Source organism: Cupressus sempervirens, chromosome 5, assembly GCF_028749045.1.
Source record: "Cupressus sempervirens isolate cs-2001-9-10 chromosome 5, ASM2874904v1, whole genome shotgun sequence".
Taxonomy (NCBI): Eukaryota; Viridiplantae; Streptophyta; class Pinopsida; order Cupressales; family Cupressaceae; genus Cupressus; species Cupressus sempervirens.
The window spans coordinates 196070746-196359103 of NC_143122.1; positions in this window are offsets into that span (position 1 = coordinate 196070746).

Consider the following 288358-nt stretch of genomic DNA (forward strand, 5'->3'; position numbering starts at 1 on the left):
GAAGTAGCTTCAAAGACTTATTTGGCCTTTTTAGCCTTCAAAACACAAAATTTCCCTATTTGACTTGATGATGCAAGTAGAAGCAACTAGGGCCTCATTAGGCTTTCTAACCTTAACTTGCCTCAACCTATGACTAAGTTAGCCCTAGTATTCACCTAGTGGTGTGGCTAGCACCACTACAATACCAAATAACATAGGATCCCTAGGTTTTCCATGAGCCTACCTAGGTGTCCCTGCACCATATCCAAAAGATTATTTACTAATATACACTTTTTGAACTCTCTAGAAGCTTGACTAAAAATTCTTATTCCTCCAAACTTTTCCTTTGAGAATGTGATAGCATTGAAGTCACCACCTAGGATAGTGTTTCAATTAGGATGAGAGGTTAGGTATTCTAATAGTTCTTCCCAAAGAGAAATTTTACCTAGAGTGGATGTGGGCCCATACACATTGATTAAGCTACATTTTAGGCTTGAGTTGATGCACTTAACATGTCCATTGATCCATTGAGGTCAGATAAGATTAGGAAAAAATTGAATGCTTTTGTGATTCCATATGAAAGCTAGGCCCCTAACGCTAATGTCATAGGAAGCCCTAAGATATTCCAAATACATAACTTCCTATCTAGTTGTTGAAGCTCTTCTTGATCTAATTTGGTTTCCTAAATAAGAAAAATTTTAGAATCAAATATCTTTAGGTAGGATTTTAGAAGATGCTACTTGATAGGGGAATTGCATCGCCTAATGCTCTAGGAGATAACTTTCTTGAGATTGTGAAAGGATTTTCCCACTCCCATTGTTGAAGATGGAAGTGAGATTTTCTTGATTATCTACCTCACCATCTTGTTTCCTCAAGTAATATCTTTACTTTATTCCCCCTTTTTTGTGGGTTTTACTATAATTAGGAGACTTATTGCCTTGTGTGTTAGTTGAAATCTCATGTGAACCATGTGAGGTTGAGCTTCTATAGGAGAGTTTGATAAAGAGATAGATTCCAAGAAGTGATTGAAGTCTTGTTTGTTGTTCTCCAAATATGGATTAGCCAAGAGATTAAATGGTATGTCTCCTTCCAAATTTGAATGTTGATTGATGTCCATCAAATCATAATTTGAGGATAATTCCAATGTAATTTTTATTATCAAAATCTTTCACATCCCTTTAGATTCATTTAGAGGGTTGGGTTGAGTATAGAGTCTTTATTCAAATTCTTTCCATCTCAAAAGTTATTTTTGAACTTCACCATGAGTGAAAGAAAACTCTCCCATCAAATCATTGAGTTGAAAATTTTTTGTTAAAAGGGAATCTATGATGCTAGTGTTGGAATTTACAAGTGGGAAGGTTTACTTCTGTAGGGGGGGAGGGGAATCAGAAGTAACTAACTTTAACCTTTTAAATTTTTTATTTGAAATTATTCACATGCATCTAATTCATCTAATAAACATGAAAGTAAAGACATGCATGGAAATAGATAACACAAGATTTTGGTAACCCACAAACCCTCCAAAAATGAGAAGGTAAAACTGGGGTGGGGATGACACCCACAAAGTATCACTGCAAAAATATGTAACTATTTAAGGGTACAAAGTTTAACCACTTCCAATGGTCTGCCCTATGAGAGGCCTATCTTGTTAAAGACTTTACACTCTATTAAAGGAGACCTAGTTAAAGGATTTACAAACTCTCACTTTGAATGTTACCTTGTTAAAGGATTTAGTACCTTGTTGAAAGGCTTACAACATGGCTATTAAACCAACCTATCATCATAAGATTTTCATTCCTAATACAATGGCTAGAGAGTATTAGAAAGTCTTAACTTGATGACTTACAATCTTCAATTGTTTATTCTAGATCCTCATTCTACTCTATCTATTCTAATCCTTCCTTGATCTGATATGTCTTTCCTTAAAATTTTGATACTCTATTCTGATCAACTAAATTCTACAATTTTGTTCTTCCTTTTCTAAGTCTTTACACCCCACTACACTTCACTAGCATTATCCCATAATCTCTTACTCATATATGACTAATGGGGTTTCATCCTCCTTTTAAAGGTTTCAAAAACTTAGGGTTAGGTATGAATCTATGATTAGTATTCATTCTTCTTTTTCTACTCAATTCTTTCACTTTTCCTATTGGCTACATGCTTTCTCCATTTTTCTTATTGGCTACATTCTGATTACATAGGGAATGTAAAAGATTCAATCTTATCTTCAAGATCCTTCAAGATTCATCTGGAGTCAGCTCAAAAATGGTTTACATCTAAGATGGTGAAGGCACAAAATCATATGTTCATTTTGTGTTACTCGATGCTTACTAATTGTTTATGCTTGGCACATATAGGAATTTTTCCTCACTTGGATCCTATAGTAATTTTTTTTAGCTTAGCATCTATACTTTTCTTGACATCTATAGTGACTCGACATCACTTATCACTCGACACTTGATACTTTCTTGACACCTAAAGTTTACTCAGCACCTATTGAATTTCTAACTCGACATTTGTATTATAATCAACATCATCTTGTGAATTGGTTAAGTGTGTTGAAACTCAATTGTCAAAGCCAATTTGAGACAAAAAATCTCTCCCTTTGACATGAGTGGAAAAAATACTTAACTGAGCACTATGAATCTAGTCTCTATGAGTATACTACACATTCTATTTGGCATATGTAAAAAACTTCAAAACTTGTTCAAAATTTTGTATACCTCAAAAACTTGTATCTCCCCCTGAGCTAATGTGCCATTTCTATAACCAAAATTACCTTAAGATTATTTTGTCTCATGCTGATGTGTCTAATACTCTTTTTCTTATATACTCTATGTCTGGTCTATATCTACTCTGTTTGTACTTCCCCTTTGTTTTTGCTCCATGCTTCACATATCTCCTTGCAATTTTTGTCATCTTTTTGGCTTTGTCCTTTGAATATCTAATACCTCCCCCTTTGGATATTCTTTATTATCTCCATCAAAAATGTATTATCTCCCCCATTCTTATTAACTCTTTCTATCTTTATGATATCTCCCTTTTTTTGACACTTATGTCAAAGGGTCCTAAGCATGAATAGAATATTTAGCCAAAAATGTTTTATTTATCTCCATTATCATCTTTAGAGAAGCATTCCAATTGTCTAATGCTATTTCCAATCCTTTGAGCTAGATAGTTGTCTCTGCTACAAGATGTACTAGGCCCTCTAGTGTAGAAAGATTTGGATCTTTCTTCAAAACATTTTTTGCATAGACCATCTCTTTATGCAATACTTCTAGGTAAGGGGTTATTGTAGACTGTAACTATATCAATTTGGCCTTAGCATTATCCTCTTCTATTTTTAATATAGCTAACTCCTTATGAGTGTGAAGTGTTGTGACAAAATGCTTCTCACTTTGAGCTAGATCCTTAGGTAGCTATGTGCTTGATATCTTAAGGTTACTCTCCACATTATTCTCTGGTTAGTCTCTTGTGTGAAAATTGAGGTATCACATAGTTTTTAGTACAATGAGAATATGTTCTCAAGTACTGTTTTAACCTTCTTAGCCTTCTTAGCCAGTTCAACTTGTGATAGTGCTATCTCACTAGATATCTTCTCATTAACTTTCATTTAAAATTTTTTTTTAGACCATTCTAGTAATTTAACATTAGTATCAAGGTCTTTATTTTGTACTTGGTCCACTATGTTGGAAAATTTCTCCATGATAGGCTTTGTTTCATTAGGTACTTGCAAGCTAAATGCATCAAGGGATATGTCATTGATTTCTACTAATGTTTTCTTTTGTCTATACTCATTTTTGAGTATCTCCTACTTCTTTCTCTCTAGTGCCTCTTGCACTTCATTTATCTATGCTAGGTTCATTGTCTTATAGTCATAACTTGGTATGACTATTTCCTCATCAACTGTAGGGTCTCCATAGTGAAGTACCCTTTCTACCTTGGTGGATCTCAAACCTGGTGCTAAAAGTTGCTGGGGTACTACATCAATGCTTGGCTACCTGGAATGAGTCCCTGTAGTAGGTAGATTGACACATGTCTATATTGCCTCTTTCTATCTTTCCTTGGGGGTTTTCTCCTCTTCCTTATCTTCTTCTCTTCTACCTTGATCAATTACAATGATTTGAGGTGCACCTTGGCTTTGTGCTATAGGATCCTTTTGTCCTATCTACTCCTTTGCTAACTCCTCGGTAGTTGAAGTTATTTTCATTGTGGAATGAACCTTAGTAGTTGTGTCTTCTGTTGTTTTACCTTTGGATTGATCACTTGTATCTATAGGAGGTTTTGAAGGTGGTTCTCATGTTTTCACCTTCTCCTTAGTAATTTTAGCTACAACTTTTTGTAACTCTTCTACACTCACCAAAATAGGATTTGTGCACAATTGAGATTGTAATGTTGTTTGGTGAAGGATCTTTCTAAGATCCTCTATAGTTAATGGATTGGTGTTTTGACTTGAGGTGTCAAGAACATCTTTTATAGTTACAATTTCTATAGATGTAGGTGGAGCATGTGGAGGACTGGGTGGTGGAAATTGGGTGTCTTGTACACTCTATTTCTATAGTTTCTCTTCAGCTATTGCCTCATCACTTTTATGTGTCTTCTCCTCCACATTTACTTCTTCCTTCTCTTTCTCTCCTTATTCATCCTTTTCATTCTCCTCTTCTTCCTCATCATTTCTTCCCTCAAAGGGATTTTTTTTCCTTCTTTGACTATTTGGAGTCCACATATAACTTTCCACATAAGAGTGGATTTATACACAACATCCTCATTCTGATTTTGTAGAATGTTGAAGGCTCTATATTTGGGTGAAATTTTTTCCCCATGTTTCTTGTTATCCTTGATTATTTGACCTTTTCTAAGGTCTGGCATTACATGAGCCAATGTTGACTCTCTTATTTCCTTCTCCATTTTTAGGCAATAATGCCATTTATTTTCAACTATTGAGCTTAGCTCCTTAGGCATTGAATTATCTAGTTCAAGTGGAGTAGTCTTGAACTTGGCCATGATAGTGTAGATGGACTCTTCCACTATATTTTTCTCTTCTCTACTCAGCTTATTAAAGTCAATGGTCTTTAAACTAGTTAAATCTACATTATCTCTTATGTTATCATAGATATTTTCAAGATCAAATTTGGTGGTGTGATTTACCACTCTAAATTGCTCATTGCCAAATTTTGTCCTTTCTTCATTTGACTCTAGGGGTGCAATATACTTTCTTCTCTTCTTCTCTACATCCCATCCTTGCTCTATGGATTTTTTCTTTGCTTGTTCCTTAGCCACTTTTGTTGTTGTCCTGGTGTCTACCCTTGTAGTAGGCTTGGTTGGGCTTGACTTAGCTTCTTTCTTTTTCCTTTTGGGTTGTGTAACAGGTTGTTTCTGTGCCTTTCTCTTCTTAGGCTCTAGCTTTGGTGCTTCTTGATTAGCACCTTCCTCTTATTCTATGTCCTTACACATGCCTTGGGTTAATGCAAGTGGCCCTTGTTCTTTTTCATCTTCATCTTCTTCTACTTCTTCACCTTCTTCTTCTTCAGCAACACCCTCACCAAATTTGGCCTTTAACTTCTTTACCAATTTCTCCTTTTCTTTAATGTGGAGGTAGTCTTTAACTCCATATCCACCTTTGACCTTACCACATCATAAGTACCAAAATGTGGTGCACTCTTGTCCACTTCTACTAATAGTGTTGTTATGGCTATAGATGCCTTGTCTATGTTAATTTCATAGCCAAGAGGTCTTAGCCATCTAACTCTTGGTGTAGCTACTTGAATATAAGTATAATCAATATCTACAAGAAAACATACATCATTTACATGTTGCTCAACCAATGAATCTGGTATCCTTAGCCTTTGTTTCATGGTCTTCTTGAAATCTTCAAAATAGCTAGTCATTAGTATCTCAAAATTAGCTCCCATTTGTTCAATGTATTCATTTACTTGAGCTACTATAGACCTATTTTCTTTCTAGAAAACTTTACCAAAAGATGGAAATTCATTATATACATAGAAGAATATGCAAATCAAAATTGCACCAAATTTGCATTGTGCTCCCTTGGTTCTCCTTATTGCTTCCAAGTTTTCATTGATTTTTTGTAATTGCAATTCTACAAGATCATAAGTATGATCCTTTTTCACTAGTTTGTAACCAACATCCACTACAATACATGGCACACTATTAAGTCTATTGGATTGATATATTTTGTGAGAAACAACCCTAGCAATAGAGTCAACAAGAGGGTCTTGGATAGTATCTATTGTCATTCCTCTCTTGTTCCATTTGGCACCTGTGTTCTTTTATATTGCTTCCTTAGAATCAATTCTAAGGGTCTTTTGCCAATCTAGGGTTGGATACCCTGTTACTCTATGTACAATATTTTTTGTTAATTTCACTGGACCATCCTCCAACCATAAACTTCCATCATGAATTATATTAAGTACAATTCTAATCCATTCTATTTTGAATATAGTGGGGAATTCTAGGGTATGCATCAAACCCTTCTTCTCAATGATTTGGTATTCCTCTTTTAAAACTCCATTTTCACACAACTTTTCATAGGCTTCCCTCATCTCCATATCTCCTATGGCTCCAATTTTGTAGTTGTAACATCTTCTAACATCTTGGACCATAACTACCTTAGGAGGTATAATAGATAGGGCTCTAGCTGTTGGAATTATGATATATTTGTCATTAGTGCAAACACTTATTCAATTTTGAATGCTTATCTAGCTCATAACTTAGTCTATAGTGTATACCAAGCATTTAGTGGTTACCTTGTAAGTTCAGCAAGTAAACAGTTCTCACCGAGCATTCCAGAGGATACCAAGTGAATGATAAGTTCAGCAATGTTTACCGAATGAAAAAGGTAAACAAAGGACTCAGTGTTTATCGAGTGAAAAAGGTAAATGAAGGACTCAATGTTTATCAAGTGAAGAAGGTAAATAAAGGACTCAGTGTTTACCGAGTAAAGCAAGGTAAACAAAGAAGTTAGTTTCTACCGAGTGACACTATATCTACCGAGTCACCAATGGTTACTGAGTTCCAAGCAATGTTGTGTGGCTAGTATGAACTAAGCCTCTACTCCTATCGAGTGCATGATGATGCTAAGTAACATAATGGATGCCATGTATCAGAAGGTCACCAGGTTAGCTTGAGGAACTTGAGTTTTCTACTATCTAGCCTGACTCTATAATATTTTGTTACTTAGTTTTGGTCAACCTTGCAATTATAAATATTGGAATGGTATATATTTAATGTATGATATCATTTTCATTAGGATGGATATGAAAATATAAAGAGAGTGATGTTCTCATGTGAAGAAGGTATTGCTATATTTTGAGAATAGTGAAAGCAAATCAGCAACAGAGTAAAAGGAATACAGCAAGGTCAACATAGGAGCAAAAAAGTTATATCTATCACATCAGATGATCAGTGCAAAAAGGGATCTTATTAGAAAATAGTTATAAGAAGATCCACTACTTCATCCTAACAAGTGAATTAGTTTATAAATCCTTTAACATGGTAGACTTAACAGTCTTTTTGTAAATCTCCTAACAGAGTGCATACTTTACTGTATATTTGTAAATCCTCTAACAAGGTGGATCTAGTAGTCCTAATTGCTCCTAATAGGGAAAATCACCAGAAGTGATCATTTTAAGCCTTAATAGGAAAACTTTATGCTATAGTATTGAAGTTTTGTGGGCATCATCCCCACCCCAATTTTACTTTCTAATTGGAAGGTTTCTAGGTCACCAAATCATTGTGTTCATGTGTTTTGAATGTTTATCTTTCCATGCATATAGTAAATTAAATAAATAAATGGTTAATGCTTTCAGTTCTAAATTGATTTAAAGTTTTTAAAGTTACTGATTCATCCCTCCCCTCTTAGTAACTTAGCTAGTCTTGATTATTTCTAACAATTGGTATCAGAGCATTTTGGTTCTCAAGACAAAGCTTGATAGCTTGAACAAAGATCAAGGACAATGGAGATATTCAGACTTGACAAATCTATTGAAAATGAAAAGCTAGATCTGGAAATGGCCATGTCTCAACTCAAAGAAGAAAAGGAGCATCTTTCTCAATCTCTAAAGAGAAGGAAGGAAATTGCAAGACAAATGAATGATCATCAGTATGTTGAAGAAAAGATTGAAGACCTTTTACCATCAAGCAGTTCAAATGAAGCTAATGAAGCAATCAAGGAACTCCTAGCAAAGAATGGTTCTCTTCAAGAAGAAGTAAGAAAGCTTAAAAGAGAACAAAAAATCTAATCAATTAGGCTATGTGAAGTTTTGGAATAGAGAAACAAGGAAAATGAAGACTTAGAGGTAAGAAATAATCAATCCCTTTAGCATGAAGATCTTGTAGGTCAACTATCTAATGCAAATGAAGAAATTATGAATCTAAGATCTGAGAATGAAAGTTTGAAAAATGATTTAATCACTGAAAGATAAATCAATGCAAGCTTACAAAGTAATCTGAGATCTGAAAGACAAATCAATGAAAGTTTAGAAAATGACTTGATCATTGAAAGGAAAATCAAGGAAAGAATGATGAAATCTCAAACAAACATGACTCAATTAAATCAACTAAGTGAGCAAAATCTTCATAGACAAAAAGCTAAATCTAGACTTGGTTATAAGGAAGAAGGTGAAACCTCCAAACAAGGTGCCCAAAGGAATTAAAGACCCACTTGCAATCACTGTGGCAAGATAGGTCATACATCAAACAAATGTTAGAGTAATGGAAAGGAAAAATTCAATGGTAAATGCTTCAACTACAATCAGCATGGTCACAAAGCTAATGAAAGCAAAGAAAAACCAAAATTTGAAGGAAAATGTGACAAATGCAAGAAACAAGGTCACAAGGCATCTGAATGCAAATAAAAAACATTCAATCCAGTAGAAAAAATTGTCAAAGCAATATTTGGTTGGGACTACAATACTTGGTGCAAGTGTCACTATTGTGGAGAATATGGACACATTGGGATAAACTGTGCAAGACATCACCTAAGGAAGAAGGATACAACCATAAGATGTTACACATGTACTGAACTTGGTCATATAACCAAGAATTGCATGAATATTGGAAGAATTGAAGATGAAAAGAAAGCTAAAGCTGATAACATTCAGAAGCAGATGAGACAACAGTGGATTCCTAAATCTACTGAGCAAGACAGTTCAAATGATGGTCATGTCACTCAAGAAGTGTGTGACTCCACCATTTCCAATTAGATTTAAGAAGAATCAAGAACTGCATCTTCTAGCCATATCTTAAGTAGTTCTAGAGTGAAAGAGTGCAAATGATCAAATCAGTATTTCAAATACAAGGATCAAAGAAAAGTTATCATTCACCGTGTTGCATCTACCAAGAAAGGTTGGTTGAAGATCTTATCAAGCTAGGTCAGGAGTATCACAGATTTTGTTTGACCACCAAGTTGCAAGGTTTTGTTGAGTAAATCAATGATAGATTGGAAAACACTATGTCATCTTAGCCACCTTTGTACCGAGCATTAATGACAGTATTTCCATCAAAAGGGCATAATTCAATTTCATTTTTCACCACGACTTTAGAATACTTAGAGCTAAGAGATTTCTAGTTGCACACCAGTGATTCCAAGCGATTTGAAAAGAATTTCTTGCGAAGAATTTGTTTGAAGAATTTATCATCCACTGAGTAGCAATGGCATTTGCAAAAACTAGTAGTAGCAAGGCGAAGAGGGTTCTGAAATGCTCATGAAAGGAGTCGAATGGAAAGCCCCAAAATTCAACCTAGTGCCTGCAATTGCTAAATCACTTGACCCACAGGAAGCTCAATCACAAATTCCACCTAAGGTACTTCTTATTAATGATATTTGTGCTCATTTCAAATGCACTATTCAAGAAATTGGTACATTAGATATGGACAATGCCCTAGGAAAATTATGTGTTGATGGAGCCCTAAAACCTGAGCATAAGCACTTAGAAGAAAAAGGCTTGACCCATATTCCACACCTACCAAGGAATTTACAAATTAAATGGGTGAGATATGTTTTGAGTTGTGTACACAATGGTCAATTGTGGTTGGAGCAACCTGTATTAATAACCAAGAAGATGATTCATAACATCATGGGTTTGCCTATGCTCAACAAAGCCAAAACCACTAAAACCCTAGGTCAGGATGAGTTGCAGAAGAAAACCCTAGTAGAATGGGATGGAAGAGGACTAAAGCTTAACAATGTATTTGACATGGAACTCAGGTTTGGCATTCATGTAATTGAATATAAACTATACAGTTCCAACAGATTGAATAGTGTAACGTGTGAGGCTATGGATTTAGCATTTAAGGTAGTAAAGAAAAATCTGGAATATGACTTGGCAGACTTACTATTGAAATAGTTAAAGAAGAATATGAAAAGTATTAGGACTTCAAAGAATAACCCTTGTAAATTTGGCTCATTGTTAATTTTCTTGATCTTTTATGTAGAAAAGTTTTTCCCATCCAAATGATCTATAGTGTGGAGAAAAGATGTTCCAATTCTATATCAGATTAATGAGTTTATAGCATAAATGGGTGAAAATTTTGACAAAGTCATGGATAATTATTTTGAAGACTTTGAGGAAAGGATGAATAACAGGTTCAGAAGTCCTCCTAAGCTTGTTGAGGATTATAAATATGATATATGTTTCATGGTTGACTATGATAAAGTGTAGATACAGGCAGTCATACCCTGAGTGGCATGGGTAAAACCATTGCCTTATGAATTAAATATTGATGAAGCAAGAGACATCATTGAGGTACTGGTGAATGAACCAGCTATTCCTAACATCCCTACCTTTGGAACTTATGATGAACCAAAGGCTAGAATTGAACTTGAGATCAAGCTTCCTCAAGCTATCACCAAGGGCAAGAGGAAGATAGAAAAATTGAAAATTGCATCTAGCCCTCTAATGATAATTGAGGGAAAACGTGAGGATGAAGAAGAGAATGAACCAGATGATAAGGAAGAAGAGGAATCTGAGAAAGAGGCAGAGTCTGTGAAGAAGAAAGGCAAGGTAATTATCACCAAATCTCAGGTGGTCTTCATAAGAAGAACCAAGACAGGAAAGAAGGAAGTTGTATTCAGAAAACCTCCTCTCACATTTGAAGAGAGATTAAAGCAATTGGATGCAGGTTCAAGCTTATCAAATTTCAAAGCATTGAAATATGAAACCAGAACTGATGCTAAGAAAATGCAGGTTGAGGAGCTAGTACTCTCCAAGATGGGTAAATGGAAATATTCCCCTGACCAAATTGCCCCTTAGATTTCCACTGAACTACTAGCAAGGATTCAACCAAGGTGGGAAGTAGCTATGAAAATAGTAAAGGATATATATGAGCAATCCTTGAGATACTTGCTATCAAGTCTCACTGATGCAGAGGTGAAAGAGGCATTGAAGAAAAATGAAGATAAGATGAAAATCAGATTTCACACTTGCTTGATTTTAATAAAAGACATTACACAAATAGTCAAGGATGCTACAGAAGTGTGGAAAGGCATCTATCATCTACATAAGCCATCTGATCATCTAGTTGAAATCAAAGATGATGATGAAGATTATAATGATGATGAAGAGGTTGAGGAAGGTAATGATTCTATAACTATGGATGTAACTAATGAAGACTTAGAAGAATTGATGAAGGAAAAGGAAGAAGAAATGGAGGAAGAAGTTAAAGAGGAAGATAAGGAGGAAGATGATCCAGTGAAAATTGCAGCAGCAATTATTGCATCCCTTCCTCACTCTCCACCTAAAACTGTCACATCATCAAGGTTGGAGTTAGCTTCAGCAAGTTTGATAGCATCTACATCAAATTTATCATCTGCACCTACCACATCACAGCTCTAGGTATCATCAATGGAAGTATCTACCACTTCATCTACTGAGCTATAGCCTTCATCATCAGCTACCGAGTCATCCTCCTCAGCAATCTCTATAGTAGTAAGTACATCAAGTGTATCAACCTCTACTACAGTATGTATAGTAAGTGTACCCATTTGTACTACAATTTTGTCAGCTACATTAGCACCAATTTTTGCACTAGTTAGTCCTCCCATTATAAATATTCTAGCATGTACATCAATTTTGGGAGGAACATCAATTTTTGATACAGTTAGCACTTCTCTCAACCTTCCTTTAGTTGGTCCTATTCCAATTTTGTCATCCGGTCCAACCTCATCAACCATTGTTTCTGTTTCTAAAGGCAAAGATGTAAGCACTGCAAAAAAATCAAAGAAATTCATGCTTACTAGTAAGGCAATGGATGAGGACATAGATTTGGATAAGGACATTATCATTCCAAAGATAGATCTGGATACTACATCAGTTGATGAAATGAGACTGGTCAGTCAGTTATTAGAGCAGAAGGCAAGGCAGAAGCAACTGAGGAATGAGAGAGATAACGAGTATAACATAATTGAAAGTGCTAAGAATATTATTATAGAGGCTATAGGTGTTGATATTGATTCATCTCAACACATTTTGTTACAATTGGAAGAGGTTGTAAATAAATTCAATGAGGACACCTCTAGTCAAGAAAAATTGATTGAAAAGGCTGAAAGGAAATTTGATAATAAGGTGCTTGAGCACATTGCTCAACATATTGCAATAAAATAGGTAGAATTGTCCACAATTTTGGCCAATCTTGAAAATTCTTTTAATAATGTAACTTCACTTTTTTCCAAACTTTGTGATGTTACCGAGTACACCAAGGAGATCAAAGAAAAATTGAATAAAATTGATGAGAATATGAAGGTCAGTGCCCAAATGCTGCAACTTGACCCCAATTCTAGTTCATCCCATCATCATAGAATCAGATTTTTGTCAAAAAAGCAGACAGAATTGTTGAGAGAGAAAGCAAGGATCAGGTCTACCTTGATTGATATTCAAAATATGATCCTCCCTATCATGGACACAATGCAGAAACATATTGTCTACTCCAAAGCATTGATCCATGACAACAATTTCTCAGTTGCAGATCATATGATTGAATTTTTAGCTGAAGTTCAAATAGCACTCTCCACTTGCAAAATTCTGTGAGAGAGTTGGGATAAGAGTTTGGCTCTTATTCTCAAGGTATACTTTGATTTTATCTCCCATTTTGGTGTCTTTGTGTAAATATATATTAATTTGTCATTATCGTCAAAAAGGGGGAGATAGAGTACCAAACAAGAGATAGAGATATTTGTAAATACTCTATGTATATTGTATGGGGGAGATATATGTAAATAAGGAAGCTATGTGTAATAGATTTACAAAGATCAATTTTGAAAAATCAAAATCAGTATGTCAAATTTTGCACATGAGTTTTGGCTCATAAGTGTTTTTGTCACTAATGCCAAAGGGGGAGGTTGTCGGAATTATGATATATTTGTCATTAGTGCAAACACTTATTCAATTCTAAATGCTTATCTAGCTTATCACTTAGTCTACAGTGTATACTAAGTATTTAGTGGTTACCTTGTAAGTTCAGAAGGTAAACAGTTCTCACCGAGCATTCCAGAGGATACCAAGTGAATGAGAAGTTCAACGGTGTTTATCGAGAGAAAAAGGTAAATGAAGGACTCAATTTTTACTGAGTGATAAAGGTAAATGAAGGACTTAGTGTTTACCAAGTGAAGAAGGTAAATGAAGGACTCAGTATTTATTGAGTAAAGCAAGGTAAATGAAGAAGTTAGTTTCTACTCAGTGACACTATATCTACCAAGTCACCAATGGTTACCGAGTTCCAAGCAATGTTGTGTGGCTAGTATGAACCGAGCCTCTACTTCTATCGAGTGCATGACAATTTTGAGTAATGTAGTGGACGTCATGTATCAGAAGGTCACCAAGTTAGCTTGAGGAACCCGATTTTTCTACTATTTGGCTAACTCTATAATATTTTGTTCACTTAGTTTTGGCCGACCTTGCAATTGTAAATATTGGAATGGTATATATGTAATGTATGATATCATTTGCAGTAGTATGGATATGAAAATATAAAGAGAGTGATGTTCGCATGTGAAGAAGGTATTGCTATACTTTGAGAATAGTGAAAGCGAATCAACAGTAGAGTAAAAGGAATATAGCAAGGTCAACATAGGAGCAAAAAAGTTATATCTATCACATCAGGTGATCAATGCAAAAAGGGATCTTATCAAAAAATAGTTGTAAGAAGATCCATAGCTTCATCCTAATAGGTGAATCAGTTTATAAATCCTTTAACAGGGTAGACTTAACAGTCTTTTTGTAAATCTCCTAATAGAGTGCATACTTTATTGTATGTTTGTAAATCCTCTAACAAGGTGGATCGAGCAGTCCTGATTGCTCCTAATAGGGAAAATCACTAGAAGTGATCATTGTAAGCCTTAACAGGAAAACTTTATGTTGCAGTATTGAAGTTTTGTGGGCATCATCCCCACCCCAATTTTACTTTCTAATTGGAAGGTTTCTAGGTCACCAAATCATTGTGTTCATGTGTTATGAATGTTTATCTTTCCATGCATACAGTAAATTAAATAAATAAATGGATTATGCTTTTAGTGCTGAATTGATTTAAAGTTTTTAAAGTTATCGATTCACCCCTCCCCTCTCAGTAACATAGCTAGTCTTGATTATTTCCAACACTAGCTAGATTGTTTTTGTATGCTACTTCTAGGATTGGCCAAAAATTTGGTTGTTTAACTTCATTTGAAACTAGTTGGACCTCAAATGGCTCTTTCTCCTATGGTTTCCTAGAGCTAGAGACCATTTTTGCTAGCTATGGTTTTAAACACAATGAAATTTAAAACTTTGTAGCTCAACACTATTGTAAATACCTTGCAATTGATGAAACTAAGGTAAATCACTATTGAAATCTTGCTCAAATGTTGGATTCTCTACTTTAAAGTCATTCTGCACTCTTCCTCATCTTGGCTCTTTATGTTTGTGATGAAGAAAAATGGTTCAAAATGTGATCATACACGCTATTTTCATAGCATTTAATGCTTAGTGCTTTTACAGCTATCCACTCGGCTTCTTAAGCATTTTATGCATTACTCGACTTCCATTGTCTTTCCACCACTCAACATCCACTAAAGTATCCTTCACTCAGCTTGAACTAAAATTTTCCTTCACTTGACTTCTACTACCACTTAGCTACAACTAATCATTTGGCTTCTACTAACTTTGATAATCAACTCAACCTCTATTGGGATTCCACTCGGTATCTGAAGGTAGTTTTCCTTAGTTGGCACTACTGGTGAAAACTTGAAGTTTTAGCTTTGCATCTCTATCGATGCTGATCTATCCTTTTTTAGTACTTGCTTGCTTAGGAACTAATGTATGATAAAGCTTTGTATATTAGTTCCATATGTCTTCTTTTACTTAGTTGGATGAAGTGTGACCACTCGACCTTTTAGGTGAAGTGATCCCTTCTTTTGATAAGATGCTTCCATCTTTCTTCTTCCATGTCTTGTTCATTTCTCCATTGATGTGTTCAATATCTACCTTCTCTTTTATTTTGTTGAACTCTGAGTTAGGTGCCTTTGATCTTGTTGGAAAATTTTTGCTAATGTGACCAGTTTTCAAACAACTAAAACATGTGGTTTGACTTAACCATCTATTGTAGTTTCCACTGAAATGCGTTCTTATGCAATGTTTAGGGATGTGTCCATATTCCTCATAGTAATGAAAACTATACTTGGTGTTGTAGTTCCAATTTTAATGATTTCCATGATTATTTCCCTTTGTTTTTTGATTAGGTGTCCACAAAGGCTTTGGTCTACACTCAAAATCTCTATGACCATACTTCTTGCAATTGTAGCAGTGACCTTCAAATCTTGGTGTTCTAATAGTCCTAGTCCTACAGTCATGTGCTTAATGTCCTTGCTTGTTGCACTTGTGATAGTGACCCATACTCTTAGGTTTCTCATGATGATGGGCATTTTTGCTCCTGCACACATTAGAGGTATGTCCCTTTTTTCCACAAAAATGACAAGTAGGTTTAGTTTTTTTACCTATGTTACTTCTTTCTTCTATATTCTTAGATGACTCTCTTTTTTAGTGCTAGTGTAACCTAGTCCTAAAGTATCATTGCTAGCTCTTGGTGATTTCAATAACTATTCAAAGTATTCGATGACCTCATTAGGTTTTTTGAAGCTCTTTACAATCTCCATCTCTCTTTTCAGGTCATTTTGCAATTGTTCATTTTGCATCTTTAGTGTGGAGATCTTAATATCCTTGATATTAAGTTCATGATGTGCATTCATCATCTGACTTAGGGTGTCTAGCTACATATTTGAAATTATTGCAAGCTCAATTGAATTTTCTTCTAGTCTACTGGCAAAATTTCTCTTGTTATCCTCTACCATAATATTATCTTCAATGGCTCTTTTCTTCTGTTTAGTCACTTCACAAAGCATCATGGCTTGTGATTCTTGTTTAAGCTTGAGTGTTATGATGTTTTCTACTTGGGCTCTATTCTTCTCCATTAGATTTTCTATTGCTGCATCAAACTCTTTGGAATCTCCATTTGCAAACAATTTTGAGGTGTCAATCTCCTTCTATTGTGTATCATTCTCAGCTATGGCAATTTCTCTTCTTCTCTTTAAGGATTTTCTCAGTTCTTCTCTAGATTCTTCCAAAGTGCATAGAGCAAGTTGTACATCATTTTCCTGATTCACTATGATCTTCCCAATTTTGTAGACTTCCATTTTCAGATCTTTACTCCAAGTTGTAAGGCTTCTCCTTGTGAGAATTCAGCTCTAATGCCAATTGTTGGAATTTACAAGTAGGAAGGTTTACTTTTGAGAGGGGGGGTGAATTAGAAGTAACTAACTTTAACCTTTTAAAACTTTTAGTTGAAATCATTCACATGTATATAATTCATCTAATAAACATGAAAGTAAATACATGCATGAAAATAGATAACACAAGATTTTGGTAACCCAAAAACCCTCCAAAAATGAGAAGGTAAAATTAGGGTGGTGATGACACCCATAAAGTATCACTGCAGCAATATGTAACTGTTTAAGGTTACAAAGTTTGACCACTTCGAATGGTTTGCCCTATGAAAGACATGTCCTATTAAAGACTTTACACTCTATTAAAAGTGACCTAGTTAAAGCATTTACAAACACTCACTTGGGATGTTACCCTATTAAAGGATTTAATACCTTGTTAAAAGGCTTACAACATGGCTATTAAACCAACCTATCATCATAGGATTTTCATTCCTAATATAATGGCTAGAGAGTATTAAAAATTCTTGACCTGATGACTTGCAATCTTCAATTTTTGTTTCTAGATCCTTGTTCTACTTTTTTTGTTCTGATCCTCCCTTGATTTGATATGTCTTTCCTCAAAATTTTGACACTCGATTCTGATCAACTAAATTCTACAATGTTGTTCTTCCTTTTTTAAGTCTTTACACCCCTCTACACTTTGCTAGAATTCTCCCATAATCTCTTACTCATATATGAATAATGGGGTTTCATCCCCTTTTAAAGGTTTCAAAGACTTAGGGTTAAGTATGAATCTACGATCAATATTCATTCTTCTTTTCCTACTTAATTCTTTCACTTTTCTTTTTGGTTGCATGCTTTCTCCATTTTTCTTATTGGTTGCATGTTGATTACATAGGTAATGTAAAAGATTTGATCTTATCTTCAAGATCCTTCGAGATTCATCCTAAGTCAACTAAAAAGTGGTTTACATTTGTGTTTGTGAAGGCACAAACTCGTATGTTTATTCTATGTTACTTGGTACATACCAGTTGTTGATGCTTGACACATATAGGAATTCTATCTCACACGACTCCTATAGTAATTTTGTTTATCTCGACATCTATAGTGACTCGGCATCACTTATCACTCGACACTTGATACTTGCTTAGTACTTGAAGTTTACTCGGCACCTATTGAATTTCTAGCTTAGCACACACTGTAGCTCAACATCTGTATTATACTCAGCATCATCTTGAGAATTGGTTAAGTGTGTTGACACTCAATTGTCAAAACCAATTTGATATCAACAACTAGTTTCCTCTTCTTTAATGGTAGTTAGTAAATTTTGAATGGGTTTGGTAGTAATAGAGATGTGTGCTTCAATATAGCAGTGGGGGGGGAGGTGGAGGGCTATTTTTTTTGGCTAATTCCATAGGTGATAGACCTTGGGGTGAGATTCATGGGAGGGTTTTAGTATAGCTTTTTGTAATGATGTTATCAAAATCAATAAGGGTAGGGGGAGAAGAGGTAGACCTCTCTAGGGTAGGGTTTGCAATAGTAAAAATTCTCACTACAGGGGGTTTCTAATAGGGGAGGGAGAGGGGGAATAGGAGAGTCAATAGGAGTCATAGTGTTCAATATCATATTTTTGTTGAGAACAAACTTGCCTATTTGTAAACATTTGACTGCAAAGGCTAATGTGGAGGAACCCACTTTGCTTGGAGCCAAATCTAGGTAGCTTAAAATCTTTTGGGGGAAGGAGAATTCTTCCAAAAAAAAATCCTTGTTATCATTAATAATCCCATTAAATAATTGTGGGAAAATGCAAAGATCTTCATTGTCATTGGATATAGTTATTCTTAAGGGTTTAACTATTGGGTTAATATGAAGAATAATTTTTCAATCTCTTTTATTGACTGAGGGTCTATTTCAAACCCAAGGTAAGTGCCCATAAAATTTCCAATACTCATCATAACATCCTTATTTGTAAAGAATGAAGGAATATGACCTAGACTAGACCAAAGAGCCACCTTTGAACAGTACAACATTGGGGATTAAAAATTTTAGGCACTTCCATAAGCAAAAATGGGGATCAATTGTAGAAAATTTTCTCTTCTTCAATTAATAAAAATTTAAGTGGTTATGAATTATAATATAAAGAATTAAACTCATAGTTAAAAAATGAGATACTTATCTAAATCAAGAAAGTTGTAGAAAACCAATCTAATGTCATTCCTTGATATTTTATGCTAGGAATTTGTAGAAGCATGAGGATGCCTCCTAAGTCATAGAATTCACCATACCTACTTTAATAGGTTCTTGAAATAGGGGTTTAGGGTTAAGGTCACATAAAGGGTTTCTACTTTCTTCTAGGTCACATTTCTCCTTTGGTGGTTTACCAAGGAGGATGGTATTAGAACTAGTTGCAAATGAGGATGCCAAAGAAGATAGGGGGATTTCTCATATACCTGCTTCTCTACAAGAAACATTTTGATTAAGTGGGGTGGGGAGGGCAAGGGGATTTCATCTTTCTTCTAGAATCCACTCTTCTATCCCTTCTATTTATGATCATTGGAGTACATTCTTTGTGTAGATGAGAAGATCTAAGGTAAATACTTCTAGTGTTCTTTAAGATTTTCCTATTTATTTTGCTGATAAATTGAAAGAAAAGCTTGTCTAAGAAAGGTGAATTACAATAAGGGGATTATGTTTTGATTATCATTTTCTATATATGGATGGAGATAGAGGGGATCTAAAAGGGAAGATATCTATTCAAAAGAGGAAAAAAACATAAAAACTAGTCACATGAAGTAGAAGAAATTTTTCTTGCTCCTCAAAATATTTGTCAATTTTATTACTATATTAATTTTTATCATTGGATGTTAGATGAAATTTGTGGTTCAAGTTTATGTTTATAGTATGATGCTTAATTTTTGAACTATCTATGATACTTATGTTTTGAGATATGGGAGTGGCTTGTAATAGGGGTCTAGAACCTAAAGTAGTCAGTACCAAGGTAACCTATTTTACTTGTTGTTTAACAATTCATAACATAGTAAGTGAAATATCTTTCCTATCACTTTCCTTGATAGACATTAAAAAGATAAAGATATTATCTCATACATGCAATGAGTGATTATACAGGGTAAGGATGAGAATGAGATAATACACAATGAGAGGTATGAGTGGTTTTCCTCTTCCTCATGAGAGAGTATTCTAATTCTGCATGTGTCATGTTGAGGGACTAATGGTCAAAGTGACCAATCTAGGTTAACTCAATAATTGAGGGTCTAGGGTCTAGTGAGAGACTCGTGCAAGGTAACTCAAGTATTCTAACCATGTGATGATACTCCCTAGTATGTAGACTAAGTCTCCTCTATATATTTTTTGGTATTTTCTCCTAGTGTTTTATTTATTATTAGTGTGTTTATTATTGATTATTTAATTTCATTGTTGATAATTATTATCTAGTGGGTATTTTTCTTCTGACATTTGGCACTTGGCTTGAAGATAAATTATCTTTCAATATTTTACCTCTTTGGTTTGGTACAAGTGGTTTGTATTAGGTACTTGTATGTTGATTTTTTTTTGTGGTATTTGTTTGGTAGGTTATCTTTTGACTTTAATTATCTTTCTTTATAAGTAGTTATTGTACACTTGACATAGTGTTGGCTTTAAGAATTCCTTTCTTAGGATTGTTTTATGGTCTATATATCTATATGTGGATAGTTAATTATCATTATCTTCCTTGCGTGATGGGAGTGAGATCCTAATTAGGTGACCACATGATACTTCTTACTATTTGGGTCCCCCTCATATCGAAAAATGTTTGATGTTTGTTGATGTAGTTGTACCATTATCATTCTTATTCTTATCTTGGAGACTTCTATCTAGTTGATGTATATATATGTTATCATGTATCTTGTTTTTTGATGTACTTATATCTATTGTAGCATACATTGAAACATGTACAGTGGATGTTATTCATTAGATACATTTAATTGTATCAGTTGTATTTATACATTTTCTTATGAGATGATGTATATGTTATTTGTTAATGAACATGAACATGGTACTTAAGATTTAAAATAATTAAATAAACTCCTTAAACATTAATCTACGTGAAGGAAGCCTTGTGGAATGAAATTTGTATTGTATTTATAAATGTGTACTTGATGTGTATGTGTATAGTACATCCACATTGTTAATTTGATATTGTTTGAACTAAAAAAAAAAATTCTAGTAAACATTGTAAAATGATAGGTTTATTTCTCTTGGATTCCCAAGTGGAGCATTGCATGAAGAATTTGATGATAGAGGTTATTTGGTTGTTACTTTGTTACTTCATGGTACTTGTCAAGGTTCAAAAATCATCTCCTATTCATGTTTCTGGTTTAAATTCATTGATACAATTAGATTGGATGATTTTATTTTGATGTGTTGGATTTTATTATTGTTTTTGTCATACTTTTTGGTGTAATATGTTACAAACTTAAAAGAGAGATTAGTGGAGGTAGAGTGCACTTTAGGATGTTCATTTTGATCTTTACTATGTATTAGTTAAGATTCTATGGGTCAATTTGGTTGCTATGCTATATTTCATTAAAAAAATTGTAATGAGGCGTTGAGAAAAAATTGTATAAATAAGGTTGTTGAAATTGTTCAAATGTAATGATGTAAAATCATTTTTTATGAATGGATGAATAGTTGGATGCATGTGCGTGAGATATGCGCAAATAGGTGTTAGTGTAATATGAAAAAAGGAAGATATTTGAGTGGAATCTCTCCACCTAAGAGATATAACTCCCCCTTAAATATATATTCATTAAATATTCCTTTCTCAATCAGATAGTTATCCCACACCAAGATACATATACTATTTTTCTAATGGCTTCTCTTTCCCTTTGACATTAATGAAGAAAAAAAATATTTTCAAAACTAAAAACCATAAAATCCATAAGACTAGCTACACCCCCCACCCCTCAAGTAGTAGCCACTAAAAACATCAATCTAGATAAATAATAATCTCTTTAGTGTCACTGGAATGATGCATCTCTAGCTATAGTTAGGAGGAGAAATCACTCCAAGCTTACCTTGGACATAATAAAATGTATCCTTAGGAAATGGATTTATGCATATATTTGTTATTTTTTCTTTAGTATATAAATATTTTATCTTGATTTATTTTTCACTAAGTTCATCCTTCAAGAAATGATATTTTATGGATATATGCTTTATCTATGAATGTAACATATGATTCTTTGAAATATTGATTGCACTTGAGTTATGACAATAAATAGAAATATGTTGCTTATTTTCATGTGTTTTGTATTTTCTTCATCCATACCATTTTTCTATATTTAATAGCAGTACAAACACGTTCAAATTTTGTAGCAACTTGATAAAAATAAGTTTTATTTTTGCTTGACCATGCAAAGAATCCCTTTCCTAATGAAAATGCACCATCTCTTGTATACTTTCTATCATCCACATTACCATACCATCAACATTGGTAAAATTTTCCAATTTAAAATCATCATCTCCAAGATAGCATAGACCATAGGAAATTGTCCCTTTCAAATATGTAAATATTCCTTCAACTACAACAATATGAGATTCCTTTGGATTTGACTTAAATCTAGCATCAATGAAAATTGTATTCATATTATTAGGTCTATTTTATGTTAATTATAACAATCCATTGGTCATTGATCTATATATTATTTGATTTTCATTTGATGAATCGTCATCCTTAATTAGTTTTCCACCAATCACCATAGGAGTACCAAGTAGTTTGGATTCCTCCATTTCAAAAAAAAATTAACAACTCTTTTACATACTTGAGAGAATTGGATATAAACTTGATGTGTATTTTTTTTATAGTATTAAACTAGTAACAATTCCTTAAATAGGGAATACAATATATTTTACAAAGGAAAAATGTGTTAACTATTATTTTCAATTTCATAAATGATGCTCTTATTAAGGAATACCTAAAATTTAATGTAAAAATTCTAACACCCTCCCTCCCCTCTTTTATTAAATTAATTCAAATAAGAGTGGAAGTTGACCCAACCCTCTAAGACTTTGATGAAATTCCATCATCAATCCTCCTTGCTTACTCAATAAACATTGAATTAATTGGATCAATGGATCCCCTGATCTCAAAACCTTAAGTTCTTTTCATGAGTGTTACCACTTTCCTTGCATAATAAGACACATTTCCTCTAAAATTCCACATCATCTCCAAGTGTTTCTAATTCCTCCTATAATGCTACAAAGGAGATGCATTTCCTCTAAAATTCCACATCACTTCCAAGTGTGTCTAACACCTTTTCAATTGTTGTAGGAACAACTTTCACCAATATTCCTACACATGAGGAATCTTTCCTCTAAAAATATGTACATCTCCTCTAAGTGTTTCTAAAACCTCCTCAAGTACTCAAAAAATCATATGGATAAATCCCCCTACTCCTTGGAAGGAAAATCATGCCACCAAGACCCCTCTTCTCTTTAGGGACACAATTATGTCAAATGCCCTCTTCTCTTTTGGGAAGAATACAAAAATCCCTTAATTTATAATGACAAAGGTAGTTGGTTCTCATGCAAGAATTAATTTTGAGAAAAAAGATAGTTCAAGATGATGATAATTGTTCTACCCTCATTTCCTCTAGCTTCCTTACACATCTTCTATTCTATAAAGTACAAATATTGAATCAACTCTAGGTCTATGAGATAGATTTTCACCATCAAATAAGTCATTTTTAAGTGGACTACAAGCCCACAATGGTGTTTCTCACTTTCAATGGATAGAACAACTGTATTTTTCTTCAACTTTCCATCAATGAGGTCTTTAGCATGTTGAATACAATTCGTCTATACATGTCCATTTTGGTGATAATAAAAACATTTAAATTCCCTTTTAATAGAATTGTTGGACTTCTTTCTAGAAACTAAAGAAAATTCCTTAAAAATATGATGAACCTTATTAGTTCTAATTATTTCTTCATCAATTAGAGAGGAATCAAACTTTCTAAGCTAGGATTCATTTTGTTGAAAGTAAAAATGCACGTTGTTAAGTAGGATTTCTTTAATATCATCATTATCAGTTTTAGAACTCAAACATGCATTTTTCTTGAGAAATGAATTTATTTTTGATATGACAAGTTCAATATTATCATCTTGATTCATGTTTATCTCTAATAAATTTTTATTTATGGACATTTTTCACTTGAAGCCTATCAACCAAACAACATATTTGACCCATATTTCTTTAAATGTCTTGGATAAATCAATGCGATGCAAACATGTATTTGATAAACTAAGACTAGTCAGTATTGTTTCCTTATGATCTTTAGCTATCCACTTTGTTACATCATTTGCATCTATAGGTTTCATTAAAATTCCACTCACATATTCCAGAGAACATTTTTAATAAAAAGAATTTTATTTTAATTTTCCATGTATGAAATTCACCCCCTTCAAATATTGTAATAGTAGTCATTTTATCCACTTTTATTTCCTTATTACTCCAAAATTATTATAACTCTCAACAAAACATCTCTAACACAAAATCATAACATAAACATACATGAATTCTACATTTTTTCTTAACGTCTTAGTTAGATGTAATCAAGAGGGTCTAAAAACTATAAACAATCTTTAACAATTACAAATCAATAATTTTGAAGATTCCATATTACTCTTTCCAACAAGTTTTAGATTGAATGTTATTAATTCCACCCTCCAACAAATGCTTTATCAAAATGAATTTATTATCCCTCTATGATATTACAATATTGGATTGAGCACTTCACCCCTTGATAGTTAATGGGAATGAGACGTATGGTTACTTTGTAGTGAAAACAATAGAGCGAGTGGATGAAGCTAATGGAATCAAACTTCTAGGCCAATCTTCTTTTCCTATGCTTCACAAGAACTTATCTTTGGAATTGTTTCTCCAACATCATTCCCAATTGGGATATTCAAGGATAATATAACATCATAAATTTCCTTCACATACATTAGAAAGAAAGTGAGAGGTTGTGGCTTAACATGCAGGGGTGCACAAATAGCCCATTAAATGTGATTTGAAAGCCTTTGCTAATTTTATTTCTAGTTCATCCCTCTTTCCCCAACCTATGATGTCTCAAACACTTACCTCACAAATGATATTTTGGAGACTCTACATGATCTACTTTTTCTTTGCACAATCATTCGATTGTAGCTTTCCAATAACTTGGAGATAGATTTTCAACCATTCAATAGAGAATGATTTATGAATCCCTTGACATACTCAAAAGCTCCTATTTTTCTCTAATCAACCCATAGGCATGGAAATAATTTGAAGTTGTGATACCATTATGAGAGTGTTGAATAAAAACTTGATGTTTGCTTCAATGATATTATTAAAGAAACAACGATGTCTTAAATAGATAATGCAAAATTGTTTACAAAGGAAAACTATAATAACTATTTTAGGCAATTTTATAAATGATACTTGTATTAAGGCATACCTTAAATTTTTTGTAATAATGCCAACAATACTTAGACTAGGACATGATTTTTTAATTTTTAGTTGATTAATTCATAAACCAATAAATAATTTCATCCCATTGATCATAGACATCTCAAATTCACTTTTTTTTATTAGGAAAATTCATATTCAACTTGTCATTACCACCATCTATTTATGGGGAAAAGGGAGACACTTTAATAGGATGTAGATCTCCACTTTTTAAATTTGCTAAGACATTTAGAAAGAAAGGAGGTGAAAAAGGGAAAGAGGTAATCCCCAAATATGATTCCTCTCTATAACTCAAACTAGATTAGCTAGGACCCAAAAGAGAAGTTATTCCAATTCCAAATTTGAATTATAAAAGAGAATACAATATAAGGAAATAAACTCTTTGGCCCTTGTAGGAATTATATGCAAAATTAAACCAATTACTGAAATATAGTAAATATAGATGCTAAGTGTATTGCAATCAATCCAATTAAGATATATATATATATATATATATATATATATATATATATATATATATATATATATATATATATATATAGAGAGAGAGAGAGAGAGAGAGAGAGAGAGAGAGAGAGAGAGAGAGAGAGAGAGAGAGAGAGAGAGAGAGAGAGAGAGAGAGAGAGAGAGAGAGAGAGAGAGTAAAGATATGAAAGGAAATAAAATATAAAAGTATTACCTTGATATATATAGTAGAAGATGTATTTAGCTCCAAAAATTATAGATCTGAGACTTTTTTTGAATATCTAACTTTAGATTCATGAGTGAAATGATAAAAAAAACTTAAAAAAACTAAGAATTAATTTTTCTTGAAAATAAATAGGGTCTAGGTCAACCTAGAGGGTTAGATTACCATGAGGTTAGCACGTACCAAAGGAACTATAAAAAAGTAAAACCAACTTCTCTAAAAAGCTCTTAGGAAGTGATTTTCAAATTTGTGTGTGAAACCCTACTATTCCACTCCTACACATAGAATATGAAGGGTTTTTTTTGGTTTTTGGGTGGGGGCTTACCTTGGTCAAGCCCTTGATTGAGGAATCAACCTTGTAAATGATATTTATATAAATTTAAATTGTTTAAATAAGATAAATGTTAGGATTTACCTTTTTTCAAATCCTTGCCAATAAGGATTTTATTTTGTAGTGTATTATAGATCTTGAATTTTGTATAGGAATGTAGGGCATCTCTACAATTTGCAATTGATATACCATAATCTTATCATGGTTCCATTAATATAATTTCACATCAATGTAGAAGATACTGAGTAATTCAATGTAGATCTCCTCCCTTGATGGCTAACAATGTGCTAGATCATGAAGATGAAATGCTCATAAAGGATCCTTCAATGTTTGATAGAAATATCCCTTGCTTGAATACTTGAGCTCCTTGAATGAAAACATATATATTATTTCTCTTAAAAATGTATGATTTCATGATGTGTGTGAACTTGAGAGATGTGAACTATGAAAATGAATCCTCCATGCCTCCTTATATATGCTTTTTTTAGCAAGAAAATAATACAAGATGTTTTGAGGGTGGGATTAAATTAAATAGATCCTTGAGGCTTTTTAGGATTTAGGTCATGCAAACCCTAGGTCAAGGTAAATTTGGTCAACCTTGACCTAATCAAGGTCAACTTTGGTTGACCCTAACCATCCTAGGTCCACTTATGTAAACCTAGTCCTAGAGGGGATTACAAGAGAACCACATAAAACTAAGGTAGATGCTAGAAGGAATAAAGAAGAAAGTGAAGGAAATAATGAAAAAGGGAGCACAAAGGATAGGTCCATCCATGATCTAGGAAGGCATTATGGAAAGGGTGCAAAAAGGTTTTATAAGGAAAGTGTGTGAATTTTAAGATGATACATTTATCCCCCACTTTAGCAAAAGTATGAGTTTCCTCAAACTCATAGTAAAGTAGATCAATAGAAAAGAATTGATTTTCATGATCTAGGAGATAAAAAAATCTTCAAGCCCCCAAGAGACTTGAAATTTTATTGCACCCAAAATTAGAATAAGAGAGATAACCACTACTAAGGGATACAATTACTCACTCAATAATGTTTGTGTGCCTTATTATAAACTAGACAAGAAAGGGGAAAGAATGGAAAGGAGAAAGGTCTCTATAAAATGAAATAACATTGAATGGTCCAAAAAGTATGTGTGGCATGCTAGTCAACCCATCAAAGATTAATTGAATAGTGTCAAAAGTGCGTGTAGCATGCTAGTCATTCCATCAAGGGTCCAACTTCAAGTGAACTCCATGTCCCAAAAAGAAGAATGAAATTTGAGTGATCCAAGCATAAGGAAGTGTATATCCTTATGGGATCAAAGTAAGATTAGGCTTCTCTAACTATAAATAGTCAAAAGAAATGTTAAATACAAGGATCGAGCCTTCCAAACTATCAATAGTTTAGAGAGAGATCCAAAGAAACCAAGTGGCCAAGAAATGTCAATATTTATATGAAACTAATAATTCATGGGAAGCAAGAGAAAGAGAAACCAAAAAAAAACATGAAATTTTTGGAATTCTTTAGAATAACTAAGAGGGGGGTGAATCAGTTATCCAAGGTCTAGATTTACAAATAAAAATTTTCAATTCTTAGTAGACCCATATCCATACAACCTTATTATGCATGCATCCATTAGATTGTATAATACTTAAAATTTGTAGGTTACTCTCCTAGGTCAAAACAACTTTGCAAAAATGTAAACATGAAACATAATAGATTCAACAACACATTTGACACAAGGATTTTACATGGAAACCTAATTTGGAAAAAAACCACTAGTAACATCATACTAATTCTCACTCTTCTAAATGACACCCCATGTGACGCCAACCATGTTAAAGGTTACAATACACATTGCTAAATGTGACTTGGTTAAATGATTTCAATCACCTAGTTAGGAGTGAACCCTTTTAGAGGACTTTATACCATTCAATTAGAATGCCACCCAGTTAAATGATTTACAAATGACTATTAGGTTAGCCTTAACCAAAAGGATTTAACCTAGATTGGTAAAATGATTAGAAAGTAATAGTAACGCTTGATCTGATAAAAAATTAGAACTCACTTGCAGATTAAATATCTTTGTTTTAGTCCTCTATTCTATTTGGCTTTCACACACATCAGCACTGATAGCTTGTTCACCCTTCAATAATTCATACTCTTAAGCCTTCTTTCTTTGCATGACAACTGTAGTCTCTTCTCTTCGACCAATGAATGAAGCAATACCCTAGACTCCTTGTCTTCTTTAGGTTATCACACATGAAAACCTTTTCTTTTGACCAAATCTCTCTATAAATAAAGAATTAATATCTTTTTCTACTTAACTGCAATCATTCATTTTATGGTTAGGTAGGATTAGGTAGGATACAATGAACCTACCAACTTTTCTATTTAGTTTCTCAAGAAAATTCTTCTACAATCTTCATTGAATTCACCTCAAAAAGGTTTACCTTGATTTCTGTGCCACCAGCTCATCATAGTTATCTTCCACATGCTCCACACAATTCAAGAAAATAAAATAGTCATCTTAGATTTGTCAAATCTTTTATTTAACATAAATACTAGTACTTAGCATCAATATATTGTCACTTAGCTTCTATACTATTCTTTCACTTGGCCAAGACTAGTTCACTTGACAAACACTAAAGTTTACTGATGCTCGACATCAACTAAACTTTACTTGGCATTTACTAAAAATCACTCAACTTGAACTTATTTTCATCTTTTCTCGGCACCTCTTATTTTTCACTTGGCTTCCACTAATTTCTTCTTGGCTTGCACTAATTACTTAACAAAGCTTGGTAGACACTTTTTATACTTGATCTTTTTCTAGTCTTAACTTGAGTAATCTTCGATTTCAGACTTTAAGTAGATAAACAATACATTATAGTATCAATAAATTACTTTTCTTAGTGCTTCTTTTTCATACCAAAGAACTTAACCTTTCTCTAGGTGCTATTGTTATCTCCTCTTTTCAAAATTTTCTTCATCAATCAACTAAATGATAGCTTTCAGATCAAAAAGAAATTGTCTCACCAGTAGGTAGTAGGTTTGACATCATTGAAAAAATAATGATTTCTCCATTAAAAGTTCTTCACTTCAAAAAAATCTCAAATCAACGATCTCCATCTTTGACATTGATGTAAAATAAATACCAAAAATAATACCAAAAAAAAAAAAAAAATCTTTGAAATTTCTCCCTCTATTAGTGTAGTATATGTCCTTCCTCTGTATAAGGTAATGTGAGCTTTGTCAATTTTCTTTATTGCATCTTTTCCCTCTAACTTATATATCCCTCTATACTTTCTTCCTCTTACTAGGCAGATGTATATTGCTTTTCCTTTATTCTTATTTCTCCCTCTTTGACAATAATTTGAAAGCCTTGTCATCTCTATATGTAGATAAAATCAATTCCAATTTCTCCCTCTATCACCTTACTATTAAAAAGTATAGTCCACCAATATAACTGAGAGGAAGGGTGGGGTGAATAATTTATCCAATAATTATCAACCTTAAATAATCATAACCATTCAATCAAAGTAAACAAGCATACAAAGATGCACATACCCAATTACACCAAATATGTTAACTAGGAAAACCCTTGATCAAAGGGAAAACCTCAGTGGGAATGATGCCCATAAGATGATGTACTAATATAAATATTCCTTGTTAGAGGATGGACCCTGTTAGGAGTCTATTGCAACATTTAGTACATATGAGTCCCTATTAGGAGACTTTGAATCCCTATTAGGAGATCCCAATCCTGTTAGGAGTTGTGCCAACCCTGTTAGGAGTTGTGGAAGATAGAAGGACCTACTGTCCAAATAGCTTGTAGGGAAAGACCATTGAACTCACTATCTAACTAATCTTTCAACTATTCCTTTCAGAATAATTGTCTATACTATACTTTAACTTCTTTCCTCTATCCTGTCAACTAGACCAATCAATGCTAAACCTTGTAGGCTAGGTCATGAACCTTAGATCCAAACATCAAACTTTGGACCTCATAATAAGACCTTGGTAATGAATTTTTCTTCATCTTCACTCTACTCTTCTTATCTTTGCATGCCACTCTTTTTTCTTCTTGCAATCACTTGTACATTCCATACATGATAAAGAAAAATGTCCTTCCTTTATACTGAATCAATAAAACAATTCCCTGAGTTAGACATTACAATTTCTCAATTAATTATTATAGGACCTCATTAAGAACATGGTATATTTAGTGATAACATTAATTTTTCATCATATAACTTGAATAAATTTCCATATATGTAAAATCATGATGAGAAATCTTAGCTACATCCATCTCCAAAGTGTGTTCTTCACATCTTTAACTTTGGCTTCTTAGAGTAACGAATCTTCTAAGAGATATAACAAGTTTACTAGAACATGACTCTGCAAACTATATCACAAAATAATCTTCATCAAAACTTGCATAACTTCTTCCAAAATTAATGTCTTATGCTTTCAAGGTTAGCTACATATACTAGACACTTAGTATTATCTCTCTTTAGCATTTCTTAGTGAAAGAGCTCAACTAGTTTTCCATACCAACTTGATCTTTACCATTGTTCTATTGTCAAATAGCAAAGAAAACTACTAGTTGACATCAATAAAAAACACAATCATGAATGTAACATATCATCAAGAGAATTATCTAATCATGTTTCTACAATACCCCCCATAGAAGTATCATCAACATTCATGCTTCCAAAAATCTCCTACTTTGACATTGATGATAACATAGATGAAAAACATCTAGTTCCAAAAATACCAACTATAAAAGACTGTTAACCTTTCTTTTCAAATACTCTTCATTAGTAATTCTCCCCCATTGATATACCTCAATGTGCTCTATATTAAACTATTTTTTCCATGCTCAAACTATTTTTCATGTTGTAATTTCTCCCCCATTGACATCAATGTCAAAGGTTTTAGCAACCATCAATCTCCACAACAATTATCTCTGACTTGCTCAAGTGTCCAAAGACACTATTCAAAATAACATCCAACAAGAGTCCTAGATGACTCTGTCCATTATAGATACTCCCCCGTACAGGAAGCATCAAAATTTAGTCTAGACAAACAATAGTGATCAATTACACTAGACTGAGGCACTCTTACATTATCTACTATGATGTAGGAAGGGGCATAACCCCTAATATACCTCACAAATACTCAAAAGTCTCTTTGGGAAGAGGCTTGATGAAAATATTTTCAATCCTCTCTTTTGTACTTACATACTCCAATCTAATTTCCTTTTTTGCAACTTTCTCTCTCAACATGTATAATTTGATAGAAATGTGCTTAGTCTTAGAATGCAACACTGGATTCTTAGACATATTCACTATGCATGTATTATCACAATGTATGACAATATGTTCATTGAATTCTATCCTTATATTCTTTAGCATTTGCTTCATCCAAACAACTTGATTATAATTGTTTACTGCTACAACATATTCTACTTTTTTTGTACTCTGTGAGATATAGTCCTACTTCTTGCTTAACCAAGAAACCAATCTTCCTCCAAGAAAGAAGGCTCCACCACTAGTGCTCTTTCTATCATTCATACTACCTACCTAATCAAAATTAGTATAAGCAAATAAAGTAAAATCATTAGATCGATCATACCAAAATCAAAATTTTGGTGTTCCTTTAAGGTATCTAAATGTCCTTTTGTCTATTGCATAATGTGCTCCTTTGGGATCAACTTGCAATTTTACAATAATTACAACTACATTTTCTATATCCAACCTTGTGTGAGTCAAATATTTCAACCCTTAGATCATAGATCTGTACTTCTTCTACTCAACAATAGGTGTCTCATCCTTTGTAGATAACTTGTGTCTAGTTACCATAGGTGTTCTATCTAGTTTACATGTTTCCTATCCAAACCTTTCTAGTAGATCTTTCAAATACTTAGTCTGACAAATAAAGATTCCTTCTTTTTCCTGCACAATCTATAATCTTAGGAAATATTTCACTTCTCCTATCATGCTCATTTCAAATTCCTTCTTCATTTCTGCTGCAAACTTGTTTCTTTCATCATCATTTTCTCAAAATATGATATCATCAACAAATATTACCAAAATCATCAATCCATCATCTATTTCTTTCTAGTATAGATTATTGTTTGCCATACCTTTGCTAAATCCAATCTTTGTTAAATACTTGTCTAACCTTGCATAATAGTTTCTAGGTGCTTCCTTCAAGTCATATATAATGCTTTCTTCAATATACATACTATGGCATTGTCATATGTTAAAGGAAAACCTTTAGTTTGTTCTATGTATACCTCTTCTTCAAGTTATCCATTCATAAATGTTGACTTAACATCCATTTGATACACTTTGAATTTTTTATGTGTTGCATAGGCCAAGAATAAACTTACTATTTTTATTCTTTCCAAAGGAGCATAGGTTTCATCATAGTCTAATCCGAAGGATATTTTAATCAAAAATTAAAGTATCTCCCAATCACCCATAATTATCACCATGTCAAAGTTCTCAACATTCTCAATCTATCACAACTTGATTGGGAAAAAAAGGAGTCCATATGCTCAAGTTATGGAGAGGCCATAAAAAAGGTAAAATTTGAAACTCTCCAAAACTGGTTGAGGTTGACATCCATCTAAAGGTCTCGTCAAGAGGTTTCTAGAAATGTTCGTTTCATCAAAAACAAAGCTTACATGCAAAATTTATGCCTAGTCAAAGTTGTAGTCAAATAGGCATATTAGGGACTAACCAAAAATGGGTGTAAAATTTTGACCATCTCCAAATTGTTTCAAAATGGCGCCAAGTTGAAGGTCTCATTGCCATGATTCTAACACTATTTGTTTCATCAAAAATAGAGTTTGTACGTAGGAGTTATGGATGGTCAAAGATGCCTAGGAAAAGGGTTGACCAATGACTAGCATGTCTCTATGATGATGTTAGCATAGTGATGTGGCAACTTAAAGCAATGACATGTGTCACAGTGATGTAGTGGTAGTGATGTGGCATTTGATATGGTAATGTGGCATCTGACATGATAGCAGGAAAAAAATTTGTTTGGGATGCCACGTGGCACATCAGGATGCTGCTACATGGCACCTACATGGAAAAAGGAGGAGCAAGTAATTCAACACAAATACAATATCATTTTAAAAAAAAATTGGAGGCCAGGAGGGTCAAATCCCTGACCTCCAGCTCTGAAAACCTAGCCAGTGCCCGTTAGGCTACCAGTCACTTTTAAAAGCATTATGATGCATATTGTATTTAAGCTTTGCCCACTAAAAATTGGCCTTTGAAAGGCTGCTGGTGGGGTTTGAACTCCCAACCAACAGCCTATTCAAAATTAGGTAGGCCATTGCACTATTGTAGTGCTTTCGTATATATTGGGCTCAAATGTTATTTAAGGTTTAAACCACCACTAAAACCTTATTAAAATAAGGTTTTTATTGTTATTTGGTTAAGATTCTTTTACCCCCATTTTTGTATAAGCCAAATATTTGAAAGAGTAAGGGGGGTTCAACGAAATATATTGTATAAAAAAGGCCTATTTTTACAAAATATGGTTATGGTCTATTTTAGGAAAATTTTTATGTATAAAAGAGAGGGGGATTTTTTATTAGAGGTCATTTCAGACAATCCAGAGAGGATTCCAAAGCATTCTGGAGAAGCCATTCCAGAGGAGAGAATTTTGGACATGCTAGAGAGCATTCTAGAGGAGACTTTTCTAAAAGCCATTCCATGATGTTGATTTGCTGCATCTGTAGTCGAACCTTTTTAAGCAAAGTCTTTCCAGCTCTTTAGTAACGAGTCTTGTGCCTTGCGAGCTTTCATACAAGATAGTTTGATTCGGGATATGTGTAATGACTTTGAGTTAGCATATATGTAATGACTTTGTGGATGGACTGTAGCATGTTGTAAATCAACTTTTAGAGCATTAATTATACATCAGTCACTCAGTTGAGCTAGACCCGGAGACATAGTCTATTCAATTGGATGAACTCTGAAATCAAATTGGTTCTCTCTCTCTCTTGTCATCTGTTTATTGTGCTTATATGTGCTATTAGTTTCACTTAACTATCATTTAAGTTCTTTATTTTGTATTGAACTAAATTGAAGTGGTTAACAAAATTGGCATAGAGTTTAGTGTTTTAACGCATTGCACTAGCACATTGAGGATTTTAGAACACTTAGTTTCTTTGTATTTACCTCTCATCTAGTTCATGTCATTCTTAATGTTTAATGTATTTTTTAATTAAATATTAAACATTAAGTATTTGTATACTTTGATACAATTTTCACTAGTATATAATTGCCTAGATCCTAAAATCAGATCATAGTCTATTGCTTCTTGTTGTGAGTAACCTTTACATACCAATCTTGCTTTATTCCTTACAACTTCACCTTGTTCATTCATCTTATTCCTAGATACCCATTTTATTCCCATGTCTCATTCTTCACTATCTGATCCAATTTCTCTTTCATATCTTGCTTCTATTAGTCATATTTACATGCTTCATCTACATTATTTGGTTCAACTTGAGATATAAAACATAGTTCTTCATTGATTCTAGCTCTTTTCATCACACATTTATCTCTGCTTTGAATGATCTATCTAGTGGATGATTCTTTGTCATATTCTTACCAAAAGTAGAAGTTGTTATCTCAATTATTAGCTCTATTGAATATTCCAAATTTTGTTCATGCCTTTTCACTCCTTCATTCTATAAATCATTGTTAGTCTCAAACAATACTTCATCATTCCTTGGTTTAGTAACAACATTCTCATCATCATAATTCTAATCAACTACTCTTTCTTATATCCTGAATTTTTCATTAACTCTTACATTTTTACTTTCCACAATAGTCTCCAAAGCTGTATCTTCTACTAATTCCTCTTCATTAACCAATATAGGCTCATTATCATAGTCATTCAATAAATTTTCCATACTTGCTTTAAATTCTTCAACTTTATCAAAAATTTAACTCTTTCTAGTTTTTCTTATTCTCTTAGGACATCTAGTTGAGAAAATGACCAAATTTTTTACATGTCCAACAAACAAAAATTTCCATATCTTCTGGCCCTCTTCTCATAAGTAGATCAATACCTTCCTTTATCTTTATGTCTTCTTTAGATCTGGATCTATCTTTTCTTGTGATTCTATTCCCTTGTATATAATAGAAGGATTCTAGATCTAGAAACTCAATGCTTTTTTCTTTACATGAATCTAATAACTCACCAAGAATTTCCATCATTCGAGTGTAAAAATTTCTGCTATCAAACTTAGGACTATCCTTTTTGAATATTTTTTCCATGGATCTCCCAAAGTTGTTAAACTTTATCCTCAAGAACCTAAAGCTCTGATACTAATTGTTAGAAACAATAGTCCACCAATATAACTAATGGGGTGAGAGGGAGGGTGGAGGGGGTAGCAAGTTGGTGGGGTCAATTAGTTATCCAATAATTACCAACCTTAAATAATCTTAACCATTCAATCAAAGTAATCAACAACTATACAAAGATGCACATACCCAATTACACTAGATATGTTAACTAGGGAAACCCTTGATTAGAAGGAAAACCCTAGTGGGAATGATGCCCACAAGATGATGTACTAGTATAAATATTCTTTGTTAGAGGATGGACCCTATTAGGAGTCTATTAAAACATTTAGTACATATGATTCCTTGTTAGGAGAATTTGAATCACTGTTAGGAGATTCCAACCCTCTTAGGAGTTGTAGAAGACAAAAAGACCCACTGTCCAAATAACTTCTGCGACAAGGCCACTGAACTCACTCTCTAAGTTATCTTTCAACTATTTCTTGTATAATAATTGTTTGTACTATAATTTAACTTCTTTCATCTATCCTATCAACTAGACCAATCAATTTCAGACCTTGTAGACCAAGTCATGAACCTTGGATCAAAATATCAAACTTAGATCTCATAATAAAACCTCGACAATGAAGTTTTCTTCACCTTCCCTCTTCTTTGCTTATCTTTTCATTCTACTCTTTGTACTTCTTGAAATAATTTGTACCTCCCATACATGATAAAGGAAAATTTCCTTACTTTATACCAAATCCATAAAACAATTCCCTGAGTTGGCTATTACACCTTCTCAATTAATTATTATAGGAACTCATTAAGAACATGTTACACTTTGTGATAACATTAATCTTTCACCTTGTAACTTGAATAACTTTCTATACATGTAAAATCATGATGAGAGAGCTTAGTGACATCATCTTCAAAATATCTTCTTTACATCTTTAGCTTTGGCTTCTTAGAATAGCAAATCTACTAACATATATAACAAGTTTACTAGAACATGCCTTAATAAACTCTATGTTAGAATAGTCTTCACCAATACTTGCATAACTTTTTCCAAACTTAATATCTTATGCTTCTAAGTTTATATGCTAGACACTTAGTATTATCTCTCTTTAACCTCACTTATTGAAAAAGCTCAACTAGATGTCTGTACCAACTTGATCTTTACCATTGTTCTTCTATCAAATACCACAAAAAATTTCTATGTTGACATCAATGACAAACATAGTCATGAATGTAATATTTCATCATCATAATGATCTAATCATTTTTCTAGAATACTCCCCCATATAATTATCATCAACATTCATGATTCTAACACTTACATGTGACTATAAATCTTCTAATTTAGCTCCTTCATTACCTAAGGTAGCTCCTAAAGTATTATCCACTACATCAAGTTATAAGATACAATATTCAACTCAGTTGATCCAAGGCACCACTCATGTTTCTTAAGTAGCTTTGGATAGGGGTATCACCCCTAGATTACCTCTTAGATACTTATAAAAATCCTTAGGTAAATATTGTGAGGTCTCACCCCAACCTATCATAGCATAGATATTCTTACTTGCATTTTGATATTCAGGACATCAATTTTTTGACTTTTATTCGAGACTTAGACGGATAGTGGCTTGTTTTATCTATTGATTTTGACATCATAACTTAGCATTTTACATCTATGATATGTACTAAGAACCTAATATTGTGAATGGAATAATCAAACACATATGAACACAACTTTATGACAGGATAAAAATTAGATTATGATGTGGTACAAAACATTAATTTGATTATGATGATTTATGATTTAATGTGATATGTAGAGAAATGTTAATTTGATATGTAGATTTTGATAGTATAACATTTTGAATGATTTATTTCAAATGATTAAGAAAAGAAATTTAGTTGAATTGTGTTAATATGGTTTATGTAACATTTGAAATTATATGCATTTATTGTATATATTATGACCTACTTGGGCTAATGATGCTCGAGTTTAATGTGTAGGAAGTGGAACCATGGAAATTTTGGGGGAAACAAGATCCAAACCCATGTGAACATAGTTTAATCAACGCAAATCTTTGGAAGATTCAAAAGCCTTGTTGTGATATATTTTATTTCATAAATGTAAGCTTTCTTATGTGTGAAATTGTTAATCTCAAACATGCATTAGGGACATGTCATGATGATGTGAAATGTGTTTTTATGTGTCACTTGACACTTGTGGATTTTGTGTGCAATGGCATGTCATCTAGGGTTTTGGTCATGGTGCATATTACCCTAAAACTAATTACCTTGGTAATGATTAAGTAAACCCACTTGACAAGGGATAGGATGGGTCACAATCAAAGGAAATTCAAAATTTTACTTGGCTAGGGTTTTGAAGGGTCATTAGGTGGTCCCAAAGTGTCTTTTATGTGAAAATGAGCTACCCATATGATAGTATAACATGTTAGGGACCTAATTTTGACCATGTTAAGGCCTAGGTAGCCTAGGGGGCCCTTTACCATTGCCTTCTTCCATCAATTTGAAAATGGAGTTATCACATAAGTTCTTCCCATGTTTCCACTTAGTCAAAAAATAGAAAACTTAGGGGAGAAGAGTTTGTAAGAGGAAGTGGCTTGGTGTTTTTGCCAAAATAGTTGGTGGGAAATCATATTTAGAGAGTCTTGGACAAAATAGTGGGGTGTTCACCCACTCTCTAAGTTTAGAGACAATTAGGGTTTTGAATAGGGTATAATTTAGTGGCTAATATTCGTAAATTGGCTAATTTTAGAATTTTTTGGCTAGTAATTTGGCTAATAATTTAAGATTTGATACAACCTAAATCGCCATAGTTTTATAAAATTCGGTTATAGAATATTTAAAATCGCTCAATAATTTATTTTATTAAAAAATTTAAACTCAAATATTCGCCACAATATTCATTACATGAATAGATTTGAGTTACCTAAATATAATATATTATTGGAGAAATTAAATTGAACTGACCAATAATTATCATAATTATTAGTTACTTTAGGTATATATCACCAATATTTATTTTTCACTATTGATTTAAAGTATATGTAACAATTCTCATAATATTCCACGAGGTAAAAAAATGTTCAATTTTGATTTGTAATATTACATGGGGATTAATGAACTTCCTATTATTATTGAGATTCATCAATATTTTATACAAAAAAAAATATGATTCAAAAATAATCACCAATATTAATCATATTTAGAATAAAAAATTGAGAGATTCGCCAATAGAAATAATTTTGTTTTTTCAAAATAATGAAAGATTCACCAATATTTTATTTCTTTATTTGGAGGTGGCTTTCTTAAAGTGTACCCTAGTTTTGAAGGAATACTAAGGGAGCTTTACAACAACTATCATTGCCTTTAGCTTGGACCAAGGTTGGTGTTCAAACCATGACCATTTTCTTTCTTTTATCATTGCATAATGAATCTAAAAGTATGGAGTATTTTCTATGGGATCATACATTGTGTTGTGAATCTTTGTATTATAAATTTTGGTATTGTGTTGTGATGGTGTGAAGGTGTATTGTGTTTATGTAACTTTCTTGGCTTTCTTTCTTGATCTTCTTGTTTTTTTTTTTTTTTTTTTCTTTTTTAAATTTTAAATTTGAATGTCAAGTGTTAATGGGTGTGAAGGCTTCACTCACCCTTGGGAGGGAAGAGAAGTCTTGGGTGAAGGCATTAGTTGGGCTCAACAATTTAGGAGAGAGCCTCTTCTCTTGGAGAGAAGGAGATGAAATTTCATGGAGTATAGGATCCATTGACACCATTGTCTTGATTTTATGATTTAGAGGTGATAAATGGAAATATGAATTTGGGGGTGATAAGTGGAAATTGTGAAGAGAAGCATGTATGATATAAGCCTTGCAGAGGCATGGTGAAATTCAATATGTGTGAATTGTATTGACATGGAAAATCTCCTCTTTCAATAGCCCATCTTCACCCGATGTATTTATGATTCCATTGGTGAATCAATGTGCAAGCCATGGAAGGGATTATGTGTGTTGTGTTGTGTGATTTCATGCATTAGCAATGTTGTGTGTGTGTATGTTGATTGGACTTTGTTCCCCCTACTTGGTGGATGGCTTCATAGAAGCCTAGGATGGGAGGTGATCCTCCATGCTTCCAAGTTTTCTGTTGTTATGTAGTTTTTAAGAAAATGGTTCCTATGAAGAGATTAGGATTTCACTCTTGGCAAGGTGAAAATCAAGTGGGTGGAGAGACGAATCTTCCCATTTCATCTCATATTGTGTTGTAATGTTAAGTCTCCATTGTTGTTTCATTGTGATGTAAAAAGGGATCTACTTATTATTGTATATTGTTGAAATTTTGTAAGGAGAAGTTTGAGAAATTATATATAGTTGTCTTTGTAAGGAGATATTCATTGTGAAGAAAGGCATGATAAGTTTAGATGATCAACTTTTCACATATGAAGATTTATAGATTTATTTTAAGATATATTTTGAAAGGTCCTCATATAGGATAATTCTTGTATTAAATATTCAAGGTAGATTGAGTAAAATCATTTTAAGTTTTCACATTATTTTATTTGATGTAATATGGAGAAGTTATGTAGTGAGACCCTTCTTCTTAATTTGATCTATAAATTATTTGGTAGAAATATTTCATAGTTTTTGTGTGGAAGATTTTTATTGATATAGATGATTCAATTCAGAACATAGATGATTGCATTGTAAAATAATATGTTATGCATTTGATACAATGGAAGAAAGTTATTATATTTTGATAGTTCTTTGTATATGCATGAAAATTAGTTCATTTGGATTTCAAGTTCTAATATATCCTTAGATGAGGTAGATGCTATAGTATTATCAACTTGAAAATTAAAAATTAGTAGGGAAGTCAAAAAGAAGAAGAAAACAAATCAAACACAACTTATAAACATGGTCTCCTAAGATGAGAAAGAAGAAAATGTAGTAAACTTAGAGTGACAAAACCACCTATAACTACATTTTTTATCTCTAGAAATTTTATGGGATGGACAATTAAATCCCATCCCAATTACAAACCATTATAATATTCAATAGGAATATGCCTAGAAAATTCATAATGGAGTACTAATAAAATAATCATTCCTATCTAAAAGACAAGGAAACCAACTAATATAAATAACTAACCTAGGGGCAAAAGAATTTCTACTCCCATTAAATAATATAAAATAATAACCCCTTAGAGGAAGGCATGAGTATAAGATGTTCTCCCCATATAACATAGAACAAGACAAAAAAATTTGAAAAAAACATGACTAAACAAACCTTAGTTCCAATGAAAAACAAAAGACAACAAAAGTCCTAGGTGTCTTTAGATAGGGTGAAGGAAAATCAATCATATTAGTGAGGGGGATAGTGGTCCCCACTCTCCTAGGCATATTTTTCCCTTTTTAAATCATTGGGACACTTGGGAGAAGATCTACCACTGACATATGTCAATAGACTTTATTCAATCTGCCTCCTCCCTTGGTAAAAGGGTAAGCCACCATGTTTCTTCTTTAATACTGCCAAATTTTTAAACAAGGCACCTAAGGAGGGTGGTGACATGTGTCACCTTGGAAGAAGGATAAGGTGCCCATCCTTGGGCCTAGCACATGTAATGAGGTTGTCACCTAGGAGTAGGTGCTAGGAAACATAGGTTAGTAGGTGTCTTTTCATATGGGAAGTTGGGCACATAACTTGAGGTTGGGAATGTGATGTTATATAGATACTTAGTATTGTTTAGAGTGGAATTATATATATTCATGTGTTGTAGGGGTGTTAGGGAGTAAGATTAGCTTTGGGGTGTTAGTACATAGGAATAAAGTAGGATTTTGGGATGGGATTGTCATGAAAGTAGGTAGTTAGTAGATTAGGCAAGTTGTTGAGTCATGTTTTAGATAGTGATAAATGGGTAAATTAGCAAGTGCTTAGGTTATAGAGTTAGGGGTAAAGCATGTTTTGTAGTAGTGGTATAGTAGGTATTATAATTTAATTGGAGTATTTTGATTGTTAAGTGTTAAGTTAGGAGTAAGTAGATGTTAGGAAGTACACTTAGAAATAGGTGAATGTTAGTCAAGTAGTAATAAGCTAGTATAATAATAAAATTTTACTTTGAACCTTGTAGAGTAGTAATAATTTATAGATTAGAATAAATAATTAACTTGTAAGTTGGTATGATTACCATGTTAGTAATAGCGAAGGTTAAGGGTTATTAATAATGACCTCTTGTTAGAGATAACTTTTTATGAATAAATTATATGCGTAAGTAGTTGGAAAGATATTAAGATATGATAATAGGTGGGTTTCTTAAAGTGATTAAAAATAAATGGATACAATTGGATAGTTAGGTGAAGTGGCTAGTAAGATATTGATAGTGGGAATGTGCAACGGATCATGATATTAATTTAATGTTCTATTCTATATATATATATATATATAATTTTTAATTTTGTATAATAAGTTTATTGTATAATTTATAGTCATTTTGTTAATATAAGTAAAGCATTTAAAATTAATTCTACATATCTAATAATGAATAGTCATTAGGGGATATATATATATATATATATATATATATATATATATATAATCAAATTGATATGAAAGTTTCGTTAGAGGTTTGTGTAACTTTTAGAATTACCCTGACTAAGATGTTAGTGGATTATAAGATGAATACAAACATGTTATATGGCACCCAACAAGCACAAGTCATAATTATTATCGAGCTTTTATATATTAGGCCTTATGTAGTACAATGTATACTTATATATATATGTACATCTAAGGAAAATATATAAGCACATAAAAAATATTAAAACTATAGGTCCAACTTAAGAATAATCCACACATTTCTGCCTAACCTATGAATTCAATGAACCCCACAAGTGTATGCTTCATAAGATCTCCTTGAGAGTAGGTTCAATTTTAAAATAGGCGAGATAGAGATCGACTGTCGAGCGTATTTTATAACTCCTATTTGAGTAAAAAGAATACCTATGGTTGGTATTAAAAATTTCTTAGGAAAATGTTCAACTAATATGTCAATTTCCTTACCATAGATCATTTTTCCCTATAGATTAAACTTTCATAACTGTGGCATACCCGAAACTTCTAATTAGTGATGATTGAATTAATAATGTATAGTTCTTTATGAGAATTCCTAAGTTATCTTTCAAAAAAAAATTTGTGTTGTGGTCCTAGAAAACACACCCCATTCCTAACTATGAATGGGGAGCCCCTACTTTTTTTGGACTCCTGAACTCATAGTTTGAGATTTGGGAAACGAGTTGGAGTCAAAAAACTAAAAAATTGAAAAAGTCAAAAAATCACAAAATCAAGAATGAATGAAAAGACAAATAATTGAAAAATAAAAAATTCAATAATAATAATAATAATAATAATAATTTTGCATGTGTGTGCCACACACCCACGCAAGGCCACAGGTGGGCAAGGGGTTATAAAACCCCTCACCCCCCTCAACACTTATCATTTTTCATTCTCAACTTTTTGGGGCTTCACCGAGCGCACAATATCAACACTCCACTATGCTCCCTTGCTTTGGCACTGTGCACCTACAGTGCCAACACCAGCACTGCCCATACAGTTTGCACCCATGGCACCAACAATAACTGCCCACACTATTTGTGCTTGTGATGCCAAAACCAATGCTTCCTATGCACTTTGTTCCTACAACTCCAACAACCATTGCTTGCACACTTTGCATCCACAGTGCCAACACTCCACTGCTCGAATGCTTTATTCTCATGATGCCAACACTCCACCATCCATGTTCTTTGCACCAATGGTGCCAATAGTCCACTACTCCACCCTTCACATACTACACAACACCACTTTCCACATGTGCCACACCATGGCCCATCACGTCACCACATGCACACCCACCTTCACTATAGTGCACCATGTAAACCCTAACTACACTTGCACCCACGCGGGCCCAAGTTTTCCTTCCCCATTCATTTTGTATAACCCAAAAAAATATAATAAAATAAAAAATATTTAAAATATTTAAAAAAAATAAAAATAGAGTGAAAAATAAACTTTAAAAAAATAAAAATAAAAAATGCCCAATTTAGACGTTTCATTTTTCTTTATGTTTATTTCTCGTTAAATTTAAAGCTTTTGCATTATATTTTTAAATTTTATTGTTGATCTAATAAATGCTTTTTCCATGTCGTGCAAATAAAAGATTGAAATGGCATCCACATTTGGAATGGCACCTAAACCCATCATTTTCAAATTCCAAAGCCTTCCTTCAAAATTGAGACTTCATGATGACCATAAAAAATTAGGGATATTGATTTAGGGCACATAGATCTAGGAAAATTCCTTAGAATCTATAACAAACCAACTAAGAGATCAACTCTGGTATCTTCATTGATTCCTTCTAGGTTGGTAAACACATCATTACATACCATATCAATACAATAAGTAGAACTAATCATGGCACTAACACAACATTTTGTTTCTGAAGAAAAAGTGGTCAAGAGTGTCACAAGAGAGGTCATGTTGGATCTATGACCCAAAAAAATTGAGAGGGTCTTCCATCTCCCAAGAGTGTACTAGTTTGTTAGACTCTCATATGAAATGGTAGAGAGATGGTACAGGGAGCACCAATAAGAGGCAATAAACATTATACAATCATAATACCTCATTGAGAAGCCTCCTACGAGAAAGATAAATGGAAAAGTGGATATGAACCAAGGATACATCAAGGAGGATATCAATTATTACATCATTCTCTTAAGCAAAGTCATGGGCTTTCCCACAACAAACTGCCTCAACACTTTCATGGTCAACTTCATTGAGACCATTAGAGCAATAAAGATACCATTAGATTGGGCCACCATACTAAGTGAAAACTTGTGTGAGCAGTTGAGGATAGTAAAGGACAAGAAAAATTTTAATATGAATTCTTACATGGTATACCTACTTGTAGCAAGGGTGAAAAACCATCCCAATTTGTACAGAAAAGCTAGTATGCAAGATCTTAATGCCTAGCCATACATAGTCTACCCACAGCTAGTAAAGAAGAAGCTCTTAGCATAGAGTAAGGAGTACAAAATTGTGAATGATGCATTTATTTTTGTGATCATCTAATTCATTGAGGGAGATTATGGGAAGAGGCTATCTGATGAAGCCAAAGCATAGATTATAGTTCTCAGAGCCTAATTTATCTACTTCAAAACATTCACATATCTTTGCGTAGCTAGTGTTTCCATCAATCCTAAGAAGCTCCCAAGGTATCCAAGTGACAAGCTAGTGCTATTAGAGATTTTCCAAAAAAAATAGTTAGCATATGAGAAGATAAAGAGAAAATTAAGACCTTTCTAGGCATGGCCATTGATCATTAGACCATACCAGGTGAAATGGAAATAGGATATTCTATCATTTGAGTGGGAGTGAGTGAATTACTCGCTTGAAGAATACAACTCTCCCCAACACTATTTTGATAATATTGGGAGAGTGAAGAGTCTCACAAGAAAGGAGTTTCACCATGAGGATGTTGTTGAAGATCACTAGATGAATGCCACAAATGAATATGATGTCTGAATAAGGGACAATTGTAGGATGACTTTGTATCTAGCAGAGAAGGTTCTCTAATTGAACATACCAGAGGAGATAAGGCAACAAGATTTGAAGGAGCTACAAGACCCCCTATTCAACTCAAACAAAATAGGAGAAAACCCCATTATGAATGTTGATGTTGATAGGGAGGAGGCCAATGATATTAATCATCGAGTGAGGCATGTCATCAGAATGATGAAGGATTGGATCAAGAAACTTTTTCCACTTGATCCAATACCTAATATAGTGATCTTTCATGCACATACCCACCCAAAAAGAGGTAGAGAGAAGAAAGTAATAATTCTTACCTTTGTGGCCCAATCTCCTATCAAGCTTGAGACGGTATACTAGCTTGATCACCTAGTTGGATAATATCACCCTCCAGAAAGGAAGGGAAAGAACAAAAGAAAGAGGACCTCCCCTTAGAGGATTCAGATAGAACAAGCAACTCCACAATAGCAAGAAGAGAGTGCACAAGGGTCCAAAGATACTAGAGCTACTCAAGTCCAGGATGAACCTCAATTGCCTCCTGTTGTGCCCAGGTAACTAGAAGAGGGAGAGATTCTGCAAGTCTCCATTGCTCTTGTGCAAGATGAGTTAGCTTCTCCTTCTACCTCCAAGAAAAAAAAGAAGAGGATTAAGATTTGGATGAAAAAGAGGAAAAGGATCAATAGAAGATTGGTGTCTTCCCCATATGTTCCTAATAGCATTCCTAAGGGAGATGAAGATGAGGAAGAAGAACAATCAAAAGAGGAAGAGGAAAAAGTGCCCCTAAAAGGAAAAACTCAGCTAGTAAGAGCCACAAAATTATAAAGGAGAAAGAGTGCCATGGGTACCTCATCATCCACCCAAGTAGAACCCTTAGAACTCTATTCCTCAAAATATGAAGTAAAATAGTGAGTGGATTAGCAGAGTGAAGAGGGTGATGATGTTTTTTCAATGTCAAATTTTGATTTTATGCCCATGGATATAGAGTTGATTAGGGATAAGATCAGGGACACTCCTATAGATGAACTTCAATAGGAAGACTAGACACAGATGTTACCAGATACATAGGGTCCTTATCTTACTCTCCCTTCTCCACCACAAATTATGGTGGTAGATAAGGGTTTAGTTACTAATCCACCTCTGAGTTTAGAAGAAGAGTAGGTTCAAAAGGAATAATCATAGGAGGAGGGACTAGAACAAATGGCAAGCAATGAAGTGTCAAAGGAGGTATAAATGGTGCAATATTCTCAACCACCTTTCCAAGACACTAAGGTTCAAGCTATAGGGTCTACTAAGACTGAGGCTACAAAAGAAGAGCCCTCCCAATAGGAGACAACTTTGAGTAGGAGCAACAAAGGGAAGGAAGTTGTAGAACATACCCCTTCATCATCAAGAGCTAGGTCCTTAGCAGGATGCATCCCTAAATGGATCTAGAAGGAAATAATGAGAAGTACTAAGCCTCAATTTTGTGCTTTAGAAGAAGACATTTATGACATTGTAGAGATTTTGAATAAACCTAAGTCTCCATCATACGAGGCAATGCCATCGGCATTTGTCACTAGAATAGGGAGCTAGGAATTGTTTGCACAAGTGTCTATCCCTTTGGATGACACAAATGCAGAAGGCCTTGGTCTTGAGGATTAAAAATTGAAGGACGTTATGTTGGTCAAGATGAGGCTGAACTCCAAACACTTCAAAGGCAAGTTGAGATCCTAAAAGGATATATAGCTGAAGTAGTTAGTCCTCTTGATCCTAAACACCCCAAGTGGACTTTGAATACTATTCTCAGATAAGGAGGAGTGGCGCACATTGATCCATTTTTTGAAAGCCTATCAGTAGTGGTAGGAAAGTTTTGAGGAGAAAGGTATTGTAATCATCAAAGTGAATTTGAAGTTACTGCATGCTATGCAGGAGAATGTGAATAAAATTGTAGCAATTTTGAAGCTTGAAGCAAGACTTTAGTATTATAGATGAAGTATGGGCATGGAGTAAGGATTTACAATCTCTACAAGCCATAAAGGGCCAAAGATACTAGATTTTGATTGATGTATATACCAGAAAAGAATTAGATATGATTGATGGTTGGATAGAAAAGATAGTGAATAGAAATAAAGTAATGGGAACATTACATGAGGAGATTCATAAACTCAAGGACCAAGCCCGAGAGCAAATTTTGGAAGCATAGAGACACTACAGTGATGCATGCTTGGATATTTTTGAAGATGAGGAATGAGAAAAGTTGTTACCTATAGAGAAAGTAGTGGCAAATTTTAAGAATATTTTTGTGGAAGTTGTTGATGATGAGGACATTTGACAAGCCTTTAGGACTGAAGAAGCATTGTTAGAATTGGATACCAAACTCGAGGATATTATTGACACCTAGATTGAGGTAGACAATTATAGAAAAAAGGTTAAGGATAAATATGAGGCTTTAGATTTACTAGATGTGGCCAAAATTACTAAGATGATAGAGAAATTCAAGGGAAAACATCCAAACATAGCTTTGGGATGAAGAAGAACAAAATCCAGATGCCAAAATTTTAATTTTGACACTCAGTAAAATTTTGAGATTTTGACCCTGTCAAGGTTTGTAGGTCCATAGCTCTATAGGTGTGTAGGTACATAGGTTCATAGATTCAAAATTTAGAGGTGTGACAATAGTTAACTATTTGTTCCAAAATAAGTGCTTTCCATGCATCAGAAACACATTCTGACAACAGTTTAACTTTGACACACGCCTAGTGAAGGATCAACTTCTATTTTTGGCACTTCTAGACACTTCCACTTTGACTCAAAGCTTTTTCATGCTTTCTCTCTCATGATTTCTTTTTTAAAAACATATAGAAGGCTCATGCATATAATTAATGAATAAAATATAGATGGATTCCTACTAAGCACCAGTTAGATTGTTAGATTGTATATATTTAGTTTGTTTTATTGTTTAAAAGCATTTTATTGCATGAAAAATATCTCTCACTCTCAACACAAATTAAGGAGATGATTTCTTATAAATATCCCATTGTAATATGTAACAAGCGTTGCCATTATTATGCAATAAATTTTTCTTTTGGTGCTCGCAATTGGAGTGTAGTGATTCTTGCCTAAAGGTGTCATTGTTTTGTGAATTTTGTTCGTGAGATTGTGATTGAACCAAAGGTTTATTGGATTGTTTCTAGTTGTGTGATCTTTTAGTTCTGGCATTTGCTACAGATTTACAAATTCCATTGACATATCAAGTTTGAGAAGAAATCACCAAATTGTGCCTGCATAATTCTTTGTCTCACATGAGCACACTTTCCATGGCCTTGTGATTTGATGAAGAGTGAAACATTATTCAGTTATTAAAATTTCCCATCGACAATTACATTAGTGGAATGTGGGAAGCTCTACTCCTATTTTCATTAGTTACCTATCAATCTCTTCAAAAGCTTAACTCACAGTGTGTTGTTTTCTGTAGCTTATATCCGTTAGGATTTCAATCACACAATTTTCTTTGAATTTCATGTTATATGCTTTGAAGTTCTATTATTTTCTTTGCTAACCCCTTGTTAGAATAAAAACTCATATTAGTTGCAGTGTTAGATTGCATTCATAAAAAAACATAAAATACAAAAATATAGTTTTCTTTTAGTGTTATTTTTGAAACAATGTGCAGATTCTACATTCCATCCAAAATCAAAGTGAACTAGTAAAGGCCTCCTCATGAATATTCACATTTATTTTCAACTAGGTGGGTTCTAGTAGGTCACAAGATCACCCAAAACCTTGGAGTTGATTCACAAGATTATCTTTTCAAGAGAGGATTTCACAAGAATTCTTGTCATTTAGCATCGTGTAAAACAACAACTCAATAGAAGTGGTGCTAGAAGGAGGGCCGCAGAGAAAAGTCAAAAATTTTGCACTTTTTGCAAAATTTGCATTTCACACAAGTTCTAAATTTTTTTTGAGTTTTTGAGAAATTCAGGTCCAAAGCTCCTTAGCTTCATAGGTCCACAGGTCCATAGATCCGCAACTTTGCAGGGGTGCAAAACTCTATGGTGCACAAAATTTAGAGAGGTGAGAAAGTGTAATTCTATAAAGGTGCATTTTTTCCAGAATTGGTGTAAACTAGAGGATATTGATCCAAAATCCCCATTTCAGTGAGCATTAAGGTCTACACCAAGTGCATGCAAGTTTCTCAAGCTTGCTAACTTCTGCAAACCATGTAGTGACAAGGGAATACCCTAAATTCAACCACTTCCATTCAAACTTTAATCATCTTCTTCAACTCCACCTCCACTCCAATCCCCTGGTGGACCACCACATATTCTAATAGCTACTCCTCAACAACCATCGTTAGGTATACCAAACCCTCCAATGGCCTTTTTTGCAAACACCATAGACTCACTAATAAACTTGAGAGGTGCACTCCATAACCTTCTTAAGAATCTTGAGAGTTTTTCCCAAGATTCATCTATGGTGAGACACAAACTACTAAGGATCATGTCAAGGTATTCAAAGAAATTTTCAATCACAAGTAGGTTGCTAATGAGGATGTGGTTCTTGATTTATTCGCCTACTCTTTGGGGGGAATTACCTTCAATTGGTACATTAATTTGTCACCTAGATGCATTGGAGATTGGGACACTTTCAAAAAAAAATTCTTGGAACAATTCAAAACATTCATCAACCCAGCTATAATACAACAACAATTCATATCAATCAAAAGGGACCCAGTTGAGATAGTTTCCCACTTTAGCCATCACTTTCATATGGCATATTGCAAGCTAGAGACACCATACACTATACCAATTGAAACTGCTAGTCAAATTTATCTAAATGCTATGGACCATCTTACTACAATTTTCTTGAGAAGACTTCCTATAGAAAATATTGACACATTGGATAAAGTCTTCACAAATGCAATTACCTTCACTAAGCAAGCCAATCCTAATGGAGGAGGATTAATGCTTTTAGCCATAGCTATCACAACAATGCCAACATACCCTACTGAAGTAGCCACGATGCCTAGTCATTTCATACTTATGAATCAAGTTCCATTACAATAGGCACCCACTCTGTAAAAATTTTCTCTAACGTATCCAGGGTTTGAACCTCTGAAAGCTACCTTATACCCATTGAAGTAGACAATGGTTTTGTTTCTAAATTTGGTCAGATGAAAAAGACTATGTCCTAAATGAATAATGAATTGAATCATCTAAGGTTATCACAAGGACAAAGCAACAACTTTCAAAGGAACAACACTGGTCCTTACAACAACAATTATGGCTAGAATTATAATAAGAACTTTAATGGAAACAACAACAACAATATAGGAAACAATAATGGGGGGAATAACTTTAATTCTCCTAATTGTAATAATGGCTTCCAAAGATAGAACTAACAATGGAACACTCAACCGAATAATGCAAGTATTCCTGCCAACAATAACAATAATAATGTTTAGTAACCAGATATTAATCAGTATGATGATAGTCAGAATGCACCCAACAATGATGGCTTGTATTATAATGGGAATCAAGAGATGACTCAAAACTCTCAAGAGAATGGTAGTGCTTCTCCTATATAATTCAATGCCATTCTAATAGAATCCTATGATTCTATATAGAATGTGTAGGTAGAAAAACCTACCAGTGAGGAGTTCTCTTTTCTATCCAGTCAGGAACCTGATCTTTAGCATGATGAGATATTTTCTTTTTGCAATGACAATTGAAATACGTATAATGTGAGAAATAGAAAGGAACCTCTAACAGATGGGATTCCTCCAGGTTTACAACCAACTCCTCCTAATCCAAGAGTGAGTAATAATCTAGTGCCAATCAGGCCACTAAATGGAGGACAACAAAGTCAGAATCAAGTGAATGTACCAACAATATTGAAAATCCTGCTTGGTCTACTGAAAAGTATAATGTCATTGAAGAATTGAAATGAACCAAATAAAATATGTCGATGTTTGACATGTTTCAAAATGGTCCACAATAGTGAGAAGTGCTCATGAAGACTCTAGATTATATGAAGGTACCCCACAATACGAATACTGTCCCTCAAAAGCTAGTATCTCAAGAAGTCAATGCTGCAAAAGCAATGCCTACTATGTTTAAAGATAAGGTTGAAGTACCCCTATTTTTTCTCAGCATTAGGATAAAATATAAAGAATATCCATAATTTTTTGATTGATTTAGGAGCCTCATCTAATGTCATTCCACCATCAATAGTGTAAAGGTTAGGGGTAAGTCCTCAACCTTCCAATCAGATTATGATACAACTAGACAAAACAAAGGTGAAAGTCATAGGTGTGTTAAAAGACATTCAAATATAGTTGATAGTCAATCCCCAAATTCAAGATGTCATTTATATACATGTAGTGGACATTCTTAAGACATATGGGTTGCTCTTGGGTAGAGAATGGATGAAATGTCTAAGAGGATGGTTTTCTATGGATTTCACTCAGTTATGGTTACCATGGAAAGGATTGAAAAATCAAATCAAGATAGATGTAGAACCCAAATTGAAAATGATGATTATAGATTAAAATGACCTAAATGAGATAGCATTCTTACAATCAAATTTGGGCTCATACAAGGTAATGGCATTCAAAACTATTCTAATCAAAGCATCCCAAGTTCAGGATAAGGAACTCAAGATATTAATCCCAAAGGATGAGATCATGACACAATTCATAGATAATATGGTGACTAATTTACAATTATTGGGAGACAAAGCTTACCCTAGCATTTTACTTCTCCCCAGATTCTATCAATTACACAAAGTTAGTCACTCTGAGTTTGAATGCTCATCATGCCAAGAAGTAGTTGTAAAGGTGTTAACACATATAATGCAAGTCAAGGACAACCACATTCTAGAAAAGATACTAGTGGGAGATCAAGGTGATATAAACTCAATAAAGTCAACAAAGATTGAAGAGGAAATTGAAGATCTAAATTTATCATATAGTGATACCTCTTCTGATGGTGGAGGTTTGTCTTCTCCTCCCCCAGGAATTATCAAGATTTAGAGAAGAAGATGGTATGTGAAAGGCCAAGGGTGGACCTCAATTTTCATTCATCCTAAACCCAAAACAAATGAAATTAAATAATTGATAAAGGAAATTCAAGATTAATAGGAAAAACATAAATTTCCACTATCAACTCGTTACAATGGGGAATCATCAAGTCCACCCCATGAGAAGTTGCAATGGGTTCCCAAGAAACAATATTTCAACTCTCAGGTGAAAGAAAAGTTAAGGATGAAAAAACAAAAGGTTAAAAGGTCCAAGGAAGATCCGATTTGGACACTTTTCTTTAACAATTCTAGATGCAAACTAGGGGTTGGAGAAGATATAGAATTGGTTAATCCAAAAGGTAAGTCTTTTTACGTAGCATACCAATTATAGTTTAGATGTACCAACAATTTTGTTGAATACAAAGCATTGATCCAAGGACTTCCCTTTGCACTCGAGAAAGGAGTCACAACTCTCATAATCAAACGAGATTCTCAGTTGTTTATTTGGCAAGTAAAATCATTATACTCTTGCAATGACAAAAGGTTACTTTCTTATAGGAAGAGAGTATGGGATTTATTGGATGATTTTAAAAGTTTAAACATAAGGTCCATTCCAAGAAGGAAGAACATGGTGGTAGATGCTCTCACTATTTCAACAAATGCATTACAACTAGTTGAAAGAAAAAATTTGAAAATATTTTCAGTAGAGTTGGTTACTGCCCCATTTATTCTTAACAATGTTACAAACTTTCAAGTATTTTGGATGATCAACACAAACTTGAATTTATCATGTGTAATGGTCACTTTAAAGGACAATAAATTGATGACAATCTGGATGACAAGCCTGAGGATGATGAACTTGAAGATGAAAATGGGATCCTAAATTTAAAGACTAACACTATTACCAAGGGGGTAGTTGAGCTAGAATGGATTTTTTATTGTGATGAATCAGTACTTAATAAAAGAATGATCCAAGAAAAGGGTATTGATGAGTGTGATGAATACAGGCTAGGAACTAAAGAAGAGCTGAAGATGGTTCGAATAGGGAAAGCATACAATACACAAGAAAGGGAAGAAATTCTCAAGTTACTTATAGAGTATAAAGATGTCATCACTTGGAGTTATGAAGAATTAAAGACATACGACCCCGAGATTATAACTCATGACATTCTGTTGAAACCATATGCCAAGCCTTTTCAAAAAAGGCAAAGACCTGTCAATCCCATCCTCTAGTGCCTAATAATGAAGGAACTCAAGAAATTGCTAGACACAAAGATCATATTTCCCATTTTCCATTCTACATGGGTAGCTAATTTGGTTCCTATGCGGAAGAAGACTAGATAGATTTGCCTTTGTGTTGATTTTCATAACTTGAACCTAGCATCTCAAAAAGACAATTATCCTCTACCCTCACTTGATGAGGTTCTAAAAATTGTAAGTGGTTAAAAAATGATGTCCTTCCTAGATGGATATTTAGGATATAATCAGGTGATGGTTGAAGAAGAAGATTGACTAAAGAAAACTTTCACAATGAAGTGGAGAACATTTTCCTACAGGAGAATGCCTTTCAATCTAATTAATGTAGGGGCTACATTTTAGCAAGCCATGGATGAATATTTTAAGGGATAGGTAAATAAGTGTATAGTCATCTACATGGATGATCTAACCATCTTTTCAAAAGATCAAAGCACTCACATTGCTGATTTAAGATAGGTATTCAATAGATATCATAGATATGCCATATCCCTCAATCCCAAGAAATGTTCATTCAGGGTCAATAAAGGAAAGATCTTAGGTCATATCATTTTTGAGGTCAGAATTTCCATTGATTTTGATAGGGTCAAAGCTATTTTGAAATTATCACCTCCCCAGTCAGAAGGAATTAAAACTTTTTTTTGGAAAGATAAATTTTGTGTAGAAATTCATAAGTGGATTTGTAGAAATAATTTGTCCCCTTAATGATTTACTCAAAAAGGGGGCTAAGACAGAATGGGTTCCAAAGATAAAGAAATCATTTGAAGATATCAAAGTGGCCATTTCCACAGCCCTAGTCTTGGTGAGTCTTGATTATAAGTTACCTTTTAAGATTTATTCCTTTGCTTCAGAACACTCTTGTGGTAGGATCCTAGCATAGGGGAGTAAGTTTTATGCAATTGTACCTGATCCAGTAGTAAAGACACTTTTGATGTAGAATGAACTTGGTGAAAGGAGAGGTAAATGGATGGCCATACTTCAAGAATTTGATCTCAAAACTTAGCCTTTGAGATTAGTAAGAGGTCAAGGGTTGTCAAGAATGATAGCTGATAACTACGATGGAGAGGAAAAGGAGTTCAAGTTTGATGATAAAACAAGTGAAGATGATCAGGATAAGAGGATTGTATCTCAAGTTGATATTAGCCAAGGTGTGGTGATAGACATTTGGTATCAAGACATTGTTTATTATCTTCTACATGACCAATGCCCTAGTTGGATGAATAGCTCACAATGTAGGGGACTTAAAATGAAGTGTGAATCCTACATGCTATGTGACAACAAGTTGTACAAGAGAAACTATGAAGGGATTTATCTGAAGTGTTTAGGCCATGAGGAAGCAAAGGAAGTCTTAAAACATTTTTATGACAAGTATGGTATAGGACATGGTAGAAGCAATGGTTCACTTGATTCTAAGATCAGGTTATTTTTGGCCCTCAATATTCAAAGACACTTTCAAGCATGTACGCTCTTGCCATATCTGTCAAACCAGTGCCAATAGAGAAAGGAAATTGGTGATGCCCTTACAACCTATGTATGAGATACACCCCTTCACAAAGTGGGGGCTGGATTTTATTGGTCTAGTCAATCCATCATCATCAACTAGACATGCATTTATTCTCATAGCTATAGATCACTGCACACGATGGACGAAAGTAGAAATATTCAAAAATTGCACTACTAAAGTGGTAACTAACTTCTTGGAAGAACACATTGTTACTAGGTTTAGAATGCCATTCACCCTTGTATGTGATAATGGGTCTAATTTTGCATCTACATTCTTGACCCAATGGGCATTGAAAATAAAACCATTATCAAGTTCTCTTTGAATTATTACCCACAAGGAAATGGGGTAGAAAAATCTACAAACAAGAACTTGATCATGGTTATAAGAAGATTGTTGAAGGAGAAACCTGGGGATTGGCATACACAACTCAAATATGCCTTATGGATAGATCAAGTGAGAGTTAAAAATGCTTTCAGGACTTCTCCATATTTGCTTGTATATGAACAACAACCAATGTTCTCACTTAACCTTTGGATTCCTATTTTGAAATTCATGAGTGGGTATGTTGAAGATGCTAACAAAGTGCAAATCAAATTGATGAGTCTTTTAGAAATGGATGAGATATAGATAGCTTCATTGGAGCACATGGCTAAATATCAAACAGTTATGAAAGGATGGTTCAACAAGAGAGCCACGATTAAATCATTTACAATTTTTGATAAACCTTGAGATTTTGAAGAAGATTCAATACATCAGAAAAGTGTTGCTACGGTAGTGGGGTTGTGAGGTGTTTTCCATATCCTTGCTAAAATTCATGCACCCTAGTAAGTTTTATCCCTTTACAGCAGTATGTTGTGAGACTTGGATTTAAAATTATGTTTTATGAATGCCATAAGTTTGTATTCAATCAGTTCGGTGTCTACAAGTGCTGTTATAAAGTTTTAGAGTCAAAGGATTGATCAGTATCTTGTTCTCTTTTCAAAATATTTGAGGATCTGCAAGCTTATCCTATGCTGAAAGTCTGGTTTAGAATTAGATCAGTAGTAATTTGTGTTTCAAAATCTTTTCTCACTAAGTGAGTGGCAACTCTATCTTTGCAACCAATGGCATTTAATTGCTTGTGTATTTTGTTGAGGGCTTTTAGCACATTGTTGGGTAGATCTAAATTTTTTGTTGAAATTCTTGTTTGAAAAGAGAAGTGTAGTCCTGATCTGATGATGTTGAGAGAGTCATGTTTCAACTCTGTATAGAGGTTTCAATTTCAAGATAAATTTGAAGAGGGTTTATTCTACCTATTATTGTTTCAAATTAGTTTTTAGTTCTGTTCAAATCTAATGCAATTCATGTCTCACTTAATGTGAGTGGTGACTCAAAATTAATTTTTGTACCAGTGCAGTTCTATGCATGAATTGTGGTTAGTTGCTGTAGAAGAAGAGAAAATTTGAAAAGGTTGAAATATCTTAAATGGTTGCAAGATTTGTGGTGTGTTGATTCAAAAGGTTTAGTAAGGATTTGATAAAACTTTGGGTCTACTATTGTAAAAGGTGGAAAAAAAAATTTTAGCCATCCGAATCTTGAGGTATTCTTATTTTCATGTATTTTCTTTTCATGAAAATTGGTTGTGAAAAGTGTATTCTCCATCAAGTGAAGTTTCAGCACTAAGAAGAGGAGAATAGTTTTAAGGTTTTATACATTTCACTAGATCAAGTTTCAGTTGGTTGTATTTAAGTTTGTGAAGTGTATTTGAAGAATGTTTATTGGTAGAAGGTTATAGATCTACTATAAATTACAAAAAAAAATTATGGGCGAATGAGTTTCATTTTTTTTTAGGGATGTCAAGATTCATTTCACCCAATATGTAGTTGGTTAATATAATGCCTATATCTGTTTCTACCAAGTGGTATATTCTATTATGTTTTAATGGTATTCATGGTTTCTCGAATGTCATTCCTAATGATGTTAGAAATTTTTTTCCTAAGTTTAATAATGGGAACCATCTTGTTTCAGCCAGTCATCATGTTGAGTCGTTCATTGATTTGATGGGTGATTATGAGATTTCTCATGAGGATGTGCATATGAAGTTATTCTTTTAGACCTTAGAAGGTGATGCTAGAGACTGGTTTTCTTTTTTACCAGCACGATCTATTTCATCATGGGGTAAGTTGCATTCAACCTTCATGGAGCAATTTGGAGACGGGTAAGCATATCTAATTCTTATGATAAGTTCTTGAAGATTCACACTGAGTGTGATGAATTGGTTCCTCAATTTAATATCAAATTTGCAAAGGTTTTGAATGAAATACTTGAGAGTTATAGACTTGATGATCAAATGTGTTTAGTAGTGCATTTTGACGCATTTGACAAGAAAATGAATTATCTACTAAGAGATAAAGAACCACAGACATTATATCAAGCTTTTATGACTGCTTAGGGATATTGAGAATAATATGAAGTATGGATTGATTAGAGGTCATTTTTCTATGAATGATTGCTAGTATAATGGTCATGAGAGAAAATTTGAACATGGTATTGATGCTTCAGTTTCAAATAAGCATATCAATAGCCTTGTTGTAGGTTTTAGTCAAATGGAAAATTCAAATCAGAATATGTATATAAGTAAGGTTAGTTTGGTTACAAATGACGAGACACATGTTCTTGGTGTTATAGCAGTGAATAATTTTTAGACTTTGATAGGGTTCAGCATTGTGGTGATTTTATGAATCAAGGTTTAGTTACAACAGTAAGTTTTTCTCATGATAATTATATGTATGATAATGTAACTAATGCTTCAAATTTTGAGGATGCTGCACCTAAATCTCAGTCTTATGTAAGTGAGAAGGCTGAAAGTTATCTCTTTGATCATGAACTTGATGTGGCTGATCCGACATGCCATGGAGAGATGACACAAGATGAAGAATGTAAATCACATGTATCTCAATCACAGTCAGAAGAACATAGTGCATATGTTTATAACATTTCAGCAATGGATGATAAGATCAATTCAGTTGATCAATCAGATATGCAAGAAATGAATTCTCTTATTGAGAGATTGCATCATGTTGAGAATGTTATTAAATCTAAATTTGAAAGATATGCATCTTAGTATGAGTACAAAGAAGTTGGAAGTGATCTTTCAAGTGATAATGAAGTTGCTAATCCATTGTATTATGAAGAGGCATCATGTGAAGACAATGATGAGACTTGTTACTCAAGTCAAGAAGAGGAAAGTACTAGTACATATTCATCTTCACATGAATCAGATGCAAATTGGGAAGAAGAAAGAAATGGAAAAAGTTATCACTCTTATGCTAGTAGAGGTATGAGTTCTTTTTCAAAATCTAAAATTAATGTTCCATTTCAGTGTTATACAAGTCAGCTAGATGTTGGAAGTTGTGAAGAGTTGTCTACACAATATGAGGATAAATAAATTGTTTATAAGGATGGATTACCTAATTGTGTAGATGAATGTCTTGAGAATGAGTGTAGTGATGATCAGTATATGAGTGATCCTAAGATTGATGTATCAGCACCTATTGGTAAGATAAATGATGATTTTCTTGCAAGACATTTGAATCACCTACATGAAGACAATAAAAGTAACTTTGATTTATATTCTACATGCTTCAATGATGGAGTGGATGTTGAGTCTTCATATGATTCTGATTTTTCTTCACATGCTGAAAGTCTCCATGAAGATGAAATGTGTAATGGTTTTAAAATATACACTAACGCTTTATATGATGAAAATCCTTATGATGATCAGCCCATGTTTTGTCAAGATGTTCAACAAGGATCACTACATAGAATTATTAACCCATTGTTTGAAGAAGACATGGAACTTTCAGATTTGATTGAGGATGGGTTTAATGATGATACCTTGTCTTACTGCTATAAGAGTTCAGACTATTCTTCTTCCAAGGATGACATTGAAAATGATGATTACGTTGCATCTGATTATGATAACAAGGTGTTTGATGAAGATATTATTAAAAATCAGCGTGCACCTTGTAATGTTTTTTATGATGAACTTTTTGATGTGAAGACTAATCTGTTTGTTGATTGTGAAGAACCATTTGAAGATTATGGATTAGTCTCAAACTATGATATTGATGACATGTGTGAGTATAAGTCAGAGTGTTCATATGGGTATCATCCAATTATGCATAAGGATATACAATTTGAATGTATGTGTGATCCTTTTCCCTATGTTGAATATGAAGCCTTCATATTCAAGAATGATAGCATGCATGATTTGTCTAATAAAGAAGAGTTTTAGTTTCAGTATAAATGTTTGAGCATGCTAATTAGTATTTTCATGATGAGCAAACGGTTGAGAATGAAGCAAGTTTTTATATGCATTATGGAAATAAGAATGAAGATTCAGTTTTACTAAGTGTTGAGTTTCAAGATGCTAATTTGATTGGTGAAACTGGTATGAGAAGTGATTTTCGTTTACCTTATGAGAAAAGGAATGAAAATCAGGTATATGATAGAGGTAAAGGTTTTTGTTGAAGTTTGGTGGCCCGACACCATCATTTGTACATAGTAGTGGTAATTTCATGCTTTTAATAAGTTGTTTAAGAGAAGTTTTTATTGTTTCAGGAATGGTATGCTTCTTCCAGAGATCTAAATCCTTGCCATGCCCACAAGGGGCATGCATCCCCAGACAGAGCCACTGTTGGGACTAAAAATTGCCTTCCCAATTTTGAGTACCATTGGGAAAATTGAACCCTATAAACTTTTTTTAATGCCTATGTACTTGGCTGTCCATTTGAGCCCCCTAAGGTGTTTAATGCTTCTAACACCTAAATTTAGTGTGTCTACCTGTTCCATGAAGTTAAATTGTCATCCTGAGTCATTTTGCGAAGTTCTATTTTGAGCAAATGTCAATTCTGCATTTTCACTTTAAGTGTCAAAAAGTGACAGGAGGCTATGTTTGCAATTGAATAACTTGCACCTAGAAATGTTTTAGGACTCACCACTTTGGGAGTGTCTATTATCCATACTTGAGAACCTATGTTTCAGATTTCAAGCCATTTCAAGTTCATTTGACTAGGTTTTGAATCCCTCAAAGTTGGTAGTTTACTGTTTTCACATATTTACAAATTGCAAACAATCTTGGGAGGCCCTATTTGATGAGTCGTAACTTTGACCCAGTTGACCAAAATGAAAAAATTATTTTTGCATTGCATTATAGATGCCAGGGACTTGTTATATTTCAAGTTTCAACTTATGATGAATCGGTTTGACCAGTTTTCAAACGCGATTCCAAACTCAATTTATAAAGTTTTACTAGTGTTAGCATTTGTAGGTTGATTAGTATCCATGTTCATGGTGTTATAACTTGAGATCTGTGGATGGTAAGATTGAATGGATTGTACCAGTGTGTTATACTATAAAAATACTCCAAGTGTGTCAGTTTGTAAGTCATGATGAATCGATATGCACACTTTTCCAGGTCAATTCCATTTACAAAAACTACTTTCTGCCATTGTTTCAATCTGCAAAATCCAAGTAGCCAACTTTAACTGCTCGCCATTTGTGCCGAGTTATTCATCATGAGCCCAAATCACAGATCCATACTCTCCTCATGATAGCGAAACAATGCCCCAATTTTCATTTTCCCAAGTATCCATTTACCCAGTTTTCAAAGCCAAATCCAAACCCATTTTAGTGTTTTCTAACATGTTTTCTTGCAGGAAGTTCTAAAGGGTCAACTTTGACAGTGAATATATTTTGACCCTAAATTCATCATGAGACAAGATTTGATAGGGTGCAAGAGTGTAGAGAAAATAATCATTGTGCCAATTTTCAGAGCCTGATCAGGTGTTTTGGTTAGTTTTTAAGGCTAGTTGAAGGACCTTCTGGTAGTAAAATGATAGTTGGCAATAAAGGGTAAAAATGAGTTTTTAAGAATAATTCAATGCTCAATTTTGATTTTAGTCAATGTGAAGATCTCAGTAGATCAATTTGACAGTTTGCGTGTTTGGAAACAAAATTTTTTTTAGCCGAACCCACATTGGGGCCTGACTAATTCCATCAGGCAAAGTGAGTCAAAGCATGAGATAAGCTGCAGGTCAAAGGCCAAGAGAACTTTGTCAAGGCATGCATCATAATGGAAAATAACACTAGAAATCCTACTACACAAACATCCAATGAAATCCACAAGAAGCACAAAAAAGATGGAGCTAGTTTTAGAAGTAACAGTCCACGTGAGATCAAAGGAGGCTCCATGATGTAAATAACAGAATCCACAACCATAAAAGGTGATCCATGCCAGTCAAAAGAAAATAGACCCACATATTGAAGGCAAGGGAGAAGCTATTGGTTGAAGTGGTATATCAAGGAGTTAATGCTTGTGAGCATGTTTTAAAAGGATCTTGCAAGAATATAAATGTTGAATCCTCCACGAGATCCCACAAAGTAGATTCAGTATAAGAGGAAATAAGGAGAAGAACCTCTAAGTCACGCTGAAGGAAATGTCCACACGCTTCTACCCCTATAAGAAAATAAGTGTTAAGGAACAATGGAGATCAGTAGCGAAGCCAAAGTGGACTCATTTACAAATGGGCCGAATACCCCAGTGGGTAGAGCAATTGTTCTCAGAATTTTATTTTGCAGATCTTTTGGAAAAAATTGCAAAGGGGCTTTGATCCCTGTAGCGTATTATTACCATAAGCTCAAAATTCATGCGAAATGCACTTACTTATGACGAGTGGTCACATGCTACTAAAATGCTAGAGAAAGAGAGCTATAAAAAAAGGGATGCATTCAAGATTTTTAAATTGTGAAAAGGCATTTTCTAATGTTCAAACATTAGAATGTTTTAAATTTTTGAAATTTTAAATTTCAAGTAGTTGCAGACCTAGGCACTTATACCAAGGGGACATTTTTCAAATCAAGATTTTGAAGATTTCTGTTAGTCAAAATATACGCTCCAATATACCATTGAAACTGGAATGAGCTAAATATTTTGAATATGGAATTATTTTTTGTACATAACACCATTGGTTCATGCTACAAGAGGTTTTCTATCAGAGATTGATTTGTGTGTTCTGAGGGGTGTTTTGACTCACCACTTGCAGAATTTAGTATAAAAAAAATCATGAAAGTATTCAGTGACTATTGTATCAGATTATTTTGAGTTTTTGTGATGTTTTTAGCTTCAATTTGGTAAATTTACACATATCTAGGTTTATTAATAGATATTTGTCTTTACTAAGATATTTTGCATTTGGATAGGCAAAATAGAAAAGATATGATTAGTAGTTAGAGAGAGAAGGTAGAGAGAGGCTTTTTCAGCTTCTTGGGAAGGAATTCTAAAGGGACACTTGTCAGTTGCAGATTCAATCCAAGAATTATTTCCTCTATACTTATCTCATTCTCTCTCATTGTAAAGGTTCCAGTTCTTGGAGAAAAGACCACTCACTGCTATGATACCAGGTTTTGGTTCTAGTTTCTGATGTGTTTCCATGACTGTGACACCATATTTTTCAGCATAATTCTCTCATGTGAATAGTAGTAGGAAGGAATATATAGATAGTTTAGATCTGTTAGGTATTTCCATGTTTTCATTTTCATGCATATGACTATAATTTCAAGGAAATAATACAAAGAGCAGAGGAATTTCATTAGTTTCATTCTGATTCTTGTCTCCAGTCTTAGTGAATTTTTAATGTTTTATGATCTTTGAACAAAGAGCTTAGGTCATAGTTGTAGTCCCTTAAGGTTGTATGTTTTTTTATTGTTGCTTATGACTCAAGGAGTTATGTAAATGCTTCAGGGAATCAATAGGGTTGCAAGTTTATTGAGAAGGATATCATGTAAGAATGAGATTCAGATTGAACATGGATCTCTATTTACAAGGTGGATGGATAGATCGTATATCTGAAGATGCATATATGTCTCAGATATCCATATGTGTGTTTTTGATTCATAGATTTGCCCAATGGTTAAGGCATTGATCAGTTTTTAGGATCACTAGGTCTTACTATTGCAAATTTGAGGTTTTGTTGAATTCAACATTATTAATCAAATGTTCTTTCCATTTCATGTTGAAGGACCTAAATTTTTAACCCTCACTCAGCTTATGAGATTCATAGCTTAGCATTTAGCTACTATAGATCTGTGTCATTTCATGAGTCATTAGGAGAAATAAGGGTAAAATCTGCTTAATAGATTCATTGACCCTTAATATATTCATTGATATGTTTTTGTACTGGTATGGTATCATTTGAATCTGAGGTCTACCTACCTAGATTTAGCAAATCTTGAAGTAGAAGAAGGGTCATGCATTATAGTTGGCCCAAGATTGCATTTGAGTGCATCCATCATAGGAAGTTGCTAGCCTTAGATGCATTTGTCTGGTTTCTTGGTCATTTTCAAAACTGTTAAATCAAGAGTGAACAGAAGGATGATCCAAGTTTGAAATGGTTCAAACAAGAGGGGTCTTCTTGAAAGGTTGCTAAGATCATTGTTTGGCATGAGAGTTTCTAAAAGTTTCCAAAAGAGGAATGCAAGGGATTTTCACAAGAGATTGAATCCAAGAAACAACATCGATGTTCTGACTACATAGTCTAAGTGTAGTCAAGATATAGAAGGAGAGAGAGAGAGAGAGAGAGAGAGAGAGAGAGAGAGAGAGAGAGAGAGAGAGAGAAGGAAAATAAAAGAAAAATACAGTGTTAAGACTGAAGGATTGTAAAGATCTGAAATGGCAAATAGATATGTTTTCAAAATCAAAGCATCTCATATCCAAAACATTGCTTCATCAAAACTACATGGAGTGATTATTCAAATTTTCTAGAAATTAAAGAATGTAGCATCCTGCCAAGAGCCCTCAAACTGATTCTCTCATCTAGTCAAGAAAATGATCGATGAATAGCCTTTGTGAAGATTCTAAATGAATGAGCTAGGAGGAGTGGAAGATTGTTTCCGAGTTGTCAGAAAATTTTGATAGACTACATCGTGGGATGTCAAAGTGAATGAATACACAAATCACACATGAGCTTGAAGATTTCAAATTCTAGGATTTTGATTGCAAAGTCATATGAAATACACTTGAGATGTTTAGAGTTCAGTTGGTGTTTAACACACATTGGAAGAATGTTTGCCGATGAAGAAATGCCTTGGTCATTTCTTCCTTTTTTTGGGGCTATTTGTTGTGGTCCCACAACACATGCCCCATTCCTCACTAGGAATGGGGATCCCCTGCTTTTCTTGAACCGTCAAACTCACAGTTTGAGATTTGGGAAAATGTGTTGGAGTCAAAAAACTAAAAAATTGAAAAAATTGAAAAAATTAAAAATTTGAAAAAGTAAAAAAATCAAAAAATAAAATATGAATTGAAAGACAAAAAATTGAAAAAAATTCAAAAAATAAAATAAAATAATAATAATAATAATTTTTGCATGTGTATGCACATGGGAGGGGTGTGTCGTGCACCCACATAGGGTCATGGGTGGGCAAGGCATTATGAAACCCCCCCACCCACCTCAAAACTTACCATTTTTCATTCTCATCTTTTTGGGGCTTCACCGAGTGCACAAAGGTAAGCACAATATAAACACTCCACCGCACTCCCTTCCTTTGGTGTTGTGTGCCCATGGTGCCAACACCATCACTGTGTGCACACTTTTTTCCAGTGGCACCAACACCAACACCAATAACCACTACTTGTGTGCTTTGTACCTATAGTACCAACAGTCCATTGCCCACACACTTTGTACCTGTGGCACCAACACTCCACTACTCCACCCTCCATGCACTGTGTAACACCAGTTTCCACATGCACTATGTCATGGGCCATTATGTCACTGTGTGCAGTGTGCATGCCCTCATGCACCCACCTTGGCTACCATGCACTGTGCAAACCCTAACTGCACTCGCGCTCAGTTGCATTGTGCACCCTTATGGGCCCAACTTCGCCTTCCCCATTCATTTTGTAAAACCCAAGAAAAAATAATAAAAAAATTTTAAAATTTTAAAAATAAAGTAAAAATAGAGTGAAAAATAAAATTTTAAAAAATAATAAATAAAAAATGCCCAATTTGGACATTTTATTTTTCTTTGTTTATTTATCGTTAAATTTAAAGCTTTTGCATTTTATTTCTGAATTTTATTGTTGATCTGATAGACATTTTTTTCTACATTGTACAGATCAAAGATTGAAATGGCATCCACATTTGGAATGGCACCCAAACCTATTGTTTTCAAATTCCAAGGCATTCCTTCAAAATCAAGATTTCATGATGACCATGTAGAAATTAGGGATACTAATTTAGGGCACATAGATCTAGGAGAATTCCTTAGAATCTATAACAAACCAACTCAGAGATTAGCTCTAGTATCTTCACTAATTTGTTTTGGGTTGGTAAACACAACATCACATCCCATATTAGTACAATCAATAGAACTAATCATGGCACTGGCATAGCATTTTGTTTCTAAAGAAAGAGTGGTCAAGAGCATCACAAGAGAGGTCATGCTAGATCTACAACCCGATAACATTGAGAGGGTCTTTAATCTCCTAAGAGTAGACCAGCTTGTTAGACTCTCATATGAAGTGGTAAAGAGATGGTATAGGGAGTACCATCAAGAGGTGATAGACATTATACAATCATCATACCTCATTGAGAAGCCTCCAAGGGGAAAGATAATAGGAAAAGTGGATATGGCCTGAGGATATATGAAGGAGGATATTAGTTATTCCATCATTCTCTTGAGAAGAGTCATGGGCTTACCTACAATAGGCCACCTCAACACTTTTATAGTTAACCTCATTGAGATCATCAGAGCAACAAAGATACCATTAGATTGGGCCACCACACTAAGTAAAAACTTGTGCGAGTAATTGAGGATAGTAAAGAAGAAGAAGAAATTTTATATGACTTCTTACATGGTATACCTATTTGTAGCAAAGGTGACAAGCTATCCCGATTTGTACATGGAAGGTAGTATGCAAGATCTTAATGCCTAGCTATACATAGTCTACCCACAACTAGTAAAGAAGAAGCTCTCAACACAGAGCAAGGAGTATAGAATCATGAATGATGCATTAATTTTTATGATCATCTGATTCATTGAGGTAGATTATGGGAAGAGGCTATCTGATGAAGCCAAAGCACATATTATAGTTCTTAGATCCTACTTTATCCAGTTCAAAATATTGACATATATTCAGGTAGCTGGTGCGTCCATCAATCCTAAGAAGCTCCCAAGGTAACCAATTGACAAACTGGTGCTATTAGAGATTTTCCAACAAGGTGAGTCGGCATATGAGAAGATAAAGAGACAATGAATACCTTGCTAGGCATGGCCCTTGATCATTGGACCATACCAGGTGAAACAAAAATAGGATATTCCATCATTCGAGTGAGAGTGGGAGAATTACCCTCTCAAAGAATACAACTCTCCCTGGCCCTATTTTGATAATATCAGGAGAGTGGAGAGTCTCATAGGAAAGGAGTTTCACCATGAGGATGCTATTAAATATCATTGGATGAATGCCACAAATGAATATGATGTCCACATAAGGGACTATTGTAGGATGAATTTGTATCTAGCAGAGAAGGCTCTCTAATTGAACATCTCGGAGGAGATAAGGGAATAGGATTTGAGGGAGCTACTGGACCCCTTGTTCAACTTAGACATAATAGGAGAAAGGCCCATTATGAATGCTAAGGTTGACAGGGAGAAGGCCAATGATATTAATCATTAGGCAAGGCATGTCATCAAAAGGATGAAGCATTTGATCAAGAAACCCTTTCCATTTGATCCAATACCTGATACAATGATATTTCATGCACATGTTCGCCCAAAAAGAGTTAGAGGGAAGAAAGTAACAATTCCTAGATTTTGGGGCCCAATCTCTTATTAGGATTGAGATAGTATACCAGCTTGATCACCTGATTGGATACTATCACCCTCTAGAAAGGAAGGGAAAGAACAAAAGAAAGAGGCCCTCCCCTTGGAGGATTCAAATAGAATAGGCTGAAGAATAGGTGCCTCCCTAGCAGCAAGAAGAGAGTGCACAAGGGTCTAAGGATATTGGAGCTACTCAAGTCTAGATGAACCTCAATTGCCTCCCATTGTGCTAAGCCAACTAGAAGAGGAAGAGATTCTACAAGTCTCCATTCCTCCAGTGCAAGATGAGCTAGATTCTCCTTCTACCTCCAAGAAACAAAAGAAGAAGATTAAGATCTAGATGAAAAAGAGGGAAAGGATCAATAGAAGATTGGTGCCTTGCCCATCTATTCTTGAAAGCATTATGAAGGGATACAAAGATGAGGAGGAAGAAGAATCAGAAGAGGAAGAGGAACAAGTGCCCCTACAATGAAGAACTCAACTAGCAAGAGCTACAAAATTACAAAGGAGAAAGAGTTCCATGGGAACCTCACCATCTACCCAAGCAAAACCCTTAGAACTTTCTTCCTCAAAAGATGAAGTACAATAGTGGGTGGATGAGTAGAGTGAAGATGACAATGACATTTTTTCAATGTTAAATTTTGATTTTATGTGAGTGGGTACAAAGTTGATCAAGGATAAGATAAGGGACACTCCTACATGTGAACCTCAATAGGGAGACTGGATGCAGATGTCGCCAGATACATAGGGTCCTGATCTTACTCCCCCATCTCCACAATAAATTATGGTGGAAGATAAGGGTTCAATTACTCCTTCACCTCTAATTTTAGAAGAAGAGAAATTTTAGAAGGAACCATCATAGGTGGAGGGACTAAAAAAAATGGTGACTGATGAAGTGTTGAAGGAGGGACAAATGGTGCAATATTCTCAACTACCTTCCCGAGACACTGAGGTTCAAGCTACAAGGTCTACTAAGACTGAGGCTATAGAAGAAGAGCCCTCCCAATAGGAAACAACTCCAAGTAGGAGTGACAAAGGGAAAAAAAATTTAGAACATACCCCTTTGTCATCAAGAGCTAGGCCCTTAGTAGGACGCATCCCTAGATGGGTTTGAAAGGAAATAATGAGGAGTACTATGCCTCAATATTGTGCTTCAAAAGAAGACATTTGTGACATTGTAGAGATTTTGAATAAACTAGAGTCTCAATCACATGAGGCAATGCCATTGGCATTTGTCAATAGTATACTGAGCTAGGAATTATTTGCACAAGTGGATATCCCTCTATAAGACACAGATGTGGAAGAACTTGGTCTTGAGGATTATGAATTGAAGGATGTTATGTTGTTGAGGCCTACACAAGATTCAACCTAATTGATGATGACCATGGGGGTCAAAGAGGTCCTCAAGAACATGGAGCAAGATGAGGTTAAACTCCAAACACTTCGAAGGTAGGTTGAGATCTTAAAAGGATATCTAGCCAAAGTTGTTGGTCCTCTTGATCCTAAGCACCCTAAGCAGACTTTGAATACTATTCTCAAAGAAGGGGGAGTGGTGGACATTGATCTATTTTTGAAAGCCTATTAGTATTGGCAGGAATTTCTTGAGGAGAAAGGTATTTTGATCATCACAGGGAATTTGAAGTTATTGCATGCTACATAGGAGAATATGAATAAAATTGGAGCAATTTTGAAGTAGGACTTCAATATTATGGATGAAGTAAAGGCCTAGAGTAAGGATTTACAAACTTTGCTAGCAATAAAGGGCCCAAGATATCGGGTTTTTATTGATGTATATACTGAAGAAGAATTAGATATGATTGATAACTAGATAGAAAAGATAGAGAATACCAATAAAGTAATGGGAACATTACATGACGAGATTCATCAGCTTAAGGACCAAGCCTGAGAGTGAATTTTTGAATTAGAGAGACACTATAGTGATGCATGCTTGGATATTTTTGAAGATGAGGAATGAGAAAAGTTGTTACCTATAGAGATAGTAGTGGAAAATTTTAGGAAGATTTTTGTGCAGGTTACTGATGATGAGGACATCTGACAAGCCTTCAGGACTAAAGAAGCATTGTTAGATTTTGATACCAAACTTAGGGATTTTGCTAACACCTAGATTGAGGTAGACAATTATAGACAAAATATTAAGGATAAATATGAGGCTTTGGATTTATTAGATGTGGCCAAAATTACTGAGATGATAGAGCAATTCAAGGACAAACATCCAAACATAGCTTTTGGATGAAGAAGAACAAAACATAGATGCCAAAATTTCAATTTTGACACTCAATAATTTTTTTAGATTTAGACCCTATCAAGGTCCATAGCTCTGCAAGTCCATAGCTCTGTAGGTGCATAGGTCTGCAAGTACATAGGTCTGTAGCTTCACAATTTAGAGGGGCACTAACAGTTAACAACTTGTTCCAAAAATATCACTTCCCATGCATTAGAAATGCATTCTAACAGTAGTTTAACTTTGACACACACCTAGTGAAGGATCAATTTCTAATTTTAGCACTTCCAGACACTTCCACTTTGACTCAGAGCTTTCTCATGCTTTCTCTCTCATAATTTATTTTTTTTAAACATGTAGAAGGCCCATGCATCAAATTAATGACCAAAATATGAATGGATTCCTACTAAGCACTAGTTGGATTGCTAGATTGTATATATTTAGTTTTTTTTTAAAGCATTTTATTGCATGAAGAATATCTCTCACTCTCAACACAAATTGAGGAGATGATTTCTTATAAATACCCCATTGTAATATGTAACAAGGGTTACTATTATTATGCAATAAAATTGTGCTTTTGGTGCTCGCATTTGGAGTGTAGAGATTCTTGCCTGAATGTGTCATTGTTTTGTGAATTTTGTTCATGATGTTGTGATTGAGCCAAAGGTTTATTTTGTTGTTTCTGGTTGTGTGATCTTTTAGTTCTGGTCTTTGCTATAGATTTACAAATTTTGCTAATGTATCAAGCTCAAGAAGAAACCATCAAATTGTGCCTACATAATTCTTTGTCTTGCATGAGCACACTTTTCATGGCCTTGCAATTTGATGAAGAGTGAAACATCATTCAGTTATTGAAATTTCCCATCGATGATAACATCAATGGAATCTAGGAACCGCTGCTCCTTTTTCCATTGGAAAGCTTAACTCATAGTGTGTTGTTTTTTTAGCTTATGTCCATTAGGATTTCAATTTCATGTTATTTTTTTTGAATTTCATGTTATTTTCTTTCAAGTTCTATTATTTTCTTTGCTAACCCCTTGTTAGAATAGGAACTCATATTAGTTGCATTATTAGATTGCATTCATAAAAAACATAAAATACAAAAATATAGTTTTCTTTTAGTGTTATTTTTGAAAGAGTGTGTAGATTATACATTCCATCTAAAATCAAAATGAACCAGCAATTGCCTCCTTGTGAATATTCACATTTATCTTTAATTGGGTTGGTTCCAATAGGTCACAAGATCACCTGGAACCTTAGAGTCGATTCACAAGATCATATTTTCAAGAGAGGATTTTGCAAGAATTCCTGCCATTTAGCATCGTGTAAAATGAAAACTCAACAAATTGTAGTTGTGTTTAGTTGTGTTTTTCCCAATAATTTTGGGCATGACAAATATTTTGTGAAGATATAAGCTATCTACTCTATTGTATTCACATAGTCCATCCACACTTCTTTGTCTTTAACTAACTCTCTTAAGTAAAGATACTTGATTGCAATGTTCTTAGTCTTTATGCAGATCATAAGATTCTTTGATATATTCAAAACACTTGTATTATCACAATAAAGTACCATAGGTTTAGTGATTTCCTCCTTCATACCTTTGAGTAGGTGTTTGATTCATACAATGTTTGTACAATTTACTTCAATAGCCACATATTCAACTTTAGCAGTAGATTGAGATATGTAATTTTGTTTCTTTCTATTCCAAGTTACCAACCTCTTTCCTAAGAAAAATGCTCCATTGCTTGTGCTCTTTTTGTCATGAATGTTTGTAGCCCAATCAACATATATGTAGGCTCTCAACTCAAAATTTTCACTTTTCTTGTAGTATAGACCATAATCTTGTATTCCTTTAAGATATCTCATAATTCTCTTAACAACCATCAAATGATTCTCCTTAGGATTAGGAGAGAAATTTGCAAAAATCCCAATAGATAATGCAATGTTAGATCTACTATGCACTACATATTGTAATTTTCTAATCATAGACCTATACAATGTTTAATTCACATCAACTGAATCATTATTATTTGACAACTTGTGTCATGTCACCATAGGTGTGTTAACTAACTTTGAATCTTTCAATCCAAAAGTTTTCAATATTTTCTTCACATTCTTAGACTTAGTGATGTATATACCATATTTCATCTAATATACTTACAAAACAAAAATGAACTTGATCTCTCCAAACATAGACATCTCAAATTCTTTCTTCAGTTCATTTGTAAATGCCTTATATAATCCATCTTGACCTTGAAATATGATAGCATCACAAAAAAATTCAGCTAGTAAAATACCTTTACCTCCTTCTATCTTCAGTTGCAAATTTTTGTTATCATTAGTCTTCTCAAAATGAATCTTTAAAAGATAATTGTGAAGCCTTTCATACCCTACTCTTGGATATTTCTTTAAAATATATAAATCTTTGTGTAGTCTGTATATGAGCAATGTTAGTATGCTAATAAAAACCAAATTTAAATAAAGCTTCTACAAACTAAACAAAATTCATAAACTTTAAGATAGACTAAGATGAACTCTCAATTGAGAATATGAGCCATTAATGGACTCTCTCAATGAGAAGCTCTCTTGTTGAGTAGCTTTGTCTAAATAGATAGGATGTATTCTCAAGCTTATGCTTCAAAAAGGGCTTCAAATGGAGTTGGAATTTGGGTGTGAGTGTATGGTTTTGATGTAAAATGGCTTCTTAAAATGGCATTATGACTTTACTTCATGGATTGTGTTATTTTGCAAAGGGAAAGGATCCAATTTATAGGTAAGAGGCTTGAGGGATTGAGGGCTAAGATGCAAGGATGGGAAAAAGCTCATGGAGTGCTCAGATTGCATGAGAGGAGAGAACATGGATTGTGCTTCCTTATAGCCAATCAGGAAGTGACACATGTCATAGGGTGAGAGGATGGAGGAAAGGGGAAGGATGAGTCAACAAAGGAGGCTCAAGGGATAAAATCTTCATAAAGACCCTCATAATGGCTTGTAAGAGCAATAAAAGGGCTTGGAAGAGTCATTTATGGCCTAGTGGGCTTCATAAAGTTTTATGGTTGGGATATTTTGAAGGAGATGAGAGGAATTTCGACTTGGGCTTGATTAGGAAGGTTTTAAGATTGCTTAGGATTGTGCAAATGATTAGAGGATGGATTAGGATGGTTTAGGATTAGTTTAGGGATAGGCAAGTGGATGGCATTTAATGAGGGTGGGTGAAGGAGGAGATATTTGTTAACTTTGGCTTGGGTTAGTAAGTTTTAACCCATGTTTAGGGAATGTGACAAGGTTAGGAGGGGATTAGGATTAGGTTTAAAGACATCTTCTAGAAGAGTCTAGAATTTGGATGAGGATAAAGACTTTCTAGAATAGTCTAGAATTTCCTAGGATGAGGATTGAAGACTTTCTAGAAGAGTCTAGAACTTCTTAGGATGAGGATAAATTAGATTTTTAGGAAATAAATAAAGTTTTATTTATTTCAAGGGTTTGGGTTGAGGAGATATTTATTAAAACTTTTTTAATAAACATGAGGATTAATATTTAATCTTAATTAAATATTTTGAGTTGGGATTAGGGGTAGGAAATGATGGAATTAGCCTTTGATCAAAATTAAAGAAGGATTAGAAGATTTTGGAAGAGGTTAGTGGTCTTAAGGAAATTGGAGTGGTCTTAAGGAAATTGGCCAAGTTTTGGGCAAAAAATAAAATTTTTATTTATTTTGGGTTTTTTGGTCAATTTATTAATTAAATAATTAATAAATAAGAAAATAATGTTTAAATAAGATTTAAACATTTTTGGGAGGGATTCCTTAATTAAATATTTTTAATTAAGGTAAAGGGATTTAATGGCATAAAAATAAATAAATAAATTAAATAATTAATTAATTAATAAATGATGATGTCATCAAGAATTTTTCAAAAAATAAAAATACTTTATTTTCTAAAGGTTTTTAGGTGTCTACATTTTGCCCCTGTTTGATGTGATGCCGCAAGTGGCATGGCATCAAAGATAAGAAAATAAGATGCCCAAGGCTAGAGCAGAAGAGGAGAGAATGGACTGTGAGATGCCCCCTCAAGAAGGCGGCGGGGAGAGAAAGTGAGGCTCGATGACTTCTTGAAAAGTACAAGAATTTGAGATGAGCAAGAAGACTCAGATTGGCTTAAGAGAAGAGGTTTAGTTAGCTCAAACTCTCACTACGGGAGAATGATAAAGGGAGAATTAGAGACACAAGAGGAAGCAAGCTTAAGATCTTAGGGATTGCAAAGGATGAAGGAGTGAAGCGCTATAAAAGGAATCTAGGATGGGGAGATGGATGAGGGGACTAAAAAGCTGATGCAACAGGATTTCAAAGAGTTAGATTGGTAGAAGATGAGTTTTGGAGGTCCCTAGGACTAGGATTGTGGATCTTGAAAGATGAGGCTTGGTGGATTGATTGGATTGGTGGATCCCTAAGACTAGGATTGTGGATCCCTAAAGCTAAGAGTGATGATTGATTCTGAGAGATACGGTTGCACAAGCTAGGGTAGGAGAGACAGATGTTGGATATGGATGGGGGATAATGGAGATGAAGAGATTCTATTGAAGCTTTTTGAGTAGGGGGATACTTCAAAGAGAAGTACCACCATGTAGTTGAGAACTAGATTTTCTATAGGACTGTTGGTTAATTTCCAAGGATACCAATAACATCAAGGTTGTGTCACCAACCATCCAGAGGATTGATGGACTAACTCAAAACAAACACGCAAGGATTTCCCCAACATCACACATGAATCTCGAAAGAATCAGAGTGGAATCGACACTGGGTAACCCACAAGCAGAAAAGAAAAAAAAAAAAAAAAGACTTGATCAAGACCGTATGCTCAGAGTGCCCCATTCATAGCATACCATGATATGGAAGATCGTGGAAACATTGAGGAGGGAACAAAAAGATTTCTTGGAAAAGATACTTCAAGACCCAAAAGGGAAGATTCCAAATCAAAAGAAAGTGAAAATCCAAAAGAGAATCGTTTGCCAACAAGATGGGTAGGACAAGGTACTAACAGACCAAGATCAGACATGAGGAAAGCTATATCCTACAAGGATCTATCGAAGAGCACCAAATCTGATGGATTTGGGTGAGTGATGCGTCTAGAAAGCTGAACTAAGAAGGATGACACTTTTGTGACAGGAGATCTAGCTAAAGGATGCATTGAAATAGTTAACCAAGATGTGCGATGTGTGCAAGATGCTGATCAAGGAGGAACTAACACAAAAGATGGATAGATACAATGGTACTAAGCTAAAGAGGATGTACAAGTTGATGGACCTAGATATTTACAAGCTAAAGCTGACCAAGATAGTTACAAGCAGGCAAAAGCTCAGGATGATAGGATAGCGGAATGGTTTTATGTTGTGCAAGATGCGAAAGCTAAGGGTGGGGTGATAGAAAAAGACATGGATTTGGCAGGATGCGTCCAATAATGATGAGAGATTTTGTGACCAAGGATAGCTAGAGGAGCAGGATGAGATGGCTAGATAGGATGGTAGATAGCTAGGATTATGATGGATATAAAGAGATGACATTAGGTTTGCATGAGGATAGCCTAGAGCTAGATACCAATGACAAGGGAGGATGGACAAGACAAGATCTCCAAGGAATATAGTGCCCCCAATCAGAAGATAACATGTGAAAGGAGGTCTTATGATGGATGTGATAGGATTGAAGCTAGGATGGAAAAAGCTGAAGGTGCTAGGGAGATGGATGATAACTGGGATGATGGGGTGAGGTTGTAGGAGATCAGTGGATGGTGTGAGATGGAAGATGGAGGATGAAAGATAGGTGGATAAATTGGAAGATGGAGCTAGATGGCGAGATGTGACCAAAAGCATGAGGATGATAGGCTAAGCTAGGGATGGCTGGACTACGCATGATGCTTGTTTTCCAAGTTTTCATCATGGTACTTGTCCAAGGTGCTTGAATTGCCAAGTTTTCACCAGTGGATGCTTTATTTTTCTTTACTTTTTTTTGACTTTTTGACTTTTTGACTTTGGACTTAATTGGAATGATTTTGGCTTTCTTCAGCTATTTTTGGCTCATAGATGTTGGTAGGATGGATGAAAAAGGATTGGATTAAACAAGTGGAATGGTGGGTGGGAGTTTGATAGATAATGGATGCGAAGACATAAGGCTTGTGGGTAAATGGATGAGGAAAATGGAAAGATCATCATTGGCACACACCTTGAGAGGTGATAAAGTAGTGGGAAAGATGGTTTTGAGCGAGGTTGAGGAGAAAATGGAGGAAGAGAAAGATAAGGACTAAAAGTAGAGTTGGAAGATGGAGGATGGGAAATTTAGGATAAGAAGCATATGGACTAAAAGTGGATTGGGGGGATGAAGGATGCTTATATGGGGATTTGGATGAAGGATGGATGGATGAGACTTTTTGAGTAGCATGAATGGATGCCAATTGAGATTTTTCTTTGAGATGCATTTCTTTTATGAGCATCTTGGGTATCCACATGATTTTTGACTTTTTTAGCTTGGGCTTTTATGGCCTCTTGACTTTTTCTTTGATTGGGATTAAATGTTTCTTGTTTTGAACATATATTTTAGAAGGGACATGTTGAGACTTAGATTTTTGTGGATTTTGGATTTATGATTTTGTATTTTGGCATCCAATATGCTTCTATTAGCCATGGGATGAGAACAAGAGCATGGAGGAGATGGAGGGATAATTGATGGAGTGATAGGGTTTAAAGGTTGGAAGGGATTCAAGGGTGAGTGCCTTTGATGATCTAGCTGGTGGATTTGAGGGGATGGAAGGATAGATTGGAACATAGGATATGGATGGATATAATTGCTCAAAATGGATGGAGGGAAGGAAGGATATGGGCCCAAAATGGATGGAAACGGGGAAGGTGTAGGTCCCAAAATAGATGGAGGGGATAAAGGATTCATATTAGGTATGTAAGGACCAAAAATGGATGGAAAGGGTGTGGGATTTAGATAAGGGATATATGGACCCAAAATGGAGGGTTGGAGATAAGGAGTAGGATGAGGGCCCAAAATAGATGTGGAATAAGATGGATGGGAACTTTGGGGTGGAGATGGAAGGACTTGGGCCCATGCAGGAATAGCGGGGATACCAACATCTAGAAATACATTTTCATTTCTTTTTTCAATATGATGTTCATTATTTGGAACACAAGATGTGAGTCCATTACTAGCTGAAGGAGTTGGAGCTTCGGATATGATAATTAGTTATTTTTCAATGGATCTATCATCATGGATTATGGGAGATGTATGATCATGAAGTAGAGGAGATGGGAGGATAGGATCTTGAGTTGGGTGGGCTGAGGGAAAGGGATCTTGAGATGGAGTAAGTAAGATGGTAGGATTTAGATATGGAGGGGATGGTAAAAGTGGATCATGTAGGGGAATAAGTGGGATGGTGAGATCTACTATTCTATCGGAGGATATTTCAACATGCTTTTGGACAAGATCTTGACAGGAATGGATGGGAGTGGATGCATGAGGTTCATTATATGGGATTTGGATAATGCTTGGAGGAGGAGATGTGGATGGGATTTGGAGTGATTCGATGGGTGGTGGGAACTTGATGCTTGCGGGAAGTGGAAGGATTTTAAGCAATTTGATGGATGGTATGGGGATGATAGCTATGGGAGATGAGGATGATATTATAGATGGGGAAGCTTCATCACTGATTACTTCACATGGTTTGATTAGATGACATGGCTTATCAACTGTTGGAGGTGGCTTTTCTTGTATTTCCTCTAGGAGATTCCTTGGAGACTCGTGTGTCGGAGGTGGAGGTGGTGGATTGATAGGAATAGCTGGTGTGATGAGGGGGGAACATTGGAAGCTTGGTTGATTGGGTGATGGAGGAGAAGCTGGGATATCAGATGGCATGACTAGATAGTTTAGAATAACTCTTGGATTTTGCGGGATGCTTGGGGGAATGTTTCTAAGGCTTTCAATATACCCATCATAGTCAACAAGATTTTCATCATCATTGGAATAGGAGGTGGCGGGAGCAAAGACAATACGACTGAACACACCATGATAGGTTTGAGATTTCATGTTTTGATGATGAGTCGGATGGGGATGGGGTCTTGCATATGGATGAACACAAAAGCTCATGGTTGGATTTGGATTAAGCGCAAATTTTGGATTGGCTGATAAAGGATTTCCTAGGGAGAGTCAAAGCTATATGACAGACCTAAGGAGGATTGGCTAGAGATTTTTGGCTTTCCTGTGGATGGAAGACTTCAAGGGCATATTGTCAAAAAGTGAGAGTTTTTCTTTCCTATGTGCTAGATTGGTGGAGATTGTGTCAACTTAAGGATAGACTAATGATCCTATGGGCATGACACGAGATTGACCACTTGTGGATCCCAAACTTTAGCTCAAGGTGATGAGGGATAACAAGTGACAAAGCTAGATTACCCTAGACAAAGCTCTGTCAAAGGGATAACCTTGGTGAGGCTGGTGGATTAGTTGGATTGATTGGATATCAAATTCTAGCAGAATGACAACAACTCTCTAAAGGCTTGGGTGTGATTTTGGATTAGGTTGCTAGCTGGCTAGGGGGGATGATTTGGAGAGACTTTGGATTTGGGATTGTTCTAAAGCAAGGAACTAGATAGATTCAGTTGCAGCGAGGGAGCTTGGATGATTTTCTGATGAGGCAATGACTACGCTAAGTATGCCTTGAGCTGGGAGATTTTTTCTTTTTTGGGATTTTGAAAAGAGTTGGAAAACATTCATTTAAAAGCTATGAACAAACAAGCAGACAAAATTTTGGAGCAAGCACGTCAAACACACCAACATCCTAGGAAGCTTTCTACAAGGATGAAATTTGTTATAGCTAGGGATTCCTCGATATACGCAAGGTATGTGAGGCCCAAATATGTAGATGAAACCAAAAAGATGTCACACAGCTGAGAGGAGTGGTAACCCACTTCTCCTCTTTCACTTCTCAAGGGTATAAAGTTCCTTGAGGCTTAGCCTGAGTGACAAAATATTGATTCCAAGAGAGGTGTCTTTGGATTCAACTCCCAATTTTTATACTCCGCCGGAATGTTGGAGTTGAGGTCATCCCAAGGGGTGATGAAATCCCTAAGTAAGCCTCCTAAAAAGTGTAAAACAAGACCACATACATGATCTTGGGCTTTAAAAGACACGTATTTATTCCCATTGATGATTTAGATTTTGTAAGCTATGATTGAAGACACTTGTGATTATGGCATACAATGTTCATTCCAATTTGACAGCATCATCAGCATAATGAAAGTTGAGAGATCGTCAACATAAGAAATGCGAGCGTCATTGAAAATGCATCCAAATCATGCAATGTTCATTGATTGTTAGGCATTCAAGATTGAGTGTGAGTTTTTTTTAAGCCCAAAACAAAGGTGTGTGAAACTCGATTGCAAAGCGCACACCCGGAGGCCCTCCACATCAAGATTTGTCCAATTTTTATTCCCAAATGAAGTGTGAGTGAGATTAATGCGCATTCAAAGAATTTTCTAACTTACAAAAACCACTAAAGACCCAAGTGAGTGGAGTTTGATCTTTGTGGAGCACTTAACACCCTCTTAGGTAGATCCATCCCCATAGATGGCACTGAGATTGCAACCAATGGTTAAATTGATGGGTGATTAAAGAGGGTGAGTCCAACTACAAACTTACTCAAAGTGTCTTTATTAGTTTTTATAACTTAGGAGATTTCAAAAATGTGGATTCTTTTTATGCCCCAAAAGATGATTATTTGATCTATGGCATTCAAGATTGGATTTTTTGTTTTAATCATGCATTCATAAAAAAAAAAACTTGATTTTAATCCATGGCACTCAAGAGTGATTTTAGCAACATGCATTCAAAGACAAGTGATTAAACATTCAAGTTTTTTCCTTTGAGCATTCAAGATTGAGATTTTGTGTGTTGTTTTAAGAACTTTGAAGTGCTTTGTTTTAACCTTAGATAATTCAAGATTGTGTTGGACTCAAAGGTGAAAATGACTCTTTGGACTTTGGTTTTCATTCAAGATTTTGTGTTCTAGTTTGCATATTTTAAGCCCAAAAATGATATTCATAGATTGTTTTGATGCATGAAAAACCTAAGAAACATTCAAGATTTTGCAACAAGACATTTGTTTGGAACAAATAACAAAGCTTTTAGGACAATTTTTGGCAACCATTTAGGACTCTTAGTTTTCATGAGATTTTTAAAAAAACTTTAAAATATTTGCAAATGAGGTTCATTTTATCCTTGATTGATGCTTTGAGTTTGATTTAGATTTTAGTGTGCACTTAGTGTTGATTTTGAACCTTTTGAAATGGAAACTTGAAGTTCTTTTTAAATTCCCAAAAATGAAGTGTTCCTAACTTTGCATGAATGCATCTAAAACCTTGATGTTGCAAGGATGCAAATGATTGGATTGGTTTAGTTTCACTTGTTAAAAGATTTTTTCTTTTTTGCAAATTTTTAGTTTTTAATGGATTTAAGTATGATTTAGGGGCTCATTTTAAGCACTAAAAAGAAGTGTGTATGATTTTGCTTCCTTCAAAAAAAATGGCCAAGATCTCCCACAAGAAGAAGAAGAAGAAGTAGATGGAATAAGAAGAATATAGACAAGAAGAGGAAGAAGAATTTCAAGTGCTTTGTCCACCTATAAGCTTGAAAAATCTGCAAACACTATGACATAGATTATGAGTTCTTTTGTCTTTTTAATGCTCATGTGGACCTACAAAACCAATTTATACAATCCTACCAATCACAAAAACAAACAAAATTAGACAAAATTAGCAAATGACATACAAAACTTGACTAAAAAAGCTAATGAAGATGACCCATGCGGGGTCCCACCGGGCGTGCCAAAATGTATATGAGCAATGTTAGTATGCTAATAGAAACCAAATTTAATAAAGCTTCTACAAACTAAAAAAAGTTCATAAACTTTAAGATAGACTAAGATGAACTCTCAATTGAGAATATGAGCCATTAATGGACTCTCTCAATGAGAAGCTCTCTTGTTGAGTGGCTTTGTCTAAATAGATAGGATGTATGCTCAAGCTTATCCTTCAAAAAGGGCTTCAAATGGAGTTGGAATTTGGGTGTGAGTGTATGGTTTTGATGTAAAATGGCTTCTTAAAATGGAATTATGACTTTGCTTCATGGATTTTGTTATTTTGCAAAGGGGAAGGATCCAATTTATAGGAAAGAGGCTTGGGGGATTGAGGGCTAAGATGCAAGGATGAGAAAAAGCTCATGGAGGGCTCAGATTGCATGAGAGGAGAGCACATGGATTGTGCTTCCTTATAGACAATCGGGGAGTGACACATGTCACAGGGTGAGAGGATGGAGGAAAGGGGAAGGATGAGTCAACAAAGGAGGCTCAAGGGATAAAATCTTCATAAAGACCCTCATAATGGCTTGTAAGAGCAATAAAAGGGCTTGGAAGAGTCATTTATGGCCTAGTGGGCTTCATAAAGTTTTATGGTTGGGATATTTTGAAGGAGATGAGAGGAATTTTGACTTGGACTTGATTAGGAAGGTTTTAAGCTTGCTTAAGATTGTGAAAATTATTAGAGGATGGATTAGGATGGTTTAGGATTAGTTTAGGGATAGGCAAGTGGATGGCATTTAATGAGGGTGGGTGAAGGAGGAGATATTTGTTAACTTTGGCTTGGGTTAGTAAGTTTTAACCCATGTTTAGGGAATGTGACAAGGTTAGGAGGGGATTAGGATTAGGTTTAAATACATCTTCTAGAAGAGTCTAGACTTTGGATGAGGATAAAGACTTTCTAGAATAGTCTAGAATTTCCTAGGATGAGGATTGAAGACTTTCTAGAAGAGTCTAGAACTTCTTAGGATGAGGATAAATTAGTTTTTTAGGAAATAAATAAAGTTTTATTTATTTCAAGGGTTTGGGTTGAGGAGATATTTATTAAAACTTTTTTAATAAACATGAGGATTAATATTTAATCTTAATTAAATATTTTGAGTTGGGATTAGGGGTAGGAAATGATGGGATTAGCCTTTAATCAAAATTAAAGAAGGATTAGAAGATTTTGGAAGAGGTTAGTGGTCTTAAGGAAATTGGCCAAGTTTTGGGCAAAAAATAAATTTTTTATTTATTTTGGGTGTTTTGGTCAATTTATTAATTAAATAATTAATAAATAAGGAAATAATGTTTAAATAAGATTTAAACATTTTTGGGAGGGATTCCTTAATTAAATATTTTTAATTAAGATAAAGGGATTTAATGGCATAAAAATAAATAAATTAATTAAATAAATAAATAATTAATAAATGATGATGTCATCAGGAATTTTTTAGAAAATAAAAATACTTTATTTTCTAAAGGTTTTTAGGTGTCTACATAGTCTACATACTATGTTCTTGTTGTTGGCATCAATAAATCCTTTTGACTGTTCTATATAAACCTCTTCTTCTAATATGTCATTCAGAAATGGTGACTTCACATCCATTTGATAAACTTTGAAACCTTTGTATGCATATTAATCAAGTAGAGTTCTTACTCCTTCCAATATTGGTTTCTCTATAGTCTATTCCTTCTTCTTGTCCATACCCTTTGCAAAATAATCTTACCTTATTCCTGGTGACTTCACCATTTTCATCTAACTTGTTTCTATACACCCACTCAGTTCCAATCACATTCTCATCCTCTGGTCTAGGAACTAGAGTCTATATTTTTTTGTTCTCAATCTAGTCAATCTCTTCTTTCATGGCTTTACTCTAGTCTTCATTCTCTAAGGTATCTTTCAATATCTTAGGCTCATGTATGCCCAACAAACATGTATCACTTGTCAACTTGTTTCTTGGCATTGGTCTAGCATCTTTATCTCCATTGATTTGTTGATGAAGGTGATGTCTTTTGACATACTTTGATAATCTTGGTTCTTCTCTTCTTTTCTCATTAGTTCTATCAATTTTAGAATCACTATGTACTTCTCCATCAGTTAATTCAACAAGCCTTTTATGTACACTTATCTCAAAATCAAAATGTTACCCAACTTCTGTCTGCAACTTGCTTCCTAGTTGTAACTTAGTTCCTAAATGCAACTCGACATTCATTATATGTGACTTGGTAGTCACTAAAACTTTTTTTTTATTTGCAACTTGGTTTACAACATCTTCATTGCTAGGCATACCTTCATAATAGTATACAAAATATTTTTACTCTTCAAGTTCCTTCATAGTTCAGCTTCATGTACCTCTATATATTCGTCAAACCTCACTTTTTCACTTTCCACAACTTTTTTAGTGTTAGTATACGCTTATAAGCTTTACTTCTTTTGGAATAGCCAAGGAATATACCTTATTCAATTTTAGCATCTAATTTATCATTCCTGAAATCCTTGAGAATGTAGCACTTTCTTCCAAATACCTTAAAATATTTTACATTAGGTGAATATCCATATCGTAATTCAAAAGGTTTTGAATGAGTACCTTTCTTGTCTTGCACATATTTCAAGGTATAGACAATTGTACTTACAACCTCTCTCTAGTATTTCAAAGCAACATTCTTGTCCATCATGACTATCCTAGCATAGTCCATTACAGATCTTTTCCTCCATTCAACAATTCCAATTTGTGGAGGGTTCCTAGGTGCAAATGTCTATATTTTGATTCCTCTATCATTACAAAAAATCTTAAACTCATTTGATGTAAATTCTCTACCTTTGTTAGATCTCAAACATTTCAATATTTTTTCCATCTCCTTTTCAACTCTAGCTAAGTACCACTTAAACATTTGAAAAGCATGAGATTTTTATTTCAAAAACATAACTATCATCATCCTTGCATAATCATCAACAAATAGGATAATGTACTTGTAACCTTTGTAGCTTTTCACATCAACTAGTCCACACAAATCAATATGAAAAATCTCAATAATTTCTTTAGAGGTGTGAGTCTTACTCTTATAACTAGATTTTGTCATTTTTCCTAACTAACATTGTTTGTAAATTATATTCTTTGGTTTCTTTAATTTAGGAAAACCTCAAACTCTTTTCATGTTATTGATATTCACTAAGTTATCAAAGTTAACATAACATAACCTCTTGTTCCATAACCACACATCATAAAATTATACAACAAGACAAGTAGCATCATCCATATCAAGATAAAATATGTTACCTCTAGTCTAATCAACTTTCCCAATTAGTTTCCAATCAGTGTCATAGATCTTTTCTATCTTGTTCTCAAACTCAACTTTGAAACTTGAGCTTTTTAGTTGTGACACATTCAACAAATTATAGTTAATACCTTCTACATAATAAGTATTGTTGCACATAATCATATCTATGAGTTTGATAGATCCTTTACTTTTTATCAAATGGGGTGCATCATTACCAAACCTAATACTATCTCCATCATAATAATTTGGGGTAATGTACTTACTTTTATCTCTGGTCATGTGATGTGAACACCCACTATCAATGATCCATCTATCCCTTTTGTTCACATAAGATTCTAGTAGAGTTGCTTCATGCTCAATTAGAATCATCCTTCACTGCAATATACACCAGTTCATCATCATGGTTGTTAGATCTATCTTTGGTTTCCTCTAGTAGCAGTATGACCAACCTTGTTGCAATTAAAACATATTACCTTCAACATTGGCTTTGCCTCTATGAAATCTCCTTGCTAGTAGCGCTTCAAGATGTTTTACATCCTCCTCATTTGTATCACTATCACTAGAAACATATTAAACCTTTTTCTTCTTCTCTTTAGCTTCCTTTAATGACATTTTAGCTTTGAATGAAGATTCAACATTCTCAAATTTGAAGTTATCAAAATTTGAGAGTTCAAAGGTAGTGATCCTACCTACCAAATCCTCAAGAGTAAGATTAGAACATGGTATACATCTTAATTATTTAATAGAAGAAACTCTAATAGAATAGATGGGAAGCAATGTTCTCAATCCTTTTCTTAAGATAGTCTCATCATCTATCTTGCCATTATCTCCTCTTATAGCATTAAAAACATCTTTTATTATAGAGCAATATTGATCAATGTTCTCACCTTCTTGCATACTCATGTCATCAAACTTACCTCTATGACTTTTAGATTCAGCTCTCAAGAAATTTGTCTCTCCTCCATAAATAATGTGAAGAGCATTCCATATCTTCTTTGTAGTATCACAAACTTTGATGTCATCAAAATCAGAATAACTTAGGGCAGAGGCAATCTCCAACATTGCCTAATTATGTTCTTTCTTCTTCTTTAGATCATCAGTAGTTAGGGCCCCTGAAGGATTAACATGCTTAATGGTGATGGTAGATTGTACATGGTCTCCAAGACCTACTAGGTGTAGCTTCATCAAACTTTTTCATGAAGGGAAGTTCTCCTTTTTAAGCTTGGGTACCTCTCTTTTCTACATCTTGATCTTTTGCTTCTAGTACCCTCAAATTAGTCCTTTTTAGCACTATGGCACTATGATACCAATTGTTGGAATTATTCAAAATAACTAAGTGGGGGTGAATCATTTATCTAAAGTCTAGATGTAAAAATAAAACTTTTCAATTCTTAGTAGACTCATATCAGTAAAACCTTATCATGCATGCATCCATTAGATCATACAATATTTAAACATTATAGGTTATTATCCTAGGTCAAAAAAACATTGCAGAAATGCATACATGAAACATAATAGATTCAATGACATATTTGACACAAGGATTTTACATGGAAACTCAATTTTGTAAAAGCCACCAGTAACATGCTACTAATTCTCACTCTTTTGAAGTGATGCCCTGTGAAAGGCCAACCCTATTAAAGGTTACAATACACACTAGTAAATGTGACTTGGTTAAAGGATTTCAATCACCCTATTAGGAGTGAGCCTTGTTAGAGGACTATAGACCATTCAATTATAATGTCATCTAGTTAAGGGATTTATAAATTACTATTAGGTCAACCTTAATCCAAAGGATTTACCCTAGACTAACACAATTATTAGAAAGTAACAGTAAGGCTTGATCTATATAAAAAAAATACAACTCAATTGTAGATATTAGATATTTGTTTTAGTCCTCCATTCTGCTTGGTTTTCACACACTTCAACTCTGATAGTTTGTTCACCCTTCAAGAATTCATACTCTTGAGCCTTCTTGCTTTGCATGCCAATTGCAGTCTCTTATGTTCAACCACTGAATGAAGAAATACCCTAGATTCCTTTTCTTCCTTAGGTTCTCGCACATGAAAACCTTTATTTCTAACCAACTCTCTCTATAAATAGAGAGTTAATATCTTTTTCCACTTAACCAAAATCATCTATTTCAGGGTTAGGTAGGATTAGGTAGGTTAAAATGAATCTACCCACTTTCCATTTGGTTCCTCTAGAAACTTCTTCTACCATCTTCCTTGAATTTGAATAAAAATGGTTTACCTTGAATTTTGTGCCAGGAGCTCATCATAGTTATCTTCCACATGGTTCACACAATTCAAGAAAACAAAATAGCTAGCTCAGACTTGTCAAATCTTTGATTTAACATAAATACTAGCACTTGGCATCAATATGTTATTGCTCAACTTCTATATTATTCATTCACTTGGCCAACACTACTTCACTTGGTGAACACTAAAGTTTATTGATACTCAACGTCAACTAAACTTTACTCAGCATATGCTAACAATCACTTGGCTTGAATTGATTTTCATTTTTTCTTGGTACCTCTTGTTTTTCACTTAGCTTCCATTAATTTTTCTTGGCTTGCATTGATTACTTGGAAAGGCTTGGTAGACACTTTTCATACTTGATCTTCTTCCAGTCTTAACTTGAGTAATCTTTCATTTAACACTTTAAGTAGATAAATAATACATTATAGTATCAGTGTCTTACTTTGTGTTAGTGCTTCCTTTTCATACCAAATAACTCAACCTTTCTCTAGGTGCTATTTTTATTTCCTCTTTTGAAGTCTTCTTCATCAATACACTAAATGATAGCTTCTAGACCAAAAAGTAATTATCTCACCAGCAGGTAGCAAGTTTGACAGCATTGACAAAATAATGATTGTTCCATTACAGGTTCTTCACTTCAAAACAATCTCATATCAATAGTGAAAATGCATAGATTTCATAATAACTAGGAGATCATACCATTCTCTTAAGGCTAAAGTACTCCAAGCTATACATAGAATCCATATTTGCAACTTCATAGTCAAAGGAATGAGAAAAGTGCATGCTCCCACATTAAAGTGATTGCAAACGGCTTAGTGGGACCAACAACTTTAACAAAATTGTACATGCTTTTACTAAAGATTGTTTATAGTACAAGATTCTCCTATTGAGAGAAATATATCAAGGGAAATGAGGACATGACAAAAAGAGAGAACATGAAGGTATCTACTAACTTTAGGGTCAATATGATAATATGACAATATGTAATATTATATCAAGTATGAAATATCACCATTCCCCAAATGAAGTAGAACTATAGCACAATGGAGGAAAAAGACATGGAAGAATCATGAAGAGAAGTATTTTTTGGCTAATAATATGGAGACAAAAAAGAATCAGAGCTACCATATAATAAGTAACCAAGAACACTATACAAGATCACTAGAAACACAATAATGTAGGTACAACATAACATATAAAAACATAAGTAAGAGAAGAGATACAACATAGAAGAATGTGTGCGACATGTTGATCACTTTATCCTCTTAAGATCAACAAAGAAAATAAGATCATCTAAAGAAATCTAGAAAAAATGTAACAAAAGCACAACATAAGAACACAAATAATACCATGCTAAATGGAATCCAAATCAAGAATTCTATATGGCATTCCTCATATCAGTTATAAATCATAAGGGAAGGATGGTGACTTGTGAGAGGAACAAAAACCAACATAATAGAAATCAAAACCATTTCTAAGAATTGAATTTGATGTGAGTCACTATGCTCATTATTAGAAGTGATTGTAAGCCACTTAGATTAGTATCTTAGGAAAATAATTATCCATATCAATTAATTCCTAATCACTACTATCATGTTCATCATCTAAAGTAATTTTCATATCAAGATTAATAGAATCTAAAATACAAGAAAAGCCATCATATTCATCCATTTACATAAAAGTTACCTTATTTAGCTTCCTTCAAAGAATCACACATGATTTATTCAAAGAAAGGTAAAGGTTGAGGTGAGGATGCAGGTTTAGAAGCAAGAGAATGGGCTTTATCCTTAGCTTTAGATTGATGGTTCTTGTGATGCTGAAGGACATGTTGGTTACAAATGCTTTTATAAGATAAAATAGAAGGATTAGGATCAATTACATAGGTTCCAAAGAAGGAACAAGAGTGTATTTAGGTATAGTAGCTCAAGTAATAGATGTAGAGTGTAAGCCAAGTTTAGAAGTAGAAGGAACAAATGGAGTAGGCAAGAAAGGTGTAGGGGACTAACCCCTAGGAAGACTAAGATTGATGAGATTGGATAGCTTATATTTCTAATAGTTTCTACTATAAAGATTATCAGGATGAGTATGTTGTTTTTCAAGATGAGATGGCCAATAAAAATAAATCTTAGAACAATCTTGAGGATTCAATGACTTATAAAGGGAATGATTAATGGTAAAAATTTCTCTATTACTTGGAAATTAAAGGCACTTATGAAAAGGAGAATCTACAAGTTGCATAGAAGAAAGACATGGTATACTAATATTAACTTGAAATTGATTAGGAGGAATATTAACAATAGTATAAATAATCTTCCCTAGAAAAATAATAGGTAAAAAGTAATAGAACCTTGAGGATGATAAAGAAATCCATGACAAGGTTCATTGCATATAGGAGTTTTATCATAGGTATCTCTATGCATCCCTTTATTAAAAAAAGGTTATCTTCAATGATAAAATTCATAATAGAATAAGGGTCAATGGAAGTAATAAAGGAGGGAATATGAGAAACTCTAGTAGTGATGTAAAGAGGACTATTAGGTACCTTAAAAATATTTGACTAACTAAAGCTAATAGGAGGTGTTTGTTTAGGTTCAAGTCGAGACAAAATTGGAGGTTGAGGTTCTAAGTCAACATGATTAACTACATGATTATCTTCTTCTATCTTATTATCATAATCAATATATTGGTAAGAAGATGAAGATTGATTAATGACATTCATCGAATCTGTAGGTAAAGGATTAGTATAAATATGTTACAAATTCTGATTAGGAGGTGATATATATTTATTTATATTATTAACTTGAGCATCAATAGGTATAGCATTAGAGACAATAGAATCTTGAATAGAATTTTCCAAAGCATAAAATCTTTGATTACCATGACCAAGTTAATGATGATATTGATAGAAAGAATTTGAATCAAAAGACTTACACATTAGTTTGCTTGTATCAATAATATGAATAGGAGAAATTTTAAAAATTCAAGAATCAATCAATTTAGTCATCACCTTTGATAAAGGCTCAAATAATTGAGTGCACTTACTATTATGATGGTATCAAAAGGAAAAATTAGCCATACTATTATATGTAGTAGCCAAATGATCAATAACTATATTTATTGACTTGATTCTGATAAAATTGTTAAGTTTAGAGCACTTATTTAAATTTCTAGCAACATCACTCGTATGACTAGAAATAGGATCCATTAGAGTAGAGCCCTCAAATTGACTGACTTATAGTTGGTAATGGTGAAACACTGCAAAAATATGTGAAAATGAGGATATTCATAAGGGGAATCTTATACCTAATGTATTTCTAGAAATTAGAAATAAAGATGCATTGATTCATTAAATTTGGCTTCTAATATAAGCTTATTACCTATACAAGTGGCCTAAAATATTTGATCTTTAAAATCCTAAAGATTTAACCTTTCTACTAAACTCTAATTAAGGGAAACTAATTTAGGCTACTAACTAAGTCAGTCTCAGGCTAATGGGTTAAATTGACAACCCCTAATTGACATGTCAGTACACATATACATATAATGAGTGTCAGGTGACACCATAAGATTTACTTTTACATAACATTTGACATGTAACAAAATAAGGAATCATACACATACATTTAGATTACAATACAAACTAAACACTTGACAATGAGGTTTGAATCACTTTATTGGGTTCAACCTTGGTCTTACAATTTGCACATAGGGTCGATTGTCGATTCTCTGATTAATTCCATGGCTAATTATTCTGTACACTCAATTTCAATATCAGTAGTTTGATCAAATCACATAGACACACACAAATATATATATATATATATATATATATATATATATATAGAGAGAGAGAGAGAGAGAGAGAGAAAATTTACATTATCAAATTGATCAAAATATTATAACTTTCATTTAAATAAAGTTTTCGCATTTATGCACATATATTAACATCACTAATCTCATAATTGTATCACCATAACATATTCATTAGTTTAAATTAAAACACTGAAATAATCATCATAATGCATACATATACCCAAAAAATCATAAACATCATCAATAAAGCATACCAAACTATCTAAATTCATATATCCTAATCATTAAGGTACCATATTTAACATCATCATCATAAGGTGAAACACCTCATATCATCATTGGTACAAATCAATGCTTAAAAAATCAAACAATATAGTAAGTCTCAAATGACAAGGTATCAAAAATGAGCATATAACCTCTTGTACATGATACCCTAACAACCTTAACACATCATAATATAGTTATAATATTTAAAATCAAGCTAGTTAAGAGAACTTCTAGTGAGTTGATAACAATTGTCTTTGAATTTCTAATGATTGAAAAGAGGGTAAGTATTAAGATGTGTTATTGCAACATTCACCAAATCATTATACATAAGATAGTTAGAATCATCATAATGTCCTCTACATGGTTTCAAGATATAACCATGACAATAACATCACATTTTTGTGCTCATATATCCATTCAAATCTCCTGTAAAGGGTTTAACAATAAACTTGTATTTAAATAAGTGCATACGAGGAGGGGTCTTATAAAGGATGCCTCCTAAGTCATAAAATTTTCCATGCTTACTTTCATACATTCTTGAAATAGGGGTTTATGGTTAAGGTAAGGCAAAAGGTTTTTACTTTCTTCTAGGGCATCTTTATCCTTTAGTAGTTTACCAATGGGGATGCTATTGGCACTAGTTGCAAAGGAAATTTTTGATTAAGGGGGTTGGGGATGATAGGGGGGACTTACTCTATGTTATGTAATTTATTCTTCTATCCCTTCCATTCATGATTGACAAACTATATTTTTTGTGTAGATGAGAAGATCTAAGGTAAATACTCCTAGTATTCTTTAAGATGAGTCTCCTTTTGATTTTGTTGATAACTTGAAACCAAGACTTGTTTGAGAAAGTGAATTGAAATAAGGGGAAAGCATTATGATTTGAATTATCCATATATGGAGGGAGATAGAGGAAATCTAAAAGAGAAGGGGAGGGGAAGTGAGGTGTCTCTTTAGAAGAGGAAAAGAGCATAAAGACTTATCATAAAAAGTAGATGAAATTTCACTTCCTCCTCAAAATATTTGTCAATTTTATATTGAGGTTAATTTTTATCATTGGATATTATTATTGAATTTATGGTTCAAGTTGGTGTTTATGTTACAAATTTTACTTTTTTTACTATTTATGACACTTAGGTTTTGAGAATCAAGAGTAGCTTGGAATAGGGGTCTGAGACCCAAAGTGGTCACTACTAGGCTAACCTATTGTAAGTTGTGCAACAAGTAATAACATAGTAATTAAAATATCTTTCATATCCCTTTCCTTGAGATACATTACAAAGATAAGTTAGAGATATTTCTATTGGTGTAAAAAAGTATTTACTATTTACACTTACTTAAGTTTACTTAGGTCAATGCATTATTTTATTATTTCTTAGGTGATACACTTGTTGGTTTAAAGAATAATTTTGACAGCTGAGTGTCAATACACTTAACCATTTTTCACTATACATGCCGAGTAATATCAAGTGCTAAGTTATTCAAGTGCTGAGTAATATCAAGTGCCGAGTTATTCAAATGTCGAGTGATATCAAGTGTCGATTTATTCAAGTGCCGAGTAATATCAAGTGCCGAGTTATTCAAGTGCTGAGTTATTCAAGTGTCGAGTAACATAAGGTGCCAAGTGATACAATTTTGATTAGATGCTGAGCTATCCAAGAAACGGCATGTGCCAAGCATCAGTAATGCTTTAGGAGTCGAGTAACTCAAGATATCAGCATAAGAGTTTGTAATTGCACAAACTATGATGTAAACCATTTTTGTAGCCAACATAAGTTAAATCTCGAAAGATCTAGAGATAAGAATGAATATTTTACATTTCCTATAGAATCTACATGCAGCCAATTGGAAAATTGGAAAGGCATGCAACCAATCAGCAAAAGGGGAAGTATTGAGCAGGAAATTGAGATTCAATGTGGATCTTAGATCAATATCTAACCCTAAGTCTTCAAATTCTTTTTAAGGAAGACAAAATATTCACTGTAATGATGATGAGAGAAGGAGAATAGTGTTAAGGGAAAAACATAATGGAATTCAGTGAAAGAAGACATAGAGAGTAAGAGTAGCAATTCAATATTCTGTTGATCAAAACAAAGCAAAGGAGACGAACATAAATCAGATCTCCGAGGATCAAAATTAGAGAGAGAGCCAGAAAAAGTGCCTGCATTCAATAATCAAGGATTGAAAACTATCAGGTTTATAATATCTAATACTCTCTTACCATTGTATTAGAAAGGAAATCCTATGTAGATAGGTTGGCTTAACAGCTATTTGTAGATCCTTATCAAAAGGTGATTAAATCCTTTAACAAGGTGACACTTCATATTAAGTGTTTGTAAATCCTCTAACTAGGTCACTATTGACACAGTGTAAAGCTTTTAATAGGGTAGGCCTTTAACAGGGAAGACCATCAGAAGTGGTTAAAAAATATTACTGCAGTGAATTTTTGTGAGTATCATCCCCACCCCAGTTTTACCTTCTTATTTCTGGAGGGTTTTTGGGTTACCAAATTCTAGTGTTATGTGTTGTTGATGCATGTCTTAGTTTCATATTTTCATGATGTATTTACATGCATGCAATTTACTTTCAAATAGAAGTTTTATTGGATAAAATGTAATACTTCTGATTCCCCCCCCCCCCCCCTCTCTCATTAGTATTCTTTCCATATTTGAATATTCCAACAACACTTAGGAGTTTGCATACTCTTATGAGTTGTCATGTTGACCATATTGGAGTAAGAAACTCTAATTCAGCACATGGTGTCTACAACACTAAAGTTTGCATAATTAACTGAGTTGTCATATAGATAACACAATTATTCAAACTCCTAATTTAGCACATGTTCTTTACAACATAATTTTGCATGCTACACTTTTGTAGGCTTATCCTCTCATCATTGCATTTACTCTTGTGCTTAATGGAGGATAACCCACATCAGGTGGACATGTGCCTAGTTGTATGACTTATCATGTTGCTAATTTTTATGCATTCTAGAAGCATTCTAGAGGCCTTTATACATAGGCACTCCTAGTGTAATTTCATATCAATTCATATCAATCCATATTGAATGAATATTATATTGCCATTTTGATCATACTCTCTTTGGTCTATTGTTGTGGTTGTGTTTGGGTTCCTTGGTCATGGGTGAATTTTTTGCTAAGGAAAATTCTTACATGGTATCAGAGCTATATGAAATTCTTACATGGTATTAGAGCTGAGGGAGATTCTCTTCACATAGTTGTTTGAGACTAATCTTGCTTCACCTCTTGGAGGACACCTTTGATCTAAAGATCTAGAGAATCTGTAGAAATCGGGAGTGTCTAGAGCCAAAGCAGACCTCACTACTATGTTTGGTGCATCAATTTGGTGAAAATTGGCTATAAATACACCTATGCTAGGATAAAGTTGATTTTGAGGCAAATTTTTTTTACAAATTGGCACTCGAAGGCCTAATTTATAGAATTGGTATGATCATTTTAGATCTATACATTTAATTTTTAGATCTGCATTTTTTTTTTCAGCTGCATCTCTACAATTTTTTTGGATATGCATTATTTTTCAAGAAAATTTTGGCCATCAAGCTAGTAGGAGAGATTTTTGCAAATGAAGATTGAAGCTTGCTAGTGCAAATCAAATATTTGGATCACATTCAAAAGGTCAAAAAACCCTCAAATCAACTTTTGTTTCACCAAAATTAGACATTTGAGGTGAGATTTAGAGCCATTTCATTTTTGGAGGCATGACAATAGTGATTCAGGAAAAATAATTATAGTGGCAATTTTCAAATAGCGATATCTCCCTCATACGGACTCTTTTTTGTGAGCAATTTTTTTTGTTTTGGGGAAGAATTTTGTGATCTACACATTGGTGCATGTGGTTTGAGATCTCTATTCCTAAATTTTTTTGCAACTCACAAATCTCAATTTTTGCCACTTCAAATACTTAGTACGGGCTCATCTAGACACATAATTAGGTTCTAATTTTTTGAAAAGTTCATAATTTTTTGTCTACTTTCTAGATCTAAAATCAGATTATAGGTTCTATGGATATAAATACTACTTTCAAAAATAGGCCCTAAATTGGCATGTGGCTATCGTACTAAGTGCTAAATCATACATTAGGGGGATTGATTGAAAATTTCTACATTCTGGGGAGTGTTTACATTTATTGATCTCGTGGAGGAGTTTTTTTTTTACATGTCAATTTTGGATTACACCCCCATTGACAAAAAAGAACTATAAAAAATGGAGTGCTTTATTCATTGATCATCTAAGAAGTGAGCATAAGGAAGTATTTCCTTATTTATGTTCCAACAAACTGATCTCTAACACTAAAGAACAACCATATGTTCATAGACTCTAGGATATTATTATACTAAATATGAGTTTTGATACTAAGCATGTCATTAATAAGCTCATTCACCCATATGATATGTGGATGGCTCTTTGGAAAAAAGATGGAGATCCCATAGTTCCTCCTTTTCTAGATGACATTCTATCTTTTGTTGCTTCAGTAATGGATCCTTCATCTCCAGATGAGATCACACCTCTTGATGCTCCTATTGATACTACTGATATAGTTCCAATCGTAGATGCTCCTGATTCAGTGCTACAAGAAACACCATGTCTTCCTACTTCAACTTCATGGATGACTTCCTTCCAAATATTGTAGGTCTATTTGTGGAGTCTCACATTGAAGATGTGGGAGACATCATCGATGATGTTTGTCTTCTCTTTTTTGAGGAGACTACTTCATGCATTGTGGAAATTGATTGTGTCACTAGCAATAGTGCTTCAACAAATTTAGATATGTGGGGTGTTGGGTGATGCGACGCGCTCCCCTGCCCACAGGTGGTTAATTATATGGTGTTCCATGTTCACTAACAGTCATGGCTTTTGGTGCAATGGCAAATGGGCCCTACAAGTGGTATCAGAGCTATAGTTTTATTATTGTAATCCTAGATTGAATCCATGGGAATGCATGAGAGGATAAAAGAAAGGGCAAGATATATGAATGATTTATTGCAGATCTGAGGGTTTTGGGTTTTCTGTTATGATGAGATGTTAAAAGATTTGGGCATGTGAAATTGTTGGACAAAATGATTTTTTTTTTTCAGATGTTTCATTTAAAATGAGGGTTTTGGGGGGTAGCTTGCAGAAATGACCTCTGGGTAAAAACAAACCTGACCATTGGATCCGGGTCGACATTTCCATAAATTTTGATATATAATATGCCCTAGTTTGGCCATGTTCAAAGGAAATGAAAGAGTTTGTTGGTTTCAGCCCATGATGGCCGTCAAATTTAATCCCGTCGGAATTTTTGTCACTGAAAAAATAAAAAATGAAAAATCGTACTGAAAATAGTAAAAAGACTGTCTTAGTAAAACGACCATAACTTTCTCTCAGAATATCAAATTTCAGAGTTCTTATAGGCGTTGGAAAGCTAATTCAGAGCACTAAAAGATGGTGTAGGTTTGGTTCTATGATTTTAAATTTTTTTTAGGTTTTAAGAGCCCCAAAGTCAGATGTTATTTATTTTGAGCATGGATTAGGGCATAACTTGGGCATACGAAGTTGGATTTTGGACTTCGAGTAGTCAACAGAAAGCTCTTGGAGAGCTCTACACATTGGTTTAGATTTGGTGCAAGTTTGGCATGATTTATTTGTTAATATATTGATCTGAATAGTTTATAGGTATATTTTGACTATGGTAACATTGTGAGTTTATGGCATTGGAGATTTAAGTTTTGATGTCATTGTATACTCAGTTCATATTTCAGATTGGTCTCATGATGATATGGTTATCAGTGTTTTTTGTTTGGATATGCATGATGACTTGTTGGGTCTATGTTGTGCAGTGTTGTAAGCGGTCTATACTTACAGGTTGCATTTATAGCTTGGTTATGGGTTGTCTTTGCCCATTGATCTTTCATTATTGATGCATATTCAAATTGGTGGCTTAGATTTGGGTTGTCTATGCCCCAAGTCACATGATTTTATCTTCATGTAGAAGGGATGAGATGTTGTTACCAGGTACAGTCATGGTGGAGGATTGTGGTTGACTATTTTATGCTGACAGGTTGGACATATTGAGAACCAGATGCTCGGTTCATGGATGTGATCATGGTGTCATGAATTTTTTGCATGATATGATTGGCTATATAGGTACATCCTTGATGTTTATTAGCTTGGATTTCTGATTTGGTTATGGTGGTATATCTTCTTGGTTGAGGATCATGGTTATTTGGTTTTCTTTTGAGGAGCTCATGATGTGCACTTTGAGTTCTTTGATGGTTTGATGCCTTGGTTGATTCTCATCATTAGAGGATGGTTATTTTTCATCATGATGTCATGGATAGCTTGGATACATGGTTTAGTGGGAGCTTGTGATAGTGATGGGGTGACAGTGTAGGATTGGTTCCTGGTTTGGTTTGGATCTTCAAGTAGGAGATGGATTTTATGATGCCATAGGTGACTTAGTACCACAGTTGAGTGGGAGTTTTTTGGCATTGATATATTTATTGAGTGTTTGCAGATGTTGGAGGTTTGTCTTAGATCCTGTTGCTGCAGAAGCGTCTTTGACATTTGCATGGTGCACTTGTTATCTTCATGGTGTGAAGATGGTTAGATCTTGAGCACTCATGGAGTTCTTGGTTATCTTCATGGTGTGTGGAGATGGTTCTTCCTGGTATGTGGAGATGGGTTTTTTCATGGTGTGTGGAGATGGTTGCATCTTGAGGACTCATAGGGTTCTTGGCAAAGGTGTGGTTTATGCTTTTATTTGGCATGTTATCCTTTGTATGAGGATGGTTTCATTATTATGTCATGGTATACTCTTGATACGCGTTTAGAGTTGTGACATGTTATAGTGTGTTCATGTGGAGCATGTTATCTCTTTAGTTGAGATGGTAAGATCATGTTGTCATGTTTATGTTCCTGAGGCCATGGTTGGAACTTTGACATTGATCTTGGTTTAGTTTCTTGGTATTGAGTACACTGATCATAAGCTGGATACTTCATGATATTGCTATGTTGCATTTGGAGTTGGCATGGATTGATTGGTTATAGGTGCTCATGGATACTTAGAGATGGTGGTGATGCTGATTTATCTTGGATTAGAGAAGTATTTGTTGGGACAGTTGATGGTTTTAGCAGGAAGTTCGAGGGGCAGTCACCTGATATGGACTTGAGAGGAGATTGTTCTTAGATGAGTCTTGGTTGGAGACTTGGGTATCTTGATGAGCATTCTCATTCCCCACTCTTGGTCTACTCGACGGTTTGCTACTTGAGAGGTATAGCCCATTGTTTCTCTCATTTGTATTATATTTATGCTTGTCTTTCATGGATATGGATCTTGAGCTATGGTACATGAGTTAGTTCTGGAGGGTTCATTTGAGAGATGGTTTAGCATTGGTTATCTCCATTTGCATATGTTGTTATGCTGGTTGAGTTTGGAAGATGGTTTTATATTGGGCATTTTTTTCCTTGGATTAGGAATGGTTATTCTTTGGTTTAGGAATGGTTTTATTGAGTTTGATCTTCTTGTGAGAGGCTTACATCCATGATATGTTATATGGTATAGTTTGGGTATTGTTGAGGCTTCTTGTTGGGGTTCAATGGAAGAGATCATACTTGCACAGTTTACATCTAGAGGTGTGTAGAGAAGGACATGATACAGGTTATGATTTGCATGGTTTCTCTGGTCTTGGTTATCTTCCTAGATGTTCAATTTTTCCTACATTGGATTTGAGATTGGTTGGATATTGTGATCACTGGTTTGTGCTCATGCATGTCATGTGAGAGATGACATGGTTATTCCTTTATCTCTTTCCTCTGTTGGTTGTGATGAACTTGGGAGAGCATTGGAGACTTGTTATGAGAGTTATTCTTGCAGGATATCAGTCTATGTATTGTGGATGTCCTTGATACTACATGGATTCACTTCTTTGAGATGTGTTGAGTGGATTGGCTATAGATTTGACATTATCTTTTGCAGTGGGAGCTTCTTGGTATATATGTGGTAGGTATTGCTCTTGAGGCTTGTGATTGCAGGTTATAGATTGGATATGTCGGTGATATATGATTCACTTGTTATACCTTTGAGGTATGGATAGTTGGATGGGTTTGGTACTTTGTTGTAGGTGCTATTTCAGCTATGGATATTTTGACAACTACGGATACATGTGATTACCTTTGGATCAGGTTTTCTTGTGCTTGGAATTTCAGTTGGTACAGGATTTTATGATCTTCTAATGCGACAGGTTGGGTGGCTTTTTTCTCTTTGGATGGCTTCTATGTATTTCCAGTGGGAGTGGCATAATAGGAGGTAAGATCATTCATGTTCGAGATGCTGGATACTTTGATTTTGTTGCAAGTACCAGGATGGAGCACTTGGTGTATTTTGATCCATGATGGTGGATGTGCTGGGAGGGATTGTTCCCTTGTTCATTTTGTGTGGCTATGGATTGACCCTATGCAATGTATACAACAAGTGGGAGATTGTTGAGATAATGGGTGTTGCACACATTGCATAATATTGTTATTTTATTATTTTATTTGATTATGTAATGTTGTGCCTAGATGGACGTGCAACATGTAAAGATTCCCATGGAATATTCTTGATGAGTTGTATTGTAACATTGTGATAATATTTTATGTAATTATTTAGTATTGGGGAAAAGAATGAAATGCCCAATATTAAATGGGGGGTCAGTGGGTTAGGTAGCACATGGTTTATGTAATACCACTTAGTGGTTTTGTGGGACTTGCTACTATATAAGCAGCCATAAGGGTAGTTGTTGTAGAGAGAGAGAGAGTGACAAGGAGAAGACAAAAGGCAAGAGTTGAGCGGGACAAGGCTTGACAAGTTAGCCAAGGGAGCATTTGTGAAGATTGAAAGCATGGCATGGGATGTGTGGATTCATGCTTGTTCACATAGTTTGCTCGGTTGTGGCTATGGCCATGAAGGCTTTCATGGTTGTATGGCAATGGTATTTTTGCTGAATAATACATGATGATGGATGCTTTTGGAGGCTGGATTTTTTCCCTCAATGAGGGTTTTCCAGGGTATATCTTGTGTCACAATTTTGTGGGTATATTGTCTATTCTCTTACATGTGGATTTTAATTCCGTATTTATTTTAGATCTATTATGGGTTATATGGAAATGGTTATATTCTTTGTTGCCAATTTTCCTTACAATTGGTATCAAAGCCTAGTTTTGGCTTGGTCATGGGTTCAAATCTCCCCAGTGCCATCCTGACCCACGTAAGCACCTGGTATGCTCGTCAAGGGGTTGATTTTTGGGTGATGCGATGTGCTCCCCTACCCACAGGTGGTTAATTATGTGGTGTTCCATGTTCACTAACAGTCATGGCTTTTGGTGCAACGGCAAATGGGCCCTACATGGGTTCTATTGACAGATACAAGGAGAGGTCACAGCATCAAAAAATTCCACATGCACATATTTCCATAGTAATAGGTTCAACACAGTAGGGTACACCTTGTCTTCTAACTCCAACATCAATGGATGATTTCTTGACAAATATTTTAGGTTTGTTTATGGAGTCACACGTAGAAGATTTGGAAGACATCATTAATGATATACATCATCTTTTTTATGACAAAAATCCTTCTTCAGTTGTTGCAAGGGCTCACTCTGACCCTCATGTCTATTTTTTACATGATCGATCTTCACAGGTTGATGTGATTATGGATTCTTATGTATAGCAGTTGCAGGAGGTCTCTTTATCATTTGAGGAGGTAGTTTTTTCTTTGGAATAGGTTCTACATCCATCCTTTCTAGATCTACACTTTTTCTTTTCAATAGTATTGGAAGGAGTGACCATCAGCATTGACACATGGATAGTTGAGCAGGTTTTAGAGACACCTTTCATCTTTGAGATTCTTTCTACACATAAGGGTAGCATCTCACCTGTATCTTTGCCATCATTTCTTCCAAAGGGGAGGAACATTATTCAGTGCTCATGGATTAGCTTCTACATTGGAGCAGCTCTTATTGATTGGCACACTAGATTTGGTGGGGGGAGACTACCTTGTTTCCTTCTTCTTCTCTTTTATGAGGGTGATTTTTTCCTTGAATGGGGTTTTGTCCTTCTCCCATTTCTCTATTTTACATATCTCTCTTTTTGGGGGAGGGTTTTTCTCACATGTGTTTCCCCCTTTCCCCATTTGCAGAGATATTACATTGCATTGTATATTTAGCATTTCATTATGTACATGGGTCCCTAACATGGCCTAGTAGCCAAAACCCATTATGCATTTCATCCTAGCTTTCATAAGCTTATGTGTATTCCCTTAAGTTGCACTTAAGGGGGGTGTTGGTGTAAACAAGTATTTACTATTTACACTTAATTAAGTTTACTTAGTTCAATGCATTATTTTATTATTTCTTAAGTTTTATACTTAAGATTTTGCATACTCTTATGAGTTTTCATGTTGACAACACTGGAGTAAGCAACTCTAATTCAACACATGGTCTCTACAATACTAGAGTTTTCATAATTAACTGAGTTGTCATGTAGACAACACAGCTATTCATACTCCTATTTTAGCACATGGTGTCTACAACATAATTTTGCATGCTACACCTTTGTAGGCTTATCCTCTCATCATCGCAGTTACTCCTATGCTTAATGGAGGATAACCAACATTAGGTGGACATGTGTCTAGTTGTATGACTTATCATGTTGTTGATTCCTATGCATTCTAGAAGCATTGTAGAGGTCTTTATATACAAATATTCCTAGTGTACTTTCATATCAATTTATATCAATCCATATTGAATGAATATTATATTTTCATTCAGATCATACTCTCTTTGGTCTACTATTATACTTTTTTTTGAGTTTCTTGGTCTTGGGTGAATTTTTTCCTAAGCAAAATTCTTACATGGTATTAGAGCTATACCAAATTCTTACAATTTTCTCACCCATGCCTAAGTACTTATATAGGCTAAGGATAGAAATGACATGATACATAATGATAGGTATGAGTAGTTTTCCTCATCTTCATGAAAGGGTATTTTGGTTTTGCATGTACCACATTGAAGGTCTAGGGTCAAGAGTGATCAGTTTAGGGTAACTCAATGCTTGAGGGTTCCAAGGTCTAGTGAGAGGCTAGTGCAATGTAACTAAAGTATTTTGACCATGTGATGACACTCCCTATTTTGTAGCCTAAGTCACCTCCATATATTTTTTATTATTTTCCCCTAGTGGTGCATTTATTGTTGGTGTGTTTATTACTGATGATTTACTTTTATTGATGATAGTTGTTATGTGTTACATATTTTTCTTTTGACATTTGTCACTTGGTTCAAAGATGGACTATCTTTTAGTGTTTTACCTCCTTGGTTTGGTACTTCTTTTGTATTTGGTACTTTTATGTTGACTTTGATTTGTGGTATTTGTTTGTTTGATTATATTTTTACTTTTAATTATCTTTTGTTATTACCAGTTGGTCTACGTTTGACATAGTGTTGGATACTAGCATTCCTTGTCTAGGATTATTTCATGGTTTATTTATTCATATGTGGATCATTCTTTATCTTTCCTATACGGTGGGAGTGAGATCTTGATTAGGTGACTATGTGGTTGTGAGATAGTGACTTCTTACTATTTTGGTCTATTGGAAATAAGATAGGCTAGGTTACTAAGAGGGGAGGGGTGAATCAGGAACAAAGAAAACTTATTCTTAAATGATCAATGAATCCTTCATATGTATTCTAATTTAATTTCATGCATGAAAAAATGAAAGCATTAAAACATTCATAACACTTTGACACCTTCCAAATTGAATGTAAAACCAGGGTGGGGATGATACCCGCAAGCTTTAGTACTATAGTATAAAGTAGGCCAATTAAGGCTTACAATTGATCACTTCTAAATTTTTACACTGTTAGGAGCAATAAGGACTTATAGGTCCACCTTGTGAAAGGACTTACAAAACATACAATGAAGTATGCACTTGGTAAAGAGATTTACAAAAGACTATTAAGTCTACCTTGTGAAAGGATTTAACTATTCCACTTGTTAGGATGAACTAGTGGCTAATTTATGATCTACAACTTGGATTTGTTGGTTGAGATTCTTTTGGATTGTAATAATCACCTTGTTGTGGTAGATAAATCTTTGAACTACTCCTTATGCTACTTGTAGCCTTCTTACTTCACACTTTTTCTCTTACACATAACTTTCCATATTCATATCTTTCTTTTTATTGAATCTGATACAATACATGTTACATATATACCAATCCAAACCATAAGTCATTAAAGTCAGCTACAATACAAATTTCACCAAAATACATAAAGTTAGCCCAACTACTGGTACTTAGGTTTTGAAGAAAAACTCAGTGAGATTATAATAATCAGCAATCATTGTCAACACTCAACATTATCATTCTCTCAATAGATGTAAAAGCTTAGCTCATACTAGTCACTTCCAAGTAGTCTAAACTTGGTCAACATTTGTGACTTAGTGAACACTATGAAACTTGGCATATAAAATGAAAACACTAGATTCACATTACTAATGCTGCAAACTCAGTAAATACTAGAGAACTTAGTTTGCACTATGTAACTTGGTAAACACTATAAAGATCAGTTTACATTGATAATCATCAACTCGATAGATACTACTCTAGGCAAACTGAATACTGCTTCTATAACTCAGTAGCAATTGTAGAACTTGGTAGAACTTGAGTTACTCAGTTAATATAGTAAACTATAAGATAAGCTCGATAGTTTCTAACCATTTGACTAAGTGTGCATCAATAATAAGTAAATTTGACTATAATGTCAACAATCTCCCCCTTCGGCATTAGTGACAGAAGCACATATCAATAAAAAATTGAATTCTCAAAATTTCAAGTTCAAAAAAAATATTTAGTCTACATCTTGTGTGTTCAACTCAGTAATATACTTTGTTTTTGAGATTTTTCAAAAAATAAAATTGTAAGAGATGTTTTCTAATTATCTATACATGTATATGCATAATACTATGACGCTTCCCTATACATATATATAAATTTTACTTACTACATATCTCATGACTTTATATTATATCTTCTCTTCTCATCTTCTCCCCCTTTATTGAATCTTCTCATTTTCTCCCCCATTTTGATATAAGTGCCAAAGGTCTATGCTACATGGTAATGCTAAAATTTGGCAAGAAGTCAAAAAGTACCTTCAAAATCAATGACATTGTCTTGTCAAAATTTTACTATAACACCTTGCTTGCATGTAATGCAATATGTACTTATATTGATAACTCCATCATGTGATCAGCTATGGAGAAGTTATTATCATGGATGAGAGTTAAATTGTCATGTGAAATGTTTTTATACAATGCATCCATGTTTGGAAGAATCATACTTTGAATGTCTACAAATGTGGCCCTAATCCTACCTTCTTCCCTTAATAATTTGACTTGTATATTAGTTATAAATCTGATCTTTGTGTAGTGAGAAGAACTGTAGCTTGGGTCAAGTGATAACTGGTATGCACTTGCCTTCAAGTCTTCATCTATCTTAGATAGTTTATCTTTGATTTCCTAAGTGAAGATAGAGTATCACATAACTTGCTAAATAATTAAGTAACATCATTTATAGAGCTTTCCAATGAGCTGAGAATAGTAGACAAATCAACTTGATATATTGCAATTTTTTGTGTAACTAGCTTGAATACTTTATTCTCAAAGTTCTTCTCTACTCTTTGCAACAATTATTCTTGCCCATTCAAATCTTCATTGAATTCCTAAACAACTTCATCTAACTAAACCAAAATAGGTTGAGTATTATCAACCTTGATTCTAATTGCATCTACAAGTAAGTTCTTTGCATCTTCTAGCACTTGGTTTTCTCTACTTTTCTCTACTCTAAGCCTATATTGCTAACAAGGAATTCATATAAGTTCCATGTAGGGTATCTTGCAATGTAGATTTTTTTTTAAATTGCAATATTTGTTCTATGTTAAGATCACTTATTAGAATAGAAATCATAATGCATGATGCAATATTAAACTATTAACAACTCAAATCTAAAATTATCCTAAAGATTACATGAAAAGGATCTATGCAAATAAGTTAAGTTCAAAAAAAAGAAGACCTGTAGATGCATAAACATTCTCTAGAAAATGTATGGACAATAAAAAAAATTCCTCTTCTAAGATAAAGTTAATTAAATATTAATAACAAAATAGACTGATTCTTTTAATTCCATTATAATAGATATAGGTCACTATCATGAATATGATAGGAAACTTAAGTTAAATAAAAAAATATTAAAGTACCCCTTCCTTAGAAGGTGACCAAGGGAATTTATGTGTTTATAGGTTCATACGTATTAAAAAAAAACACATTAAAATCTAAGGGGATAGGTCACATCCCCACCCACCCCTACCAATTGATTTGTAAAAAGGAGACATGATTTGTTAAAAGTGAAACTTAATTAGTCATTTCCTATGTCCTAAATAGGACTCCTCCTTCTACTAGCCACCTCAAACTAGGGAGGCTTATTAAATAAGGTGGATGGGAGTCTTGTCAAACCACCCTCCCATCTCTCATACCACCATGAGATAATAATTATGTGGGTAGCAAGGAAGGGTAGATGGCCATGTGGGAAGCAAGTGGAAAGTTTTTAAAAAAATCCATGATTGCAATGATATGACCACCTTCCTCCTAGGCACCTATCCATGAGCATGGGAAAAGGTGGTTACCTTGGATCCTCCACCACTAATGCCTAGTAGAGGAAGAAGTGTAAAAGGTTTTTATTTTAAATGCATGTCCTGACAATACCATTTCCCATCCTAGGCACCTAACTGGAGAAACCATACTTTGCAAGACTTTACCCACCCATGCCTAGTTGAGGAGAAGGTACATTTGGGGTAAAGGGGCTGATCTTTTAATAAAAATATAGGTGCATTAATATAATCATTGGGATTACTATGTAATCACTTAGACTAGGATGTATGCATAGGTTAGATTTGACAAAAGGTTTGATTGTAGGTTAGTATTAAGATATTATGGTTAGGATAGTGTAATTTGTTTAATGTTATGTGGATTATGCTTGGATAGAAGGTAAATGTATATTTAGGTTCTAGTTTATTTTGAGTATATTTTAAGTATAGTTTAATAATACTTTTATGGGTAATAGTTATACATTGGTTTGTTTTTAGATGTTATGGATATAGTATATTTTTATTATAGTTTTAAATATTATTTTTAAATAATTGTTAAGAGTTGCATAGGTAGTATAGGAATTGTGTGGAATGTAGGAGTTCTTAGTTATATGAGGGGGGGGGGGGAAGATTAAATATATGATATTAAGTACTAGTTGTTGAGTGGAGTAAAAGTTGAGGGTGTCTTCTTTTTATTTAAAGAAATATAAGCATAATAAAGGAATGGTATATTGGATTTTATTTTATTTGATTAAATTAATTTAAGGGTTGCAAGTTATGGTTATATTGTATTTGATTATAGTTATTAGATAATCTTAAGGATAATGTATATGTATAATATCTAACTACTATAATATTTAGAGAATGATAATAATGATTAAAGGATGTATAATTAGAATAGTGTACATAGTAAAATTAAAACATAATAATAACAAAAAAATTAATAAATAAGTTTAAGTTGAGATGTGTGAGAGCTATCTAGATAGGTATATTATGCGATGAAATTTTAAGTACATGTAAAACAAATTATCAGGGCTTATAATCATACCACCTCATGGGGAAATCAAATTCCAGTTCTGAGTAAACAAACTATGTACCATTAACATTACTCATCACCTCCAAGTTTAATTATTGATTAAGTTCTTCCCTTCAGTTTTCTTCAAAAAAAAATTTAAAAATTAATTATTGTGTTTTTCCATGTAAAATAATGGGCATGACATTCTGCTATCAGAGCTTTTGGTTTGAACACTAGGAGTCTAACCCATTATGTCTAACCTATGAATAATAACTTTGGGTAGGATGCCTGTAGTCACATGCAACATTTTTCGAAGGGATAGGGATCTTAGAGAAAACCTCGCAGGCCAAGAGGGTGTAGGATAGGATGTGAGAAGACCCCCACTGGGGAAACCTCCAAATCTTGATCAGGTTTTGAATGTTATTAATAACTTGATTGGAGTATTATAATAGAGGTTACCATCTATCGTCCCACAACTAGGACAACAAGATGTAGAGGGGCATGGGCCCAATATTAGGGAAAGGAGTAGAATTCCTCCGCCTAGACTTGTAAAAGATCAGGGGGAAGCATCAATTCATTAGGTCAAGCTACCCCCTACATTAGAGCAAGTACCAGTGAGAGCACCCCAAGATATTGGGGATGATATTAGTGACCTAATACAAATCAAGCCACCCCTATTCATTAGTCCCATAGATGGCACACATACAGAGACATGGCTATAGAGTTTGTAGAGTTGCTTTGGATTATGTACCCACAAGAGCAAACTGAAGGCATGATTGACCATACACTGACTATGAGATGATGCCTCCACTAGGTGGCAGTAGGAGGAGACCATAGGGAGAGTTGACATGGAGAGACTCACAAAGGAGTCCTTTGTAGAGTGTTTTAGGGATAGGTATTTGTCAAAACACTTTAGATAGAGGCAAGTTGAGGAGTTCCATGATCTTCAGTAGAGGGGCCTCACAGTGGCCCAGTATGAGAGTAGGTTCTTAGAGCTACTTCCTTATGTGGAGTACATGAGAAATGAGAAGCTACACATCCATTAGTTCTTTAAGGGCCTTAACTTATCTCTCCAAGGATCAGTGTGGTTGGCTTTCCCTACAACTTTCAAAGAGGTAGTTGAGATGGTATTGGTTGCTAAAGACATTCATATTAGATAGGAATCTCAGGATAGGTCCCATAACTAGAACTCCTCCTAGCATCCTGCATAGTAGAAAACCTCTTGGAAGAGTAATCAGAGTCATTCAGTAGGGTCCTCAAAGGGGCCACAGACATAGCAAAGAGGGTCGTAGGACACTAGATAGAGGTCATAATAGGGCTACTAGGGCTCTAAGTCCAAATAGTGGCAGTTACAGGGCCCCAAACATGATTAGAGACCATAGAATTGGTATGCACAGCTAGCCAAGAATCAGTAGTCCTCTAGGGGAGGCTTTAGTAGGTCTAGCAGGACCAAGGGTCAGCAGTAGTCCAGGCCAAAGGGAGTACAAATTTAGACCCATAGGCCATGTTATGCTTGTAGCAATATGGATCATATAGCAAGAGAGTGTCCACAGGGTCCCAAAATAGGTAGTCAGTGAGGGGCCACCTCAGAGCCCATAGTAAGTGATATGGGTATGTCCGACAAGGCATTTGTAGCAGTTGATGACCAGCAGGCTAAGCATCAGGCCATAGTGATTGAGGCTGTAGGTATGATTAGAGGATATGAGGTTACTATAATATTTGACTCTAGAGCTACAAACTCTTTTATATCCCCATTTGCAGTGGAGCATTGTAGGCTAGTGGCAACTAGATAAGATGTTGGCTGGGAGGTTGAGTTAGCTTTAGGGGCTAGGGTGTTAGTTGATTCCTTGATCCATGAGTGTATGATTTAGATTGGAGACATGTTCACCACATTAGACTTATGTATTACTCCATTGGGGTCCTATGATGTAGTCCTTGGCATGGATTGGCTTAGTGCCCACAATGTCAAGGTGGATTGTAGACAAAAGATAATTGAGTATGTAGATGACCATGGTATACCTACAGTGATTTCAGGAGTTCAGAGGCTAGTATCCCTCCATATGATTTCTGCCATGCAACTTAAGTGATGCATGTGGAAGGTGTGTCAATTTTTTGTCATCACCATCAGTGATAGAGAGGAGGATGTAAGGGAGGAACCTTCCTTCAATGACTATCTGATATTATAGGAGTTTGCAGATGTGTTTCCATCAGAGCTTCCTTACATGCCACTGCTAAGGGTAGTTGATTTCCATATTGATCTCGTATGAGGAGCTAAACCTATATCTAGAGCACCCTACAGGATGACCAACCAGGAGCTTAATGAGTTAAGATTCAACTAGAGGAACTTTTGGAGAAGGGTCATATCCGACCTAGTGCATCACCTTTTGGAGCACAGGTGATTTTTGTAAAGAAGGATGGATCACTCAGATTGTGCATTGATTATCGACACTTGAATAAGGTAACCATCAAGAACTGATACCCCCTATTACAGAGGATTGATGACCTATTTGATTAGTTATAGGGTGCTTGAGTATTCTCCAAAATATATTTGAAGTCAGGGTACCATTAGTTGACAATCATGGAAACTGACATCCATAAGACTACATTTCGCATGAGATATGGTTACTACGAGTTCACAATGGTACCTTTTGGTATCAAAAATGCCCCAGTAGTATTTATGAGCCTCATGAATGGGATATTTTGCACCTTCTTAGACAAGTTTTTAGTAGTGTTCCTAGATGATATATTGGTATATTCTCATGATGAGAAGGAACATGAAGAGCACCTTCAGCAGGTATTGCAATAGTTAAGGGAGAATTAGCTTTATGGTAGGTTGTCAAAATGTCCCTTTTTCAAATGGGAAGTGCATTATTTGGGTCATGCGATATAAGGGGATGGGATCTCAGTGGACCCATCCAAGATATGAACCATCATGGATTGGCTAGCACCTACCACTGTCACAAAGGTCAAAAGTTTTATGGGACTAGTAGGATACTATAGGTGGTTTGTGGTAGGTTTATCTAAGCTATCTCACCCTATTACCTCCCTTCAGAGAAAGGGGAAGAAGTTTATGTGGATAGAAAAGTGTGAGGAGGCCTTTCAAAAGCTCAAGAGGGCACTCACTAGTGCACCCATTTTAGCAATACCCAACCCCCTGTTAGACATTTTAGTATGCACAAATGCTTCCTTAGATAGGATTAGAGCTATTCTTATGGTCGAGTCATTACTTATGAGTCTAGGAAACTCAAGGGGCATGATCTCAATTACCCTACTCATGATCTCAAGCTTGCGGTAGTGGTCCATGCTTTGGCACAATGGTGACATTTCCTTCTAGCGCAATGATTTGAACTTCATTCAGATCATCAGAGCTTCCAATATATTTTTGTTCAGCCAAATCTTAATTCTAGGAAAAGGAGATAGATAGAGTTCCTATGCAAGTATACTTTTGATGTACATTACATTAAGAGTAAGGAGAGCATGGTGGCAGATTCCTTGATTAGATGATGTCATGAGCTCACTTCCATGGTTACTGAGATAGATATGAGGGAGTGCATGCTACAACACCTTCCTAAAGATGCAATTTATACAGAAGTTTTTCAGCTAGTCCATTCTCAGAGACCCCTAGAGGGAAGGTTTGGTTTTTTGATTTTTCATTAGGACTAGATGAATTACTATGCCATAAAGGGAACATTTATGTACCATCCTCAGGTGACTTACGAGAGTTCATCATTTTGGAGGCTCACAAAGCACCCTATGTAGCACATCTAGGTGTCAAGAAGTTTCATGCAGATTTGAGGTAGTTATATCATTGGCTAGGAATGAAAATGTAGATTGTTGACATCATTGCAAAATGCCTATAGAGTGTAAGAAAGTTAAGGCAGAACATAGTCATCCAGGTGGATTCTTGTAGCCTCATAAGATACCCAAGTGGAAGTGGAACACTATCTCCATGGATTTAATTGTTGGTCTTCCGATGTCTTCTCGTCATCATGATCCCATCATGGTGATAGTTGACACTTTGACCAAAGTTGCCCAGTTTTCACTAGTTTGTACCACTTTCATAGCTCTCACAATGGCATAGGTATTCTTGTGAGATATTGTTAGACTCCATGGCATTCCTCATAAGATAATATCTAATAGAAACTCCTTATTTATATCATCCTTTTGGAGGGAGTTGCAGACATCACTTGGTACCAAGCTCAACTCTAGTATTGCCTATCATCCTCAAATAGATGGGAAAACAGAGAGAGTTAACAAGATCCTAGAGGATATGTTACAAATGTATCTGATGGACCACCAGTCCAAGTGGGAAGAGTACCTTCATATTGCAAAATTTGCCTACAACAATGGGTATCACACTTCTATAGGCATGTCGCCCTATCAAGCCTTTTATGGTAGGCCTTGTATAACACCCATAAGTTGGGATAGGATTGAAGATAGGATATCTATAGGGCCATAGTTAGTCAAGGACATGGAGCATCAGGTAGTATTGATTAGACAACACCTCAAAGAACTCCAAGATTGATAGAATAAATATGCAGATGTAAAGAGGATGGATAGAGAGTACATGGTTGGAGAGAAAATATTTTTGAGGGTGCGACCACATAAGAGTCCAATCCATTTTGGAAAAGGCTCTAAGTTAGCACCTCACTTTGTAGGTCCCTTTGAGATTTTTGAGTGGATAGGACCAGTTGCTTATTGTTTAGCCCTACCACCTAGCCTATCATGCATTCATGATGTATTGCATGTATCTATATTAAGAAAGTATTTTTATGATGGGTCTCACATCATAGATTGGGATTCTTTGTAGGTGGAGTGAGATGGATAGATAACATTGGAGCTCATTCACATTTTGGCTCGATGGACCCACATACTTTGAGGTAGAGAGTTGGACCAGGCTAGGGTCCACTAGGATTGTTATGACAAGGTCATGGTTTTGTGGGAGGATGTACCTTAGATGAAGGTATAGTACCCACATCATTTTGATGAATTCCAAGAGGAAGTTCATGCCTAGGGGGGAGGATGTGAGGCCTCACCCTGACTTGTCATGGCATGGATATTTTATTTACATTTTGATATTTGAAACCTTGATATTTTGATAGTTATTAAAGACTTAGACAGATAGTGGATTTCTTTATCTATTAATTTTGATACTTCAATAGTGTTTTACATTATTATATGCACTAAGAACTTGTTATTGTGTAAGAAATGTTCGAACATATATGGATGCATCTTTATGACATGATATTATCAAATTTTGATGCAATGCAAAATGTTAATTTGATTCTGATGATTTCTGATTTATAATTTGATTATGATGCTTTATGATATGTAGATGAATGGTTAGGATATGCAGATAGATGTTAATTTGATAATGATAACTTATGACATGCAAATTTTGATATCTTAACATTTTGAATGGAATAATTGAAAAGACTGTTAGATTGTGGTGACTAATCAGGAAAGTACTGTACATACTTCATAAATAGTGGGGTTTAACCCTAAAGTGGTTTAATACTTGTATAAAAAGGGCTTAGGGTTGGGTATTTTTCATAATGTTGTGATACGAAATTGATTCTTGCGGCGGTATTGAGCTGTAAGGGATTACAGTTTGTAATCAAGTTGTAATCACTAGATTGTAATAAGATCAGACTTGTTGTTTGGTGGATGTAGCCCAGGGGTTGGGTGAACCATGTTAAATCTTGGTGCCTTGTGTTCATTTCTATGTGTTCTATTATTTTTTTGTTATTGGTTATATTTGCATGTAGTTTTTATTTCTGTCCATGGTTTATCCTAACAAGTGGTATCAGAGAAAGGTTGTCTTTCAGTTATCCTTTGCAGGAAAGTCTCACGGTTAAGTGGGAGTCTCATAGTTGAGTGGGAGCGATGGAAGATGAGGGTAAGTTGAGGGTTGACAGATTTAATGGGCAAAACTTCCAGTTATGGAAGATGCAAATGGAAGACTATTTATATCAAAAGGATTTATGGAAGCCGTTGGAAGGAAAAGCCAAGAATCAGGGAACTATGTCAGAGGTTGAATGGGATCTTTTGGACAGAAAGGCACTCAAAAGCATTCGGTTATGCTTGGCACCATCGGTGGCATTTAATATTACAAAAGCAAAGACGACAGAAGATTTGATGAAAACCCTAGCAACACTGTATGAAAAGCCCCCCGCTTCAAATAAGGTATTTCTCATGAAGTATTTATTTAATATGAAAATGGCAGAAGGTGGATCTGTTGCAGATCATTTAAATGAGTTTAATACTATTACTAGTCAATTATCTTTTTTGGGTATCAATTTTGATGAAGAAATTAGGGCTCTCTTTATTTTGTGTTCTTTGCTTGAAAGCTAGAATGGCTTGGTAATGGCAGTGAGTAATTATGTTCCTGGATCTAGTACCTTAAAATATGATGATGTAATCAGTGTTATTTTAAGTGAGGAAACTCGTATAAAATCCTTAGGTGGATCTACATCAGGAAGTGCTTTAAATGCACAAAGCAGGGGCAGAATGACTGAAAGAGGAAGTAACTCTGGAAATTGTGGGAAATCAAGAGGAAAGTCAAAGGGGAGGAGGTCTCAATCGAGAGGACCAAATGATTGCTGGTACTGTGGGAAACCAGGGCACAAAAAGAAAGATTGCTGGAATCGAAAGAAAAATGAAGGAGATAAATCAAATGGAGACAAGGAGGCAAATGTGGTAAGTAACAAATCTGAAGAGGATGCTTTGCTTCTGTCTTTAGAGAGTGTTGATGATTCATGGGTTTTAGATTCTGGTGCTTCATTTCATGCTACACCTCATAGAGGTTATTTCATTGATTATGTCCAAGGGGATTTTGGGCTTGTTTATTTGGGGTATAATGAACCTTGTCAAATTGTTGGAAAGGGAAAAATTAAGATTAAGTTGCAGAATGGGAATCATTGGCTACTACATGAGGTAAGACATGTTCCAAAACTAAGTAGAAATTTAATTTCAGCAGGGCAACTCGATGATGAGGGTTGTGTAGTTACTTTTAATGATAAAAATTGGAAGGTTTCAAAAGGTTCCCTTGTAGTAGAAAAAGGTTTGAAAGTAGGCACCTTATATCTTTGTACAAGTCATATTGTTCCTTCTACTTTGATTGTTTCAGAGAAAAATGAATATTTAGGAACAATTACTGCAGTTGAGCAGGGAGAACAAATAGCTGTTGTAGATTCTGATACAGCGCTATGGCACAATAGACTTGGGCACATGAGTGAGAAAAGTATGAAAGTACTTCATTCAAGGAAAGTTTTACCAGGTCTAAAATGTGTGAATATGGATTTCTGTGAAAGTTGTGTGTATGGAAAACAAAAGAGAGTGAGTTTTGTAAAGATAGGGAAGGAAAACAAAAAGGAGAAATTAGAGCTTGTGCATATAGATGTATGGGGACCAGCCCAGGTATCTTCCCTTTGTGGCTCTCATTATTATGTTACATTTATTGATGATGCAACTAGAAAAGTATGGGTTTATTTCCTTAGACAGAAATTTGATATATTTCAAACTTTTAAGAAATGGAAATGCTTGGTTGAAAATGAGACTGGTAAGAAATTAAAATGTCTCAGATCTGATAATGGTGGTGAGTATTGCAGTCATGAATTTGAAGATTATTGCTCCACTAATGGTATTCGTAGACAAAAAACTATTCCAAGGACTCCACAAAAAAATGGAGTGGCTGAACGCATGAACAGGACTATAATGGAGCACGCAAGGAGCATGAGGTTGCATGCTAGGTTGCCCTTACACATGTGGGTGGAGGCTATCAATACTGTAGTATATTTGATTAATAGAGGTCCCTCTACTCCTTTGGGCTGTGGTATTCCAAAAGAAGCATGGACTGGTACGAAGGTGAGTTATTCTTTTCTCAAGACCTTCGGTTGTGAAGTTTTTTCTCATATAGACTCTGAAAATAGAACCAAGCTCGAAGCTAAATCAAAGAAATGTGTCTTTGTTGGATATGGCATTAATGAATTTGGTTATAGGCTTTGAGATTTTGAAAATCATAAAATTATAAGAAGCCGGGATGTCATATTCAATCAAAAAGTGTTGTAGAAAGATCTGTTGCAGCAACATGAGAAGAAAGAAGATGATTATGTAGTGTTGGATGATACTCCAAAAGCTGATGTTCTAGCCATTCCTCATGATGTGCAACAACCGCAACAACAAATACCACACACACCAGTGAATGTTAGACGGTCAACAAGGCAAATTAGACCTCCACAAAGGTTTTCTCCCTCTTTATATTCTATTTTACTTACTGATGCTGGTGAACCTGAAAGTTATGATGAAGCTGTGCAGGTGGATACTAAGATTCAGTGGGAGTCTGCAATGAAATATGAAATGGACTCTTTGATGAAAAATAAGACATAGGATTTGTGCAAGTTGCCTGCAGGTAAAAAAGCTTTACAAAATAAATGGGTTTATAGGTTGAAAGAAGAGGAAGGAGGTAAGAAAAGATTTAAGGCCAGGTTTGTTGTAAAAGGATTTGCATAGAAAAAGGGAATTGATTTTGATGAGATATTTTCTCCTATTGTTAAAATAACTTCTATTCGTACTGTTTTAAGTCTTGTGGCTACTGAAGATTTTCATTTAGAGAAAATGGATGTTAAAATAGCCTTTCTTCATGGTGATTTGGATGAAGAAATATATATGGCTCAGCCATAGGGTTTTGAGGTCAAAGGTAAGGAGAACTTAGTGTGTAAATTGAAAAAAAGTTTATATGGCTTGAAGTAAGCACCTCGGGAATGGTATCTAAAATTTGATAGTTTTATGCATGAGCATGGATATAATAGGTGTCATTCAGATTACTGTATTTATTTTAAGAGGTTGGATGATGATAGCTACATTATTTTATGTTTATATGTTGATGATATGCTTATAGCTGGGTCTAATATGCATCATATTAAGGGGCTAAAATGCCAATTAGCACATGCATTTGCCATGAAGGATTTGGGGGCAGCAAAACAAATCTTTGGTATGAAGATTTGCAGAGATAGGAAGAACAGAACATTGACGCTATCTCAAGCTGATTATGTTGAGAAGGTGTTGCACCATTTCTCTATGGAGAATGCTAAAGCTATCAACATACCTTTACCTGGTCATTTAAAATTGACTAAGGAGATGTGTCCCAAGACACAAGAAGAGGAGGATAAGATGTCCAAGGTACCCTATGCTTCAGCTGTAGGAAGTTTGATGTATGCTATGGTATGCACTAGGCCAGATATTGCACATGCAGTGGGAGTCGTTAGCAGGTATATGAGTCATCCACGATTTGAGCATTGGAATGCTGTCAAGTGGATTCTCAGATATTTGAGAGGAACATCCAATAAGTATTTACACTTTGGGGGCTCTACTACTGATTTACAAGGCTATGTTGACTCAGATTTGGCTGGGGATATTGATACCAAGTGGAGTACTACAGGTTATGTCTTTACTGTTGGTGGGGCAGCAATGAGCTAGGTTTCTAGGTTACAGAAGATTAATGCTTTATCCACTACAGAGGCAGAGTATGTTACTGCTACAGAGGCAACCAAGGAGATGATATGGCTTCAGTTCTTCTTGGAAGAATTGGGACATCCTTAGAAGGATAATTATTTGTTCACAGATAGTTAGAGTGCCATTCATCTTGCTAAGAATTCAGCTCTGCATTCTAAGACCAAACACATACAGTTGCGGTACCATTTCATTCGGTCAGTTTTGGAGGATGGACAGTTAAAGTTGGAGAAGATACATACCAATGACAATCCAACAGATATGTTGACAAAGGTTGTAACAAGAGAGAAGCTGAACTCCTCTTCAGCTTCGGTTGGTCTTTTAGACTGAACATGAATAAAAGAACAGTAGAGTCCTAATAACATAAATATTAAAATAATAATATATATTAATAACATACATATTAATATAATAATATATAATACATATTATATTTAATCAAAATATTACGTTATTATATATATATATATTAATAACATACATATTAATATGTATAACAAGAGTGATTCTCATATGTCCCTAGGGATCTTAGGGACATGTCATCATGTAATAGGTCAAAAGGGGTGATAGGTCAACCTATGACCCCCTTTGACCCATACGAACAATTCTTATATGTCCCTAGGGGTCCTGGGACCCCTAGGGACATATGTCATTATTTAATGGGTCGTGGGGGGTCATACGTCACACTATGACACCCTTTCACCCATATTAACAATTCTAATATGTCTTTAGGGGTCCTATGACCCCTAGAGACATATGACATCATTTAATGGGTCGAAGCCCTTTGACCCATAAGAAGGAAATATGTCCCTAAGGGTCCTAGGACCCTTATGGACATATGTTGTCATGTAATGTGTAGAAGGGGGTCATAGGTTGACCTATGACCCTCTATGACCCATAAGAGCAATTTTCATATGTCCCTAGGACCCTTAAGGACATATGTCATCATGTAATAGGTCAAAGGGGGTGATAGGTCAACCTGTGACCATGTTTGACCCATATGAATAATTCTAATATGTCCCTAAAGGTCATAGGACCCCTAGGGACATATGTCATCATTTAATGGGTCGAAGGAGGTCCTAAGTCAACCTATGACCCCCTTTGACCCATATGAATAATTCTAATATGTACCTAGGGGTCCTAGGACCCCTAGGGACATATGTCATCATTTAATGGATCAAAGGGGGTCATAGGTCACTATGACCCCTTTCAATTAATTTAAGACCCCTAGGGACATATTAGAATTGTTCATATAGGTCAAACGGGATCATAGGTTCACCCTATGACACCTTTTGAGCTATTAAATGATGACATATGTCCCTAAGGGTCCTAGGACCCCTAGGGACATATTAGAATTGTTCATATGGGTCAAAGGGGGTCATAGGTCCCTTTAACCCATTAAATGATAGAATTGTCCCAAGGGATCCTAGGACCCCTAGGGACATATTAGAATGGTTAATATGGGTCAAAGTGAGTCATAGGTCACCCTATGACCCTCTTTGACCCATTAAATGATGACATAGACATATTAAAAATTTTCATATGGGTCAAATGAGGTCATAGGGTGACCTATGACCCCCTTTGACCCATTAAATGACGACATATTAGAATTGTTCATATTGGTCAAAGGGGGTCATAGGTTTTCCCTATGACCCCCTTTGACCCATTAAATGACAACATATATTCCTAGCGGTCCTAAGACCCCTAGGGACATATAAAAATTATTCATCTAGGTCAAAGGGGGCCATAGGGGGACCTATGACCCCCTTTGACCCATTAAATGATGACATATGTCCCTAGGGGTTGTAGGACCCTTAGGGACCTATTAGAATTGTTCATATGGGTCAAAGCAGGTCATAGGTTGACCTATGACCTCTTTTGATCCATCAAATGATGACATATGTCCCTAGGGGTCCTAGGACCCCTAGGGATATATTAAAATTGTTCATATGGGTCAAAAGGTGTCATAGGGTGACCTATGACCTCTTTTGACCCATTAAATGACAACATATGTCCTTAGGGGTCCTAGGACCCTTAGGGACATATTAAAATCATTCATATGGGTCAAAGGGGGTCATAGAGTGACTTATGACCCCCTTTGACCTATTAAATGACGACATATGTCCTTAGGGGTCCAACAACCCCTAAGGACATATTATAATGGTTAATATGGGTCAAAGAGGGTTGTAGGGTGACCTAGGACCCACTTTGATCCATTAAATGATAACATATGTCCCTAGGTGTCTAGGACCCCTAGGGACATATTAGAATTGTTCATATTAGTCAAAGGGGATCATAGGTTCACCCTATGACCTACTTTGACCCATTAAATGAAAACATATGTCCCTAGGGTCCTAGGACCCCTAGCAACATATTAAAATTGTTCATATGGGTTAGACGGGGCCATAGGGTGACCTATCACCCCCTTTGACCCATCAAATGATGACATATGTCCCTAGGGTTTCTAAGACCCCTAGGGACGTATTATAATTGTTCCTATGGATCAAAGGGGGCGATAGGGTGACCTATGACCTCTTTTGACCTATTAAATGATGACATATGTCCTTAGGGGTCCTAGGACCCCTAAGGATGTATTAAAATTATTCATATGGATCAAAGGGGGCCATAGGGTGACGTATGACCCCCTTTGACCCATTAAATGATGACATATATCCTTAGGGGACCCCTAGGGACGTATTAGAATTGTTCATATGGATCAAAGTGGGTCATAGGTGCACTCTATGACCTCTTTTGACTCATTAAATGATAACATATGTCCCTAAGGGTCTTAGGACCCCTAGGGACATATTATAATTGTTCATATAACCCATTAAATGATGACATATGTCCCTAGGGGTCCTAGGACCCCTAAAGACATATTAAAATGGTTAATATGTGTCAGAGGGTGTCATAGGGTGACCTATGACCCTCTATGACCCATTAAATGACAAAATATGTCCCTAGGGGTCCAAGGACCCCTAAGGACATATTAGAATTGTTCATATTGGTCAAAGAGGTTCATAAGGTGACCTATGACCCTTGTTGACTCATTAAATAATGACATATGTCCCTAGGGGTCCTAGGACCCCTAAGGACATATTAGAATGGTTAATATGGGTCAAAGGGGGTCATAGGGTGACCTATGACGTCCTTTGACCCATTAAATGATGACATATGTCCCTAGGCATCCTAAGACCCCTAGGGATGTATTAAAATTGTGAATATGGGTCAAAAGGGGTCATAGGGTGACCTATGACCCCCTTTGACCTATTAAATGACGAAATATGTCCCTAGGAGTCCTTGGACCCCTAGGGACTTATTAGAATTGTTCATATGGGTCAAAGGAGGTCATAAGGTGACCTATGACACCCTTTGACCCATTAAATGATGACATATGTCCTTAGGGGTCCTAGGACTCCTAGGGACATATTAGAATTGTTTATATGGGTCAAAGGGGGTCATAAGATGACCTATGACTTCTTTTGACTTATTAAATAATGACATATGTTCCTAGGAGTCCTAGGACCCCTAGCGACAGATTAGAATTGTTCATAATCGTCAAAGGGAGTCATAGGTTCACCCTATGACCCCTTTTGACCTTTTAAATGATGACATATGTCCCTAGGGGTCCTAGGACCCCTACGGACATATTAGAATTGTTCATATGGGTCAAAGGGGGTCATAGGTCACCCTATGACCCCTTTTGACTCATTAAATGATGACATATGTTCATAGGGGTCCTAGGACCCCTAGCGACATATTAGAATTGTTCATATGGGTCAAAAGGGTTCATAGGTCTGTTAGGATAAACCACAGACAGAAATAAAAAAAACTACATGCAAATATAACCAATAACAGAAAATAATAGAACACACAGAAATGAACACAAAGCACCAAGATTTAACGTGGTTCACCCAATCCCTGGGCTACATCCACCAAACAACAAGTTTGATCTTATTACAATCCAGTGATTACAACCTGATTACAATCTGTAATCCCTTACAGCTCAATACTGCTGCAAGAACCAATTTCGTATCACAACATAATAAAAAATACCCAACCCTAATCCCTTTTATACAAGTATTAAACCGCTTTAGGGTTATAACATATCAGCCATATGTCGGCCATAATATGTTGGCTACCATGTCGGCTACTACCCAAAAAAAAAAAATTCAGGCTGATGCCCCGAACTCCACTATTTATGAAGTATGTATAGTGCTTTCCTAATCAGTCACCACAATCTAACAAGGTCATCCTATGGCCCCCTTTGACCCATTAAATGATTACATATGTCTCTAGGGGTCCTAGGACCCCTACAGATATATTAGAATTGTTCATATGGGTCAAAGGGGGTCATAGGGTGACCTATGACCCCTTTTGACCCATTAAATTTTGACACATGTCCGTACGGGTCCTAGGACCCCTAAAGACATATTAGAATTATTTATATGGGTTAAAGGGAGTCATAGGGTGACCTATGACCCCTTTTGACCCATTAAATGACAACATATGTCCCTAGGGGTCCTAGGACCCCTAGGACATATTAGAATTGTTCATGTGGGTCAAAGGGGGTCATAAGGTGACCTATGACCCCTTTTGACCCATTAAATGATGACATATGTCCCTAGGGGTCCAAGGACCCCTAGGGACATATTAGAATTTTTCATATGGTTCAAAGGGGGTCATAAGGCGAGGTATGACCCCCCTTGGACCCATTAAATGATGACATATTTATATACTATTAATACTATTGTAGCATAATAATAATAATAATATAAATAAACACTAAATATTAATACTATTATATCTATAGTAATAATTATAATACTATTATAGCTGTAATAATTATATATATATATATATATATATATATATATATATATATATATATATATATATATATATATTAATACTATTGTAGCATAATAATAATAATAATAATAATAATAAACACTAAATATTAATACTATTATATCTATAGTAATAATAATAATACTATTATAGTTATAATAATAATATTGATACTATATATGAATACTATAGCTATAATAATAATATATATATTAATACACTTATAGCTCTAATACTATATATTAATACTAATAAACCAGAGTCGGTTTCCCTCCAATAATTATTATAATATTAGTACTATTATAGCAAAGGTTATTTTTCTTTCAAATGTCATTGGAGAAAATTGGATATCCAATTTTTCTTGGCACCAATTTCCAACATATCCTTTTCCCTGCAGACCTGACAATATCACTTTTTCAGTTTTTTTTGCACAGATTTTGCAAAAAAGTGCATTTTGGGGCCAACCAATCGAAAAGAATTTGAAAATATAACCTTAGGTATTTGAATTTGTCATCTAAATGGGGAGCAACAGTTTTCAAAAGGATAAATGCAAAAGGAAGATATCCAATGAAGATATTGCGGGATATAGGGAAGGAGACACAATGGAACACCAAAGAAAAAAATAAGGTATGCTAAATATCGGTCAAGTTGACGATGAATTAGTCGAAGGTGATATCATAGAGTCAGATAATGAATATATACAGTTGGAGAATGAAAATGTACCTATTGAAAATGATAATGCCAAAATTGAAAATTTAGAGAATGAAAATTTTGAAGATGAAAAAATACCAAGTCATAATCCAAATTGCATAATTAACCATGTCAAACATGACAATGCACAAGAACCTAATGCTTACATATATCCTAATTATAATTGACATGAAGGTTCTAAAACACCAAAATAGATAATTGAAATTGATGAAATGATTATTACTAGTTTGGAAGGGAAAAAATTAGAAAGAACCATTCGGTTATGGGCTTCAAGACTATATCAGATATTTTTCGGCAACAAGATAGTGGTAAAGCAATGTCAGCTTTTCATGCACTTATTAAAGATGCAAAATATGAGACCTATGCTTTCTAAATTGAAGATTCATGTCAATAAAAAATTGGAAAAAAATGTCATTATTGTGAAGAATCTTTTCAGTGCTCTCAATAGCATTGGGAAAAATAATAGGGAGAAGGATAATAGAGCTGCTCGAAGGGTTATTACAACCTCTTTGGTAAGTCATCATTTGAGAAAGGGTAGATATATGAGACAAACTTGTATTGATTTGAATCTAAATCGTACTACTTTGAGAAGAGCACTTAGTCGATGAGAGAAAATTGATGATCCTCTTCAAAATGAAACATGGGCATTTGGTGGGAGACTTCCACATTTTGATAAGAAGCTATCCAATGATGTGAAGAAAAAAATTACACAATTTTGGCACTCTAACTCACAAGTATCACCAAATGCTAAAGATGTGTTAAAGTTGAGAATTGGCATTAGAGACCACATGCCACATCCTAAACACTATTTGTAGGTAAATAAAACTATGTTGTTCAAACAATTTAGAGAGAGTCATCCAAGTCTTCATATATCACAAAGGGCTTTTGAATCTTTGAAGCCATTTTATTGTGTGCCACTCAAAATTCAAAATACATGTTGTTGCAAATATCATGTTGAGTTTTCTATGCACTATGAACTATTACGCTCCATCCATTCTACTTTGCATAGTAAAGAAATGTTGAAGGATTGTGGTGTTAGTGAGCTTCCAAAATCATCAAGAGACTTGCTAGATCAATTTTTATGTCATAGATTTGATGGTTGTTTCTTTTATAAAAATGCTTGCTTAATTGAGAAGTGTTTAGAATGTGGTGGCTTATCCAAGTTTGAGACATGTTTCCATGAGGGGTGCGAACAAGATCTTGAAAAGACAATAGTGAAAAAAAAGGTATATGAAACGATGAAATACACATTGAAGAGTGGAGATGAGAGCTCTATATGTGAATTGGTTGGAAAAAATATCAGTGTGGCTAGTTTTATTTTAGATTTCAAGGCAAATATTTTTTACAAGTATGCAAGACATAGCTACAGGTCTCAGTGGTTGGATGAACAATTTAGAATGTGCAAGGAGACTTTTCCCATTGGCACTATTATATCAATTGTTGATTTTTCTGAGAACTACACATTGCAACCTCAAAATGAGACACAATCTCAATATTACAACTCTATTTATATTGCTATTTTTGTTCACATAACATATAGACATGCCCTTGATAGTGCGGAAGATAATCAAAAGATTATTAGAGAGTATTCTTTTTATATGAGTGATGATAGATCTCACTCTCACGAGTTTGTGCAACATTGTTTCGAGAATTATTTTGATTTCTTACATGAGCATTCAATTGCTATGAATAGACATATCATTTGGTCAGATAACTGTACAAGTCAATTCAAGAATACTTGCATGTTTTATTACTTGTGTAGGATGCATGTAGAGAGAGGGGTGCTTCATATTTGGAGTTTTTTTGAGTCTGACCATGGAAAAGGGGAACATTATGGAGTGAGGGCATGTGTGAAGAGAGCTCTACTCAAGAAGCAACTGAAGATTTCAGCAGCAGAGCTTCTTGATGCTCGTAGAATTGTTGATTGGTGTAGATTAGCATTATCACAGGGGGGACTCTTGATTCAGTGGTATGCAGGTTCTTTTGGTTGGTTGAGGAAGAGTCCGTAGCTGATAAATTATATTATGCTACAGTGAGAGACTCATCAAAAATGCATTCATTCCAAAGCTCTGATTCTAGTACATGGACCATTTGGACATGATAGCTAGCTTGCTTTTGTCCTAGTTATTTTCAGTGTGATTAGGATCACTGCGAGTCAAGTGAGTGGGTGGACACATGGGCTCCACATTATCTTACTCCATTGTCTATCATACCCTCTATTAGAAATGATGACATGGAAAGTTCACTTGAGCATAACCATCTATCAGATCTACTTCAGCTAGGACATGTCTTTGCATTGGTTGCACCAGAAGGGGATGATGAGAAATCTGATTATTGGTTAGCACATTGTATAAGAGATAAACAAAAACTTGCACAACCAATCATAGATGATGATGGATTCACATATCCTACTAGTTCAGTGGTTGTCGCTCAAACATGGCTGTAGACATACATGCTTAGAAGGAATATAATTCCTGCATTCGAAGACTATCAGAAGCACAAAATAATTCTCATATATTTGCATCTTATTATAGCAACAAATATAAAGTTGTTCAAGCATCAAAGAAGACCAAAAGTAAAAGAACTTTTTACTATTGCTAATGTTGATCATGAAGCCCTGTTGGAGACCCTAAAATAGAGAGAGGACCTTATTAGAACACTCGACTAGGTATATTTACTTCTTATGTTATTTTCTTCATAATGATTCAATGAACTGATGATTATCTTGTTTAATACAATAAGTTACTAATTTTTTTATGATATTGGAATGTAGGTACATCATGAAGAGTGGGGGGGGGGGGAGGGGGCAGGGGGGAGGGTATTGGGGAGAATTCCTAAGATTTATGATGTATTATGATGTAAAATGTAAACTTTTTTGGTATATGGTTTTTGTAATAATGAAAAAAGACAGGTTAAATTAGTTGCACATTCTAATTTGTATTTTGGTAGGTTCTTTGTAAGGAATTATAAGAGGAAGATATTGAACAAGTTCTTGCAAATCATATTTGCATGTGATACAAGGCTATAAGGACAATTTTAAGAGCATTTATAACTATATGAAAGATAATTGGTTGCAGATATCTTATTACAAATTTGGTTTTTTCCTTATTTGACGTAAAGCTAACATTATGATTAGCAAAACTATTTTTATCAAACTAATCAAATAAGAAAAATCTAGAAAGTGCGGATGAACAATTTGAATACTTGATTTCTTCCATTTCGCAACCAATCATGGCATTTGAAAGCATAAAGCGTAATAATATTGTATAATATTTTGAAAGACTTTCATATTGAAAAGTTGTAAAAGACCATGAGATTTGAATTTTAGTAATGTCTAGGTTTGCATAGGGTAAGTGAGTCATTAGATAGGTCCTAATAAGGTCTCACAATAATCTCAAGTCATTTCATAAGTTGAAACATTCAATAAGTCACTTAAAATTTAGCTTATTGCTTTAGAAAATTCAAATATTGAATGTAATGGCTACATGAGCATTTTGGAAGAAAACTCCATAGTTTAAATTTTATGAAATATAGGAAACACTAGTGAAAAGCACCTAATCATTTTTCTTTCTTGATGTAATAAGGTCTAAGGATAGATCTAATGATCTCCCTGTGACCATCCACATTTGTAATGAACACAAGACCCCATGGTGCAACTATAAGCCTTGGCCATCAATTGGTCCAATAAAGTGGATTTTTGGTAAATTCCATATGTTTTAGGTAAGTCTAGATGTTTAGAACATTATTAGGGTCCCTATGAGTTTGTAGAGTCTATTTGAAATCAAATTTACAATAAAACTTGTCTTAGCGCAAAAATTGCAAAAAGTTATTTAGCAACTTTTGCAATTTTCTTGACAACTTTTCAAAATCTAACTCCTAACGGCTAGAACTATTTGAATCGTTAGTTCCATTATCTTTGGGTGGATGGGTGAACCCTAGTGACACCCTTGTTCTAGCCACAGAGACCCTCTATCACCTGTGGCCACCCCGTACCGAGGAGTCCCCAAGGTTCTCTAAGTGTGTTTTGAGGTTGATCTTCTGAGGGTCATAACTCGGAGCTCGTGAGGGCTATCAATAAACTATCAAATGCTACAAGATGATGATGTTGAGGCCTAAAATAAACTATCTCATTTTTGAGAGATCACATTCTATTTGGATTCGGCACAACGATCTCACTTGATGCCAAAACTTACAGTGTGCCTCAGTTCATAGGTGCACCATAGCATAACTTTGAAACTACTTATCGTAGCATCGAATCGTCAGTGCCATTAGCTCCAGATGGGTGGGTGAACCCTAGTCACATCCTTGTTCTGGCCACAAAGACCATCCTTCATTTGCGGCCACCCCGTACTGAGGAGTCTCCAAGGTGCTCTAAGTGCATTTCAAGGTCGATCTTTCGAGGGTAATAACTCAAAGCTCATGAGGGCTATCAATGAACTGTCAAATGCTATAGGATATTGATACTGAGGCCTAAAATAACCTATCTCATTTTTGAGAGATCACATTCTATTTGGATTCGGCACAATGATCTCGCTCGATGCCAAAACTCGCAATGTGCCTCAGTTCATAGGTGCACCACAACGTAACTTTGAAATTGTTGATCTTGGCATTGAATCATCAGTGCCATTAGCTTTGGATGGGCGGTTGAACCCTAGTCACACCCTTGTTCTAGCCATAGAGACCATCCATCATTTGCGTCCACCCCATACCAAGGAGTCTCCAAGGTGCTCTAAGTGCATTTTGAGGTCGATCTTTCTAGGGTCATAACTCAAAGCTCATGAGGGCTATTGATGAATTGTTAAATGATACAGGATAGTGATACTAAGGCCTAAAATAACATATCTCATTTTCAAGAGATCACATTTCATTTGGATTCGGCATAGTAATCTCACTCGATGCCACAACTCGTAGTGTGCCTCAGTTCATAGGTGCACCATAGCGTAACTTTGAAATCGCTAATCTTGCCATTGAATCATTAGTGCCATTAGCTCTAGATGGGCAGGTAAACCCTAGTCACATCTTTTTTTTTCCCACAGAGACCATCCATCATTTTTGGCCACCCCGTACCGAGGAATCTCTAAGGTGCTCTAAGTGCATTTTGAGGTCAATCTTTCAAGGGTCATAACTCGCTGCTCATGAGGGCTATCGATGAAATGTTAAATGCTACAGGATGATGATGCTGAGGCCTAAAATAACCTATCTTATTTTTGAGAGATCACATTCTGTTTGGATTCGGCGCAACGATCTCACTCAATCCAAAAACTTGCAGTGTGCCTCAGTTCATAGGTCCACCACAGCGTAACTTTGAAACTACTAATCTTGGCATTGAATCATCAGCTCCATTAGCTCCAGATGGGTGGGTCAACCCTAGTCACACCCTTGTTTTGGCCACAGAGACCATCCATCATTTGCAGCCACCCCTTATCGAGGAGTCTCCAAGGTGCTATAAGTGCATTACGAGGTCAATCTTTCGAGGGTCATAACTCGAAGCTCGTGAGGGCTATCGATGAACTATCAAATGCTACAGGATAGTGATACTGAGGCTTAAAATAACCTATCTCATTTTTGAGAGATCACATTCTATTTGGATTTGGCACAGTGATCTCGCTCGATGCTAAAACTTGTAGTGTGCCTCAGTTCATAGGTGCACCACAACGTAACTTTGAAACCACTGATCTTGGCATCAAATTATCAGTGCCATTAGCTTTGGATGGGCAGGTGAACCCTAGTCACACCCTTTTTCTGGCCATAGAGACCATCAATCATTTGCGACCACCCCATACCGAGGAGTCTCCAAGTTGCTCTAAGTGCATTTCAAGGTCGATCTTTCAATGGTCATAACTCGAACCTCGTGAGGGCTATCGATGAACTGTTGAATGCTACAAGATGGTGATTCTGAGACCTAAAATAATCTATCTCATTTTTGAGAGATCACATTCTATTTGAATTCGGCATAGCAATCTTGCTCGATGCCAAAACTTGCAGTGTGCCTCAGTTCATAGGTGCACCACAGCGTAACTTTGAAACTACTGATCTTGGCATCAAATTGTCAGTGCCATTAGCTCTAGGTGGGTGGGTGAACCTTAGTGATACCCTTTTTTTGGCCACAGAGACCATCCATTGTCCGCGGCCAACCCATACCAAGGAGTCTCCAAGGTGCTCTAAGTGCATTTTGAGGTTAATATTTTGAGCATCATAACTCAGAGCTCGTGAGGGCTATCAATGAACCGTTGAATGCTATAGGACAGTGATGTTGAGGCTTAAAATAACTTGGAGCTCATGAGGGCTATCAATGAACTATCTAATCAAGTCTCTTAAGTTGAGATATTTTGAAGTTATGTTGAAATTGAAAAGTTGTAGTATGAGGATAGTAACAAAGTGAAGTGCTAGTTATCAAAGATTATGAATCTATGAATGACTTGGTGGTTGGGGATAGAATCCATGGTTGAGGAGTGGAGTCCTTAATTATGTTGAGACTAGATTTGAAGCCAAGAGTTAGTTTCAAGGTTGAAGGTGGAGTTTAAAATAAGATTTGGGGTTATCTGAACCTTGTGTAGGAGATTAACAAGTGTGTTTATGTCATGATAGCACTTAAAATTATACATTGCATCCAAATTTGATAATAAAGGTTGTTAAAATTTTATTCAAAAATTATTGCATTTGAATTGAATATAACAAACATAATCAAAATTAATGATATTCCATAAACATGAACAATACACATGATCCACGATAAATTGAACAATACTAGATACTAAATTAATATGTATATCATTGTGCACATAAATGACAAAAATATATATCAAAATACATGTATCCATAGAAAAAATTTTACACAAATATATATCAAAGATCATCATCCATAGACAAAGTACTCAAATATATATCAAAATACATAGATCCATATACAAAATGTGGCTGATCATGCCATTAGAATGTGTATAATATCAATGTTTATGTATACAATGTGGCATATGCCATCTCAAAATGTCTCATGATGCATCTTAAGACAACTATACTATCCTAGGGTGCTGGTGGATGATCAAAATGCAGCCTCTTCACTGCACTACGTGGATTAGATGCCTCCTACATAAACAAAAAAGGAAAACCCAAAGTTAGACTACTAAATTTATATGATTCTACGTATCTAACATTTAATTATTCAAATGCATAATGATTTTTTTTATAATGGAGATTAATACTATCAAAATTTCATAATAAATACCTCTCTTATTGACCTCCTATGTTGGTCAGGAGTCCTCTTGTATGCCCTCGACAATGCTGGTACCTCTCTGATTGTGGGTTGTATATGTTCAAATACCTTTGTCAGATGAATCTACAATTTAAACTATAACAATATAATTCATAGCATGCTAAATTTATAACATATTTAATCATGAATTCAAACTACAACTTACTATTGTAGGCTCCTCCTTAGGAGTGAGTGGTCGTGTCATCAAATCTACATAACTCTCCCATCGGACCTCATATGCACTAGGAGTCTCCTATGAGATACAAAATAGTAGTTGTTAATATCAAGGAAATCAGTTTTGAATTTATTTATGAAGATAAGGATAATAAAAAATAAATGATACTTATACATACAATGGGGCTCTTAGTGCAAATGAAAATCCCTAATGATCTACAACGCGAAATCTATAGAGGCTCATCACTAGTAGCGATGCCCTATATACAATAAAGAATGTAATTAAATGGGATTACCACAAAAATTTTACAAGAATGCATCAATATTCAATCAAATAGAAAGCACCTAATTATCTTTCCTTTGTCAATGCGTGTTGGCTCACCCTTCACACTTTGTCCCTCTGGGATAGGTGCTACCTGCAAGATAAAAGAAAGATTAGCAACCATATATGCTACAATATCAAATAGAAAAAAAATGCAAACACAACATAATGTACCGTAGATTTCTCAAGGCCAAATGAAATGGCTGAGAGCGTGGCATCATCAATCTATCTTAGCTCCTCCTCAATCATCAACTAAACATGAATGAAGATCACATACATATAAAAGTCATTATGGTTTAAAAATTAAAATTACTCTATTATAAAAATTAACTTTAAATCACATATGTCATAACAAGAAAATATATACACGTACTGACACCGAAGAAGTCCATGCCTCTGCATTCCCCTCCTCTCTCTCATCAGGGTCTGTAGCCTCTGCATGTGTGTCTGGTGTATCCTCATCTAATACAAAATGATACTCAAGAAGATCACCTATAGGACCTAGGAAAATATTCTTGCAAATAATGCAAGTGTGAGGCACACAAACGTGTGATGAGCTAGCTGATGATGAACTGGCACTAGCATCATCAACACGAGGAGGCAAGATTGACCTAGCCTGAGATATCATTAGGCTACTCAGCCTGTGAATGGCTCTAATAGTCTGAGAGCTAGCCTCTATCATAATATTTGGATGTTACACTTGAGGAGGAGGGGAGATATCAGTGGGGGGGGGACAAAAATGCTAGCTTTCTTCCCCTAGGAAGAGGGTCTATCCTGAGGAGCTCCTAGTCCTAAGCCCATGTTGGGCTTCATGCTCCAATAGTTCACTTTAAGTTTCAACACAAATTCAGCATATAATTTTCTAAGGAAATAAAATGGTATGTCTAAATTTTCATGTCGAGGGATATCAAAGACCATCCACCAAAGATCCAAAAAGTTTGCACGTATGGCATCATTTGTGCACCATTTAATCAATAGTTTGGATTTTTTTGGGTCAACTGGTAAACCTATTTTCAGGTTTGCAAAAAGACTGGCCAAATTATCTTTGCTTATGTTGAGGACCGCAACCTCATCATAATCCAAACCATCATCAAACATCTCGTGCATTTGATCATGCCAATGAAGAGCAACATTTTGTTGGTTTGTAAGGGTTTCAATGTTATCCACTATGGTGTTTAACATGGATAACATAGGAGCCAATGCAGGTACATTATTATGTGTTCTATGAAAACCTCTCAACTCAGTGAGATTTTCATTTATCAAATCCTCGATTCGAGGAGGGTTTTGAGGGGGTAGAGGATCGTTTGATGGATGGTTTTGTGGGGATACTAGATTGTTTGGTGGGGGGTTATCAAGAATATTATTCCCTGCCTTAATGTCATCATTCTGATCAACCATTCCTATTGAATTGCAAAATGTAATATATATTTAAGAAAAACCTTAATTTTAACCTTTTTTTTCAAAAAAACCCTAGATTTAACTAAAACAAACAAAATCATGCTAAAATCTATCGAATTTAGATTAAAAATTAGTTTAAAAAATAAAAAAATAAAACCTTAATATCTGATATCCAATCTTATATTTGATATCTGGTCACGTGCTAATATTGGCCACCAAAATGTGAGAAATAAGGGCCCGTGGGTCTAGTCTTTTTTTTAATATGTAATGTTATAGATATCGAATATTCGATCGCTCGCATATCTTATATTTTATATATAAGATATAACATATAGCTTTGACATATTAATATATATTATATTTTATATATATTATATTATATTAATATATATTATAATATAAAATATTATATTATATTATTATATTATATTACTATAATGTATTATATTATATTAAATTATTATAGTTTATAATACATTATACTTTTTTATTATTATATTATATTATATATATATTATATTACATTACTATATATTATAATATTAAATATTATATTATATTATTACAATGTAATACATTATAATATAATATAATTATTATTATTATAATAATATTAAATAATATATTATACTATTATAATATAATGTTTTCATATTATTATAATATTATAATAATAATGTCATATGATTATCGGATATCCGATAATATTGAATATCCGATAAGGCTCAGCCTTTCCTTCCAGGCTTGGTACCTGGATAGGTGGAAAAAGTCAGAGCAGATTTTGAAGCGCTTTTAGATGTGTTCAAACTCTATTTTTTTCACATCACCACTTTTTGACACACCATGATCCTGCACATACCCATATATTATTTTTATCATGTAAGATTTAATTAATATTAGTAATGTTTAAAGATTGATAACATTAATCTTATTAATATTAATATATAGTGAAATTTAAGATTGATTTGGAAGGATGAGTTAGTTAGTAGGATAGTTAGTGGGGGTGTTATATTGGGGTCTAATATAAATATGAACAAATTTTGAAATTTATTAAGTAAAAAATGTGTAAATATAATGATTTAATCCTACATGTTGGTTATAAATTAAAACAAAGTATTAAGGTATTGTTAAGGAAATCTATATTTTTTTTTCAAACATCTCTATAGTTTAGCTGGTGAAACAAACATATTGAATTATACCAAAACCCTATGTGTCATGCAAGTTGTAGTCAATCAATGTTAACATAGTAGATTTAATTAACTTTAAAGAAAAATTGTGTTTTTGCCTCGTATTTTGGGCATGACATAACAATAGTAGAAATAGAGGGGCTAGAAAAAAAAGTAGATATTGTACTAATAGTAGGAATACCTAGTTGTTGTGTAGCCAAATCTAATGAAGGAGGAAGAACTAGCTACTCGGTAGATGAAGTGTTGATCACTTCACTCAATGTAGTACCTAGTTGAATAGGTGCAAAGATTGGTTGGGTGCTTGGAATTATAGTGGTTTCCACAACTAACTTGATAGAAGCTTTCTCTAAGCTTGATGGCTTTAAATCTTTTCTCAAAGAGTGAGGAAATGAGACCATAACTATTGCTGCAATCTTCTCTTGGTCGGTTTCCTCAATATTATGAATCTTAGGGAGATTCTCCTCAGTAGCTTCTTGTTCTTGCTCCTCATCATCTCGATTAACATCATCTATTTCTATATGTTCCTCATCATTATTGTCCTTTTCATCCTTTCCATCTTCATCAACATCTTTATCATTGACGTGAACAACAAAATCACTCTTTTGATGAAGATTGTAGATATTTTTCCAAGTAGTAGTAGTTATCTTCACCACATGTTCAATTTCATTCACCAATATCATGCAAGTGTAGAATTTTAGACTAAATTTTTCTTCATTTCTCTTCATGGACTCTTTTACTTCTTTATCATTTAGACCTGGCATGATTTTCCTTAGAGTCTATTGAAAATATATCTTTTTTAGTCTTCTTAGCATGTTCCCATCTAGGCTTTATTGTTTCCATAAGTTCATTGGGAATTTTTTGTATAGGTTGATCAAGTGAATATTTCGATTTAGCCAACTTGGACATAATCATGTCTTCAACTTGCTTCTTCTCATCTACATTCTAGTCTCATATCTGAGAGATTTAAAGTTTTCCATGCAAACTCCTATATCAAACTCCTTTAATTTCTTTTGAAATGTAGGTGGAGGTCTTTTGAAAATAATATCCTCTACTTGTTCACCTAATTTCAATTTCTTTCTTGATATGGATGCTCTTCTAGTGAATATTACAGTGGATGATTGGTAGGTATGGTTATGATAACCTTACCTTTCTTCCTAATTAGCTCTTCTTCTTCTAATTTAGTTTCTTCTACCTCATCTTATGCATCATCTTCTTCCACATCATCTCCTTTTCCTTCTATCAATAGGAGAGTAGAACTTGTTTGTCTCATTTTTGCTATCATCTTCTTTCCTTTGTTGACTACTTGAGGAAGCTTAATTTCAAGTTCTATCTCGGCTTCAGCTTCATCATAAGTACCAAAATATGTAGCCTTGGGATCCATAGGTTCATTCCATACTGTCTCAATGATATCCTTGGTGTCATTAATGTTAACCTTATAGTTTAGAGGCTTAACACACACCACTCTAGGTTTAACTACTTGAATATATACCTTATCATAGTCTACCATGAAACAGACATCATCCTTGTAATCTTCTACAAGTTTCTTAGGAATTTTGAATCTCTTATTCATATTTTCCTTGAATGAATCAAAATAATTATCCATGATGCTAACAAAGTTGTCACCCATTTTTGCTATATACTCATTAATCTAATATAGTATTGGTACATCTTTTCTACATATGATTAAACCTTTTAAAGGGAAAAACTTTTGCACAAAGAAGAATAAAAAAGTCAAGAGTGAATCAAACTTACACTAGTTATTCTTCAAAGTCTTGATTCTCTCCATGTTCTTGTAGAATTGATTTAGCATTAGCTCAGTAAGGTCGAAGGACATGTTGTTACTCACCAACTCAAGAACCAAATCAACTACCTCACATGACATGTTGTTGAGATGATTGGAGCTATATCTATTTTATGTGATATTACATGAATTCAAAATTTTAGCTCCATGTCAATCACACTACTAATCTTCATACCTGTTCCATTCCACTCGACCAGAGTTTTTCTTTCTAGTTCTACCCAAATTAGGGTTTTGATAGTCTTTTCCTTTTTCAACATTGGGAGCCTTGTGATTCGATGAATCATTTTCTTCATTATTCTCCAACCATAGCTTCTTTTTTTGTACATGGATAAGGATAAACCTTAACCATTTTATCTAAAAATCTCAAGTTAGATGCAGAATGTGGGTCAAGCTCTTGGTCTTCAAGTGTTGATGCTTGGGTTTCAATGCACCATTCACACATAACTTTTCCAGAGCCTCATCCATCTCTAGGGTTCTAATGTCTTGAATTAAAAAGTGAATATGTGAACAAATATCATTAACAAGTAGTACCTTTGGTGGAATTTTTGAGTGAGCTCTAGATGGATCAAGCCTTTCTGCAATTTCCAGAATCAACTTGAAGTCTAGTGTCTTCCAATCATCTCCTTGAACCAACATCTCAAATCCTTTCTTCCTTTTGTTGTTGGAGGTTGCCATGCTTAGTAGGGTCTATGAAAACATGAAAATTTTTAGCAACAAAACACACATATCACTTGGAAGCACAAAATTTTCTCTCAACAAATAGCTCTTTGAAAATTCACAATGATAAATAAATTTGATTCCATTCCTTTTAACAACTTTCACTTTCTAATCACCATAAATGCTTGGTATGATCACTTGTTTGGTGACAGACTTTCTTCACTTAATTAGATCTTAGTGCTTAGCAAAGTTATTCATGACTTGTTGTCCACATAGTGACTTAGTTACTCCCGACCTTGCTTGGTAGGGTCTTACAACTTGACCTAGCTTGATTAGGTCTAGATTTTCCTTAGAAACTTAGTGATCCCTTTGCATCTTGAATGATGATATGGATCCTTCCTTTTAGCTAACTAAAACTAATATAAGATATCTACTTCAAAGTCTTAGTTCTAGTTATCCATGTGGGAGATCAAGTAGAAATACTTGAGTCACCCAGTTCTTGACTGATATGTAATACATGGCTTGGACTTGCATTCTTAGAAGATTTTGGAATCCATTGCTACCTCATCCACTTTCTGATGTTGCTAACCTTAGCTTTCTTTTCATCTTCAATTCTTCCAATGTTCATACCATTCTTAAAAAGGTGTCCAAGTTCCATGCAAATTAAAAATCTTTTAGTGGTGTCTCTTGTCCTCATGTGATGTTTCACATGGTTTTCTCCAATGTGTCCAAATTCTCCATAATAGTGGCATCTACACCATGTGTTGTAGTCCCAACCAAATATAGCTTTCACAATCCATTCAACTAGGTTCAATATCTTGGTTTTTCATTTAGAAGATTTGTGCCCATGCTTCTTGCATTTGTGACATTTGCCTTCAAATTTAGGTTTCTTTTTGCATTCATTAGCTCTATGACCATACTTATTGCAATTGTAATATTTTCCATTCAATTTAGCTTTACCATTACTCCAACATTTGTTTGATGTATGACCTAACTTAAAATAGTGATTTCAAGTAGACCTTTGATTCTTTTGAGCTTCTTACTTAGATGATTCACCTTCTTCTATGTATCATATTCTTGCTTTACCTTTCTATCTATATTGACTTTTCTTAGTCAACTAATTCATGTCTGCTTAATATTTCATCATTCTCTCATTGGTTTGCATTTTAGTGTTTAGATAATTTTTTAATCTTTCATTCTCTGATCTTAGATTCATGATTTCTTCATTTGCATTAGTAATCTAATTGATGAATTCTACCTATTGAAGGGACAGATATTGAATTTCATTGTTCTTTCCTTCTATTCTTCTTTGGCCTTATCTTTTTCTGCCATTACCTCACACAGTCTTACTGACTGAATTTATTATTCTCTTTTTAGCTTTCTAACTTCATCTTGAAGGTTACAATTATTTTCTAATATTTCTCTAATTTCCTCCTTAGCTTCATTTGAATTTATTTTTGAATAGATATCTTCAATTCTTTCTTTAGTGTAGAGTTTTTCATTCATCTATAGTACAAGATCTTTTCTTCTTTTCAAGGATTGAGAGAGTTACTCCTTTTCTTTCTTAAGTTTCATAATAGCCAATTTTGAATATAGCTTTTCATTGTCAATAGCCTTATCAAGTCTAAATGCCTACATTGCCTCTGATCTTTACTCAAGTTATTAAACTTCTTCTTTGAGAACAACAAAGCTTTGATACCAATTGTTTGAAATATAAGATAGGCTATGTTACTAAGAGGGGAGGGGTGAATCAGGAACCAAGAAAACTTATTCTTAATTGATCAATTAATCCTTCATGTGTATTCTGATTTAGTTGCATGCATGAAAAACTAAAAGCATTAAAACATTCATAACACTTTGACACAAGATATGGTGACCCAAAAAGCTTCCAAATAGAAAGTAAAATTAGGGTGGGGATGATACCCACAAGCTTTAGTACTACAGTATAAAGTTGGCTGATTAAGGCTTACAATTGATCACTTTTGATGATTTTCCTTGTTAGGAGAAATAAGAACTGCTAGATCCACCTTGTGAAAGGATTTACAAAACATATAATGAATTATTCACTTAGTAAAGAGATTTGCAAAAGATAGTTAAGTTTACCTTGTGAAAGAATTTAACTATTCTACCTGTTAGGATGAACCAGTGGCTGATCTTTGATCTGCAACTTTGATTTGCTGGTTGAGATTCTTTTGGAGTGTAATTATCACCTTGCTTTGATAGATAAATCTTTGTTGAAATCCTTATACTACTTGTAGCATTCTTACTTCTCACTTCTACTCTTACACATATCTTTTCATATTCATATCTTTTTTTTTAATGTGATACAATACATTACATATATACCAATCCAAATCATAAGTCATCAAAGATAGCTAGAATATGTAAGTTTCACCAAAATGCAAAGTCAGCCCAACTATTGGTACTTAGGTTTTAAAGACAAACTTGGTGAGGTTCTGATACTTGGCAACATTGCCAACACTCTGCATCATCATGATCTACATAGGCATAGAAGCTTGGTTCATACTAGTCACTTCCAAGTAGTTTGAACTTAGTCAACACTAGTGACTCGATGAACACTATGAAACTTAGCATATAAACTAAATAACTTGGTTGACATATCCTAGCTTAGTCAACACTAGATTCACATCACTGATGCTATGAACTTGGTAAATACTAGAGAATTCAGTTTTCACTATGCAATTAATTTAATACTATGAAGCTCATTTTATACTAATAATCATCAACACAATAGATATTGCTTGATGCAAACTAAATACTATTTTTAGAACTTGGTAGAAACTTTAGAACTTTGTAGAACTTGAGTTACTTGGTTAACATAGTAAACTACAAGATAATCTCAGTATCTACTAACCATTTGATTAAGTGTGTTTTACTAATAAATAAATTTGACTATAACATCAACAGGGTCCTCCTCATATTGATAGATATTGGATGTCTATCGATGTAGTTGTACCATTAGCATTCTTACACTTATATTGGAAACTTTTATCTGGTGTGTGTGTGTGTGTGTGTGTGTGTGTGTGTGTGTGTGTGTGTGTGTGTGAGTGTGTGAGATCGTGTATCTTCTATTTTAAGTGCTTTTATCTATTCTAGCATACACTACAACATGTGCAGTGGATGTTATTGATTAGATTTATTTAATTGTATTAGTTGTATTTATAAATTTTTCTATGAGATGATGTATTTGTTTTTTATTAATGATCATGAACATTGTACATAAGATTTAAAGTAATTGATTAACTCCTTAAACATTACTCTATGTGAACGAACTCTTGAGGAATGAAATCTATATTGTATTTGCATATGTGTAGTTGATGTGTATGTGTATAATACTTCCACATTATTAATTTGATATTTTTTGAACTAAAATAAAATAGTTTAGTAAATATTGTAACATAATAGGTTTATTTCTCTTGGATTCACAAACAGAGTGTTACATGAAAAATTTGATAGTAGAGTTGATTTAGTTGTTGCTTTGGTATTTCATGGTACTTTTTAATGTTTATAAATCATTTCCTATTCATGTTTTTTGATTACATTCATTAGTCTAATTATATTGGATGATTTTATTTTGGTGTGTTGGTGTTTATTATTGTTCTTTTATAACTTGTTGGTGTAATATGTTGCAAACTTCAAAGAGAGATTAGTGGAGCTAGAATGCACCGTTGGAAATATAAGATGAGTAACTAAGATGGGAGGGGTGAATTATTTACCACTAAAATAAATCCTAGATCCCTTAGATGTCAACACAAAACACAAACTTCATTGAAAACACTAATGCTCAGCAAATGCACAAGCACACAATTTACACTAGAAAATGTTGTAACTCGACACATTCTTAACATGAAAATCTTGTGATATTTTTTTTTATTAACCTTGCTTAGATTAGTTGCATACAATAAAAGAAATAACACGAACACAAGTAACACCAAGATTTAATGTGGAAACCCAGTTTGGAAAAAAACCACCAATTATAACTAGTTACTGATTTTCACTCTTTTGAAGTAAGCCTTATTAGGAGCCAACACTATTAAAAGTTATAAAACACACTGTTAGGTGTGACCCTATTAGATAATTTAATCACCCTATTAGGAGTGTCCTTGTTAGAGTTCTTTAGACACTTCAATCTATAAATATTGCCTTGTTAGAGGATTTACAAATAGTTGTTAAGACAACTTTGTTAAGAGATTTAGATCACTACTACAATGCTTAGAGAGTAACAATATGATGACCTAATTTTTGATGCAGCTAAATTTCTAATTATAGATCTCAATTTTTTCTTGTATACTTGATCCTTTCTGATCAAATGTATCTTTGCAACTCTACAAGGATATTTTCCTTATCCTTCTAATTTTCTTCCTCTAAGCATCTCCAAGTCTTCTATTCACTTACACACATTCAATCCTCAACTTTACCTTATATTTATATCATAGATATTGTCAAGTCAGCTTGAATACAACTTAGAATAATTAATACTCCTCTCCTTAGTCATCTAGAACCAACAAACAAATATGCCAAAATAAGAAAATCCTTTATTAGCTGACCCTACTCGATAGACACTAACTCAAAAATGATTTTCCTATGTTAACCAAGTAAACTCAGTTAACATTATATCTTCACAAAGTTCCTTTGGTAACCAAGTGAACTTAGTTAACACTAGTTTCATCCAAATTTTCTTTCATTAACCGAATGAGCTCGATTAACACTCAATCTTCTGTGAACTTCTCTTTTGTCGCCTAAGTGAACTTGGTAGATACTGTCTTCTAAACTTAGCAAACTTTGGAATGCTTGGTAGACATAGGAAACTATCTTAATCACCTGAATGAGCTCAACATACACTGACTAGAAAAGATATGACATTTTGGGTAACATTAAAGACAATACACAATTAATTAATCATTTTCAACAATCTCCCTCTTTGGCATTGATGGCAACACAACATGTCATAATACAATGAAATTTTTAGAGCAAGAATAAAGTAAGGAAAATATCCTTAGTTTCATTCTAATTCTCATCCACTAAAACTCCCTCTATCAGTGTGAACTCCCTCTGCCTTTAGTTTCTTGTTAGAAATAGGGATTACTAAGAGAGGGGGGCTGAATTAGTAATCTACAAACTTTAGTCACCAAATGGATATTATTACTTACTTTAAACCATGCATAACAAATAAATAAAGTAATGTTGAATAATAACAATAATAGTACACAAATATAGCTCATGACACCATATTTTGTTAACTAGGGAAACCCTAGCCAAGGGAAAACCCTGTTGGGGATGGTACAAACTAGATAATATACAAATATATATGTTCCTTGTTAGAGGATGGAAACTATTAGGATTCAATGAGAAAATTTAGTATAACTAGTCCCTGTTAGGAGACTTTGAATCCCCATTAGGAGATTCCAGCCTTGTTAGGAGTTGTAGTATAATGTATGCAAGATAAGCCCATTGCCCAAACATACAATTTCAATCACAAGAAGAGCTCACTACTCAAACAAGTAATTTGTTGTTATTTGCATTTCTTCTCTAATGTCTAATATTTAGCTTGATCTTGAATCACCAAATAAAACTTCACATATATTGCTTTCACAAAAGTTCGCTCACTTCACAATCTTATAAGACAACACTAATACACCAACATTGCATACTTCTTATCACACTAAGTCCTTTGCATAAATACCATGCCTTTACATAAAATACTACTAGGTTGGCTAAGACCACAATTCACTTTTCAAGTTAGAGTAAACATCTAGGATGTTGGCCCTAATTGGACAAGTAATTATTTTGCAATCAAAACAATTATTTCCTTCAAGTTTTCTCTCATACTTCATCAAAACATGATAAATTCTATCCCACACAGTTTGTAAAAACTTTCAAGGTTATACACATCATCACCAACATGTGTACTATCTCCATGTAACTTTTCTTGACATGATATAATGTCTACAATACATTATAAACAAACTACACAATGTTGTAAACCAAATTCTATACTTAGACAATTTTCTAATAGCCAAAAACTAAGTATCATTATTTCTAAGGTTTCTTATCAAGATGTACATCATGTGCTTCCATTAATAACAATAATTACATATCACTATTAGCCAATTTTTATCAATCTCCCCCTTTGGCATTGATGACAACAAAATAGGGAAAATTGGCTAAGTGACAAAAACAAAAGTAAATACCACCTTACATCTAATAGTTAGGTTCTTATATATGCTCCCCCTTACAATATACTTTACACTTTTACAATGTCCACATGTATCTCTCCCATTTGTATCTTTCCCAACAATGAGATATATAAAATTTTAACATAAATTTCTCCCCCTTTGACATCAATGGCAAAGGTCAAAATGTCAAGATTCAGTCCAAAACTATCAAAAACTTATTGAAATTGTTGTCTTCCCTTATGCTGATATTATCTTCATACAATAATCAAAAATAATCTTAAGGATATTCATATATTTGTTCCATGTCTCTTTGGTAGACTCTGCTAATGTGAGAATTGCACATAATGCATATGATGCAATCTCAACTACATTGATATCTGAATATAAAAAGTTTGTATATGTTTCCTTGGCCTTGACACATTCTTCTAGCAGCTTCTCAACAAATGATAACTTCAGAGCAATGGATTCTCTAAAATTAGATGTTCTCCTTGATATTATCTCTATTTGAAGTTTGAGTTTCCTAATATTGTTGTGAACACTAGCAACTTGACTCTCAATATCATCAACTTTGCTAGATGGGTGATGGATTAAGCTAGATAAAGCATCTATCTCATTCATATTTGCCACTATCTAACTATCCAAATCCTTAGTCAATTTGTATGATAAGGTACACTTAACATACAAATTTTTCCCTTCTTATTGACATTTTTGAAGTTCTTGTATGCACATATCAAGATTGATTAAGTCATTTTTGATGTTTTGGTAGATGGTGCTAAACAAGTTAGCATCATGGGAAATTTGAGCCTTCACCTCTACAACATTCAAAAAACTAGTAAACTCTTTATCAAAGTACTTTAGCACTACCTATGCTCTCAATTCAGGATCTGACTTAGTATGATGTACTATCAAAGTACTATGCAATCTATCAATCACTTCCACTAGTGATCTCTACAAACTCTTAACTGTCTTATTCTTCTATAAAATTTTAGATAAGGATGAAATCAAATAAGTTTGATAATCATCATCAGTAGCCAAACTAGAAAGAGAGAGTGCAGTAGATGAGCTAGATGGTTTAGTCTCATCCTCCTACTTCTTTGCTGCTTCCTTACCTTTCCTCTCTTCATCTTCTTTCTTTTCCTTTTCCTCTCTTTCTTTCTTCTTTTCTGATATTTTCTTTCTTCCTCCTCTATTTTCTTTTTTCTTTACTTCTTCTACAATCCATCTCTTAGCTTCATCTTCCTTTCTCTTTCTATCTTCCTCAATAAATTTTTGTTTGGCTTCCTCTATCTATTAGCCTCTTCTCTTCCATAATTTGTTTCAACTTTTCCTCAACATATTTGATGTTTGGTGTATTTGGTTTTGAACCACCAAATGGATTGGTATCATCAATGTTAAGAGTAACATTGGTTTGATCAATCTTCACAGTGTCACCACTGACTAACACCTCTAAGGTTACAGGAGCTGGAGGAGATGTTTTTTGTGACTCTAACAACATCTTGTTGATAGCTTCTATAGTCGCCATTCTTAACTTATCCTTCTCACCAACCATAAATAAGAATGGCCTCAACTTATTCCTTTGGTATGGGGTGAGGTTATTCAGAAATCTCTTAATCTCATCTTCATCATTGGCCTTACAAATTATCCTTAGCATAGACTTCTAAAGTTTAAGGTCTTCTTCTATTGCTGGAGTCTTCTTTTCTATGAGTCTCTCATAGACTTTTTGGTTCACTACTACTTTGATATCCTTCATACTTAGATCACTTGCAATGATATGTCTCACAGTAGATATATCAATTTGATCCTTCTCAAAATTATTGTATAGATCATAAAACTTGTTAATATGAACAAAGTTTCCCTCATTTTCAATTGCTATTTTTTTCTTCTCAATCTTTGGCTTCCTTGGTTGCCAAGATTTTCCTACTGCTTGTTTAGGTGGAGTCACCTTTTTAGCTTGCTTGCTTTCTTGTTCCTCAACCTCTTCATCATCACTAGATTCAATTATCAAGAATGCTTTCTACCTATTGCCAGGTCCTATAGACATCTATTTTACTCTCTTTGTCTTTTTTGACACCACTTTAACAAATCTCTTTGATTTTCTCTTATGTTCGCTAGGTTGAACATTGGATATTGCTGCATAAGGAATGCTCTATCCTAAAGTTGTCTCAGCAACTAAAATTGACAAGGGTTGTATGTTGTTTCATTATCTATCTCATGGCCTCAAATTCACTTTTTGTCATTCTAGCCTCAAATAATGCCTTCTTCATGATTGACTCAACCTTCTTATGAGATTCCTTCTCCAAGGTTGCTTGATGAGCATGTTGTGTAATCTCATCATATGTACCAAATAAATACTCAACTTTATCTTTGTCTAAATGCAACAACAAGTCAATGTAGCTAACTACAACATCATCACTCAACTCATAGCTCAAAGGATCCAAAAATGTTTCTTGAGGTTCTACTACTTGAATGTATGTATAGTTTGTATCAACTAGAATACATATGTTCTCCTTGAACCTATCCACAATTGCAGGTGAGATCCTAAATCTCTACTTCATCTCATTTTGGAATGTCCTTATCATCAAATTAACACTGTCCAATACCTTGTTTGTAAGGTGCCTTCTACATACCTCTATACTCTTTTCCATAGTGCATTTTTTACTACTCATTATATCTATTACTGAAAAATAAGGAAATCTCTTCAGCACACAAAAGAATATGTGATTTATTAGTAATTGGAATCTAAATCCACCATTCTTTGTTCTCTCAATCTTTCCAAGGTTTTCCAAGAGTTGCATCCTTCGTATTTCACTCAAATTAACTTGTTCTTTCTCAACACTATGAACAACTGACATATTCATGATCTTTATCAACAATATCTTTTACTGAACAAATATTGCAAAAAATTTATAAAATACCTCTTTCCAAAAATAAGGTTTGCTACAAAATTTCTTTGACAAGTCACTTCTAGATGCTCTTCACTTTGAAAGTGTTCATAATGAAGTAAAATTCAATTTTGTACTCTATTTATCCATCAATTTGAAAACTGCATTAATTGCATACTTCATAAATATAAAAATGTTGTTATTTGCATTCTATAATAAAATAACTTCTCAAAATTTTCTATCTAATCTTTGAATGTCACCCAAGGTTTACTATAGCCTTCTTCCATTGTGACAAACATCCTTAAAACATTGCATCATAGAATTCTTTGAAAAAATAAAATTTTCATCTTTTGTTATTGAATCAACTTTTACTATAGTATCAGTAACTCCAAATTTCATTATAACTTGTTTAGATGAGCTCCAAATCACAAGCAAGATTAGGTACCATCTAAACACAATTGAATACACCCTTTCCCAACTTTTCTACCACTAATTTGATCTCTGACTCAAGTTCTCAAATTCTAATGCTGTGAAAAAGCTTAATTCAACTTGATTAAATCAAACTCAACAACTAACTTCGATCTTCCTATCTCATCATCTAACTTTTCTTTTGAGATATATATTCCTTTCATGAATACTTCATTAAGCTCTTCCCAAAGTTCACTCACAATCTTTCTTTGTTCTTCACTGTTAGATCCAGAGTTCCTTTCATGGTTTCTTCTATCATTCCTTCTATTTCTAAAGTTTCTACCATTGTTCCTTCTATCTTTGAAGTTTTTGTCCATTATACAGTACTTTGTTGTGTGTCCATAGTTGTTGCATAACTGACATATAGGTGCTCTACTTTTAGGATTCTATTGATCATTAGGTGCATGAAAATTCTGAGCAATGTGTCCTTAGTTGTTACACTTATAACAAATGATTTTTCTTCTATCATCATAATATCTTCTTTCTCTTGATGTCCTTTCATTAGATATTCTTCTATCTATAGAGTTAGTATTTCTAAATATTCTACTATTTCTTCTATCATTATCATACTTAGATTTCCTACAATCAATTGCATTATGACCCATACCATGACAATTATGACAATAAAAGTCCTTAAAATTATTAAATGAAGTATTAGTATAATCTCTTTTCATATGACCTATTTCATTACATAAAAAGCACTTACCTTTAAATTCATACCCAGTTGTCTTCGGAGTCCCCACTTGCTTTGGTTCATCCAAGATTTCAACTTCATTGATTTGCTCAATTTCTTTATGTTTCTCAGAAGATGTATTGGATTCAATATTAACATCAAATTTTTCTTTTTCTTTTAGATCTAATCCACTCTGAGGTTTCTTTACGGACATGTTAATTAGATAACCAAGACTAGTCTTGTCATAAGAAGACCTTTGTATACACATAAAATCATCAAGTTTTTCTCTACTAGACTAAAATTTCTCAACCTGTTGTTTGCACTGTGTCAATTCACCTTTCATAATAGTATTGTAATTATGGAGTTCTCCATGATCTTCTTTCAATGTTTTAAACTCAAATATTTTCCCTGCTAGACTCTCTCTTAGATCTACATTTTTAGTCTTCAAATTAGATTCAACTTTGCTAATATTATTTCTCAAAGTCAACTTCAGATTTGTAATCTTCAATTCATGCTTCAAAATCTTGTACTCCATCTTCAAATTTGAATTGTCATCTTTAGTAGTTTTAGATTTAGTAGATTTAGGCTTTGATTTCAAATGTTCAATTTTTTCTTTCAACTAACCAATGTATGCTTTTGAGTCTTCATATCTATCCTTCAACTTATTTCTTTGTTTAATAAGGAGATCAATTTGTTCGAGAGCTTCTTTGAGGTTCTTCATGAACTATTCCATATCCATAAGGATCTTACTTAATTTTTTAAGCCACTAAAAGTAATTATGCTCTAATACCAATTGTTAGAAATAGGGATTTTTTTTTTTTTTTGGGGGGGGGGGCGTAGGGGGGGTTGAATTAGTAATCTACAAACTTTAGTCACCAACTAGATATTATTGATTACTTTTAACCATGCATAACAAAGAAATAAAGTAATGTTGAATAGAAACAATAAAAATACACAAAGATAACTCAAAAAACAATTTTTTTAAACTAGGGAAACCCTAGCCAAAGGAAAACCCTGGTGGGGATGATACCCACTAGATAATATATAGATATATATGTTTGTTGTTAGAGGATGAACCTTGTTAGGAGTCAATGAGAAAATTTAGCATAACCAGTCCTTGTTAGGAGACTTTGAATCCCTATTAGGAGATTCCAACCCTATTTGGAGTTGTAGTATAATGTATACAAGAAGAGCCCACTACCCAAACATGTAATTTCAACTACAAGAAGAGTTCACTGCTCAAACAAGTAATTTACTATTATTTTACTTCTTTGTTTGATCTTTGAACTTCAACTCAATCTTAGATCACCAAATAAAAATGTGTATATATCACTTTCACAAAAGTCCACTCACTTCACAATCTTATAAGATAGCACTAATACACCAAGCTTGCATACTTCTTATCGCAAGAAGTCCTTTTCATAAATACCATTCCTTTACATAAAATACTACTGGGTTGGCCAAGACCACAATTTAGTTTTCCAAGTTAGAGTAAACATCTAGGATGTTGACCCTAATTAGACAAGTAATTGCTTTGCAATCAAAAAAATTATTTCCTTCAATTCTATTGTCATGCTTCATCAAAATACTATTAACTCTATTCCATACAACTTGTATAAACTTTTGAGATTATACATGTTATCACCAAAATGTATATTATCTCCATGTAACTTTTCTTGAAATAATATGACATAGTATCTTTATTTCCAAGGTTTCTTGTCAACATGTACTTCATGTGTTGCCATTAATGACAACAATTACATATCACTATTAGCCAATTGTCAACATTTCTCCCTCTTTCAACAAAACTCTACCTTTAACATCTTCTTTTGATAGAAAACTCTCCCTCTTTGACATCTCATGCTAGAGATAATATTTAGTGAATATCATTGTACCTCATGCACTAATTCATATGCAATCTTGTCTTTTCAATACTACATCAATTGTCTAATCTTCACCATGCTCTACTTGATGCATCGTTAAACTTCATTTACTAAGCTTCAGATAGAGAAATGACCCCTAACTTACCTCTTAGATAAAAAAAATCATCCTCAAGTAATGGATTAGTGAATATGTTTCCAATTTGTTCTTTATTATTCACACACTCCAATCTTACCTTTTGATCTTGCACCAATTCTCTTAGACAATGATATTTTATAACAATGTGCTTGGTTTTGGTATGCATCATAGGATTCTTTGCTATATTAATTGCACTTGTGTTATCACAGAAGATAACCACTAGATCCTTAATTTCCATCTTCATACCTACCAAGAGTTGCTTGAACCAAACAACACTAGAGAAATTAACTAATGTTGCCACATACTCTATTTCTACTATAGACTGAGAAATATAATTATGCTTCTTACTTGACCAAGACACTAGTCTTTTACCAAGAAAGAACATTGCACCAATGGTGCTTTTCTTGTTAACAATACTTCCTACCCAATTAGCATCTTTGAAGGCTTTCAAATCCAGATTGCCTCCTTTATTGTACCATGATCCATAGTCTTTAGTACCCTTCAGATACCTCATGATTCACTTAATTTTAATCATGTGATTTTCTTTAGAATTTGCTAAGAATCTTGCCACCATAACAACTACTAATGTAAAAGCAGGGTCTTGTGTACACTAAATACTGCAAATTTTTTATCATTGATCTATATGTGGTTTGATCCACCTCTTTGGAATCATCATTCTTGGAAAGCTTATGTCTAGTAGATGTAGGTGTACCAACTAGTCTTGAATCTTCCAATCCAAATTTCTTTATTATCTCCTTGATATATTTGGATTGAGCAATGTAGGTGCCATCTTTCTTCTATTCGATCTGTAATCCAAAAAATAATTTTATCTCTCCAAACATGGACCTCTCAAATTATTTAGTCATTTCTTCTAAAAATGTTTTGCATAATTAATCATTTCCTTTAAATAATGTGTCATCACAATCTTCTTGTCTGGTCCTTCATTGATATATAGGTTTTTGTTATCACTTATTCTTTGAAAACTAATCTTTACCAAGTAGTTATGAAGTCTTTCATACCAAGCTCTGGGAGCTTGCTTGAGTCCATACAATGCCTTGTGTAGTTTACAAACCATATCCTTTTTACTAACATCTACAAAACCTTTTGGTTGTTCTATGCAAAATTCCTCTTCAAGAATTCCATCCAAGAATGCAAATTTCACAACCATTTGATACACTTTAATTCCTTTATGTGCAACATAAGAAAGTAAAGTTCTAACACCTTCTAATCTTGTGACAGGAGCAAAGGTTTCACCATAATCAATACCTTCTTCTTGAGAATAGCCTTTTCATACTAACCATGCTTTGTTTCTTGAGACTTCTCCATCTTCATTCAACTTATTTCTAAAAACCCACTTTGTGCCAATTACATTCTTATTGTTGGGTCTTGGAACAAGAATTTAGGTCTTATTTCTCTCTATCTATTCTATTTTTTCATTCATTGCTTCAATAGTCTTCATTATCCAAAGAATCAATCTAGGTTCAAATTTAGCAAGCAAACATGTAGCTTTCAATTTATTCATTTTCATTATACCATTTGACTTGTCTCCAATGATTTTGATTAGGTGCATCGTGCCTTCTGACATATCTTGCTAACACAAGTACTTTGGATTTAAAATTTGGTCCACTTGCCTCTTCATGATCTTTTACATCATGCTTGGGTCCCACTATCTTTGACTCAGGTCCTTTAGACTCAATTTTTTCTAGCAATAGCTTGGTAGCCTTTGGTGATTTTGGGGACCTAGGAGGTGAGGTTTGCTGACTTCCATTTTGATTTGAGAAAGTATCAAGTTCATTATAGACAAACTTTTTGTAATCCTTAGGTTCTTTGTTTCTTTCTTCTTCTCTCTTTTCTACAAACTCATCAATTCTCACATGTGCACTTTCTATGATCTTATGAGTTGAAAAAATCAAACATTTATATGCTTTACTTTTGTAGGAATATCCTAGGAATATGCCTTCATTACCTTTAACATCAAATTTACCTTTCCTAGATTCATTTAAGATGGAACATTTGCTACCAAATACTTTCAAGTAACTTAGATTAGGTTTGTAGCCATACCATAGTTCATAAGGAGTTCAATTTGAGTCTTTCTTTAGTTGTACTCTATTCAAGGTATGCATTGCTGTACTAATTGCTTCCTTCCATTATTTGATTGCAACATTCTTTTCGATCATCAATGTTCTTGCACAATCCATGATGGATCTGTTACTTCTTTTAGCTATACCGTTTTGTTGTGGTGTACCAAGTGCTAATACTAGTCTTTTAATTCGTCCTTCAAAGTAGAATTCATTGAATTCATTAGAAATGAATTCACCACCTCTATCTAATTTCAAACACTTTAGTTTCATTATAGTTTCTTTCTCTACTCTTGCCAGATACTACTTAAACTTTTGAAATGCTTCAGACTTATCTTTTAGATACATTAAATTCATCATTCTAGAATAATCATCAACAAAAATAATAAAATACTTATCTCTATTGTAATTCTCAATTCCAATAGGTCTACATAAGTCTATATGGACTAGCTCCAAGACTTCTTTAGAATGACAATTTTTTCTTTTGAAACTTGTCTTTCTCATCTTACCAATTTGACAATTTTTGCATAGGCCCATATTAGGTTTCCTCAAATTTGGAATACCTCTCACTCTTTTTTTTTCTTATCTTAATCAGATTATCAAAGTTCACATGACATAACCTTTTAGGCCATAACCAATTTTCTTCTACTTGAGCAATAAAACATAAACTTTCACTGAGATCTTGGTAGAATAAGTTACCTTTTATTTGGTTACCAAACCCAACCATATTTACTTTTCCATCTAGTAGCTTGGCCTTCCCATTCATTAATTCTACCTTGAATCCAATGTTATTCAATTGTGCTACACTCATTATATTATGCTTTAGTCCTTCAACCCAATAAGAATTATCAAATCTAAGTTCATTGGTTAGTGAGATACAAAATTTTCCCTTTATGAAACATGGTTCATTGTTTCCAAATCTCACGCTTCCACCATCATAGTGCTCCATATGTTAACTTTGTTTTGTCACCAGTCATATGATGTGAGCAACCCACTATTTAATCCATGTATCATTTTTTCTAATATGAGAGATAAGTGTCATTTTATCTCCTTCATCATCAGATTCATCTTTTACATCAATATATCCATTTCATCATCTTCACTACTATGTGAATCTTTAGCTATAAAACAAGATTTCTTAGCTTTGTCTTTGTAGTCTTTGAATTTTTTGAAATCCTTCTTGTATTTGTACTTGTCATTCTTCTTTTCATCTTTGTCCTCTCTATTTGGACATCTTGTAGCAACGTGTCCAACTTCTTCACAAGAGAAATAGATCAAATGAATTTTACCTATGTACTTTCCTTTTCCTTTGGGATGCCTTCTTGCTCGCATTGCGCTAATAGTTTCAAGATGACTGTCGGAACTATATGTCTGTTCACTTCTAGATTGTTTGGCTTTTGACATTTTGGCTTTCTTCTTGAGTGATAATTTGGCTTCAAATGTAGAATCAAGATTGCTAGAACTAGGAACATAATTATCATAGTTATCTAGCTCAAATTTTGTCAACCTTCCAACTACTGCATGTAATGATATATCATTCATTGGATTGCATCTCATTTCTTGAATTTTTGATACTCTAATTACATATATAGGAAGAAGTGGTTTGAGAAACTTACTTAACACTATCTCATCTTCAATCTTTCCTCCTAAAGCTTTGATTGAACAAGCATTGACTTTAATTTTTTCATTGTACTTTGCAATATTCTCATATTCTCTCAACTTTATTTGATCAAATTTTCCTCTGAGACTTTCAAATTTATCTTTTCTTACATTATCATCTCCTCCACTGATGGATTTCAACTTGATCCATATTTCATGAGTAGTTCCAAAATCTTTGACTTTATCAAATTCAACATAGTTGAGAGGTGAAGCAATATCAATCATTATAATGTTATGACTCTTCTTTTCTGCGATTTCTTCAATAGTCATAGTTCTAGAGGATGTTGTGTATTTGATGTCTAGATACTTTAGCCTTGAATTTCCAATGGTTACCAAGTGCAACCTCATGAGTTTCTACCATGCCTTGAAGTTGTCTATGTTCATCTTTGGGATCTCCCTTTTGTAAGGCATCCAGATCTTTAGCTCAGGTCCTTGAAACCTTCTCTACAAGAAACAAGAAGCTTTGAGACTAATTGTTGAAAATATAAGAGGAGTAACTGAGATGAGAGGGGTGAATCAGTTATCACTAATACAAACCCTAGATCCCTTAGATGTCAACACATAACACAAACTTCACTAAAACCATTGATGCTCGACAAACACACAAGCATTTGATTTACACTAGGAAATGTTGTAACTTGGCAAATGCTTAACATGAAAATATTATGATATTTTTTTGTGATTAACCTTAACTAACTTAGTTGCATACACATAAAAGAAATAACATGAACACAAGTGACACCAAGATCTAATGTGGAAAAATAATTTGGGAAAAACCACCAATTGCAACTAGTTATTATTTTTCACTCTTCTAAATTGAAATATATTAGAAGGCAACCTTATTAAAGGTTACAAATCACACTGTTAGGTGTGACCTTGTTAGAGGATTTAATCACCCTATTAGGAGTGGCCTTGTTAGAGGTCTTTAGACACTTTAATCTAGAAATGCCACTTTTTTAGAGGATTTACAAATAGTTTTTAAGCCAACTCTATAAAGATATTTAGATCACTAGTACAATGGTTAGACAGTAATAATTAGATGATATAATTTATGATGCAACTGAGTTACTAATTACAGATCTCAATTTTGGCTTTTATACTTCAACCTTTTTGATCAAATGTATCTTTGCAACTCTACAAGGATATTCCTCTTACCCTTCTAGTTTTCTTCCTCTAAGCATCTTTAAATCTTCTATTCACTTGCACACATTGAATCCTAATCTTGACCTCATATTTATATCATAAACATTGTCGATGATTCTTGAATACAAAATAGAATAATTAATATCTATCTCCTTATTCGGCTAGAACCAACAAAAAAAAATGCCAAAACAAGAAAATCCTTTGTTAGCCGACCCTACTCAGTAGATACTAACTCAAAAATTATTTTCCTATGTTAACCAAGTGAACTCAGTTAATGCTACATCTTCAAAATTTTCCTTGGGTAACTAAGTGAACTCAATTAACACTGATTCCATCCAACTTTTCTTTCATTGACCAAGTGAGCTTTGTTAACACTCAATCTTCTATTAACTTCTCTTAGTCACCTGATTGAACTTAGTAGACACTATCTTTTGAAGTTGAAAAACTCTGGAATGCTCAGTAGATACAAAAAACTATCTTCATCACCTGAGTGGTCTTGACATATACTAACTGGAAATGATATGATATTTTATGTAACATCAAAGACAATACATAATTAACAAATTATTTTCAACATGCACTTCAAGATGTTCATTTTGATCCTTATTATTTCTTAGTTAAGATTCTATGGATCAATCTAGTTTTTGTGCTATATTTGATGAAATATTTTGTAATGAGGTGTTGAGAAAACATTGTCTAAATAAGGTTGGTGTAATTATATAGATGTAGTGATGTAATTTTTTTGTGAATGGATGAATAGTTGGATGCATGCTAATGAGATATGTGTAAATAGGTGTGATTTTAATATGCAAAAAAGGTAGATATTTGAGTGGGATATCTCCACCTAAGAGATATAACTCCCCCTTTCATATATATTCATTAAATACTCTTTTCTCCATCAAATAGCTCTCTCACACCATTATATAAATAATATTTTTATCATGACTTATCTTTTCCTTTTTCGTTAATGGAAAATGAACATATTTTAAAAACTTAAAACCAAAAATCCATAAGACTAGCCACCCACCCCTAAATACTAGCCACTAAAAACCTCAATCTAGATAAATAAAATCTCTATAGTATCACTAGAATGATGCATCTCTAGCTAAACATTAAATACAACCAAATCCTACATATTGAAGATAGGAGAGATGCTCAAATTTGATGGCAAATGAATTTTATGGGCATTGGAACCATATATGGCCAAGATTTTGCAAGGTCCTACTATTTTCATTTTGTAGCTTGGTTGGCATATTGTCATGCCCAAAATTTAGGACAAAAACACACCAACAATTTTTTTGTTTAATATTATATATCCACTACATTTAATACATGCCACACTAATTTGGTTATGGAAAGTTGATAAAGGATTAAAGCGAGTGTTGAACACCTAACATAAAGATGTAGAGTCAGTAGTCCAACGTAATGCACAAGTTTGAAACCTTAAGTCCTAGTGTTATAGGAACACTTATCTCAGATTGAATGAGTTGATCAATTAGAATTTAGGTTCAATTTACAAAGGTATGACTTCCAATTCAAATTTTATTTTAGGGTTTCCAAGTTCATAAGTTGACTATGAACCTATCCTTTTTAACACTATACTAGATCAATCCTTAGAAGAATCTAATTATGTATTTAAAGGTTAACCCATCATAACATACTAATATAATTAATCTAGATATTTTCATAACTCATTTAGAGCTAATTAAAATATTAATACATTTATCATTAAACTATTTACAATAACTAACTCATCTTCTATCATAACCTGACTCATCATATTATGTTACCTAGTCAACTTGAGTTATAATATTTCCCTATCCATTAACCACCTTCTTGGTTTAAAAAATTCAAATGCAAAATATCCTGATACTATAATCGTCACATAAATTTAAATCCCAATAAAAGAACTAATAACATAAAATTTCCAACTAATCAATTTTCCATCTTACCCTTCAATTAACTACTAACGATGTTATCTAACAATAAATAACACCATCATAATAACTCTAATGTCTAACAACTTCAAAATCCTACACCATAATAAATACTAATTATTATTTCAAAATAATAATAATTCTTATGTACTAGTTCATTAATATAGTTTATAATCCTAATCTAAAAACATATCTAAACATTTCATATAATTTGAATAAAACAAAGATAACATTATATTTAAAATCATAGGCTTATTAACATTAAATAACATCTATGTACTCTATTAAAAAAAATGATAAACTAAATTTCTTTCTAACTTTAATAATTAATAATAAATTAAAACTTACTAAATCCTAACAACTAACCCCAAACTAACATTATCTCCATTTAATATTTTATTAACTAATTAAAAATATTAACACACAAGAAAATTAAAAAATAAATTAAGAAAAACTAACTAATATAACATTAATACTAAAAAAAAAAGCTAACTACACTAATTTTAATGTCTAACAACAAATTATAACTTTAAAACTTTGAAACATATCCCAACACCTAACCCACTCCAAACTACCTTACCCACCCCCTTACTCCCTTTCTCAAAGCCTTTGGTGGCTTCCTAGGTCTCTCCACGTGATACCAAGGGCAACCTTTGACCCTCAAAAAAGTGGTATAGACCTCCATATTACTTGGCCGCCTCTCCCATGTTGGCTTGGAAAAACGAGGATAAATTCAAACCAACTTTAATGTAAAATTTAGACAAACCAAACTTTATTCCTCCCTTGTCATGTCATGTGGGTTAGTTAAAAAGTACAATTTCTGGAGGGTGAGGGGGTGACATCACCTTCTTCAATGCTTTGACTATGTGTAAAGTTATGGTAGTAATTTTTATTAGGTGGGAGGGGTAAGATTAAGATAGATATATATATAAATATTTACTTTTTAATTGTTATTTCATTTTTAAATTATATAATTTTCTTGTTAAAAAAAAGTATCAAAAATATTATATGAAATCAAAGGGAATATTCTTTATTCAACAAGGGGGATTAAAAATTTTCCCATACAAAGGGCAGAGAGCTTTTTGCTCTAGGATGTTAAATTTCCATCAAGTCCCTTATTTTTTCTAAATGCTAGATTTTTAAATGCAATTATATTTACATGGCAAGGGGGATTGTTTTTTTTTCTTCCTAGTTGGATTAAAACACAGAGTTTATAGTTTATGTCAATACAATAACGTAGGAATATTTTACTTCCTAATATTTACAAAAATACAAAATGAAGTACCAATCATAACATCAAATTTTCTTAACATAGTTTGGTATTGAATTGCATAACTTTATATATATCATCATTTTGTCTAACTAACATTAATCAAATGAATACAAATTTGATCAATAAGAATGGCACAGGAAAGGTAAAATATCATTGCATCCATATTTTGATAAACATATGCATATAAACTAAATTACAAGAAATATAATATGCAAGGATAATACTCAATTTTTTTATCAACATATGTGGACTAGCCACTTCTCATTTATTATATTGAATCACCTAATTAAAAGACTATGGCAAGAAAGAACTAGGGAAGAAAACCTAACATCGTGGCCATTTTGAAAATAAGTTTAACATATAGCATTTTACAACAAGATCACTATCTTGAGGAGAAAAATCCCAACACATTTGAATTGAAACATCAACTATGAATTCCTACTTGGCTCCATAACAAGGTAGCCACTATGAATACTGCAATTTTCATCAAGGTAACCATGGAGAAAAATAAAACTGACTAGGAGACAAATAGATTTAACATGAAGATACATTCAACCCATTTACTTTCATCCCAAGTTTTCACAGTAGGTTCATCATTGAACCAAACTAGGGAGAAAGTGGATTTTTCTAGGTAGAAGAAGTCTGTCACAACACCATAATAGATGCCCTTTTGAGGGTAATATCACAAGAACTTATATTCTTTCACAAATGCTCTTTCGAGGCTAATATCACAAGAACTTCCATTATTTCACTTCTCAATTTTTCAAAACACAAACATGGTTTATACTAATGATCAGGGGCCCATAACACCCTACTCTCTCCCTATCCTTGTCATGAGAAGAGATTCTATACTATCAGAGTCCAACTGAAGCCCTCCTCCTATTCATGGCCACTTTTACCCTATCCAAGGGTGAGTAATTCCAACACAACCCTTATAGTTTCCCTCAAAAATCAAAATGTAAAATGCAAAGGAAAACATTAAAAGAAAACCATTACAATCTCATCCCAAACATGTTCATCAAACACACAAACACACATATGCAAAAACCTACTTAATAAATGAAACATAGTATGAGGACACAAACTTTAAGGATTCATACCTTCACAAATGGTTATGGCAACTAAAATTTGACAATAGCCATCCTTCTTCCTCCTTCAATCTTGACTTTTCTCTCCAAATCTAGAGGTTGGGTAAATAACCTTCCACCCTCAAATTTTCCACTAAATAGGCACCTAACTCAACCACTTACAAAATGAAATAACTCCTAACTTGACCAAGGACTTCTAGAGTTTTCTAACTTAAGCTCATCACTAAAGAAAACTTCATGGTGGAGTGTAACTTGAAAACTCATGGTGAAGTTCCAAGTTTCGCAATAACACAAAAATGGGATATTTGGGTGGTCACCAAAGTCAATGAAAGGGGCTAGAGGGGTGGAAAATGCCCCCAACCCACACATATACCCCCTAGGTACTTAGTTTTCATAACTTTTGGCCTCTAGGACTATTTAATGACTTGTTAAAATGCTTGAAATATTTGGACTTTCTAACAACCCTAAGAATACAAATTTATCACTAAACCCTGATTAGGGTAATTAATCCTAATTACTAATTAGTATTAGGTCATTAACCTAGTCCAACTCAAATTTTTAGGTTACTCAGCTAACCCTAATTATCATGCTAAAATGCATATACGAATCATGAGTGTCAAGCAACACTATAAAATCACTATTACAAAACATTAACACTTAATGATTATCGAATGATACACATTTTCAATTTATGATACAAAAGAAACACAAAAAAATGGGGTTTTCTTCTTTCATTAGATTCAACCCTAGTTTTCACAAACTCTACATAGGGTCAAGTTCTGATTCTCCATTAGATTTCTTAGCCAATAATCATGTACATTTCATTTCATACATTAGTAGCTCGAGAAAAATCACATGCATATATTTAAAACTTATCTGGATAATCACATAAATCAAAACATCAGTCTTTCATAGAAATAATTGTTTATCTCATTTCTACTCAAATTTAATCATCAGTAATTGCATAATCAATATAACATAACTTATTCATTAATTTAGTTTAAAATACTAGAATAACCATCATTAGGCATGCATATACCTAAACATCATAACATCACCAATAAGGAATACTGAAGTATTAGAATGTGCATCACCTAATCATCAAGGTACCATAATCAACATCATCATCATTAGGTGAAACACCTCGTATCATCATTAGTGTAAATTAATGTTTAAACAATCAAGATAATGTGGTGTTTCTCAAATCACGGAGTACTTAAAATATGAACATATTAACTAATCTTAATTTTCATTAGGATGTATAAAACATAAAACATTACTTCATATCTGTTCAAATCTCCTATAATGAATTTAATAGAGAAATTCATATTTAATAAGTGCATACAAGGAATGACCTTACACATACCTCTTTGTAGTTTGGATTTGTTCAAATGCACTGTGACTTTCCTTCTTTCAACCATCTTGGCCTTCAAGTTTTGTGTCTTGTCTTGGATAGTCTTCTTGACCTGCTCTTGGATTTCTTTCATGCTTTGGGAAAAATCTTTAGTATGTCCACTTTTTTACTCCATTCCTCCAAGATCCCTCAACCCACACACACCCCTTGGATGCATTCCATATGCAATTTCAAAGGGAATTTTGCCTCTGGTTCTATTCCTACTATCATTGTAAGCATACTCTGCTTGGGGAATAATGACATCCCATTTTTTCCCATACTCCTTAGTTAGGAACCTCAAGAGATTACCTAGCACCCTTTTGACCACCTTAGTCTAGCCATCAGTTTAAGGATGATTTGTTGAACCAAATGACAAATTTGTACCAAGTCTACTCCACAAAGCCTTCCAAAAGTGACCCATGAATTTTACATCCCTATCAAAAACTATGCTTAATGGAAGTCCATAAATTCTCACAACCTTTTTGAAGAAAAAATGTGCAATATGGCTTCCACCATTGTTAGTCTTACATGGAATGAAATGCCCCATCTTTTTGAATCTATCAACAAATACATAGATGTTATCATAGCCCTATTTTTTCTTGGTCAAACCTATTATGAAGTCCATGCTCACACACTCCCATGGCCTATTTGGGACTAGTAAGGGCTGATAAAGACCAACATTAGTCATTCCTCCTTTGGCATGCATACATACCATGCACTATTCTACATACCTAGTCACGTCTCTAACTAGTTTACGCCAATAATAGAACCTTGGAACCAAGTCTAGGCTTTTTCTCACACTAAAGTGTCCACTTAGGCTCCCATTGTGCTTCTCCTATATTGGGTTCTCCCTTATTGAACCCCTTGATACACATAACTGGTTACCCTCAAATAGAAATCAAAATTTTAAGGTAAATTTAGAGAACTTACTATAGAAATGGTTCTCAAAATTAGAACATACCTTATATGACTCTCCAAAATCTTCATCCTCCTTATATAGACTTTTGAAGCTCTTTATTCCTATACTATGTAACTGAAACTCTTAGATTGTCAACAACTTCCTTCTCAATGCATCTAACACCTTGTTCATCCACCCTTTCTTATGTTTCATTATGAAGGTGAAATCTTGCAAGTACTCCATCGAATTTAAGTGCCTATTACTCAAATTTTCTTGAGTATTGATGAAGCTGAGAGCTTGATTGTCTATAAACACAACAAATTGTTTGGGCAAGAGATAGTGTCTCCACTTTCTAAGAGACTGAACTAGGGCATAGAGCTCTAGATCATAGGATGAATACTTCATTTTATCCTCATTATTTTTTTCACTAAAGAAGGCTACTAGCCTACCTTCTTGACTCAACACTCCTCCTACTGCTAGGCCGCTTGCATCACACTCTATGGCAAAAAGTTTTTCAAAACTAGGTAGTTGCAAAATATGTCGAGTAACTACTTGTTTCTTTAGCATCCCAAATTATTTCTTAGCTTCTAAGGTCCACATAATCCTAGACTTGTCCCCACCCTTTATGGTATCTAGAAAAGGTGCACATATGCCACTAAAATTCCTAATCAATTTCCTATAGAATTAAGCTAGAGCATGAAAAATTATTACCACACTAGATGTAGTAGGTGGTGGCTAGTTGAGGATATCAGTAACCTTCTCTTGATCTATCTTCAAGTATCCCTTAGACACCACAAAGCCCAGGTATACCAGTTCTTTCTTGAAGAAGTCACACTTCTCAAGATTTATAGAAATCTTCTCTTCATGAAGTCTTTGCAATACTACTTCCACGTGCTTGATGTGCTCCTCCCTTTTCTTGCTAAATATTAGTATATCATCTAGATATACCACTACAAACCTTCCAGTGAAGTCTTTCAACACTTCATTCATGAGCATCATGAATGTGCTAGGAGCATTAGTGACAAAGGGCCACACCACCTTTATCAACTCACAACCAAAAACATACCAACATGGAGACAAAGAGATGAAAAAATGCTTCGCAAAGCATACTTTTATTATACGTGAAAATCCTTATAAAATTCTCCAAATGAGAGAACTCCACTCTTACAATATAAGAGAGCTTCCACACTAAGAGCTTCTAACTAGCTTGCACACCAAGAGCTTCTACAAAAAGAGCTTACACTTGAAGAGCTTACACTTGAAGAGCTTATACTTGAAGATCTTACACTTGAAGAGCTTATACTTGAAGAGCTTACACATGAAGAGCTTGATTACAAATGCTCATAAGTCTTTCTTATATAGGCACTTACCACCCAAGATATTACAAACACAACCAGTGTGGGATAAAAGGTAAATACAACTACCTTTAAAAAAAAATTTAATTCCCAACCAAATACAACTAAGCACCACCATGTGGCCAATTAGAATATTAAATTTCCTTTCTGGATCACAACAAATATTAAATGCATGATTTAAGGAAGTTTCCACAAGCTTCTAAGATGCCACCTACACACCTTGATAGATGGAATGAAAACTATTTTTCTTATTTTTCTATTTACGCCACCTATGAACCTTGAAAATAGAAATTCCTCTTTCTATTCTATTTTTCCCTTTTTTATTTTTTTATTATTTTTCCTCTAATTTTCATCACTTTTGTCTCCTCCACAATTTTTTTTTTTAAATTTATAATTTTAAACACACCCCCTTTTTGTGATGCAAGATGCTCCTGCATCAATTAGAGAGACCAAATGGCATCACAAGACATTCATAAAGCCCATGTGTTGTCTTAATACTATTTTCCATTCATCTCCTTCCTTAATCTTGATTTGGTCGTATCCACTATTTAAGTCCAACTTTGTGAAGTACATTGCTCCTCCAAGACAATCTATGAGATCCTCAATCCAAGGTATGAAAAAACTATACCTTATTATGATCCTATTTATGGCCCTTGAGTCTGTACATATCATCCATTTTCCTCCCTTTTTGGATGGTAGTACAACAAGGACTACACATGGGTTTATGCTCTTCTTGATTAGACCTTGGTCCAACAATTCTTATACTTGTCTAGCCATTTCTAAATTTTGGTCTGGAGTGAGCTTATATGTTTCTTTACTTGGTAAGGATGCACTAGGAACAAAGCCTATTTTATGGCTTATGAATCTTCTAGGAATTAGGATAGAAAGAGTGCCATCACTCACAATATCTTTCTATTTTTAAAGTAGTTCTTGCACCTCTACAAGAAAATGGTCCTTAACTATCTTGTCTTCTCCCTTGGACTTCAGCACTATTTCATAGCCTTGGTTCTCTTCATCTTTAAGATCTATAATAAATTCCTTCCCACGACATAACAACACAATAGGTACTTTAGACCGTGGTTCTTTTCCCTCCAATAAATATTGGATTTTAAAGGTTTTGCCTACTTAATTGAATGATATGGAGTTTCCCTTCTATCATACACTACCTCTCTATCATACAACTAGGGCCTACCTCATAGTAGATGGAAAGCATCCATAGACAAGATATCACACAATAACCTATCCTTGTAACCTGCTATGGACAATTCAACCCAAGTATGTTCACTGACTAGTATACTTTGACCCTTGTTGAGCCAAGTTACCTTGTATGGATTCACATGTGGTATTTTAGCTAGCTTATGCTTCTCAACTACCTCCTCTATTATGATGTTATCAATAGAGTCTAAATCCACCACAACATTACAAACTTTTCCAAGGATCTTGCATTTGATCCTAAATAGAGCCCTCCTATGCTTAGGTTCATCAAGGGCAAGTTGTTTGATCAGTATCCTCCGAAAAATAAGGTTCTCACTCTTCTTAGAATTTATTTGATCCACTTCATTCTCCTTGACACTAGAGTTATCTTCTTGTGCATATGCCACTCACTTGTACTAATTTGAAGAATAGAGCCTTTCTAGGCATCTATATGTCGGATGGCCTAGTTGACCATAGTTGTAACACTTCATACTAGTAAAATATGAGTTACTTCTACCTAATCCTTTACCTCTGTGAGAACCTCCTTGGTTACCACTTCCTCTATTGTAACCTCCTCTAGAATTTCTTTTAGTGGCTTTCTCTATTAGCTTGGTTTCTCTTCTTACAACCTCTATCTTGGTAACCTCCTCTTTGTCCTATCTAATTTTTTCTCTTGTCTCTATCTTTGAAATTGGAATCCCCTTTCTTCTTGTTCTTTTCCTTTGCCTTTAGGGCTAGCTTATGGTAACTTTGAACTATAGTAGGTGTCCACAAACTAAACTCCTCTTGGATGTTCCACTTCAAAACACCCAGGTACCTAGCCACGTTTACTATCTATTCCTCTTGATTCTTGGATCTAAGGAATAACCTCTAAAATTCATCTATATAAGAGGCCACATCCAAGTCTCTTTTTTTTAGTCCTTGTCACCTCTTGTGGAGTTAAATCTCATAGTTATTTGGTAGGAGATTATACCTTATTTTGGTCATCATGGCATTCCAATTGGCTATAGGCTTCTTTCCTATCATAACCCTCTCATCTTGAACATATTTCCACCAAGTCAGTGTTGATCCTCTAAGTCTTGACTTGTAAACTTTGATCTTTTGTGCCTCTAAAACCCTTTCACACTCAAAATGGTTCTTCATCCCATCTATTCAATCCATCACTACATCTATATCCATATTTCCATTTAATAGTGGCACACCTTCCAAATCCTTCTCTCCTAGGGCTTTAATGGACTTTAAGAAAGGTTCTTCATTCAAGGTATGGTTTGGTTCAAGGACAAAATCTTCTTGTACTACGTCATTGCCCTTCTCATTGTCTTTTTCTTCCTTCTTTTTAGTTGTATTAGCAACTTAATCCAACTTTATCTTCACCTCTCCTAAGGATAGTTCATGGAGACTATTATTCTCCTTTTTCTCATCAACTTCCTTATCTATATCTTCATTAGTCACCATACTTGACTCACCCACTGACTCTCTAGTAGTTATAGACATACACCTAGTTCCCAAGTCCTTAACTTGCTCTGATACAACTCTGATGTGACACCCTATCTTGCTCCCACCCTAGTTTCCTCTATGAATACCTTAGGTCTTTCTCTTGACCTAATAGGGTTACTAGATACCCTATTCTCCTTAGGATCCTAACAAAGAGATCCTAGGCCTTCCAACTAGTGCACACCAATGTAAGAACAACAACTCTCCAACATTGCAACCAAACCCAAATGCTCATATGACACTGCGAATGGATGGTTGGCCATCTAGGAATGAATTTTGATTTCTTTCAAGGTTCACAACCACAATAAAACTTGAAACCCTAATCAAGTTCCAAAAATCATGCAAGATTACACCAAAATGCTTGAAATAGGGCTACAAGCAATTAGCCATCCTAATGAAGAAAATCCCAAATAACTTGCAAAATCCCTTAACAAGGGGTCAAATAAACCATTGATCAAGACACCCTTTTTAGAGAACTCAAATATTTTTTTGGTCTAGGGTTCTCAACCTATCTATACAATAAAGCCACAAATTATGCCTAAAACCAAGGGTGTTAAGGGTTTAATAGGATATTTGAAAGGAGACATGTTTTTCCCACCATAGATGTACCACCAATACCTTCCATTGAAGTTTGGGCTTCATTACACATCCTCCTAATACTTTCCAAGCCTTTATTGAAGTATCATAAACATTCAACCACTCCAACTCCTCTGCACTTGAATGTGATCACCACAAAATACAAGTAAAAAGCCTAGGGCATCACAACAAAAATGCTTCCTCAACTTTCTAGGAGCCCTCCTTATTTTTACAATATGTACAAGGAGTCATCTCCCAAATCCCAAGAGGTTGTATTGATCCTATAGTGGGAAAGGGAGTTATGACTCCATTTTGTACAACCACTTTGCTTAGAATAGTAAGGCAACATAAACCAAAAAAATTATTCAAGAAATACAAACTCAAAAAAAACACAAACTAGCACTATACAAAAATCCAAATCAAAATCCTCTAACTATTCAAGAAAAAATAGCTCTAAATCTAATCCATTAAAATTCCAATAATCCTCAAAAGCATATAACTGTGATTATAACTTGTTGTTCAGTCTGTACACCCAAAATTTACTCCAACTTCCACCCCTAAAATAAGTGGGTGGTGGCCTTATAAAAAAATATCAACTCTCCCACTAACTATTTTAGATAGTGACAAGGTTCTAACTACAAATTTTCTCAAATGCAACAAAAATTTGTCAATGTCGTCAATGACAACATTGACAATTTTTGAGAAACTCTTACATCTTTTGAAGTTTGACCTTCAAACTTGATTCGATGGCTACTGAACCTTACCAAAAGCCTTAAATGCACTAAATAAAAGTAACAAGGTCCTTTAACCATTATTTTTTCCATCCTACCCTCCACAAAACAAAAATACCCTATATGACCTATCATGCAACTATGAGAACCTATAAGCAATCCTACCCTGGACAACTTCATCTTAGGACTAAGCTAGCCCTATTATTCACCTAGTGGTGTGGCTAACACCACTACAAGAAAAATTACCCTAGCAGCCAAAGGTCTTTCACAAGCCTACAAAAGATCCCCTGCACCTATGAAATGCTCATAAAGGATCCTTCAATGTTTGATAGAAATCTCCCTTACTTGAATTATTGAGCTCCTTGAATGAAAACATATAGCTTACTTGTCTTAAAAATGTATGAATTCTTGATTTATGTGAACTTGAGAGATTTGAATTATGAAAATCAAGCCTCTATGCCTCCTTATATATGATTTTTTGGGCAAGAAAATAATACAAGTTGATTGGAGAGTGGGATTAAGTTAAATAAACCCTTGTGGCTTTTTGGGTGCTAGGTCATACACACACTAGATTAAGGTCAACTTTGTCAAAATTTACCTAATCAAGGTCAACCTAGATTAACCCTAACCAATCTAGGTCAACCTATTCTTAGAGGGGACAACAAGAGAACCACACAAAACTAATGTAGATGCCAAAAAGAATAAAGAAGAAAGTGAAGGAAAATATAAAAAAAGGAGCACATAGAATAGGTTCATCCATGGTCCAAGAAGGCATTATGGAAAGGGTGAAAAAAGATCTTAAAATGAAAGTGTGTCCATTTTAAGATGATACATTTATCCCCCACTTTAGTGGTAGTATGATTTTTCTCAAACTCACAGTAAATTAGATCAAGAGAAAAGAGATTATTATCATGATCAAGGAGAAAAAGAAATCTTCAAGCTCCCAAGAGACTTGAATCTTTGATGCATCCAAAATCAAAATAGAAGAGATAAGCATTAGTAAGGGGTGTAGTTACTCACTTAATAAGGTTTGTATGCTTTATTGGGAAATACACAAGATAGGAGAAATGAAAGAAAGGAGAAAGGTCTCTACAAAAGGGAATGGCATTGAATAGTCTAGCAAGTGTGTATGACATACTAGTCAACCCATCAAAGATGAACTAAATAGTCTAGCAAGTGTGTGTAGCACGCTAGTCATTCCATTGAAGGATCCAACTTCAACTGAACTCCATTTCCCAAAAAGAATAATGGAAAAGTTATCCAAGCATAAGAATGTGTGTATCCTTAAGGGGTCAAAGTAATACTAGGCTTCTCAAACTATAGATAGTAAAAATAAGGGTCAAATACAAGTATTGGGCCTCCCAAACTATCAATAGTGTAGAGAGAGATCCAAAGAGACCAATCACCTAAAAAATTTCAATATTTCTATGAAACTAATAATGCAAAAAAAAAAGAGAGAAAGAAACAAGAAAACAAAGATGAAGTGACAATGCATATATTTCAGAAAAACTTGGAAATCGTACCACACTCTTAAGGTTGTAGTACTCCAAGCTTGCCATACATAACATCCATATTTTCAACTTCATAGTCAAAGGAATGAGAAAAGTTTATGCCCCCACATTAAAGGAATTGCAAACACCTAGTGAGAGAAATAGCTTTAACAAGATTATATCTGAATTTACTAATGAATGTTTACACAATGAGATGCTCCTTTTAAGAGAAATATATCAAGGGAAATGAGCAAATGAAAAAAAGAGAGAACATAAAGGGATCTACTAACTTTAGGGTCAATATGATCATATGATAATATGTAATATTGTATCAAGTGTGAAATATCACCATTCCCCAAATAAAGTAGAAATATAACACAATAGAGGAAAAAGACATGTAAGAGTCATGAAGAGGAGTTTTTTTTGGATAATAATACAGAGACCAAAAATAACCAGAGTTACCATATCATAAGTAACCAAGAATTAAAACTATACAAGATCACTAGTACAAACAATAACATAGCACTAATACATTAGGGGCCAATTTGCAATGCCAATGTGCTTTTTGGCTTTTTTTTTTCAAATATAGCCCGACAATGTCACAATTAAGATGTTAGGAAACTTAGGTGTCACAATTGTGACGACGTCGAGCTCTAATTAAAATATATATGTGTGTGTGTGTGTGTGTGTGTGTGTGTGTGTGTGTGTGTGTGTGTGTGTGTGTGTGTGTGTGTGTGTGTGTGTGTGCGCCATACAATATATGCGTGCATTTCAAACATTTTTGTCGCGTTATCTACGAGCAGCACGCTCTAGTAGTTGAGCATACCTAGCTATCTGTGTTCTAACAAATGGAGGCTCACAAAATTACAAATATTTTCCAAGGAATTTTCTTGAAGCGATTGTACAAGTATGTATCCTAGGTAAGATGTGATTTAAGCCCTAAATCAGACTAGCTAATGACTACCTCAATTTCATTCGTAATCTAAACATCAACTATTGACCATGGCAGGTGGGCTACAAGGAATCATCTCAGAAGTAAAAGGTATTCTTCAAAATCCAACAATAGTTTAAAAAATTAAGGATTCAAATCTTTGCCTGCTCACCTACGGCCAATTAAAGTGCATAAAGCCTCTGTCATGCATCTGAAAATGGTTAGGTTGTTTAATTCTTTTAAAATTTGTGTTGAATTTTGCATATTTTTCACAGGTCAACAGATCAAATGGAGGATCTTGTCACCTTCAATCTCTTGCTTCTCTATATGGTGTGCCCCTATATAGATTAGATATATGAGGGCAAACCCCATAAACTATTTGATTTCTCCCATAAACTATTTGTGTTGCAAACCCCTATTTAGCTTGCCTTTCTACATATACCTCTTTCAGGACATCCTCTATAAAAAGAAAAATCAAATCAAACTACACTTCCAGAAAATACAAGGTATACTGCCCCATTCAATTTTAGTCAAATGAGCCTTGACCTGGGTAAAAAAAAAAATTCCTATCTCAGCTCTCTTATATATCTCTTTCAAGTAATAAAAAGACCCAACTCTAAAAAATAGTGTACAAAGAAATCTAATCAATCTTGACCTAATAAGCCTTCACTACATCAAAAATTGAGCTTTGATCCCCACCATGTCCCCAGACATAGCAAAATAGTGTTCATTTTTTACAAAGTATGTCCTAACCCTAAAATGTTATAAGCTCTCTATTTGATGATAGTGAAAGCTGGATGTTAGGAGGTCACCATTAACACTTGTGCATACAAAGAAATAATATAATAGATTACATTCCAACATATGATCTTTCTTGTGCAACCTTTTAAAATTTAACATTATTCAAAAATTAATTCCATTATGCATGAATACTTAGGTGCCAAATACAGCTTCCATAACAGTTAAATGAACTTTATACAAGAAAAAGAATACATACTTAGCTCCAATAGAATCCATTGTGTAGATAAATGGTTTGTTGTCATCCTCTAATACAACAATCACTGGTTGACAAAAGTATGGACCAAACCTAAGAAAAGCAACCAGAATTAGCTTTCCAAAATGAGTAACTCACTGAAAATATTTTAATTCACTTGCAATACAATCACAACTAATCTGTTATGGGAAAATATAAAGAAGCAATATGGCACCTCATTTAAGACACTTTTTCACATAAGATAGATAGCCCATATTCATAAAATTCCCATAAAATTTTTTGATAACGCTATTAACAACATAAATTTAGCTTTGATATTAAGATCCAGAGTACCAAAACCTATATTTCCATACACACATAATTGTGTGCACAGGCACACAAGTGTACGTAGTAGTTCTCTGTTAGGTGAGAAATGATTGGATGTAACTGCAATATCCTCCCATGCAATATTTAAAAACTATTATGTTAAAAGTGTAACAGTGTCCCCTACTGATTTTTACCCAAAGTAAGAATTTCACAACAAACTTTGTATACAAATTGTTCTCTATAATTAAACATATGATAGCTATTGAAACTTAAAGTAAATAAACAACTAAATTATGAACATTTCATATGTAGACATAATTTATAGTTTTATTTAGAATAGCCAACCATATTAGGGTTTAAATAGGGTGCCCTAGAACATTTTCCACAACTAATCCCAAAGGCAGGATGCAACACCCCTAGGCCCGCAAGTGGCAAGAACACATCCACCCAACATGGTGTGGTCTATTTACAAGGGAACCCATCTCTGCCCTCACTACTCATGTCTCCTTATTAAGCCGTATATGATAAATTTCAACCTTTAGTTCACTTCTACAAGCAACCACTGTAGACATTGGAAAGGAAAGAACAATAGGCTGCTCTAGAACTTTCGCCACAACAAAGCCCAAGGGCATGATACAATGCCCATTGGCTCATGAGTGGCAAGAATACGTACATCCAACATGGGGTGGTCTATTTAAATGGGGAACCTGTATCTGCCCTCCCCCCCTATATTTCTTTGCTAACCTATACATGATTTTTTTGTAGGAGAATATCAAAATTTGATAAACAGATAAAGAATCTAAGTTGTTTAGTATTTCACATCATTAACTATACCAAATTCATAAGATATTATAAGTTAGACTGCATCTTCATCATACATCTCTTAATAATTGCTACAACACATAATGCCTACTATATCTAGTACGGATCTAATCCAATTACTTGATTGTATCATCTAAGCTATTACTGAGTGATGATTTAAGCAATTGTTGATTATATTATTAATGTGTGATGATGTAATAAATTTTGATCTGATACATTTTTTAGTGATGATTGAATGAATGCGGATTTGATAGAGAGATGCTTAATTGCTCAATTATTTGCTTTCGTAGTCCCAAGAAAAAGTTGTGATTGATGTGATTTGATGATTTTTTGCTTGATCTTGCTGATTGATTGATGCTTGATTTCTTGAGGGATTAATGATTAATGGATGAATTAAGGATTTGTTTCAATAGAGCCATGAGTGATGATTGATAAGTCACCCTTCCAAGCTCGGAATGAATTGTCCTTTGTGCTTTATTGGTATAAGGAATAAATGATCACCACCTTTAATTAATTGAGTTATTATGTTTTGATTTTTCCTTTGAGAGTAATATATTATCCCCCAAATTGATCTCCCTTGGGTGTACTCTTCAAATGAAACATTCTCTTGTTTATACCTTGCATGTGAGGAAGAGTCGCACCTCTTCATCAAGTTTTCCTCCTTTCCAATGTGTAATTTCCTTTTCCTAGTTTGCCTTATACTTCGCCCTAAATTCACAAATCCAAATTAGATAATAAAAAAATTATAGTCAAAGATATAAGTCTAACCTAAAAATAAGATGAAATAAGCTTGTCTTGGAACCTGCAAGCAATTAGATAATAATAATATAATCATAATGTATGTAATACACCTGTTGTGAGATTTAAACATCATTGCCACATTGCAAATGGAAACCACCCTCTTTTTTCTTTACCAGTGGAGGTAGTGCTCTTAATTGGTCTTAGATGGTCTTGGTGGCAATTTCCAGGTCTCCAAGTTGAAAAGATGAGTTTAGGCAACTTTGGCCTACTAAGTAGTTGAGTTTGTCCAGGGTGTGAAGGTGTGACCAAGAGTTGGGCTAAACTAATAAAGGATATGGAATTGAAATCAAGGGATTTGTGATGAAATGAGTTAGAACCTTTCGAAAAATACTTGTTCCAATGAGTGATAAGTGTTCCATTTATTCTCATGAGAGATGGATTCATGTTGAATCACTACTCATGAAACATGGGTCAATGAGTTTGACTCCAAATCACATAGTTAAATCCTGATAGCAATATCACATATTTTAGAATGCCAAATACTCTAAACCTTATAGTAGATAAGCTTGATGATGATGGTTTTAAGGTTTAGGCTGAAATTTATTTTAAAGTTCAATTTGGAATATTGTGGTTCTACTTGTCTTAATCTTTATTTTAAGTGTTCAAGTGAAATATAGAATTGGGTTTAGTGTTAGGGTTGAGATTTGATTTGGTGTAAGGCTTATATGGAATAAGGATGTATATTAATTATTGGGAAAATAAATAAATAAAGATGTATATGTAATCATTTGATAAGATAATAATTAATATTGTAAATTATTTAAAATATTATTGATATATAGTTAGTGAAGTTTCAATATAGGATTTATGGTTAAAGTTCATATTGGTTAAGTTGTAAGTGTAGAGTTCAACATGGTTCAGCATTCAAGTAGACTTGGTGGTGATATTAGGGTTCAATCTAGTTTATTGTTTCATTTGGTTTTCAAGTTTAATGTGGTTTAATGTTAGGTCCTTGATTTGGCAGCAAGAGCTACAACACAACTTCAGCTATTTACCATTAAAAAAATTCTTGATTTGGCATGTGATCAAACTTCAAAATGTTTTTTTTTGTTAGGGTTCAATTTTTATTTTATTGGGGTTAGGGTTGAGTTTCTTTCTTTTACACTAGGTTTATCTCAACCTCTTCAGTTATATCTTGTTGCATGGGACTTTCAAAATTTTCAAGTCTTTTTTCACTAGAATCAACCTTAATAGAGTCATTATGGTTATATGAATGGATTCTTTTCCTTAGAACACTAACATCTTCAAAATCCCATATGAAATCTATATGACCATTTCATTTCTTCAATATGCCCTATGGATGTCCCTATCTAATTATATATCTTTTAATTGCATATAATAATTAATTTATGTGCTTTTTCATGACTATGTTTGACTCATATAATTGTGATCTCTCTAGTACTATGATGTTGTTTAATATGTCTTGCCTTGTAGCTTATATATTTTGAAATTGTTGTTAGGCCTTGTAGCTTGTATAATTTGATTGTTGGAGAGCTTCTACAGCAAAGCAAAAAGGTCATTGCACGAGTTACAGCCGCACGCTTAGCTGGTATGAAAATTGTATATATTTTTTATCTAATGTATATTTTAACTAGACTTGTAGCTTATATGTTTTGAAATTGTTGTTAGGCCTTGTAGCTTTTATGGTTTGATTGTTGGAGAGCTTCTACAGCTAAGCAAGAAGGCCATTGTATGAGTTATATAGCCGCGCGCTCGGGTATGAAAATTGCATATTTTTTAATCTAATGTATATTTTAACTAGAATTTTAGCTTATATGTTTTGAAATTTCTGTTAGGCCTTGTAGCTTGTATGATTTGATTGTTAAATAGCTTCTACAACTAACCAAGAAGGTCGTTGCATGAGTTATATAGCCGTACGCTCAGGTATGAAAATTACATATTTTTTAATCTAATGTATATTTTAACTAGACTTTTAGCTTATATGTTTTGAAATTGTTGCTAGGCCTTATAGCTTGTATGATTTGATTACTGGAGAGCTTCTATAACTAAGCAAGAAGGCTATTGCACGAGTTATATAGCAGTGCGCTCGGGTATGAAAATTGTATGTTTTTTAATCTAATATATATTTTAACTAGAATTTTAGCTGATATGTTTTGAAATTTCTTTTAGTGGCTTAATGTTGTAAGGTCTCTTGAAATAAGACCTTCAAGCGGTTGGTCAAAGTTTTACAAATAATCTTATCTAGAAATTTGCCTGGAGAAATTGACTGAATGTTATAAAAGGTGATTGGATTAAATGTCTTAGGAATAAAGTCAAAGAAAGTATTTTTAAAATATTAAAGTATTTAGCTAGGTCTAAGAAGATTTGTGTACTTTTGACAGTTTTGCTTAGTTTGTGAAAGTTGTAGACCAAAGTTTTCATAGCCCGATTTTTGCTTCCTAAAAAGAACGATCATGTCAGATAATATAAGTGAAGAACAAAATAGGGAGACAATCACGAGATTGTGGTCTAACTTGAAAAGAAAAGGTGATGGAAAATGTTATTGTCCTTGCAATATTTGTAAGGGCTTAAACCATAGAAGACTGCTAATCAAAATAGTTAAGAGACATTGTAGAGAGAATGGTCACATTGAAGGGGGGCATGACTATCATCCACTGGTAAGTCATTCATTATATCATTTTAATAATCTATATACATATGAAATCACTTGATGATGAGGTGATGATCATGGTTTATTTATGTTAATCAATTTTATATAGGTTGATCTTCCCAGGGAAGTACATGATATGAACCACACCAATCTGAAGAATATGGTTTTCAAAGTGGAGGAACATGGAGGTACAAATATCAAAGGTGAAGATAATGATCCCATGGAAGATGACGATCATATGCCAGAAAACACAATTGAAGAGGATGGTATAAATACATTGATCAATGACACATTTAGTGCAAGCGTATCTGATCATGATGATGATGATAGCCTCGATGTTCCTCTACTTTAGAAGGCATATGAGCCCCTATACAAAGGCTCCCAACAACTCTTCTCTTTGTTGTATTGTTGTTGTTGAACTTTAAGGTTATGAATGGTTTATCCAACATAACAATGTCACGCATGTTAAGGTATGTCATATATGTCTTTATAGTTAACAAAGGGTGAATAATGTACCACTAATATTGTTTATATTAACAACTTATATTTTTTGTTGTAGATTGATAAGAAAGTTTTCATTACCATCATCAAATATTCTACCTCACTCATATCGAGAATTAACTACTGTTATGAAAGATATTGGAATGGAGTATGAAGCAATACATGCTTGTCCCAATGATCATATTATATATTATAAAGAACATGAATTTGCAACAAAATGCCTTGTATGTCATACGAGTAGATATCGAACAGATCAACTAACAAAAAGGTGCCTCAAAAGGTTCTTCATTACATTCCCATTATTCCACAGATGTGACAATTATTTAGGTGTAGTAGCTTGGCTCAATTTATGGATTATCATGCATGCAATAGAAGTCGAGATGACATTATTCGAATCCCTATGGATGGTTTGACATTTATGCACATAGAGGAAAAGTGGCAACACTTCAAAGAAGAACCTCATAATCTTAGGCTTTCAGTGGAAGCGGATGATGTCAATCCATTTGGAGAGATGAGATCTCGGTGTGGCTTGTTATTGTTATCAACAATAACATTCCTCCATTGATGTCAATATAGAGGGAGCACATTACGTTGGCAATGATTGTTCTAGGTATCTTATCATTTGATAGTTATTAATTTACATGTACTTACAAATCTTGCAATAAAACGGTCACAATAATTATGTAATGTTACTATTCATTCAAGTAGGTAAATATCAAGTTAAAGATATGAATTTATATATTGAGCCTCTTATTGATGAGTTGGTGGAGTTATGGAACAGTGTCACTATGTATGACGTGTCTAAACCAATAGGACAAAGACAATTTCAATTCCATGCAATACTTGCATGGACAATACATGATGCCCTAGGGCTAACACATTTTTGTGGTATGTTATAGTCAATTCAAGTTGCACATGATAATTCTAATTATAAAAATCAACATATTTAATAATCCAATTATATCATTATCTTGTAGGTCTTCAAACAAAGGAAAAATTTGCATGTCCAGTTTGTGGTCCAAAGATGAAATCTCATCATTCAAAAAGTTTAGGAAAGAAGGTGTTTGATGAGTGTAGACACTTCCTCCACAAGAATCATAAGTATTAAAGTAAGGAAAAACATCTTTTCAATGGGAAAGAAGAGACTAAATCAAAGCCACGAAGAATGAAACCTCGCCTATGGAAGTTGGAATATAATAGAATTAATCATCGAGGTAATATCATTCCACCTAATGGTTTATGTTTGTAATTTATATATTTCTATTGTGATTTTTGTTTACTAATTGTGTAATTGATGAACGTCAAGGTTGTCAAACCATTTGTTAGCAGTTCACATGTAAGTAGCCCTTACAATATTATTTTCCAGTGGATCACATTTTTAGTGGAATCTAATAATATAGTTTTTGTAATATCTACTAGTTTTATAATAAATTTTGCACATTTGAATGATATTCTAGTTTCTCTGTCTATTGATCAATCACAGGAGGGAAATTTTAAGTACACTCTTTATGGTGTTCTTGTTCATGATGGCTAGAGCACACATTCTAGTCATTATTTCTACTTTATTCATTCATCCACAGGCATCTGGCATGCTTTAGATGATAATCGGGTATACATTTGCTACAGTTGTGAAGACATGTTTAATTTTGTGGAGCATGCTCATTATAATTTGTGTCTAATAAAATACACAAAAGAACTACAATTTTATGTAGAACCTTTTCTTTATATGGTAACACTAATTATATTGAAGTTGCTTAGACTGATTGAAGTTATTCTTATGACATTTTGTACTCTAGGTCTATTCAATTAGTGAGAAAAGTGTGCTTTCCAAGAAAGCTTACATGCTATTCTATATACAAGATAAGAAAACTAGCATTCAAATACCAGGTGGGTTTGAATTTCAGTATAATGACTCTAAACTAAAGAAGAGAGTGTCATTGAACATTGGACATCCAAAGGAAAACCACTTACAAGATTCATATGCCCCCCAAGTGGTAGAAAACATGCATTCTTTCCAAATGACAACAATCTCTTTTAGTGTTGCAGGTGTAAACAAGATACCCCAACAGGTGGAAAATTTGTCAAATGTCAATTTCATTTTAGAAAGTCTAGAAAAGAACACAAGTTCTAGCCAGTCATGCAGTAAATCTAGATCATCAGCAGATCATGATGCTACATTACAGATGGTGCCTCCAAGAACCAATGGTATTCAAACAAATAATATCTTCTAGTCAAGTCATACCATAAGTAATGGATGCACATCGAATGGGTCTAGTAATAATGTTAAGAAGTAGGAATCTGAAATAAAGGGAACTGATTCTATGGGTAATTTTAATATTATGGTTGTTAGACATTCTCAGAATTGTCATGTGAGCAATGATAATGAGAACTATATTGGTATAAATTTTGAAGCTTATTCAAAAATTAATGGTAACAGATCATGAGAATGTCAAACATTCTACAAATGCTTTGACAGGTATTATTACTTGGCATCATGCTACTAAACTTCCAAAAAATGATTCAAATGGTAAACTTGTTGCTGGTGAGCATCTAGAGAATGGTAGTGTGGTCCACAATTCTATAGATAATGAGAGTGAGGCTACTAAGCTCCTATCCCTGGAAGATGGTTCCTTATTTCAAGTGCTTGTTTTTTGTATTAATGTTGCAATGTATATGTTTGTTTTTGAGAAAATTGCTTTTAGTCCTAATGAATCTTTATATGTTCCTTTTGGCAGGGAGGCAAAAATGGCACTTTGCTCTATAAGGGAAGGGAAATGAATGGGCCATGTGTAAAAGCTATGCATCCACATAGGTTGTAGAAATATAGTCAAGAAACTAAATGTATTTCTAGCCAAAAGTAACACATTGCTAATGTTTGTGGCTGAAGCAGCAGGCTGAATATGCTTGTCGTGGGGTCACTGTAGCGGAGATGGTAGTTGGCATCATCGCCATAGCAGCCCCGTCGCAATTCTTGCCATGCATGTCACAATTGCGACATCCATAGGACCATTGCGACGGCCCTTGCATCCCAACCATAGCCGCGTTGTCGCAATGCTAGCAGTGTATGTCACAATTGCGATGTCCACCCCATGCATTTTGACATGGCCACTATGGTAGCAATGCCAACTAATGTCACCAAATGTCAACCCCCATCGCAATTTCTCGTGAATGTCACAATTGTGAAATTTAGGGCAAGTATTGGGATGGTCACCACCACAGTGACCTAGTCACCAAATGCCATCGCTCCCCCGTCGCAAACCTCGTGGTGGACGTCGCAATTGTGACGTATGCTGCAAGCATTGCGATGAGATTCTTGCCATAGTAAAGTGGTTTCATAGTGATGGATGGGAGTCACAATTGTGATGGTAGAGGATAGACATCATAATTTGTGACTAAAAAACAACAATGTCTATTACTGTTGCAGTGGTGACACATTGCGGTCGTAATTGTGACACTTGGCTGTCGCAAATCGATGCCAAATGTATTAGTGTAGGTACAACATAAAATGTAAAAATATATATAAGAGAAGAGATGCAATTTAATGTCCCTTTTCTAATTTTATATGATATTTCAAACCTCTAATCAGATCTTTAAGATCAAACAACCAATCTTTCAAAGATCCACCAATTTCTCATTAAACCCCAAATCGGGTATGTCGGAAATAGTGCCAAAAACTTCACAGCTTCACATATTATTAGTAAATTTGAAAGTGTAAATTCTTATAAAAATTTCAGCAGCATAACAGCCTACAAAATTACATTTCCAAATCTATATAACATTTACACAACAACTCCCAAATGGAGGATAAAAACAATGCTCATCGGGCTCTCGAAAACAACATAGAATAGCCTAGAAACACCACAAAAACACTAATAATCCATCACAGAAGTATAATAATGTAAAAATAAATATATTCAGCTCTATTTTAACATCTAAAAGTCTGACATATAGCAGAAACCCAAACTGAATGAAATACTCAATTGGAAACACCAAACTCTTACAAAAAACACACCCGAAAACTCACAAATCTGCACTATTCAGCACAAAGACAAACTCTACATGAGCATGCACATGGAATGGCTTCAAAATCCCATCCTTATCCTTCTTGGAAACCTATAAACTCACATTCTTGGGTCTCCTTTTCCACAGGTTTGGCAGCCTTTGAAGAATAACAAAGAAATGAGCAAAAATCAAGTTCTGGAATGAGCCCAAAATGCCTCCAAACCCCTTAAAGGAGGGCATAACCCTAACTCACATCCAAGAGGGGTTAATAAAAAATATTTTAATAATAATTTTCATTTATTATTCCATTAGCTTTCAAATATTATCCCCTTTTTCCCAAACTTCACCTTTTTGGGCCTGCCTGCCTTAGCAAAAATTATTATTTTTAATTATTTGAAAAGGGGACATGACAAGTCCTCCCCTTCCAAATATTGCTTGTCCTCAAGAAATGGCTAAACAATAGACCAATCAATCCACCTGGATCCCAAATGTAGTCATGAACTATACTATTGTCAATTAACACAAGCTCCTGCAATATCCTCTGCAATATAACCAAGAGGAATCCATAGTCAAACTGACAATTACTGCTCAACCAAACTCCAAAGTCACAACTTCCACAGTCAAAAACCCATGAGACACAAACTCTTAGAACATCAAAATTCAAGTAAAGTGGACAAATCAAATTTCCAACATAGTAAATACCATCAACGCATCCCATTGGCCTATACAGAACGTACAATCCAACTCTGCAACAAGGATGAATGCTCCCGAATGAAACTGTACCAAGTATGGAGAATCCACACACTGTACAACTCCTACAGTCAACACAAATCTGCAGATCATCGGTCACTGTCTCATAACCATAACTCCCATGTACCCTTGATGGTGAAAAGCCATCACAAGATAAACAACAAGAAATGGAACCCAAACCAAGTTTGTCTGCCATAAACTCCTCAGCACAAGGATCAAATGCTAACTGATGTACATACCCTGCAATATAATGTTGACAAAAAAAACCAACCTCAGTCAACAACTCACCATGAACAAGTGATACAACCCACCGTGACTGATCACCAGCTAAGTCGGGAGATGTCATAGCCAAAGAAGTAGAATCAATAACAACACTTGTTGAAGCATCACTCCAAAACTCCTGCTCTAAGTCATGTATTATCAAGCTATCAACTGCAAGACCTATCACCATGTCGTGCCCAAGACAACTCTCATCTTGAGGCATCAAACTATCCCATAACTGATGATAAGCACTAGGAACCAAAGTACATCTCTATATCATCATCTCATCAACATGGTCATCAAAGGTGAATTGATGAGCATATCTCACAATGTAATGTTGATAAAATGTGCCAATCTCAGTCAATGGCTCAGACTGCAATCTAGATGTAACTAACTAAAATTGATCACTAACCAAGTTGGAACTAACTACTACCTCTAAAGACATCGCCAAGGGAGTAGTATTACTAGCAGGAACCATGCCAACTGTCGGCTCACCAACATCACACATGGTCTTTGATACATCATTTCTAATCTTCGTGCCATTAGTAATAGAGATCACCACCATGTCAGGCATACCACAACAATCTATTGCAGCACCCAACTCAACTGAACCTAACTCTAGTAGGGACAAACCTGATATGCCAATGTTAGTATCAAGGATGGATGCATCCCCATATCCACTATCTTTGACAATCTCGACCATGGACATCCTCGGATCACCAGACACCATAGCTTGTGACTGTATAGAATTTGGTAAAGACTGTAGTTGCTCTAACTCCATGGTCACCTTAGGCAAATGAAACTATGACTCCTTGAAAGCCAACTGTGTACTCTCAAGAATCTCAGAAGTCACCTCAAGCTACTGAGTAAGCTCACTCACCTCATCTTCCTTGGCCAACAATGTGTCGTATACTATACTGCCCCACTCCATAAGATAATCTCTATCGGCTACCAACTACATATAATCATGTCTCAGAATCTGGATAGCCTCCCATAAAGAGTGGAACTCTATAAAGGAAAGATAACATCCTCCCTTCTCATCACTAGTAGGAGAACCCCATCCATAAACTGCTAACAACTGATGAGAAGCATCAAAATGCTGGCAAGCAATAGCAATGTCTCGCTCACTAACTCTCAATTGATTAGACACATAATGGCACAAGCTAGATTGTCTCCTACAAACCTCCTCTGATGCATTGTCTAAAGGAGTATCCTCAAAGTTACTAGTCTCTAGAGTATTACCATCCATATCCTGTGAATCAACTCCAAAGCTCATATTTACATATGGAGTATCAAAAACTGTAGCACTGATGTCTAACTCCTCTATACTCAAAGAAACTGCCAAGGAAACTAAGTCTTCAAAACTACCCACTACATCCTCCTGGATGTCATCAATGCCAATATGATCCTGGGACTCATCTGTACACACTACCAAATATGAAAGATCATCAACACATTCCAGCAAGTATGGTTGACTGGATATATGAACAAAGACCAACACCAGTGTATAAAAACTAATACCAGTATCAGAAAAGCTGCTAGCACAAGAAAAGAAAACATCATGCAATCTGCTAATCAAATCCATGATAGCACCCAAACAAACACTGCTACCAAAAAGTGTTAAAGATCTCTAGTCAACTGAATCGCAAACGCCAATATAACAATCTTGAGTCCATATCTATAAACTAGAATCAACTGGTAACTCAAGAAAACTCCTCACCTGAGTAATATGACCAATACCAACTAACTCCACATACCTGTCATGATGAGATAATGAAGTCACAATACTATCTTTGTCCACTTTCAACTAGCTGGACAAATCATGTGAAGTACTACTAGCCTCAATCTCATGTGTCAAAGCATCTAACTATGCCTGGTACTCTTTCTCAGCAAAGTCATGAATGCTTTGTTGGTGTTTTAATATGTACTAAGAATACTAAGTGACAAAATGCTTAATACCAGAATTACAGTACATACACAATCTAAAGACTAGCCTATTCTTATTAACAATTGCATATGTTAGGTATTTGGACCCAACTTCAACAAAACCACAAATGGTTTTCTACTCTTTTGGCTCTGCAAAACTAGGGTGGGTGTACCCAGGGATGGTTCAAAACTGGAACAACTGTATGAGGATTATTATTAATTTCATTCTGATTCTCATTTCAAGATCCTCAAACATATACACAATTCTTACTAACTTGGTAAACACATCCCATTAAACAGATATGGCCCAGAATTCTATTTCTTCTAAGTATTATGCTTAGTCTGGTTTTTGGTCCAAATTTTGGAAAGCAAGTTTGTAATGTATTTTTCTATCAATTCTCTAAGAATACATGAATATAGAATGAGATGTGTTTCTTTCTGAAGGCCATTCTGAGTCTATTGTAAAGGATATACCATTTTCAAAGGAAATGAATACAAATTATGAACTGTCCCCATATCAGTTCTTTCTAAATTTTGTCTCCTTTTAAATACTTAGCTACCTTGATGTTGTATGAGTAAAAGCTTGTGCAATTGAATGCAATCTAGTTAGGTTGTATATCCATTTATCATTGCTGTTAATTCAATGGATTAAATAAAGGCTTTCATGAATGTGATGAGATTCCTTAAGTATTGAAAAGGATTTTGAATGATAAATTCTGACAAGAATTGCTGATAGAATTTGTTGTAAAGCAACAAATTAGATCTAAGAATTTTCTATAGACTCTGAATCCCAATGGATTAGGCACTGATCAAGTTATTTCAGCTAAAGGAGAAATATATTATAAATGGTTATTCAAATGCATAATCAAATCAAATTTTACTTTTATTTCCTGTAGATCTTCAAAGTTGGCCAGCACTTGTCTACATGGAATGTTTTAGCTTCAGTTAGCCATTGTCGTTAAAAACATTTGCAGATCTATAGAAGAATTCTAGGCCATATCTGTTTAATGGGATGTGTTTACCAAGTTAGTAAGAATTGTGTATATGTTTGAGGATCTTGAAATGAGAATCAGAATGAAATTAAGAATAATCCTCATATAGTTGTTCCAGTCTTGAACCATCCCTGGGTACACCCACCTTGGTTTTGCAAAGCCAAAAGAGTAGAAAACTATTTGTGGTTTTGTTCAAGTTGGGTCCAAATACCTTACATATGTAATTGTTAATAAGAATAGGCTAGTCTTTAGATTATGTATGTACTGTAATTTTGGTATTAAGAATTTTGTTTCTTAGTAGTTTTAGTACATATTAAAACACCAACATGCTCAATGTCTGCTCATCTCTGCCAGGTATCTCACCATTATGCACAACAACATCCTCATAATTATCATCTGAACCCACTATGCTATAGTCACTACCTGTTGTAACTATACCATCCTAAATACCTGTGACATCACCCTTTGACGACCTATATACAATTGTCTCAATTTGAGTATCAAGTTGCCCATTACTATCAATCTATGTAATATCCTTTCTCACTACCTCCTGTGGCAGAGTAGAATCTGAGACCTCAGCCTGGCTATAAGCTAGTTTCTCAAACTCCTCATGCAAGTTCTTGGTAATTGTGTCATCTGCCCTGTGAGAAAATCTGCCAAATAGAAATCCAGTCAACTTATCCACCTTAGTTGGGTCAGAAAATATGTCATTCATTATACAGTGGTGCTCAACTAACTATTCAGACATGACATGGCTTATTTTCCTAAGTTTATCTCGGATGTCTAAATAACCATCCTTTCTATTGTTCTGACTCTGGATATCAATTATCCAAGATCATATCGTCTGAGACTCTATACTATACCTGTCCATTTTGGATAAAGTAGAGTGTAACCCCAATAGGTTATAACTTCTTCAAACACCAATAACTAACATGCAATTGATTAGAAGTAGCATGCAACCATAGATTTTGACATGCAGCTTATTAGAAGCAACATGCAACTACCAAATTCACTAAGAACTAACATGAAAATGATTAGAAGTAGCATGCAGCCATAGATTTTGACATGCAACTGATTAGAAGCAACATGCAACCACCAAATTCACCAAGAACTAACATGCAAATGATTAGAAGTAGCATGCAACCATAAATTTTGACATGCAAAATTTGGGTAGTTGTCAAAATTAAAATGCAAACTTCTACAAACCCTCAGGCTGGCAAGATTATAGCTCTGATACCACTGTAATGTCCCTTTTCTAATTTTATATGATATTTCAAGCCTCTAATCATATCTTTAAGATCAAACAACCAATCTTTCAAAGATCCACCAATTTCTCAATAAACCCCAAATCGAGTATGCCGAAAATAGTGCCAAAAATTTCACGGCTTCACATATTATTAGTAAATCTGAAAGTGGCCATTCTTATAGAAATTTCAGAAGCATAAAAGCCTACAAAATGAAATTTATAGATCTATATAACATTTACACAACAGCTCCCAAATGGAGGATAAAAACAATGCTCATCAGGCTCTCGAAAACAACATAGAATAGCCTGAAAACACCACAAAAACACTAATAATCTATCACAGAAGTATAATCATGACCAAATAAATATATTCAGCTCTATTTTAACATCTAAAATTCTGACATATATCAGCAACCCCAACTAATATGAAATACTCAATTGGAAACACCAAACTCTTACAAAAAACACACCCGAAAACCCACAAATCTGCACTGTTCAGCACAAAGGAAAACTCTGCATGAGCATGCACATGGAATGTCTTCAAACTCCCATCATTAGCTTTCTTGAAAACCTGAAAACTCCTATTTTTGGGTCTCCTTCTCCATAGGTTTGGCAGCCTCTGAAGAATAAGAAAGAAATGAGCAAAAATCAAGTTCTGGAATGAGCCCAAAATGCCTCCAAACCCCTTAAAGGAGGGCATAACCCTAACTCACGTCCAAGAGGGGTTAATAAAACATATTTTAATAATAATTTTCATTTATTATTCCATTAGTTTCCAAAGATTATCCCCTTTTCCCCAAACTTCACCTTTTTGGGCCTTCCTGCCTCAGCAAAGATTATTATTTTTAATTATTTGAAAAGGGGACATGACATGCAACATAGAAGAATGTGTATGACATGTTGATCACTTTAAGCCTCCTATTCTCAACAACGAAACAAGTATTGTCTAAAGAAATATAATCAAAACATATAAAAGAATACAACATGAGAGAAAGTAAAAAAAACACAAGAACACAAACCAAGCTAAATGAAGTCCACATCAAGAACTTTGCGTGGAAACCCCCATCTTAGTCATAAATGGTAGGGGAAGGATGGTGACTCATGAGAGGAACAATATCCAATACAATAGAAATCACAACTAATTCTAAGAAAGAAATTTGATGTGAGTCACTATGCTCATTACTACAAGTGATTGTAAGTCACATAGATTAGTATCTTAGGAAAATAATTATCCATATCAATTTATTCTTCATCACTACTAATATGGTCATCATCTAAAGTGATATCAAGAATAATATAATCTAAAATACAAAAAATAGTCATCATATTTATCCATTTGCATAATTTTATCTTGTTTAGCTTCCTCCAAAGACTCGTGCATGTTTTGATCAAAGGTAAAGGTTGAGGTAAGGATGTAGGTTTAGAAGCAAGAGAATGAGCTTTAGCTTTATGGTTCTTGTGATGTTGAAGGAAATTTTGGTTACAAATGGTTTTATAAGATAAACTAGAAGGATTAAGATCAACTAAATAGGTTTCAAAGAAGGAACAACAATAGGTTTAGGTATTGTAGCTCAAGGAATAGATGGAGTAGGAAAGATAGGTGTAGGGGACTAACCCTTAGGAAGACTAAGATCGATGATTTTGGCTGCCTTATATTTCTCATAGTTTCTATAAAGATGACTAGGATGAGTAGGTGGTTTTTTAGGATGAGATGGCCAATAAAAATCAATCTTAGTATAATCTTTAGGATACAAAGAATTATAAAGGGAATGATTAATGGTAACAATTTCTCTATTATGAGAAAATTTAAGGTACTTATGAATATGAGAATCTAGAACTTGCATAGAAGAAAGACATGGTTTACTAACCTTAATTTTAAATTGATTAGAAGGAGGAATATTAACAAAGTTAGTATAAATAACCTTCCCTGGAAAAGAAATGGGTGGAGTAATAGAACCTTGATGATGATAAAGATAACCATTACAAGTTTGAATGCATATAGTATTTGTATCATGGGTCTCTCTATGTGATGCAGGAGCATCCTAGGTGTAAGGGAAATCTTGCATCACCTAAAAATAAGGACTAGTAGATAGGGTGGTTACTATTTATAGGAAATTACTATTTTTAGTAAGTTTTTCATACAAAATCAGAATGTTCTCATTTTCTACAAGAAGGTTCATTTTAGAGGTATAAGCCTACCATAAAAATCTCATTGCTCCAGCTTAAGTATCAAAGAAGTTATTGTGGATTTTCAGTGGAAAAATTTGCAGAAATTTTTTTAGTTTCATCGTTGGAGGCATTAGAGTGCTTGGATGAGGTCTAAAAACTCGATGGAAGGGTACTATTATGGTTCCAAGCTTATGGATCAGGAGATGGTGTTTCCAAAAAGTGGTTATAATAGCCAATTAGAGCAACAATTTGTGAGTTATGGCCTTCAGAAGTTGGGATACCAAAATTTCTAAAATAATTTGTCAAAGATGTATTTGGCTGACTCTATGTGTATTTTTAGGGTCTATTGGCCCTAGGTAATAAGTTTGAGCATCTAGAGCCTTCCCAAGAAGCATAAAATTTCCTATTTAAGAAAGGCTCGAATATTATCTAGGACAACTCGAGGGATAGTTCATAGCACTGTCTTGTAGGGTACTGTAATAAAGGTGCCCATTTGCGTTAGCATATTGTAATTCAAAATTCTATAATTCCACATTTGCAGTGATAATAAGAAGTCCATATTTTGTTCTTGCATTTGTTGTTATTTCTTTGTTTTTGTTATGAGTTTATGGTATTAAGGGGAGTCTCCTGCATCAAGTGGTATCAAAGCTAGAGTTCTTGAGTGTGTGGACAAATTGCCAATTGTGAGGTAGTTTGCACTAGGAACATGGTTTGGGCTGAGTGTGTAGATAGATTTTCAATTGTGAGGTAGTTTGCACTAGGGTTTAAGAAGAAGCACAAAATGCCTCCACAAATAGAGTGTGGTGGAAGAGTAGTAGGTGTTACACTTGAGGGTTTTTGATCCCTCCAAAGGAAAATGCAAGTGTTGGAAGAACAAATGCAAAGAGGAATAAATCTTCCTATAAGAGATGAAAGTGAGGATGAGGATGAAGTAGAACAAAATGTCAAAGCAAAGGTAGTTGTAAATCTAGAGGAAGAGAAGCTTTTTAGAGCTTTCTCCAAGATTAGAAAAAGACCTAAGTTTGAGGTTCCCACATTTTTCAAGAAATCTTAACCCAGAAGAGCTAATCAATTAGATCAATGAACTAAAGGAGTACTTTGAGTATGAAGATATTGAGGATCTAGATAGGGTCAAGTTTGTGATGGAAAAACTAAAAGGACATGCAAAGATATAGTGGCAAGAGGTTCAGTTGGAGTGAAATAGAAAGGGAAAGGACAAAATCACCATATTAAATCGGATGATAGCTAAAATGAAGTGACAATTCATTCCTATGGATTATGAGCTTGATCTATTAAAGAAGATGCAAGGAATGGAGCAAGTAGGAAAATTTGGTCAAGAGTATACCGAAGAGTTCTACCAAGTTCTCATTAGAATTGGCCATGTAGAAGCTAATAAGGAGAAAGTCACCCATTATCTTAATGGTTTAAGGCCAAGCATTCAGGATGAGCTAAGTTTGGTTCAAATGAGCAGTATTGAGGAGGCATACCAATTTTCCCTAAGAGTTGAGGAGAAACTAAGCAATAAGTTTGACAATAAGAATAGTGGAAGAGGTCATGGCGGAAGATCTGGCGGATGATCTCATGGAGGCCATAATGATGATCATAAGAACAAGGATGAGGTTGGAAGTAGCAACTAGAACCAAAGGGGAAACAGTTCCAATCATTTCTATGATCAGAACAATAGAGATCAGAGAGGAAGAGGCAGAGGACAAAGATCTGGAAGAGGAGGCTTCCATGGAAAATGTTTTCACTATGGAGAAGAAGGGCATAGAGAATTTAGATGTACCCAGTGCCAAGGAAGGATAGATCAAAGAATAGAAGGTTAGGCAAGAGTTGCACATGCTGATTAAGATGCCAAATCCTCACATTCTAAAGATGCTGAAATAGGAGAAGTCCTAGTTAACAAAAGAGTCATATTGAGTGGTGAGAATGAACTTGATCAAAGGAGTTTGTTTCGAACAAGGTGTAGATGTGAATATAAGTGTAAGTTGCAGATATGTTGGAAGAGTTTTTTGATATTGTATTAGATAATTTACCTAATGGATTGTCCCCAATGAGGAAGATCACTCACCAGATGGATTTGGTTCTAGGAGCCAGTTTTCCAAACAAGGCAGTGCATAGAATGACACCAGTAAAAAGTGAAGAGTTGAATAGGCAAGTTCATGAGTTGCTACAAAAGGGGTTGATTCGAGAGAGTTTGAGTCCATGTGTTGTACCAGCAGTGTTAGCACCAAAGCAAAATGGAGAATGGATGATGTGCATAGATTCTCATGCTATCAACAAGATCACCATCAAGTATAGATTTCCTTTTCCTAGGATGGATGATATTATGGACTATTTGAGTGGAGCTCAGTATTTCATAAAGATAGATCTGAAGAGTGGGTACCATCATATTCATATCAAAGAAGGTGATGAGTGGAAGTCTACTTTCAAGACAAGGAAATGACTATATGAGTGGTTAGTCATGCCTTATGGGCTAACCAATGCCCCGAGCACTTTCATGAGGCTCATGAATGAGGTACTGAAGGAGTTTCTAGGTAAGTTTTTCATTGTTTATCTAGATGATATATTGATCTTTAGTAAGACAATGGGGGAGCATTTGATTCATATTCGAAAGGTGTTTGAAAAGTTGAGGGAAGAAAAGTTGTTAATAAATGTGAAGAAGTGCAATTTTGTAAAGGAGTTGGTGTACTTGAGATTTGTAGTCTTAGGAGAAGGTCTAAAACTGGACCTAGAGAAAGTGAAGGTTATCCTTGAATGGCCCATTCCAAGGAGTGCGATAGAGGTAAGATCTTTTCATGGACTAGATACATTTTATAGAAACTTCATAAGAATTTTTAGCAGTATTTTTGGACCCTTGACTGAAACAATGAGAGGAGATAGAAAAGAGTTTAAGTGGATTGTATGAGTAGATAAGAGTTTCAATCCATTGAAACAAAAGGTTATTGAGCATCCTATTTTAGCACTTCCTAATTTTAACAAGGTATTTCAAGTAGACTATGATGCTAGTGGTACTACAATAGGAGTTGTTTTGAGCCAAGAAGGTAGACCAATTTCTTATTTCAATGAGAAGTTGAATGATGCAAAAAGAAAATATTCTATTTATGTTTAGGAATTTTATGCTATAGTTCAAGCATTGAGGAAGTGGAGAAACTGTCTTCTTCCCAAGGAATTTTTTTTGTATGCTGATCATCAAGCTTTGCAATATTTGAATAGTCAAGGAAAATTGAGCCAAAGGCATTTAAACTGGGTTGAGCTTTTGCATATTTATACAATTTTTTTGAAACACGAAAGTGGGAAGTCTAACAAACTTTTAGATGCTCTTACTAGAAGACAAATTTTGTTGACAGAGATGTAGATAGAGATGGTTGGGTTCAAGGAGCTTAGTACATTTATCCAAATGATCTTGATTTTGGTGAAGTATGGAACACTTTTACAGAACCTATTACACTTGATAGGACAAAGTGGTTGGATTTTATGATCCAAGGTAATATGTTGTTCAAAGAAAGCCAATTGTGCATTCCAAGAAGTTCAATGAGAGAGAACCTCATCAAGGAGAAGCATAGTCATGGATTGGCTAGATGTTTGGGTAGAGATAAAACTATAGCTTTGGTTGCTAAAAATTATTACTAGCCACAATTATAGCAAGATGTGATGATGTTTGTACAAAGTTGTTGAGTATGTCAGATGGTGAAAGGAGTGAAGCAGAATACAGGGTTGTATCAGCCATTACCTATACCAGAGAAGCTATGGGAGGATGTTAGCATGGATTTTGTTCTTGGATTACCAAGGAAAGATCATTGGAATGATTCTTTTTTTGTGGTGGCTGACAAGTTTTCAAAGATGGCACATTTTATTCCTTGCAAGAAGACTAGTGATGATGTTCATGTAGTAGAGTTCTTTTTTAGAGAAGTGGCAAGATTACATGGTCTGCCAAAGAGTATAGTTTCAGATTGAGATACCAAATTTGTTGGGTATTTCAAGCATACATTGTGGAAGAAGTTGAAGACAAATTTGAAGTTCAGTTCATCACATTATCTACAAACTGATGGAGAGATAGAAGCTATCAATTACAGTTTGGGAAACTTGTTGAGATGCTTGGTTGGAGGTAAACCAAAAGGATGGGATATGATTTCACCATAGGTAGAATTTGCATATAATCATTCTATGAATAGGAGTACTGGTAAGTCACCATTTAAAATTATATATGGGAGTAGTCCCAAAAATGTTTATGAATTGAGGATGTTGGATAAGGGAGAGATAAGTAGTGCTGAAGCAAAAGATTTTGCTGAACATTTGAAGAACATCCATGAGGAGGTGAGGAAGCACGTCATAAAGATGAATGCATAGTATAAGGCTAAGGAAAATGTGAAAAGGTGATATAAGGAATTTCAAATTGGAGATGAAATCATCGTTCATTTGAGAAAGGAGCATTTTCCAATAGGTACATATAATAAGCTAAAGATGAAGATGTTTCGATCATGCAAGATAGTAAAGAGGCATGATTCTGGTATGTGTATGAAGAGGATTTTCCTACTGAATTGAATATTTCACCATTATTTAGTATTTTAGATTTGACAAAGTATTAGAAGGAGTGATGGAGATGAAGTTGCAGAAGCATAGTGGAGCATTCTAGCAACTAGTTCGGCTACCAAGAAGATTGAGGAGATACTAGATAGTCATACTGAAAAAAGTACTAGAAATAGAACTTATGAGGAATTTTTGATCAAATGGAAAGGGAGACTAGTTGAGGATTCATCATAGCTAGCAAAGGAGGAGGTCAACCATCTTGGTTTTCCTTTGAACACCCAAGAAGTGATGGGGTTTGAAAACTCGACAGAAGGGCACTAGCACAGTTCCAAGCCTATAGATCAAGAGCTAGCATTTTTGAAAAGTGGTTATAATAGCCAATAAGAGCAATGGTTCGTGAGTTATGGCCTTCAGGAGTTGGGCTACCAAAATTTCTAAAATAATTTGTCAAAGATGTATTTGGATGACTCTATGTGTATTTTTAGGGTATGTTAGCCCTAGGTATTAAGTTTTAGCATCTAGAACCTTCTCGGGTGGCATAAAACTACCTATTTAAGAAAGGCTCAAATATTGTCTAGGACAGCTCTAGGGATTGTTCGCAACACTATCTTGTAGATTACTATAATGAAGGAACCCATTTGGGTTAGCATATTGTAATTGGGAATTTTGTAATTCCTCATTTATAGAGATAATAAGAATTCCATATTTTGATCTTGCATTTGCTATTGTTTCTTTGTTTCTGTTATGAGTTTATGTTATTTAAGGGGAGTCTCATGCATCACTATGCAACCCTTTATTTAAAAAATGGTGCTCTTCAATGATAAAATTCAGAGTAGAAGAAGATCTAATCAAATTACTAAATGAAGGAATATGAGAAACTCTAGTAGTGATGCAAAGAGGATTATTAGGTGTCTTAAAAATTTCTGACTAACTAAAGATGATAGGAAATATTTTTTTAGGCTTAGGTGGAGAAGAAATTGGAGGTTCTGGTTCTAACTCAACATGATAGCCACATGATTATGTCCTTCTATCTTATTATCATAATCCATATGTTGGTTAGAAGAAGAAGATTGATTAATGGAATTCACCCAATCTAAAGGTAAATGATTAGTATAAATCTATAAATTCTAATTAGGGGGTAAAAAATATTTATTTGTATTATTAACTTGGGAATCAATAGGTATAGCATTAAAGTCAATCGGTTCTTGAATAGAATTCTTCAAAGCATAAAACCTTTGATTATCATGACTAGGTTGATGATGGTATTGACAAAAAGTATTTGAGTCAAAACACTTAGACATTAGTTTACTCATATCAATAATATGATTAGGAGAAAGTTTAAGAATTCAATAATCAATCAATGTATCCATCACCTTAGATAAAGGTTTAGATAATTGAGTGTACTTATTATTATGATGATATACAAAGGAAAAATTAGCCATACTATTAGATGTATTAGACACTTGATCAATAATTATATTTTTTGACTTTATTTTGATGAAATTGTTAGGTTTAGAGAACTTGTTTGAATTTCTAGTGGCATCACTCTTATGACTAGAAACAAGAGCCATCAGAGTAGAGCTCTCAAATTGACCCACTTGTAATTGGTAATGTTGAAGAACTAAAAATAATGTAAAAAGGAGTTATACTCATAAGAGGAATCTTATATCTAATGTATTTCTATAAATTAGAAATAAAATGCATTGAATATCATGATCAGGCACATGATAAGATTTATGAACATACATATTTTTAAATCTACCAATAAAATTAGAAACCTTTTCTTTAATAGTTTTCTTACAATGCATTATATCAATTGAAGAAATATTAGGTAGAAATATTTTGAAAGGAATCAATAGAATAAGGAGGTAGAGATAAATACCATTGTAAGGCTCCACCCCTAAAATTACACATAAACAATTTAGCCATAACCCTATAGTCATGAGAAAAATCATAACATTTAGTCTGGAAAGTTTTAACATGAATCACATGATCTCCCTTACCATTATAAGTCTAAGAACAAGGTACCTCAAAATGTTGTGGTATAAAAATATAAGGGATATCTAAGGAAAGGGGATTAGCAACATGACATGTATGAATGTTGTACTTGGATTGAGTAAATAACAAAGCTACTACTAGTAGGATTGGAAGATGCAATAAGAGGCATAGTTATGCTAGATGTATTAGGAAAGTTATAAGAAGTAGAAGGAAGATGTAAGGCTATTGATATAGGATTATAATTAATAGGAAAGGGGTTTGAATAATTAAAACAAATTGGACATTATATGAAGGAAACATAGAAGTTATAGAAGTAGAAGGAACACTTATGGGAAGTCAAAGGATAGGAAGACCAATAATTAATGGAGTCAAAACTTATGTATAAATAGTCATAAGAGGTGGATAATATGTAGGTATTATATAAGGAGTGGTGGAAATTGAAATAGAAGGTGCAATGGTTGTGGAAGGAGGATATCCTAACTCTTGAGAATATTTTGTTAAAGACTTAGCATGAGTAATAATAAGGTGATATATGCCTAATGTAGAGAAACCTCCCTTTTTGGTTTTGTTTTTTTTTAATGTGTTAGTTAAGATTCTTGAGTGAGTCTAATAAGTTCCAATGGTCTTTGGAATTCAAATTGTTCTAGTTTGTTTGTAAAGAGCCAAAATTGTTCACAAGGTCCTAGAATTGTCAAATCTTCTCAAAAGTTGTCAAATGGATAAAAATTTGATAAGGTGGAGCAACTAGGGTATTTTTTCACTTATAAGGACCTATTAATCCTAAATAAGTTCCTATAATAGGCCTAGAGATACCCATTTTCTCAAAACTTCAAAAAGAGAAAAATTGCTCAAAAGTTGCTTGAGCAACTTTTGCAATTTTTCCAAAATAGTTGAAAATGAAATTTTATGCAGTTTTAACCACCCATGATCTGGTATTTGAGCATGGGATGTATATTTTTGAGGGATTTCTAGTTGCATACCACATGTTTGAGAAGACTATATGAGCATTTTCCTAAGTTTTTCATTTTTTTGCAGAGTTTTATGCCCTTGTATGGCTGTGTAGAGATTGAGATGCTTGATTAGACTTCATTAATTTATATTATATTGTCTTCAATTTTTTTAATGCTCAAACTTGATCTCAAGTTTCTAGGTTGAAGAGTTTTTGAACGTTTTCGAGTGACTAGTCTATGATTTCCATTCATGGGGCTACTAACACAAAAATGGCTCTAACTTGATCATCCAAATGGAAATCATATGAAACCTTGTGGAGTGATAGGTTAGACATTGTATGAACTTTTTTTTTTATTTTTAATATTTTTGACTGATCTTATAGGTGTCAAATGAAGCCCTAGGCTGACTGTTGGGAGTATGTGAGCTAGAACAATAGAAAGAAGTGTTTACAAAGCACACCCATGACCTGACATGGTCAATCAAATGGCATGGCTAGAAGTTATAGAGTTTTCCCTTAATGAAACAAGTTTTTTTAGAGTTTTTTGTGAAGTTTTAAGGGTTATAGAGGACTTTTGGTGAAAATTGGTCCAGAGGCCTAAAAGATAGCCTAAAAACTAGGGCTTGAGAGTGAACAAGGTTGTGGGTGATTTGAGACTCTATAATTTGATATTCTAGAAGTGATAGGTGATAGATTTCAGAATTTTATAGCCTTCCATAGGCTTATGTGGAAAAAAATTGAGTAATTTATTAAAATAGTGAGACTAGACCTAATGCAATTAGGCCTAACTAGCCTTAATTGTGAATTGTAACATTTTGGTGACTGTAAATGTGACCAAAGGTGTCAGTTAGGTTAAATAAGGATATGGAGGATATCTAAAACACCAAGAAAGGAATAGGGATGGTGATAGTAAGATCCTAAGCAAGGGTTTAGAATTCTAAGGGAAGGAAGGGCTAGTAGGACTAGTTCCTTAAGAAACCAAGACAAAGTTCTAACATCAATCCAACTATACCTTGGAGGCAAGTTGGGATAGGGGTCTTGGAGGCTAAGATTGGTGGAAAGAACAAGGAAGCAAAGAACCATTGAATGGTTCAAATATTAGAACCATAACTAGAATTTTTTAAGTGTTAGAACCCTAGACCCTCTACATCAATACTACACAAGATAGAAATGTTATTATCATCAATATTAAAAAAATCTTTAAGAGCCTCAATAGAATCAACTCTAACAATATTATAATTTTCTTATTCAAGAAAATTTTCCAATTTATTAAATTCATGAGAAAGGTTATCAACTTGCAAATGAGGAACTCATCAAGATTCATCTTTGTTTTAGGATGAGTTAGAACAATTATTCTCTATTATATGATTAATATCACAAGAAAATATGTTAGTGTCATCATAAGTCCTAGGAAGAAAAGATGAATCATCATCAAATGAGCCCATGAGTCTAAAGTTTTTCCTAATGGGAATGTTATAGGTAAGTCTTTGTGTAATTAAGATTAAAAAATGAAATATCACAAAAGGAAAAGCTAATGAGATCTGACTACACAAATGAAATAAAGAGCATAATAGAGAGATTTAATTGGATGGAAAAGATAGCTAAATTTATCTCTATAATAAAAAGGTTTACTAAAGAGGAGAGAATATAACTCCAAAAATAAAAGAGGGGACAAGTTGTGTTCACCAAAATGGAGACACTTTAATAGTATATAAATCTCCACATTTTTAGTCTACTAAGACATTCAAAAGGAAAGGAGGGGACAAAGGGAAAGATATAATCCCCAAATATGATTCATCTCTATAACTCAAATTATATTAGATAAGACCCAAAAGAGAAAGGGTGTCGATTCCAAATTTGAATTACAAACGAGAATCCAATAATAGGAAATACATGCTTTGGCCCTTATAGGATAAGGTATATGAAAAATTGAACCAATTTTTGAAATAAGGTAAATCTAGATACTAAGTGTATACAATAAATAAAAATTAAGATATAGATCTAGGACAAAGATATGAAAGGAAATAAAATATAAAGGAATCACCTTGAAATATGTATGACAAGATGTATTTTAGCTCCAAAAATTGTGGACTTGAACATGATTCTGAATATCTAACTTTCGATTTCCAAATGAAATAATGAAATGAACAAAACCCCAAAATCAATTTTTTTCTAGAAAAGAAGCAGGATCTAGGTCAACTGGGATAGTCATTTTCCCATGATGTTGACATCTACCAAAGGCACTATAAAAAATTCAAACTGAATTCTCCAAAAATATCTCAGAGAGTGATCTCTAGATCCACATGCAAAACCCTACTATATTTCTTCTACACACATATTTAAATAAAGGGTTTTTTCCATTTGTTGGGTGGGGGCTTTCCTTGGTGAAGCCCTACATTGAAGAATCAATTTTGAAAATGATAAATGTAAATATAAATGACTAAAGAAGGATAAGTGTTAGGATTCACCTTAGTTAAAACCATTGTCAATAAGGATTTTTTTTGTACTGTATTATAGATCTTGAATTTGGTATAGGAATGTAGGGTATCTCCAAAATTTACAATGGATCTTCCATAATCCCATCATGGTTGCAAGGATGTAAATGTGCTTTAAGTAGAAGATAATGATTTCATTAATGTGTATCTCCTCCCTTGATGGCCAAAAATGCACCAAATTTTGAAGAGGAAATTCTCACAAAGGATTCCTCAATGCTTGATAGAAATCTCCCTTGCTTGAATTATTCAACTCCTTAAATACAAAATTTAGCTTGTTTATCTTAAAATAGTATGAATTCTTGATGAATGTGAGCTTGAAAGATGTGAATTATGAAATTTTGTCCCCCTTTCTACTATGTTCAAATTTGGATTCATTACTCTAACTCTCATTGTTTCTATTGCTATATCCCTTTCCAAAACTACATCTTCCCCTACTAGTATTCCTACCTCCTCTACCTCTACTACCACAATCACTTTTCCTTTTGAGATTTTCCTCATCCTTGATGGCTAGATAGAAACATTCATCCATAGTCTTAGGAAGTAACAAACTTATTTCATCCTAGATATTGTATTTTAAACCATTAATACCATACTAGGATACAAATTCTTTTTTGTATTCATTATGCCCTAATGCTCAACCTATGGAACTCCTTAGTGTAAGTGGCAACATCTTGATCCCTCTTCCTATGGTTATGAAACTTCTTGACCTTTTACAGCTTAAAATATGCATGCATAAACTTATCCTTCATCTTGGAAATCAATATATTACATTTAGTAATGACCTTCTTACCATTCCTCTCCCTTTCATTTTGAGTGCAATTCCAAAATATGAGGGAATAATATTTAATTTTTGTTCCTTCATATTTGATCTTATTTTCTTCTTCCACATCATTCAAATCAAAATAAGTGTCCATATATTCTATCTAATTAATTAATTATTCACTGTCCATCTCACCACTAAAAGAAGGCACTTCAACTTTGAAGTTCTCTTTCTTTGAGTCCTTAATATCATCAAGAAAGGCTTGTATAGAAACCTCTTTAGAAGAAACACTTGAATCAACAGTCCCTTGAGCTTACTCTTCTTCATCTACTTCACTATCTAAATTACTATCCTTTTTGGACTTCCTCATGGATAACATCATTTTTCATCTATCTTCCCACTTATCTTCAACTCTCTTATCCATCTCCTGAACCACTTTCCCCAACATCTTAAATTCCTTTGGACAAATATTTTCTTAACAAACTTAGCATAAATTACTTTATATGGCTTTGATACCAGTTTGGTGCACGAAAGGTTGAACTAGGGATTAGGTAAAGTCCAAAATATTCTAGGCAAGCTCCAAGGTAGGATAAATTCCCAATATGAGCCAGACCACAAGGTACTAGGTAGAGAATCATTTCCTCAATTTACCTAAAAAATTCCAAGCCCTTGTTACTATTTTCACATTCGTAACTCACCTAACTCCAATTTCATGTGTCACCTCCTTCAAACTACATAAGCACCTCATAAGATCTTTACAAAACCACTACTTCAAGGAATAAAAGGGAAATAGTAAAGGCATTTAACATATTTTCTAATTAGGCCCCAATTGTTCCTAATGTTACAAAGCAATACTCCAATACCCAAATCAAGATTTTGTGTAGGCCTAAAAAACACCTAGAAGAATTCAGTCTCCAATCTCAATGTCTATCTAATAACTTTAAATTGTTCAAAAATAACATCCAACAAATTAAGGATTTAAATCCCCATTTGGATGAACTACAAGATTACAAGTTTCCAGATTCCCAACTAATTTCTAAGGCACAAATCCCCAAATTGCTAAATAAAAAGGGGTCTCAAGCCTATACAACTAGGGTTTCCAAAATTTCACTAATCCAAGGGCTAACCAATAAAACTAATTTTTCCAAAACTTCATGGAAATCCTAATACTTTTCTTCCAATCTTCAATCACATTTCTTACTCGAATAACTCCCTACAACTACATATTGTTTTGTTCACTTAGATAGTCACATGCATATGCCTAGCCTCAAATTGACTCCATTTTGAAAGGACATAATTAATGTAAAGAATTTAATTATATAATAACATGTACTTAAACATCAATACATTTGCAATAAAAATCATATAAGAAAATTGGGAATTGTAAAGAACTCATCACTTACCGGTTATCACAACCACCAAAATTGACACCCAAAATCTTGTCAATCATCATTTACCTTTGCACTTACACCATCTTAAATTACAATTTAATATTATTTACCAAATTCCCAAGTTCAAAATGCAAACAAAAATCCATTGTGTCTCTTCATATTCTGTAATTTTGCAAAAGTTGTAATTTTATAACTTTGCTACTTTTTTGCAATTCTACACTTTTTATGACAACATGTATGCCAATGAACACAAGATCCTTACAAAAACAACCAATTCCCCTTAAATCATTCCAATAGAGACATTATTAACTCATGTTTCTAAAATAAAACTTAGACTAGATTTTGACTAGTGTTGAATTTAGTAGACTAATGGTCAAATGATGCACAAAAGATGCAAAAACTTGTCAAACAACTAAAACTCATGATAAAATGACCATAAATTAAAAATACAACTCAATGCCATCACCTAGTGACCAAAATGAAAAAATTGACCAAGATCAAACATAATGCACCTACATCAACTAATCACAAGACATTCATTGACAAAGTCATCACCTTTTTCTTCCAATCTCACCTTCTAGACTCTTTTGACAATTAGACCTTTTTCTCGATGGGTCATTCCTTATTGGTGTTGGGGCACTACAAGGCTATGGAACACAATGAGGGTCAAATTACTATTCAAAGGCATTTGAATACCAATGAGGCCTATAAGTTCATTTAAAGATGAAATTGTGGCCATCAGTGTCATTCTTAATGTAGCTTGAATGAAGATATATCTATGTAATCAATGTTTCCAAGGTTAGCAAGTATGGCCTAGAAGGGATAGTATAACAGTTAATGGGTACATAAGGTTTTTGTTTATGTTTTTAGCCTAAAAGGTCTATAAGAGGCCATTAAAATTTAATAAAGTAATAAAAAAATGATAAAGATGTAAAACAGTATGAGTTATTTAGTTGACAACTATGTTGTCAAGTTAACAACATTAAAACATGTAATAGACCAACCAAGGAAAGATATTATAGTCTAATACAAGGTAGTTAAGGTGGTAGCTTATTAGTTTGATAGGTTCATATAGGCTATAAAAGAGATAAAAAAGCCTTATGGAAAGACATAATAGTCAATGTAATAAGTTTTGATATCAATAAGGTAGAGTTCCATATGTATTTTCTCATTTTGTCAGTTCTAATAGATAGTTTTATGATTTAGATTTCATTATTTGATGGAGAAAATTATTGTGTGTGTTTGATTATTAAACACTCTATGTTTTTTATTTTGAGGCATTTTATGTGGTATAGTTTAACCAAAGATATTGGGTTGGATTGAGAACTATCTAAAAGACTATTCATGGAACTCGTGGGTATATACAATGCAATTTCTATTTAGTTTTACACATTTCAAGGCCACATATTTGGAAAGATGATAGAGAAGCATGTGTAAATTATATTACCTTTAAAGTTTCAAGGTTCCATACAAGAGGGATCTCATAGAATGGAGCAAGAAAGGATTGTATGACTATCACTTTAATAGTAAAATAGTAACAAAGTAAGTTTGAGGGACTCTATCCTTACAAGTGCAAATGTAGAATGTTGTGAGGAGTTAAAGAATGGAAGTATAGATTTTAATAGGTATCCAAGAGTTGGTAGAGGCTTGGAGTCTTGAAAGATCAAGCCATTTATTGTTTGTTGCAAAAGATATTAGTGATTGTCCTAAGTATGATAGTGGGTTCTTGGGACTAGAACCCGAATTGGTAGAAACAAGCAGTTCGATTAATATGTGTAGAGGATTATTTGGGAAAAGTCTTAAAGATTAAATTCCAAATTACTATGTGGAAAAAATTCCAATGAGATGGATATTTCATCAAATTAAGGCCTATGTATAGTGGTTAGTGGCATAGGGAAATAATAGTCCAAGTAATGAAAAAGTTACAAATCTCATGATTGAATCCCTCAAGATGAATGGGAAATGGTTGTTAGGATTGGTGGAAGTGAGAATTCCTTGTATGGAATGTGGATGGTAATGGTGAGTAGGATTTTGTAGATGCTCAAAAATGGTTTGCGCTTACTCTTTCATCAATAACCCACCCTAACACTTCCCATTTTCTCATTTCACTTTTGATGTCTCAACCAACTTGATAATCATTATGACTTCTTTCATAACATTTGAAAACCTCTAGCAATATTTTTTTCCATTATTTGTATCCCTTTTGAAGCAAATGAAGATCACTTCCAAATTGATTCAAAACCATTTCAATGTGATTGAAGTTACTTGCAATCAACCCTAAATTAGTCCAAAAAAATCTAAAACAACTTCAATTAGTGTGAAACATGTTGAATCAAACCTTGAACACTTTAAACCAATTATGGGCATTATCGAGTTCCTTAGTACCTACTAAAATCCTAATCATGCCTTGTCAAATCAACCTATTCAATCATCTAAAAATCAACCATTAGGCATTGCCAAGTCCCTCAATTCCTTATCAACATAAGTTTTTAACAATCATCATCAATTCAACCTATCATCATCATCAATCAACCAATGACATTGTTGAGTCCCTCAGAGCCTGGTCAACATAACCCATTGTCAATTGTCATCAACTTGATAGTTTCGAGTCTCTTATAATATATTAGATTGCTCTACTTATATTATCCTTCAATACCTTGTCAACCTAACATATCATAATTTTTCATCAATCCAATCATTGACATTACCAAGTCCCTTAAAATACATTAGACTATTATATTTATAATTTTTTTGAACTATACCCTTTACAACTAACTTATGCAGAGGTAAAACACAACAGAAGAAAACACAATAGCAATAAGGAACTAGCACCAGCAAGAGATAGATTATAAAATTCTTCTATTTAATTTATCAAATGAATAGTACATACATTAGCTCTTCTTGCAGATTTCTTCTCTTCATAACACAGCTTGACTTAAACCTAAACCTAAAACTCTATTTATACTTGCTAAGATGGTCTACAAAAAATTCTAGATTGTTACAAAATAGAAAATTCTAGATCAATATAGGATGGGGAAGAATGACCCCACAATGATCTGTACAAATCCCAAGAAAATTATCTTATCCTAATGAAGAAATCAAGATAAATTTCTCAAGTCGACTCATGCATAAAACTTGACCTAAATACATAAAACTTGACCTAAATACTTTATATAAAACTTTGACCTAAATACTTTATGTTGCTCCTGCACCATACTCCTAGGGACAATAGAATCCAAGTCCCTTGGATTGGTCTTCCTCTTTCATGTCTTCCAATTCTTTGGTATTTTTTGTTTGTACTCTTGACTAGTATCCAAATTAATTGTCATATGTGCATAAAATTTTGCCATATTTAGATGGAACTCATGCAAACCTACAATGAATGGATTAGATGGAACATCATTAAATATGACTTCACCAATTTGGGTTACTGTAGGACCCATTGCATCTTTTGTTGTGATGTCTTTATTCCATCAAGACATCAAGAACCAACACATCCACCTCTTTTCCATCATTATGAACCTTTTCATCACAAGGCTCATCAACACTTACCACTTCAACCTCTTTCCTATCTTCAAGAACCTTTATTATCATCAAGTTCATACACAACTATTTGCTGCAAACTTTTTATATCAGCATCAATTTGTTCATTTTCTCCTTCCAATGGACAAATCTTCTCTTCAATGGCAACCGAGTTCTCTATTCCATCCTCACAAGCTTCTGTAACCTCAAATGATTGTTTCTCCATATCACTATTTTCTTTTTCCATATTTTTCTTCAACTCCTCTTTTAGTCTGGCTAAATTTTCTTCCCCTTTTTAAAGTTCCCTCATTACAAACCTCATTTTCTCTTCTATCTCTTGATTCATTCTAGCTTCCTCTTCTCTTTTATTTTTTTCTCTTCCTCTCTTTTCTTTTTCTGAAAATTACAATATGAAACCCATGCATCTAAAAGTATCTTCTGATCATGAGATAAATCTTCTCTTGTGACCATTGTCTCCTATCTAGGTTCTCTCCACTCAACCTAGTCTTGTGGCCACACTTATAGGTTCTTTCCTCAACTTGTCACAAAATCCAAAAGCTTTCCCCAAGCTTTTCCCAAGCACCTTAGGAGCTTTCTCCAAGCTCTGATACCAAAAATGATGTAGAGATAAATGCAATGGAAGCAAACACAATAGAAATAGGAAACAGCACCAGTAAGAGATACATTATAAAATTCTTCTATTTAATTTATCAAATGAATAGTACATACATTAGCTCTTCCTGTAGATTTCTTCTCTTCGTAACTTAGTATTCAGAAACTTTTCTCTCCAACTTGACCTAAACCTAAACCTAAAACTCTATTTATACTTGCTAAGATAAGCTACAAAACCTTCTAGATTATTACAAAATAGGAAAAAAAACTTATAGAATACTCTAGATTAATATAGAATAGGGAACAATGACCCCATAATGGTTTGAACAAATCCCAAGAAAATATCTTATCGTAATGACAAAATTGAGATAATTTCCTCAAGTCAGCTCATGCATAAATTATGTCCAAAATTCTTTATGTGGGTGCTCCTACACCACTAACATCCATATATGATGATATAAAATCAATGCATACATAAAATTATAAAAAAAAGGCATTGTAATTTGTTTGAATCACACTCCAATCAATTAACATGCATTCCTATATGCATAGATAAAATCATTAAAAAAGGACATTAGATCACTCTATTGCCTAAAGAGATATAGAAACACAAGACACTACATTTGAAAATCAGAGGAGTTTGATTTTTAATTAGAGCTAATATGAAAATTTTAGATTGTGGTGACTAATCAGGGAAGTATCGTACATACTCCATAAGTTATTGGCATTTTATGTCTGAAATGTTGTAACTAATTTTAACCCTAAAGCAGCAAAAATATTTGTATAAAAGGGCTTAGGGTTAGGGATTATTTCATTGTGGGTGATGCAAAAATTTCTTCTTGTGGCGGTATTGAGCCATAAAGGATTACAAATTATAATTAGGTTGCAATCACTAGGTCATAATAATATTGAACTTGTTGCTGGTGGACGTAGCCCAGGGTTTAGGTGAACCACACTAAATTTTGGTGTCTTGTGTTCTTTTTTATGTGATCTATTATTTTTTGATATTGTTTATATTTGCATGTAATTTTTATTTCTTTCTAAGGTTTAATCTTAACAAGTGGTATCAAAGCAAGGTTATTTTTTCAGTTATTCTCTATAGGAAAGTCTCACAATTGAGTGGGAGCGATGGCAGACAATGGTAAGTTGAGGGTTGACAAGTTTAATGGGAAAAAAATTTAGTTATGAAAAATGCAAATGGAGGACTATCTCTATCAGAAGGATTTATGGAAGATGTTGGAAGGAAAAAGTAAAAAGCAAGAACTATGACAAATGAGGACTGAGAGATTTTAGATAGAAAGGCACTTGGAAGCATTTAGTTATGCCTAGCACCATCAGTGACATTTAACATTACAAAAGTGAAGATGATGGAAGAGTTGATGGAAACCCTAGCAAAATTGTATGAAAAGCCCTCTACTTCAAATAAGGTATTTCTCATAAAGCATTTATTTAATATGAAAATGGTAGAAGATGGATTTTTTGTAGATCATTTAAATGAGTTTAACACTGTTACTAGTCAATTATCTTCTGTGGGTATTAATTTTGATGAAGAAATTAGAGATCACTTGATTTTGTGTTCTTTACCTGAAAGTTGGAATGGCATGGTAATGGTTGTAAGTATATTTGTTTCTAGATCTAATATCCTAAAATATGATGATGTGATCGGTGTTATTTTGAGTGAGGAAATTTGTAGGAAATCCTTAGGTGGATCTACATCAAGAAGTGCTTTAAATGCACAAAGCAGATGTAGAATGACTAAGAGAGGAAATAATTTTCAAAATCATGGGAAATCAAGAGAAAAATCAAAGGGGAAGAGATCTCAATCAAGAGGACCAAAAAAATGCTAGTACTATGGGAAATCGGGTCATAAAAAGAAAGATCGTTGGACTCAAAAGAAAAATGAAGGATAAAAGAATGATGGAGACAAGGAGGAAAATGTGGTAATTAATAAATCTGAAGATGATGTTTTTCTTCTTTCTTTAGAAAGTGTCGATAATTCATAGATTTTAGATTCTAGTGCTTCATTTCATGCTACATCTCATAGAGGTTATTTCATTCATTATGTCTAAGGAGATTTTAGGCTTGTTTATTTGGAGGATAATGAATCCTATTAGATTATTGGAAAGGGAAAAGTTAAGATTAAGTTGCAGAATGGGAATCATTGGCTACTACACAAGGTAATGCATGTTCCAAGGCTAAGTAGAAATTTAATTTCAACAGGGAAACTCAATGATGAGAGTTGCATAGTTACTTTTAATGATAAAAATTGGAAGGTTTCAAAAGGTTCCCTTGTAGTAACAAAAGGTGTGAAAGTAGGCACCTTATATATTTGTATAGGTAATATTGTTCCTTCTACTTTAATTGTTTCAAAGAAACATAAATATTCAAGAATAGTTTTTGTAGTTGGGTAGGGAGAACAAATAAAGCTACTATAGATTCTGATACAGTGATGTGGCACAACAGACTTAGGCATATGAGTGAGAAAGGTATGGAAGTACTTCATTCAAACAAAGTTTTACCAAGTCTAAAAGGTGTTAATATGGATTTCTATGAAATTTGTGTGTATGGAAAATGAAAGAGAGTGAGTTTTGTGAAGATTTGGAAGGAAAATGAAAGTGAGAAATTAGAGCTTCTACATATAGATGTATGGAGACCAGCTTAGGTATCTTCCCTTGGTGGCTCTCATTATTATGTTACATTTATTGATGATGCAGCTAGAAAAATGTGTTTGTTTCCTTAGATAGAAATCAGATGTATTTCAAACTTTTAAAAAATTGAAATGCTTAGTTGAAGATGAGACTAGTAAGAAATTAAAATGCCTCAAATCTGATAATGGTGGTGAGTATTGCAGTCATAAATTTGAAGATTATTGCTCCATTAATGGTATTCATAGATAGAAAACTATTTCAAGGACTCCATAGGAAAATGGAGTGGATGAATGCATGAATAGGACTATAATGGAGCATGCAAGAAGCATGAGGTTGGATGCAGGTTGCCCTTAAACATGTGGATGGAGGCTATCAATACTATTGTATATTTGATCAATAGATGTCCATCTATACTCCTTTGGCTCATGGTATTCTAGAGGAAGCATGAACTGATAAGAAGGTGAGTTATTCTTTTCTCAAAACATTTGATTGTGAAACATTTTTTCATATAGATTTTGAAAATAGAACCAAGCCAGAAGCTAAGTCAAAGAAATGTGTATTTTTTGGATATGGCATTAATTAATTTGATTATAGGCTTTGAGATTTTGAAAATCATAAAATTGTAAGAAGTAGGGTTGTCATATTCAATGAGAAAGTGTTGTACAAAGATCTATTGCAGCAACATGAGAAGAAAGAAGATGATTATGTAGTACTAGATGATAGTCTACAAGATGAAGCTCTAGCAATTCCTCATGATGTGCAACAACTGCAACGACAAATACCACACACCTCGGTGAATGTTAGATGATCAACAAGTCTAAGTAGACCTTCAAAAAGATTTTCTCCTTCCTTATGTAGTACTAGATGATAGTCTAAAAGATGAAGCTCTAGCAATTCCTCATGATGTGCAACAACTGCAACGACAAATACCACACACCCTGGTGAATGTTAGATGATCAAAAAGGCTAAGTAGACCTTCAAAAAGATTTTTTCCTTACTTACTGATGCTAGTGAACCTAAATGTTATGATGAAGCTATGCAAGTGGATAAAGAGATTCAGTGGGAGTTTGCAATGAAAGAAGAAATGGACTCTTTGCTGACAAATAAGACGTGAAATATATGCAAATTGCCTACAAGTAAAAGGGATTTAAAGAATAAGTGGGTTTACAGGTTGAAAGAAGAGGGTGGAGGTAGGAAAAGATTCAAATCCATGTTAGTGGTAAAAGAATTTGCATAGAAAAGGGGCATTGATTTTGATGAGATATTTTCTCCTTTTCTTAAAATGACTTCTATTTGCATTGTTTGTGGCTATTGAAGATTTTCATTTGGAGTAGCTTGATGTTAAAACAACCTTCCTTCATGGTGATTTGGATAATAAAAAATATATGGCACATTCACAGGGATTTTTGGTCAAAGGTAAGGAGAACTTAGTGTGCAGATTGAAGAAAAGTTTATATGGCTTGAAGAAAGCACCTCGACAATGGTATATGAAAATTGATAGTTTTATGCGTGAGAATGGATATAGTAGGTGTCATTCAAAACATTGTGTTTAATTTAAGAGGTTGGATGAAAAAAGCTACATTATTTTATGTTAATATGTTGATGATATGATTGTAGTTGGGTCTAACATGGATCACATTAAGGGGCTAAAAATCTAGTTAGTACATGCATTTTCTATGAAAGATTTGTGGGTAGAAAAATAAATCCTTGGTATGAATATTTTTAGAGATAGGAATAACAAGAAATTGGCACTATCTTAGGCTGATTATATTTAGAAGGTGTCGCAACGTTTCTCTATGGAGAATGCTAAAACTGTCAGCACACTTTTACCTGGTCATTTGAAGTTGACTAAGGAGATGTTTCCAAGGCCACAAGAAGAGGAGGATAAGATGTCCAAGGTATCCTATACTTCAGCTGTAGGAAGCTTGATGTATGCTATGGTGTGTACAAGGTTAGATATTTCACATGTAATGGGAGTCATTAGCATGTGTATGAGTCATCCAAGAATTAAGCATTGGAATGCAGTCAAATGGATTCTCTGATATTTGAAAAGAACATCCAATAAGTTTTTACATTTTGGGGGCTCTACTACTGATTTATGGGGTTATGTTGGCTCAGATTTGGTAGGAGATATTGATAATAGGCAGAGTACTATAGGTTATGTATTTACAATTGGTGGGGCAGCAGTGAGCTAGGTTTCTAGGTTATAGAAGGTTAATTCTTTATCCACTATAGAGGTAGAGTATGTTGCTGCTACAAAGGCAACCAAGGAGATGATATGGCTTTAGTTCTTCTTGAAAGAATTAGGACACACTTAGAGGGATAATTATTTTTTTACAAATAGCTAAAGTCTCACTCATCTTGCAAAGAATTTTTCTCTACATTCAAAGACAAAACACATTCTATTGCAGTACCATTTCATTCGGTCAGTTAAAGCTAGAAAAGATACATACAAATGATGATCCAGGAGATATGTTTACAAAGGTAGTAACAAGGGAGAAGCTAAACTTCTCTTTAGCTTTAGTTGGTCTTCTAGACTAAACAAGATAAAAGAATAACAAAGTCTAGGGTAGTTTGATCTAGTGGGAGCCTCATGGAGTAGCGACATAGCTACAGGATCAGTCTACAAGTGGGAGATTGTTGTTTAGTGTGAAGCCTAATCAGTCCCCAAGTGGGAGATTGTTAGATTGTGGTGACTAATTATCGAAGTATTGTACATACTCCATAATTTTAACCCTAACGTGACAAAAATACTTGTATAAAAGGGCTTAGGGTTAAGGATTATTTCATTGTGGGTGATGCAAAAATTGCTTCTTGCGGTGGTATTCAGTTGTAAGGGATTACAAATTGTAATTAGGTTGTAATCATTGGATTGTAATAATATTAGACTTGCTATTGATGGACATAGCCCAAGGTTTGGGTGTACCACGTTAAATCTTGGTGTCTTGTCTTCTCTTTTATGCAATATGTTATTTTCTTACATTGTTTATATTTGCATGTAATTTTTATTGCTGTCTGAAGTTTAATCCCAACAAAAAATAGAAGTTTGATATACATTTGGCACCGACTAAATAGTTTGTGTATTGTGATCACACTAGTTGGTGATACACCACACTAATAACTAGTGTATTGTGATCACCACAATGATCGGTGGTATGAAAAGTACACCCAAAGATGCAAAAGAGAAGTTTAGCTTATTGATGACATGGACCCAACACTCATCAAATTTGTTCACCATGATAATTACACTTATTGATGACATGGACCCAACACATCAGTTGATTAAACTCTCCCTCTAAACTTTTAAGAACATGTAAAATTCAAACAAGGTGTAAGATCTAATGACAATTTTGTATGTAATTCATTATAATTGATCTTAACATTCTAGAATCTAAGTTTCATTTTGTAACTCATTATAAATTATTATAATTAATCTTGACATTCTAGGATTTAAGTTTCATTCTATAGCTCATTCTAATCAATCTTGACATTTTAAGACTTCAATTACACCCAAAGATGCAAAAGAGAAGATACCATTGATAAAGATTTGTTTAATTGAAAATCTAACCCTCAAATTCCAATCTCCAAGATCTAAAACAAAATATTATATTGATGAATGACATATTTGCATTTAAAAAAAAATACATCCTAGCTACCATTAATGAACATTTTCTCACTATTGTCAATCTGGACACGTTAAAAGACTACAACTCAAATTACACTCAAATCTAGAACAAAATATATTACTAATGAATGACATATTTACATGTAACTCACAGTCTATCAATTTTAATAAAAATAATGTACAATATGTAATAGAAAAATAAGAACAGCTTAAATAGTACATACAAATGATTTATTCTTATTTCCAAACTTAATTTATTCCTTAATAAATGTTGTCAAAAAATAATAATTGAAAATATAATAAAATATACCTTATTTCATATTCACCAAGTTGAAACAAATCATAATAATTCTGAAATTAAAATATTATATTTCTTTAGGGGAATGGTGAAAAAAACCTTTTTCGTTCTCTCTAGACTCCTTATTGTTTTTTCTCACTAAGCATAGATGTCTACTGTAGTACGATTTGCATGTAAAAGAACAAATGTGGATCCTCAATTGGCAACGAAATATTTTATTTTTTTCAAAACTTTACCCATAAATATTAAGGAAATACCTAGAAAATTGAAAATAAAATGGGATTCCTTTCAATTATGGAACCTAAAATAAGTACATTAGTTATAGTCAATGTTTTGGTTTATTACTAATCCTACGAAACACATTCTAGTGCTTTGATAGTCTTGAGGATAATACTTGGGAAGTTGGAGAGCAGATGGAAATTATTTTTTATTTGGGAGCCTAAAATAATTCTACCCACACATTTCCAATGCTTTGACAATACTAAATTATCATTAGTGAGAACAAATGAAGCCCATTGTCAACAATAAATCTTGAGGAAATATAGGAAGTTGGAGAGTCAATAAAGGTAAAATAAGTCCATTAGTTGTCCATATTTATTTGTTACTGCCAATCTTACCAAACTAATATCTAAAAGTCATATATATATATATATATATATATATATATATATATATATATATATATATATATATATATATATATATATATATATATATATATATATATATATATATATATATATATATATATATATCTAGTAAATCTTGAAGGGTTTCTCTTCAATTTCTCTAAAATAACTTCAATAATTATAAACAGTTCCTAATTTATTTATAATCCTACCAAACAAATAAATTGAAAATATCGAAATATAAGTATCATTTCTACAATGCACTTTTTTTTATACAATTTCTTAAGTTTTTAGGCACAATTTTTTTAAGTTGTCATTCTCAATTTTTTTTTGTCCCCATAACACATTTTACTTTCTTTTATATGGGTTTAATGGATAAAGTGTAAATCCTAATTCGAACATGGACATCAACTAGATATAAAAGAGGGAGAAAGGAGCGCAAAGTCTTATATACTTTCTTATGTTTTTAGGCACAATTTTTTAAGTTGCTACTCCTGATTTTTTTTTGAAATGTCTACATAACACATTTTAATTTCTTTTATATGGGTTCAATTCAAATAAAGTGTAAACCCTAATTGAAATATAATCATTAACTACATATAGAAGAGGGAGAGAGGAAGGCAAAGTCATACACAATTTTCTAAGTTTTAAGGCACATTTTTTTAAACCCTAGTTGGAATATGCATATTAACTAGATATAGAAGAGGGAGAGAGGAGGATAGAGTCTTCACAATTTCTTAAGTTTATAGGCACAATTTTTAAAGTTGTTATTCATATTTTTTTGAATTTTTAGCATAACATGTTTTACTTTCTTGTATAGATTCAATGAATATAGCAAACCCTAATTGGAACTTGGACATTTACAAGATATAAAAGAGGGAGAGAGTAGGGTGAATTCTTACAAAGCTTATTCAATCGTCTATGAATGGAGAAGATTTTTGCAGATCTTTATGATGAAATAGGTCATGTATGCTTGTTGAGGGTTCCATTAATATACCATGGCATCCTCAGACAAGTCTACAAGAGTTGGAGGGTTGTAGTTGAAAGTCCTCACTTTTATCAAGAGAGGAAACAATTGAAACTATGTGACGAAGTGATATTTGTGCTTTGAAAAACCCTAAAATATGAGGTTGATTATATTTATGAAATGTGTTTATATAATCCTAGGGAAGATGCATGGAGGACAATGGATGGCATTAATTTAGGAAATCCAACCACTCATACTATCAACTAGCAGTTGATTTGATTTCTATACAGGGAAAGAGAGTTATGACATATGATTTTCCTTCTAATTGTTGGTTGAAGGTATTTTAGTTACAATATTTTTTAACGATTTAGTAATTATGTCAAGAGGTGTAATTATACAATAGCACTGCATAAAAATAAAAAGGTTAAAGCTAGTATTTCCTTTCTTATCTTATCAAAAGTGTGAACTTTCATTTCAATATACATTGTTTTTATGTTTTTTCAATATTTCAATATACATTGTTTTTATGTTTGTTCATTCTAAGTTATTTGAGGGTTTTTTTTGTTGTGTATTATAATGAATTTTGATTGATTCAAATTACATATATTTAGATAGGGGATGCGCCCTCCTTAGGATATGGCATTTTGATTCCATCATCTCCACTAGAAGGATATCTATACTCGGGTCCATGAAATATCAACGAAGTGAGAACACAAGTGTTTTGGGCAGTTCCAGAAGGATACACATACTTCGATGTAGAAGGAAAAAATTTGGGGTCTCTTCTTCATATGGGAAAATTATGGAAATATGGCGCTAAAACTTTTTTTCTTAATGGACAAATTTATTTAATAAATGGACATTACATTTAAGTCTTTAATATAAAGACTCAAATATGGAGTAAGGTGAAGGTTCATCCAGCATGGTATGCATATCTGATAGTTACTTTTGAGGATTTATTTTCATTTGGAACAGATGGAACGATGAAATTCAACTCAAGTGAAAAAGTGTGGAGGTGGTTAGGAGATTTACCAAAGTTCTTAATTGAGGTCTATTGGGCCACTATTTGGAATGACCAAATTTTTGTATGTTGCACAAAAAGAGGCCTAAAGTTTTTCACTATATGTATAGGCCTCCTATAGAAGGGGAAGTGACTTCACAAAGATGGATTTCTACTAATGACCCACCATTATGAATATTATACTCATTCAACAACTTCTTTATTGATTTAAACAAAAAAAAATTCTTCTATTAGAGAGTGGGTGAGTTAGATGGTTGCTTCTTCTTGGTGGAAAGCTCCATGCATAGGTTTTAATTTCGAGTGGGTTTCTGGAGTGCCTGCTGTTTTCTTAGGTAGTGGCTATTCAGTCACAAATCATAATAATTCCGAAATTAAAATATTATATTTCTTTAGGGGAATGGCGAACAAAACCTTCTTCGTTCTCTCTACACTCCTTATTGTTTTTTCTCACTGAGCACAGATGTCTACTATAGTACGATTTGCACGTACAAGAACAAATGTGGATCCTCAATTGGCAACGAAATGTTTTTTTTTTCAAATTTTTACCCATAAATCTTAAGGAAATACTAGAAAATTGAAAATAAAATGGGATTGCTTTCACTTATGGAACTTAAAATAAGTACATTAGTTATAGTCATTTTTTTTGTTTATCACTAATTCTACCAAACACATTCTAGTGCTTTGATAGTCTTGAGGATAATACTTGGGAAGTTGGAGAGCAGACACATTTCCAATGCTTTGACAATACTAAATTTTCAGTAGTGAGAACAAATGAAGTTCATTATCAACAATAAATCTTGAGGAAATATAGGAAGTTGGAGATTCAATGAAGCTAAAATAAGTCCATTAGTTGTCTATATTTATTAGTTATTGCCAATCTTACCAAACTAATATCTACAAGCCAAAAAAATATTTATTTTTATTTTTCTCACTAATAAATCTTAAAGGGTTTCTCTTAAATTTTTCTAAAATAACTTCAATAATTATAAATAGTTTCTAATTTATTACTAATCCTACCAAAAAAAAAATTGAAAATACAAAAATATAAGTATCATTTCTACAATGCACTTTTATTTGTACAATTTCTTAAGTTTTTAGGCACAATTTTTTTAAGTTGTCATTCTCAATTTTTTTGTCCCCATACCACATTTTACTTTCTTTTATATGGGTTTAATGGATATAGTGTAAACCCTGATTCGAACATGGACATCAACTAGATATAAAAGAGGGAGAAAGGAAGGCAAAGTCTTATACACTTTCTTATGTTTTTAGGCACAATTTTTTAAGTTGCTACTCATGATTTTGTTTTGAATTTTCTACATAACACATTTTAGTTTCTTTTATATGGGTTCAATAAATAAAGTGTAAAACCTAATTGGAACATAATCATTAATTGGAACATACTCATTAACTACATATAGAAGAGGGAGAGAGGAGGGAAAAGTCATACACAACTTTCTAAGTTTTAAAGTACATTTTTTAAAACCCTAATTGGAATATGCATATTAACTAGATATAGAAGAGGGAAACAAGAGGACAAAATCTTCACAATTTCTTAAGTTTATAGGCACAATTTTTTAAGTTGCTATTCATATTTTTTTTGAATTGTTGGCATAACACGTTTTACTTTCTTGTATAGATTCAATGAATATAGCATAAACCATAATTAGAACTCGGACATTTACAAGATATAAAAGAGGGAGAGAGCAGGGCAAATTCTTACAAAGCTTATTCAATCGTCTATAAATGGGGAAGACTTTTGTAGATCTTTATGATGAAATAGGTCGTGTATGCTTGTTGAGGGTTCCATTAATATACCATGGCATCCTCAGACAAGTCTGCAAGAGTTGGAGGGCTGTAGTTGAAAGTCCTCTCTTCATAAAAGAGAGGAAACAGTTGAAACTATGTGACGAAGTGATATTTGTGCTTCGAAAAACCCTAAATTTTGAGACTGATTATATTTATGAAATGTGTTTATATGATCCCAAGGAAGATGCATGGAGGACAATAGGTGGCATTCATTCAAGAAATCCAACCATTCATACTATCAATCAGCGATTGATTTCTATACAGGGAAAGAGAGTTATGACTTATGATTTTCCTTCTAACTGTTGGTTGAAGGTATTTTAGTTATAATATTTTTAAACAATTTAGTAATTATGTCAAGAGGTGTAATTATACAATAGCACTCCATAAAAATAAAAAGGTTAAAGCTAGTATTTCCTTTCTTATCTCATCAGAAATGTGAACTTTGATTTCAATATACATTATTTTTATGCTTTTTCAATATTTCAATATACATTGTTTTTATGTTTGTTCATTCTAGGTTATTTGAGGGTTTTTTTGTTATGTACTATAATGAATTTTGATTGATTCAAATTATGTATATTTAGATAGGGGATGCGCCCTCATTGGGATATGGCATTTTGATTAGATAGGGGATGCGCCCTCATTGGGATATGGCATTTTGATTCCATCATCTCCACCAGAAGGATATCTATACTTGGGTGCAGGAAATATCAATGAAGTGAAAACAAAAGTGTTTTGGGCAGTTCCAGAAGGATATGTATACTTTGATGTAGAAGGAAAAAATTCGGGGTCTCTTCTTCGTATGGGGAAATCGTAGAAATATGGCGCTAAAACTTTTTTTCTTGATGGACAAATTTATTTAATAAATGGACATGACATTGAAGTCTTTAATATAAAGACTCAAGTATGGAGTAAGGTGAAGGCTCATCCAGCATGGTATGCATATCTGATAGTTTCTTTTGGGGATTTATTTTCATTTGGAACAGATGGAGTGATGAAATTCAATTCAAGTGAAAATGTGTGGAGGTGGTTAGGAGATTTACCAAAGTTCTTAATCAAGGTCTATTGGGCCACTATTTAGAATGATCAAATTTTTGTGAGTTTTTGTATGTTGCATGAAAAGAGGCCTAAAGTTTTTTACTATATGTATAGGCCTCCTATAGAAGGGGAAGGGACTACACAAAGATGGATTTCTATTAATGGCCCACCAGATTATGAATATTACACTCATTCAGCAACTTCTTTATTGATTTAAACAAAAAAAATTCTTTTCATAGGGAGTGGGTGAGTTAGATGGTTGCTTCTTCATGGTGGAAAGCTCCATGCATAGATTTTAATTTTGGCTGGGTTTCTGGAGTGCCCGCTGTTTTCTCAGGTAGTGGCTATTCAGTCCGGAATTTTGTTTCAGTAGCTGCATAACAGTTATCCTTCTCTAATGGTAGAATTTGGCCAACTTCTAGTGGAAGTGGTGGATGACCAAACTCTTCTAAATGGCTTCCCGGATTGGTTTCGACTACTTCAGATATTTGTAATGCAAACGAGAATAAGAAAGAGCCAGAAGCTGTGCTGACAAAGGGATTATCCATTCACTTTATTGATGCATGGGGATACGAGATAACAAAGCCGGCTTGTTTTCATTTATGTATGCTTCTCTTGCCACTTAGTGGCTTATAGTTCTTCATTTGTTTCTGTCTTGCCACTTAGTGAATTATAGTTTTTCATTTGTGTTTCTCTTGTTTCTTACAGGGCTTCTTGTTATTTAGGTATCTTCTTATTTATATCTTATTCTGTTGTTCATCACTTAATTACTTTTGGAATCCTAATCTTTATTTTGTTTCTAAATGCTCTCTACCAGTAAATAATTTTACTCTCTGAATCATTCTGTTAAGATGAACTTCATATTCCTAACATTTCAATAATATTAAAATTCTTTTTATAAATTGCTATTTGATTTTTTATTATCTTAAATGTTAATTAATTCAGAGTTTGATATTTCAAGACAAAATTTCATATATATTTGATTCCGTATTCATTTGTGATTATCTTTAAACTCTTATTAGATTAGTTTTCTATAAATATATTTTCCATTGTAATAGATAAATTATGTTGGTTTATTTTCTTCAAATTACTTTTGCATTCCTTTTAATCAATCATAGCTTAAATTGAACAATATTTATAAATGACATATGTATAAAAGATAGTATTTTTAGTCGATATTATAGTTTATAAAACTCTAATATGCTGCCTTTCCAAAGAATTCTAATAGCATTATACACTGAAACAAAACCACAGCGGCTTCAACAGAAAATGACGAGGAAATAACCCTCTGACAAAAACCTCCTTTTAAAGTAAATGACAACACCGGGTAAGATCAAACACATTTGAAAGGTTAATACAATCCTTCTATCCATTGGTGACAGAATTTCCTCACCCAGAATTCTGGGGTTGGTCCTTAACTGTCCTTCTTCCTTCAAGGAATACATTACATGCATTCTCAGAGAGGTAGACATGAAACTAAGGAATATGAATCCTTAAAAATAATCCCTTCTCACACATGCAAAACAGTCTCAATCTGCATAAATTTTATGAATGCAAACTCAAAACACTACTGAATGATTAAGACAGACATCATAGGTGTACTAAATGATTAAAAAAGATTTCGCAGTTCTGTTATTTTAATTTCTAATGAGGACTTCAACAAATATCTGTCACTAGAGTAATCCTTCAGACGGCATTTAAGTATTTGGCATGATTGAAAGTCTAGATACCGGATAGTTAAATTTTGTTCATCACAGAAAACCACCACTATTATGCAAAGGAACAAAGGATGAGAAGATGATATTCCACAGTTTTAAGTTCACTATGACACAACACATAGTTGAAAGGTTAAGCTACTTGCAATTTGGTTATTCTGTCGTTCTGAACACAACTGACCATGAAAAAACACTTCCTTTTTAAGACTTTATTATTCCAACGAAATGAAAAGACTCTATGTGTCTGTTGCTGATTCTTATGGTGTTGAAGAGCCTTGTAACCCGCTTAACTAAATATATTCCATTCTTTGTTTGGCCCAGATCACTTTGTCTTATTTTCTAAATAAGAATGTTATTCTTTGAGATAAATATATGCTAGAGTGTATGCCTTGAAAATCATTAACTGGGACATGAGAATTGCCCTTCCATATGCCAACACTAAAATTTTCTCGGAGTAGTTACCATCCATTTGTTACAAACCATGCTTACATTCCATCAAGATGGAGGGAATTCTTACTTATGGATAATTTTAATGTTGCAGGTCCTGGTTTTAATGCCATCTAGATGCCAACAACAAAATTGCCCAGGAGAGTATTTCCTGTAGGTCGAAGGCTTCAAAGCACGTCATCTATGAAAGAGTCTTTTTTTTTTCCTGCCTTTCTTTATGATGCAAATCTGTACTCACCCCTAAAAATCCGTTATATATAGAGGAAGTTGCTAAATGTCAGAAAGATAAATTAATTATCCCAACGAGCCAAACTGTGGGCACAGATCAAAGAAAATCTCGGCACATGTTCAATACAGACCAGCTATATCTTTCACCGTCTATTCCAACTGTCTATCATCAACATTTCAGCTAACTCTGATCTACAGTGAGATTAGCATTTAATGTGTATTTCTTTATAAGATAATAGATTGGGCAGTGTTTGTAGAGTCAATTCTCGGATTTCTCATCTAATTGGGTTTCTTCACTGTGTCTGGTTTTTTAACTTGGTATCAGAACTAATGGTGATAACTAGAATGTCATCCAGCTTGTTTTATCTCTATGATACGTGTAGCAGAGAAGTAAGACGAGCTGAAGTTTGGAGCTGTGAAACGCTGCTGTTATTTGAGAAAGCTTTTGTAATCATTTTGAAGACTGTTGTAGGATCTCTTTGGAAAGATGATTGTATGTTTGATGAATTAAAACAGCAGCACAAAGAATGAAAAACAGAGCATAAAAACAGAGCTTAAAAACAGAGCAGAAAAATTCAAATATATCAAAGAGCTATAAAGTTTCTTCTTGTTATTACAGCTGAGAGGAATGCTCTATTTATAGAGCTCATACATATTTTTAGAGGGTTCTTGAGAAGCTTCAAGAAAGGAAGCACTCTAGAGATTTCTACATAATTTTAAATTCACATTTTGCACAAAGAGAGAGACTCCAAGAAGCAAGTAGAAAGTTCTAGACTGTGCATTAAATGCCCAGCTACTATAATAAACATTATTTTTAACACCCCCTCATAATGTTTATTTGGAGAGAGTAGGAACATCTTTGAGCTGCAATAGATCTCTAAATTTCTTAGATTTTACAATAGACAATGCTTTTGTAAATATATCAGCAAGTTGATCTTCTGTTCCGCAAAATTGAAGCTCCACCTCTTGTCTTTCAATTAGATCTCAAACAAAATGATGATGCACTTCTATATGCTTGGACCTTGCATGATATACCGAATTTTTTGCTAGCTTGATAGTACTTTGATTATCACAAAATATTGTTGTTGGAGAGTCTTGTGGATGATGTAATTCTTCAAGTAACCTCCTAAGCCATAATGCTTCTTGAGATGCCTTTGATAAACCAATATATTCAGCTTCTGTAGATGAGAGTGACACTGTTGATTGCTTCTTGCTACTCCACGAAATCAGTCCTGATCCAAGATGGAAGATATATCCTGAAGTTGACTTTCTATCATCAATGTCACCTGCATAATCAGAATCCGTATATCCAACTAAAGTAGGTTCTCCTCCATATTTGTATTCAATGCCAAGCTGGTAAGTACCCTTAATATATCTTAATATTCTTTTAGCCACTCTCCAATGTTCAATGTGTGGATCTGCCATGTATCTCGATACAATACCATCTGCATATGCAATATCTGGTCTAGTTATAGTAAGATACAAAAGATTTCCAACAAGCTGCCTATATAATTTTCCATCCACTTTCTTTTGAGTAGAGTTAGCACCTAACTTTACTCCTATTTCACATGGTGTATTATATGGTTTACAATCACTCATATTGAATTTTTTAAGTACATCAAGAGCATATTTAGTTTGAGAGAGCATGATTCTTCCTTCTTCTTGCCATACTTGCATACCCAAAAAATAGTGCATTAGTCCGAAATCAATTATTTCGAAAGCTTGTTTGAGTTGATTTTTAGTTATCTCAATATCATGTGTGTGATCTCCTGTAATAATCAAGTCATCCACATACAATACAATGATAACAACCTTATTATCACAATATTTTACATACACATCTGGATCAACATTACTTCTTTTAAATCCAACTTCTAGGAAGTAATTATTAATTTTTGAGTACCATTCCCTTGGTGCTTGTTTGAGACCATAGAGTGATTTTCTTAATCTACACACCAAATTCTCTTCTCCATACTTAATAAATCTTGGTGGTTGTTGCATATAAATTTCTTCTTTTAGGTCACCATGCAAAAATGCACTTTTTACATCCATTTGAAAAAAATTTCAACCAAACTTTGCAGCTAAAGCAACTATTGTACGAATGGAAGTCATCTTAGCTACTGGAGCAAAGGTTTTAGTATAGTCTATACCTTCTTCTTGTGAGAAACCTTTAGCCACTAACCTTGCTTTGTATTTTTCAATAACTCCATCTGATGTGAATTTGGTTCTATAGGTCCACTTGCAACCAACCACATTTTTGCCTTCTGGAAGTGTTGTTAGTTCCCATGTTCCATTCTTCATCAAAGAATTGTATTCTTCTTGCATAGTTGCTTCCCATTCTTCTTTTCCTTTTGCTTCTTCATATGTGTTTGGAGTGTCAACCTGCATCACCTTACTCATAAGAGCATAGTTAGCAAATATATATCTAAGACCTTCTTGATAAATTTCTTTGATGCTTCTAAATTTCTTTGGATTTTCATTATCACTTTCTTGAGTCTCATCCCATGTAGTGGTTTGCACACCTTGACTTTGACTATTGGTAGAAGTAGAATTTTCTTCATCAATCAAAATTGGGAAGAAAGATAATGTTGGAGAATTATCATTCTTAACATCTTCATCAAATCATACATTTCTTTTAATATAGATTTCATTAGTTCTAGGATTGTATAACCTATATCCTTTTGATTCCTCAGTATATCCAACCATTATGCACTTCTCGCTTTTCCTTTCAAGTTTGCTCCTCCTTTCATCAGGAATGTGAGCATATGCTTTACAACCAAAAATTCTAAAATGAGATACTGTAGGCTTTCTTCCACTCCATGCCTCTTCTGGTGTTATGTTCAAAACTGCCTTAGTAGGTGTTCTATTCAAGATATATACGGCAGTATGAACTGCTTCAGCCCAAAATTTAGCTTCTAGATTTCTAGAATGAAGCATGCACCTAGCCATTTCTATTATAGTTCTATTTTTCCTTTCAGCAACACCATTTTGTTGGGGTGAATAAGAGACAATTGATTCCTTTTTAATGCCATGTTCTTTACAAAAATCTAAAAGAGCTTTATTCATGTATTCAGTCCCTCTATCAGTTCTTAGTATCTTTAAGTACTTTCCACTTTGTTTTTCAGTCAAAGCTTTAAACTCTTTAAACTTTTGAAACACTTCATCTTTATTTTGTAGAAAATACATGCAAATTCTTCTACTATAATCATCTATAAAAGTGAGGGCATACCTTGATCCTCCAATTGATGATGTTTTGAAAGGACCCATTACATCACTATGGACTAAATGTAGAGGAGTTTTTGCTCTCCATGATTTACTTTGAGGGAAACTTTCCACATGTTGTTTTCCCATTGCACATCCTTCACACACCTTAGGGCTTAATAATATCTTTGGCAGCCCATGCACCATTTGTAATTTCTCCATAAGCTTGAGACTTTGAAAATTGATGTGCCCCAAACGCTCATGCCATATCCTGCTCATATCATCATATTGGGCAATAGCACACATATGTTTATCTCCACATTTAGAAGTAAATTCTTGAAATTTATATAATCCATTCTCCATTTTACCAATTGCAATGACTCTATAATTATCATTGACATCCTTGATTAAGCACTTATCATTGTAGAATTCTATTTTATGTCCTTGACTTGCAATTTGAGATACTGAAAGCAGATTTGTTTTTAATTCAGGGACTAATTTCACATTTTTGAACAAACCATTATCAATTTTGACATTACCAGTCCCTTTAACTTCTAAAGCACTATTATCCCCCAAATATATTTTTTCTATATTATTTTCACTTATTGATTCAAATTGATTCTCATTATGAGACATGTGTTGTGTAGCACCAGAATCAATAACCCAATCTTCTTTAAAAGTATTATTTTTTTAAAGTGCAACACAAAATGCATTTCTTTTAGAATCTCCTAATTTTGGATAATTATTTACTTTCTTTTCTACATCTCTTTTCTTCTTGAAACATTCATTTGCCTTATGACCCATTTTACCACAATAATGACATTTCCATTTACTTCTATTATGATCTATATATGAAATACTCTTATTTTCATTCTTCCAATTTCTTTCTTTAGATTCATTTTCTTGTGACTTCTTATAATATTGTTTTCCTTTCATTACAAATGCTTGAGATTCACCATCAAATGATTCTTTTTCTTTAACTTGTCTTTTCTCTTCTTGAACCAACTTAGCACACAATTCTTCTGATTTAATACTTTTTAATTTATCTGCAGTATCTAAACCCCTTATAAATGATTGATAAGATCCTGGAAGACTTTGTAATATAATTTGCACAAAATCTTTATCATCTATATCTTTTCCAAGAGAAGCAAGCTCATTTTTCTTTTCCTTTAACTTACTTAGATGTGGGACTATCTCTTGTGAGCTTGATAATTTCAAATTGTATAATTCAGTTGTGAGAGATAAGATCCATACATCACCTGAATTTTGATATAAATCTTTCAAAATCTCCCAAACTTTGACTCCACTTCTCTCATTACGAACTTTTGGAAAAACTTCTTCTGAAAGTGTAAGCTTGATCAGTGTTGATGCCCTCTTGTCCCTTTTATACCAATTATCTTGATCATTTCCTAGATTCGTAGGCCTTTGTTCACTACCAGTCACAATATCATAACAATTTTGAAGGGTTAGAGTGATTTCAACATGAGATACCCAATCATAATAATTTTTTCCATTTAATTTAACTATAGGCAAAGTCACACCAAGTGATTCCATTGTTAAATTCTCTCCCTTTTTTTGGATGAGAATGAAAGATATTTAAAAACTTGAACACCCAAGCTTGAAACTAAAAAAATCTCACCAATTTGTTGAAGAAAAAACCTTTTCTTTTGCTGCAATATCCTTCCTTTGATGTAGTTTTTTTGTCCCAAACCAAACTGTTGTTCACTCCTTAGTTACTGCTTGCAAATGTAAAGATTCACACAAGGAAAACACATATATTCATTCCAAAAGCATCATATATTCACAGCCCAAAGAACTGAAAATGCTCTGATACCATGATGAATTAAAACAGCAGCACAAAGAATGAAAAACAGAGCTTAAAAACAGAGCAGCAAAACTCAAATATATCAAAGAGCTATAAAGTTTCTTCTTGTTATTATAGCTGAGAGGAATGCTCTATTTATAGAGCTCATACATATTTCTAGAGGGTTCTTGAGAAGCTTCAAGAAAGGAAGCACTCTAGAGATTTCTACATAATTTTAAATTCACATTTTGCACAAAGAGAGAGGCTCCAAGAAGCAAGTAGAAAGTTCTGGACTGTGCATTAAATGCCCAGCTACTATAATAAACATTATTTTTAACAATGTTGTTGTTGAAGGATTGAATAAAGTTTTGGAGAAAAGGGATTCAAATTTAAGATACAAAGCATTGTGTGAAGCTAGCAGTCATGCATTGGTCTCTAGAAAGGAATGCTAGAGAGTGCTAAGTACAATTCTTGTGAGAGAAGAAAATTGTTGCTAATGTATGAAAATGATGTTGACAGTCAAGGATAAACAATAGATTGTTAGAATATTTAATGTAAAAGAATTTACTACGTGGTAGGTGAGTTTTTGAAATCAGGAAAGAGGGGGGAAATGTGTATGACAATAAGGAATGTTTTATTCATTCATTCAGTAGAAGATCTTAGAAATTGCAGAGCGGAGAAAGAAGAAAAGAAGTGATCAGTAGATCAGTTATTGCAGAAGATAGAAGAAAATTTGTGTCATATTTCCAGTTGCACATGTTTCCTCTATTCATTTTGTAAGTTTGTTATTGTTTGGATTTGTCCTGTTGAAGCAGTGATTGCTCCAGGCACCATTGTATGCAGCCACTAGAGCTGCAAGTTTGGAGTTTAAAGATTGAAGTTGTTCAAATTTTAGGTTTATTTTAGGATTTTCTCATTGAAGCCGAATACTCGCAGATTTTGTAATATTTTTAATCAAAGTTGAATATAAAGCAAGCAGGCATACTTGAATCCATTGTTCTTCTTCTATTCATTGCATTTAAGAATTTTATTTAGAAGATTCAAACTTTGGCTCTTTGATTTTAATGGTGGAAACATTCACGTTGAAATTTCTCTAAGTTATAATTTTTTAGTTTGTGCCGAGCTCACTCAACATTCATTGTTGTTGAGCATTTCCCTTTATGTGCTAAGCTTACTTGGCTTCTTCTTGTGCCGAGCTAACTTGGCACCTACTACTTGTCACTCGACACCTTCACGTGCCAAGCAAACTACCTCTCAGAACTCGGCACCCTCTTGCCACTCGGCTCCTTAAGGTGCCGAACAAAATTGGCACTCGGCAATAGTCAGTGTAGAGCGAAGTTTTTTGAAGTTGTGATTTATTTTTCAAATGGTATCAGAACTTTGAGGCCACACATCCACAGTGAGTTAGGGAAAAAAAATTTAGGATATTTAATATGGCAGGAGATGCAGGAAAGATATGGTAGTAGCCACCACCCTTCAATGGACAAAATTATGATACATGGGCAAAGAAGATGAAGATCATAATGGTTGTAAATGATTTATAGGAGTTTGTGGTTAATGGATCCAATGATGTGATAGAACCAACGTAGTATGCTGTTCTCACAAATGCACAAATGACTCATTTGAAAGAGTCAAGGAGGAAGGATGCTAAGGCATTAAGTCTTATTGAGGCAGCAATGACAGAAATAGTTTTTTCAAAGATTGCGGCAGTAAATTATGCAAAGGAAGCTTGGGATATCCTTGAGACAAAATTCAAGGGTACTGATAAAGTTCGTACAGTAAAGCTACAAAATATAAAGAGGGAGTTTGAGAACTTTCAAATGAAAGAAAATGAATCAATTGCAGATTTCAGTTCAAGGACCTTCAATGTGATTAACCAACTAAAGTCAAATGGAGAAGACTATTAAGAGCAGAGGATAGTGGAAAAGATATTGAGGAGTTTACCTAATAAATATGACAACTTGGTCATGACCATAGAAGAGGCAAAATACCTCACTGTTTTGACAATAGATGAGTTGATGGGTATTCTTTGAACCCGTGAGCATAGGATCAACAGATCTACATCTTCTTCTTTTCAAGAGTAAGCATTCAAGGCTCAATAAAATCCAAGAGGGAGGGGGAGAGGAAGAAATAGCTTAGGTAGAAACTCTAGAGGCAGAGCCTGAGGAAATGGAGGAAAAAGAAATGTTGCAGTAGAAAGCTCAAGAAGAGTAAATGGAGCAAGTAGCTCTCAAAATACTTCAAGAGGAGGTAAGAAAAGCTACAACTCAAATAAGAGTAATGTAGAATGCTACTATTGTCATAAATATGGGCATTATGCAAGTGAATGCTAGAAGAAGCAAAATGATCAGTCAGGACAAGCAAATGTGGTTGATGTGAACATGGGAAATGGAAACAATGCCACTACCTTCATCATGTGTAATGTTGGTGAAGAAGGAAGCCCTAAGGTTTGGTACCTCGATAGTGGATGTAGCAACCACATGAGTGGTAATGAAACTTTGTTTTCATTCATTGACTAGAGTTTCAAATTTGAGATTAAAATGGGTAACAATAGAACCTTACCAGTTGTGGGCAAAGGATCTGCACCAAGCAAGGTGAGAAGAAGGAAATACAAAATGTGTATTTTTCTCCTGGTATTAAGCACAATTTGATGAGCATTGGTTAGCTCATTCAAAATGGATACAAAGTGCTGATGGAGAATGACATGTGTGTCATTCATGAAAGGGATGGGAACAAGAACCTACTTGTAGTAGTTTAAATGGAAAAGAACAAAATTTTTCCCCTAAGGGTAGAGACATGTTTCTTATCTCAAGTTGGTACTACACCTCACACACAATCAGCTCTAAGGAGTGTGATTGAAGACCCTTCACAACTATGGCACCTTAGATATGGTCATCTTGGCTATGCTGGTTTAAATTTGTTGTCAAGTAAAAGAATGGTAGAAGGTTTGCCATGAATAGGAAATTCATGTGACAAGTGTGAGGCTTGTATTTTGGATAAGAAAAATAGGCTTCCCTTTAATTTTGGAAATTCTAGGAGGGCTAGATATCCATTAGAGTTAGTGCATACTGACCTAGTCGGTCCTATGCAAGTTACTTCCATTGGGGGGGAGTACTTATTTCATGACATTTATTGATGATTTCAGATCTAAGACATGGGCTTATTTTTTGAAATCTAAATCTGAAGCATTTGATAAGTTTCTTGAGTTCAAAGCCCAAGCTGAAAGAGAATGTGGACACTATATCAAAGTCCTAAGATCAAATAGAGGAGGGGAGTATGCCTCCAATTCTTTTGTAAATTTTTGTAGGAAACATGGTATAAAGAAATAGCTCACAACCATCTATACACCACAGTAGAATGGAGTGGCTAAAAGAAAGAATAGGACCATTGTTGAAATGACAAGGAGCATGATGAAAGAGAAAGGTCTCCCAATTGAATTTTGGGGAGAGGCTGTGGCAATAGCAATTTACATAATTAATAGGTGTCCTACAAAGGCAGTCCGTGATAGAATTCCAATGGAAGCATAGTCACAAGGAAGATGGACAATTGAACACCTAAGGGTGTTTGGATGTGTTGCATATGCACATGTGCTTAAAGAGCAAAGAAAAAAATTGGATGATAAAGGTGTGAAGTGCATCTTCATAGGGTACAGCTCAGAATCAAAGGCATACAAATTGTATGACTCATTGAACAACAAAATGATTCTCTCAAGAGATGTGAATTTTTTTGAAAATCAATCATGGTATGGACCGACTGATGAATCACTGAGCACCTTAAGTAAAGTATCAATTATGAGTGAAGAAGATGCTGATGAACAATAAGAAGAAGGAGCATATAGAAGAAAAAGCAAGCAACCTCAGTCATTGTCAAGCTCCTCTAGGCATAACCGAGTGTCAGTGTCAAGTAACAATGAAGATCGAGCTAGTCGGCAAAGTAGCAGCAGTGAAGATTTTGATCTCACACTCTCCTCCCTGTTACCAAGAAAGACCAAGTCTTAGGGAGATATACCAAGATAAAAGGTATGAAGATTATGATGAGAGTGTTAATTTTGCATTATTTTCTCATAGTGATCCAATATATTTTGAAGAAGCTGTTAAGGAAAAGAAATGGTGTAAAATTCATGGATGAGGAGATAGATGTTATAGAAAAGAATGAGACATGGGAGCTAACCGAATTGCTTCCAAAAAGGCAAGTGATTGGAGTGAAATGGGTCTACAAGACCAAATGCAATGCTGAAGGCAAGATTGATAGACATAAGGCAAGGCTAGTAGTCAAGGGTTATAAATAGCAGTATGGCAGAGATTATGATGAGACATATGCCCTGGTTGCAAGAATGGAAACCATGCATGCTATCATAGCAATTGCAACTTAGCACAAATGGAAGGCATTTCAAATGGATGTGAAGTTCGCCTTCCTAAATGGTGTATTAAAAGAAGAAGTCTATATGGACTAGCCACCTGCTTATGAAGTTGTAGGTGAAGAATACAAAGTATATAGATTGAAGAGAGCTCTTTATGGGCTCAAGCAAGCTCCAAGGGCATGGTATAGTAGGATTGACTCATATTTGATGAGAAATGGCTTGAGCAAAAGCAATGGTGAGCCTACTCTCTACATCAAGGAAACAAATGGAAATGTGTTGGTTGTTGTCTTGTATATAGATGATTTGATTTTTACTAGTAATGATGAGGCTCTAATAGGTGAGTTCAAAGAGGCCATATAAAATGAGTTTGAAATGATAGACCTAGGTCTCTTGAAGTACTTTCTTGGCATAGAAGTAAAACAAATGCAAAATGGCATCTTCATCTCTCAAGAAAAATATGCAAGTGAAATCTTGGAGAGATTCAAAATGTAGAATAGTAAGGCAGCCGCCACACCAATAGCAATAGGTCTAAAGTTGAGCAAGGAAGACTCTAGCAAGAGAGTGGATCCAACACTATACAAGAGTATGGTTGGAAGTTTAATGTATTTGACTGCAACTCAGCCAGACTTGATGCATGTAGTAAGTCTGATTTCTAGATTTATGGAAACACCAAAGGATTCCCATTGGAAAATGGGAAAAAGGATCCTAAGGTATGTGAAAGGTACCAAGGAATTTGGGATTTTGTATACTATAGCAAATGAATTTAAGTTGATGGGTTATACTGATAGTGATTGGGCTAAAAGTATAGATGATAGGAAGGGCACTTCCAAATATGTATTTCATATGGGATTGGGTACAATTTCATGGGCATCCAAGAAGCAACCTATTGTTGCTCAATCTATAGAAAAGGCTGAATATATAGCAGCAAATGCAGTAGCATGCGAAGCTATTTGGTTAAGGAGGATCTTGACAGATTTGAATGAAAGTCAAGAGGATGGAACCACAATTTATTGTGATAACATTTCCTCAATTGCATTGTCCAAGAATCCAGTCTTCCATGGTAGAAGCAAGCATATTGAGATTAGATATCACTTCATCAGAGAGTTGGTGGAGAATAGGGATATCAAGATGGAATTTTGCAGGTCTAAACAACAACTAGTAGACATTTTTACAAAGCCATTAGGCATTGGAACTTTTGTACACCTAAGAGAGTGTCTTGGTGTAGTTGATGTGGATTGGTAGTGATCTTTGTTCATTTGGCTCGGGACAAATTGGGAGTGTTAAAATATTTAATGCCATTGCCATTTTCCCCTAGAGTCAAATGCCCACCTACCTCCCTGACGGCTTGTAGAACGATCAAAAGAATTTACCACATGGTAGGTGAGTTTTTGAAATCAAGAAAGAGGGGGAAAATGTGTATGACAAAAAGGAATTTTTTATTCATTCATTCAATAGAAGAGCTTAGAAGTTACAGAGCAGAGAAAGAAGAAAGGAAGTGATCAGTAGATCAGTCATTGCAGAAGATAGAAGGAAATTTGTGTCATGTTTCCAGTTACACGTGTTTTCTTTGTTAATTCTATAAGTTCGTTATTGTTTGGATTTGTCCTGTTGAAGCAGTGATTTCTCCAGGCACTATTGTATGTAGCCATTAGAGCTGCAAGTTTGGAGTTTAAAGATTGAAGTTGTTCAAGTTTTAGGGTTATTTTAGGGTTTTCTGGTTGAAGTTGGATGCTCCCAAATTTTGTAATATTTTTAATCAAAGTTGAATAGAAAGTAAGTGGGCATACTTGAATCCATTGTTCTTCTTCTATTCATTGCATTTGAGAAGTTTGTTTAGAAGATTCAAGCTTTGGCTCTCTGGTTTTAATGGTGGAAGCATTCATGTTGAAATTTCTCTAAGTTATAATTTTTTAGCTTGTGCCGAGCTCACTCGGCATCCATTGTTGCCGAGCATTTTCCTTTGTGTTTTGAGCTTACTCAGCTTCTTCTTGTGCCAAGCTAACTTAGCACCTACTGTCTATCACTTGGCACCTTCACATGCTGAGCAAACTGCTTCTCAGGTTCTTCAAGTGCCAAGTTCACTTGGCACCCTCTTGCCACTTGGCTCCTTAAGGTGCCGAGCAAAACTGGCACTCAACAATAGTCAGTGCTGAGCGAAGTTTTTTGAAGTTGTGATTTATTTCTCACATAGATGCTAAACAAGAAAGGAGATCTCAATATATATTTCAAAAAATCTTGGGTTTAATGGGCTTAGTATTAGTTGTTAATGATCCTATTTCTGACTTAGGTGTTGGATGAGGTATATAAGGTATGCATGTCCAATATTAATATTAGCTAGGGGAGTTAGTATTGATTAGAAAATGAGATCATGTGCTAGAGATTGTTGCTATGGTGCAAAGGTTTGTTTGAAATGTGTGTTCTGATTTGGGATGCAAAATGTTTGAGTTGGTGATGAGAATATGTGTCTATCTAGTTGTGTTCATGTGAAAAAAGATTGTTGCATTGATATATCCTCCAACCAAGTGATAAATATTGAATCAGTGGATACTTGTTAATGGGCTATGTATTTTGGATTAACTTTTTTAGTGCATGACACCTTTGTTAAAAGGAAAATCTAGCAAATGTATTGTACTTTAGTCATCATAAAGGATGCATTAATAGTTGTGCTTGGTGCCCCAAAGGGTTTTTGTTCAACATATTAATGAACCATGTATCTCAAAATGATTCATATAGAGCTTGCAAGTACAATGGTTGGGTACCCATGTATCTCTGTGAATGGATTTCTTTTTATATGAACTCAATAATCAGTTTAATGAGAGAAGGAGACCCAAAGTGTGCTTAATTTGTGCTAATCCTAAAACTATTTGTGAGTGGGTTTTGTGGTGAGCCAAAACCACTTTAGTTTGAGGCCTAAATTAAGCCCAATCTAATCCAAAAAGATGAGAAACTTGAGTATTAATTTATAGATTAGGCCTATGTTTAGTTGAGGCTATTTTTAGGTTTCTCATCTTTTTGGATTTCTCCTCTGAGTTTGGCTTTGAACTCCAATTTTTTTGGTTATTTTTCTTTACTTGCTCTCCCATTTGAAGAGAAGTAGAATCCACATTGTCTTCTTGGGTTTTCAGATCAGTGGTTTCAAGAATTAGTGGTTCATTTTTAGTTGGTCTCTCTTATTGTTGTTTTGATTCAATTTTTTTTACAATTTTCAAATCATGTTTTATGATTCATCACCATAATTTTAGAAAATTTAATGTATAGACAAACAAAAAAAATTATTGCTCCTCTTTTTTAGAACTCAAAATAATACCAAATGTAAGCAAGATTAAAAGTATTTTGAAGAAGTGCCAAACCTTTTGGAAGGTGAGGACATCATATAGCTGCCTGAGCTCCAATGGCAGGGATGACATTTCAATTTATGATTCTCTAGAAAACTCTATCCTAATCCTTGTTCATGCATATATCTCTAGTGGAGCTCCCAAAGGCTCTAAAGTTAAGTATGTTGGAAAGTCTAGGAGAAGATATTATATCAGTGCACATTACTTGAGCCACCCATTTGTTGAGGTCCCTTGTTAAGATATGCTAGGTGGATAACGGTGAGGCTTTTGTAGTTTGTTTGCAATTATTGTTGTTTGTTACAACTAAATAGTAGGTTGTTATTGGCATCTTCTAGTTCATTAATTGGTGACTAAGTAAACTTGTAGTTCTATCATCTTTTACCTCCTCCACACATGAAGTCAATTGAGGATTTTTTAGTTCTAGAAAATGTAAAAGTCTCTATATATAGAGAGGTACTTGCAGTGCAATAATCTATCAAAAAACAATATCTTTCTCTTTCAATATGTTTTGTGCTGCTATTCTTTTCTCTTAAGTTTGTTTATGTTTTCTTTGTGGTATCAGAGCTATTGTAATTCTTGGGTAGTGTTAGCTTTTCCTTGGTGTGAAATTCTAATATTTTGCAGCAAGCATAAATTTCATTGAGCAGCATTTTTTTGGGTAAAGGAATTGTTACACAAGTTTGGTGAGAATTTCTTTTACTAATTATTTTAAAAGTGCTGAAAGTTTTGATTTTTTTCTCATCCAAAAAGGAGAGCTATTGATTAATGGATTCTCTTGGTGTTCCTTTGTCCTCAGTTAGATTGAATGGAAATAATTATTATGATTGGGTTTCCCAAATCGAAGTATCATTCTTAATCAAGGAGTTGTACTCTTCGTGCATAGCTTCTTTCCATTCATCTTTTCCTTTAGCTTCCTCAAATGTGCTTGGAGTTTCAACCTGCATTACTTTAGTCATAAGAGCATAGTTAGCAAAGATCTTAGGGTTGTCTTGATAGACTTCTTGAATGATTCAAGTCTTCTTTGCCTTCCTTGTGTCCTCATCATCACTGCTACTTGAATCTTCAACCTGTATGTCTGCTCCTTCTAGAAGAGATGTCATATTTTGATCTCCATCATTAGTGCCAATAGATTTATCTTCTTCAAGCATAATAATTAGTAATAACTCTTCAAAATTGTTATTATGTTGCAGGATTTTGTTCAAATCATATTACAAAGTCTTCTAGGTTCTTATCAATCTTTTAAAAGGGGACTAGATACTACAGATAAACTAAAAGCTATTTAATCTAATGAGTTGTGTGCTATGTTAATTCAAGAAGAAAAACATGAAATAAAAGAAAGAGAATCTTCTATTGTTGAGTGTGAATCTCAAGCATTTGTAATGAAAGGTAACCAGTATCATCAAAAGGTACAAGATAATAAATCAAATGGAAGGAATCGAAAAAATGATTATAGAAATAGTTCATCTAAGAATCCAAATAGAAGCAAGTGGAAATGTCACTATTGTGGTAAACAAGGACATAAAGCTAATGAATTCTACAAAAGGATTAATGATACAAAGTATAAGTCTACAAAATCATTTGATTCTAAGAAAATGCCTTTTGTGTAGCACTTAAAGAAAATAGTTCTTTTAAAGATAAATGGACAATTGATTCTAGTTGTACACAACATATGTCACACAATCAAGAGCAATTTGAGTTACTAAATGAAAGAAATGAAGAAAATATATATTTGGGAGATAATAGTCCTCTAGAAGTTAAAGGAAGTGGAAATGTTCAAGTGAGCATGGAATCTTTAAGAATGTGAAGCGTGTCCCTCAATTATCAATAAATCTTCTCTTTGTATTTCAAATTGCCAATCAAGGATATAAAATAGAATTTTACAATGATAAATGCTTAGTCAAGGATGTGAACAATAATTATAAAGTGGCTGCAATTTGTAAAGTGGACAATGGATTATATAAATTTCAAGAATTCATTGAAAAATAAAGATGTATGTGTTATTGCCAAGTATGATGATGTGAGCAAGTTGTGGCATGAGCTTATGGGACACATTAACTATCAAAGCCTCAAGCTTATGGAGAGGTTAAATATGGTGCACGAGCTCCCAAGAATCTCACCTAAGAAAAAGGTATGTGAAGGATGTAGAATGGGTAAACAACATATAGAAAGTTCTCCACAAGGAAGATCATGGATGGCAAAAACCTCTTTAAATTTGGTCCATAGTGATGTCATGGGTCTTTTTAAAACATCCTCACTTGGAGGTGCAAGGTTTGTTCTTACATTCATAGATGATTATACTAGAAAAATTTGGGTGTGTTTCTTACAAAAGAAGGATGAAGTGTTCCATAAGTTTAAAGAGTTCAAGGTTCTAACTAAGAAACAAAGTGGAAAATCACTAAGAATCATAAGAACATATAGAGGAACTAAATATATGAATAAGGAATTCTTGGGATTTTATAAACAAAATGGCATAAAAAAAGAATTAATTATTTCTTACTCACCACAACAAAATGGGGTTGCAGAAAGAAAGAATAGAACTATAATGGAAATGGCTAGGTGTATGATTCATTCTACAAATATAGAAGTCAATCTATGGTCTAAAGAAATTTATATTGCAGTCTACATTCTTAATAGAACTCCTACAAAGGCCATTATGAATATAACTCCTGAAGAGGCTTGGAGCGGAAGAAAGTCTATTGTGTCTCATTTTCATATTTTTGGTTGTATTGCTTATGCTTACATTCCTAATGAAAAGAGGAGTAAATTAGAAAGAAAAATTGAGAAGTACATGATGGTGGGATATAGTGAAGAGCCAAAAGGTTATAGGCTATATAATCCTAATACAAGGGAGATTCATGTTAAAAGAAATGTTTGGTTTGATGAAGCTATTGAAAGTAATAAGTCTCCCATATTTTCTCATTTTCCAATTTTTCTTGAAGAAGATGAATCTATTGGCACTAATGATTCAAATCAAAATATGGCATCTCTTCCAAAAGGAGCAGACACACAGGTTGAAGATTCAAGTAGCAATGATAATGAGGACACAAGGAAGGCAAGGAAGACTCGAAGCATTCAAGAAGTCTATCAAGACAACCCTAAGATATTTGCTAACTATGCTCTTATGACTAAAGTGATGTAGGTTAAGACTCCAAGAACATTTGAGGAAGCTAAAGGAAAAGATGAATGGAAAGAAGCTATGCAAGAAGAGTACAACTCCTTGATGAAGAATGATACTTGGGAATTGACAACACTCCCATAAGGAAAGAATTTGGTTAGTTGAAAATGGACCTACAAAACAAAGTTACATCAGATGGAGCCATTGAGAGATACAAGGCAAGGTTAGTGGCTCATGGTTTCTCACAAGAGGAAGGTATTGACTACAATGAGACATTTGCTCCAATTGCTAAAATGACTTCAATTTGTACCGTTATTTCTTTGGCTGCAAAGTGTAGATGGAAAATGTTTCAAATGGAAGTAAAAAGTGCTTTTTTGTATTGTGACTTAAAAGAAGAGATTTATATGCAACAACCACTAGGATTTGTTAAAGATGGTGAAGAACATATAGTATGTAGATTGAGAAAATCACTATATGGTCTTAAATAGACTCCAAGGGTGCGGTACTCCAAAATAAATGAATTCTTTGTAATAGATGGATTTGAAAGAAGTAAAGCTGACCCAAATGTATATGTAAAAAATATTGATAATGAAATTGTTATTATTGTTTGTATGTGGATGATCTAATCATTATAGGAGATTCCACACAATGTATTGAGAACACTAAGAAACAAATCAAGAAAACCTTTGAGATGATCTAGGATTAATGCACTATTTCTCGGGTATGCAAGTTTAGCAAGAAGAAGGAAGAATCATGCTTTCTCAAACTAAGTATGTTCTTGATGTATTGAAAAAGTTCAATACGAGTGATTGTAAATCAGCCAATATGCCATGTGAAGTAGGATCAAAATTAAGTACTCATTCTATTCAAAAGAAGGTGGATGAAAATTTGTATAGGTAGCTTGTTGGTAGTCTCTTATATCTTACCATAACTAGGCCAAATATTGCATATGTTGTTGGTGTTATATCTAGGTACATGGAAAATCCACATTATGATCACTGGAAAGCTGCTAAGAGGATTTTGAGGTACATCAAAGGTGCTTCCAAGCTTGGTGTTGAGTACAAACATGAAGGAGAACCTAGTTTAGTAGGTTATACAGATTCTAATTATGTAGGAGATATTGATGACTGAAAATCAACTTCAGGATATATCTTTCATCTTGGATCCAGATTAAGTTCTTGGAGAAGCAAGAAGCAATCAATAGTGTCACTTTCATAAACAAAGGTGGAATATATTGGTGCATCAAAGGCATCTCAAGAATCTCTATGGATTAGAAGACTACTTCAAGAGACACATCATTAATAAGCTCATACAACCACCATGTTCTGTGACAACCAAAGCACAATCAAGCTTGCAAAGAATATTGTATACCATGCCAGGTCCAAACACATTGAAGTTCATCATCAGTTCATTCATGACTTAATGGAGAGTGAAGTAGTGGACATACACTTTTGTGGTACTGAAGATCAAATTGTAGATATATTTACCAAAGCATTATCTATTGTCAAATTTCTCAAGTTTACAACCTTGCTATATCTCAAAGAGGTTGATGTTTAAATTCATTCTTGTAATAATTTATCCCACTTAAAGATGCATTAGTGGTAGAAATTAAGGGAAGGTGTTGGAATAATTTGACCATTGAATGAGCAATTATCATTGTTTGTTACAACTAAATATAGTAGGTTGTTATTGACATCTTCTAGTCCATTAATTGGTCACTGAGTAAACTTATAGTTTTGTCATCTTTTACCTCCTCCACACATGAAGTCAGTTGAGATTTTCTTGCTTCTAGAAAATGTAAAAGTCTCTACATAGAGAGGTAATTGCAGTGCAATAATCTATCAAAAAACAACATCTTTCTCTTTCAGTATGTTTTGTGTTGATGTTCTTTTATCTTAAGTTTGTTTATGTTTTCTTCAGGTGGTCGTGCTTGAATATTTGGTATGGATGTTGCACAATGCAGACCCAGAAGCCATTCCAAATGATTATTTGGAAGAGCTTGCAGAATTCTATGCCAACACTTAGGATTTAATATATATTCTATTCAACATTATGGTTGTTTGTAGTTTTGTACATGAAACATATTTATAGTCTCCATATTGAATCTATGTGGCTGAAAAGACCATAGAATGTATCATAGATCAAAATTTGGTCTTTTGTTGCATAAACTCTTCTATCAACTTTCAATTAGGAGAATATCCATATGTGGGTATTGGTTCTTCTAGCTGCCTAGAGCATCGATTGTATTGATTGAGCTCAGACAAAACAATCTGGAGAAGCTGCACTGGTGTAGAGAGAGCTACATTGGTGAATTAGGAGAAGCTGCAACCTTCAAACCAAAGCTAATTAGGATGACAGAATTGTGGATCAGGCTGGCGGCTTATACAATGCATTTAAATCCTTGACTGATTGCAATGAACATGCTACCCCAAACGAAAGTGAAATGATTGAACACATAAACTAATCTAACTTCTATACTGTTGGATGCTTATATATGTGGACTAAGGATAGACCAAGAAGAAAAAATTATTCATTATGATTGAATAATGCTCTTCATGTTGTTAGGAATATATATATAATTATTAGTGAGGGCTAGTCTTATTATATATAATTGTTATATTATAATATAATAATATTAATATGGGGTCTGAATCTTGGAAGGGGTGCATCTCATCTTTGGATTCTAATTGATTGATATAAAGGAAGACCAATCTTCCTCTATTTGGTGTAGTGAAATATAATAATGTCTTTTGTCAAGCAAATACAATTCTTCGGGGAGAATTGTGAGATTGTCGAAGGTTAGGAGGGCAAGCCATTACCTAAGATAAATGAACGCCTAAAAAGGAGACTTTTTCTTTTGTTGCTAGAGTTGATTTTGTTAGATAATTTCCTACATAAATATCTTATCTTAAGAGATTTAAAAGTGTATCAAATGAATGTATAGTTTACATTATTCAATTAGATTGATGTTTTTAGTGTATACTATTCATGGGGGAGTAGCTATTCTTGTTGATTATCAGTTTATTAGTTTTGCTTTCAATTTGTTAGAGGGACTTTGAAAGAAAATCTCTTTGTTTATTCGATTAGTGCTTTTAATTTGTTAGAGAGACAACACATGCATTTTTAGAAAGGTGGACATGAAATTAAGGAATGAGAATGGGCCAAAAAGAAAGGCTCGTGTAGAATACACAAGCAAAGTAATGTTAGACTCCAAAGATGATAAAGATAGACATTGCAAGTTTACTAAATAATCTTATAATTTCTATTGCTCATATTTCTAATAAAAATATTTTCAGTTAAGAGTTAAGGATTGAGGGGTATTCCTTTCACTGAAATATGTTTGGGACAAGATTCATATCTCATTTCTTATGGTGTTGGTATCAAGCACTCAACAAGACTTTATCCTTGGTAGACTCATCCAGAATCATTCAACTTCGTCACCTAACCAAAGACCCATTGACATATATCTCATTTAATTAACATCACATTGATATTTACTGAAGTGTGAAACATGCTATTGTCATTGCTATAGACATATGCCCTTCTTCATCAACAATATAAAATAAATCCACTAACATTGAGATATTGAGAGTGTCATTTAAGGAATAAATTTCCATCTTATCATTATAGTGTTGACTAATCTATCTCCTTTTCAATGTGTGCAAAATTTTGAGGTTTGGAAATTTATTATGATAAAGGAGTCTCCTTCCACATGAACATTTTCACATCCAAGGCTTCTTTCATGAATGATATCTTCGAGAAGACTTGTTGATTTCACCACATTATCTATACATGGGGGATATATCAACTACTTTTACCTTCTTTTATTTGTGGGATATGTTGATTGTGAAAATTACTATTGCGCTCATTAACTATTAATAAAGCTAACCCCAACACTATCATTGTGCCCTTGCTAATAGTGAAAGACTATTTTCTATCACTGCTAATTCTTTCTGAAACTTGTGTTCTCCAAATGCCCCCTGGCTATCTTTTATACTATGCTTGTTGAAAAATGAATGATCGATATTGATTCCCAATCGATGGTCAAGATTAAAATAAACTTAATAACCCTTACTAAGTTGGTTTTTAGTTGCTTCTAAAAGGAGTAAATTGTTTAATAAATAATTAGATCTGGGTAAGTGCACAAATTTGTGGTGCCAAAAGGGGGGTATAAGTGGACACCTCTTTCTTGAAATCTACAAATTTTGAAATTCAACAAGAATTTGAAGATAGTTACGCTCAAAATTTTCAGATATGACAAAAACAAAAGTCATAATCCTTTGAATCTAATTTCTAAACTACTAATTTTTTTTCAAAATGGTTTAGTTTTAGGTCCTCAAAAAAGGGGGCCACAAAAAGTGGTACTGTTTATTCCAAAAAAATATAACACAGTACAAAGTGTGGCCCCCCTAAAATTTTAACTTTTTTTTTTTGAAATTCTTTAATCGCTCTAGTCAAAAGTTACTTAACACTATGTAGTTTATCCTAGATTTTTCGGGTAATTTTATAATGTGTATTTTTTTTTTTATGAATTTTTTAACTAGACACATCCCAAAAACATGAAATATCTGTGTGCTCCCCCTAGAAATAATTGAAAACTAATTTAAAATCAAAACTTTTTCTTTTCAAAGTGTGTAGAATGGAATCTAGTTTCTAAAAAATTAAGTTATTACAAAATTCGATGAACGAGCTAAAATCTATAGCCCAATTAGTACGTGGTGGTTTTTGACAAAAAATGAACATACATTCAAAAGAAATTATAGATGAAAGGCTTGAAATAGTTCAAATTAAAATTAAATTATATGGTTAGATAGCTAACATAGAGATCTATAATGCTATGTAACCTGATCTTATCGATACCCAACCATGAGAAATTTTGAAGGGGAGCACAGAAGAAAAAACAATCATTGTTTGTATGTTTGCTGGAAAACACGTCTCAGTCCTATTCATCAAATCCAAACCTTTGGGTTGGATGTCCAAGGAAAAACCAAGCCTTAGGCTTGGGTTTAATTAAGGTTTAAATAGCATGTGTGCCCTATACTGCGTACGCCCTATAACATGCACACATTATTTAAACCTCACTTCTAAATAGCGTGTGCGCGCTATAGTGCGCATGCACTATTAAGATTTAAGTTTCAAAAGAGAACTAAATGGGGGGGGGCGGGGATAGGGGAATGGCTATGTGTGTGCATGAAAGAGATAGAGATAAAGTAGGGAATAGGAGAGGAGAGAGAGTACAAGATGGTAGAGAGAAAGTGAGAAAGAGTAGGGGTGGCAAAGAGAGTATAGGATGAGAGAGAGAGAGAGAGAGAGAGAGAGAGAGAGAGAGAGAGAGAGAGAGAGAGAGAGAGAGTAGGGGTGGCAAAGAGAGGAACTATGAGAGAGAGTACGGGTGGAAAAGAGAGAGTTCAGGATGGGGGAAAGAGATTTAAAGTAGGGGATGGGAGAGAGAGGAAGTGTGAGAGAGAGTACAAGTTGGGAGAGAGAGATTAAGAGTAGGGGATGGGGGAGAGAGAGAGTAGGCGATGGGAGACAGAGTGGGAGAGGAAGAACTTGAGAGAGAGGAGGATGAGAGTGCATGTGTGAGAGAGAGAGAGAGTATGGAATGGGAGAGGGGGAAGACAAAGTAGCTCAAGAGAGAGTAGGGGATGGAAGAGAGAGTAGGCAATGGGAGAGGGAGTGGGAGAGGGGGAGAGAGGGGGGAATAGAAATGTGTATATGTGTGTGTGTGTGTGTGTGTGTGTGTGTGTGTGTGAGAGAGAGAGAGAGAGAGAGTAGGGGATAGGAGAGAGTATGAAAATTTAAGAGAGAATAGAAGGTAGTAGAGAGAGAGAGTGGAGAGGGAGAGAGTGAGAGTGAGAGAGAGAGAGAGAGTAGGCAGTGGGAGAGGGAGAGCAAGTGAGAGAAAAAGTAGGGGATGGAAGAGGAGAGAGGGGGGATGGGTGTGTGTGTGTAAAAGAGAGAGAGTCAAGAATGAGAGAGGGGAGAGAGAGATAGAGAGAGTAGGCAATGGTAGAGGGATGGGAGAGAGAGGGAGAGAGTGAGAGAGAGAGAGAGAGAGAGAGAGAGAGATAGTAGGTGGTGGGAGAGGGAGTGGGAGGGAGAGAGAGGTGGAATGGAAGCATTTAAGAGAGATAGAGTAGGGGATGGGAGAGAGTAGGCAGTGGGACAAGGACTACGAGAGAGAGAGAGAGAGAGAGAGAGAGAGAGAGGAGAGAGAGAGAGGGGGAATGGGAATGTGTATTTATTTAGAAGAGAGATAGAGTAAAGGATGGGAGAGAGTGTGAGAGTTTGAGAGAAAGTAGTAGGGGATGGGAGAGAGAGTGAGAGTAAGGTATGGGAGAGAGAGAGAGAGAGAGAGAGAGAGAGAGAGAGAGAGAGAGAGGAAGAAAGAGAACATGAGAGAGATAGATAGTAGGCGGTAGGAGAGGGAGTGGGAGAGGGAGAGGGAGAGAAATAGGGGGGATGGGACTGTGTGTGACAAATGTAGAGAGGAGGGGATGGGAGAGAAGAAGAAGAGTGGGGGAATAAGAGTGTGTGTATCTATGAAAGTGAGAGAGTAGGGGATGGGAGAGAGTGTGAAAGTGTGAAAGTAGGGGGTGGCAGAGAGAGAGTACAATGATGGGGGAGAGAAAGTAGGTGGTAGGAGAGGAAAAGAGAGAGGGGGGATGGGAGTGTGTGTGTAAGAGAGACAAAGAAGGGGATGGGAGAGAGTGTGAGAGTGTGAGAGTAGGGGGTGGTAGAAAGAGAGAGTACGACGATGGGGGAGAGAAAGTACGTAGTGGGAGAGGGAAAGAGAGAGGGGGGATGGGGGTGTATGTGTAAGAGAGATAGAGTAGGGGGTGGGAGAGAGTGAGAGTGTGAGAGAGTAGGGGACGGGGGAGGAGAGAGAGAGAGTAGGGGATGGGGGAGAGTGTGAGAGTGTGAGAGAGTAGGGGATGGGGGAGAGAAAGTAGGCGGTGGGAGAGAGAGTGGGAGAGGTAGAGAGAGCTTGTACAAGATGGGAGAGAGAGATTAGAGAGGGAGAGAGAGAACTTGAGAGAGAGAGATAGTAGGTAGTAGTAGTGTGAGTGTGAGAGAGGGTAGGGGGTGGTAGAGAGAGTACGATGATGGGGGAGAGAAAGTAGGCAGTGGGAGAGGGAGAGAGAGGGGGAATGGGAATGTGTGTAAGAGAGACAAAGTAGGGGATGGGAGAGAAGAGAGAGAGTAGGGGATGGGGGAGAGAAATTAGGTGGTAGGAGAGGGAGAGGGAGAGAGATAGGGGGATAAGAGTGTGTGTGAGAGATCTAAAGAGCCGGGGATGGGAGAGGAGAGGGGGTGAGAGAGGTAGAGAGAGTAGGTGGTGGGAGAGGGAGAGTGAGAGAGAGTAAAGGATGGGAGAGAGTAGGAAGAGAGAGAGTGATGGGATGAGAGAGAGAGTAGGGGGGATAGAGAGTGGGGAGGATGGGGAGTGATGTGTTTTGAAAGGAAGTGTGAGATAGAGTATAGGTTGGGAGAGAGATATTAAGAGTAGGGGATGGGGGAGAGAGAGAGTAGGCGATGGGAGACAGAGTGGGAGAGGAAGAACTTGAGAGAGGAGGATGGGAGTGCATGTGTGTGAAAGAGAGAGAGTATGGAATGGGAGAGGGGGAAGACAAAGTAGCTCAAGAGAGAGCAGGGGATGGAAGAGAGAGTAGGTGATGGGAGAGGGAGTGGGAGAGGAGGAGAGAGGGGGGAATAGAAATGTGTGTGTGTGTGTGTGTGTGTGTGTGTGTGTGTGTGTGTGTGTGTGTGTGTGTGTGTGTGTGTGAGAGAGAGAGAGAGAGAGAGAGAGTAGGGGATAGGAGAGTGTGTGAAAATTTAAGAGAGACTAGAGGGTAGCAGAGAGAGAGAGAGTGGAGAGGGAGAGAGTGAGAGTGAGAGAGAGAGTAGGCAGTGGGAGAGGGAGAGAAAGTGAGAGAAAAAGTAGGGGATGGAAGAGGAGAGAGGGGGTATGGGTGTGTGTGTGTGAAAAAGAGAGTCAAAAATGAGAGAGGGGAGAGAGAGATAGAGAGAGTAGTCAATGGTAGAGGGATGGGAGAGAGAGAGAGAGAGAGAGAGAGAGAGAGAGAGAGAGAGAGAGAGGTAGTAGATGGTGGGAGAGGAACTGAGAGGGAGAGAGAGGTGGAATGGAAGCATTTAAGAGAGATAGAGTAGGGGATGGGAGAGAGTAGGCAGTGGGACAAGGATTGCGAGAGAGAGAGAGAGGGGGGGGGGAATGGGAATGTGTATTTATTTATAAGAGAGATAGAGTAAAGGATGGGAGAGAGTGTGAGAGTTTGAGAGAAAGTAGTAGGGGATGGGAGAGAGAGTGAGAGTAAGGGATGAGGGAGAGAGAGAGAGAGAGAGAGAGAGTAGAGAGGAAGAAACAGAACTTGAGAGAGATAGATAGTAGGCAGTAGGAGAGGGAGTAGGAGAGGGAGAGAAATAGCAGGGATGGGAGTGTGTGTGACAGATGTAGAGAGTAGGGGATGGGAGAGAAGAAGAAGAGTGGGGGGATAAGAATGTGTGTATCTATGAAAGTGAGAGAGTAGGGGATGGGAGAGAGTGTGAAAGTGTGAAAGTATGGGGTGGTAGAGAGAGAGAGTACAGTGATGGGGGAGAGAAAGTAGGTAGTGGGAGAGGAAAAGAGAGAGGGGGGATGGGAGTGTGTGTGTAAGAGAGACAAAGCAAGTGATGGGAGAGAGTGTGAGAGTGTGAGAGTAGGGAGTGGTAGAGAGAGAGAGAGTATGATGATGGGGGAGAGAAAGTAGGCGGTGGGAGAGGAAAAGAGAGAGGGGGGATGGGAGTGTGTGTGTGTAAGAGAGATAGAGCAGGGGATGGGAGAGAGTGTGAGAGTGTGAGAGTAGGGGGTGGTAGAGAGAGAGAGTACGATGATGGGGGAGAGAAAGTAGGTGGTGGGAGAGGGGGGATGGGGGTGTATGTGTAAGAGAGATAGAGTAGGGGATGGGAGAGGAGAGAGAGAGTAGGGGAGGGAGGAGAGTGTGAGAGTGTGAGAGAGTAGGGGATGGGAGACGAGAGAGAGAGTAGGGGATGGGGGAGAGAAAGTAGGCAGTGGGAGAGGCAGAGAGAGCTTGTACAAGATGGGAGAGAGAGAGAGTAGAGAGGGAGAGTAGAGAGGGAGAGAGAGAACTTGAGAGCAAGAGATAGTAGGTAGTAGTGTGAGTGTGAGAGAGAGTAGGGGGTGGTAGAGAGAGTACGACGATGGGGGAGAGAAAGTACTTGGTGGGAGAGGGAGAGAGAGAGGGGGAATGGGAATGTGTGTAAGAGAGAAAAAGTAGGGGATGGGAGAGAAGAGAGAGAGTAGGGGATGGGGGAGAGAAATTAGGTGGTAGGAGAAGGAGAGGGAGAGAGATAGGGGGGATAAGAGTGCGTGTGAGAGATCTAAAGAGCTGCGGATGGGAGAGGAGAGGGGGTGAGAGAGGTAGAGAGAGTAGGTGGTGGGAGAGGGAGAGTGAGAGAGAGTAAAGGATGGGAGAGAGTAGGAAGAGAGAGAGGGAGGGGATGGGAGAGAGTAGGGAGGATGGGGAGTGATGTGTTTTGAGATAGTGTGTATGCACTATAGTGCATACATGCTTTATAGTGCGTACGCACTATCACAAATCACCAAAAAATGGTCAAAACCCAACCTTAGGGCCCATTTCATCCATTTTTAACTTTTGGTCTATTATGCTCTCTTTTATTCTGACAGAAAACACGGGTTTCAGCATAGCAAACACTATTTCAACACTTTTGGAAGCAAGAAAACACCAAATTCAATCATTGGATACGTGATTTGAAGAATTTTTTAATATTCCTTTAATAGAAAAGGTTAGTACAATCCATTTTAAATATTGTTTGTCGATATATAGATACAAATTTGGTTATAATTTGATATGTTATGTAATATATAGTGAATTCATTGAAAATTGTATGTTTGAATGAAATGTTATTTCGAAATGGTTAGAAATTTGACAAGTCATTTGATATATATTGTGTATTCGTTCAAATAATTATAATTTTTATATGTAATTGAATAATTTGTAATTTACACATTTTAAGTAATTCAGATGTTTGAATAATTTGACATGTAGAAATCATCATCATGCCAAGGAAGAAACCAAAGATTCAAACAAATGCAGATAGGGGGAGAGATTTGACAATTAAAAGAGATAAAATGAAATTACTATGTGAACAAAGAAAATTGCAAAGCAATGATGAAGAATCGACTTTTGAAGAGGATCAAGAACCACTAGTACAAAAAAACAAGGAGGAAGAATTAGAAAGACAAAGAGAACAAATGAGATTGTTACGCTCAAGAAGACAATTGAATTGTGAAGCTACACCATCCTCCAATGTTGGAGTCATATCGTCCACTACACCATCTTTGAATGTTGGAGTCATATCATCCGCTACACCATCTTCCAATGTTGAAGTCATATCATCCTCTCATGTTGAAGAGACGCTGATTTATAGATCCGATGATATACACACTCCATCATGTCATGTTGAAAGTACAACATCAACACATCAAGTAGGTGATATTCCATCTTTTACATCTTATTGCCAAGGTACATCATCTTCGGTTCAAGGTACGCAATACACTCAACCTTATATTAATGTTCCAAATGTTGAGAGAATTGAAGAGATTAGAAAACCTTCTAGAATTCATTTTAGAAAACCAAAGTATTTGATTGATATTGATACTAACATTTTGAAATCAATGCCTGACAAGATTAGCAAGCATACTTGTCAAAGAAAAGTTAATCATATGTGGAGATTATTTTTTGAGGAATTAAATATTACAGGTCAATGCCAATTATTTTTTGAAATGATGAGGAATTTGAAATTTAGGCCTATCATGAAGATTCTTGGGCTAAGAATGATGGATGATTCAAATGAAAGAAATATTGTAAAGAATCTAATGAGTGCTTATGACAAAGTGGGTTCTAAATCATGCACCAAAGATATTAATATCACAAGAAAAGTACTCACATCGACAATAGTAAGTAGCCAAATGAAGAAAGCTCGAATCATGAGAAAGACAAGCAAAAAATTAAAAATTGGTAGAGGTACCTTAAGAAGAGCCATGCTAAGGCGTGAGAGGTTAGAAGATCCAACAAAAAATGAGTTATGGACATTTAGCGGTAGACTACCGCGAAAGATAAAGAAATTAGTGAAGCCTTGAAATCATTGATAGAATAGTTTTGGAAAAATAACACACGTGTTTCTCCTAATCAAAGAGATGTTGTAAGAAGGAGGATTGGTAGCCGAAATCGCGAGCCACATACGAAACATTTTTTGGACTCAACTCAGACATAATTTTTTGCAAAATTTATTGGTATGTATCCTCAAATTCGAATAAGTCAAAGATTTTTTGAGATGGGTAAACTTTTTTATGTGAAATAAATCACACACACACAACTTTTTGTTGTAGGATACATATTGAATTTTCTAACCATTTTGATGTTTTTAGGCACATATGCATAGTTTTGCATTCTCAATTTGTTTTGCAGGATTGTGACATTAAAGAGCCACCAAGATCTTCAAGGGAATTCATATCCAACATTTTATGTAAAATAGGGGACGGCCAAAAATTTTACAAGACATCATGCTTAGATGGTATGTGCTTATTTTGTGATTCTTTGCAACTTTTATCAACTTGTCAACATATGGATAGTACACATGCAATTGGAAATGAAATAGTAGATTATGGAAAATTCAAGACAATGACATATGCTCTAAAAGATGGGAAACATGGTAAAAGATGTGATGTAGTTATTGAAAAGATTCCAGTGTATGAGTTCATGAAGATTTTTCGTGAAAATATTATTTACGAGTATGCAAGGCATACTCATAGAGCTCGATGATTGGATTTGCAATTCAAGTTGTGCAAGGATACGTTTCTATTGGATACCAGTTTTTTGGTTGTAGATTTTGCAGAGAACTACACACTACAACCACAAAATGAGGTGCAAGAAAAGTATTATACATCTCAATAGGTTTTCATATTTGTTCACATAACATTCATGCATTCACCTACAAGTACAGAGGATGACAGGAAGATTTTGAGGGAGTACCATTTTTACATCAGCAATGATCAATCACATTCTATGGAGTTTGTACATGGTTGTTTTCAACTATTTTATGGAGATTTGGCTAATAGGGGCATATCATATCTTCAACACATTATTTGGTTAGACAATTGTGCATCTCAATTCAAGAATGCACGGATGTTCTATTGGTTGAGCAGGATGCACAGGTTGCGTAGAATTCTGAAATGTCTCTTTTCTAATTTTATATGATATTTCAAGCCTCTAATCAGATCTTTAAGATCAAACAACCAATATTTCAAAGATCTACTAATTTCTCAATAAACCCCAAATCGGGTATGCTGGAAATAGTGCCAAAAACTTCACAGCTTCACATATTATTAATAAATCTGAAAGTGGACATTTTTTATAGAAATTTCAGCAACATAATAGCCTACAAAATGACATTTCTAGATTCGAATACTCACAAATCTATACTGTTCAGCACAAAGGCAAACTTTGCATGAGCATGCACATGGAATGGCTTCAAACATATTTTAATAATAATTTTCATTTATTAGTCCATTAGCTTCCAAAGATTATCCCCTTTTTTTGAAACTTCACCTTTTTGGGCCTGCCTGCCTTAGAAAAGATTATTATTTTTAATTATTTGAAAAGGGGACATAACAAGTCCTCCCCTTCCAAATATTGCTTATCCTCAAGAAATGGCTGAACAATAAACCAATCAATCCACCTGGATCCCAAATGTAGTCATGAACTATACTATTGTCAATTAACACAGGCTCTTGCAATATCCTCTGCAATATAACCAAGAGGAATCCATAATCAAACTGACAATTACTACTCAACCAAACTCCAAAGTCACAACTTCCATAGTCAGAAACCCACGAGACACAAACTCTTAGAACATCAAAACTCAGGTAAAGTGGACAAATCAAACTACCAACATAGTAACTACCATCAACACATTCCACTGGCCTATATGAAATGTACAATCCAACTCTACAACAATGGTGAATGCTCTCGAATGAAACTGTACCAAGTATGGAGAATCCACACACTATACAACTCCTATAGTTAACACAATTCTGTAGATCACCGACCACTGTCTCACAACCATAACTCCCATGCACCCCTGATGGTGAAAAGCCATCACAAGATAAACAACAAGAATTGGAACCCAAACCAAATTTGTCTACCATCAACTCCTCAACACAAGGATAAAATGCTAACTGATGTACATACCTTGCAATATAATGTTGATAAAAAAAACCAACCTCAGTCAACAGCTCACCATGAATAAGTGATACAACCCACTATGATCGATCACCAGCTAAGTCAAGAGATATCATAGCCAAAAGAGTAGAATCAATAACAACACCTACTGAAGCATCACTCCAAAACTCCTACTCTAAGTCATGTATTATCAAGCTTTCAACTACAGAACCTATCACCATGTTGTGCCCATCACAACTCTCATCCCGAGGTGTTAAACTATTCCATAACTGATGATAAGCACTAGGAACCAAAGTACATCTCTATATCATCATCTCATCAACATGGTCATCAAAGGTAAATTGATGAGCATACCTCACAATGTAATGCTGATAGAATGCGCCAATCTTAGTCAGTGGCTCAGACTGCAATCTAGATGTAACTAACTACAACTGATCACTAACCAAGTTGGAACTGACTACTACCTCTAAAGACATTGCCAAGGGAGTAGTATTACTAGCAGGAACCATGCCACCTATCGGCTCACCAACATCACACATGGTCTTTGATATAGCATCTCTAGTCTTCATGCCATTAGTACTAGAGGTCACCACCATGTCAGGCATACCACAACAATTTTCTGCAGCACCCAACTCAACTGAACCTGACTCTAGTGGGGATGAACTCGATATGCCAATGTTAGTATCAAGGATAGATGCATCCTCATCTCTACTATCTTTGACAATCTCGACCATGGACATCCTCGGATCATTAGACACCACAGCTTGTGACTGTATAGAATCTAGTAAAGACCGTAGTTGCTCTAACTCCATGGTCACCTTAGCCAAATGAAACTGTGACTCCTTGAAAGCCAATTGTGTACTCTCAAGAATCTTAGAAGTCACCTCAAGCTGCTCAGTAAGCTTACTCACCTCATCTTCCTTGGCCAACAATGCATCATATGCTGTACTGCCCCACTCCATAAGATAATCTCTGTTGGCTACCAACTATATATAATCCTATCTTAGAATTTGGATAGCCTCCCATAAAGATTGGAACTCTATCAAGGAAAGATAACTACCTCCCTACTCATCACTAGTAGAAGAACCCCATCCATAAACTGCTAACAATTGGCAAGCAACATTGAAATGTTGGCAAGCAATAGCAATGTCTCGTTCACTAACTCTCAACTGATTAGACACATGATGGCATTGGCTTGACTGTCTCCTACAAACCTCCTCTGATGTACTATCTAAAAGAGTATCCTCAAAGTTACTAGTCTCTAGATTATTACCATCCATATCCTGTGAATCAACTCTAAAGCTCATATCAACAAACGGAGTATCAAAAACTATAGCACTACTGTCCAACTCCTTTGTACCCAAGGAAACTAAGTATTCAAAACTACCCATTGCATCCTCTTGGGTTTCATTAATGCCAATATGATCCTAGGACTCATCTGTACACACTGTCAAATATGAAAGATCATCAACACATTCCAACAAGTATGGTCGACTGGATATATGAACAAAGCCCAACACCGGTGTATAAAAACTAATACCAACATCGAACAAGCTGCTAGCACAAGAAAAGACAACACCGTGCAATTCTCTAATCAAATCCATGATAGCACCCAAACAAACACTACTACCAAAAAGTGTTAAAGATCTCCAGACAACTAAATCCCAAATGCCAATATAACAATCTCGAGTCCATATCTGTAAACTAGAATCAGCTGGTAACTCAAGCAAAATCCTTACTTGAGTAATATGACCAATAGCGACTAACTCCACATACCTTTCATGATGAGATAATGAAGTCACAATATTGTCTTTGTTCACTTTCAGCTGGCTGGACAAATCATGTGAAGTACTACTAGCCTCAACCTCATGTGATGAAGCATCTAACTATGACTGGTACTCTTTCTCAGCAAAGTCATGAATGTTCAATGTCTGCTCATCTCTACTAGGTATCTCACCATCATGCACAACAACATCCTCATAATCATCATCTGAACCCACTACACTATAGTCACTACCTGTTGTAACTATACCATCCTGAATATGTGTGATATCACCCTTCAACGACCTGTATACAATTGTCTCAATTTGAGTATCAAGTTGACCATTACTATCAATCTGCGTAATATCCTTTCTCACTACCTCTTGTGGCAGAGTAGAATCTAAGACCTCTTCCTAGCTATAAGCTAGTTTCTCAAACTCTTCATGGAAGTTCTTGGTAATTGTGTCACCTGCCCTGTGAGAAAATCTGCCAAATAGAAATCTGGTCAACTTATCCACCTTAGTTGGGTCGGACAACATGTTATTCATCATACGGTGGTGCTCAACCAACTGTTCAGACGTGTCATGGCTTATTTTCCTAAGTTTATCTCGAATGTCTAAATAACCATCCTTTCTACTGTTCTAACTCTGGATATCAATTTTCCAAGATTGTGTCCTCTGAGACTCTGTACTATACCTGTCCATTTTGGATAAAGTAGAGTGTAACCCAATAGGTTATAACTTCTTCAAACACCAAGAACTAACATGCAAATGATTAGAAGTAGCATGCAACCATAGATTTTGACATGCAGCTGATTAGAAGCAACATGCAACCACCAAATTCACCAAGAACTAACATGCAAATGATTAGAAGTAGAATGCAACCATAGATATTGACATGTAACTGATTAGAAGCAACATGCAACCACAAAATTCACCAAGAACTAACATGCAAATGATTAGAAGTAGCATGCAACCATAAATTTTGACATGCAGCTGATTAGAAGCAACATGCAACCATAAATTATGACATGCAAGATTTGAGTAGTTGTCAAAACTGACATGCAAACTTCTACAAACCATCAAGCTGGCAAGATCATAGCTCTGATACCACTGAAATGTCTCTTTTCTAATTTTACATGATATTTCAAGCCTCTAATCAAATCTTTAAGATCAAACAACCAATATTTCAAAGATCCACCAATTTCTCAATAAACTCCAAATCGGGTATGCTGGAAATAGTGCCAAAAACTTCACAACCTCACATATTATTAATAAATATAAAAGTGGACATTTTTTATAAAAATTTCAGCAGCATAACAGCCTACAAAATGACATTTCCAGATTCGAAAACTCACAAATCTGTACTGTTCAGCACAAAGGCAAACTCTACATGAGCATGCACATGGAATGGCTTCAAACTCCCATCCTTAGCCTTCCTAGAAACCTGAAAACTCCCATTCTTGGGTCTCCTTCTCCATAGGTTTGGCAGCCTCTGAAGAACAACAAAGCAATGTGCAAAAATCAAGTTTTGGAATGAGCCCAAAATGCCTCCAAACTCCTTAAAAGAGGGCATAAACCTAACTCACATCCAAGAGGGGTTAATAAAACATATTTTAATAATAATTTTCATTTATTAGTCCATTAGCTTCCAAAGATTATCCCCTTTTTCTGAAACTTCACCTTTTTGGGCCTGCCTGCCTTAGAAAAGATTATTATTTTTAATTATTTGAAAAGGGGACATGAAAAATTCAATATATGTGGAATTTCATAGAGGCTGGTCATGGTAAGGAAGAGCACGATGGTGCAGGCGCATGCATTAAAAGAGCCTTGGCTCATGAAGAACTAAAGTACAAAGATGGAGCAATATTGATAGATGCAAAATCTATCATCCAATGGTGTAACGCTACAATGAGTCCAAGTAAGGAAGGTGAGTCTACAATTCATAGATTTTTTTGGTTGATAGATAATAGTAACATTGCACCATATCAGGATTGTTGCACACTAATAGGATCTAGTGAGTTACACTCTTTTAGAAGCTCTGATGCAGGTTCATGGAGTATCCACACACAAAAAATGGCATGCTATTGTCCATCATGTGCAGAGGAAAATTGGGATGACTGTGAATCAACTGAATGGGTGGACAAATGGGATATATGAGTTTTGGACCCAATTGACACCTATTGTCCCCCACAAGCACTGAAAATGGTAGAGATGGATTCATCTATTGACTTTGACCGCTTGTCAGATCTAGTGCAACCTGGTAATATATATATATATATATATATATATATATATATATCTTTGTAATTTCAATATGTAACTTTATAACTTTTACCCAAGTATTTTTTGAATTAATGACCACATTTTTTACATTTGTCACTGCAGGCCATGTTTTTGTTGTTATTGCACCTGAAGACAATGAAGAAGGGACATATTATTATTTGTTTCATTGTGTTGAAGCCAAACAAAAATTGGATCACTCAGTTATAGATGGTGAAGGTTTAGAGTACCATGTCGATGCAGTGGTTGTAACAGGCACATGGCTTAGGCGATACCCTATGAAGAATCCTAACTTGTGGTTATTTGAGGATTGGCAAATAGAGAGGAAGATTCTTCATTATTTAAACCTTGTTGTCGCATCAAATGTCCACTTGATAAAATATGGTGGAAAACCACATAATAAGATTCTTTGGAAAGTTCACGAGTCAAACCATGAGGCAATACTTGAGACATTAAAATGTCTAGCAGATCTAGTTGGCTCATTAGATTGAATTGGGAGAGAGAGAAAAAGTGATTGATTGGATCCAAATACAATGTTACAACCTCTTCCCCAAGACTATCACATGACTAAGGTGGACCGTATTTTTATGATGTGTAAGTGATGAGATTTAGTTTTGATTTGTTTAGAATCTAGATACATTATTTGAATTTATATTAGATTCTTTAATAGGACCCATTTTTTTAATCTTTTCTTAGATTTTTTACTGTGCTAATTCTTCATTTGTAGGTCACCAAAGAAGAGGGCTAATAAAGTTGACACACAAGTGATAAAGGGTGAGATGCCAAAATCATCTACGAAATGGTATTATCAATTCACATCCTCAATAGTTATTAGTGTTCTTTGTTCAAGTACCATTGTATGCTAATCATCTTATGCCTAGAATTGTAGACTAAGATTCTTGGAAGAAGACTAAACCATATCATCTGTCTACTCCCTCTTTATATAAGAGTTTGTCAAACAATGAGAATGAAACATTGATTATTACTCCACCCTCAATGTAAAATTCTCATTGATTGCATTTTGTAAAGTTTTAAGTCACTATCAACCTCTATATCATTGTATTCTTCTTATCATCAAATTACACAACAATTAGAATATGAACGATGACTTCTTCACATGAACCAGACAATTATAAATGCTACACCTTAATAAATGTTTGGGCTTGGTCTTTACAATTTGAGCTTATAATACAATACATTGGCTTCATTTGTATTTGGAAGTATTTATTATGTTTGTTCCAAAAGTCATTCTTCATTTTCCAATATGAAAATGTGACTATCATGAAAGGCATAGTCTTATAATTTGTAATTTGTATAATCATATTCCACATGTTTGGTTTTATATTCAATCAATCAACATATATTCCTTTTAATTCTTCCACATTTGGCATATCCACCTAACAATGAACTTATGATACTCTCATCAAGAAGAACTTCGACTATGGTGACATATGATGAGGTTGTCGCATTAATTGGTCACATTCCTAATATTGACACGCAACTGAATTGGGACCAACTATTCCTCACAGGTTTACACCAGAAAACTTATTTTAATGGAGATGCTCTATACATGTGATGGTCATAGTCATCTATCTTTTAATAAAATCATCACTACTTACATGTGATGCTCTATACGGCCTATTGTGTGGCGACCATTCCAAATATAAATTTTTCACCATTTCATATGAAACTAAACTATCATTTCTTCCCATATTATTGGTTTTTCTTCCCCTTCCTCTGTTTTCATTTCCTCTACCACCTTCTTGTCTCTCTTTCTTCCTATTGACCATATCTTATGCATTTATAGCCAATTGGAAACTATCTCTAAGCGTCTTAGGAAAAATCAAGGTAATCCCATTTTGCAAGTTTTATATGAGCCCATTAAGATACCTTGCAACATTTTCATCTTTCTACTCTAATCCACCTCTTATGCTCAACTTGTGAAATTTCTCTATGTAGGTCATCAAACCCATCTCATTTTCTTTCAAGTTATTCCTTATCCTCTATTTTTGGAATTTATTATTTGATGGAAGAGGCACATCCTTCACCATTTGGTCATGTTTGTTCCACCCTTACAAAACTTCTTTTCCATTTCACTACTCCACCATGTCAATGTTGTCCCTCTTAGCTATGTTTTTTATAGCTTTACCTTATTTTACTTCACTTATATCTCCATAATTATAATAGTTCTCTTGGGAATCTATCAACCGCAAAACCTCTTCACTATCTATCTTGCCATGATAGATATGGAAATCAGTTATTGTCTTTCTTTTATGACATTGAAATATCTTCAACAACCTTATCATCCTTCTTTCTTCAAGATCTAAGTCCCCTCCATCCTCTCCATGAGGATTCTCAAGTGCTTAAGCATCACTTTCTTGTTCTTCATGCACATCCCTCATAGGAATCCTTTCCAAAGCTTCCAAGATTTCCGAGATGGTTGCATTTTACTTGCTTACTTGTCTCACTTCTCTTTACCTTATTGCATCTTAGTCTCTTTGTTTCCTCAACTCTCTATCCATTATTTTAGTAGCTTATATCATCTCTTGTATCTCCTTCTATATATTTTTATTGGGGGCATCTTCTCAATATAACAATCTACAAGACAAGTAACTAATTTTGCAGTGTTGGCTAGTACAAAGTTGCCAACTGCCAAATCTCTCTCACCTTTTGTCATGGGATCAAACTATCAGGTTTGTTAGCTTTGGGTGGCTGGGTAAACCCTATCCTCAACCTTTTCCTGCCCCCTTCAGCGCTCGAACATTCTCGAGCACGTCGAACCAAAATGTCCCCAAGGGTCACTAAATCTCATAGGGCTGCAATCTTTGACGGGGCATATCTCAGAGATCGTGTGAGGTATGGATGTGATTCTAGTTCCTATAGGACCATGTTGCAAAGACCTACTATAACCTCTCTCACTTTTTGGAGATCACATTCTATTTTCATTTTACAATGCCATCTCGGGTGATGCTGAAACTTGCAGTGTTGGCTAGTACAAAGTTGCCAACTGCCAAATCTCCCTCACCTTTCATCGTGGGATCAAACTGTCAGATCCGTTAGCTCTGGATGGTCGGGTAAACCCTATCCTCAACCTTTTCCTACCCCCTTCAGCGCTCAAACATTCTCAGGCACACCGAACCAAAATGTCCCCAAGGGTCACTAAATCCCATAAGGCTGCAATCTTTGACGAGGCATATCTCAGAGCTCGTGTGAGGTATGGATATGATTTTAGTTCCTATAGGACCATGTTACAGAGACCTACAATAACCTCTCTCACTTTTTGGATATCACATTCCATTTTCATTTTATAATGTCATCTCGGGTGATGCTGAAACTTGCAGTGTTGGCTAGTATAAAGTTGCCAACTACCAAATCTCTCTCACCTTTCGTCGTGGGATCGAACTATCAGCTCTATTAGCTTCGAGTGGCCGAGTAAACCCTATCCTCAACCTTTTCCTACCCCCTTCAGTGCTTGAACATTCTCGGGCATGCTGAACCAAAATGTCCCCAAGGGTCACTAAATCCCATAGGGCTGCGATCTTTGACGGGGCATATCTCGAAGCTCGTGCGAGGTATAGATGCGATTCTAGTTCTTATAGGACTATGTTGCAGAGACCTACAATAACCTCTCTCTCTTTTTGGATATCACATTCTATTTTCATTTTACAACGCCATCTCAGGTGATACTAAAACTTGCAGTGTTGGCTAGTACAAAGTTGCCAACTGCCAAATCTCTCTCACCTTTCATCGTGGGATCGAACTGTCTGCTATGTTAGCTTTGAGTGGCCAGGTAAATCCTATCCTCCACCTCATCCTATCCCCTTCAGTTCTCAAACATTCTCGAGCATGTCGAACCAAAATGTCCCCAAGGGTCACTAAATCCCATAGGGATGCAATCTTTGATGAGGCATATCTCAGAGGTCGTGTGAGGTATGGATGCAATTCTAGTTCCTATAGGACCATGTTGCAGAGACCTACAATAACCTCTCTCACTTTTTGGAGATCACATTCTATTTTCATTTTACAATGCCTTCTCAGGTGATGTTAAAACTTGCAGTGTTGGCTAGTACAAAGTTGCCAACTACCAAATCTCTCTCACCTTTCATTGTGGGATTGAACTATCTGCTCCGTTAGCTCTAGGTAGTTGGGTAAACCCTATCTAAGCTTCATGTGAAGTTGATACATTCTAGATTCCTTGACAAAAGGAGCAGACAATATTGGTTGAGTAGTGACAAGAAATCCAAGTGCCTAAACCACATATGCTTAAACTTAAAAAATTTTTACTACCACTGGGACTCCACTGGGACTCCCCTTAGATTCAATACATAGAGAAATGGTAAAATGATCTGAAGCAACCAAAGTGAGGGTTTCTGAATTAATATTAATATTTGAAAGGAATCAATCATGAGAAATAAGAAACCTATCAAGTCTCTAGCAATTAGGTGAAATTCTTGTCTCTTATTGGTCCATGTAAATGCCCCTTTAGAAGGAGGGATATCAATGAGGGTGTTATTATTCACAAAATCAAAAAATTTATCATTTTATGAAGAGGGGGAATATACCTTCAATTTTCTCATCCCAAGATAGAATGCCATTGAAATCCCCAGGCACAATAAATTTATCATCTTGAATGTTGGAAATAGCCTAAGAATAGGAATCCAAAAGTTTTGTCTTATCATCACATGTAGAAGTAGGGCCATATATATTGAGCACTATGAATGACATATCACCAAGTACAAGATCAATCACATTACAAGACAACAAAAAGATGAAAAAGAGTAGAAGAGATAAGGTAATATTAGATGAAGCTATCATACTTTCAATCTATGTTCATACAAAATTGGATTCTAATGCTATGATAAATTATGGAGAATTGTGAAGGGGAAATATGCAAAAGAGAAAGATAGGAAGTGAAGTACAAACAAGTATTATAAGATGTGAAGGACATCTTATTACAAATTGTTCTAGATGCACTAGCCAATGACAAACCTCCAATGATTGATCAATTAAGTTTACTTGTAAAATAGGTAAATGCACCTGATGTTGATGTTAATGAAAATTTGATACAATTAGAAGATAACAAAATAGAGAAGAAGATTATGGAGAAACTAAATGAGTCCATTACTGCTCAACAAGTTGAACTTGGTGGTATCACAATTGAGCTAGAAAATATTCTTAAGGAGATAATCCACCTACTCCAATAGTTATGTGATGTACTACATTTGACACAATATATTTTAAAGAAAATTGAAAAATACTGATGATGATTTAAAGAATAGTTTTTTTAAGTTAATTGAGGTACCTTAGTTAATCCAGGTTGATTTAAGTAAAGACATGGATAAGATTAGAAGACAAAGTCTTGAATTTCAAGCACTCTTGATACCTTACTTGGAACTCATACAAAAGAATGTTAATAAGGTTAGATAACTTATTCTTACTCCTAAAATGTCTATTATTTAACATGTGATTGAACTTTGAATGGAGATACATCCACAACACTTGGCATTGGATGACCACTTGGTAAATTTTAAGTCTATCTCTCTAATATTTGTAGACCACTATTTTGTTGGATAGAGTAATTTCAAACTACTGATTTCTTTAATGGAGTTCCTAATAAATCTCAAGGTTCTCATTTAGGTGACCAATTGCCAGGAGGTCCACGAATATTGCCTAATAAAGTCTATTGCCAATCAATATTGTATCAAAAATTCAAACTAATTAGGTATTGAATTAAACTTGATATTCAAATGACAGAGAAGGAAAACTTTAAACATGAACAAGATCATAAATCATATGACGATGACATATTGCAAATGCTTAACTTATGCTTAAACAATGATAAAGTTTATTGTTAATCAATATTCTATCAATTTTTTGAATAGATTAGGTATTGAATTTAATTTCATATGTATGGACATATCTAATTTAATGTCATACATGAACATATCTAATTTAATGTCATACATGAACAAACATGAACAAACATATCATATCATATGTCGTATATGAAAAAACATATCATATATTAACCAATAATGTCATAAGTCGAATAATGTCATACATTGAATAAATGTCATACATCAAATATAGAATTTCATATCCATCAAATGTGTATTGAATATGTCCACTGATGCCCATATATATGTGTGTGTGTGTGTGTGTCTAGATCAACTAAATCTTTTCCTTCCCATGAGGGGAAGGAAACAAGTCTCTTGACATCCTTTGCCATCATGTGGAGGGAGATACTGGAGATGACGAGGCCCTCCTGACACGCTCACTCAACCTCTTATTGAGGCTCTTCTCTAGCTCCAATTGATACAAAGAAAGTAGATATGAATCAATATTTATTATACGTTGAAATCAAATATATGTACACACAAAATCAATTATTTTCTTGCCGCCAAAAAATAGTCACTCTGTAAGTTCACCTCAAATGCTCGTGGATGGTCAGGCGTGACGAGACCCTACAACAATTCAATAAATATAATCACTTATAAATACACATATCACCAACAAAAATATTGTACCCAAGTAAATATCACCAAAGTCATCTTATACCCACCAATTCCAACCCAAGTTTTGATTAAGGGTCCAAGATATCTAGAATGTGTGAAATTTGATCTAACAACTTATTTTTGGGTTTAGAGAGAAAATACATGTCGTAAATAGTAAGATAAGGTCCAATAAATGAAAGGAATTATTTGATTGAAGTTGAAATAGAGAAGCACACTTATAGATAAGGGTAACCTTGAGTTTTTAAAGAAAATGAATCAATATAGGACTTAAAAAATAATTTGAAGGTCCAATGAGTGTTTAAAGGAGAGTGTGAAATCAATTTAGGAACCCATAATGTATATTAAAATGGGGCTTAAAATAATACCAAATAAGTGTTCTTACTTTTTCAAATGATACATGTAGTCCCCACTTTATTGGAAGCATGTGTCCACCTCATGCACACAATAAAGTAGAAGAAAAAAAGAGAAAGAGGTAAAGATTTTGGGAAAACTACAAGGAGATTAAATATCACCAAGCTGAAGGACAAAATCTCCCAAACCAAGAATATTAACTATTACATTCATTTGCAAGGATACATAAAAGAAAAACAAAATCCTAAAGCTTACTAAGATTCCAAGTCAACTAGTTGAAGAGACCTCACTCAAAAAAATGTCTCAATCTCAAGCATCGTGTTGTAAAAGCTATAGCAAAAGCTCAAGTGGTCACTTGAGAAAAGAAAGAGCAAAAATAAAAGATAAGAAAATACTCAATGATTTATCCCACTAGCATAGCTATAAGAGTATGAAAAGAAGAGAGAAGGGCCATGAATCCAAAATTCTAGTAAGTTATCTTATCCAAGTTTATTTTGTATGAGAGGAGGAGGAGGACGAGAATGAAAGAATGTAGAATTTTGTTATGCTAGTTCCATTCATCCCAAAGAAATAGTGAAGGAGAGTTGATGGTGTTGATTTCAAAAACTATAGTTTCTTTGAATCATAAGGATATGCTTAGTTCTATTATCAAGTTCAACATTTGACTTTGGCCTATGAATAATGTTAATTTCAAACAAAAATTCTCCTGCACTTGTGACTCTACTAGACCAAGGTGAGTATATCTAATCACCAATTATATCTTTAAACTTGACTATTATTTATAGAAAACATATAACTTCCATCTTGTAGGTCCTACTCCTAGTTGCAATCAACTTGGAATAAAACTAATATTCTATTCCTATCTTTACTTGTAATTTCATTATCTCCTACTCTTAGTCCTCATACCTTTATTTGATTTTCCTACTTCTTCTCTACTTCTAACTTCAATATGTGCTCCTAGTTCTTCTTAATCTAATTCTTTCACTGCCACTTCTACCTTCACTCCTAGTTTTTGAATTAAAAGTAGCCAAAACTAGGGGGCTGACCCTTTAACAAGAAACTAACATACTATTAGCAGATAACCATTAAAAAAACTACCCCTTACCACTTAGTAAAACAAAAACAAGGTTTCGATCCATAATTAAAAGAGTATTAGTAGGCCTAACATATATACTGCTTGTGTAAAAACCATAAAAGCTATAGTAATATATAAACAAAGGTTAACATTAGAAATTTTGAGATAAAATATTATAAAAAACAACTAAAATGAAGAAAATTCTTTCATACCTCCGTCAGTGGCTGTGAGCTAGCCACAGCTACGGCCACTCCACTATCAACAGACTGTCGCAGATGAGGAGGTGTGTCCGACATCATGAGCTACATGTCATACAATACACATTACATCTAACATGAAACATAAAATAAATATAATCAAATGAATTAAATTAACATGAAACAACTATACCTATGTGAAGCTTGTATGATGTCTATGCTCTGAGTCTGTGGTAAAGGTTGAGGGTCCTGTGGAGAACTGATGCACATGCATAATTTTTTTTGTCAATCCTTAATATGATTACATAATAAATGTATGTATTAATAAAAATGATTAAATCGATACATACCTTAGGACTCGTGGAAGGGACAAAAAATGGGCCTGGAGGATCACTGCAAGGCCCAGCAACACTCTGACCCTGAATTTTGAACAATGTCAATAGATGCTAATTAATTAATCATTCACTATACATATGAAATGTGATCAAATTAGTAAATTATAATTGTAATTTTCCTGTGTGTCAATGCCAAATGTCTCGTTCAGGAACTGATCGATGACAAGCCCATCATCTGCACCATCTCCAGCATGAGTGCCAAATGTGCATAGGGATCCGCATGAAGTGCACATGTGACCATGATGCACAGAAGGCTCCCCCTCAACTAATGGGCTTGTGGAATGGATGAGGGTTTGCGTCAAAGCATTAATGGTCCCTAGAGTGCTGGCCTCTACATTTTCCTTCACAACTAAAGGAATAGTCACATGCTCGCATTGTGGCTTGACCACAAGTGCCCTAACTACATTAGGGTCACGACGTGCTCCCGGCCTCTCAAATGATGACCTCCCACCTCTACCCTGGGAGTCTAATATATCAAAATAATTGGGGATCTCCCCAAGGAAAAACTCACAATATAATTTCTTCAAAAAATACATGGGGACCTCATGATTGTTGCAAGGAGGGGCATCAAAAACCATCCATCATCTATCCCAAAAATTATTTCTAATACCATTCTGTATGCACCAATGGATGGAGAATTATTTAGTACCCTCTCTAACAGTATTTTGCTCACCGGTTTTTCTAAATAATGCACATATACTACCTTTTGGTATTTTTTTTTTAACATCTTCATATGACAATTTATTTGCATAAAATCTTTTTTGTTCATCCCTCTTAACCTGCCAAATATCTAACTGACCACTAACTGAGGCTATCTGGGTGTTAATGGATTCGAGGGATGATGCCAATTGAGCCCTCATTGGATTGGTTTGTCTGAATTCTTTCAACCGATCAATGAGTCTTTCTAATTCAATTTTGCCTCTCACTATTTCATTTATTATATTTTCTTGTGTGCCTAGTGGAGGTCTTGTAATTGGTTCGAGTTGTGGAATTTGTTGTTCTTCTTGAGGAGGGTTTTGGTTTTGGGGTTCTTGAGGGTTTTGATGTTCTTGTGGATTTTCTAGTTGATTATGAACATTTCATGATAAAAAATCAATTGAAATTCAAATAAATAAACAAATCTAAATGAAATTTGTAAAATCCTTACAAAAGAATATAAAAAACTTACAAAACAATATGAAAAATATATCAAACAATGCAAAGTTAGGTTTATATCACTTACGGCATCGTCATGGGTCCGCTTGTGGTCTTGGATTTCATCGACGAGGAGGCATTTTGGCAAATGGTGGTGAAAATGTTAAGTCTTCAACTCACGTACGCGCTGCTCGTTGTAGGAGTAGAAGAAAATACTGATGAAAATGATAGGCTGTGGGTCTGCAGCCCATCATATATACTTTTTTTTTTAAAAAGTGCATACGCACTATAGCCCGTATGCGCTTTGTAAAATAGGAAAAAAATTCCTTGTCACCTTTTTGGCACCACAACTCAGTGCATATGCCCATCCATACTCTAACTAATTGGTAAGGAAAACTATTATTTACTAAAAAATAGCATGTGGACAAATAGTTGTCCAAAACTAACGAACTAATAGTCCCTCTTAGTGGGGAAGTTGTTTAGCATAACACCCAACTTATCTCTAAGGAAGATGAATTTAGCTTTCCCCAATGCTTTAGTCAGAACATTTTCTAGCTACTCCTCTATAGTTATGTATTGTAGCTAAACAACCCTCCTATTAAACATTAGATTCTTCGAAAACTTGATGCAAATTTGATTGTCGTAGTGTATCATAGTAGTCTCAACCTTCTAACCAAACAAGACTACTACCAAATTTTGAAGCCATATAGCATAACATGTCACCATGCTAGTTGATATGTATTATGCTTATGCTAAACTTAGAGCCATAGACTTCTACTTTATACTAAACCATGATACAACTCCCAATCCCAAACTGAGACAACACCCTAAAGTGCTCCTTTTGTCCTTGTACTGCCTAACCAATCTGTGTCAGTATAGCTTACCAATCTCGAATAACTTTACTTCAAACATTTTTGATCATGTACTGAATAGTATCACATAAGTAACAGAGCACATGCTTAGCCACTATCCAATGCATTCTCTTTGGTACAATAATGAACTGAATAAGAGAGTTTACTACAAATGTTATATCTAGCCTAATGTTAATCAAATACATAAGCAAATGAATAAACTACCTATATAAGGTTAGCTAGATGTATCTAACTTTCTCCAATTTGTGATCATGGGTGTAGGCATGTTTTTGTAATCCTCCATCTCAAATCTCTTCAATATTTTAATGCCATATTTTCCTTGACCAAGGAAAATCTTTCCATCTATCTACCACACCTCCATGCCTAGAAAGTAGTGCATAAGTCCCTAATCCTTCATCTTAGACTTTTGTACAAGGTCTCTCATGCAATCCTCTAGGAGCCCTAGTGAACCTCTAAGAAACAAGTCATCCACTTAAAGAACAAGAATGAGAACCTCAACCCCAACCATCAAGTAGTAGAGGTTAGTATCTACTTCACTCTTCATAAAGCCCATTTCCTGTAAGTATGTATCAATTCACTCATACCATGCTATGGAAGCCTACTTGAGTTCATACAAGGATCTTTTCAATCTACACACGTGAGTCTCTTTGTTATGTGCTACATATCCTTATGGTTTCTCTATGTATACCCCTCCTTCAATTCACCATAAAGGAATGCTATCTTAATGTCCATTTGATGGATTTTCCATCCCATGTGTGGTGCAAATGAGATTGTAGCTTGTATAAAAATATAACTAGCAACTAGAGAAAATGTATCTTGATAGTCTTCTCCATCCTTTTGAGAAAACTGCTTTGCAGAAAACCTTGCCTTGTATTTATCAATGTTACTATCTGTATGGTGCTTTATCTTATAGATCCAATGCGAACCAAATACTGCTCTATCTAATGGTGTAGACACTCCTCCCATGCATCATTCTACATTATTGAGAAATATTCCTCAACCATAACAACTCACCATACTTGATTCTTTGCTTCCTCCTAATAAATGGAAGGCTCACTATCTACTCACTAACCAACTAATGCTACATTGTCATTGAACTTGGTTGGTTGTCTCCATTGTCTAGTACTCTTCCTAGGAGCCCCCACAAACTCCTGAGTATCCCTTTGTGTCTCTTGAACCTCATGGTTCCTACTGCCAATTGCAATGTCATGACCAAATATAAGACAAGAATACACCAAAATATTTTTTTGAATGGTAATTACAGTGAATGCACTATGAAAAGGTGATTGCACGGTACAATTGAGGTCAAGAAATATACAACAAAAATACACCAATTTTATTTTTTTTAATGGTAATTACAATGAATGCACTATGGAAAGGTGATTGCATGGTAAAGCTAAGGTCAAGTCTTGGGGTTGCATGATTAGTTTACTAGATTTTTTTTTAATTTTTTGATTAAAACCATCGATTATGTTAATGGTAATTAAGTGTGGTCAAAATACACATTAAAGAGTTAGTATCAAAACATACCGCACTAATTCAAATCCATAAGTTATTGTGCTACAAGAGCACTTATCACAGGTTGATAAAGTTTGATTGATCAAATTGGGTTTGTGTAGGGTTACCAAGTTCTCAAGTTGAATTTGAGTTAGTTAGGTATAATTCAGTAAAGTTATGTTATCATATTTTACCTCCTGACATGGAGATGTGAACACACCACATCATTGTCACATTCAAATTTTAACCTTAATTAATAGTTTGGTAATCCTTGATTAACTCTATCAAGTTACATAATATTTGATTTTATCAATAGCATGAAATACACTAGGTACTTTTGGATACCCAACACTTACTACATTATACTAGATCAATCCCCTAGGGAAACTAAATATGCATTTAAAGGTTAACCTATCAAATTAATAAGACTTCATTCCAATTAAAACTAGAAGAATTTATTAAAATATTAATTAGTTACCATTTATTTGATTATAATATTGCAAATAACTTCTAGCTTGAACCCTAAAATAACTTTCTAAGTCACCTATACATACCCCTCCTATAGCACATACTAGTAATCAACATTAACACAAAAACTAACCAAAAGTTCTTTTACAATTAAATGTTATTACACTAAAACTACTATCAAAATAATTCATTAATAGAAATAATATATGATTTTAAACAATATTCTACCATTAAAAATTTTAAAAACACAACTTGTCAAATTATTTCCTATCACTATCTTATTCCTAACTCTACATGCTACTAACTAGTATAAATTAATAACTACCAATTTTTTTTAAAAAAATTAAAAACTGTAAATACAATTAAATTATTAAATCCCTAATACTAATCATAATTAACTAAACACAAAACATAATTACTAACATAAAGCTACCCCTAAAACTTTACCTACACCTAATACTCAAGCCCTCTTAGCCACTTGGCCTAAGGTCTCCCTAATCCCCATAATCCTTTAGAGTGGTCCCCAAGCTCTTGAATGTGCTGCCCAAAGGGATGACATGTCCCCCTACCAAATACCACATAAATGAATGGGCTACTGAAGGGGCTGACATTGCATTACAATCATATGAGAATACTAAATAAAGTCTTCCTTTCATTTAATCATCATTACAAAATTTCAAGAGAATGAACCCAACATGATACCAATTCAAGATTAAATCAACTACATCTTTTCTTTCACATTTCAATTCAAGAGTTACTAATGGGGGTGGATGGATTGGATCCACAATGATAATTAAACACAAAATATACAATACAAGAACTTATAGAAATTATAGAATCATTTTATTGCCTGATCGATTGAAAACTATTACATTATGCCTCTTTTATAGAGGTCTTTGATTGTTTCCAGAAACATATAAATTAACAAACATAAGACAAATAGACTTTTCTAGAAATATCTAAATTGAAATGACTTCTAAAACTTTACAAACTTATATTTTAATTTGACTTAACCCTATTCATAATTCAACAATTTCTAGAATCCTCTATTATGCATTTACATTTAATTTGAGGGGAAATTACACATTCCAACACTCCCCCTAATTTCAACTTTAAATGTTGTTGCATACAAATCCAAATCCTTTCTTTTTCCTGATATCAAAATGTCATTTTCTGATTTTCATGTCTGTTAATTTCTTTACTAATAGTGTCTCCCAAGGTTGTGGTCTTTAATTTCTACAAACATTTTGTAAGCAATTCGTTGCCAACAATTTCCTCTTTCACTAGATCCATTAATAATCTTGCCTCATCTATCACAAATGCAGATGACATGGTTTACTAATAACCTTTTGTCTCTTTGATGCCTTGCTCTAATATGTTTCCCAATGATGCTGTGTTTCTTCTTACACTTGAACATTTCCACTTAAACAAACTTTTGATCATACCTATAATCTTCCACCAACTCAATCCGTAGCTCCATCCATAATCCATTTTTATAACACCTGCTATAAAATCTTTATTGTACTCTTTATTCTAGCGTGTCTTATCACAATAATTTTTCAAGCCACAAGATACATCACATACAAATGGTTTCACATTCAAACATTCTTTCTCTTGTTTTAGAGTAGATAATTCCTTCTTTAACATACTATTTTCCTCTTCCAAATTCTTCACATTTTCTTTAAAACTTTATTCTTTTTCTCATCATAATCAAACAAATATAACATTTCTTCTAATTCTTTAGTTTTCTCTCTAAGCTTGCATGTTTCTTTCACCTACCAATTATGTACTTCTTCCACAAATTTTAGCCTATTCTCTAGCTCTTCAATTGCCTCTATATAGACACTAATTTCATTTAACAATTTAGAGTTTTCTTCTTCTATTTCATTTCTTACTTAAATTACCAATCCCTTTTGCAAAATATATTTTTCATACAATAATCTTTTTCATACAATAATCTTTCTTCACCATCAGTAATTCTTCTTCTAACTTATTTGTCTTCTCTTTCTAAACTCTACCAGATTTTTCGATTGAAATCAACAATTTAACACACTTTACTCTTTCTTTTAGAAAATTCTAAATACCTTTTTAATTCTAGCATTAAATCTTCAAACAACTTGAAACAAACCTTTAGATAGCTAAACTCTTCACAATATTCTTCTACTATTATAATTTCTCAAATGTCATTAAATAATTAAAAAAATTCACACCATACCTTTTATTCTTTCATTTATCCTTTCTTCATGCTTTACAAACACTTTAGTTCCTTCATAATCTTCAACACTTTCTATGTGGTCTTCTTTAAAAAATTGTCTTTTCTATAACACAAATCAATCATCTATATTTTAGCAGCACCAAAACATTGCTTCCTCTTTAATCACCAATTATACCAAACTAATGGGGTGGATGGATTAGATCCACAATGATAATTAAACACAAAATACACAATATAGGCACTTATAGAAATTATAGAATCATTTCATTGCCTGATCGATTTAAAACCATTACATTATGCCTCTTTTATAGAGGTCTTTGATTGTTTTAAAAATATCTAAATTAACCGACTTAAGACAAATGACTTAAAATGACTTCTAGAACTTTAATTTGACTTAACCCTATTCCTAATCAATTTCTAGAATCCTCTATTATCCTTTATATTTCATTTGAGGGAAATTACACATTCCAACAGTTACAATAATTTTTTCATTAGATTATTACAATAATGCAATGCATCTTTTCTCATAATGAACTATCTTTTCCCATTAACAAAGATTTGTCAATCTTGACACTGTAAAACTCAAATTACACCCAAGATCCAGAACAATATATATTATTGATGAATGATAGATTTGCATGCAACTCACTAATGAATGATACATTTACATAGAACTCGCTATATGAACCTTGACGAAGAAATACATTATTTGCACATAGTAATAGTTGACTTATGTTAAAAGTGTTAAATATTCAGAGTTATTAGGTTTTTCTAGACCAAATTGAAACATAATTCTGAATTGAAAATATTATATTTCTTTATGTAATCAAGCAAAAAGAGGGGTAAAAATTTATTAAGACAGAAAGGAATACAACAAGGAGAGCTCAACAAGGAGCTCGATCCTGAGCAACAAGATCATCAAATTCTTGCACCATCTCAAAGGACAGTTGCCTCCTATCCCTAATATTCCAACCCGGATCATGACTAGATGCCCGGATCAGAATTGACCATGATGAACTTTTTTATCAATGTTCTGTGTTTTTAGTTTTTTCGCTTCTTGGTCCCATGGTTAGCCTTCTTTGGTTGTAGTTGGTTTTTACTTTTGTTCCCAACTTGACTAGAAGTTTCAGTTTCTGTTTAAGCTTGGTAGTTGTTTTTAGTTATGGTGAACTTATTTTGTTGCCTATAAACTTGATGTTACTTTTACTGTAAAGGATTCAAACCCTTCCTGCTTTACGTAATCAGAACAATCAGATCTGAAAAGTCTATGAAGTATCATTCACCATGTTATGACATCCGCAAAAATTTCTGTAATCCAATCCGAGAACACCATTAAACATTATTCAGGACGTTATATCAGGCATTCATCTTAGAATAAAGATTGCACATCAAATGCTATATTCCTCACATAAATCCTGGAAATTAAAATACAGAAATTTCATTACTACAATATTGTTGTTGTTTAATGGTGTGCAGAGTGGACCGTGTTAATTTTTTCATCAATGTATCTATTTCATAGTATTCTTATTTTATAATATAATTAGCGAAAAACTCGACACTTCCAATCTAAAACACCATTAAATATCATCAAGAATGTTGCTTCAGATATTCATCTTAAGATTAGCAAGTTTACATCAAATGCCATATACAACATACGAATCTTTAAGGGAAAAATCCAAAACATCAAAAACACTTACGAGGTTTTCTTGATCGAAATCTCGGTGAATGGCGAACAATTGCTTTCTTTAGAGGGAACAAAACCTTCTTCATTCTCTCTAGACTCCTCACTGTTTCCTCACTGAACACAGATTTTTAATTTTTAATCTTTTACTGCCCTAACATAGATTTCTTCTGTGTTTCGTAAGCCTTTCAATCCATTCAAAGGCCAATCAGGGCGAGATCTAGACATGCAGAAAAAATTAGATCCTGATTGTCGTTACACATTAACAAATGGTACTGAATATAAATCTAGGCAATTTAGGAAATTGCAGTGTGATTTTCAAGTACAAGAACAAATGGGGATCCTCAATTGGCAGTGACATAAGGAGACATTCACATCATTTTTTTCAATTTTCAGCGATAAAGTTTGAAGAAAGACTTAGGAAATTGAAAAGAAAATGGGATTCCCTGGAACTTAAAATAAGTTTATTAATTATAGACATTTTCAGTTTTTCATCAATCCTACTGAACACATTTTCAATGTTGTGATAATACTAATTTTTTTGGAATGAAAAGAAATGGAATTCCTTTCCGTCCAGTAAATCTTGAGGAAATATTTGGGAAGTTGGAAATTAAATGAATTTTTCTTTAACTTTTCCAAAGTCGAATAATTTCAGTAGTTGTAGACATTTCTTGGTCTATCACCAATTTTACAAAAAACATTTCCAATGCTTTGACAATCTCAGGTGGAAAAAAATATAGATTTTTTTACAAAAATCTTAAAGAAAGAAGCTGAAGAGCCAATGGGATTCCCTTAGATTATAGAACCTAAAATAAGTTCATTATCTATAGACATTCCTTCATTTATCACTAGTCCTATCAAACACATTTTCAATGCTTTGACAAGACTAAATTTTTTCTTTTGGAAAAGTAAAAATATATATTTTTCATCAAGAATATACTTGGAAAGTTGGAGAGGAATTTCTTTTTATTTTAGAACCTAAAATAAGTTCAAATGCGTAGACAATAGTAAATAATGAAGTTATTTTTCACCAAGAATTTTTGTAAAGTTGTCATGTACATGTTTTAAGAAATTCACAACACTTCACACATTAAAAATGTATAACTATATATATGCACAATTTGCATTCACAAGAAATAACACTTAGGAATACACAAACAAGCTCGATTCTTTTACAATTTCTTAAGTTTTTAGGCAAAAATTTTAAAAGTTGCTATTCACTATTTTTGTCTACATGATACATTTTCTTTCTTTTACATGGGTTCAATGAATAAAGTGTAAACCCTAACCCTAATTGGAACATGAACATCAACTAGATATAAAAGATGGAGAGAGGAGGGCAAAGTCTTATACAATTTCTTAAGTTTTTAGGCACAATTTTTTAAGATGCTACTCACAAATTTTTTTAATTGTCCCCATAACAAGTTTTACTTTCTTTTATATGGGATCTATGAATATAGCAAATTGGATCTTGGACATGAGCTAGATATAAAAGAGGGACTGAGCATAGAAAAGTCTTACACAATTTCTTATGTTTCTAGACAAAAAATTTTAAGTTGGTACTTAGGATTTTTTTGAATTGTCAGCGTAACGGGTTTTACTTTCTTTTATATAGGTTTGATTTCTTTTGCATTGTTAGCATAACACATTTTACTTTCTTTTATATGGGTTCAATGAATAACGCATAAACCCTAACTAGAACATGGACATTAATTAGATATAAAAGAGGGAGAGAGGAGGGTGAAATCTTACAAAGATTATTTCAATCGAATGGAGAAGATTTTTGCAAATCTTTATGATGAAATAGGTCGTGAATGCTTGTTGAGGGTTCCATTCATATACCATGGCACCCTCAAATAGGTTTGCAAGAGTTGGAAGGCTATAGTTGAAAGTCCTCTCTTTTATCAAGAGAGGAAACAGTTGAAACTATATGAAGAGGTGATATTTGTGCTTTGGAAAAAAACTGAACTATAAGACTGATCATATTTATGAAATGTGTATATATGATCCTAAGGAAGATGCATGGAGGACAATGGATGGCATTCATTTAGGACATCCAAATATGCATACTATCAATCATAAGTTGATTTTTGTAAAGGCAAAGAGGGTTATGACCTATGATTTTTCTTTGAACTACTCATTGACGGTAATTTAGTTTGTTTTTTTTTTGCTATATCATTATTATGTGAAGAGATTTAATTATACAATAGCACTGCATAAAAATAAAAAAGGTTATCTTATAAGAAATGTGAAATTTACTTTCTATGTACATTGTTTTTATGCTTTTTCAATATTTTTATGAGAATGTTAGAGATTCTTTTGATATGTTTATTTAGGTAGGGGATGGGCCCTACTTAGGGTTTGGCACTTTGATTCCATTATCTCCACTGGGTCTCTTCCTTGTGTGGCTAAATTGTGGGAAAATGGTGCTAGAACTCTATTTGTTGATGGACATGTTTATTTGGTGAAAGCATACGACATTACAATCTTTAATATAAAGACTCAAGTATGGAGTAAGATAAAGGTTCATCCAGCATGGAATGGATATCTGATAGTTGCTTTTGGAGATTTATTTTCATTTGGAAGAGATGGAGTAATGAAATTGAACACAAGTGAAAATGTGTGGAGGTGGTTAGGAGATTTACCAAACATTTTATTTTAGATCCATTGAGCTACCATTTAGAATTATTAAATTTTTGTGAGTTTTTATATGTACCAAGAAACTATGCTTAATCTTTTCTATTATTTGTATAGGCCTCCTTTAGAAGGGGATGTGACTTCGCAAAGGTTGATTTCTATGAATGAGCCACTAGATTATGAATATTATACTCACTCAAAATTTTTTTTATTAATTTAAAGAAAAAAATTCTTTTCATAGGGAGCAGGTGAGTTAGATGGTTCCTTTTTCTGATGGTAGTATTTGACCAGCTTCTAATGGAGGTGGTGGATGATCAAACTCTTCTAAATGATTTCCTAGATTAGTTTCCAATATTTTAGATGTTTTTTATGGAGACAAGGATAAGGAGGAGCCAAAATTTGTCATCACAAAGGGGTGGTCCATTTACTTTTTTGATACATGGGGCAAAGGATGGCAAACGATAGCAAAGATCTGTCTTCACTTGTCCAATTTTGCTTTGGTAGCCTAACCAGCTTCTTTTTTGTTTATGTATGTTGCTCTTGCCACTTAATGGCTTATCACTCTTCATTTATGTCTCCTGGTCCATAGAGGGCTTATCGTTATTTATGTATCTCCTTATTATTATTTAAGGGTTATATATCTCCTTATTGTTATTTAAGTTTTTCTTGTCACTTAATTACTTTTGGAATCCTACCCATGTGGCTTTTATTATATTTGTAAATGCTCCCTATGACTAAATAATTTTGCTATCTAAATCATTCCAAGTGAAAAACTCAGATGATCTTCATGTTTCCAGTATTTTAATAATATTAAAGTTCTTTTTATAAATTACTATTTAGTTATTTTATTATCTTAAATGTTAATTAATTCAAGATTTGATATTTCAAAACAAATTTTTCTTTAATTGAAAAATTGTGTAACAAAATATAATTGATTCAAAATTACTCAATGATGATGTAAGAATTTATTTATAACTTTCATATAAATGAAATTAAATATTCATTTATGATTATATTTGATTTCTTATTAAAATAGTTTTCTATGAATATATTTTCCATTATAATATATAAATTATATTAATGGATTATTTTCAAATTATTTTGAATTCTCTTTAGTCAATCATACTTTAAATTAAACAATATTTACAAAATCATACCTTAAATTAGATAATATTTATAAATGCCTATAGTTTAAGGTGTATATTATTTTATATATAGATTAAAGATAAAACCGTGATATGCTGCATTTCCAAAGAATCTTTAAACAAACCACAACCCTTCAAATTTGGGATAAAAACCTCCTTAACCACTTTCTCAGCTTTACTGTGAAGTAAATTTGCTGGGTAAGATCAAACACATTTTAAAGAAAAATAGATACCAGTTGGGATGGAAATCAATCCTTCTATCCATTTGTGACAGAATTTCCTCACCCAGAATTAGGTTGATGGGAGTCTACACTGAAAATTTGACACAATAATTTTTGTTATAATACTCCATATGCGTCTACTGACAGTTGATACAGATTCTTCAAGGATTCAACGCACATCAACTAAGTGGTACAAATGATTAAATCTAACAGCCGGTCTATAGTTATGAAAGTGCCTACACTGGTGATTCAGGAGAAGCTGCAGCCTTCAAATCTTTGAAAAATAAATCACAATCTCAAAAATTTTGCTCGGTACAAGAAGGTGCAGAGTGACAATTTTCTCGGTGCACAATGGATGCCGAGTGATAGGCAGTAGGTGCTGAGTGAACTCAGCACATGAAGGAACTGAGTAGCTCGGCACTAAGGGCAACTTGACACAGAGTATGTTGACCGAGTTTAGTCAGTGTTACAAGGTGGAGCTCAGTAATAAAATGCTAATTGAGCTTAGTAAACAAAAGGAACCAAGTGAACTTGGTGAGGATAGTCGAGAGAGACTTGGTGGACTCAGTAAAGACAACATGTCTTGCACAAATCAAGTGACCTTTTAATAGACTTCTTATCTGAACTTTTCCATTATTAAAATGAAGAGAGCCAAAGGATGAAGCTTTCAAATATGAACTTCTCAAATACAAAAGTATTATGCAATGAGGAATAGAGGAAGGGGACAACTAGGATTTGTATGCTTGCTTGCTTTCTATTCAACTAGGTTAAAAAACTATTACAATATCTGGAAGCATTGGCTTCAATCAAAAAATACTAAAAACTTCAAACTAATAAAACTAAATTCAAACTTAAACTTGCAGCATTAAAGGTTGCATACAATGAGCCAAGAGCAATCACTATTTCATAGGACAAAACAATACAAACTCTTAGAGAACAAGGAGATTAAGATTGTACTACTACAAACATTGTCTTCTTGATGTAGGAGCATCTTAAGTATTGAGGAGCATCGAGCTTGAATTTTGATAGAGTTATATTTTCATGGTTATGGATGTGTTGGAGACACATTGGGGAACCTTTCCTCATGATTGCATAGAGATTGAATGGATTGAGTTGAAGTTTGAACTATTTTCACATTGCTGCTATAACTTCATTTTTTTTGGTTTCTAGATGCCTATTGTGAGGCATGTAACTAATTTTTCAGAATGAATGAGAGACTGTGCACTTTAGGGATTGAAGAAAGCCTATATTAATTCCTTGTATCAAAAGCACAAGTTCTAATTCATTATAGGTTGGGAGATATGGCAATTCTTTTAGAGTATCAATTTTGACGGTTTCACGCGATAGTCTACTATGTGTGACTTTCAAGATGGATGTGCATTTTATTTGGGGCATCAGCCTTTGCATATTTAATGTGTTCTAGAGGACCTAGATTTCTACTTACAATTCAAAGTATGAGTTCTAATTCAATCAGAGCTAGGAGATATCGTAATTTTACTCGGATATTGATTGCTAGACATTTAATTGTTTTTGCAAGCTGACTTGTGGCATTTAATTTATGTATTTGTATTTAATTTGTGTTATAGGCTGACTTGTGGCTTAGATGGGTATAATTAGGGTTCTTGTGGAGTGTTTTAGTCATTATTATAGAGTTTGGGGATGGAATGAAGGATAAATTCAAATTTGAGGAGCTAGAGCTGGAGGATCTCTTGGTGGACCTACTGGTACAAGTGTGTATTCTTCTTGGTGTTCTTATCTAGTTGTGTATTTAGACTAGTTGAGATTGGTTGTAAGTTGGATCTTGTTGAATCTTACAAAACTAATTGTATTTTGTAATTTCTATTTTTATTTGGCCCTAATCTGAAAGGCCTTACAGCTGGGCATATTACATGTAATCAATTATATATCCATGAATCAAAAATTGTAATTTGGTATTAGATCTTGCATTGTTGTTTCTTGATATTGCATTTCCATTGTGTGGTAATATTGCTAGGGCCTACGACATCACCTTTGGGGATTCTCCTTCCTTGCACTACGTCAAGTGGTATCAAAGTGAAGGTTGTTCTTGAGTGTGTAGACAGATCATTGAAGCCAAGGTAGTTTGCACCAGGACTTGGGTTGAAGAAGGTTGATCTTGTGGCTGATTGATCTTCTAGATTGGTGGATTTGTTTCTTAGGGTTTGCTAAAATTTTGGAAGATGTCTCCAAGAATATTGGACCCTAGGGTAGTTAATGATATTAGTGATGTTGTAGAAGAATGGATCACAGAGAAGATGAGTGCATAATTCAGATCTAAGATTGCATTGATGAAGAGTGACATGATTGCTGAAATTGTAAGTTCTTTAGGTGGTATACCTAGACATGTGGTTACTGAAGGAAGTTACAAGGAATTTTTTGAAGACTTTGAAGCTACTAGATCTAATAGTGAGGTTAGAACTGATCATGTGGAGAGACCTATTGGAACTAGGGCTATCAGTTTGCTAGGTCTGGATCTCAATTGAAGTTGAAGCATAAGATGAAGCTTTCTAATTTTTTAGTTACTTTGAATCCTAAAGACCTGATCAATTGGATTAGTCAATTGGAAGAATACTTTAAGCTTGAGGATATTAAGGATCCACTTAGAGTAAGGTTGGCACAAACTAAGTTGAAGGGACATGCTACTCTCTGGTGGAAAGAACTACAAAGAGATAGAGAAGAGAAAGGTGAAATGAAGATCACTAGATGGAGATTGATGGTGACTAATTTGAAGGCTAAGCTCATTCTTTTTTATTATGAACTTGAGTTGTTTAAAAGGTTGTAAAATCTAAAGCAAAAGGATATGACTATAAAAGATCATTCAAAGGAGTTCTACAACTTGATCGGTCTGGGCATAGAGAATTGTCGAAAGAGAAGGTAGCTCAATATATTAATGGTTTGAGATTCAATATTTAGGATGAGGTTGGTATGCTGAATATTTTTTCAATTGAGGATGCTTATCAGTATACTTTGAGAGCAGAGGAGAAGCTAAAGAGGAAGAATCAAGGTAGTTTCCAAGGGAAGGAGAAGTAGGATAGTTCAATAGAAGCTAAAACAAAAGCAGAAGTGAACTAAGACCTATTGAATAGAAAAGAAGGATAGGTGGAGGTGGGTTCAGAGGTAATTTTTTCAAGTGTGGTCAAGAAGGGCATAGATCTTTTGAATATTTTTTGGGAGGACAACTACTATTGTGAATGAAGTTTTAGTCTAGGATAGTCAGCTTGAGCAAGGAGAGAGTTTGTTGGCTCAGCAAGTACTAATTGGTGAGAGGACATTAGATTCTTGTCGGAAGACTAGTTCATTCAAGACTTGTTGTAAGTCTAGTGGCAAAATCTACAAGATGATTGTGGATGGTGGTAGCACTGATAACCTTGTTGTTGATGAGATGGTTTAGAAACTTGGTTTGAAGAGAATGAGACATCCTTATCCTTATAGGATTGGTTGATTGCAAGGTGAGCATGCTTTGGAAGTGAGGGAACAATTCCTTGTTGATTTCCAAATTGGTAGTATAAGGACCAAGTGTTGTGTGGTATTGTGGATATGAATAGTTGTCATGTGTTACTTGGTAGACCTTGGTAGTATGATTGTAGGGTTGTTCATGATTGTGTTAGGAATGTGTTTACTATTTAGAAAGGTCATAGAAAGTTTTCCCTGATTCTTTAGTAGAATGAAGAGCTTGGTAGGAGGAACTTGAGTATTGGTAGCCAAGTTGAGTTGGCAGATCCTAAGAAGGTTGGAGACTAGTATGGAAAGCAAACCTGTAGCACACCTTAGATGGATGTGAAGAAGCAAAAGAGGAACAAGGGAAAGAATGTACAACTTAAAGACTTGGATGACATGTATGTGAATGACTAATTTGAGATTTTTGTGCTAAATCTTAGAAGATGTTCTTCCAGTTGCTAGAACATCTTTTCGAACTTGAGGTGTTTGATGTAGGAGCATCCTAGGCTTTCCTACAATCTTACATGTTTGGAGGGATTTTGGTTAAGTGTTGAAGAGCATCAAGCTTGGATTTTGGTGGAGTTATGTTTTCATGGTTAGGGATTTTTTAGAAACACATTGGGGAACCTTTCCTCATGATTGCATAAAGATTAAATGGATTGAGTTGAAGTTTGAACTATTTTTACATTGCTACTAGAACTACATTTTTCTAGTTTTTGAATGCCTATTGTGAGGCATGTAACAAATTTTGTACAATGTATTAGAGGTTGCACACTTCAAGGATTTAAGAGGACCTAGATTAATTCCTTTTATCAAGAAAAAAAGTTCTAATTCATTATAGGTTGGGAGATATGGCAATTCTCCTAGAGTATCAATTTTTTGTAGTTTCGTGCGACAATCTACTATGTGTGACTTTTAGGATGGATGCACATTATTTCTTAGGGAATAAACATTTGTGCATTTAAGAAGTTGTAGAGGACCTAGATTTCTACCTATGGTTTGAAGCACAAGTTCTAATACAATCAGATCTAAGAGATATCATGATTTTACTTGGATATCAATTTCAAGATATTTAATTGTTGTTGCAGGCTGACTTGTGACATTTAATTTGTAGTTTGGGCTAACTTGTGGCTTAGATGGGTATAAATAGTGGTCTTGTGGATTTTTTATTCATTATTATAAAGTTTTGGAATGGAATGAAGGATAGATGTGAATTTGAGGAGCTAGAGTTGCGGCTCAAGAACTAGAGGATCTCTTGGTGGACTGTGGGTAAAAGTGTGGATTCTTCTTGGTGTTCTTATCTAGTCATGTATCTGGACTAGCCCAGATTGGTGGTAAGTTGGATCTTTTCAAATCTTGTAGAAATAATTGTATTTTTTAATTTTTTTTTGTATTTGACCCTAATCCAAAAGGCCTTACAATCAAAATATTACATGTAATCAATTATATATCTATGAATCAAGAATTGTAATTTGGTATCAAATCTTGCATTGTTGTTTCTAGTTATTGTGTTTCCACTATGTGGTTATATTGTTGGGGGCTAGGACATCTCCTTTGGGGATTCTTCTACCTTGCACTACGTCACTTCTTCTTGAACCTACCTTTTATCCTCCGACCTCTAACTTGATCTATTGATTATCTTCCTTCTCTACTTTGTGCTTTTCTTTGCACTTCTCTTCTCTCTCTGCTCTGCAACTAATCCAAATCTTCTACTAACGAAATGAATTAGATTCATTCCTTTTTTCTCTCAACAAAAATATTTTCCTTCTCATTTCTAATTCAAGCTCGCCTACTGAGTTGAATGCTATTAGGTGGGTAGGTGGGTGTTTGGCTCTAGGGGAAAATGACCAAATGTATTAAATTTCTAACACTCCCCCTATGTCTTGAACCAAACAAAAAAATGATCACTCCTAATCCAAATCTACTACACCAAGACTCTCTCTTAGGTGTAAAAAAGTTTCAATGCCTAAAGGCTTGGTAAATATATCTGATAGCTACTACTCAGACTTATAAAATTGCATATTGATATCGCCATTCTCCACCAACTCTATGATGAAGTGATATCTTATCTCTATATGCTTGCTTCTCCCATGGAAGACTAGATTCTTAGAGTGTACAATCGTGGAGATGTTGTTACAAAAGATTTTGGTTCTATTCTTTTTCCTTTCATTCAAATCTATCAAGATTATTCTTAACCAAATAGTTTGACATGTTGCTACATTCACTGCTATGTATTTAGCCTTTGTTGTAGATTGAGCAACAATAGGTTGCTTCTTAGATGCACATGAAATTATACCCAATCCTATATGGAACATGTATCCAAAAGTGTTCTTCTTATCATCTAACCTTCCAGCCCAATCACTATCTATGTAATCAACCAACTTGAAATCATTATCTACAGTATGCAAAATCTCAAATCCCTTGGTACCATTCACATGCCTTAGGATCATCTTTCTCAATTGCCTATGAGAATCCTTTGGTGTTTCCATAAATTTGGAAATCAAACTTACTACATTTTGGATCTCTCTAAGATTTACCTTGTATTTTTTTTTGAGAGATGAAGATGCCATCATGCATTTGTTTTACTTCTATGCCTAGAAAGTATTTCAAGAGACCTAAGTATGTCATTTCAAATTCATTCTTAATGGCCTCTTTGAACTCATCAATTAAAAAATTATCATTTCTAGTGAAGATTAATTCATCTACATACGAGACAACAATCAATACATTAGTATTTGTTGCCTTGATTTAAAGTGTGGGCTCACCATCACTTTTGCTAAAGCCATTGCTCATCAAATATGAGTCAATCCTATTGTACCATGCCCTTGGAGCTTGCTTGATCCCATAAAGAGCTCTCTTCAATCTATACACTTTGTATTCTTCACCTGCAACTTTATAACCAGGTGGCTGCTCCACATATGTTTTTTCTTTCAATACACCATTCAAGAAGGTGGACTTTACACCCATTTGATATACCTTCCATTTGTGTTAGGTTGTGATTGTTATGACAACATGCATAGTTTCCATTCTTGTAATTGGGGCATATGTCTCATCATAATCTCTACCATACTTCTACTTGTACCCCTTGACCACTAATTGTGCCTTATGCCTATCTATTTTTTCTTCAATATTGCACTTGGTCTTGTAAACCCATTTCACTCCAATTACTTGTTTCTTGGGAGGAAAAGTAGTTAACTCCTGTGTCTCATTTCTTTTAATAGCATCTATTATCTCATCCTTGGCATTGCACCATTTCTCTTCATTCACAACTTTCTCAAAATAAATTGGATCACTATGAGAAAATAATGTAAAATTTACACTCATCAAATTGTGCTTCATACTAGAGGAAAAATACACATTCTGTATCTCCTTCTTCTCATCTAGCTCGGTGTGGACTATGATAGATCCTTTGCCCACTATGGGAATGGTTCCATTATTTCCCATCTTAATTTTAGACTTAAAAGTCTTATCAATGAAAGAGAATAAACTTTTATTACCACAATTGTTGTCCAGGTACCATACCTTAGGGCTACCTTCTTCACCTATGTTACACATGATGAAGATTGTGGGATTGTTTGCATTTCCCATGTTCACATAAACCACATTAGCATTCTACTTTGGATGATCACCTTGCTTCTTCTAGAATTCACTTGCATAATTCCCATACTTATGATAGTAGTAGCATTCAACATTACTCTTATTGGAGTTTTAATTTTTCGTACCTCCTTTAGAGTTGTTTTGAGAGGTGCTTGCTCCCTCTTGGTTTCTTTCTCATCTTATGCTTTCTACACCAACTTTCCTTTAACTAATCCTTCCATGACCTCTACTTCTTGGGCTTCTACGAGAGTCATTTCTACCTCTCCCCCTACCTCTTAATTCTCTTGAGCCTCAAAAGATTTCTCTTGGAAAGTAGTTTTTGATCTATTTATCCAGTGCTCATTTGTTTAAAGAGTTCCCATCAACTCATCCATAGTCAATGTGGTGAGATACTTTGCTTCCTCTATGGTCATCAAAAGGTTTTCATATTTCTAAGGTAAACTCTTCAATATCTTTTCTACAATCCTTTGCTCTTCATAATCTTCTCCATTTGACTTGAGTTGATTTATCAAAGTGGAGATTTGTGAGCTAAACTCTATAATAGATTTATTGTCCTTTATCTGAAGGTTCTCAATCTCTCTTCTAATCATCTATTGCTTTACTACTGTAACCTTATTAGTTCCCTTGAAGTTCATCTCAAGGATATTCCATGCTTCCTTTGCATAATTTGTTGCTGCAATCTTGGGAAAAAATTTCTCTATCATTGCTGCCTCAATTAGACTTAATGCCTTTGCATCCTTTCTCCTTGATTTTTTTAACTAATTATTTTGTAGGTTTATGAGGGAAACATACAATGTTAGGACTGTAACATCATCGAATCCATTTACCACAAAATATACAAATCATTTGCAATCATTATGGTTTTCATCTTCTTTGCCCATGTCCACTAAAGGACAATGGTTGTTGCCATATGTTTCCTACATCTCCTGCCATGTCAAATATCCCAGGAAAAAAATTCTCTAACTCACTGTGGATGTGGGGCCTTAAGGCTCTGATACTATTTGAAAAATAAATCACAATCTCAAAAGTTTTTCTTGGCATAAGAAGCTTCTGAGTGATAGTTTTCTCGACAAACAATGGCTGCTGAGTGATAGGCCATAGGTACTAAGTGAACTTGGAAAATAAAGGAGCTAAGTAGCTTGATACTAAGGGAAACTCAACACAAAGTATGTCAAGGTAGATCAATAGTATGGATGTCAAGTGTGCTCAGTCATTATTGCAAGGTGGAGCTCAACAACAAAAGACGTTGAGTGAGCTTGGTAAACAAAAAGAACCAAGTGAACTTAGTAAGGATAGTTGAGAGAGACTTGGTGGACTCAGTAAAGACAACATGTCTTGGACAAACTAAGTGACCTTTTAAAAAAACTCCTGTATAAACTTTTCCACCATTAAAATGCAAAGAGTTGAAGGATGAGGCTTTCAAATATGAACTTCTCAACTATAAAACTACCATGCAATGAAAAATAGAGGAAGGGGATGAAAAGAATTTGTATGCTTTCTTTCTTTCTATTCAACTATGTTAAAAGAAACTATTACAAAATTTGAAAGCATTCAACTTCAACTAGAAAGTACTAGAAACTTCAAACTAATAAAACTAAACTCAAACTTAAACATGTAGCACTAAAGGCTACATATAACAAGCTTGAAGCAATCACTACTTCATAGGAAGAAACAATACAAACTCAAAAAGAACAAGGAGATCAAGATCATGCTGCTGTAAATACTATCTTCTTCTTGAACCTTTTTTCTATTCTTTGACCTCTAACTTGACCTATTGATCATCTTCCTTCTTTACTATGTACTTTTCTCTACACTTCTTTTCTCTCTCTACTCTATAACTAATCCAACTCTTCTACTGATCAAATGAATTAGATTCATTCCTTTTTTCTCTAACCAAAATTTGTTTCCCTCTCATTTCAAATTTGAACTCACCTACCAAGTTGAATGTTATCAAGCAGGTAGGTGGGCATTTGGCTCTAGGGGAGAATGACCAAATGCATTAAATTTCTAACAAAATCAGGGTGGCATTTGATGGAAGAAGAAAAATGACTAGACCTATATATTCAATCATGAGAGTAGAAGAGAGAATATATACCATGCATCAAAATATTAAACACATTCTTTTAGCCAAGTAGAGAAGGAGATGATTTATTTGTTTCATTTCTATTTGCATAACCATATAATGATGGAAACTAAGAAAACCAGGGATGTGTTTTTGCACACTATACATCAACATATATGGCCTACTATCATTTACAACAATATATTTGGCTGGACATATTTTTCTATAAATGATTTAGAAGAAGAAGTAAACAAGGTGAAGAAAGATAATATAAGTTTACTTTGTTAAAAAAATATTTGAAAGAAGTGACGAAATTAAGCAATGATATGGGAGTAGAAAGGTATAATTTTTTAAATGATATTAGTCTTTACATTGTAAAATATACCAAAAAAGGGGAAAAATCTATGTGTTCACCCCACACAACTCAACAAATGAAAGACCAAATTGTAGTGTGTTAACCCACATGAAAATCACAAACTACTTTCCAAAAAAAATGCAAACAACAATAACAGAGTGCTGCTCTTTTTTCCCTACAACCAAGCACACAATGAAATAAACAAGGAAGCAGACAAGGCTAGACGTATGCAAGATTGATTGCTTGCTTTCTATTAATTAAAAATGAACTATTAAAGAAAAGAAATGTAAAAACTAAAACTGTTGTACATAAAATAAACTTGCAACAAGTATAGTTGGATACAAATAAGTCTAGAGCTACTCAAAACTCTCATAAAAAAGACCTTGAGAAATCACTACTCAACAGATTAAACAATAGATGTTGTTCTTGCATTAAATACTCTAAAATAGTCTCTACTGCTACTACTGCTAAAACTAACTCTATATGAGAATAATAATAGAAAGAATGACATTCTCTCTCTTTTTTCTTTCTACTATCCACAAAAGTTTAACTCACCTACCCACAATAAATGCATTTGATTGTTGGGGTTGCAAATAGTGGATGCCAAGTTTGGTAGGTGGGCACGAGATAACCAAAAACTATTAAATATTCCAACACTCCCCCTTTGTCCTGGGCCAACAAAATAAGGATCAATTCTGATCCAAGCTAGTTACACCAAGACTCTTTCTTAGGTGCACAAAAGTTCCAATATCTAAAGGCTTAGTGAATGTGTTTGCTAGCTACTTCTTAGACTTACAAAATTCTATCTTGATATATCCATTCTTTAGCAACTCTCTCATGAAGTGATATTTGATCTCTATGTGCTTGCTTCTCCCATAAAAGATTGGATTCTTAGACAGTGCAATTGAGGAGATGTTGTCACAAAATATTGTGTTTCCATACTCTTGTTTTTCATTCAACAAGGCAAACTTCACATCCATTTGATATACCTTCCATTTGTGCTGGGTTGCAATTGCTATGACAACATGCACGGCTTCCATTCTTGCAACAAGGGCATATGTCTCATCATAATCCCTTCCATACTACTGCTTGTACCCCTTGACCACTAAACATGCCTTATTCCTATCTATTTTTCCTTTAGCATTACACTTGGTCTTGTAAACCCATTTTACTTCTTTTACTTGCTTCTTGGGAGGCAAAGTAGTTAACTCCCATGTCTCATTTCTTTCAATAGCATCAATTTCCTTATCCATGTCATTGCACCATTTTTCTTCCTTCATAGCTTCTTCAAAATAAATTGGATTACTATTAGAAAATAATGCAAAATTAACACTCTCATCATAATCTTCCTTATACCATTCATTTTAGTATATCTCCCTTAGACTCTTAGTATTTCTTGGCAATAGGGAGGTGAGAGTGAGATCTAAATTTTCAATATTGTTGCTGCTACTATTTTGCATACTAGCTCAGGGCTAACTTGAAGTGCTTGGAGCTATCACCCGACATGTAAGGGGTTGTTTTCCTTTCTTTTCTTTGTTTGCAATCATTAATGTTTTCTGCTTCATCACTGTATTAATCAGCAATGTCTTCCTCTTCCTCATCAATACTTGACACTTTTCTTGAAGTGCTTGAAGATACATCAATCGAGCCATCCCATGATTAATTTTCATGAAACTCCACATCTCTTGAAATGATGATCTTCTTAGTGATTGAATCATATAACCTATAAGCCTTTTATTCTAAGCTATAACCCATGAAGATACACTTCACACCTTTTTCATCTAGTTTTCACCTTTGTTCCTTAGGCACATGTGCATATGCTATGTACATTCAAACACTCTCAAGTGTTCAACTGTCCATCTATTCTTTGACCAAGCCTCAAGAGGAATCTTTTCATGAACTGACTTTGTGGGACACTTGTTGATCAAATATACTACTATTGCTACATATTCTCCCCAATATTTAGTTGGGAGCCCTTTTTCTTTCATCATGATTCTAGCCATTTCAACAATGGTCCTATTTTTCCTCTCAACCACTCCATTTTGCTATGGAGTATAACTGGTTGTAAGCTCTTTCTTTATGCCATTTTTCCTCCAAAAATTTACAAACGAATTGGAGATATACTCCCCTCCTCTATCCAATATAAGGACTTTAACATAGTGTCCACATTCCTTTTCAACCAGGGCTTAAAATTCAACAAATTTATTAAATACTTTAGATTTGTTCTTCAAAAAATACACCCATTTCTTATGACTAAAATTTTCTATGAATGTCATAAAATAAGTACTACCCCCAATAGAAGTAGTTTTCATAGGGCCTACTAAATTAGAATGCACCAAATCTAATGGTGCTCTAGCCCTTCTAGAATTTCTAGAATTAAAGGGAAGCCTATGTTGCTTACCCAAAATGAAAACCTCACACTTTTCATATGAATCTACTATTCTTGTTAAACTATCTACCATTCTTTTCTTGGACAACAAATTTAAACTACCAAAGCCAAGATGTCTGATGTAGCAGAAGTCTTCAAACAACAAGAAATGATGACAGTCTCCAATTCCCTCAAAACCCAAGGTGAAAAGTACAAGTGCCAAATACCTACCATAGGTATGGAAATGGGCTTAAAGGAAGGTTATCGCAACCCTACAAGACAAAGTAACCTTATCACTAGGTTCACCAAAGTTCTAAGCACCAAAAATACCAATGCACTAATGGATTCCCTTAGCAAAAGAGGGATCAAACCCCAAAAACTAGATACAAAGACCAAGGGTGGCCTACAATCATCAATATGGCCTATTTAGGTCATACTCAACATGAATCAATAATTCTTCCCATCAAAGACAACTGATAACATCAAGTTGCTTTGAAAACCAATGATTTGGCTTGTAGCCTTTCCTAGAAAGGAAATAAGGCATAAGTTTGAATATCCTCAAAAAAAATGGTCACTTGACTAGATATTTGGATACCCATTTGGGTTTATAAAACATGTTAAAGCACCCAAGAATGGAGAGGAGCACAGGTTGTTTCTATTGCAACATTAAACCAAATTTGAAGGCCTAATTAGGGCTTCATTTACATTGTAAGTGTACTTTCTACAATGGAGAAACTCAATATAATTATTGAGACATGTAGGATCATGTAAAATAACTAGGAAACCAAGGTTTTAGCCTTTGGTGAATCCCAAAACACAAACTAAGAAGGACTATTATAAATGTTGATCAATGTACTCATGAAGATGCATACCTAGGGTATGGTGGAAAAATCAACTCCTTACATTTTCTAGAAAATAACTTGCATAATCTAAAATTACATGGTCACAATTTTTATTCCACCAAAGGGCTTCAGTTTCCCATGGTGGGAAGTGACAAAATGACCTAGCCCTAGCAAAGTACTGATCTCTAGGCTAAATCCTAGGTAGCAAGCAAGAAAATTCAATAACTTTCAACCTGTGGTGACTTAGGACATGAGACTTGGTGTAAAAAAAAGTAGTTTAAATTCTCCAACTTGTATGATCATTGTAACATGCCCACTTGTCCTTCATACATAGGCTTGAAACACTTGTTTTGCAAGGAAAAATGTTGATTTTGTATTGATTTGAATGCCAAATTACAATGTATGTTCCTACCATTAGCCTATGAGGCTTTGTCAAAATTCTCCAATAGTTACATGGTAAATTCAAACTATCTAGCCATTTGGAGGAATAGTTTTAATGTACTTGACAACTTTTTGCAAAGTTACTCAAAAGTTGCTAACAACTTTTGAGCAATTTTTTGCAAATTTTGCAAAAATGCAAACCTAGAGACCAAACTTGGTCCAGACCTAAAGTGAGTGATCCAACATGGATCTAGATATTTAAAAAAAATTTAAAACGTAGAATTGTATGCATTTTTAGGCTTATTGATCATATTTGGCCTTAGTTACCCTGGGGCTCATAATTATGCCTAATCTTGGAACTAGGCCTTACAATTGTATCAATGTGCCAAACTATCCTAAGTGAACTATTTAGAATCCTTATATGCCTTCTTTGATGAGTCTAGAGTAGGTGCTCCTTCACTATACTCCCCTTGAGTTGTAAGACTCAAGTCCCTACTTGAGGGTGGCAAATCCACTAAAGTGCCATGTTGCTTGATTTGTTCTTCTATTAGCCAAGTAGCATCTATGTTGGGGAGACCCTTCCATTTGACTAAGTACTACATATACATCTTGGTTCTGGTTTTCTTGAGTAGCTTTGTGTTAAATATTTCCTCTAACTCCACTTATTTTCTTGGTGGAAGATTTGTAACATAGCCTTCCTCATTGGTGTCTTCATCTTGCTGATCTAATGATCCTACAATAGCCTTATAAGGTGTTATTTTTTCAACATTAAATGTGGGGGAGATCTGTAAAGTGGGTGGAAGGGGGATCTCATAGGAATTTTCACCTATCTTGTTGAGTATGTAGTAGGGGCCTACCTTCTTCATCTGTAGTTTGGAGTACCTTTCTTTGGGTAGTCTCTCCTTCCTTAGAAAAGCCCAAACTTTGTCTCTCTCTTTCAAGTGGATCTCTTTCCTTTTCTTGGTAGCATTCTCTTTTCATTTCAAACTAGATTTTTACAATTTTTCCCTTACTTGTTGTTGTACCTTTTTTATTAGTTCTACCAATTCTCGGCCTTGAGCACTGATTTTAAAATCAAAGGGAAGTTCCATTAGGTCTAATGGTCCCTTGGGGTGTAGACCATATACTACTTTAAATGGTTTTTTTCTTGTTGATCTATTTAAAGAGTCATTGAAGGTAAATTCTTCTTGGGGAAAAATTGTATCCCAACTTTGAGAGTATTGCTTGGTTAGAAATTGTAGGATATTTCCTAAGGATGTATTCACCACCTCAGTCTACCCATCTGTCTGTGGGTGATAAACAGAACTATAGGTGAGATTTGTACCCAACTTCTTGAAGAGTGTCCTTTAAAAGTTCTCTTGAAATTTCACATCTCTATCTAATACTATTGTTTGAGGCAAGCCATGAATTCTAACTACTTCCTTGAAGAAGAGATTGGCTATATGAGATGCATCATTTGTGCTCTTGCATGGCACAAAGTGGGCCATCTTGCTGAATTTGTCCACTATGACAAATATACTATCATATCCTTGCTTTACTTTGGGTAGTCCCATTGATATGGATTCCCAAGGTCTTGAAGGGATTAGTAAGGATTGGTAGAGCCCTTGATTTGTTGTCATCCCTTTAGCTTGTTGGAAAATGGTACAACATTCAATGAATTTCTTCACTTCATTATTCATCTTGGCACAAAAATAACTCCTCTTCACCATATCTACTATTTTTTCAATGCCAAAATGACCTCCTAGGCCACCATAATGTTTTCATCTTATTATATTTTCTCTCATTAAGCACCTTGGTATGAATAGTTGTGCTCCTTTGAAGAGAATCACATTATGAATTAGATATTCAGAATAATCAATAAGATATCTATCTTCTATCTTTGTGCAAATCCGATATATCTCTGCAAAATCAAGGTCATTTAGGTATAAGTGTTTGAGAGACTCAATTCCAACACTTTGAAGTTGCACTTATTAAACAAGACCAATCCTCCTACTTAGAGCATTGACAGCCTTGTTTGCTACACACTTTTTATGCTTAAGAGTGAAGGTATAGGCCTGCAATTGTTCTACCCATTTAAGATGCTTGACTGAAAGTTTTTCTTGTGAGTTTAGAAAACTTAATACATGATTTTCCATGTAGACAAAAAATTCTTTTGGAATTAGATAGTGCCTCCATTTCTTGAGGGCTTGGACCATGGCATAGAGCTCTAGGTCATATGTAGAGTATTTTCTTTTAGCCTCATTCAATGTCTTTGGAAAGAAAGCAATTGGTTTGCCTTCTTGGCTTAGGATAGCACCTATAGCCACATCACTTGCATCTATCTCCACAATGAAGACTTTGTTGAAATTAGGGAAAACCAAGATAGGATACTGAGAAACTTTGTTCTTCAAGTATTGTAATGCATCATTTGCTTCCTTTGTCCATGCAAATTTGATTTTCTTCCCACCTTTTATTATTTCCAACATTGGTGGACACACATGATTGAAATGTTTAATAAATTTCCTATAGAAATTTGAAAACCCATGAAAGCTTCTCACATCACCTTGATTATTTGGTGGAGGCCAATTGATGATTGCATCTACCTTCTTATGATCCATCTCAAGGGTAACTTGTGAAATTACAAAACCTAGGAACACAAGTTACTTCTTCATAAACATACATTTTTCCAAGTTGATTACCAACTTGTGCTAATGGAGTCTTCTTAGTACCCATTCCACATGATCAAGATGGTCTTCCTTGCTATGGTTTAATATTAGTATATCATCAAGGTAAATTAGAACAAATTTTCCAATAAAATCTATGAATATCTCATTCATAATCTTCATAAAAGTACTAGGGACATTTCTTAAACCAAAAGGCATTACTAACCATTCAAACAAACCTTCAATTTTCTTAAATACTATTTTCCATTCATCTCCTAGCTCGATTCTGATTTGATGGTAACCAGACTTCAAGTCTATCTTGGTGAAGTAACAAACACCTCCTAGTTGATCTAATAGGTCCTCAATACTTGTCGTGGAGAATGTATACCTTATTGTGATTTTTTTTAAAGCCCTGCTATCAATACATAACCTTCATTTTCCATCCTTTTTAGGGGCCAAAATTGTAGGTATGGCACAAGGACTGAGATTCTTTTGAATGAGCCCTCTTTCCAACAATTTAGTAACTTGTTTTGCAATATTTGCATGTTAAAATGGTGTCATTTTATATGGTGCCTTATTAGGAAAGGATGAGCCTGGTATAAGGTCTATTTGATGGCTAATGTCCCTAATGGGATGGAGACTAGTGGACAAGTCATTAGAAGTGACATCATTGTTCTTTTAGAGATATTCAACATTTTCATTTGGTATGGGTTCCTTTTGATCAAACCTAATGTTATCCTTGGGTTTTAAAATTACTATAAATGGTGCCATATCAGATTCTTTCAAGGCCTTTGGCATCTCTTTTTTCCTATGATAAACACAATAGGTTCCTTTTCAGATTTTTTATTAGAAAGGGGCTTCATATTGAAGGTCTTCCCATACTTAGTGATGGAGTAGATGTTCTTCCTACAATTGTGTATGATATCAACATCAAATTGTCAATGCCTACCTAAAATTATATGTGAGGCATCCATCTCAACTACATCACAAAGGACTTTGTCCTCAAAATTAGATATAGAAAACTCTATGCAGGCTTGTTCTGTGACTAGAATTTGTTGGCCTTTGGTTAACCATGAACCATGATAGGGGTAAGGGTGTGGCTTCTTAGGAATATTTTACTTCTATACCATTTCACAAGACACAAGATTTTTAGTTGTACTAGAATCTATAAGAACATTGCATACCTTGACATTTGATCTTTGTCCTAAAGAGATTCTTCCTTTGTGGAGGTTCTTGAGTTTGTGGTACTTGAAGGAAGACCTACCTCATCATCAAATATGCTCCTTCCTCTAGTTCTAATTCTCTAGCATCAACATTGTCTTCTTTTTTATCTTCATGGACAAATTTTGCTCTTCTCTCACCTTGATTGTTATTGTTCCTCTTCTTATGGCATCTCCCTACATGGTATCTCATTTGATTGCAATTGAAACACTTCAAAGGTCCATTACCTCTTCCTACATTTGTTCTTCCTATATCGAAAGTTATTCTTTCTCTATAGTTTCCTCTTGAATTAGAGTCACTCTTTTCTTTGCCTCCTTGGTCAGATGTCTTGCTGTTGCTGCCACTACTTTGTCCCTTGTTCCAAGAGGTACCCTTTCTTATAAAATTCTTCCCACTATCATTGTTCTTCCCTTTGCCAAAATATTTCTTTCTCTTCCATTTTTCCTCTACCTTTACTGCCATTTGATAGTACTTATTAACTATGGTAGGACAATGTAGGCTTAGTTCCTCTTGAATGGGCACCTTCAAGCAATTCATGTGTCTTGCCAATTTCTATTCCTCATCTTTTGCTATATTCATCTTCATACATAGTTTCAGGAACTCTTCTATGTATGTGTTTACATCTATGTCCTTTTATTTCAGTCTTTTCATCCTCCTATGGAGTTGTACTCCATAATCCTTAGTTAAATAGGTTTCTTTGATCAAAGCTATCATTCTATTCCATGAATTGATCATGCCCTTTCCATTCTTCACCCTCTCTATCTAGATGAAGTTCTACCAAGTTAGGGCTGCCCCCATCAACTTGGATCTTTCCATCTTTACCCTTTTCTTTTTAGGGATGTCATCGCATTTAAAGAATATGGTCAAAGCCTATATCCAACCCAAGGCCATATCTACATTCATCTTGCCATTGAAAACTAGCAAATCTATCTTCTCTTCCATAGTTCTCCTTCCCATGAATTGCAAGGCATCAATGAGAGGCCTTTGGTCTATAGGGATACATTGTTCAGAGTCATCCTCCTCTTCATGACTCCCTCCTTCATCTTCAAATCCATTTTGTTTGTCTTTGTTCTCAAGCCTCTTCTCAAGTTCCTGAAGCCTCTAAGTTAAGGCCTTATTTGCATCCTTTTTTTCTCTCACCATCTTTTCTAACTCATTATTTGTAACCCTTTTAGGGAACTCCTCATCCTTAGGTTCAAACATGGCTCTATAACCACTTGATATAGCAATAGGTAGTATAAGTCTTCAAACAACAAGAAATGATGATAGTCTCCAATTCCCTCAACACCTAGTTCAAGTGCCAAATACCTATCATAGGTATGTAAATGGGCTTAGAGGAAGGTTATCACAACCCCATAGGACAAGGTAACCTAATCACTAGGTTCACCAAAGTTCTAAGAACCAAAAACACCAAATGCACTAATGGATTCCCTTAGCAAAAGAGGGATCAAGCCCCAAAAACTAGATACAAAGACTAGGTGTGGCCTACAATAACTAGTATGGCCTATTTAGGTCTTGCTCAACATAAATAAATGATTCTTCCCATTAAAGACAATTTATAACATCAAGTTGCTTTGAAAACTAATGATTTGGCTTGTACCCCTTCCTAGAAAGGAAATGAGGCATAAATTTGAATATCCTCAAACAATATGGTGACTTGAATAGAGATATGGATACCCATTTGGGTTTTATAAAACTTACCAAAGTGCTCAAGAATGAAGAGAAGTAGAGGTTTCTATTGTTGCAACATTAAACTGGATTTGAAGGCCTAATTAAGGTTCCATTTACACTGCAAGTGTACTTTCTACAATGAGGAAAATAAATCTAATTATTGAGACATATAGAGGAATGTAAACTAACTAGGAAACCAAGGTTTTAGCCTCCGGTGAATCCCAAAAGACATACTAGGAAGGACTGTTGTAAATGTTGATTGGTGTACTCATGAAGATACACACCTAAGGTATGGTGGCAAACCCAAATCCTTGCATTTTTTGGAAAATTTTTGTAGAATATAAAAGTGCATGGATAAAAATTGCATTCAACCAAAGTTCTTCAATTTCCCATAGCAGAATGCGTCAATATGACCCAGCCCTAGCAAAGTGCTAATTTCTAGGCTGAATCTTAGGCAACAAGCAAGAAAATTCAATAACTTTCAACTTGTGGTGACTCAGGACATGAGACTTGGTTTAAAATAAATTAGTTTAAATTCTCTAACTTCTATGATCACTAGAACATTCCCACTCATCCATACAATTCCTTACATAGGCCTGGAACACATATTTTGCAAGGAAAAATGTTAATTTTGTATTGATTTGAATGCCAAATTACAATGTATGTTCCTACCATTGGCCTGTGAGGCTTTGGAGGAATTCTCTAATGGTTACATGGTAGTTTAAAGTTTCTATCCATCTAGAGGAATAGTTTTAATGTATTTGACAACTTTTCTCAAAGTTGCTCAAAAGTTGCTAATAACTTTTGAGCAATTTTTGCAAAAATGTAAACCTATAGACCAAACTTGGTCCAAACCTAAAGTGAGTGATTCAACATGGATCTAGATATTAAAAAAATTGAAAACCTAGAATACTATGCCTTTTTAGGCTTATTGGTCATATATGGCCTTAGTTACCTAGGGGCTCATAATCATGCCTAATCCTAGAACTAGGCCTTATAACTAGTTCAATGTGCCAAACTATCCTAAGTGAACTATTTAGGATCCTTATATGCCTTCTTTGATAATTCTAGAGTATGTGTTCCTACACCAATGTCCATACCTTAGATACCAAAGCCTGGAGGATTCTTCAGTTATGCTCCTAAGAGATGATTGTTGATGTATTATTGTACATGCATGCTTGGGAGATCCAACTCTAACTTGAGAAGAGAAGCATGTCACTATCCTCAAAGGGAACATCTAGTTCTTTATCATTTGGACTACTACAAGTAATCTATTACTTTCATCCTTCTCAAGAATGGCACACTTGTCATTTTCCATTAGCACCTTGTATCCATTTTGAATGAGTTGCCCAAAACTCATCAAGTTGTGCTTCATACTTGGGGCAAAATACACATTTTGTATTTCCTTCTTCTATCCTTTCTTGGTGCAGACCGTGATTGATCCTTTGACCACTATGGGAATGGCTCCATTATTTTGCAACTTAATTTTAGACTTGAAATTCTTATCAATGAAAGAAAATAAACTTGTATTACCACTCATGTGGTTGCTACAACTGTTGTCCATGTACCATACCTCAAGGCTGCCTTTTTCACCAATGTTACACATTATGAAGGTTGTTGGATTGTATGCATATCCCATGTTTACATTAGACACATTTGCATTTTTCTTTGACTTGTCACCCTACTTTTTTCAACATTCACTATCATAATGCCCATACTTATGATAGTTGTAGCATTCAACATTGTTCCTATTTGAGTCGTAATTCATCTTACCTCCTCTAGAATTATTTTGAAAGGTTCTTGATCCCTCTTGGTTTCTTGCTCATCCTAAGCTTTCTACACCAACATTCCTTTAACCATTCTTTCCATGACCTCTACTTCTTGAGCCTCTATTGGAGTCATTTCTTCCTCTCCCTTGCCTCTTTTCTTGAGCCTCAAAAAATTTCTCTTGGGAAGTTGTTTCTGATCTATTTATCTAGTGCTCATGGATTTGAAGAGTTCCCATTAGCTCATCCATGGTCAATGTGGTAAGGTCCTTTGCTTCCTCAATGGTCATCACAAGGTTGTCATATTTCTAAGGTAGACCCCTCAATATCTTTTCCATAAACCTCTGCTCTTCATAATCTTCTCCATTTGATTTAAGCTAGTTTATCAAGTGGAGATTCATGCTTTGAACTCTACAATAGGTTCATTATCTTTCATCTAAAGGTTCTCAAATTCCCTTCTAATTAGCTATAGTTTCACTAATTTGACCTTATCAATCCCCTTAAAGTTCATCTCAAGGATATCCCATGCTTCCTTTGCATAATTTGCTGCAATTATGGGGAAGAATATCTCTATCATTGCTGCCTCAATTAGACTTAATGCCTTAGCATCCTTTCCCCTTAACTCTTTCAACTAATTCTTTTGTGGGTTTTTGAAGGCAACATACAGTTTTGGGTCTATAATATCATTGAATCCATTGATCAAAAACTCCCGCAAATCATTACCTATCATTATGGTTTTCATTTTCTTCATAAAAAATTTATAATTTTTTCCATTAAAGGATGGTGGCTACTTCCATATCTTTCCTACATCTCTTGCCATGTCTCCTACATGATAAACTTAAATACCCGAAAAAAAAAATACAAAATCACAAGGATTTAGAGCCAATTAGCTCCAATATCATGTAAAATATACTAAAAAAAAGGGGATAACCTATGTTTCAACACCACACAACTCAGTAGATGAAAGACCAAATCATTCAATCAACAAAGAAGACTTTACTTGGAAGAAGCACAAAACCAAGAGTATGCCAAGTAATGTTAACACCTGCTGAAGTAGCATGTTAACCCATGCGAAAATCACAAAATGCTTTCCAAAGAAAATGCAAAAGACAAGAACAAAGTGCTGCTCTATTTTACTTGAGACCAACACACAAAAAAATAGACAAGGAAGGAGATAACAAAATTACAATAGGCTGGAAGTATGCAAGATTGATTGCTTGCTTTCCATTAATAAAAAATGTACTATTATAGAACAAAAATGTAAAAACTACAACTAACTACAATTATTGTACATAAAAAAAAACTTGTAACAAGTATAGTTGCATACAAATAAGTCTGGAGCTACTTATAGCTCTCATAAAATGGACCTAGAGCAATCAATACTCAATAGATTAAACAACCGATGATGCTACTGCACAAAATACTCAAAAGCATTCTCTACTGTTGCTGCTACAAAAATTGACTCTATATGAGAATAATAATAGAATGAATGACATTACGTCTCTTTTGTCTTTCTGTTTCCACAAATGGTTCCCCCTTATTTTTCCAAATTTGAACTCACCTACCCACAATAAATTTATTTTATTGTTGGAGTTGCAAACAGGGGATGTCGGGTTTCTCAAGTGGGCATAGGACAACCAAAAATCATTAAATATTCCAACATATATAGATTCCAACAAAAAGATGAAAAAAAAAACTAAATTTGTTTGATGATGTTAAGAAAAATAATAATGAATTAGAGGAGAAAATGAAGAGACTAGAAGAGGAGAATAACTTCTTAAAAGATGAATTAAATCAATCACTCATTGTGAAAAATGTACATGCTAG